At 41.0% G+C, this 272,301-nt stretch overlaps 11 protein-coding genes across 25 annotated transcripts; 4 read left to right on the top strand and 7 right to left on the bottom strand.

Moving 5' to 3' along the window:
* Window positions 1–881: 881 nt before the first annotated feature.
* LOC114428578 (regulator of G-protein signaling 6-like) lies at window positions 882–76,561 on the bottom strand. Its single transcript, XM_028397128.1, has 18 exons — window positions 76,494–76,561; window positions 68,697–69,033; window positions 16,514–16,610; window positions 13,993–14,043; window positions 13,639–13,745; window positions 11,906–11,957; window positions 9,656–9,720; window positions 9,351–9,427; window positions 8,042–8,123; window positions 7,835–7,909; window positions 7,630–7,731; window positions 6,969–7,030; window positions 5,509–5,619; window positions 4,972–5,097; window positions 3,634–3,820; window positions 2,287–2,376; window positions 1,820–1,873; window positions 882–1,118 (listed from the first exon to the last, which is right to left on the bottom strand). Exons 2-18 carry the CDS (start codon window positions 68,913–68,915, stop codon window positions 1,068–1,070), a joined length of 1,608 nt encoding a protein of 535 aa, XP_028252929.1. The 5' UTR covers window positions 68,916–69,033; window positions 76,494–76,561; the 3' UTR covers window positions 882–1,067.
* Window positions 72,447–73,924, bottom strand: LOC114428579 (diamine acetyltransferase 2-like). Its single transcript, XM_028397129.1, has 6 exons — window positions 73,833–73,924; window positions 73,262–73,313; window positions 73,015–73,098; window positions 72,828–72,929; window positions 72,703–72,743; window positions 72,447–72,614 (listed from the first exon to the last, which is right to left on the bottom strand). Exons 1-6 carry the CDS (start codon window positions 73,905–73,907, stop codon window positions 72,447–72,449), a joined length of 522 nt encoding a protein of 173 aa, XP_028252930.1. The 5' UTR covers window positions 73,908–73,924.
* Window positions 76,562–80,627: 4,066 nt separating the features above from the next.
* sipa1l1 (signal-induced proliferation-associated 1 like 1) lies at window positions 80,628–137,319 on the bottom strand. 6 transcript variants are annotated; one of them, XM_028397145.1, is made up of 25 exons: window positions 137,108–137,118; window positions 124,228–124,290; window positions 106,437–106,570; window positions 104,682–106,247; window positions 104,347–104,569; window positions 104,123–104,253; window positions 102,175–102,363; window positions 101,621–101,795; window positions 100,338–100,441; window positions 100,041–100,198; window positions 95,738–96,317; window positions 93,163–93,261; window positions 92,786–92,961; window positions 92,374–92,661; window positions 91,823–91,972; window positions 91,281–91,414; window positions 89,175–89,272; window positions 88,514–89,001; window positions 87,087–87,272; window positions 86,500–86,668; window positions 86,030–86,276; window positions 85,588–85,758; window positions 85,386–85,497; window positions 85,020–85,098; window positions 80,628–84,264 (listed from the first exon to the last, which is right to left on the bottom strand). In XM_028397145.1, exons 4-25 carry the CDS (start codon window positions 106,107–106,109, stop codon window positions 84,121–84,123), a joined length of 5,529 nt encoding a protein of 1,842 aa, XP_028252946.1. In that variant the 5' UTR covers window positions 106,110–106,247; window positions 106,437–106,570; window positions 124,228–124,290; window positions 137,108–137,118; the 3' UTR covers window positions 80,628–84,120. The 6 variants fall into 6 exon arrangements, with proteins under 6 accessions (XP_028252946.1, XP_028252945.1, XP_028252947.1 ...); XM_028397144.1 differs by lacking the exon at window positions 124,228–124,290 and having other exon boundaries at window positions 137,108–137,288; XM_028397146.1 differs by lacking the exon at window positions 124,228–124,290 and having other exon boundaries at window positions 104,682–106,244; window positions 137,108–137,288.
* A 12,032-nt stretch (window positions 137,320–149,351) lies between these two features.
* rab15 (RAB15, member RAS oncogene family) lies at window positions 149,352–159,725 on the bottom strand. 2 transcript variants are annotated; one of them, XM_028397521.1, is made up of 8 exons: window positions 159,615–159,725; window positions 159,405–159,532; window positions 153,684–153,744; window positions 152,872–152,932; window positions 152,296–152,373; window positions 151,710–151,799; window positions 150,664–150,729; window positions 149,352–150,568 (listed from the first exon to the last, which is right to left on the bottom strand). In XM_028397521.1, exons 1-8 carry the CDS (start codon window positions 159,623–159,625, stop codon window positions 150,407–150,409), a joined length of 657 nt encoding a protein of 218 aa, XP_028253322.1. In that variant the 5' UTR covers window positions 159,626–159,725; the 3' UTR covers window positions 149,352–150,406. The 2 variants fall into 2 exon arrangements, with proteins under 2 accessions (XP_028253322.1, XP_028253323.1); XM_028397522.1 differs by lacking the exons at window positions 159,405–159,532; window positions 159,615–159,725 and adding an exon at window positions 153,849–153,973.
* Window positions 159,726–160,726: 1,001 nt separating this feature from the next.
* On the top strand, window positions 160,727–171,199 carry fntb (farnesyltransferase, CAAX box, subunit beta). Its single transcript, XM_028398109.1, has 12 exons — window positions 160,727–160,947; window positions 161,852–161,916; window positions 163,533–163,605; window positions 163,775–163,866; window positions 165,548–165,694; window positions 165,928–166,011; window positions 167,287–167,373; window positions 167,458–167,587; window positions 168,198–168,330; window positions 169,056–169,167; window positions 169,310–169,424; window positions 170,763–171,199. Exons 1-12 carry the CDS (start codon window positions 160,849–160,851, stop codon window positions 170,919–170,921), a joined length of 1,296 nt encoding a protein of 431 aa, XP_028253910.1. The 5' UTR covers window positions 160,727–160,848; the 3' UTR covers window positions 170,922–171,199.
* Window positions 171,200–172,361: 1,162 nt separating this feature from the next.
* On the bottom strand, window positions 172,362–180,714 carry max (myc associated factor X). 7 transcript variants are annotated; one of them, XM_028398021.1, is made up of 5 exons: window positions 180,536–180,714; window positions 180,225–180,251; window positions 174,625–174,750; window positions 173,825–173,963; window positions 172,362–173,397 (listed from the first exon to the last, which is right to left on the bottom strand). In XM_028398021.1, exons 1-5 carry the CDS (start codon window positions 180,569–180,571, stop codon window positions 173,210–173,212), a joined length of 516 nt encoding a protein of 171 aa, XP_028253822.1. In that variant the 5' UTR covers window positions 180,572–180,714; the 3' UTR covers window positions 172,362–173,209. The 7 variants fall into 7 exon arrangements, with proteins under 7 accessions (XP_028253822.1, XP_028253823.1, XP_028253824.1 ...); XM_028398022.1 differs by having other exon boundaries at window positions 173,825–173,948; XM_028398023.1 differs by having other exon boundaries at window positions 174,643–174,750.
* A 2,897-nt stretch (window positions 180,715–183,611) lies between these two features.
* Window positions 183,612–187,652, top strand: slc10a1 (solute carrier family 10 member 1). 2 transcript variants are annotated; one of them, XM_028398018.1, is made up of 8 exons: window positions 183,612–183,685; window positions 184,516–184,765; window positions 184,839–184,925; window positions 185,103–185,215; window positions 185,553–185,757; window positions 185,998–186,176; window positions 186,268–186,476; window positions 187,433–187,652. In XM_028398018.1, exons 2-8 carry the CDS (start codon window positions 184,559–184,561, stop codon window positions 187,480–187,482), a joined length of 1,050 nt encoding a protein of 349 aa, XP_028253819.1. In that variant the 5' UTR covers window positions 183,612–183,685; window positions 184,516–184,558; the 3' UTR covers window positions 187,483–187,652. The 2 variants fall into 2 exon arrangements, with proteins under 2 accessions (XP_028253819.1, XP_028253820.1); XM_028398019.1 differs by having other exon boundaries at window positions 183,623–184,049.
* Window positions 187,653–188,440: 788 nt separating this feature from the next.
* srsf5b (serine and arginine rich splicing factor 5b) lies at window positions 188,441–192,226 on the bottom strand. The gene is made up of 8 exons (XM_028398020.1): window positions 192,115–192,226; window positions 191,713–191,860; window positions 191,217–191,287; window positions 190,793–190,906; window positions 190,609–190,681; window positions 189,251–189,324; window positions 189,040–189,147; window positions 188,441–188,904 (listed from the first exon to the last, which is right to left on the bottom strand). Exons 2-8 carry the CDS (start codon window positions 191,836–191,838, stop codon window positions 188,595–188,597), a joined length of 876 nt encoding a protein of 291 aa, XP_028253821.1. The 5' UTR covers window positions 191,839–191,860; window positions 192,115–192,226; the 3' UTR covers window positions 188,441–188,594.
* A 695-nt stretch (window positions 192,227–192,921) lies between these two features.
* Window positions 192,922–218,956, bottom strand: susd6 (sushi domain containing 6). Its single transcript, XM_028397209.1, has 7 exons — window positions 218,718–218,956; window positions 212,901–213,074; window positions 197,750–197,944; window positions 197,312–197,506; window positions 197,057–197,195; window positions 195,482–195,963; window positions 192,922–195,345 (listed from the first exon to the last, which is right to left on the bottom strand). The coding sequence occupies exons 2-7, from the start codon at window positions 213,031–213,033 to the stop codon at window positions 195,320–195,322; spliced, it is 1,170 nt and encodes a 389-aa protein (XP_028253010.1). The 5' UTR covers window positions 213,034–213,074; window positions 218,718–218,956; the 3' UTR covers window positions 192,922–195,319.
* Window positions 218,957–223,812: 4,856 nt separating this feature from the next.
* On the top strand, window positions 223,813–226,925 carry LOC114429215 (acyl-coenzyme A thioesterase 1-like). Of its 2 annotated transcripts, none has more exons than XM_028398125.1 (4): window positions 223,813–223,885; window positions 224,388–224,942; window positions 225,032–225,234; window positions 225,532–226,925. In XM_028398125.1, the coding sequence occupies exons 2-4, from the start codon at window positions 224,486–224,488 to the stop codon at window positions 226,120–226,122; spliced, it is 1,251 nt and encodes a 416-aa protein (XP_028253926.1). In that variant the 5' UTR covers window positions 223,813–223,885; window positions 224,388–224,485; the 3' UTR covers window positions 226,123–226,925. The 2 variants fall into 2 exon arrangements, with proteins under 2 accessions (XP_028253926.1, XP_028253925.1); XM_028398124.1 differs by having other exon boundaries at window positions 223,848–223,909; window positions 225,532–226,924.
* Window positions 226,926–227,550: 625 nt separating this feature from the next.
* gpr176 (G protein-coupled receptor 176) lies at window positions 227,551–238,868 on the top strand. The gene is made up of 3 exons (XM_028397708.1): window positions 227,551–228,247; window positions 234,756–235,008; window positions 237,456–238,868. Exons 1-3 carry the CDS (start codon window positions 228,025–228,027, stop codon window positions 238,684–238,686), a joined length of 1,707 nt encoding a protein of 568 aa, XP_028253509.1. The 5' UTR covers window positions 227,551–228,024; the 3' UTR covers window positions 238,687–238,868.
* The last annotated feature ends 33,433 nt before the right edge of the window (window positions 238,869–272,301 follow it).

The raw sequence follows: 272,301 nt of genomic DNA, 5'->3' as shown, positions 1-272,301 counted from the left end.
CATTGGTCTTTTATTATCATGGTCCTCTTTACATAAGGTGAAGAATGATCAGAAGTCAGCCCACTGAACCTTACCGTGGGTGCCTGAAGTGGAATGTTTAGAAGATAGAATAAAGCCTGGCACCCGTTAAAGTTGAAACACCTGCTTTTGTAAAATGATTAGCTTACCTCTATATGACACGGTTTCACCAAAATGTGACCACCGATTTATTGGTCTGTTGGTCAAAGGATGTCCAGTTAGTTATGATACATTTCTTTACATATTACAGCATGACTCCAGGCAGTGGTGTTTACATACTTGTGTTTTTTGCCCTTCAAAATAAAAGTCCCAATACTGTCTACCCTGAATGTGGAGAGGAATATTTAGACACTACCTACTGTAACTACAGTGCAGGAAACAGGGGGTGTGATGATGTTAAATTGAAGCTGTTGGACACACAGAGGTGTTTCTTGTGTCATACAGATGTAAGCTGATTTTAAAACTTGTTTTCTAAAAACCTGGTGCCTTACTCCACCTCACCCTGTCATTACACAGGCAGTTCAAGTGTTTCTCGTTACCCCCCACACCCCACTCCCACCCCCACTCCCACTCCTACTACAGTGAACAGCGTGAGATAAAACAGCTAGCTACAGCATTAATCTAAGTCTCAATTTGACATCGGTCAAGGCATTCAAGCATTCCATGTTTATATCACTGAAAGTAAAGCAATAGCCTCTTCAGCTACTATATTAACATGAGTGTAGATAATAGAGAGAAACAACTAAGCCCGGCCTGGTTCAGGCGCAGGCTTTTTTGAGTAGAAACCTCCTAAGAAGAGTCTACACTGCGACAGCACTGTCCTGGTGTCAGGTCTGGTGACTTATTGCATGCTGTCAGCCCTCTTCAATCCATCTGAGGTGAGATCCAGACATGCTAGCACTGCCGGTCCAGCAGTCTAAAGCTTTGTTTGGCACCCTCATCCGCCTCCCACAGCCACACCCACACACCCCAGTGTCCTTGTCCACCTGGTACCCACAGGTTAGCAGCTCCTCTGGATACGGTTCCTCCTACTCTTGGTCCAGACTATGTCAGGATGACTGCATGAGGCCCGTCAGCCGCTTGCCTGTCAGGGACTTGCCCTGGGAGGAAATGAAGAGCAAAGGAGGTGAGGCTGACAGCCATCAAATGGCCATCAACATAAAAGCTTTTCTGAAGACTTAGAAAGCACAGAGAGGGGAGGACCAAAAATACATTAAGAAATGAATAAGTGAGCAATGCTGTGGGAAACTATAACCTTATGTAAGGCTTACATAACATTTATCTTTTCTTTCTCTTGTTTTGTTATGATTGGTGGTTGGTGAAAAGGCTTCAGATAGCATCAAATATAGCAAAGCTAATAGTGTAATCCCTTCAGCTGTACAGTAATGCCTCCCTTTTTGCATTTGTCCTGCATCTTCCTGTCAATATTCCCACAATATGTTCTCAGTCATGCAGCTGGACAAATTAACTTGTGCCACTGACAGCTTCTTCTCCTCAGCAGACCCTGCCCTGAAACCAGCATTAAGGAGGAAAGAACATGTCCCCTCAGGGAAGGAGCCAAAGTGCAGCCAAGCGTTGGATTCACTGAGCACAGGCAATAATTACAGCCAAACTTAGCAAGTAGCAACTACAAAAAGACCTTTCAGCTCTCCAGCATGTCAGCGAAAGACTGAGAAATACACCATAAGTACAGTAACTGTACATTTTTATGTCTACTGTGTGAGAACTACAAATATTGATACTTTAATAATACTTTAATAAGCGGTTTTAGGAGTTAGAAGACAGGCAGCAGGACACTCACCACACTGCGAGTGAACTTTTCCAGAGAGGTGCGGCGCCCCTGTTCAGTTTCAGGCTGTGGGGTCACAGAGCAGCACGGATTAGTGTTCAAAACTAGCACTGTTAAAATGCATCTCTCACTATAATTTAACCAAAGGGGTTGCAAGCAGACTTTGACCAGGATCAACCTGTGCCCCAGTTTGGAGGCTGCATACCTGCATAATCTATGCACAATTTAGTCATTTAAAAAGTCTATATTATGAGGCCCAGGAAGTAAAAACACCTACACATGCACACATATAGTGTAAGTGTATTTGTTTTGTGTATCTTGTGGTTGTCCAGGTCACTTTGACACTGGCTGAACACTGTCACAGACTTCTGTGACACTGACAGTGTACCACTTTCTATTTTAAAATGTCAGCTGTGAATGCTAAAAAAACATTTTGAGATTATGCCTCTATAAAAAGCAGCCTCAGCAGAGATGCTTACTTTCTTCCTGGCCATCAGCAGGTCCTGGTACACGTTGGAGCGCAGGAAACGTGTATAGCTGTCACTTTTCATCAGCTTGTAAATATGGTCCTAGGGGAAGAAAAAACAACAAACAAAAAAATATCAGAAAATGTTCTTATCAGCAGAGGGAGGCCAATTTTCATCTGTACAAATGTATTATATAAAATATAGTGACTGTGCTAATGATATATTACAGAGCAGCTTAATGAGACAGTCTCAGAGGGAGAGGAAGCTTGTAACACACTGCCAAGTAACTGACGGCTGCAGAAATATTGTCTTTATTGAACTCTTCTCTCATAAGCCTGTAACAGAAGAGGAAATTGATAGACACTGCACAACCTCCCCCCTCAAAACACCACCTCCCCCCTCCGTCCCTCATCTGTCTCCCAGCGAGGCGTATTCTCTGGAAATCACTCCACAATATAAACCCATTAGTAGATTCTGGTGAAGCATGTAAGAAAGACAAATGGGGCAGACAATAGTGTGGGATCGAGCCGCTGAAGGGGCATCGGATCACTCTGAGAGATGGAAATTAAAAGGGAGATAATAGCACTTTGGAACAGAGCCTTTGGCCTCAGATAAGACAAATAGACCTATTATATGTAGATAAGATATCCTGATGTTCGTTTAAAGAAAAGGTTTGACATTTTAAAAGAGATGGGAACATCAAAACACTCATCACTCCTATAAAAATGATGCTACGGCAAGTTAGCTTAGCATAAAGCTTATATGAAGCATTTATATGATGTCGGAATAACTGAAAAAAATCAGATTTGCACACTGCTTTCGTACTTTTAGCCAATGCCAAGCTACAGGTGTACTATTTAGTTCTGTTTGGTTTAGTTCATCAATCACTTAACAGCATCCACTTTATGTGTAAACTTTGCAGGGCACATTAATATGATGGCTAATAGATTGAGTCAGATTATAATGAGACTGCAGAACATTTATCACTACAGTACATTTCTCATTCCCACACTTCATACCTCAGTCTATTTACCAGCATTAACAGGTTGGTGGGTTTCAGTTTATCCAGACACGTTAACCTTTCAGAGGACCACCGGGAATATTTGGAGTTGGTTGTTCTGCTCAAAGAGACTCTGTGTGGCATTTAGGAGAGCACACTCTCCCTTAGAGTGTAATAAATGCCTCTTATATATTATATTATAATGTTTCATTAAAACACTGAGTGAAGGACTATGTGCAGATATACAGTGTGTGGACCAGTGTATGTTGGACAGTATGAAAAACATCAAAAAAAAGGATTTAGATTTAGTGCTCTGACTCCATGTTTACAACACACTGCCTGGGTCTTACATTCCCCACCTGTGCGTCCTCATAGCTGTACCGTCCAGGGTCTTTCAGGTTCTGGCTGGTGCGTTCGTAGCTGTGGGAGTCCAGGTTGATGGAGCTGGGTGCCCCCTCTGCCAGGAACTCCGCCCAGATCTCCTGAGCCCTCTGTGCCACTTCCTGCTGGGGCATCCTCTTCAGGTCCTGCACCGCCAGCCAGAACCTGCAGAAACACAGGTTCAAAGACACATCAGTGTCTAATCTTTGAAAAGCTGAGCATGTGTATGCGGTGTCAGACAGCAGAGGCAGCAGAGAGCTGCTGCCTGAGAGTCCCCACTATTAATGTGTATCTATATTGATCTGTGGACTGGTTTAGCAATATAGAGAGAAACACCTCTGGGCCCTGCTGCTCTCACTCTCCATTTCTCACTCACTGTCACGCTCTCTTTCTGTGCTGCTCCTCCAAAGCTCCCTCATAAAACCAAAAGCAATTAAAGGTACAAAAAAGCAGAGGGAGGGAGACAGGGGTGAGGAGACTGGTGGTATAGCTCAAGGGTGAACAGTGATATGCTCTGTCTCTCAGCATATGTGTGTGTGTGTGTGTGTTTTATCTCCCTCTGGCTCGGAGGCATCAGCCTCCATGCTATCAGTTCATCCCCACACGCTTCTCTTACTCTCTCTCCAGCTTTCAGTGATGCTCTCTCTCTCTCACACAGTACACAAACACCCACTTACTGCTGCTCTTGTGAATAAAATCATGAACATGATGTAGTGTGTAAACCTGTAGGTCTAAATGAAGGATGAATTTAATATTTGGACTGTGAAATCAACAACCTCATTAATTTAGACACACACTCCTGAAGATGAATGGGTGATTAGGCATGCTGTGTGGATGTGTTTCTTCTGGATCGGTACAGATCTGAAACACACTCACATTTAAACAATAGATTTATTTCAGATGAATTTGCTGAAGAAAATTCCAGACCTTGACAGAGTCCATTTTTCCATACTGACTATCCTGTATTAGCAAGGGCTAAATTATAGGCTTGTGTCCTCAGGATTCTCAGGAGCTGTGAGCTGGCAAACCTTCACTTAATTGTTCCTCCATGTTTACAGTGTGTTTGTGAGCTTCAGCATCCACGGTGGCAAAGAGAAAATGGTTTTCTGGCTATTTTCAGAGCTGTAAAAGCTTTTCAAAGACTCTCCTAACAAGTGAAGATGTACAAATGTACTACTGAGGTGCTTTAATTTGAAATGCATGTTGGTGAGCTGGGGTTTTTTAAATGACCTTTAAAAATCCAACTTTCTCCCACGTTTTCAGGCTTTACTTCTAACAAACCTGTGCAGCACCATTGAAGCATCTTTTGCACTTACCGTAGATTTTCTGAGCTAAACTCTGACTCCAGGAACTTGAGAAAGAGCTCCTGTCCTGCCGGGTCCTTCAGGGCTTCCTCCAGAGAGAAACCCCACTTCTTCACTCGCTGCTGGCTGGGCTCCTTACTGAGAGACAGACCAAGAGCATGAACATCGACCTGAAGCTACTGCAGGACATTAAAAGTGATGAAATAACAAGAAGAGGGCACAGCATGGGGAGGACATGAAGAGCTGAGCTCTGACTGAAGGTGAGGATGTCTCAAAGGGCCAGTATTGGCATCTGAAAAGCTGCTCATTATGACACTGTTCATTTTCTCCTATGCTGCAATTAATCAATCCTGATGAAGTATTAAGCCACATTAGGCACAATGATTATACATCTGCTCTAATTAATTCACACATAAGTCAGAGCACAGTGCAGCAAGGAATCACCTTTCACTCCTTTAACCTCCTTTAGATCTATTGATAACAATTCAGCAGAGGATCAATCATTTGCTCTCATATTTATATGAAATTTGTTTACGCTGATGTTAGTACCTGGCCTCCAAGTCCCAGAGGGAGGGGTCATCACTGGTCCAGGGGTTGGATGGTTCCGGTGCCGTCAGAAACGGGTCATACTCCATGTACTGCTCAGTGTAGGTTATCAGACTGCCACAGAAACATCACAGCAGAGGGTGAGAACACAGCCGGTCAGAATTATGAGATCACTATGTCCTGTTTGCATGTAAACGGGAAGTTCTCTGAAGAAACATCTGTTCAGTGACTCTGCTCAGACACAAACCCCTTCTCTTTGAGATAAACAGGATCTGAGGGAGGCAGTGAGGCAGAATGAGCTTCAAATCAGCAAAAACACAAACCTGAAAATGTTTTCCTGTTCACAGCTTGAACAGTGAGACAAAAATGTCTCTCTGTCCAGGAGATGTTTGTTGAGACGTTTGTTTCATACAATTACAGCTCTGGCTGAGAGCATACATATTGTGAGCAGCATTGTAACATTCAGCAGCCATCTGGCTTCATCCCAGTGTGTATTTTATCAGTTTTTATACTGTTAAAAAGACTTTGGTGCATCTGTACTTGCCTTATGTTGTTGTTCCTTAATGTTCCCATATGCCTGAGATTTCAGCAGTATTGTCGTACTCAGGCGTGAAAGCAGAAACAAACCAAACATCACCAAGTGGCTGTGTGCACCCACATACAGTACAAGTGATTTTCTCACCACACAACACATTTTGAAATGGACAAATTCCTGCTGATATATAAAGAAGTACACACTGTACCGTACTGTCATCCTGTTTGATTGATTTTGTTTTATAGGTCGGGTTTATGCCCCACACTTTCTGCTCTGTGGAGCACCAATTAAGTTGGGCTCAGTGTGTGAAGTCAGGATGTTAAAGGGTAACTGGGAGCAGAGCAGCGGAGCAGCACATCACTTTTTTCTACTCTGTTTCCAAGTAATGGCTATCCTGACCGACTGAGCAGAACACTGCAGACTATCAGTCACAGGGAGGAACCACAACACATATACATGCTCGCATCTGTCTACAAGTTCATCTTTAAACTTACAAGGCTCACAAAATGTGACAAATTGTGCTTGTGCAACAGACCTGAAGCTGCCCTCACATTTGTCTTGAAATTCTATTTTATATTGCAAGCCCAGGAGAAACCACAGCAACACGTCCAGCAACATGTGACCTCTGACCCAACTCACTCCCAAACAACACCTCCACCACCTCTCTGAAATCAAAGCTTCTTTTTTTATCTCTCTCTCTCTCTCTGCTCCTAACAGCCAAACTGAAACCAGCACAACCTCACACTGAGTGTCAAAATCAAAACGACCTCTATCTGACACTGCTCAAGGAGAGATGGAGTTAAAAGGTAAAAGCCAGCAGAGCTGTCTGATTATGGATGGCCAGACAGACAGAGTGCAGCAGGTGCTCCTTCAGACAGACATGCCCATCAGAGTGTGCGGTAACTGTAACGTCTGTGATATGCTGTACCTTTCAGCAACTTTGGACATCTTCATACAGTGACGATCCAGCTGGGTGTTCAGGAATAAAATCTAAAAGAGGACGGCAGTAGTCAGTGTTTGTGCAGGTTTTGTAATAGAAGGAAAACATGTAGGAAGTAGGAAACACTTCAGAAATCAATACTGCAGCATCTACAATATTAGACAAAAGAATCAGTAAAATTTTGTTCCATATTGGCTAAAAATCCTTTAACCCTTTGAACCCAAAGCAGTTTATTCCCCATGGGCTCAATTAACTAGACTGTTGAATCAATGTCTTTGATTTGTAATTTTGTTATACTGTGTTTTATAATTTGCTGAATCTTTGCCAGGTAATCAGGAGTTGCTGGTAAATCCACCATGGCTTGTCTGAGGGGTGCAAATTTCTTTGTTACAGAATCTTGTTAAAGTGTTTATTTTGGTAAATATTTACTTGAGACTTGCAGAATAAAGTGGTATGAAAGCTTAGCTGACATTAGCATCCATATGTCACACATGATGCCTTCAAAGACCATGAGAAAGGCCATTGCAGCTGAGTTAGGGTTTAAGAGGGGTTAAGAGGGTTAATGGGTCTTCTTGTGTATTTTAATCTTCCAGTTCATCATTTTCATCATCAAATTGGTCAATAATGTGCACCATTTGGCTGATTTCACCTCTTTCTCCACGTCCTCCTTGGTGCCTTTCCTGCAGTGGTGTGAGGGAGTGTGTATGGGACTCTGGGACTGCGTTCCTTCCTCTGTCAAACCGTACACTGACTGAACATAAGGGAGAGACAGACAACGTGCACTTCAGATTTTCCTGCTGTGTGGACACTGTAAATTTCCAAGTCTTCCTTTGCTGCCATTTTATGTATCATACCTTCTTAACTCTTTGAGGATTCTTCAAGCGTCTGCATTTCCTGATGTCCATCTCAGTTGTGTTAACACATCCAGGCTACAAGAAAAACAACCAAACAATAGCTCTGCACTGATCTTAAATGTAACACCTATTGTTTTACCCCAAAGAAAGCTATGGGAGGACAGAAAAGACCATCCGACCAGTAATCTCACGTAGACAGCAGCTTACCACAGGTCTGTGCACATCCCAGAAGGCTCTCTCCTGACTGTCTAGAATCTTCCTCTCAGTTTTATCCTTTTTCCTGTCGATCCTGCAGATGAGATCAGTCGGTGTGAGAAACACAGCATTACACAGTGTGTCACATTCAAATCAGAACTGTAGGATGAGAGGATGAGTATGGAGTGCGGCAGTGTATCTTTCATGGACTTTTTTTGTATGCATTTTGTATGCATTATGGACAGCAAAATCAGGAAGCAGAGAAGAACATGTCAGTGGATTGCTCTTAAAACAGTGCTGTCCAAATTATTTTTAGTTATTCTTACTGTCCGTTTGTTTTTATATGTAGGCCACACACAAACTGAGCACAGCATTAGCTGAAGCAGGCCACAGGGTCCCAGTTTCCCAGCCCACATCAGCTGATAATTCCCTTTTACACTCTCACAGGCGCTCTAAGCTGCTTTAGCTTTTTGCTGCTCTTGCAAGAGGCTTTGAAACCCTCCTACCATCCTTCTCCCTTGTCATTGATGCATGCTCTGTACAGTATTTCAGAGGGGGGTGCTCTCCCAGTCTTAGGCTATGAACATATGTTGCAAAAAAACTGAACTGATATAATAATAATATCATTCAATATCATTGTTTTTGTCCAAAAACCAAATATTGGACAAACGCTGACAGGCAGAACAGCCCACAGAAATAAACAACATTTTAAGTTGTAATAATAAGCCCACATTCAGCCTGGCAATCTGAATGTGGGCTTATTATTACAACTTAAAATGTTGTTTATTTCTGTAAATGTGACTCACATCTGACTTTTTCAGGTCTGTACAGACACACAAATCTGATTGTTAATTATGTTTGTCAAATCAGACATGAGTAACTCCTGGATGCTAAATGACATGTAGGCATGTCATGTAAATGAGAATGACCATGTACGAATCAATGCAGCTTTTTGTCAAACATGTGCTGCCATTTACCTGCAGTGGCAGCGCAATAAAGTCAAACAACACTGGAGTGGACAAAAGGTGCAAAAAAAAAGGTGCAGTGACTGTCAAGATGCTTGTAAGACACTTGTAATTATGAATATGAATCAATAGCATTCCCCAAAAAAGATAAGAAGATCCACTTTTAGGTGAGAGCAGCAGACTCATGGTGCCTCTATTACAGAAGGGTTAGAGTCTGTCAGAAACATTCAGTGCTCATGCTATAGAAGGTCGCATTGTTATTTCACTGCATTGTTTGTTCTTTTACTTTAGGTGTGAATGACATCAGTGCACGCTGTGTAGTTTTAAGTGTTGCCTTGGTAACAGAGCTCACTTACTTGACCTGGGCCTCAGCCTGCATGTAGATAAACTCCCACTTTCTGGCAAAGGCTCTCTGCAGCCTGGCCAGGTTCTCCTTTTAGAGAGGAAAGAGAGACGCCATGTCAAAAACATTTCTTAAAAAAAAACAAAATAGATGAAGACCTGTCACAGATACAAAGTTTGAGTCTGCTGCGAGAGGCAATTTCGATCACATATCATCACAGACACACACTGGTCTGACCTTTAACAGGTTGTGTTTTCCTGCCTCGAGCTTGACACACAGATCAATACAAGTAGCTTAGAGGAAAGGTTCAGCACTCACCGCCTCATAATCTGCCAGCTCCAGCCTCGTCTTATTCTGCATGGTCCGCTTGCACAGGTAGATGGCTGAGGGAGAAAAGGAATTTATCAGTGTACACATTCCCCTCGTTCCAGCCACTCATCAGCGCATCTCTCACTCTTTTTGTACCTGCCTCACCTCTCCTCAGCAGTCAGGCTACAAAATGTAATCAGTCTTTATCTGCCTGGACACCTTTCTGTTGCTATGAGAGTGAAGAGGCACTAAACTCCAGATGAAGGGCAGGAAGTGGAACTGTAACTCTGTCACCTGTTCCTCTTCAGTACTTCAATACTTAGTTGTTATATGTTGGCATAGTGTTTGATACATATTATAATAACATACACCATACAATAAACATTGGCATAATTTGCTTTGACGCTATCTGTTGTAAATACCAGTAACTTTGATCTCTCTGACACTGATTTCTATGGTTACGCGCACACATTTCCATGTAGTATTGCAGTCACCTGTATATTTGAATGTAAAAGCCCCTAAAGCAAATACTAAATACTACTTTTTTATAGAAGCTGTTTAACTAAGTTACAAATCCTTATTACAAAATAAGTATATATATGACATCAGAGTTTTTGGGACCAAGATCGGGGGATGACTACTAGGAAATGTGGACAGCAAGCTGTCAGTGATTTGAATATATCGATGGCCAAACCTCCACAGAGACTGACCAGGTCTCTCCCTTGAACCCGCTGATACATTGCAAAAGAAAACCTAATCCTCCTGTTTTCTTTCTGTTACACTACAATTGTGAATTAAGTACAACTGTTTTAGCATTGAAGACACCTAAGATAAAGTCTATGTGACTGTGTCAATAGAATGTGTATCACAATTTCAGTCTCTTACAATTTTTCATAGATATTTGAAAGTTATGGTTTGAGTAAGGTGTCATGCTTGATGTTTATTTAAAATATGTTTCATGTCTAAATTGTTCTTCCACATCTTTAAACTTTGTGCCTTTTTAATCATGAGCCTGGCTGGTTTTTTCATCTTTCAATTTTTATAGATCTTTGCAACTCACATGAGCGACTTTATTTTTTTTCATAAACAAGCCTAATGTCATCTTCAGCCTTGCCTCTGAATCGGAATCATTTTTATAACTTTGTTTTAAGACAAGTTAAGTTTTTCACATAAATACACAAATTCTGCTAAACTTTACGCTGCTTTAACGGCAGTGAGAAAAGTGGAAGTGAAGCCCCGCTACTCACTACGCCCTTGGGAAAGTTCACTTTGAGCTATCATGGAAAGGGACAGCCACATCAGCAGCCCACTCACATCTTAGTGAGCATCCAGCTCCACTCATATATCAGGCTATGGCCTCTTCACATCACACAATAATAGGGGTTGATAACAAAATTTGAAATATTTAAATCAGAAAACGTATTTACATCTTCAGAATCAGTTTAGTCATCTCATAACGTCAACGTGTTTACCATAATGTTTACATAGGTTGTACACAGAAATACAGGGAGCCCATGTTTAGATCTTTGCCCAGAGCATCACACTGCTCTCAGAAATTCACTTTTTCCAAAGTACATTCTGCAGCTACCTCCTCTCAAGGCAAACAACACCCAGCTGCCCACATGATGGTAAAAGAAATTAATCAAAAAGGCCAGGTGCCACCTCCTGCTATTGGTTCGTGGTCAGGCTGATCTCACTCTGACCGTGTCACATACAGAAGCAAAAGCCATAGGTAACTTTCTCCTATTGTTCAGCTTGAATAGTTGTTTGATAGACTACCTTTTCAGGCAGTGAATCATATTGATGAAAGTAAAGGTGTTGTTACCGTGGTAACAGACTCAAAACATGATGTTTTAAGTATTTTTATGCATTCAAAGAGAATCTACCCAGGTTCTCCTGATTGAAAAGTCCAGTACAAGAGTATCACCACAATCATTCTTACCTTCAGCAAGCTGTGACGCCCTGTGTGTTCTGACACCTTTCTATCAGAGCTGGTATTAAGGTTTTTGACTCTTTACACCACTGGTGCTGGAAATGGTGCCAAAAATGGCGCCAGCAGTTTATTTCCCTACCAAAACTGCTTCCTTTTTTGTGAGTGTGTTTTTGTGTTTGATTATTACTTGGACAGATCAAAATGTGCTATTCTTTTAAAGACAAATTTTCTTAAAACTATAATATGGAATGGCAATTATATCCAAGCTCATTTAGAAAGCTACAAAAATACTGAAAAATTGGGACGTATTTCCTGGAGTGCCTCACCGTAGTCCGTATTCTCAGGCTCCCAGCAGTGGGACGGCCAGAAATATGGCGCCTGAGGAGGAAAGAAAAGCAAAAGATGAGAGACAAAAGCCAAGCTGCTGATTTGTCTGCTGGAACATCTGCAACACTGCAAATTATCAGTCAAAACTATTTGATGATGAGTGATGATGATGACCTTTGCGAGGCACAGCAGTGAGCATGATTACGTTGTTCTACAATGAGAGCAATCAAAATATTTTTGTTTATCAGGATTCAGAACAGCTGAGTAAAACTTCTTCCTGCAGCCTGTGGTGCAACAGAGTCCATGTGGTCTGGAACACTTTTTCAAACGTCTTCAGGAAAAAAAACTCTTGGACACAACACATCACAACACGACAAATGTTAAAGGCACTCTAAAACCTGATTAATCCGGCTTGAAGGTCTTCTCCCTTTAGTTTCATGGAAGACAGGTGCTACATGGTGTTAATTGCTTTCATTTGCCTCCTTTGTGTTTCCTTTTCTCTTGTATCTTGATTTTCCAGCAAAATTAAATACTAAATGCCAGTGATTATCTTTATGAAAGTTCTCTGCTACGGCAAATGGCCCTCTGCCTCCATCTCTATATTCCATTGTCTTCACTTCCACTTCACTTTGAAGGAGGAGGACTAAGGTCAAGGCACAGCCATGTGCAGCACCGTCTGCTTTAATTAAACTGCTCCTCCAGCTTCAATGGAGATCCAACCCTTCAGCTCAGCTCTCTATAGATACACAGTTACACAGCTGTACAGATACTTCACATTGTAATCTCGCCACGTGCCGCTTTGCCATTCTCCACTGAGGAATATGAAAACATTGTTTTCTTTTTTTAATTAGGCCATTCAGCATATATAAGCCCAGCATAATTAATCTGTGACTTTAATGGCACTGTTATCTGTGAACAATGAAGGAGGAGGAAAATGTCGGCATGCTCTGTGTTGTGCACTACACTGTACTGTGTGTGCATCTGTTTCCCAAAGCTGCTTCCCTTACTTGCTCAATAAATATTTTAATACAGTGCCATTTATTTTTAATAGGGTCACAGGATTCCTGCATACTACTATAGAATTGGTACAGGGCCTTTTGTCATCAACATCAAGACTGGTGCATTGTATTTGCATAACAGAACAACAGCAGTTTTAATTTCACACAGGAAGGCCTTGCTGGATGTTTACTTCTCCAAATACTAAAAAAGAAAATCTTGTGAATGATTTGGTACAGAAGATGCAGGGCAGGTTAGGGTTAGGTTATTTAAGGTCACATCATAAAGGTCCTTCCTTTGTTTTCTTCCTTTCTCTCTATAAAACAGTCTCTTCAAGCCATTCAGGTCAGCTGCCACATCATAAGAGGATAAGTACTACCTTGCAGCTGTTTTAAACATGTACAGTGGAACCACAAACAACAACAGATTAAGTCTATTTATAATAAGAAGACATGCAACCAGATGTGCATGCAGAGATTACAACTTATTGACAAAAAGACTTTCCTCTGAGAGAAAGGAATTCTGTTTCTGATTATTACAAAATGACATTTTCTGTAGGCCTTCTTACATATTTTGGCACATACTTATGGTTAATGTATGATTTATCTCATGTATCTGGTAAAAAAAAACAGTGAAATCATCAATGTCATATACCTATTTCAATCTACTAGACATGTAACTTTAGACAGCAACAGCAATGGCCTTCAATTCCTCTGTCTTATCACTTCCTGCTCACCTGAAAGCGGTAGAAAGTGCCATCGTCTTTGAGGGAGAGGACATGGTCTGAGATGGGGAAAAAGTACCCCTGAGCTGCGATAAGACCCCCAATGTGCATGGCCTCTGCTGTAAAAGGAACAGAATAGATCACAGCGGGGTGCCTCAACATGCCACACATCATCTGTCATGCATTTTCTATACTGATGGAATTATTGCAGCGGAAAGTCAGACTCTCATAAAAGACAAAACAAAAATAAGGCAATATATCAGCTGCCAAATACAATTAACTTCACAATATAATAATTTAGCGAAGCTGAGAATTTGAATAAAAACTATATTTACATGCATTTATTTGACTAGCTATATTCAATACCTTGATCCTCTATGGAGAGATTCTTCATCAGCCACTGGACAATATCTGCACCTGAATCAGGTCAGGCAGGGAGAGACAAATGACTACACTTGTTACAAAGACACACTGAGGTATGGGTTAGAAACACACATCCATGAAATTAGAATTTTTGAAACAAACGCAAGTGCCAGTGCAGGGACAGCATTATATAGCCTGCTAGGTAAACATCTAAAAATGCTGTTATTACAGTATTATCTAATCTGTGCTTCCTGAGCGAGGTGGTGTTTAATTCCCCATCATTCATTAGTTTTCTTGCCCTGCAGCACTCAGCTGCAAACATTTGAGCTTCTGTTCTGCACATCCATCTGCTGCTATAGTACTTGTGTTTATTGATATGCTCTGCTTATGGCATATTGGGGTGATGCATCTCCCATAAATGCAAGGACTGAGAGGGTGGAAAGGGGGAAGAATGTTAATAGCTTTTATTTGTTTTCATCATTGTTTAGGGTGTGTGTCAAAGCCTCCAGCTGTGGCTCCAAACTGTTAGACGTGATTTAGGTTATCAGTCAAAGCGATTACAGCCACTAGGCAAGATAGCTGACATCCATCCTTGCCTGCCAGGTCAAACTAGCCAATAACTGTTTTTATTTTCAAAAACTTTATACATATTTTGATGGGAGTACACATGAGTGCAGTGCAGCACACCTACAAATCCAGATCTACTGAAGCACTCGGGGGTTGACTGTCTTGCTTACGGGCACCTTGACAGTAGGAGGACAACATTACTCATTCCTTCTCCACACTCACTCTGTCTTTCTCAAACATTTAATCATATGTTGTCCTCCCACTTTCCCCCCCAGCTATTCAGCTATTCTCCAGTGAACCATGGCATAAGTAACAGCCTTAACAGAAACAGAATGAGATGCAGCCACAACACATCACAATCTGGGTGCAGGGTTTTAACTCAGCTGGAGATGTTCTATAAGGAACGTCAAGACTAGAAAATATACAGTTAGGGAAAAATGATTTGATTGAACCCCTACTGATATTGAAAGTTTGCCCACTGACAAAAACAGTAATGAATCAATTCATCAATGAATGAAGGTCCCTTTGATAAACGTGCTTTAGTACTTGGTGGCAACATTTGTTTTGGCGATCACAGGGGTCAGCCGTCTCTGTAGTTGGCCACAAAGTTTGCATACATCATGGGGGATTTTGTCCCACTCCTTTTTGCAGATCCTTTCCAAGTCAATAATGTTTCGTAGCTAATGTTTGGCAACTCAAACATTCAGCTCCCTCCACAGACTTCTATGGGATTAAGGTCTGGAGACTGACTAGGCCACTCCAAGACCTTAACATGCTTCTTCTTGATCAATCCTTTGTGGCCTTTGCTGTGTGTTTTGGATCATTGTCATGCTGGAATACCCACCCATGACCCATTTTCAATGCCCTGGCTAAGGGAAGGAGGTTCTCACTCAAGATTTGATGGTACATGGCCCCTTACATCCTCCCTTTGATACGGTTGATTGTCTCTACCTCCATGTTTGACAGTGGGGGCGGTGTTCCTCCTCCAAACACGGCGAGCTGAGTTGATGCCAAAGAGCTGGATTTTGGCCTCATCTGACCACAACACGTTCAGCCAGTCCTCCTCTGAATCATTCAGATGTTCGGTGGCAAACTTCAGACGGGCCTGTACATGTGCTTTCTTGAGCAGGGGGACCTTGCAGGCTCTGCAGTCCTTCATGTGTGTGGTACCAACTGTTTTCTTGGTGACTGTGGTCCCAGCTGCCTTGAGATCATTGACATGTTCCTCCCAAGTAGTTCTGGGCTAATTCCTCACCGTTGTCATTATCAGTGAAACTCCAGGAGGTGAGATCTTGCATGGAGCTCCAGGCCGAGGGAGACTGGCAGTTAATTTATTCCATTTGTGAATAATTGCACCAACTGTCATTATCTCAGCCAGCTGCTTGGAGATGGTCTTTTAGCCCATTCCAGCATTGTGTAGGTCCACAGTCTTGTCCCTGACATCCTTGGAAAGCTCTTTGGTCTTGGCCATGGTGAAGAGTTGATTGATTGTGTCTTTTATACAGGTATCGAGAGAGGGCTCCAAATGTCAGCTCCTGTATAAAATACACCTGGGGGCCAGAAGTCTTGCTACTCAGATACTCAGATACTTTCTTTTTTGAAATGCATTTTTCTGGATGTTATTGTTCTGTCTTTCACTGTTCCAATAAACCTACAATTGAAATTATAGACTGATCATTTCTTTGTCAGTGGGCAAATCAGCAGGAGTTCAAATAATTGTTTTCTCTAACTGAAAGTGAGAGAAACAACTCATTCTCAGTCAATACACATATACTCCAAACAGAAAGCACCTTTTCTAAATAAATCTTTCTGGAAACTCAACAATTCTTCTCTTGTCTATCAGATTTATTTTCCAGCAGGCACTCACTGCCCATCACTGATCCAAAGTTAATGTTTGCAGTCTGCAGTGTCTGTCACTGTCAGGCCCTGACAGTGCTTTCTCTCTTCCATTTCTTACCTGTAACAACGCTGGGGATTTTGGTCATAAAACTTTTGACAGTTCTGATGGGCACACCCTCTGTCTCATCCTGGATGCGAGTGACAATGTCCTCAATCTGTAGAGAAAAACAGAGGACAGAAAAGTTCAACACTTTCCATTTGAGACAATGAGACTGTAAATTTACTATACTTAGCCTTTACATATGGCTGAACTATAATCACTTGAATCTCAGAGTCCCTCCTCTGCATTTTAAAGTTGTAATCTGTCTCATTACAGAGCCTGCCCTCTTCAAACTCTGCCTTCAAAGTGTGGATCACTGCATCTGCTCCAGTCCTCATTATTCCTAGGACATTTCTGATGATACTGTGGTGACTCATTTTTAGTCCACTAATTTAATCCTTACAGTGGGGGGGGGGGAGATAAAGCTTCGGCTCACATCCCTTATGACAACCACTAGCTGTGAAATAAGAGATACACTTAAGTGTACAATTTGGTTTGCAAATACTTTCAGTTCTAGAAACAGTCCAGTCTCACAAAATATGCTTCGGTTGGTTGATTCATATTGTGAAAGGATGTTTCTTGACCTAACTGAGCAGTAGCTGGAATTATAAACAACAATGGCATTATTATAAAGGAACACTCCAGTGTCCGAGAGAACACACTACCCCGCAACACAACAAATATGTCTGCGGATGCTCTCATTCATCCAGGTCATGTTATGTCCAGGAGTCGAGGCAACTGGACTGATGGTGAAACGTCTTAAGAAAATGATGCTTTGAGTTATTACAGATATAGAATGAAGATATCCGGAGAACTGCTCCTGTTCTGCTCCTATCAGCCTTTGTCCTTTGCATGTGCCCTCTACAAGTGTCCATAAACACCTTAGGGTGCAGTGCCAATATTGAGACAGGGCCTAAAGATAAGGAAAAGGCAGCATAAAAATATAAGTTATTTCCAACATTACAAAATGAGTTGCAGACTACAGTAAATATTACAAAATATTGTGTAAATGTTTTGTCAAAATTATGACAATATGTTTTTTGATTTTCTGACGCTGCAGTGTGGTGTGCCATTCATTCAACTACTGCCAGAGAGGCCAAAAACACTATAAGCATCACACATGTGTAGAGCCTTAAAAGTATATATTATACTGTGGTGATAAACAAATTGTGCCACAAGCAGCACCGTGTAAAAACCTCATCACTGCCCACTCTGCACTACAGTGATCAGATTGGAGTTTGATTTACTCTGGTTTTGATTGCAAGGTTGACACCCTCCTTTCTGCACAGATGCTTTTGTTGTTTGCGTCAGAGAGTGGGAAGTGAGAAGCTGGTCGCTTTGGAGACAGCTATCACAAACTACCACACAATTCAAAAGCTATATATAAACCCTGAATCAAACACTAAGTGAGGAGAGAGAGATGGCCACATATGCTTTTTACACCATCGCATTAAAGAAAAAAACAAGAAAAACATGTGCACAGACAGTCATGCATGCACGGAACTCATGATCTGAAGAAAAAAACATTCAACTTGTACAGTGCTTCTACAGTATGTCCTCATGCTGTGTGCAATTTTCTGACCCTTTCAGCTATATGAGTTTATTTATGATGTGGAGGCCAGTTCTAGCATAGCGAGAATGGTTCTAGCAGGCACCCACGCTGGGTCAAAGCTTACGTGGCTTCTTCCATAACAGACTCATATTACTTAATATGAAAAACAGACAGAACATTTACACGACTTCAGAATGTCGCCACAATGAGACAGCTCTGTGATATGCAGATCAATCTGACAATATTGCTCTGTGTACTCTAGGGTGCTCATCTGCTCATCAGGAGCAGATGAAATAGCGGATGTTGTCATGTTGTGCACTGTGTGAATATTTGTCGAATGTGTTGGATGGGATGGATAAGATTGTTGCAATAGAAAATCCTTGTCCATCTTTAGACCAACCAAGTAGTTTTAAGGGAAAATCATAAGGAGCTGCAAGTCTGAGTGGCTTATTTACAGAGAAAAGCAATGAAGGTGTTTTCTTTTCTGTTTTTGTGGCCTTCTAAATAATGTTAAAAAATAGACTTTGTGTTGTGTAGTATGGCTATAAATCTGTAATAGAGGCAGATGCAACTGTTAATCAGCCTAATATGTTTTGGCACTAAATAATTGTGCAACAATTTTTGTTTTCCCACAAATCCCCCATTTCATCAACACTTAAAAAGATCAACTGTTTTTTGTGTGGCTCATTGTTGTGATTTTTTACGAAAATACAACATAAAAAAGATTCTCATTAAGTTCACTCAACCTTGATAGACAAACTATCCAGGCTATGGGAAATATTAACAAATGGAAGTGGCATCAACCTATTGTCAATCTGGGTCTCAGCAAAGTACATTTCCCAGGCACAACAAATGCAAATATAAGAGAAGCTCAAAAGCACATCTTGTTGATTTTCCAGCACAGATGCATCCAACCATTCTGCAGATTCAAACTGACAAGCCTTCTGCTTTTACCTCTCTGGCCATCAGACTGCTGTCACCCAGTGCCTCTCTGATTGAAAAACATAAATCCTGGCGGTCTGCCATTAGCAAAGGCACAGGCAGCTTCGGGCTTCACTTCAGAATCAATATAATAATAAAATAAAAAGAATGAAAAATGACAAATGTTTACAGTAAATTCAAAATGGCTGACTTTTGGTTCAGGTTCACACTCCCAAGATCGGATACTGGGATGCTACACATCTGTACAAAAGCTGACGGTTACAAGGGCTTCAACTTATCTCAACTCAACTTTATTTATAAAGCACTTTAACCCTATCCACCCAACGGCCCCCAAATTTGGGGGCTTTTTCATGCACACAAAAAATAAAAGCCATATAACACTGTACTAACCATGTAAAAAATAATCATATTGCATATCAAATTAAACATTAGAAGCTCTACTACAAGCACACATAAGCCATATTTACACACATCAAACATAACTTCAACACCATACAAATCAATTATCACTCATCAAAATAAAATTCTCATATCAAAGTCGACCCTCTTGCCACATTCTTATTGCTAGCTCTGTGATACTTCAAGTCACACAAACAAAGGTGTCATATGAAAGCTGAGACTTTACCAATTGACACTCTTCCAATTGTTTTGCTATATTATAAACAATTGGTAAATTAAATATAAAGAATGTAAAAGTAAAAAATCACGAGTAACAAAAAATTCTGGCTTTCTTCTGTAAATTTGCTGTAATCAGTCATATTTCAGGGCAATAAATGCTTGGTTCAGATAGACCATTATGTCTGTGTTTATTCAAGACTAAAAATATTAGGATTAGACATTTATTATGTTTGTGAAGGACTTTTTTGTGGGGAGAATGTGGCAACGGTCATTTAGCTTAAAATGCATTTTATCTACTTTATACATCTGTTATAACCTATAGATGTGCAATAATGTATGTATACAAGTTAAAAACTGATGTAAATAGAAGTGATGAACACCAATAGTGACTTAAAAGTGAAATATATAGTTTGGTTCTTTAAATTTTAAGACCTTTAAAAATTTCCAAGATGTACCTGATCTCTCCCAAGATCAGGTACTGGGATGCTACACATCTGTACAAAAGCTGATGGCTACAAGGGCTTCAACTTATCTCAACTCAACTTAATTTAAAAAGCACTTTAAAAACAACACTGTTTCACACCAAAGTGCTGCAAAGAATAGAAACAACTAAAAGACATACAAAACAAGCAATTGGACTTGTAGAGTTTAGTTTTGCTAGCAGCTAGAACTGATGAAACTGCTTGCATCATCATTCCGAACCTCAGTTTTTGTACTACAATGCCAGGAGAGGAATGTGACCACACACACCAGAGTTTCCAATCCACTACACAGCTACAGCTAACAAGGATTTACCTCACGATGATGAGCCTGATCAGCAGTGTTTTGAACAATAGCTGTCACATTGTGGTGCCTGTTAACACAGAATCCAACAAGTTTTAAAGTTAGGTTGATGGGTATCAGACTGCACCGTATCAGTAAGGATCCTTACAATTTATACGTGTGCGTGTGTGCATGCTTCTGCTTCATAATCATGTCTATGTGTCTGTTTTGGCTCTGAATGCAGCCCAGCAGGAGCAGATTTTATCAGAATTATTGTGAGCCGCTCTATTTAACACCCTGCGGGGCAGTGGGCTGCCTGATTACAGTGTTATCAACACACACTTAGTATGGACTAGCTAGTGGGCTGGCAGGCATCTTGGCGGGCAGGTTGGTTATCATGAGACAAGGGCTATGCTGTTGATTGTAGTTTAATGATCCCCTTGGGCAAACGGTATGGTCATCCATTTTTACTGACCAGAAATGCCATCATCCCTGCCCCTTTGTTTATTGTCAGAGTATGCATCATACTTGTGGAAATCTTACACACGACTCAAAGAAGCAGCAGATGGGAAGTGTGTTGTTGCAGACAGGAGGCAAAGAGAAGAAACAAATGTTTCCGTACCTAACCCCTAGAACCCCAAACCTCTATTACATCGTTTACAGTTTGAGATTTCTGAATGTCTGTGGCCTTGTTATTAAAAATAATAAAATGCTATATTTTATCCCAGCTATTGTAGATAAGATAAGATAAGATAAGATAAGATAAGATAAGATAAGATAAGATAAGATAAGATAAGATAAGATAAGATAAGATAAGATAAGACTTTATTAATCCCGAAGGAAATTCTTGTGCCAGAGGTATCAAGTTACATTAAATGCAGTTAGTACAGGGTATAAGTGTCACTATAATCCAATCAGAGTACAGTACGCAGTATGAGCACAATATATGACACGTGGATACAAATATGGAGCTATAAGGTGCTAAGTAAGCCTAAATATAGACCAGTGGAGGGAATGACAGTGATGCCTGACATGATTATCTAGCTCTTCTCCCTACAGAAAGGGGAGGAGTCATACAGTCTGATGGCCACTGGCAGGAAGGACCTCCTGTGGCCTTCTGTGCTGCTCCTCGGTAGTCTCAGTCTACCACTGAATGTGTTCCTGTAGGACAGCAGCTGCTCCGCACACTACAGCGTAGGAGATGACGTTGGAGACCACAGAGTAAAACATCTGCAGCATGGTCTGGCAGACATTAAAGGACCTGAATCTCCTTAGGAGATACAGGCAACTCTGTCCCCTCTTGTATATTGCCTCTGCGTTTGTGGACCAGTCCAGTTTGCGGTCAATGTGGACACCCAGGTATTTGTAAGTGTCCACAATGTCCACGTTGGTACCTTTGATGCTGACCGGGTCTGGGAGTGTCTGGTGCTTCCTGAAGTCCACCACCAGCTCTTTTGTCTTTGTGACATTCAGCTGCAGGTGGTTTTGTCCGCACCACTCATGTACTCCGCCTCCCGACCTCTGCTGGTACAGCCCACAATGGCAGAGTCATCTGAGAACTTCTGCAGGTGGCAGGACTGTGAGCAGTGTCTGAAGTCCGATGTATAGAGTGTGAACAGGAATGGAGAGAGTACTGTGCCCTGGGGTGCCCCCGTGCTGCTCGCTATCGTGTCCGAGACCATGTTCCTCAGCCTCACAAATTGTGGTCGACCTGTGAGATAGTTAGTGATCCAGGTGACCAGTGGTGTCTCTACCTGCATGTCCAGGAGCTTCCTCTTCAAAAGGGCAGGCTGCACGGTTAAACGCACTGGAAAAATCAAAGAACATGATTCTAACAGTGTTGCCTGCCTCCTCCAAGTAGGTGTGGGCTCTGTTCAGCAGGCAGATGATGGCGTCCTCCACTCCAATGCAGGGCTGGTAAGCAAACTGCAGGGGGTCCAGCGATGGTTCCACAACAGCACGCAGGTGTTTCAGGACCAGCCTCTCCAGAGACTTCATTACATGTGAAGTCAGAGCAACTGGTCTGTAGTCGCTGTGTGCGCTTGGATGTTTGGTCTTGGGCACAGGAACAAGGCATGTTGTCTTCCACAGGGCAGGGACGGTCATCAGGCTCAGACTCAGGGAGAAGATGTGCTGGAAGACCCCACACAGCTGTGTGGCGCAGTCCCTGAGTACTCTGGGGCTGAGTCCATCCGGTCCTGCAGCTGTTCCCTGTCGTAGGCGACTGAACTCCCTCCTCACATCTTCAAAATTAAAATTTTTTTACAACAAAGCATTTTAATTGTCAACAATCTCTTGAAAATCAGTTTTCCTCTGTGCAACTAGAAAGCTGTGAGTGACTCTGTTGTGACAAATGTGATAAAAAAATTTCTTGGCTGTCTATTGTTAGTAGACAGAACTGAGCGGAAAACAGGATTTGAAGAGGCTGTAGAAATATAAACATCTACCGTATAGTATATTTATAACATAGCATAACATAGAAATAGACATGTTACTTAGAATATTGCCACACGAACTGAAGGGGACAAACAAAGAGATAGACAACCCAAAAAAACAGATTGCACTGGAGCCAGTTTCTACTAAAGTGCTGCTGTCAGATACAACAAATTATTCATTACAAAAGATTTATCTAACACCAAACATAGGAATGAATGACAATAAAGTTGCATAAGAGTTTTTTTTTAGAATGGATTCAGCCACAATGACCCATGAAGAGGCCACACTAACTCACAGATGAACCCACAACCTGGCATACACACCCAAATACATGCAAAGGAGACCAACAAAAGTACACTTTATTGTACATGCCTCCTTTTGAATTCCTGTCCCTGAAACAGCTGCAATTAGCCTTTCCTGGCACAAAGTGAAATCTGTGGGAGAGGAGACTGACAAGGCCATTACTGTGGCAATAATAAAGCAGGTATACATCCTGCTGAGATGGAAAATGTCAGCCATGGCCCCGAGGAGTGGGAATTTTCTATGCAGTGATACCTATGTTACCACATTTTGAGAGAAAAAAAAGAAAATTACCTCCTGTGAACCATGCAGTTCCAATCCCCGGAGTGACAGTTTAAAACGCTGCCAGATCGATGGAAGCCTGGCAGAAGGCCAGTTGGAGAACAAGCGGACAGATGACGAAGGCAACAGATGACGCCAATCGTCAATGATCCTGGAGTTGGATATTACTGACCACAGGTTTCCTAGGTTTCCATCAAGCAGATCTTTTCTTTCTCTTGAGTATTTAGGATTATTTGAAAAATAAAAATACCTACCATACCATACCATACCAGAAATATCACATTTCCATCCATTTTGCTTAAAACTTGTACATAGACACAGGACAGTGAGGAGAACTACATGGCATGAATTCATTCATTTCATTGTCAGGGACGTAAAGTATGTCATCTAAGAGACCATTGGCTGATTTAGCTCCTTTCAGACTGACTACAGCGAATCTGCATGTTATCCCTCACAATCAACTGATTGCAACACATTCCTCTGTGCTTTAGGTGCCTCTTGCATACTGACAAGAAACTCTTGGACAGAAAGTCAAGTGCCAACCAGAAGAGATGGGCTGGGACTGAGGAGGAAGAAAGTGCTGGGAGCCAGAATGAAAGCTGCATTAACAAGGAGACCAAAATACGTTTCTAGACAGTTCACTACTTGGAATGCTGGAAAAATGACTGCGCCACACTGTATCAGCATTAGCAACAGCATATCTTAAAGTTATCTAATGTGCATGTTCTGTCATCTCATTTCATCTAGGTCAAAAAGTACAGTTCCAGTATCAGGAAGTCAAACTTTGGCTCAAATTCTGGCTTCAAATCAGAGAAACCTAGTCCACATTTTAGGTCAGTGTATTCTGTATTCTTCATATAGCATGTTTATTTCAGAGATGGGCATATTATGTCTGAGGTGACTCATTATTTATATGTCCCAGTTGGCCAGTGTACAGTATCTATATAAAACTCTTTTAACAAAGACTCCCAACATTTTGATATCACGCTAAAAAAAACTTTGTTATGATCCCCTGGATCATGAAATGAAAAGTAGCTCATTTCATAACTCTAGCTCCAGTAAGGTGGTGTATCTTGTGAAGATTATGTTGACACACATGCTATGTGTTTAAAACAAGACTACTTTCATTCATGGGAATGAAACTCTACATACAACAGCGGTATGAATTCAACATATTGTTTAGACCTTCTGTACCATGCCTTCAAGACTACATTGGCACTCAAGATATAAGTACAGCTAAAACAGGTAATAAGGTCACAAATGCAATTTCATTTTATATTTTCGTAACTACTCTACTAAAATCTCTCCAACATATACTCAAATTCTTTGTGCAAAAACAGTGATCTAACTAACAAGTCTAAATTATCATTTTGTTGAACTGAACTTCAGCTCAACTTTAGGAAACCTATGGGTTACTGTGCTTTGGTCTTGTGCCTCAATTTTACTGGTGTTGTGGTTGTACACAAACATAAAAAATGCTACAGTGTTTGTGTTCATGCAACATGTTTCTGTGTTTGTACACAAGACTAGACAAGACCAGTGGTGAGGTGGCTTACAGTAAACTTTTTTTCTGCAGTGTGTACAGTAAGGGTCATAGTAAGGGTCATATGAGGTATGAGGTAAGTTCCTTCTAAAACCAGCTTTCCTTTCAGCAAAGCACCGTTTCTTCTCTGCAGTTTCCTGCATCTCACAGCTGCTGCTCAGAGATCTCTGCACTGCTGCAGATATCACACGGCTCCCTGTGGAGCAGATCACAATCAGGCTGCATCTTAAGATCAGACCGCCAGGGGTTATTCCAGGGAGGACTCAGTATTTTTCCTTTTATAGTATCTGTCTGTATTATGATTTATTTTGTAAGGCTACATGGGACTGTAGAAATCTTTGTAACACAACAGCACTAAATAATACTTACAGCTCTACTGTAAATCCACTGAGAATAAACCTTTGTCATGACACTTTATGAATTGTTTTATCAAGGTATTTTATGGGAGCAGGAATTATATTAAAAACCATTAGGAGCCCACTACCATGTTTGCCCATGTTGCTACCAAAGTCTAAGTAGCAACATGGGCAAAACCAGAGAGCTGTCAAAAGACCCAAGGGACTAAATTGTAGACCTTCACAAAGCTGGAAAGGGCTACAGGGCAATTGCCAAGCAGCTCGGTGAAAAAAGAACAACTGTTGGAGCAATTGTCAGAAAATGGAAGAAGCTAAACATGACTGTCAATGTCCCTCGGACTGGGGCCCCATGGAAGATCTCACCTCATGGGGTATCAATGATGCTAAAATGGTGAAGATTCAGCCCAGAACTACATGGGAGCTGGTCAATGCCGTGAAGAGAGCTGGGACCACCAAGGCTACTATCAGTAATACACTAAGACGTCGGGGGTGGTAGCATCATGCTCTGGGGGTGTTTTTCTGCACATGGCAGAGGGCGACTGCACTGTATTAAAGAGAGAATGAACGGGGCCATGTATTGCAAGATTTTAGGGAACAACCTCCTTCCCTCAGTCAGAGCATTGAAGATGGGTTGAGGCTGGGTCTTCCAACATGACAATGACCCAAAGCACACAGCCAGGAAAACCAAGGAGTGGCTCTGTAAAAAGCATATGAAGGTTCTGGAGTGGCCTAGCCAGTCTCCAGACCTAAATCCAATAGAAAATCTTTGGAGGGAGCTAAAACTGTGTTGCTCAGCGACAGCCCAGAAACCTGACAGATCTAAAGAAGATGTGTGTGGAGGAGTGGGCCCAAATCCCTCCTGCAGTGTGTGCAAACCTAATGAAGAACTACAGGAAACCGTTTGACCTCTGTAATTGTTAACAAAGGCTTCTGTACCAAATAATAAAATTCTTTGGCTTAAGTGATCAAACACTTATTTGACACAGCAATTCACGAATAAATTGTTAAAAAACCATACAATGTGATTTCCGGATTTTTATTTTTAGATTCTGTCTCTCACAGTAAAAAAGCACCTATGCTGTAAATTCTAGACCCCTCCATGATTTCTAAGTAGGAGAACTTGCAATATCACAGGGTGACATAATAATATGTGAAATACTATGGTCACTAAAGTTTGAGATATGAAGCAAATGCAAAGAGATGAACAAATTACTGCATAATAAAAAGTAAATGTAGTTGAAAAACAGCCCCATATTTAATACATGATATTAATGGATATGACCCCTCCGGTGCTCAGTTGTTACTTCAAGGCCCTAATAAGTGTTTATTTTAAGTAGCTGGTGTGATTAATGTCTTTTAATAAAGCATCCTGGCAGCAAGTTAAAATTCACATTAAAAAGCAAGCAGAGTGCTATTTGTTTTCCTGAGCACATTGTTTAATTGGAAAGGTAGCTAGCCCAGTCTGTGTTAAAAACTTTGCAGTCTTCACCTGCTGATTTTACAAAAGACTATTATGACCTTTACAAATTGAAAGTATCCAATTTTACAATTATTGGCATAAATTTCTGTTGCTGAACATCATACCACAGCAGCTACACCCTAATTGTGAAAATGTTTCCAAGACTACAATGGCAGGCACTAGTGTGTAGCTTTTGCTGCATTATTAAGCATTTCTTCAGTGAGCTCCTTCCTATAAAAAGGAAATCTGTCATTTGCAGAGCGTCCGAGTAACATAAAAAAGGCTAACAATGATATGTCGACCTTTTGTTGAAGAGTCTGATTATAAGGTTCTGATAATGAACCTTCCTTGAGATGGAAAATTGTTTAATAAAGTCTGGGCACGTAGAGATCGTGATCATCCCGGAGATTACTTAGATGAGAGAATGTTGGTAATCCTGCATTCAATCTAATATCTCATGCAAGATATTAACATCTTCATTCATGTGAGAGAAAAATCACCATGCCAGCCTGACAGAGGTCAAATTAGTCATATAATATATTAAAAGTAGTGACTTCAATCAAAATGTATGCATGTGTGTGTGTGCTACACATTAACCACACACCATCTCAGACAAGCACAGGCATCAAATGAATTCTCCTAGAGTGGGTGTAATGACTCACAGCGGAGATGGTGAAGCCGCTTGCCTGTGGAGTGTACGGGTTTATGTCTGAAGGTCAGATATGATGGCTTTGTGACAGTGATGATGACTCTTACTGGTTTCAGCCCAGTGCATCTGGCAGCAGGATGACATGACTGTTAATGGAAGTGTAATGACAACAGGATGGCTTGCCACAGTTGACTGGTGATGCATGTCTGCCTGACAGCTGATGCTATCCCTGAGCAATTTATGAGGATGGTTGGGAATCTAGACCACAAAATGAAAACTGTCACTTGATTTGTGGATCTGAAACAAATATTTTTTTTTCTCCTGAAACAATAACCAATGAACACATCATCTACCACTGTTGTTATTCTCCTAAGGGTGCTGTTAGTAATAAACAACCTGGCTGGATTAAAAAGTAGCACTGATAAGTTAATCAAGTTTTCATAGTATCAGCCTTTAATAATGTACTGATAAATCCATTATAAATATAATGTTTAGCTGCAATTTATATGTCTACATGTGCTCTCATTAGACCTTATTCCAATGCCCATACATATGCCAGAAAGACAGTTAGTATGTCCCAATACATAGTATGTCAACTTCAGTATGCCCAAAGTTTGATTTAATGTTAAACAGGCTAGCAGGCTTATTTGGCATTTCTGACTCACAATCCTCTGCACAGAGTAAATATGAGACACTAAGCATTATTAGCAAATGTCAATTGGTTGCATTTCAGACCAAATCAATACAAGACTTTGTGAGCAAGAGGGTCAAAGTTCAAGGCACTGTGTTTTGTTATTGTATTTTCTACTTATTGTGTCCAAGTTGGATGAATTTTCAGATAACAATATGTACTTTTTGAGCATATCCATATGTCACGGCCATGATACCATACTTTGAGTAGTGATTCAGAGTGCAGCCTTAAGTAATGAATATCATTTGAGCTAATGCTAGCCAACACATTTTACAGTAATTACAGACTGCTATATTAACCCAATTACAAAACGGCTTCTATCTGACAACATAAAAATAAACAAGCATCCAGACAGGTATTTTGCACTGCATTTGTGATCGGATGTTAAATCACAACAACTTCCTTCACAGCCCTTTCTAAAAGTTTGAATATTAGTTGGTGATTCTTCCCTGTCTCAGTGTCCATGTTTCATGTCATGTCAGGTTTTTAACTGTTAAGAGGCAATATACTTTTTCATCTATTTCAGATAATAAAATAATGCAACTTTCCTTTTGTGACTTTGACCCAACACCTTTATGGCATGACATCTTCTGAAAAGAGGAGCCAGTGCCTTAGTCAAAAGCCGTAGAAAAACCTGACTGTAGCAGGAGTCTAAAGATTCTACAGATTTAGATATGAAAAGGTCATCTTATATAAAGAACATGCTTCAATCTGTTCTGCTTCTCTATTCTCAATAAAGAGGACGGAGAAGGAACAAGTTACCCACTGTCTTATAATATTTACTCAATACTGACCAAAGGGTGGACAGAAAACCCAGCAACAGTATATCTACCATCCATGTGGACTACTGGTCATTCACCACGACCATGCAACATCATATCACCATATTTTGTGCATCAGTGGTTTAGCAGCATTACACAATAACAAAATATTACATAATAAAGTATATTAATAAAGTTTGTTTGGCAACTGCATATATCTGTAATACAGTTCTGAAGATAAAGGGCAATCTTTGCCACTGGAAACAAAGCTGGAACCTTTCCCTGTACCAGACAGACAGCTGCTTGCATTTCAACTGTCATAGTACATTCTTAGCCACTCCTCAGGAGCTTTTTATTTGTTTTGTTTTTTGTGTTTTTTTTTTTTTTTGGGGGGGGGGGGGGGGGGTGCATGCTGCAAACAATTTATTGGGAAAAGGCGTGGAGGGCCACTTTAGCACAGGGGTTTGTGTTCTGCTGATTACTCTTGTCCCATGAAGGGCAATCACAAACTGGCTCACCAATCAAAAACTAGAGTGTGTGAACACACAAACATTGTGGTCATTCTGTTAGAGCCCCTTTGAACACTCCTCTAGCATGTAGGATACATCTTATGTTCAAGCTCATTAACAATCATCGTTACCTTTCCAACTGTAAAATCCATTTTTTTTATTTTTTATATTATAGGGTAGATAAATTTCTTTTGAACATGCTACATGTGTCCTCTCTTTTTTTCTGTCTAGCATTATTGAAACAAATCAATTGTCATTTAACAAAGAGGGCATTTGTTTTTGATGGAACACATGGCATGCTGTCACATTACAGTGAAAGTTCCACCTCATCAATGACTTACTTGAAACATCCAACATATGAGTTTAGAAAAAAGCAATGCTGTGCCACAGGGGCTCTCAAACTCAATTTTACAAAACATGAACTGTCAATTTGAAGGCAACAGAATGAAACTAAATATTCATATTTGTATTTTAAGCGACTAACAGTAAAAAAAAAAAGTTAAATATTGCAACAGTTGTCCTGGAGCTTAGGTGGGTAGCAATTTGACTGACAAATTGGCTGATTGGTCCAGAGTGTATAAGCACACAGCGATGTGCAGGGCAAAATAAGTTTGTGTTCAACAAGGTAATTGAGTGATACCTGTTCTTAATCATTCTAAGGCCAGGTGGGGTACATACCATGTGTGAGCGGGACCTCTTACACCTAAGTCTTATCTGAGCATGTCTTGTGTGTATTGGTGTATCTAACAACATTTTGCCATGTTTCTAGCCTAACCCAACTTTTTCAGCTGTCGAGACAAAGTGACAATTTCCTGAGGTCTGAAGTCTTAAGAGGTCAAAGTTCTAATAAAAACTTGATGATCAAGTTTCCTGTTTGACAGTGAGCCGACCAGCCACAGACAGCAGAGAGGGAACTGAGGTCAACCACTCCCTAGGCAATAATCACTCCAGACAAGTTTTCATCGCTCCGAGCGAGGGACACCAACAGAGTTGACCTCGCGTCTCAAAGCCATACACATCCATACCTGGCAGAGAGTGAGTAATCATCACAGGGGGAGGCTGATTATTTTCTATTCTCCCTTGTGTGCCCATTGGATCCCAAGCCTGCCTCCAGCAAATCATGTCATTACTGTGTATAGTATGACAAGTTTCTTCCTGGAACTTATATTAGAGATCAGAATGGCTATTTTATTACTATTACCACCAATGTCATATTCATCAGGTTTCAATGGTATGTATTATTTCTACAATAAATTGTGTAAATGTTTCTGGACTGGTATAAGATTTCTATTCCCTAATTAATGCCTAAAGCAAAATTACCTTATTGTCAGTACATACAATGAAGACTGACAGCTTCACATAGTCAATATGCCTTAAACTGCAGATGCCTAAAGGCCAGTTATGTTGGAGATGCTAACTAGCCAAAGTGCATCTATAAAGAGAAAGGTCATCTTAAATAAAAAAAAACAAAAAAAAAACAAATCTAATCAAATCAAGGCAGCAAGGGAAAAAGCATTTGGCATTTCCTTCCACAAGTGAGACTGTGCCCATTTCAACTTCCCTCTTAGTTTATCAGAGAAATCCATTAGGCTACAATTTAGTGCTCTCCTGCTGTACTGTCAGAGTGAATAGGGACAGTACGTGGGTGTCTCTTTGAACAGCGCTCATTAAAATATTTTTATCTTACCTAACACTTCAAGGATTCAACATAAAATAGCAATAACAGAAAAAAAGAAAGATTGTGCGACTCTTCACTCTACGGAGCATGTCAGTACTCTTTCCAAAGCTTTTTTGGGAATCTGATTATTGTCAAGATTATTGTCAGACATACCTACCTTATGACAGAGTGCTGTCCAATTGTGTATACTTTTTACATTCATGGTACCTCATAGAGGGATTATAACACCATTCTTGTTCTTGTCATACAAGTGCAAAACCATTTGTTGGGAAAAAAAAAACAAAAAAAATGTGTTCTCTTTGTATCTGATCCAGATATATTCTGTCACACTATTACTGCTTCCACAAGAGATACACAACAGCAGATGTTGTAGCTCTGTCTTTTTATTGTGCTGTTCACAGATGGTTCTGTATCCACAGGCAGCAGCCACTGCGCTCACAGTGGATTCCAGATGAAAAGTTTTGTAACACTGCCACACTCATCACTTGTCTCTCATCAGTTAAATAAAGGAGGGTGCTGGATGTACTGTACAAATGTACAAATACTGTCAACAAGACTCTCTCATCTGCACCCTGGTACCTAAATCCAGGCAGGGTAATATGTCTTTCCATCATTTTAGCTACCCAAAAAGCTAAATTTGAAAGTGTAATATTTGAATGAATGAATGAATAATTTTTATTTTTGTTTTTTTTCAATACAGTACAATTTCGAAATACAATTACACAATTCACCTCAAAACCAAAAAAGGGAATAGGCTGAAGCATCTAACTTATTTTTGCCTATCCTTAAATTCCCTAGATTCAACCCAAAATGTCAGCCAAACAAAGATTTTACGAAATTAAATCACATAAATAATTTACCTTTAGGTTTTCCTTTTACGTTTCCTTGTAGTTATTAATTAACTTATATTTTAAAGATTTTCTGAACATTAACAAAGAACTACTTGTTTTAAAATGATCATCAAGCTCATTCCACAGTTTTAGGCCTAAAACAGAAATACATCTAAGCTTGGCATTAGACTTTACATCTCTCAAAAATAAATAAACCTCTTAAATTGTAATGCCTATCTCATTTAAATAACTCTTGTAGGCTAAAAGGAAGATTTTTGTTCTTGGCAAGAAATGGTATTTCCAATGTTTTTAAATATACAATGTCCATCAATTTTAAGTTCTTAGGAGTTACAATAGACCACACACACATATAGAATATATCAAAAGTAAAAGCATTGGATTCCACGAAAAGCTTATTAGTATGTTCACAGTATGAGGCTTTGTTTATGATTCTTATTGCTCTTTTTTGAAGCTTCACTATTGGATCAATAATTGTTTTACCAATATTTCCCCAAATTTCTGCACAATCTGACATGTATGGTAACACAAGTGATAAGTACAAGATAAACAGACATTTCTTGTTTAATTCATTCTTATTCTATAGATTATGCCTATAGCTTTAGATAGCTTACTTTTGATATATTCTATATGTGTGTGTGGTCTATTGTAACTCCTAAGAACTTATTCTCATAAACCCTTTCTATATCGGATCCACTTAAAAACAACTTAATTTCTTGTTTTGCTTGACCTGCACCAAAACCATACATTTTGTTTTCTTTTCATTTAAAATAAAATAAAATAACAATTTAAAATAATTTGTTTAAATCAAACCACTTTTTTATATAGCTTAATTTCTGTTGAACTTTAAGTAGCAATTGTTTCAAAAACCTGAACAAAAAAAATTAGTGTCATCTGCAAACATAACAAATTTTAAGATATTGGATACCTTAAAAATATAATTTATATAAGGTATAAACAGCTTTGGCCCCCGGACTGATCCTTGAGGTACTCCACAAGATATCCTTCTCTGTTGCGATACTGTACCATTAATTTCCACATACTGAAATCTGTTATTCAAGTAACTCTTTAACCAACTTTTTGCCACTCCTCTTATTCCATAGTATTCACATTTATTTTTATTATATATTTCATTACAATCACATTATTCTACATGTCTGATTTCCAGGTTCATGAACACAAACCAGAAAACAATGATGTTTTACTACGCCTCATCATGTTGTTTTGGTTCCTAAACTTAACCAATCAATGACAGAAAAAACATCCATCCTTCATCATCTACTTATGGACGTGATCAGACTTCATTGGCAGCCTAAAACCAAATCATCAATCACAATGCAACACTCAGGTTCCCCTAAGGATGTATTATTATAAGCACCCTATGTCCATACTGGCACAACTATTAGCAGCATGCTTTTGAATTAATATAGTCTGGACTTTTCGTAGGTAGGAAGAGATGTGTAGGTGGTCAGTTATTCCTGACAAATCAGAAGAGCAGAAGTTTCTTCATGTGGAAAAAAAAACTTTGGCTGGTAAATAAAGAAACAGTATCTTACATATCCTGCATGTGCGCACAAGGCTAAATCACAGGGTTTGTTTTACTTTAAACCAAAGAGCCTCTCAGAATTACATAATATTTTTACACAAATACACATATACCCACACATTTTTTCTTTCCTTCTCTTTCTTTACAAAACAATCTTTCAGATCCTGCTTGCACACACAGTAACTTTTCTTTTAGTTTATATCTCTTAGTTACACAGAGAACTGAAAGCCTGACAGCCTGTGTCGCTCCGAGGATGCACACCAGCTGATCGGTTCACATTCTCATTGATCAGTTGTTGTCAGAGCATGCAAGGACAGATCTCTGGGCTCTCTTCTGCTAGACGTGATGCTGATTGGACCTGATCACTGCTCATTAGCAGGATTAAAGGATGAGATATGTGACCAAAACAAATGTAATTATTGTCTGCCCTGCCTGCATATGTACTCATTGTGTGTAGATTACACTGTATGTGTGTGTGGGTTCTCATAAGAAGGAGACACAGGGTCTGAGTAAGTGATACCCCCCACAGATTTAACAACTAGCAATGCTGTCTACACTACACTCTCAGAGGTCCAATTAGAGTGAACACTGAGCTCACTTTCACATTCCACCTGCCCCACTAAAAGAGACCCATAACACCTTCCACAGAGACTTTTCCTTCTTACTGCTCTCAAAAGCAACCACAATGGCAAAAATGTTATTCTTCCATTTGGTCTTAAAATCCCAAATTGCTGCTACATATCATAGCCAAGAAGCTGGACTGTTTTTCCACCAAAAAACAATTTGATTAAATAACTTATTCTTAACTCTGTTTTAACTGTAATTAGTCTAACAATATGTGTTAGTATAAAGATGATAATACTGGATAATACTCTTTTTATGCAATATTACCTTATACTGGTGGTCACACAGGCTTAACAACTACTAAACTGATCATTAATATGGATTTTGCAATGTTCATCATCAGGTTTTTTTGTGACATTGGGCCTTATGCAGGATAGTAATTTCATCCTATTTGTTTTTACTTTGTTTGTACAGGTTGTGTTTTTAGGATTCAATAATGTTTTCTTATAACTGCATCTGTTAAGCTGCTAAATGACCTGGATACTGATGTGTGACGGACTATTGTGTCTCCAGCAGCATCAGTATCAAATGAAGCATCTGACTGGCCACCTGTCAGTGTCCCTACTCAAATTATTTCTTAAATTCTTAGGTCTACTTTTTATCCTGCCATCCTCATGCACACTCTTTGAGTGCTGGGCTTCAGCAATGCATGTTCTTTTCCATTTGATTTACATGCCCATATATTTTCCGTGTTTCTGAAAATAACACATTTTCTACATATAATTTTTCACTCCAGCAGATGCATTCTTCTTCTTGCTTTGATGGTGGCACCTCACCAATTCTTGAGCTTGTACAAGAGCATTAGTACATGACATTGCATCTGCATTTATCTAGGGCACTCCGTATGAAAGCAATAGTTGAAAGTGCACTTTAAATTTATGATTTTATTCAATGATTTTAATCGTTGCAGTGATCGCATCCAAAAGCTATGGGATCTTTAGAATCAGGAATACATCCTCTATTGTGTGCTATACTACAGGAGAAGCCTGTAAGAGTCATGTTTTTGACTTTGTCAGCGCCATTAATCCCACACTATCATTACAGCTTGAAGAAAAGCTGAAATGAGTGTGAGTCAACAGCCAGCTGATCACATGGACCAGTGACTACCTCAGATCACAGTATGTGAGGCTTCATGGCTGTGTATCTGATGAAGTAGTCCAGAAAATATCCAGAAGATCTATGATGATACAGAAGTTGTTGGATCAATCATATCGGAACAATCTGGAATACAGAATGGAGGTGAACTCAATCATCTAAGAAGATGGTTTGTGGCTTTTGTAAAAACGCCTCACAGAATGAATAATGACTAAACTTCCCCTTGAGGATCAATAAAGTCCTAGCTTATTTTATCTTATCTAAATATTGCATTCATGAATCTTACCCTGCAGGTTTCCAGCTGCTACTCTGATTTAAATCTCAGAGCAAAGACAGTAAATATTCAAGTCCATACATGTCACTATAGGAAGTAATTCATTGCTTAAAAATGGCATCAATATCTGCTTGAGATCTGCTGACTTGACATTATAGCTGCCATTTATTTAACCAAGAGGGTCTAAATTTGTCCCATTTATCAGAACAGAATCATATTAATTATAACCAGGCTATGAAACACACATGGGGTGAAATATCAAGCAGCCTCATACATTATGTTCTGTTCGGCCTTTTCAGGTTTGTTCTATGAAATGCTCAGATGATTTATAACAAAGTGAAAAACTGTTGTCAGAAAGCAGACACCTTTATCTGCTAAGCAGGAATCAAATGAACCAAGACGCAATCCATTTATTGGTGAGAGTATTCAAGGTGCAACAACAGCTGACAGGTTTCCGCTAGCACTGTTGAGAGACTACCATATTTCAGCCTCACACTGAGTACTACCATCGATTGCTGCTGTGGCCCCCCCGGGAGCAGATGGCCTGATAGATAGTAGAATAGCCAGACACTGCTCTTGCAGCCCTCTGTATCCTCCCTGGCTTATTCATCCTGCTCTCACCTCAGAGCCCTCAGCCACATCTCTTTTTTTGTCTGGCCCGGGAGAGGACTATGCCCATTGGTTGTGCCATTGTGGAGATTCTAAGACTCAGTGCTGCCGGTGCTTTTAAGCTATTCTTGAGAGCCCTCTGGCTGGAACATGTGGAGGATTTGGCTAAGGACGAAAACACTCAGAAGCAATGGTAAAGAGAGCACTCTGCAAATGAAGTGAGTGGGGCCTGGGGATCTGCAGACAGGAAGTATACAAAGAGCTCATCAAGATGGCTCATTTTGACTTGAAAATCACTGAGCAGGAGAACTTTCCATTTCTCAACACAATGCAGTACTTTCTCTCTCTCTCCCTCTATCTGCAGTATCACTTTGGTTCAGCTTCACGATGGGCCAATCAAGCCCCTGGCCACTCATAAACACGTTGTATTGCAATTAACAAACTGTGGTGAAGAGACGATTATGCCACAAAAACCACACTGGAAAACTGCCTCTACACCACTCATCAATTCGTAAGTCATAAAAAAAGCATGAGGGAGTTTGTAGAGGCCACAGGAGAAGAGCTGAAAAAATATTTTGAATATTTGCATATTTAGAAGGCTTTCTAATAAAATGAGATCACACTCACTACCTCTTGAACCCTGCTGCATAAAAAAGTCATTTTTAATGAAATAATGAGATAGACTAGAAGGCCGAGCAGCACAGATGAGGCTCCAATCACTGCTGCTGAATCAGACTTGAGCAGTCAAGGAAAGCCACGATGTTGGAAAGTCATTTCTATTCAGTGCAGCGTGGAGGCTGATAGCAGCTTGCCATTACTAGGCACAGGGAACTCTCTGGGCAGTTATTACTCAGGGCACCCACGTGGAGATAACACATTTTTCAATCATTCTGACACACGTTGTCCATTCAAAGTACTTTCTGACAGTTTAGGCATGAATGAAAATATTTTTGAGTTGAAATAAAACTGGTTGGAAGAGAGAATCTTGCCAACCATAAGCAAAAAAAAATCACACTTCCAGAGATCAGGAACTGAATGCAATATTGAACACAACTCAACTGGCAGCACAGTAAGTTCACTCAGCGTTCCAAACTATCAATAATTTATTCTTGCGTGCAGAGTGACATGCATGAGGGACAAAGGATGCATATATAAACATGCCAACAGTTTCCTTTCTTGTGCTGTGTACTGCTAGCCCTAATTAATACATTCTGGACCTAATTAAAATGCACAAAAATCTTTCCCATTTATGAATGTCCTTTCATCTGGTTTAATAAACGTGCACAGACACAACAGACCCCTATCCACTGAGCATGGGGCCCATTAGTCCTGCAGTGATATTTAAAGGTGTCAAAGTGATGAAGTAGAGCAGTAGGAGACCTCTAGTCATTCCTCAGGTCTGCTAAAGGCCACTGTGATTCAGCTAATGTCAGAGAACTGAACTTGTGGACCTGTTAAATAAGCTTTAAACAGCATACATGAAAACACTGGTTGTTGATCACATTGCAAAGTTAATTTTGTACATCTGTAACAAATCTTTGCAGTATTTTCTTTTCCTACTTGCACCTATGCTGCACCACCGACACAGTCAGAGGTCAAAAATTTCCAGCTGACACTTCGTAGGCACTGACAGCATTTAACTGTGGACAAAGCTTCCATAGCACGAAGTGCCATTTTGAGTCCCTGCGGGAGACTAGCACCGTTGCCATGTTGGCAGCATTACAGTCTGCCTCAAAATATAGGCAATAAGGTGGAGCGTGAGACAGGCACGTAGCTGTGGAAGAGGACAGCTTGTGCTGTGATTCAGCATCTGCTAGTCCCTCAAAGTGGTCACATCCATACTTATGCTTAATTTCAAGTCCCAATATAACTACCATGAGTGTGTGAGTTATATAGGAAACTCACCCCAGTACAACTGTCACAAAAATTGAATCAATAAAGTATAGTATACTGGTTTACAGTGTATGCTTTCATGGGTAACACCTAAGTGGTAAACTGCAGTTCCTGACATGGCCTCTGGAGGCTGGTTCTAACGGTCAATCCCTATAGACCTCCAGGTTAAAATCTTGCAGCAGAAATAAACATGTTTACAGCCTGGCACAGAAAAAGTTACAGTCTCAACTGATACAGTGTAAATTTTGTTCACTCAGGGGTTGAATCTTGAGCTTTCTGCTTCCACAACTAGACACCCACCTCAGCTCCACTTGTGCTCTACTTTTTTGCCTGAGTTTAGACTATGATGCTGCCAAAATGGCCCTGAAGCCTCCCAAAGGGGACTGAAAATGGATCTTCAGAAACCTATGAATGATGCCACTGACACTTTTTCCTTAGTCAAATGAAACTTTCAACTCAACTCAACTCAACTTTATTTATAAAGAACTAGAAATAACACAGATTGCCAAAGTGCTCTAAACAGATGTGATGTCCTCATGACTAAGACATCAGCTGAGTCTCAGTTGAGAGACTACATTTTGAAACCAATTGCATAGCAAAGGACACAATGATTGGATCCTTCCCATGATTCACTGGACACATGTAATGGTTAGATTCTTTTCACAAGAAAACAGAGTGGACTCTACAAACAAAATGAGTTAAGTAATTTTTCAAGGTTGCTAGGCGACAGGAGCAGTGCATTGTGACAAAAAGAAAATTCTTCATTGACCAGGCATGTCATTCAACAGTTAGTGCAACCTTTAAAGGAGAGGCCGTAAAATTTGACAGCAAAACTGACATTTTTGGTACAAAAATACCAAAACCAGATTTTCACTTCAAGATTAAAAATGGTCAGAAATCAGTGGATGTGAGAAGGGAACTGCCTGCCAGGATGAAAAACAGAAAGATGTGCTGCCAAGGTTGTTGCTGGACTGAATTCCACAGAGTTATCATTTGTTTTGTGTTCATCATCTCTCACTTACACTGAATTACAACAACATGACGTGTCTGCAGTGCAATACATTTTAGATTTTGTTTGCATTTCTCTCTCTCTCATACTATAAGCCGCAAACATTTACAGGGAATAGACTGGTGGAGTTTTAAAGGTGTGTCAAGGAAGGCCTCCAAAATTGATCCCCGCTGCACAAGATCCAGCAAGAATTCTAATTAGACCCTCACTACAGGCACTAACTGTGTGGGTGCTCCAGAGCTGAAGTGCTCACAGATAATATTGACAGTGTCCACTCCTATAATAAGCTTTTTTAGTGTTATCTGACAACTCCACTAGATTTCTACCACACAGTGTAAACGCATGTCACTTTGCATCACATCCGTCTGGCCTAATTGGCTCCAGGAATTGCATGTTAAACACGCACACAATCACTCTCACGCTGGTGCCAGCTGGGAGTTAATCAGTCTATTAACAAGCAGACATTTTGAAAAACTGATGTATTTCAAAAAGTGTAAAACAAACACAGAGGGGGATTTTTAGTGACAGTAGCAATGATAGTCAATTCACACCAGCAGAGGTTGAGGCTGCAGCTGTATCCACCAGCAAATATTCAGTGTGCTCAACCGGATGTTGACTCCGGCATTGGTTACAAGTTCTGCTGTGTGAACTAAGCTGATTGGCTCAAAAAACCACTGACTGACATAGACTCAAATACAAAAATTTACTAACCCATTCATTGTAGTGACCACTTCCTAATATTTATGCAGAGGGTCCATAAAAGCCAAACCTAGGCTGAGAATTCATAAACATAAGCTACATTTAACACACAGGTAGGCAGCCAACAGCTCCAGACTCACTTGAGAAACACCATGAGCAATGAGCACCTCAAAACAAAAAGAGCAAAAAGCATCAATCTTAATAGTTTTGTGGACATTTTTCCTGAAAGACATGACAACAGAAGAAACTGTTTTAAAATGCTGAAATGCTGAGTAAGCAACATTACAGCCACTTGGAACACAAGGCCATAAAGACTAAAGTCGCCATTTGTTCCTTTGGGTTAATTAGACTGGTGTGAACCCTAGAGACGAAGCTGCTCTTTTGAAAAATGGCCCTGTCACTACTGATTAGCAGTCAAGAAATGCATCTACACAAACTGTATGAATACCATCCCCCACAGTCTTAAACAGACACACTATGAGCAACACACACATAGCAGATGCAATTAAACAAGGGTGATGGTAGCCATTAGAGGATCAATGCATCAATAGACCTAGAGGAGACACTGATAACATGCCGTGATAGCATGCAGGTTCCTTCAGCAGGAAGATAATTATGTTTCCACATATGAACCTGGTACATACTCAACCAGGATGTTGCAGTAATTTCATCTCAAGTTAGAGTAGGAAGTACTTGACAGACAGGAAACGAAGGAGACATTTCTACACAGTTTTTAGAATGGCTCTGGGAACTTTTTGAATGCAGGAAAAATATCTATGGTATAAAGTCCAGAATTATGAATACACACTTACATCATTAAGGGGAAAACAACAATGAATCGTTTGACAGGCTAATTTAACATATGCAGTTTTTTTCTGTGCAGATGGCGCTGTCTCAGACGGCAGCTTGTAGCAGCAGCTCCCAGCATTCCGCATGTTTTTCTTACTTTTTTTAGTGTTTAGTGTGCTTATGTACCTCTACTTTTGTTCATGTTTTAATTGCTCTTTTTCAACCTAAGTATTTAAACAAAATGATTCAGAGGTTTGAATACTTTTTTTTCCTTTTTGCGGTGCTTGGGTTACTCATGGCGCCCAGCAGTAATGTCCAGAAGACCGTCATTGTATCGCCATTGGATTAGTACACTGGCCTTGTGGAGTGTTTTGACAGGTGGTGTGGAGAGAATCACCTGCAGCTGAACGTAGCCAAGACAAAGGAGATGGTGGTGGACTAAAGCAGGGGTAAGCCCCCACCCTCCCCAGTCTGTATCAGTGGGAAAGATGTGGACATAGTCTCATTTTACAAGTTCCTGGGTGTCCAACTGGACAATAAACTGGAGTGGTCCACAAACACTGAGGCTGTGTACAAGAAGGGCATGAGCAGACTGTAATACCTGAGGAGACTCAGGTCCTTCAATGTATGCAGCAGGATGCTCCATCTTCCACCATCTTCTTTGCTGTGGTTTGCTCGGGATCAGGCAATAAAGCAAAAGATGCCAACAGACTGGACAAACTCGTCAAAAAGGCAGGGTCTGTTGTTGGCTTTAAGCTGGTTGACTGGTTGAATCAACCTGGAGGAGGTGGTAAGGGAAAGAGTTCTGGCTAAACTGCTGTCAATCATGGACAATGCCTCCCACCCTCTCCACAACACTGTGGACAGACTGAGAAGCAGCTTCAGCAACAGACTCCTGCTGCCCCGCTGCTCTAAGGAACGGTACAGGAAGTCATTCCTGCCATTCGCCATCAGACTGTATAACTCCTCTGTGACTGTCAGAGCTGTGCTCACTAACTCAGACTAAAGCATCATCACAGGTGCATTTCAAACTGCTTAGTTACATTAACTGTGGTTTTTTTTGTTGCTGCCACATGCGTGTATGTGTATATAAGAGTTTTTGCAACTTAATTTCCCCATGGGGATTAATAAAGTAATCTAATCTAATCTAATCTAAAAAGTGCTGTATATATATATATATATATATATATATATATATATATATATATATATATATATATATATATATAGACTATAGAGGGCCGCCACTTTGTATACATTTCTACATTTACTTGTACATAAGAAACCAAACAACCACTCCACTCCAGGTGAATGGCACAGCACAGGAGAGCCAGCTTCACAGGACAAGTCTCAGCAGGCCAATTACATCTCAATGGAAAAGGACACTCTTTTGAGGACAATAACATTTTAGACAGAAAGAATGTAGTTTGAAAGAGGAGTCAAGGACGCCATCTATGTTAAGTTGCAAAAACCTTCCCTTGACAGAGGTGCTGGACTCAGTCATCTTTCTGCCACATACAATGCTGTGCTATGTGTGCTATATGCTGTTCCTATAGGTTTTCACCTCATGGCACATGTCCAGTAATAACATTGAGCCTAACCACCACCCTGCAGTCTTCTAGCCATTAGCCAGTTGTTAGACAGACCTGAACTTCAACAGACGGTAAGAATGCAAACACAGTTCAGTATTGAGCCCTTTAGAGCTTTAGTCATGTGATTTTCACACATATCCACCCTGTGTGAAACGGAGGTCCTCAACCACATATAAACCTGTTTTCCCCAACAAGCAGTTAGAACTGATAAAGCTGCTTGAAGGAGCAGTAAAATGTCTTTCAAGAAACTCTACGTTAAGTCCAGTTGCCTTGCTTCAAGCTCTTAAAAATGACCTGGATGACTGCGAATCTTCACTGATAACTTTTTAAACCAATAAATGAGGCATACTCATGTGAAATGGAAGCAAAATTTCATGTCTTGATTAAACTTTGATTACTAACTTTACAAAGTTTAACTTTGTCATTAGCTATTTTCAAATACGGCAGCAAAGTATGCAAACCTGTTTTTTGCCAATATTTTATACACACATATATATATATATATATATATATATATATATATATATATATATATATAAAATTGGTTAAAAAAATCCCATTGCGCACCGTGCAGATTGAAGTCAAATTGTGTTTTCAGAGCCACTTTCAAAAGCCAGCAGTCTCATGACCATAGGGCTGTGATGGCAGCCACTGATTTTTTTTCAGCCTTTTTGTTTCCTTGTCAAAATCTGAATTTGGCTTTTCTCTGTGAGGAAAAGGAAAGTAAATAAGCAGAAGGCCACTCCATCACCATCACAGCAGGCAGGGGCTAAATTAAGAGAAAACAACCAAAGGAGAAAACACGGACATGTGTATGCAAAGTGTTGGCACTCTTATTCAGCATTGTTTAACTGGAGATGTAAATTTGGCCTGTCAAAACATTTGTTTGGGTTTTCCCCTAATGACATGATGAGTGTGTATTCACCATTCTGGACTTTACACCACAGATGTTTTTTTTTACACGATGCGTACATTTAGTTATAATAATCTGGTGCGCCTTATGTATTGGTTGAGTACCTGACACAGGGACAAAATATGTACACTACGTACGCTGGCAGCGTTGGCTTTCACTGTTGTTCTCGGTTGCCACGGTAATGGACAGAAACTTCCACCTATGCTCATTTTTAAGAGGAAGACACAGCCAAAAGAAAAGAAAAGGGCTGGATGGATGAGGAGAAAATGAGAGAGTGGCTCAGGAGGTGTATGTAAAGATACCAGATGGTTTTTTTCACGCATCACCATCCCTGCTGATCTGCAACTCCATGCGCCCCCGTCTCACCACCAGTGTAAAACAACAAGGCGAAGCAGATGAATTTAGAGCTTGTCGTAATCCCGGGAGGGTTAACAAAAGAACTCCAACCACTGGAAAATTGGCATAAACAAAGTAAAGTTGTGAGCGGCGTGGGAGCGATAGATGGCAGACGGCGAGCACAGCTTTACTAGGATGCAGCGCCACCATATGCGAATGGATTGTGGATGCATGGACTAATGTATCTGCATTGACTGTTGTCCGAGCTTTTGCGAAAGCCGGCATTTTTCTGAACAGCCAGCTGGCAACAACAGTGACAGTGACTGAGAGAGGGAAGCTGGCATGTTTGAACTCACACAGTTGTTTACTGTTTATTGTAATAAAGTTCGACTTAACTCACTGTTTTGCTCCCGTTACCTTTTTATTTACATATGTTTTAGCGTGTCTAATAGTGATGTGGTAACACATCAGAAACTAGCATACATTTTCAGCTTCAACAAATAAAACTCTTGCACTGCTTTGGGTCATTTTTATTGATCAACAACCCTTACAAACACCCTGCTGTTAAATTATGGTCATTATGTGGCAATGAAGACTATCTCTTTTCACTTTAATTAAGCCCACCATTGAACTGCCACCTGTTTCATCCTTGACTGATCTCTGCTGTTTCTCACTGGGCCGCAGCCTACGGTCATACTCACAGTCTGATTGATTATTGTAATGGCCCAGTGAGACACAGAAAACTTTCACAAACCTCCTAATCTTACATAATTGTTTTACTTCAAAAGGACAAACAGCAATGAAGGACATCAATTAAGCCTAGAATGACAAACCCAGCCTGCTTCATCAATAAACTTCTCTGCCTTTTTTTTAGTTGCCTTGCTGAGAAACTGCTAATTTTATGCTGCAGTAGGTCAAGTCATGCTGTCAGAGAACAGGCAATGAAATGCTACATTTGCCAGTGGCAGAATACAGTTAATAATAATAATCAAGAACAATACCACTGTTTCTTCTTTGCCTCAGTATGGTGTCACTATGAGTTTCAAAAATCACATTCATGTTCACAGTAAGTGTCCCTGCTGTTTTCAGTATGCTGGTGCACTGCAGTATCATTTCTGCATTCTGAGCCAAAATTGTCTGCACAATTGAAATGGTGAAATGAGTTTTAGGTGACAGCACTAGTGCAGGAAAGGTGTTTTGTTGCCTGACAGTCTCTTAAGTTTTTATTACATTCTGCACAAATTGTATGTGTCGAACTGTTACAAACATGCTGAAAAGCCTACAGTTATAGCTGCCTATAGAGCTCATGGATCACAACCTTGGAGAGTGTATAATAGAAATAGATGCGACAGCAGCAAATTCAGAAAGCATTTTCATCAATTTGGCAACTCATGCGCTCCAGATACTCACAAAGCAGATCCACAAATACCCTGTACAGTCCCTTAAACAATGAAAATGCTTCCAGGGACCTTAAAGGTTGACACACCATTGAAGCTGTGTTTTTTGATGTGTCTGAAATCATTTGGGAAGTCCGTTGTATGAGACGACATAGTAAGCTCATCAACACTTTGGGCACCACTTTCATCACTTCCTCTGCAGTGTTGATTGCATAATTGCTACATAATTAAATGTGCCACATTGCTGCCAGCTATATAAATATTAAGTGCAATACATGATGGGACCTATTGCTTTGTGGGATACACTGAGTGCACTAAAAAGGTAGAGATTCACAGTACACCTGAGCACACAAACCCCCTATTCACTATATAGTGACTACCGTATTGTCCGGACTATAGGTCGCACCGGAGTTAAAGTCGCACCAGGCAAAAATGCGTAATGGAGAAGAAAAAACCATAGATAAGTTGCAGCGGGCCAGCGTAAATCACTACGTTTTTAGCGCAACGTTGCCTTCTGAATTCCTCTTAACTTAAGTGGTGCGGCTGCAGGACATTGAGAGTGAGACACACGCATTTCAACAAATTCTCAGGCGGAGAAATGAGTAAAAGGCAGACTACTGTGCACTATAGCTGTCTGGAATTAGCGACATATCGACACGCGTCACCTATGCTCGGAATGCAAAGTGTGGACAAGCTGGAGGTGGAAGAGAACCGTCAGGAGAGGGACAGAACAGCTACCATTGTATTTGTAATGGGACGTCAGGACACAAGGTTAACTAATTGTATTTGTTTTCATAGATAAGTTGCATACAAAGCCAAAGGATGAAAAAAAGTGCGACTTATAGTCCGGAAAATATAGTATATAGTGAGTAGGGGGTGATTTGAAACAAACCCTGAAGTATTTATTCTATCCATGTTTGCTTGCTACTAATGTCCTACCCTCACTTTCATTGGACAGATTTAGCTTATTGCCACCCTTGTTGATATGTGAATAAATGTTTTAAATAAGGACTATTCACTGGAGCCCCCAAGACAAGACACAAGACAAATATCTGTATCCAGCATTTGGAAAAATAAAAGGTGACTTCAAATCAGAAAACAAAGTGTATGATATAGTTTGTTGGATAGCACGTCTTGATACAACGAGTGTAGATACTAGCATCAGCAGGATCCGCATGTGACAGGAGACAAGAGCTGTCTTGAAGCCCTACACTGAAGCCCCTCTACAAGAAGGGCCTCTATTTTCTGAGGAGGCTCCGGTCCTTTAACATTTGTCGGACTATGCTGAGGATTTTTTATGAGTCTGTGGTTGCCAGTGCCATTTTGTTTACTGTTGTGTGCTGGGGCAGCAGGCTGAAAGCAGCGGACAAACAGACTCAATAAACTGATCAGAAGGGCTGGTGATGTTGTGGGAGTGGAGCTGGATTCCCTGACAGCAGTGTCAGACAGAAGGATGATGTCTAAACTGCAGGGGATTCTGGAGAACAGCTTCCATCCTCTACACTACGTACTGCTGAGGTGCAGGAGTACTTTCAGTGCTAGACTGATCCCTCCTCAGGAGGTCATTCCTTCCTGTGGCCATCAAACTGTACAACTCCTCCCTCTGAGATCAGACAATCTGATCTAACACACTGTCTTGTTAATTATATCCATATTGGATTTATTGTAGACACTTATTTTAAATTCTAACCTGTTTTTTGAGTATACATGGAGCACCTGGAATGCAAGCAATTTCCCCCTGGGATCAATAAAGTATTTCTGATTCTGATTGATAATCTGCTGTCATCTCTTTACCACAGAAATATTTTAGCATATTGGTGAATTTGGCCATATTATTTGGCTTTTCATCATTATCAGGTATTTTAGCAGTAGCCACCTTTAGTGAGTAAAGCAGAAATAATGAAGTGCTTCAAATATTATCTACAAGGTTTACAGTGCTTAACTTCTGCACAGAAACAACTGTCAAAGTTTAAAGCTGCTTTTTAACAGGGAACAGCTGCTTCTGAAAACACAGTTTGATGAAATCTAAAATTATTTCCTGTGTCTTAATTGCCCTGAGACATTCAACTATTTAATAACTATTTGACAGCTGTGAAGTGAAATGCACTGGGTGATATGTCACCATCTGTAATGTTGATACCACATTAGAAATTGAATGATCAAATTAAAGCAGATTGAGCCTTGTTGGAGATTTTATTTGTTGTGAAAACATCGATTAATTGAGATTTGTCTCCATTCATTTCTTTTCAAGGCAAGACACAAATGCAATTTCTTCAAGAGGGTCAGAGTGCATCAACCCATGGAGGAGCTCCAGGTTAAGTGCTGGAGGTCAATGGCACTTCAGCAATGTTGGCTGGAAAAGAGAAGGTGCACATTCTCCAGCGAGGTCAACCAGGTAAACATCATCACTGTGCTCTTGAATTAAACATCCTTCCCTGGGTTTCTTTTTACTTTTTAAGACATTTAAGTCTTAAAAACAAAGGCTTTAATAACTCTTAAACTAGTCTTTCAGTTTTATTTTAAATAAAGCACTGGAAAAATGCTGCGAACATCAGTTGTTACAGCTCCTGATGCATTCCTCTCTTTATTCATACTGTAATTCAAAGAATTTGCCATGACTGTCTGTGCTGCCTGAGACTAAGTGTATACGTAGGTGTAAGAACACCATTTATTTAAACACCTCTCTGGAGCTACTTCTAAGCACAAGTGCATTTCCACCAGCAGGCAAATAAAGTAAATTATAGGATTATATCAAAGATCATGAATAGCTGCTTTGGTTCTTTTTCACCTACAGTGGGCGGTATTTGTATGGTTTTACTTGAAAACCAGACTACACAGCACATAACTGTTCTGTGGAAAAAATAAATAGGGACAGTTGATTCGATTTTACTGAGTAACCTATACCGACAGGATTCTTTACTACTTCATAGTACTTCTGCAAATCCATTGTTTTGTTTTTTCTGTTTTAGGTGTTGCTGGGGGCTTAAGATCACCAGTGTTTCTGAAGCTGAGACAAGAATCCAAACTGCAGGTGTATCAAGTGCGTCAATCCACATAACTGCATTTTAAAATGTCCAAGCAGCAGAAGTGTACATGTATACAGCCTGCTATTAAAAAAAAACCTTCTCTTTGCAATTTCTTTTTTCCTTGTAAAAAAATTCGATAGCTTTCTCTTTTGAGTGTGTGCTGCTGAGACTTTCAAAGTTAATTTTCTCTTGGTTTGTTTGTAAGACTGCATTTTAGTGTCATACTCTTTAGAAGAATGTAGCCTGTGAAAAATCAGCCTAAATTTGTTTGCGAAACATTTTAGACACAATATGTGTTCAAAATCACTTCTCCCTGTGGACCTAATACACTCAGAACTTGCTGCTAGTCTCCAATAATAGCGGAAACGCATGTGACACAGATACAGGAAATTATTTTTGGGGTGGACCATGCAGAAATAAGTGCAGGCAGAAACATCCATTTATATCAGGAATAATCAAGAAGAAGAAAAATGCCTATAAAACAGCTGCTTGCCCCAGACACTGGCACAGAACACAACATATTAAAATCCTCTCAAAGGAAAAAGAAAGAAGGAAAAACCTTAAAGTTCTTTTCTACAAGTGACTCACTACAGGTCTCGCTCTGCTCTTTAGCATGGTCATGATCACTCTTTATCACATCACTTCCATTTCATAAAATGTCCCTGCTCACAGCTTTTTTTACCCACCCAGCCCCCCTCTGTATTTTTCTCTCCGGTATGTCACAACACCTTTATTGCAAGGGGGGGGGGGGGGGGGCGCTTGTGGTTCCCCTATGGTATCAGTAACAATAAAACAGACCTTCTCAATAGGACATCTAAGCAATGTTTCTCTCGCAGTGACCCCTAGGGCTCAGAGAAGGATGGGAGGGCAAGGTTCTGGTGGGCATAGTGGAAATTGACAGTCTTATTACAACAGCGTATCCAGGCTGTGCTGAAAAGCAATGTGACGTCAATTTACCATCAGCGCCACAGGAATAGGCCTGAAAATTGTGCGCAGAACTATACACCAATGTAAAGCAGCACGCTTCTCTGATAAGCAGGAGATGTTGAACATATAACAATGCAATAGGATCACTTTAATTGTCAGGAGTCAATTGTTGCAAGAAGTTGGATAAATTAATGTTATGTACACCATTGCAAGCTAATTCCCTATAGGCAAAGACAGTCTAAATCAGACGGTCTTAAAGAAAAGCCATACCTGTGATTTTATCAAAGCTAATTCAGGGGGTAGAGGTACAATGAATTTTTGTCACAAGGGCAACATAATGAGAATAGATTTAATGAAGGGGACCCTTCCTGTGCAAATTAGGTGGTGGAAGCTGGAATAAAATAGAGGTTGTTTGCTGTGTTGTTTACTACCGGGCTTATGGGAAATGTTAATTAAAAACAAACTGTAGAACAGAGCTTTCTCAGACTAAAAAGTACCACTGTTCAGAACATGCATCACAAATTATAGTGCATGAGCCATCATGTAGTAGTCTCAGAAGCTACAGACCTTACCAGCAATCAAACTAGACCATTGCTAAATGCATCCTGTTCTCAGAAGAGCAGAAAAAAAAGGAAAGAATGAGAAGAAGTCGCCTGAGGGGAGAAGAATAATGAAAAGAACAAGGAAAACAGAAGGAGGAAAAAAGAGGACCCATCAGGATGAAGATGTAAGAGGAGAAGAAGAAACAAGGAGGACGAAGGAACGAACGAATAGAAGAAGAAGGAAGAGAAGAAAAGTGTTGATGAGAAGAAGATGAAGGATTTAGAGAAGAAGAAAAAACAGGAAGATCTAGCAAAAGGAGATAAAGAAGGATGAAAGGAAAGGAGAAGGAAAAAGGAAACTGAATAAGGAGATAGAAGAAGCAGGGCTAGTATTTTCCTAGAATTGACATTCATGTATATCTATTTCAAATCAATAAATACATTGCTAGATGAAACGTAATGTCAGCCAGATTACTTGTTGTTTTTTTGCCAAAAACAAGTTTGTTCAGTTGTTTAGCAAGATTCACACAGTGTCTTTCTCAACATCACCAAAGTGTTTTGTTGCCAGCATATACAAATCCTGGATTCCAGTGTCATAGCCCTGCACATTGTATGACTCGGGTGCTGTTATTAAAAGAAGCACTTTATTATTGTGATGTAAACACCCAGAGGAAGCCAATTTTGTGTGTGTATTGCTAATGTTGATTTAAAAAAAATATTCAAAGAGAAACCAGCTTATTTCCCACAGCCTGCAGTGACTGGAGAACACAAACTTTAAATAAGGTCACACGTCTTCAGTGTCAATTTAAAACATGACAATGTAAACGCAAGTGTACTGATGTGGAGACTATAATATCATATTTCCACAACAAAGGAAAATAAAGTCCCATAAGCCCCTAACAGCAGCTCTTACTAACCCACTGTCAGCCACTCTACAGTTAATCAACTTTGTGTTCCATGGAGGAGGACTGGCTCTGAGGACCACATAAATAATTCATCATTTATCAGAAAGACTTGTTTTAGTTCTTTGGTGCCAGCTTATTGCCAACTAGTGGTACAGGCTTTACACTATGTAACACTATGGCTAAAGGAGTGCTTTAATACTCCCAGAAGTTCAAAGTCTTTTGCTGAAGCAGCCTCCCACAGCCACACATTTTATTGAGATTGGCCGAAGTAATAATGGCAAAGACTGTATATAAAGATGGATGACAGGGTTCCACCTGCACAAAAGTGAGGCCAAAATATCCACTTAACTTGTTAACATGTTGGGAAAAAAATCTTGGAGCCAGAGTCTGCGCAATAGAGGCTGAAAGGTAAAACCACATCACTGCTCTTCCCCTCTCTGCCACTTCTGTGTCAAGCACACCTCTCCTTCAACTTTTTGTATATTTGGCTGCTCCATTGACTGCTGAGCATTATATTACACCTGCCCTTTTTAACCAACAACAAATATTAAAATGAGCACTTAGCCACAGATAACTGTGATAAAAACTAGCTAACAAGGTGAAAAAAAGTTTTTACTTGAGAAAAAATCACATCCAGTAACATGGAGGAGGTAGGGTTTATGATCTATAGTGCAGCCAGCCAGATGTTTTGGGTTCACTTTTGCTGAGCTGTTTATCTTTATATGCAGTCTGTAAACTAAAGCAAAACCCACGAACTCCACTCAGCTTGATGATCATCAAGGGTCCAACGGATGGGCAAAACTGTACACAAAAGAACTGTCCAGCACACACGCACATTTACAGTTCCTATGGGTATGCACCATGTTTTATGCTACTGTACCAGTACAGACATACACTCATTATTTTCCTACAGATTCTTGGACCCACATACCAAAGCATTTTTAGACAACCCAGTTCCAGATTTAGACTACACTGCCAATGTAAAAGAGGCCTTTGACATAAGGACATAATTTTAGCCTTAAATTAAAAAGCCTTAAAACTTTATCTAGATGGTTGTAGTTTTTGTTTTTGTTTGGATACAATACCAGGTTTGAGGACAGACTTTCCTGATGTCTGCTTGTGCCTTGACTGAAGGTGGTGTCAGCTCATACAACTCAGAGTACGGAGGTCGAGGTTCTCCTTCCCAGCTCTTCAATGCTACACATCTGTCAGCTCTTTTTACTTTGTTGCCAGACCACCAAACATCCTGATGGATGTCCAGTGAACATTGTCAGTTCACTGGATGTCCAGTGAACATTGTCAGTTCACTGGATGTCCAGTGAACATTGTCTGTCAGTCTAACCATCTGAATCGCTGCACCACCTTGGCCTATCAAATATTAACACCAAGGAGCAAAGGCCAATCTTTGGAATCAATGACTCTTTGTGAGAGAAGATTTTCAGCAGTGGGAGTCTGAAACTTTGAGTTTAGAAAAGGAAGCATTACACATGATGCAAGTTAAGGAAATTGTAGACTCCACTGTCTACTCAAAGACATGGAGAAAAAAACAAAGGAGAAGTGGAAAAACAGAGAGATATAAAGAGGGTGTTATGCCCTAATAGAGCAGGAAACTTCTTCATTCATTGATGGATGGCTTAATGTCTACATCTTAATGGTTGTTATTGATAGAGGGAGGCAGAGAGGCGGAGATCTATAAAAATCTATACTTAACTGGATTGCGTAAACACCTCCTCCATCTTCTCTTTTTGGAATTAGGAGGAATGGTGTCTGAGGAAAACAGCTCCTGTCTGTCAGATCCAGGTCTTTTATGTATGATGTTCCCAAGTAAGCTGCTCTTTATTCACTTCTGTGATATGACACAGTTGATAGGAACATTTCTGTTTGACTACACATGTTCTCCTCGCTTTTTTCTTTCATTAGGAAAATCCCTAGCTGGTTCATAAATCCTGCTCTCCAGCAGTTTTCCTTACAAAGAGCCTGCAGGCATCTTTGATTTACTGCTTTAGTCATAGACAATCTGTCCATTAACATGACAATAGGTTAGAAAAGAATAGTGGCTCTCAGGACAGCACTACATCTCATGATGGACTGGGGGCAGAGTAGACATTACAATGACTCAAGGGCTGCTACTAGCTGGCTAGCACACCAGCTAGCAACTTCAGAAGACATCTCTGCAACCAAACAAGTGGAACACCATAGCTGCATTTGTTTATATTTTGTAGTTAATTTGATGATTTTGTAAAATCTGTAATAATTATACATGGTAAATTAGAATGAAATTGCAGTTGTTATTGAAATTGAGATATATACATTTTATTAAATTGGGACACACCAGCATGGTAATATGATGGTGTGGCGACAGAGAGGAAGAAAAGGAGGTCATACTTTTTTAATTACACTTTCAGGAAATGTGTCAGTAGTTCCAACAGGCCATTGAAATCATGATCGCCATCAGCTGAGGGCATCTATCAGCTGCTCATATCAACTGACTCAGCAGTCCATTGCACTGCCACCTCATATTACCACAGACTTGTCCTTGTAATGGATTTCTCCTTGCTGAGCCAGCCATTACAGAAGCTATATTTTTCACATTTATACAATGAGATCCTCAAAGACACCCTATCCACTGCAACATCCATCTGTGACCAAGGTAGGCTTTGCAGACATCCAAAGTAATAAAATATAAACAAAGACACACCATAGCCCCTGATCTGATCACCTACTTCAGAGGTAGAAAGCATATGTGGAGCAATGACAAGAAAAAGAGGAAAAAGATGAGACACTCCAACTGTGTTAGAAAAGATTAAATATGAGCAATGACAGTTTAGTGTGTGTGCACAGAGGATTTTAGCAGCCCTTGCTTTCATTGACAGGATTTTATAAAGCCTTGACATTCTTTCCCTCTTGCTAAATGAGTCGCTTTCTTGTTCCTTTTTGCAGAGAATTTCTTTCAAAGGTTGCATGTGCTGAATTGGGTTTTGTTAAAAATGAATGAATTGGACAGGTTGGATAAAAACTTTTGTAATGACTTTTTCATTACTAACAGGAAAATGTTTTGAGCAATGAATACGTGTTGACAAGACAGACAGACCACTAAAACATTTTGTATAAAACAGGAAATGATACTGAATTGCTTGATCTAAAGTGCAGAAGCCAGATCATTCATGAACATCTATTGGTTTTCTTCAGTCCAGTACACTACGACGGTTGCATGCCTTCAGCTCATGACCTGACATTTTATTTACTGTCATTAAGAGTCCGGTCAAGCATCAGGACACAGAACAAACCAAGTAGAGGCTTTTCTTCAGACAGGAGAAAATGTGTTGGGTAAATCACACATAGACATAAAAGATAATCATAGATTTCAACCCAGCAGACAGCTTTTCTAACAATAAAAAATGTATATCTCACATTAAGAAAATTAAATTTTAATGTGCATTTTGGCAGGCGTGAAACATAGAGGAAGACTAAAGATTCCTATCAAATGAAGAATGCATGAGGTGAGACCCTCCTTTGTGTATCCTCCAATTTTATGTGCATTCACCTCTCTATTAGCCATAAACTCTCAGTTACAGCACACATCTCACAACAACCGGAGCCCCTGGAGAAGGTCAGGATAGCAATTCAGCTCAGGGGAACAAGGCAAAAATGAAAACCATTAAATGTATTGTAACCTACTTAGAGGGCCAGCATCAGTCTCTGCCACAGAACTTGGGCAAAGGAGTTTGCCCTCTCTGACATGAGACCAGGACTAAGAATGAAAGAAAGTATGTTTACACAGCAGTCTATATATTCTGAAATTAAATGTTTTAATAAAGTATAATAAAGTAATCACTAAAATAATTTGATCTGCAATATCTGACAATCATATGTGCAATTGCTACCATGACGCTGTAGAGTCTATTATATATTAATATTGGTATTTTTATCTTTTACTGTATCTTTACATATTATCTGTTTCTCAGTTTCTCCATTGCGGGACAAATAAAGGTTTTCTGAATGAATAATTAAGCATTTGTATAGCGGTAAAAGGTCACATCCCAAAGAAACATGTACTATGTGGATCACACCTGATCACACCCGTATGCTTCAGTTGGTGACATTAGTAAGTACCTTAGTTGCCTATGACTATTTTTTGTGCTTGTCATGTTAAGGTTTGTGCATTCAATAGAACTCTTAAGTCATGAGAGCTCACAGTCCAGCTGCCCCCTTCTTCCCTGCAGTCAATACAGGCTCTGATTACACGCTGCAGAGGTGCCTACCAGACAACAAGGAGACATCATTTTTTCCATGTGCCCCCCTCCTATCTTAACTGTAGTTAATGCAATATTAAAATGAAATGCAACTGCATCTGAAGTCACACTGTCATAGCCATCACATCTCAATTCTGGCTTACATATGGATTTTCCTTTCATGTTATCTCTAAAATGTTGGTTATTTTTTTAAGTAATGAGTAATTTGAATGCCTGACAGGTTAATTCTCTAGTTCCAATCTAGTCTAGCTGTAACCCATTGGTATCAGCTGAGTCTCCCCTACATTATTTAAGTCTAAGATGTAAAGTTTTAACCCCAATAACTTCACATGTTCCGAGTTTCCCTTGGCTCTGATCCAAGTGGAGCAGAATTTCATTCAGGCCTACTTCTCACTTTGCTGAAGCATTATTCTCTGCCAGCACTGAAATAAACTGTACAGCCAGAGACAGATAGAGAAGGGGTAAAATAAAACCTGAGAACAAAATTAAGCTGTGTCATAACATTTACATTCATATTCAACTTCAGGAAAGTGTTTTTCCAGCTTAAAACAGCTGAACTAAATATATCTACCTCAAGCTCACTGTCAGTGTGTTTCATTTGTTTTCCCTACAGTATCTATTTTAGGCATTGCCTTTAGAAAAAAAAGGGAGGACATCAAAATGCATCTAAATAAGCCCATCATGCAAAGACAGCAAAAAGACCATCATGCTATCGGGCGAGAATTCAGCCAAAATAAACAGTTGTTGTATTTGGCTGTAGTGACAAAAAGGGGACTGAGTAATAAAGTTCAGTCTACATCCTTGTCCTCTCATAAACTCTGCTGACAGAAAGATGAAGACTGCAGGTGCAAGCATCTGTCAGTTTTCCCACTCAGTGGCAGTCCTCACTCGGTCTAATAAGGATAAGGAGTTAAGGTCATGTGACCTTTCACACTCAACAACTCCAAGTAGGAGCAGTGCAAATGTTTACAGAAGCAGCACCTTAATTGGCCCTCTCAGTTTCTAATTCAGTGTAGATCCATCAGACTCACAAGAAAACCTAATAAATCCAAACCTCTTTAGACTTTGGGTCAGTGGAGCAATGTGCCAGTAAACCCTTTCTCTTTAGTCCATTTTCACATTTCCTGCCTGGATTTTCTTTGTTTTCTTCTGTTTTATTTTTTTCTCCTGCTATGGGTAGCTCAGATGTACAACTACAGTAGTGGGTCATTATTTCTCTCCCATGATAGCAGCCCTAAAAATATCCTAACAGGGAAAGTTTTGGTGGTCAAAAAACACAAAAAGGTGCATGTCTCCCTAAATGGGCTCACAGGTTTCTGCAGTCAAAAAAATAACTACGGTTTCTTGGGCACATGATTAGGATGGCCATTTGTGGCATCCTGTTGCAAGCAGAGGTTGACGCAGAATGAGCTGAAGGAATTTGCTGCAAACAGGGATGTCCTGGATGAACTAAAGAAGTTAAGAAGACAGGTGAATATTCTGGTTAATTAACACATGGTTTTACATCTAACCTTTTCTATACTTATACGCATCTCCTCTCTATAGTTTGAATATTTTTTTTGCAAAGTGTAAAATACGACATTCATTTATTAATGTGATAAAATGCTGCATGTGGCCCTGTGGGGAAACAAATTAACCACAAGAGAAAGTAGTGCTGTAGGAACCTAAACAGCTACTGATAGATTGATGTTGTGCTCCTATGATTGTTGTTCAAGTGCACCTTTAGTTTTGATTAATGTATTGCTGTGCCATGTCTGTGACTACACTGTGTTTCTAGGAAAGATTACAGTGGCAAACAATTCTTTGAGAAGCATAAAGTTGCATAATGTATCAAAGACAGGAAGTCACACAGGTGAAAATGCAGCTGCTGTGTAGATTGATAAGAGCAGGCAGAATAAGAGAAGAGGAGACACTAATGGAAAAACAATGTGTAGTCTTTCTTCCGTTTCATCCATCAGTTAAGTGTGGGGTGTCTTCTCCTTTCCTTTGAATGTGTGTGTCTGTATTTTTTGTGTGTGTTCATCCATGTTCCCTAATGGACTCTGGGCTACATAGGGAGCATGCCGAACTAAAGCTCACATTCATTAATCATAACCTTCCACTTGGCACTGCAACCTCTGCTGCCCCCGCCCCTGCCATCACCAAGCCCTTACACACACTCAAGAAAAGCACCACTATCACCTCTAACACACGATGTTGGCCTGGATCCAAATAGCATTAGTCGCATGATTTATCTGTCTGCTGAAATATAAGCTACTGTACAACCTCATGCTGCATCACGCAGTATCCTGGTACAGTAGCTGGTTTGGCAATAGGGCTGGGCTATATGGTTGAGAAATAACATCTTAATTTTTCCACATGAAACCTGAACAATTTTATTTGTTTTTGCCTCTTTCCTAACAACACACATTTTGAATATTATACTCCCAATGTGCTGATTTTTAGCAAATGTAGGGGTGGGCGATATGGCAAAAAACGATTTTTTAATGGTAATATCACGATCACGATTTTATCACGATTTGTCTTTACATTGAGACTAATTTGCATGTTTCTGTGTAAATGACTTAAGGTAGCCTACCCTGTCACTTTTCAAAAATGATCAAGAAGACAAACAACTCTGATAAAGTGCAACCAAACATGAAAATAACAATACAGAACCAAAAGTTTTATTTCAAATTAAAAAAGTTAAAAAAGAAGACTAATGTAATTCTGTAAAGTATTATTCAACAGTCATTTAAACAGACTGAAGTGTGCCTCCTAAGGTTAAACAATAAATACAGTATTGAGACTTAATTAACTCTTAAAGTTCAATGTGATTTAGAACACATGATCAAACTTCAATGGGAAAACGGAGCTGCTGCTGTCACTGTGTGGCTGCGTTATCATTGTTTTGGTAACATCATTAGCTGTTGCCTCTGTCTGCATCTGATGTACACACATGTGCACAGAACTCCTCATACGGCCTCCCACTGCACACACACACAGGTTTAGAAGAACTGCTGCCAACAGAAACAGCACCGAACCTTAGTGGGAGGAGCTACGCCCTAGCGATGATGGTGGGATTCAGGTGGTGAGGGTGGACAGCTTTAGATACCTTAGACTCACCATCACTCAGGACCTGACAGGGACATATCACATTATTTCCCTGGTGAAGAAGGTCCGCCAGCATCTTTTTCATCATAGAGAGCATCCTGTTGGGCAGCATTACATCCTGGATGGGCCACTGCACCAAGCAGGACTTCCTGGCCCTCAGGAGGGTGGTCCACTTGGCTGAGCATATCATCAGAACCACCCTCCCAAACTTGCACGTTGAAAATCATCCAGAAACCAAGTCACCCCAGCAATAGACTGTTTTCCCATGCCGCCTTGCTGTCTTCAGGTAGGTCTACGCTTTGGCTGCCTGAAGGCCAACACAGAGAGGATACAGAGGAGCTTCTTCCCTGAGGCAATCCTCATCCTGAACAAGGACAAATCAACCACAAGAACTGATACACAGCCAAAGCCATAGCCGTATCTCATTATCTTGTATATCATTTGGTCCCAGTTTTCAATGTACTGGGCAGTCCAGTAGACTTCAGGTGGGATGAGAAAAGGATGGGAAAAGATGTGGGTAACCAGCGAACAAGAGTGAAAAAAAAATATCACGAAAACAGAAAACAACCTAAAAGGAAAAAAAGAAGAAAAAACAATACTTTCCTCTTGAAAAACAAACTCAAGGTCCCTGAATTGGACTGTGCCATGTCATTGCCTGTGTAATTCACCCCTATCTGCCCTTCCTCTTTGAACAATCTCTTGATGACAATGGCATGACAATGCACTACTGCAGGTGTTGAATTCTAAGGAGGTACTTTTAGCTTTATATTGTAACGCAACAGAACCTCAGACTGTATCTACCTATGGATGAAACATTCATAATGTCACCCATCAATTGATGAAGAGCCAGAGCTCCTCTGATAGGCTCAAACCATTGCCATGTTGGCAGCATCGCAGTTCCGCAAAACTCCCAAAAGGCAAAGAGGTGGCTCATGATTGAGTCAGGTGGGCAGTCACAAAAGCAGGAAGCTTGCACTGTAAGCTGACACCAACCTGTTGACACAGCAGTGACATCTTTGCTATGACAAATTAAAACAAGTAACAATAAAGTCCAACCATAGAAACAAAAACGGTTTTTGTACCAGGCCTTGTCTGCTGTAAAGATGGACATTTTAATTTGGAAGTGCTACCGACTCCCTTTAACAGCAAGCCCCAGAGGCAGCACTGTTATTTTTATGCTTTAATGCATTATGACCCCACTAAGCTGTGTAAATGTGTTCTCTATTGTTCTTTCTTAGATGAAAGAAGCAAACACAGGGACCACCTTGTCCAGAGACAGGATCACATAGTGGTCTGAATAATCAAACTGTCCAAATCATAAGTAATTCAGTCATACTATTTTATAGAGCAATCCACAGGAAATAACAGTAAGATGGGCTTTATTTTCTCAGAATATGTTTGCTCAGGTTATTTATTATTGTGCCTACAAATGACTAAAGAAGATGCATTGATGTTCAAACCCTGTATGCAGCACCTTCATTATTTAATTAAAACATATTTAATATTTCTGTAGCTGGGATCAACCCATCCCAGCTGGAGGGCGATAAGAGAGCCTGCTCTGAATGGAAGGTGCCACCTCATTATTTTGGCTCTGCCTGCTCAGTTGGCTGCTACGAATGAACAAAACAGGTGTCACCACATTGGACTGAAGCAGCACTATGGTGCATTAGCACAATAATGACTGCAGGTGTATTTATTCACAGTTGCAGCGCAACCTCCTATCCAAACATTAACACCTTTTTGAATACATTTACTTCTACATCGTAGAACTCTGCTGCAACTCCTCATAGTCCCTTTCTTTTCATAATTGTGTCTAAATGTGGGGTGTGTGTGTATGTGTGTGTGTGTGTGTGTGTGTGTGTGTACACACACAAGCTGTTCTTTGTGTAGTTACAGCCCTTTGATGTGCTGTGCTTTGTAATTTCAGCCAAAATTTGACAAGCAAGTGGAGGTTGCACTACGTCTCATTACAGCCCCGAACACGCCTGCATTATTGTTTCCCTAACAAAACAATATGTTAATCCCTATTACACCATGAATATCTGTGAGATTAATTAGGGATTAAACAATTTGCTCCCGGGACAGGACCACTGCATGAACAACAAAGAATTACAGCGCTACAAACCCCAGATAAACAACAAAATGCTCACTTATTGAGTGCTGTTGCCCCTGCTCATTATTTGCTGTGAGTCACCATCTGCATCATAAATATCTTTCACATAGAGTGCAAACAATCGCACAAAAGCAAACTCTACTACACCTACACAGAGGAGCCTGTGTAACACAACAGTTTAAAAACATTTCTATAATATTTCTTAAAATTGTGCATTTCTTTTTTCTTCTGTGTGCTTAATCACTGCCTTTCATTCTAGTCTCTTTTGAAACAAGCTTAAACAGTAAATAAAGCGTCAACATAAGTTTAGATGACACTTTTTAGTTATGACTAAAAATGACAGATTTTTATATTTTTAGAGGGAGTGTGAGACATATTTAGATCATTTATTCAGAGCAGTTGCACTAGTAAATGTGCTACACTCATTCTACTTCTGCACTGCAGCTTGCAGTATAAGTATATCCATAGAAGCCTGTTCCAGTGTTCAAACACCTCAAAAAGGGCAAAGGGCTATTGCAGCAGGAAAGACAAACAAATTAATTATAATACTGGATGATATTTGTGGACCATTATTCCGTTATTTAGTTACTTGATGAAATGTAAGACAAAGCTCTGAAAATAACAAAGACAAAAGGCATTTTATATCACACTGATAAACTGAAAACTTAATACCACCTGCTTCATGCCACAAAGGGGAGCAACAATGTTTAGGTACATGAAATGCCTCTGAGAAACATCTACATGAACCCAAATATCCAGAATTGAACATTTACTTGCTGCTTAATTTACTATATCCCAGTAGTTGTATAGGTAGTGTTGCACAGTTTTCAAGCTAATCCAATAAAGCCAATATAAATTTGCAAAGTAAATACAGCTCTAAAATAAATGCTGGACTTTGAACTGCTTCAATATAGCACTGTAGTGATTGTACTGTGGTGATTTCCACCAGTGATATTGAGGTGAGCCTGTGTCAGTAAATGTGTTTTTTTTCTTTAATCTACCTGCTGTGTACACTGTCACACAATCTGTAGCTGTCTATCTAAAAGCAACTACGGGAATTCACAGATGTATTACCAAACACACACACAGTATATTGACACATGCTTGCAAATTCACAAACACACTTCCATATTGGATGCAGTCACTTTACATTCATATGAACCAGTGAAAATCCAAAGCGCTGACAGAGAAGCAAGGCCAAGCGGTCCTCTGACACCTGCTGTCCGATACAACCAGAGCGTGACAAATACACTAATGCCTCAATAGACCTGCAAAACCAAAGGGGGCTCGTTGCTGTCAGATAGGAGTAAACAAACGAACGGCCTTACAAGGAATTCAGATTCATTCAAGGGCATCTGGATATGAAGCTGCATGTGTTTCTTTTTAGATGTCTGCATGTGCATTGATTCAGTGTAAATATCACATAGAAATGACAAATAATCATTTTTTTTTGTTTTCAGTTTCAGTCAACGATCTATGCCCTTCCATTCTAATCCTAAAATGACCAAGGATTTAACCTTTCACTTTGTCTCTAAGATCCGATGCCTGAGATTCAAATATTCACTCTTTGTGGCAGAAATATCAGCACCAGAATCAGTGCACACAGTGGAGGATTAGTCTGGATTAGAAAGGAGTGAAACAGGAACTCAGTGGGGACTCAGGATGTCATTATTCCTGCAGGCCCAGGGAACGCTCCCTCCTAGGGAAGGACGGCTGCCACTCACACAGCGTTAGCAGCAGATGGACGCTATGAGATGTGTAATCTATATGCACCATTTAGGCAGACCCTGCATGCAGATGTGCATGTGCACTTTTACTATGAATTCTACACAGTATTTTATCAATACAAACCTTCAAGACATGTAACAGAGGACAAAAAATAATAAACTAAAAAAAGTGGATTTGATTCTTATTAAAACTTTCTGTTCCTATTCAAGGATTCAAGAATGTGCAAAAAGTTGTATAATGATGTATATGTATGTGAAGTATAATGACAAACCTACAGAGGGATTCTTAGCAGCTCATTATCCATAGGCGTAAGTTCAAACTAAAAAACACTACACACTCCCTTATACCTGCTTTATGTATGCCTATTATTATAAAATAATAATACTGAATGTCAGTGTTAAGTGCCATGAATTGAATTTATATATGTGGTGCAGCTAATGAACAGCACTGTGCTGCAGGCCCTGTTATGACTAATGCAACTTGAATTCAGCCAAATTCTGATCCTTATATTTTTCACCCTTACAAGAAAAAAACAGTTGCTGAATTTCCAAGGTGATTACATATCTATGCGCCATCCTGCAGGCATAGTGCATGTATGATCTGATGGGACACGTCCCTATGGTAGCCAAGACCATAACATGAACCCAACCAAACAAAAGTATATTTTGTGGCTAATTCTAACTAACCAGATTGAGGCAAATGTAATAATCCAAATTTTGGATTATTGCATTACCAAAAGTAAAAAAAAAACATTCCAACACATCCCACCTCCTCCATTAGTGGATTAGTGTCTTTACAGTATGCTGTGGTTTCTTTTAAAAGCCATCAGTGTCACCAATGAAAAAAGAAGTATTCTATAGTTTATGTTCTATATATCAGGGATGTTTCGCCTAATAAAATCAAGGCTTTAGAAGAAAAGACGCAAAGGTAGCATAGCAAAACAGAAAAAGTATGGCGCGATCATCGTCTCATCTCCAAATTTGCAATTTAAACTCCTCCAATTAGCCTCTCCCCATCACCTTGATTTGATTAGCCTGCTGTGTTGCTACCTGCTCTGTTGTGATGAACTCTCCTCAGATGTCTGCAGGCAGCTGCACTGTGATTAGATGTGCTTAGTCATTCACTAAGTGACAAGCAGCACACAAACCTACACACAAATGCTCCTCATGCAAAACAACAGCGAAGATCTATATATTCCTCTCTGCTGCCTCATTTATTGTTACGTCTGTAATGCAGAACGAAATGCATTTGATTTTGTGAGCTGTTCCACATTATTGCGCCCTAAAACCACACAGAGATAAAATATAAATGAGAAAGAGAGCTCCCTTTTTTGCGGCAGGATATAAAGCGAGATACTAAATTGAAAATCTGCTCAGCCATTTCCTTCTAAAAATGAATGAAGATATTCGTACGTGATCAAAGTAACAATCTCTATCTGCAGTATCTGCTCAGATCCTATCCCATGTTCTTGCTCACCAATGAATATCTTTGCCATGTGAAATTACCTCATAAATATGCACTGGATTGCAGTGACTGGGCATGACTGGAATTTTATGGTTCATAAAGCGGCTCAAAAGCTCAAAGGCATAAAATAAGTAATCACCTTGTGCAGCCTGTGTTTAAAATAAAAACAAACAATAATAACAAAAAGATGTCTGTATAGCAGCACAGAAACTTCCTCCCCTCCGTCCTCTACACTTAAACTGTGTCAGCATACAACTGAAATCATTTAACCTATGAACATTGTTCCTCCTCATTTTTCTCTGTACACATGTCTGTGAACACATTTATGCCGGAGAAAGGCCTTCTGCCTCTGAACATTTACTCCAACTGCTTTCAAAGTAGAAGAAAGCATTCCCAACTATGCATGTGGATCACTTGGTACCAGGCTGGAGCAGAGGAAAAATGATTTATTTTCTTTTTTTTTTTTTAAATATCAGTGTCAGCAGGGTCTTCTATTTTGAAAATAAAATTCTTGCTTGTATTTTGATTAATTTATGGCTGTGGTTTGCTAATTCCTACCAGCTCACTGTTTCTGTGTAGAAATAACTGTTGCTATGGATGCTATAAGAGAGAGTAAATTACATTACTCTTTTTTTCTTTGTAAATGTGTAATATAAATGTGGCTTTTTCTTTAAAACTTACTAAATATTCAGTGGTCCATGTACATGGACACGTGACCGGGAATCAGATTTATAGACATTTATATGTTGCCTATATTGACTGAGGGTGGAACGGTTCACAAATTCCACAGTTCAGTTTGTATCACTAAATGAGGTCACTGCATAATTTGCATAACCGAAAGTATTTTTTTGCCTCAATCAGTAAGCTATGGCGGGACCAGTGGCAGCTTTACACCTGACTGGACGCAGAGTGGTGTGGGTCTCCTCTCTGCTCTGACTGCAGCTGAGACTGCTGCACGAAGCTACTGTGAGACTGACGCCTGTGAGTGCTTTGGGGCGGGGTAGGTGCTCATGGATGCACCTGCTGCTCGTTGAGGACAGTAACTGCAGAAGGATACGTGCTTTCATGTCAGCCTCCAAAAGTCACCAGGGAAAGTCGCTAGATTTGTCGCTAGTCTGTTTTGACGAAACAATATTTGGAAAGTGGCCAGATTTAGCGAGCGAGTTGCCAAGTTGGCAACGCTCATCTCTGTCAGTGGGGAAAAAAATGCCTCCTGCTTTACTTGATGTGCAAGCTCTGAACCGCACAAAACACACACCCTGAACCATGACACGGGGCAAAAGACTCATTATCATTGCTATTTTTTTAATAAAGGGTTAGGAAAAATAATGGAAAATGCTAAATATTTACAAAAGAGTTGTCAACACAGCATTCAACCAAAGTCATGTCAGGTCAGTTGGGCTAATGTTTCAGCAGTTGGAGGAGGGCTGAAGGGAAAGGCAGGTGGTTCAATGTCTCAAACCAATGACCACATCAGTGAAATCATTCATTAAATATCAGAGAGGCTCCTTTAAGCACAAAAAGGTTTTGACACAATGAACCCCTGGGCGCTTGAGAGGCACCATCATGGCATGAGTGGAAAAAGGATAATTATGAAAAATAGGACACACACAGACACACACACAAAGTGTTTCTGAGCAGATGCTGGCTGACAGGTTTGAATTTGTGCTGGTGAAAAGGTGACTTAACACAAAGCACTCTAGTCAACAGCAGTGAATTTCCTTACCCTTAATATCACCTTCCCTCTGTGTGTGTGTGTGTGTGTGTGTCCAGTTTTTCATTATTATCCATTTTCCAGTCTGACATTAGCAGCTGTTGAACTGTGTGCCTTTTTACTTTACATACTTGACAGATGTCTGTGGTTTCACTATACTCGTAAGGACAAAATTTGCAATACACACTATTCTCTTGCACACACATGCACACCTACTTATGCCTTGAAAGAAAAAACACACAAAGTTGCATCAGTTTACATACTGTTGGTAAAGAAAATGATACAAATGACCACTTCATGACTTCAAATCTTGCTTTACAAACATAAACTAGGAAGTCTCACTAACAGAACCCAACAAACTTGTGACAGGGCACACTCTACTCACGCACAAACACACACATTGATATTAAGTTTATGAGGTTATGTTTTTTGTCTACTTGTTGTTACTTCATGGAAAACAATATCAAGATATGAGTTTTGGTCTTCCCTGAAACACAGAGTTACACAGAACTAGTGCAGCACTGTGGACTCCCTCAGGGCTAAGGAGGAGGGACCCTTCACAGTAATTAGTTATGTCATCAAATTGTTTTGTAACACAGACGTGACACCACTCAACATCTAAGAGGATGTTAACCAGTGTAACTTTCAGAAGACTGAGACGAACGAAGACAGAACTTATCGAAAAAAGCTGTAGTATTGTTTGGTTGCGACACTATTGATGGTAGAGGAGTGAGTGTTGGTGCGTGTGGGTTAGGGAGCACCGATTGAAGATACAGGTCAGTGCTTGTGTTCTACAATAGAATAATGCCACTTTACTAGAGCTGATGCCGACAATGCTTGTCATAAGTGCAACAAGTCGTTTGCACCTAAAAGAGGAAACCAGTAATATTTTTAAGCACATAGCAGTAAAGCCTCTTCTATGTCATATCTGCAATGTCACAAAGTGATTTAAATTTTCACAATATGATCAGATTATGACCACTTGGCTTGTAACAGTGTATGTCAACAAAAACAGTCAGTAAACAACTACTAACACCCTCTCTCAGTCAATAAAACCTTCTCAAAACTCCATTCATTGTAAGTGGCTGCATACCTTGCATCCTAAAGCTTTGAAAACACAGAATTGGGAGCACAATTTGCATTTTCCTCTCAACCCCTCCTTTTTCTTGTGCTTGTGGATGATTGATGACTCATCCAGAAAGACTAATGGGAACACAGTCCAAGACATACATATTACATAATAAAGCAAAACTAAGGATGGGAACTGATAGAAATTTAATGCTACCATCACTGATTTGAATTATTTGTATGAGTCTTTATGGATTCTCTTATTGATTACAATCAATAAGGCTCCTTTTTCCCCCCACTGAGGGGGAGAAAGCCTGTGTTTCAGGCTGCAGAACGTGGCACCTTAACAGCAGTTAGTGTTTGTGGCACTTGGTGCAAGGTTAGGCAAAGGCATCTATACAAATGTTTTATTAACAATTATCTTGTGTGTATATATATATATCTTTGAAAGCTAGCAAGCAGCAATTGGCATGACGGTAGACGGCTATGGTACCACCTGAAACATACCAATAACTGAAAGTACTTCCTCACAGGATGCCGACCGGTCAAGCACATGGCTGTGAGCCTTGATAGATTAGTGAGTTTCTAATGCAGCAATAATATAGCTGCTGCTCAAGCTGTTGCTACGCCAAGCTTCAAAACCTCTTTTCCTTTTAGTGGCCATGTTCAGTGCCATGCTCTGAATGATACTTCAGATACGGCCATGACTACAGCAGCCAACAAAATGGAAAGGTTTCTTTTTTACAAAAGCAGTTTGTGCGCAATAGCGATAAAATATTTTCACACATCCACAGCTTCTCTTCAGGGAAGATTTGTGAGTCTGACAATGATTTATCCATGCTGAAATGCTATACAAAGTAAAACAGAAGTAAATCACAGAGAACAAGACAAATCTCAGTGGCTGTAAAACAAGGAAATGCTATTACATCACATCTGTGCTGCTTTTCACCTGAAGTAACCTCTACTGTGTGCATTATCCATGTGTCACAGCTGAGATATTGAAAGCTCTGGGTGTGTAAGGCGTGGTATCATCCATCTGCTGCTCAGCTGCACTCTGCAGATTTAGATGTTCATCTTTTTTTACATCTCATCCCCACCTCCTTTAGCTTGGTACACTGCCTGTGCCTTTATTCTGGTCCCCCACCACCCCCCCGCTCTCCATTCTGAATCAAGATCTCATTTATCAATGTCAACAGTGGCTGTTAGTCTCGCCTGCCTCACCTCACGCTTCTCTCAACAGATACCAATTTCAAAGTGTAACAGACTACCAACATATTCTACTTCAATGGTTAAATTTCTTGTGATTTTTATCTTGCAAAAGTATGATAGGAAATTTAAAGTATGTGGAGGAAAATGTGTGCAGGTGGGTTCTGTCAACAATGGTTTTTCCTCTGTACAGTGGAAGCTTGTTTATTTAATTTTTGAACATCAGTTTTCATTATTTACTGTTTATCCTAGTTGAATGTTATAAATTTGAAATTGCCACTGTTAAATGTAGAGTAGGAGATTTTGAAAACTCAGTGAGAGTCAGCCAGATTTCGAAAGTAAACACACGCTTTATTTCGGAGCTCACCCCGATCTCATGCATTACCTGAAGACGAGCTGCAGTCTGTGCCATCATGCATACCTCTCTGGTGCACGCAGAGCAGGAAGAGAGTGACAACCAGCCAATACTCAGCGCAGGGTCGTCCCGGAGGATTGGCTGATGTTTTTAGCATTTTATAGCTTCCACAGATGATTAATATTCTTCGTTTTAATGCTAATAACTTATTGGTTGCTATCGGATTGTAAAGAGAAGTTACACGAATTTAACAAAAAGTGCATCAGAATGAAATCTCCTACCCTACCTTTAAGGTTAGACATCATATAACAGGGTTTGCACATTGGGTATGCAAATTCATTCATATTTTTGCTCCTTAGCTCTCATTACAGGTTGTGCAGACGAAAAAAACAGCATGTTACTTGAGATGAAAATGATCAGAAATATTTACCTAAACCCACACTACTCTCTTGCAAGTATACATTTTTCTCAGTGTAGCAGTGATTTAAAAAAATCTAAAAAATATGTTTTCACCAGTGAAATATCAACTTTCTGAAATGCAATTAAAATCATCACAATTCACACAAGACACATAAAGCACCCATTGTCAAATGCATAAGGGGACGCTCCAACCAGTGTTCATTACCATTATGTCAGAAGTAACCTGACAACAACAACAAATTTCGAGGTCCCCCACCTGGCCTGGGGACCAAAGCAGTTGCCTGCCCACAGCAGGAAAAAGGTCAAAATCAAGGTCATATATTCCAACATCTCACTAGAAGCTTTGTGTTTAATCCTATCAGAAGCAGACACGGTGGATTTGTATTATCAGAAAAAAATTCAATCAAGGTTCAGTTTGCATTCAACTTTTGACTCCAAGCTCCCTCACTGCCACACATACACACACACACACACACAAGTTAAAACTCCTTCCACAATACTGTCTTGGTGAGAGGCAGAAAATCCCGGCAGCACCGGTGAGCACGCTGTCAGTGCTGTCATTGTGCTGCATCTCCTCAGAAAGAGACTCTGACTTCATTAACATGCTACAGAATGTAAATCAATAACTTCCACTAAGTTTTGCATGAAGTGCAACTCATTGAAGCACTTACTGGCATTGGAAGAAAAGTTACTTCAGCTACCTGCCAAATGTTTCCATTGCTCTCATGCCTCCATTCCCTGCAGAATGATGTCATAATAAATATGTAATATACCGTAATAACTTCAACTCAGCTCTTATTATCATCTGAGAGATATACAATAACATGCTATATTCATTTCTATAGGACATACAGTATATTCTTTTTCCTTCCACAGTTAAAGTCAAGTGTGAGGGTCAGCCATAAAACAGACTGATGGAAACCAACCAAGCTTCAGGTCCAACATTATAGAAGCCCTCACACTTCTTGCTCAAAATGTAAAATGGTGTGTCAGCATCATTCAATAGGAGCTTCAATTTGAGTGTGATGTATCAAAGCTTTCACTTCTAATGGGCATATTGTCATACGATAAGCATTCTTGAACAACGCGGCCTCCTGATACAGCACTCTGTCTGCTTACTGGCATCTTGAGTCTACAGCTCCACCAGCGCCAACCACACGTTTACATCTACCAAACTCTGAATAGCACATCACCACAAATCTGAGATCTACAGCAGCATTCTTACCTTTCTGTAGACAATCATGTTGGGGGAGTCATCATCTGGGTCCACAATGCTCATGGACCTCATGGACAGCAGAGGCCGAGTCGGGGTCGCCTGGACATCCTCCTTCGGCTCTTCTGATCCTTCAGAAGAGTCACGTGCTTCCACAGGGCCTGGCTGCTGCTCCTCTTCCTCCTCTTCCTTCTGCTGCTGCAGCTGCTGCTGCTGAGGTGCCTCAGCCATCACTACACTCTCCCTTTCAGTGTCCCCCTGACAAGTTATCCTCTCTTCTTTATCAGTGGCAGACTTCGTCTGCCTCCTCTACGTCCTCCTGTTCTCTCCCCTCAGTGTCTAGAAGCTGCTGTAGGGAGAGGGAGAGGGAGATGAATTAGACGGCACGACTCACCGCTGGGCGCCAGCCTCCATCTCTCTGACTTTTTTTTTCTTAGTCGCCTGTCAGCAGGCACAGGATGGATGAAATGAAGGCATCATAAATTCTCCCAGTTTTCTCTGTTATCTGTCCTCTGCTATTCTTCCTGGTCCCCTGTTCACAAGAGATTGAAGGACCAGAAGAGTATAATGCAGCATGTAAAGTGTTGTTTTTCCTTTTATAAGGTAAGTAGCTAATGACACAATGTGTTCAGCTACTTACTTTATGAATCATATTCCCATCAATCTGTACACAAAAATAGCAGTTTTTTTACTGTTATTTCTTGAACAAGCTTTTTTATAACACTTTTTCATGCTTTTGGAACACCTATGTTTCGGTACCACATACATTATATGATTCCATACTATCCATGTACAGACCCACACAGCATCCCATTACTCTGCTATCGTCTGATGGCCTGACAGCTGTCAAAATATTGTTGTCTGAGGAGAGATGAGCTGAGATTAGGTGGAAGGAGGAGGAGAGGAGAGCATAGGAGGATTCTGCATGCAGCTCTCTGTAGTCTTTCCCCCTCTGTCAGACTGCAGCTGCTTCACTGTCCCTGCATATTTCATCTCAAACATAAGCTGGGAACAAGTGTCCTCTGGTTAAATAACAAGACAATAGCCCTCCCCCCATCAAAACATCAGAGCATAATCATCCAATGACAGCTGCTGTCTTTACTGATAGCATGAAATGTAAATCTTATCCAACGACTGTATTTTTTTAAAAAGTTTACATTCTTCTTCTTCTTCTCTCGCACTGTTAATCTGACTGCTCTGTTGCAATGTGAAAACATTTCCACAAGCCAGTTACAGCAAGGGAACCAGAACCAGAGAAGGTTGTAGCTGTGGGATGTTTTTTTTGTTGACCATTTAACCAGAATGATTTAATCAATAATTTCAGAAACACCTGAGGTATGACAAGAAGATCAATACCCATAGTAAAACAGAAAAGATAAAGCTAATGCTGTAAGAGTGGAAACAAGAGAAAACAGGACTGCAGCGTCTCGACTGTGAGACTGACAAAGACCGACCATCATTTTACATTATTTTACATTTTAAGCTGAAGTCTTGGGCAGGCTCTGAGATGTAGTGGAAACATGCTGTGTGTGTGTGTGTGTTTGTGTGTGTGTGTGTGTGTGTGTTTGCTTCTGGCACAGGCATTTAGCTCCAAGTCATCTGGCTCTTTAGATCAATACTCTCATCAGCCAGCTGTTCGTGTGTATTTGAATGTGTGCAACAACATACAAGCTGTGTGTTTGCATGTGTGTGTGTGTGTGTGAGCCTCAAAGGCCTGCTTCATGTGAAGAAAAGACAATGCAGCATTTATCAGAAAAGAATTGAAAGGATCAATGGCCTTTATAACCGACTGGTTCATCTATGTAACACCAAACCTGCAACTCAGGGGGGGAATGTGTTAAGTCACATGCATCCCTGAAATCAATACCGCCAACTCTTCATTTTGCATATCAATGAAATGCTCAGGCTGAACACTGATCATCTGATCGGCCTGGATCATGTGGTGATGTAGATGTTTACTGTCTTTTGTTAGACAAATTGCTCCTAAGAATTTTTACAACACACATCTGAATTTGATACCTCACGATGTATCACAAAACAAGATGAATGAGAGGATATAACATGAGGGAATGAAAGAGACCAAACAGCATCTTTCTCCTCACCTGGGTTTGTTGTTATCATGCCGTTCAAAAGGCATTATCACCACACATCTTTTCATGACCAGCTTGACTACCAACAACCTTTCCCCTTACACCAAGGAATGCTGATTTTATGTAGAAGGGCTAAGCAAGCCCTGCTCAACAATCTACCCTTTAGGAATGCTAACAGGCTTGTTTCAGAATGAATAAAGCAGACTTCCTATGTAATCTGCTGGTTTTATCACTGCAAATGAACCTGACTGCTAATCCTTTGGAGGTGAACATTCCTTTAAGTGGCCTCATTTCCATTCTCAGTGCATGCTGTGCTGACAGGAAGTAGATGCTGAGTGAGATTTCTTGCTGTTTCTGAAGTCTGTGCTATCCTTTCCCCTCTGGACCCTCCATGGTGCAACACATACTGCCGGCGTTTCCTTAACCACCCATCACCATCACACCCCCAGGCAAGGCCGGGTAAGAACGTCTGGCTGTTTTTACACTGAGGTACGGCTGCAAATCAAGGACACACATGGACTCAGGAGACATGCATCTCTACGCACAGAGAGTCATACAGTACATACTGATGGGCTCTGTTGCAGAAAATATGTCAATTACTATTGGCTGTGAGGGAAGCTTAATATGTCTGATTTGAATCAAATACATCACATTAAAAGCTTAAATTACGGTTGACACTAAAAGACCTCTCACAAGACATGCAGTTGTTAGCAACACTCAGTAAACTGTAGAAGTAGTGTGGTAGTCAAGTCCACACCGACCGAGACTAAGACATGACCTGATACCACAGTGTGCCAAGAGCCAGATTTAAGGGTTCAAGACCAAAACTGTGCTGAGCCTAAGTGTGAGAGAGAGAGAGAGAGAGAGAGAGACAGAGTCACACCTGACATATTTAAAAGTGCTTTTGTCGCTGGTCGGTGTATAACCAAGCTCCATTGTGTCACATCTAGCTCTCTCAGACAGTTTTGACATGTTCAGCTTGTTGACCCATCAAAACAAAAAGATGATCTTACAGGTTTAATCCCTGACAGCTCCAGTGCAAACAAAGTTTAGTGAGTGGTGCTAGAAAATAAATATTTTTTGTCATCGACATGACAAGGGATGCTGTCATTTGCTGCTTGATGGTATATGGGAGAAGCCACAGAGCATTCCTCCCACAAAGTCATTGAAAGCTACTAACAGAAATTTTCAGGTTGTCAAAGTTGGCAAAAACTTTGACTTGGGACTTCGATTCAGTTCAGTTATACTATCAAAGTTTTTCGGAAATGTCTCCTTGAGTTGGACTGTTCCAGGCTGTCCCCAAAAGTGAACACACATTAAAATAAACTTTTAGCTTAGCGTAGGCAAAAGGACCCTTTCAGAAGGAAAGGAGTTGCTGGAAGGACTGATGCACAGAAAATCAACATAATTGTTTAATAAATTTAAGAGAACAGCACTTTGATTATTGTTGTTTGGCAATTTATGTCAAGAAAAATGTTTCTAACATTTTTTTATGTGTGGTTATTTGTTACACATAGTATTTGTGTAGATTATACACAAAAGATGATGGCAACAAAGTGACAATTAATATTATTGTGTAAGTCCTATGGTGCAAACTAAATCTTACATTTTCAGACTTTATGTTTGTTGTATGTTTAAATCTACTCAATTATATTACGTGTCACTTTGTTGTTTAAGGCTGGGCCAGGTGCTCCAGTGCCTCCCCCTCACAGCGCATGCAGTGGTAGCCCATGGTAGTTGTGATGTCATAGCAGCCCAGGCTGTGGTAAAAGTCTAGAGAGGACTTGTTCCAGTTAAGGATGGTGAAGTTGAGCTCGTTGCAGCCGGCAGTCAGGCCCAGCTACATGAAGACAGATGTGAATTACACACAAATCAATGCACATGGATAAGACCCACTTTGTATATTAGTGCTTTGTTGTGGTACTCACTTGTGCTACTTTGCTCATAAGTGCTTTGCCAATGCCCTCCCCTGCAAAACAGGTACCACAGATTATATGGAATTTCCTGCACATTTTATTTGTAATTTAATTTTGTATTCGTGTCATGTCTGTACCTCTGAACTCAGGCATCACATACAAGTCCTCCATATAAACAGCTCTGCCCGAAAACGAGCTGTAGGTGTAGAAGTACAGTGCATAGCCTATCTTTGTTTGGCCTGAAAGCAAAAATCAGCTTTATGAATCTCTTCTTCAAGAGGAGAGTATAATTAATATTTTTTTTTCTTCAATAAAAATTCAGACCTTCTTTGGTTTTGTGCCGCTCTGGCACCTCAGCGATGAGCCCGTGAAACAGCGGGTTCTTGGAGAAACCGTCTTGCTCCAGATCTGTAAATCAAATGAAAACAGAGCAACTTTAACACAGCAGACTGAAATTTGAGGTTACATGTTACATAGTGGTTGATGATACTGATTACTTCCACATCATGATCATTTGATTTTATCTTGTTTTTTTATGAGTGTATGTAGGTTTTTTTTTTACAGTCAGTACCACTCTGAGTGATTTTCACATGCTCTGCCAATTTCTCATATTCAGCTAGCTCCTGTGGAAAAATCAGAAATAAAAGCATCATTTAGAAGCAGCCAATCAGCCTGTAATCACATCAAGTGCTGACATATACATTCACATCTGTCACAGCGCAGTCCTGCCAATAATACTTCAAAAATGTTTATGCATAGATCACTGACATCATTACACAGAGTGTGTGCCGAGAACAAGCAGCGAGACCTGTCAAACCAGCGCTCTGAGAACAAAGTGGCATTTAAATTTCTTCTTGGAGCGCTGAGCAAAAACAAGTTTCTCTGTTCTCCAATACGTGACATGCTTTAGCGCGACCGGCTGACCGTGTAGGTAGCTGTTACCCGCTGCTTCCCAGCTCTGTCCTCTAGTTCCAAATATGGTAACTTCTGGCTCCAAAATGTCATGATTGCAACCGGCAAGTATAATCGAGTATTCATAATGGGTTCAATCAACCAACTGGGTGGCTTCACGATGGCCACGTCCCTCTTTTATATACGGTCTATGGAGCAGCTGGACTGCACGCATGCATGTGTCCACTCACCATGATCATCCGCAACATGTCCTTGCAGTCCTCCACGTTGGCTGCCCGGATCGAGAACTTCATGTCGGGGAACATGCAGGTGATGCTCACAGTGCTGCGGAGCCGCTGGTAACTAACGTGTATGAGTGTGTGTGTGTGTGAGCAGGGCCAGCCCTAACCAAATTTGGCGCCCTAGGCAAGATTTTAGGTAGCGCCCCATTGCATCGCAGTAAATTCCACTGCTAGTGTACATATACATATACACATACTCTTTTACTTGAGGAATGTCTTCTTGTGACACTATCCTGACAGAGATCTGCTTCTTATGACTCAGATCAGGGGTGCAGTCTAAAATAATGGAGAAATATTGTCGCAATGTGTTTCTATTGTTTTAGAACTGATGGACTATCAGTTCATTTTGGATTGTTTTGCCAAATAATGTACATGGCTGCCAGCTCCAATTTCCACTACTGGAGCAACAGAAGGTCCGCTTGATGCTGCTGCATCAGTGCTGGGTGGTGCTGCTGAGGTGGAGGTGACAGGAGGATTTGCAATGGTGGGACTGAGGAACCTCAGCAGTGCATCTGAAGACAGAAGAGCAGTATGTGACAGCAGTCTAATAATAAACACATGATTTCAAGAATAAAATGAAATGAAATCATATAAATGAAACACCTAGACACATGCATGATGTAGACTATTCTGTATAATATGCAGTGTACGTTCTCTGATACAAATTATATTAGTAATTCATATATTAGTTTCATATAATATTTCAATGTTATTGTCATTACAGTGAAATGCTAATTAGCAGAATGCAAATAATCAGTAAACTGCAGTATAATACAGCATGTGGGGATGCTAAGTTATGATGTGCACTTTAACACTGATGTAAAGTTTAACATGATAAACGCACTTTGGACTATATGGACCGTAACACAACAAACAGCTATGAAGAGCATTTTGATTGACTATAACAAGCTGGGAAACCGTCAGATAACCATGTCGATGCAATAAGACCTGCTGAATAGATCTCATGTTAGCATGTTTGCATGAGGAAGGAATGATGGGGAGTTACATGACTATTGACATAACAAATAGGCCCTTCCCTTCTATAACATTAGCTGACGTTTAAACAAACAGACAGCGCTAGCTATTTACTGAGTTATTCAAGAAAAGAAATAATGTCATTGACATCATCTTTACCGTAACATTACCTCTGTCTTTTTTCCTTCTCTTCTTTCCTTTTATTCCTCTCATCCAACAGAGGGAGCGGCATGGACACATAGTTACCTCAACTTATGTCTGTTTCACAACGCTTCAATAGCTCGCAGAGTTAATACACAGCAGCCACAAATTATCAATACATGTCAGAATAACTACATTATGGATTAAACAGCGCAGCTAGCAAGGTGACGAACAGCTAAAGTTAGCAGGGAAATTACGACTCCAGATTTACAGTGTGCTGTATAACGTCAGATATAAGCTAACAGATAGCAGAGCTGATAAGCTAATTTTTGTTAAATATAGTATAAGCGAGAACTTTTATTAAAGGTTTTAGAGCCTTTTAATCCTTTTAGTTAAAGGCTCACAGCTAGCTTAGCTAACGCCACTTTACACGTAGCTTCAGTTTACCTGTCTTGGTGGTTCCTGTGAAGGTGTCCATTAAAGTTCACTGTTTGTTGCAAAACCTACACACTGCTGTGTGTTTTCGCCTGTTTCGTGCTTTGGGAAATTAAACTTAATGCTGCCGTTTACGTAAAAAAACGTAAAAAAAACTACCCGGTGAGATTGAGGAAAATATTTAGTTTGGGTTAAAACAGGCTCTTTCACAACAATTCACACATTTTATGGGCTAAAACTCTCCCATCTGCAACAAGCTTTACCTGAGGTAACACATTTTACATGCACATAATCAACACCACCACAGGAGGGCGCCAGATGTGTCACCACCTCCTTAAAAAATTAACCAATGACCAGATTTGGTCATGTTGTTGATGACCTTAGTCATGCAGGGATGCTGTTACACTGAAAGGATGTCTCCCAAACTGCTGCCACAACATCACAACCACTTCATGCAGGAACTGTTTATTATTTATTAAAACAGACTCTGACCAAAACTATGAAAAAGAAAGTCCTAATTTATGTTCAGTCCACACAAAGAGACCTGAATCCCATATTTATCCTGATAAAACGAAACATGCTTTAAATGTGGCCCTAATCGTATTATAAAATTGGAGATTAAAAATACTGATTCTCTCCACTCCCAAACACCTGCCCCATAATCCCCCTCTCTCAAACACACACACACACACACACACTCTGTCACTTTTACTGTACAGCAGTATGCACAGACACGCCTCACTCTCACTCATTTAGTGCACTTCTTCTGTTACCAAACTGTCTAATTGTCTCTTTCAATCACACAACATCCACCTCTGTGGCGCGCACACACACACACACACACTTTGCAGATACACCGTGCAGCTACTGTACCAGCATCCAGCCTCAGCGCATCGCTGCACTCGTTGCGTTAAAGCGCAACAACAATCCAGGTTTCTCTCACACATCTTCTGTGGGATAAACCATATTAACACACACACGCACACACACACACAACATATACATTTCACTCTTCACCCTCTCTACATCAGCACATCTTCATCCATCCCTCCTGCTTACCTCAGCGGGCTGCCGGCTTCTTATCGCTCGCTTGGAGCTCCGGAGCCAAGAAGCGGCTTCAGCGCGACCCACCACACAGGAGAGAGAGAGAGAGAGAGAGAGAGAGAGAGCAGGTCTCATACATGTGTGTGTGTGTGCGCATGTGTGTTGTTGATATTTAACTACAGGACTTCAGATCTTGTAAAGTGGAGAAATTGCAGACTTCAAGTGTTCCTTCTCACTGAATGGAACTTCTGAGGGATGTTCAAACCGGGGACCATTTTTCACTCCATTTCATCATCGCTCTGGGATTCCACCTCCCAGCAATTACCCTGTGATTTTACAGGCTTTGTTATCATCTAATGATCGCAGCAGCTTCTTTGTCCTCTCTGCCTCTGCCTCCTTTAGGTCTTCTTTTCATTTGGCTCCACGCCCTCAGCTGGTTAAGTCAACACCAGCAAAGATCTGTATGAGGCCATTCATTCATTTTTGTGAACATTGTTCTGATCATTGACCTGGATAGAGGAGATACAGACTAATACTATATACATATTACATACATTTCTCCTCACAGCACGTCTTTTCTGTCAAGCCCATCAGGTTTTTACAGTGGCCCTCCAACCCCTGCAATGGTGCAAGTAAGTGGAGTCAAGCAGGAAGTCAATGCAAATGTTGTATAATGCTGGTGCAGTTTGCAGTTTATTAACCCTTGGGGGGCCCTGACTGACCTTCTTGTTTTGCCTGCTGCTTACATGTAGGACTATATATTAGCCTGATGATGCATGCCTACCTGCTTTTTTAAGCTGATAATAATAGGTAGTAGTTGAATGCTTGAAAGTATTGATCATCTGATGACCCCTCATATCTTTCTAATGCTACATCCATCAGTGCTTTTATGTTAATAGCATTTTTCATGCAGGGTTTTATCTTGTGGTGAAGTCTTTTTACATTTGGCTCAGAAGACTTCTTCCACTTTTCCCTCGTTGCTCTCTGAAGGGGCCAACAGAGAGCCGCGGGCCACGCAGATAAACTCCTATAGCTTATGGGGACTTTTGTTGGAGGCACTGAGGCACATCAAAGCATCTGATGCAACGACGGTCCGAGGGAAGAAACTGGGTGCTAAATGCACTTAGGAGGGGTGTGTGTGTGTGCAACCCAATCTGACATTAAGCATGTCAACAGACAGCATGTTTACAGAGATTCAGCCTCTCACTGCTGGTGGTGCAGACTAAAAATGTTTCCTGGCCTAATTTGATAAGCTATTACTGGGACAGAGTGAGGGGACAGCTCGCTCCAAAGCAGCTGTTTGTCTCTCTCTCTCTCTCTCTCTCTCTCTCTCTCTCTGCTTTCTCACTTTCATCTGCTGTTTACAGCCTAAATGGAAAAAAATGGACGTCAATAAGCTCACTAATCAATACATGCACTTAGAAACTTACTGTCGTCAAAAGCAACATTGACACTAATGGACTACTGTGTTCACACACACACACATTATATCATCTCATATTGCCTCCACTCTGGACCAAGTGAATTATTGAGTAACTGTAAACAGGAAGAGATGATCCCACAGGAGTGTGTGTGTGTGTCAGCTAGTAAGTGGTTAGATGAGGGATGCCCCAGATTTGGTGCACATGTTTCTTCTCTCTCACACACACACACTCTCTCTCTCTCTCTCTCTCTCTCTCACTGCGCTAAACCTAATTCTAGACTTGTGTGTTTTGAGCATCAGTCGCAGTGGGGGTGTCAGGAGTGTACTGTGGGTGGGAGCAGTGAATAAAAGTCACAAAGCACAGACACAGTATTGATTTATAATTTAAATAAAAGTCAAAGATCTCTGTTTGTAGTTTAAAGAGCAGCTGGTTCTACCAGGACAGACGTTGTTTGGCGTTGTGGGTTTGATGACTAAGAACAAAAGGTTGACTTTTGTGTTGTTGTGCTGTCTACTAGGACATAAACCGTTTGCAAAAGCTTTGCTGGCAGACTATGAAAACCCTGCTTTGAAAGAAGGGTTTAAGAATATTAAGCTGCAAAAATGAATAAAAACAGGCTCACATGCTGACTTCAAAGATCTCTGTGAGCTCACAAAACACATTTTGGCCATGACTGTAGAAATGATATAAAAATGTGACAATATATCACACAAATGATTAATGTTGGTAAATATAAAATGTGCAAAAATATGGAAACAAATAAAAAACAGAGGTTTAGAGGGCATAGGGCAAGAGAGAGACAGAGAGAAAGAAGCAGCAGCAGCTGAAGAAAAAGAAGAAAGTGATGATGATGATGATGATGATGAAAAATAAATACATTAAATTACAGGAAAAATAGTATTATTACAATATACACTCTACCAGTGAGGACTGCCAACAAAAATATGGATGCTTATGACATACAGCTGCTGTCATTAGGTGTAAAGATGTGGCATAGAGCTTCTCCAAAGGTTCCCATGGCCTGATGGGATAACCAGTGTAATCCTTCAACATGTCCTCCAGCAGGATGTGCCCAGTAAACGTCTGATGCAGAGGGCCTCCTTATGAATGTAAAGGGTCGTGCAGAGAGGCGGGCAGAGTGTGTGTCAGCAGGATGCTCTGAACTACAGCAGACTTTGAACTGGTTCATGACAGTGGAGACGTCAGTGTGCTGAGCGTGCGCGGCCGTCACAGGCTGACAGGTACATTGTGTAAACCGTGGTAAAACCACAGAGGGACCGTCCACATCTGGGGATGACAGCGAGCAACAAAGCTCTGCCTCTGAGGAACAAAACACCTCTACTTTCTCCGCCTCTCTTCTTGAGTGTTTGATAAGAGGCGAGAGCCATGCAGAGACGAGATGAAGGAGTGTGTGGGCTGCTGGAGTGACTGTGTGGGATAAAAGAATCAGGAGAAACAGGAGAGGTGGCCACAGGCTGACGGAGACATTGGTCACACGGTGGCAGAAGTGGAAGAGACATGCTGCAAGATCATACTGAAATGGCTTTTTGTTGACTTCTCATTCTTCTTCCCCTTCTCTCCTCTGTGATGGTTTCTCCTCCTCCTTTAGCATCTCTCCTTTGTTAATTCCTCTATATTTATCCTTGTTTCTTCACCCTTTTAACTTCCTTCCTCTTCATCTTTTTTGTCTCTTTCCTTCTCCTTTCCTCTGAAGTTATTCTTACGCTTCTTTCGTGTTCCCTTTTGTGAGGCTGCAGGATGATGTATCTATGAATAAAATAAAACATAGTCCTATAGCAAGTATAGAACTATATCAGAGCAGGTTAAAACTACATCAAATCGTCATTTTTATGACTCTCCACCTCAGCGGGCTTCTCCTTCTCTGTAACAAATTCTTAAAAGGAACCTGAGGTGCTGCTCCAGCCTCCACATTTTCCACCTGTACCACCGATGACTAATCTGTGGTCTCCTCCACATTATAAATCCCCTCTCTGTACTGACACTGCAGTGACTGCTGCACCGGCCTCAAACAGCCCCGAGCATCACTGCAGGTGTACAGGCAGGGACGGGCACGTTGGTCCAAGGTGATGGAAAGACATGTTGTTATTGTGTAGAAAATCGGCACTTTATTATGAGGAGATCTGTCCAGGGAATTATTGGCAAATGTCAGTTTATGTTCAGACTTAAGTGTGACTGTTAAAAGATTAATCAAATATCAGCCAGAATAATCAGTTAACGTAACAGTATATTAATATATGCATATACAGCAGTGTGATCCCAACATACAATGAACATGCATGTCACATACACATGCTGTCCTTGTGTATGACATTGACATTTGGCAACCACACAACCACACTGTTGAAGTTTTAAGCCTGTAAAACATGGTGAAATTGTGCTAATACTGCATCATTCTTTCAGCAGCTGTATCCTCTGCATACTGAGGAGAGAAGGAGGAGAGGTGGCTTCCAGCCGAGGCTGAGAGTTACCAGTTAAAATGCAATCAGGTGAATCAGTGTGATGGGGAACAACAGCAGCCTGAGGCAGCCACAGGTCACATCCCGCTCCTCACTCTCCAGTTACTCACTGCAAGATACGATCAGACGGCAGCTTTGCAGGAGACAGGAAATACAGATCCACTTCACCCTGCCAGTGAACGTGAGCTGTTGTTATTAGTGTATGAGCTAGCAAGGACTGCAACAAACAAACGAGTGGACAGCACCACAACTCGATACAGCATTTATTTATTTCTGAAACTTTAATACTGTGATCACTGCAAATGTCTTTTTCATACATTTACAAAGACAATGGATCAGGGATGTAAACAGTTTTTTTTTTTTACATTTACGGTCATTCTATATAGTGTGCTTTATTTTCAGACAGAGCTTACTGCTTAGCTTCTTCTTCTTCTTCTTCTTCCAAAGGGAGGAGACGACAGCAGTGCAGGCTGAGCTTTGTGAACCCTGCCTGCTCTGCTCCAATCACTGACCTCACAGCTGAAAACTAGCTTGCTCCTGTCTGATCAGTGGTGCGTAAGGAAAAGTGAAGCACCTTCCTCTGTTTGTCTGGAAACTGTATGGAGCAACATCTAAAACACGACTGAACAGTAACGGATCGAGTCACCCTTCTGTATATACAGAACCTGCACGCATTTGTATAAAACATTGTGCAAAGCATCTCAAAAATAAGACTTTACAAAATGGAACATCTCAACATTCACATTACTGCTTATCCTTCTGTCAAGCAACAAAAACAAAGTAGAGGAAAGAAAAACAAATCTATACGCACATGTTTATGTCTGTATAATTAAAGATGCAATCCAAACATCTGCACTGCACATTGTGTCATTTGGCCATCTGAGATACAAAAAACTAGAGCACTCTGCATGTACAAAGAACCAAACGTGTCCTGTCAAACAATGTACAGTTTTAACTTTATGGGAATATTTAAGCCTTGATGACTCATCTTTTTGTAAATATCTTAAAGGGACTCCCCCCCCAACCCATTTTTTTCTTGTGTCCTGCAGTGCTTTTTATCCATGTTTTTGGGATGAATTCACAGGATCTCTTAAATAAAAACTAAAGCAGAAAGTCATAAAAATCCAAAGATCATGGTTGTGGTTTAAGGAAAGTGACCACCTACAAAACAGTTACCACTGAGGCTGCTTAAGCCTGCAGTTTCTCTCATGGACACTTGAAGTTGGCACCGAATGTGAGTCAGTCTGTATGTTGTCATGACTACAGGCTCACGCTTGTGCATTGTACATTTAAGATGTAACATTTCTGGTAAGAAAGAGCAACACAGACCATTTAGTTTCATTGTATTAGAGAGAACTTCTAAAACTCTGCACCTCACACCAAACTAAAAAGCACTGCAGGCTGAATTTGCTTTTAAAGGTGAACTGCCCCTTTAAACTGCACATTACTAGATGACTGGTTTTCACCTCTGGTTGGCTTGTAAATCAGGTAAAATTACCAAAATAATCGATTTACTGGTGTAACTGCCATCCGTACGGACTGATTCTTAAAACAGAACCGAGACTTTTGAGTCCACTCATATCTGTAAATGAACGTGTCTGTTACAGTAAACATCCCATTCCTATAGGCTCCTTTATATCCGCTTTATTTTATGCTGATCTTGCATCGATTAGTAACTTTGGAGACGAGGCGTTAAGGCTTACACCGCTGGCTGAGTGTATAACTTTGTGGGTCCTGTCTGTTGTGTAAGTAGCTTTGTCATTGGGGGTAATGTAAGTGAATGCAAAGGCACACACGTGGACACATTTCCGTACACATTGGCTCACATTCACACACAAGCTTCACAGCACTTTTCCCTGGACAAACATTTTCATGAGGCAGAGTCACCAACTGTGACTATGAATCTGATTAAAAATAATGTGTCGTGTGTGTGTTACTGTACCAGGTGTGTTTATCTTTCAGGATGAAGAAGAGCCTTTCCCTTTTATCTGTTCCCCAGGTGCAGTTTCAAAGGCACGTCCCTGCTCTGCCTGGGAGTAAATGACCAGAATAAGTGAGTGTGTAGGCACGGCTGGATAGACTAGATGTACATTCACACAATGACGCACACAACCACTGGCACAGCAGGTCCTTCTACTTTCCACTTATCAGATTTTTGAATATAACTCCATGTCATTTTCTCAAGATATCCTCAACAAAAACTGAACCTGACAACATTCACACACACACGCATACACCTTAGGTCAGCTCCTTTTTATGAAAAATCAGCCTGATTGTCTCTTGTAGCTGGTCTCTGATTATTCCTCCTGTCCTGTGTGTGTGTTTGTGTGGCCTCCTGGGCTGATGTTTGACCGATTGCTGAAGAGGCGTTGGGGGTGGGGGTGGGGGGGAGAGAAAATATACAGTGACTGGCAGCACGTTTACAAACCATGACATTTCCACTGGTCACCACTAGAGGGCACTGTAAGCAACACGACAGCAGGCTTGGGCACCACAAAATACAACATAATAATACAGAATAAAAAGCATATAGTCAGGCTTTAGCCAGAGTTAAGAAAGAAAGCCATTTAAATAATATAGCTAGTGACCATTTGTCTTGAGGAACTAAACACTGATGTCAGTTGTACTGTACGAATAGAACAACTTATTTATTGGAATTATAATACAAGGAAATAAATTAACCTGGGAAAAAAAGACTCTCCAACTTTACTCTCCCTGAAAATGTCCTTTTTAGCTGGCTCTCTGTATTCCAGGCTGTGGGATGATGAGCTGAGTCCTCAGTTTCCTTTTTTTTTCCCAGAGCATGACGTTCCGTGGAAAAGCATGAAAGCTCCTGTGCAGCAGAGACTGGTGTTCTGTACCCTCCAAGTCATCATCTTTTCCCACTTCAAGCTTCTTCCCAGAGAACACTCTCCCTTTTTTCGAGAGAAACACAAAAGTCCTGACTTCTTCCTATTGCTTATAAGACACATAAAAGTTGGATGGACCAAAGCACACTGGATCAGTCTTGTTTTATGGCACCATTTGTTGATGGCTTTTAAATATACTCCTCTGTCAGGGGTTGGTTTGTGCTATAGAGAGGAAAAAAAAAAGTTGTAATCCAGAAGAGAGCAAGAAACTGTACAAATCCAGGTCTCCTTCCTGTGTCCACAGCCACAGTGACTGCTGAGTGGTTTCAGCTTTTTCCATGTGAGGGAAATAAAAACATTTTGTGTCCTCTGGTGTTGTGGCTTCAGATTTACGATGTCTGCTCATGAAGGGACTGGCAGAACTGTGTTGCGTACCTGTCTGACGTTGTGTGGCACTTCACCGCCACCCACTGCTATGGCGGGTTTGATTTGGCACAAAAGACTTTTCAGAGCAGCTGGAAAAAATAAACAATAAGGAAATGCAAAAGGCCAAATGTACTAAAAAAGAAAAGAACATCCACTGAGCAAATATGGCAGAGAGGAGAGAGGGATTCTTCTCCTCTGGAATAACTGCAAGAGGCAAACCTCATCACAAAGAGGAGGGAGGGGAGGTGCTTTGTGTTGGCAATAAAAGATTCTGTCAAAGAGGTCAGTCCTCTAAATGATGAATGACGCCCATTTTTCTGGAGTCTTCGGGGGGACTGGTTGACATTACCAATGTTTGAAGCTAATGGAGGTTAGATTTGGAATCAGACTAACAACAAGTCACCACTTTTGGGTGTGCTGATATCCTGTGTGTGTGTGTGATTGTGCTGAAATGCGCAGGTAGGAGTCAGTTCATGTCAATAGTGTTGAAGACCCACTCTGTGAACTTCTTGAGCTTGGCAGCAGAGGTCTGGGACTCCTCCTGCAGTCTCTGGTTGTCCTCCCAGAGCCTCTTGATCTGAGCCTGAAGACGCACCTTCTCCTCTCGCTCCTGTTGAATAAAGTGTTTGAATTAAGCTAGTTATCAGGTGGTTAACGCAGCATAAACAGAAACAGAGAGCATTTTATCTGTTAGATGTTTACATAAATGTCTCAGGCCTGCAGTCAGTGAGTCACAATTAGATAGAAATTAAAGGCTTTGTAGGCAGATTTTATCAGTTGACATTTCAAATCCACCAACAAAAGTAAATCCCAATCTGGGTGAATGCACATAAACACTGAGGCTCTGTTTAGCCAGCTGAGAAAAGCACTGAAAAAAACAACAAATGTGGAGTGAGCTGCTGAGTGCTGTCAGTCAGCTGCAGCTTATTGCTGCTGGCTTGAATGTGGTTGAAGCAGAGTGAAGGGTATTAGGTGTCCTGGTGTTACTGTTGTTTTAAAAATTAAAAAAAGGCAAACATCAGATTCTGAACTGTTAAAAACAGTGAACAGCTGAGTGCAACCAAAACAACAGTGACAGTACTTAACTGCTCACAGTGTATCTTCTATTAAAGAGAAACAGATTTATTTACACCCCTGCTCCCTGTACCATTGCTTGCAAATCAGCCTAAACCTTTCAGTTTTCATCCACTTGAACAGAAAAGCGGAGAGAGAAAATAATTCTTTATCACACCACAGAGATGTGGCATAAATAAAGAAAAGTGCTTTTGCACACTGCCTGCAAATGAACTGGAATTGTGTGTGTAAATGTGTGAGCATGTCATGAATACATTTTATACAATTTATATTGTGGGTGTTCTGACCCACCTTCTTCAGGTCCTCCTGGAGCATCTTCACCATGGCCTCCAGTTTAGTCACCTTCCTCTCTAGCCCTATGTGACCCTCACTGAGGAAAGAGAAGAGATGTCAAAAGCAAGCTTGTAAATATGTTTTGAAATATTCAGATGCGACCTTGCCAATAAGGATGAGTGTGTGTCAGATGCTACCACAGGGCAGTGACTACCTCTGCAATAGGGGTGCAACCGTCCCTGCTCAAACATGCAAAGTGAAACGTGGGTCGTCTTGTTGCAAATATAAATGGGCCTTGAGGCCACCTGACTAAATTTTGGTTCTAGCTGGGACAATAAAAATGTCTGTCCTTCTTAGAAGAGTGTGGGGTGAGTGTAAATTTACCTGGAGGAGGGCCGTGACAGTGGAGCAGGCTGCAGCTCTATGTGGGGCTGCTGGGGACTTGAGGCACCGCTACTTCGGTGGTTTGAGTCCCCAAACATGTAACTTCTCTGCACTGGGAGGAGACGGAAACAAACAAGCATTAGGATAAAAATGTGTGTGCGTTCAAGGGGGTTTAGTAATCGCATGAATTAGTGAACTATACCATAGTGTGTATTTCTTTCATTTTCAAAAGTATTTGCCACATCCACCAGATGTGTCCACTCTAGAGGACAGTCTCTATCTGAAGATGGAAGGGGCATCAGCTCCTGAGGGAGAGGTCCACGATGGCGCTCCACCAAATCCACCAAGGATGTGTCAGATGCCGAGAGATCACCTGAACATTATGTAAAGAAGTTAATGGACTTTCCACATTGACCAGTACCAATCAAAAGGGGGCAGCAGATACCCATCAGAAATTTCAATAACATCAAATCTACCACATTGGCTTTCTTTTGTTTATATTTTACAAACCACAAACAAACAAACAAACCACATAACTTAGCATGAATGTAATACCCTTTTTGAATACTCCCCTTTAAGATCTAAGAGAATATGATTCTCTAAACAAGAGAACTGAGCATAAGTTTCTCCCTCCTCTTCCTCACCATGAAGTTTGACTCCCAGTTTATATGACGGCCGTCTGAGGGGCACACCGCGGGTGGTGGGAGAGCGTGGAAGGGTGGAGCAGCTAAAGAGAACATCAGTGCCAAGTGCTGGTTCAGCCACGGTGTCGCACAGGGAGGGAAGGCGCTGGCCACGATAAATGCTCTCGTCTGACAGAGTGCGATGGAGTGAGCGATGGAGTGAGCGATGGCGGCTGAGAGGCTGGCTTGGCGGCGACTTCTGGCCATGCTGTGCCAAGAAGGCGGGTAAAGAGTAAACATGCTAATTATTGCATACTAACAATATATGTAAGACACATTAAACAAATAAAGACATATATTAGTGTGATAGTATCAAATATAATATTTCTTGGAGAATATCCAAATGCTGCGACATGTCCCTTGTATTCCCGTGACCCTGTACTGCAGGACATGTGCGGTCTTAAAATCCACAAATACAGCTTTGAAAGTACCTTTTCTTTATGTCTGCGTGGTGGTGGGGGACTGTCTGGTGTACTGTGCCTCTTCACATCTTCCTCCATTGTAGATTTTGCATGTTGCTGCGGTGAGTGCATGTCTCTGAGAGATGGCCTGGCAGCTGGAGTGGGGACCACCTCAACTCCACTCTCTCCTGGAGATTTTCTAAATCATACACAGACAATTTGTCATAACTTGTGAACAACAGTGCCTGCAGTACTATCGTTGGTGTAATACTCAGTTTAGCCACAAGGTGGTAATCAAGTAGCAGCCATTTTATTGCTAAAAGGCAATAAAAAAGTGGGTGGACAAGTAATAGGATATCTTATATAGAAACAGCTCAGGTTTACCATCCCAATGTGAATACAGGGAATGCACAGTGAAGCAAAAGCTGCTTAAAGCCTCACAAAATGTTAAAGCTAAGAGAAAGAGCTAACAAAATGCTATATATTGTCCTGTGCTAATCATAGTGATCAGTGCGTCAGCAGGTATGCAGGATGAATTTAAGCAGGTCATTTAAAATTCAGATTCCAAAGACCCGCTGCATTGTTTCTGGCTTTCTTTTTGTTTGAGTATGTCTTACTTGCGCGTGTCTCCAAAGTCAACAGAATTAATGGTGGAGCCAGGTTTCCTCCAGCCAATCAGGTATTTGGACTGAGCTCCCTGGCGGGGGTAGAAGCTCTTCGGGCCAGGGGACACCGAAGACTGAGATGAAGGAGACGTAGCTGAAGAGGATGACTCCTCTCTGGGAGAGCTGTGGCCTGAGTGCCTAGCAGTGAGGAAGAGAGAACAACATGCGTCACAATCAAGCTTTAATCAATGGACCAGGACAAGGACCTCTGTAACAAGAAATATCTACATGTCCTTTACCCCTTAGGAAACCCACTAATCTTGGGTCAACCAAGACCAAAAAAGCTCAACCATTCCTTCATCGAAGAATTTCAAGGGATTATTCAGCTAAAGAAAAACGAAATCAAAGCAAGCTCATTCCAATACCCTTCTTATTTCCCCTCCACCACTGTGACAGAATGCAAATGCAGTCTAAATGCTGGACAGATGATGCCCAGGTCATGAACTGTAACTCTATCTAAAGACTTGCTTAAACAGGAAGCGCAGTTCCTTCTCTGCACTCTAGACACCAGTTTGGCTATGAAAAGTTGGACACGTGTTCCACATTTCCTGAAGTCTAGTGTGGAAAGATAAGAGTGAGTAAAAATGACTCTTTTATGCTTGTTTTCCAGAAATGCCTTGCTGAGAGGTAGGTGGTTTTGGTGTGTGATCCTCTTTGGGGGAAGAACTACTGGCATGAGTAATGACAATTGGAAACATGCTGCTGAGGGTCAGAGACTGAAGACGGTGGAGGTTAAATTTAAAATAAAAGCTGAAATTAGTTTAAGCTGTATGATGGAAATGTATTTATAATCCTTTGTAAATGGATGTGTGAAGGTTTGTCTGAAACTCTCATTTTTGTGTGTTTTATTAGTATATTTTAGCCAGCAATTTCTGTGTTGAGCCGATTTTACGATATCTAATATCAATTCCACAACAGTAAAGTAAAGGGTGCTACACAAATGTTTTTATTTGAAACACAGCACACTGATTTTATTTGCCTTCTCTTTCAGCTGCTGTTGCCTCCGCTTCAGGGGAAACAGTTGTTTGAGAAAAACAATTTTATGTTTTTTTTAGGTCTTAGGGAGATGAAGTCATTTTCAGATGCATTTTGGTGAGAAACACTTTTGTATAGGAGTGAATCCCTTTTCTGATTTATTTTTCTTGTGTAAAGCCTTATCCAGTCAGCATTTTCAAAAAAGAAGCTGAGCTTTGAGGAAAGTCAAAGCAATACACCTAACCAAAATGTTTGTCTTCTTCTGTCTTAGTAATCATACCACAACCCCTGAGACTTGTCTTGCAGCTCCTTAGGTGGTCTGACCTTCATGTCTGGAACCATGCAGCTTTATGTTTAACTCAGACAGACGCCTTCCACTCACTCCTCACACAAACTTGACACACCTCGAGTGTGATCCAGCATCGCTCAGACTGTAGGTACTGCTGTCTCGGACAAGGAGATGTGTAGGCGGGCTTCGACCTGTTCCTTCCAGGCTCCTCTCTCCAGGTGGTCCAGGCGACTCTGCGGCAGCAGGTGACCTCTCGAGCATCCTGCGCCCTCCCTCGGTTGGACTGTGCCATGGAGAGGATGACCGCTCCCTGCCCTCTCTGCCTCCGCTGGGAGCCAGAAGCGAGGTGGTGCTGCCGTGATGAGAGTGTGGATGGGAGTGGTGAGAGGCTCCATAAGAGCTGGTGTCGATGCCACTGTCGGCCGAGGCACCCTGAAGATAGCCTCCTCCTCCCAGACCATTTGGCTCCGTTTCGCCCTGGTCACCACTGGAGGCTCCACCTGCGCCCATTTCGTACCATTTGTCACTATCACTGTGGCCCCCACTGGAAGCTGTGCTGGATAGAGTATTGCTGCTGGAGTGACCGGAGTAAGGACCATCGGACTGCCAGAAGAAAAAGAAAACAGGAGAGCAATGACAACTGAGTAAGTAATTCAGCAAACTAAGACTGCGATCATTCAATGCCATAAAACATCATCATGTCATCTTATTTAGTATTAATAGAATAGGCTTTAAACCACAGGCTAACAGTCAGAAACTACTGTCAGGAGCCTAACCTGGTTGCCCTTCTTTGGGGACAGGTGGATGACTTGCTCTTGTCTCTGGATGCGGGGAGCTCCTGAGTACCCTTGACCAGACTTGGAGACTGGGGCCTCTGCAATAAATAGACCATTAGACATCTGGGGTTGGTGGCAAACACATGCACAGACCCTACGGCACAAACAGATGAGCGGCTGATGATTCAACTGAGAAGTAGTTTCCCTGCTCATTTATGTGTGTTTTGCTACTACAGGAGCCTCACAACACTGACACTATTTTCATTCTGCATCTGCCATGTCCATGAACAAAAACCCAGATCACTTGTCATCAAAAGCAACCAACATCAAACAGAAATGTTTCCCCTGATGGTCCCTGCTGGCTCTGTTTTTTCTGGGCAAGCTGTGCTGTGAAAGAGAACGTGTGTGTGTGTGTGTGTGTGTGTGTCCTGAAGCAAAACTCTGGGTGAAAACTGGAACTATTGTGTAATTGTCTACATGTTATGCAAGACATCCAGAGTAGGCAGCTAATGACCACAGCACCATGAAAGAGAGAGCTAAGGGAGGTATCATAACATCTGCCAGGGTGAATCTAGAAGTGTAGACTCTGTCTCACTTAGAATATTCATTACTCTGCATAGTTTTCTCTGCACAGAGGCCCACAGGGCTCTCTGCACTAATTAGAGAGGGTTGCACATGTGCATGCCTGTTTGTTTGAGTTCTCAAGTAAAGGATACTATGTGTATTGTTTACTTTCTGAAGAGTTGTCAAAGATGTCATAGGTAAAATCAGAGGCTGTGGTCTAAACAGCCTGTGGGCTTTGTTGAGCAAAAGTATGCATTTATTTACCATAATGTCTAAGTAAGATTTTTGTGTGTATGTGACAAAATCTGGGACAAAAAGTCTAAGCAAAAGTGAGTCTCCTGCCCTCTGAGTGACTCATGTTATTTCTGGACAGCGCATGGCCACATCATCATTGCTGAAGACGAGCGGGTCAAGGGGTAAATCTGGGAGGAAGAGGAAAAGGACAGAAGTCCGAAACCACAGAGACAGCAAAGAGGACAGCATAAGGCTGGACACTTGGCTGAGTCTGACAGAGCTGGCTTCCATCCACATTGTTCCGACCTGACCAATAACGACATAAGTGCCGTAAACAACCACAAAATGAAAGACCAAGGCCTTTGACTGTGATTGTGGTGGTCAGAAACAGGTTGAGGACATGGCTGAAACTAGGCTGGTCAAAAATCAACCAAAGCAACATCCTGCTGGGAATCAGTGGGAGCGGCAGAGGAAAATGCAGCCCTTGTGGTATTTGGAGGCCAAGTTGGAATATGGAATCCTAAAAAACAGCACATGGGAGAACACTCACAATTAAATGAAAGGGAATGTACGAGAGAATAAAAAAGATGAATGGGAAGCAAACATAAGCATGAGTGAAGAATGAGGAACAGACTGCAGGGAGGGAGGGAAGGAAGGGCACACAATGACTAGGCTGGCCAACTGTTTTGACAGGAAAAAAGAGGAATTTCTCCCCTTTTTCCTTAATTAAACCTTGTAGAATAGAAAGAAAAAACAGTAAAAGCTATTTTCTTTAACTGTTTGAGCACCTCCTTTCCCCCATTTCTGTAATTCCTCATTTGCTTTTTTCTGTTTGTTTCATTATGCTTCCACCTTTCTTGTTTGCACAGACATTAAGTCCTCTGCGAAAGCAATATAATTCACAGCTTGCTGAAGGAGATGGGATGTGGGGAAAAAAGAGGAGAAGAGGGGGTAAGAAGCCGAAGGGGAAGTGCTGTTAGAGGCAGTGTGGCTGCTGTCAGAGTTGGTCTCTTAGCACTGGGAAAAAGCTGCAGCAAAAAAAATGTCAGCAGCAGATGAGGAGGCACACGCATAAACATTCACACACTCTTGGAGATACCTGTCATTTCAAAGGATTTCACAACACAGAGGTGATTTCCTTCCTGTGCTGTCTCTCCCTTCCTTGCTAGTCAAAATGCCCTCACACTCTTCACATGTACAAAAATATCCAATTACACACTCACATACAGCATGAGTAAATACATCCACCAGTTATACTGTATTACACCACCATTTCTCAATAATGTATACTACAGACTACACGCATACCTGTTGACCCTCGTTCAGATCCTCCTCCTTCCTCCATCCTCGACCAATTGGGAGTAGATTTTCCACTGGACCCACCCTCTCCGACCACCTCTCGTCTCTCAGAGGACATTGGAGAATGCCGGTTGCCAGCAAACCTATTGATTGCACAGAAAATCAGTTAAATGTGTGTTTATGTTTTATAAAACATAATAAATGTTACCAGAAGCTGCAGTGGGTGGAAAAAAGGAGGTCTGTCAAGAGCATTACTACAAACAAAGACAAATGTTAGCACCTCGTTCTCCTACGCTAATGCCATATACTGTTACAACTGTGTATGCATATATTTCAAGCCTACTTTTTTCACAGCATAGAGTATTATTGCAACTTAACTCAATGAGTTCAAATGCATAAATCACCCTCTAAAATGTAAAAAAAAACAAAAAAACAAACAAACATGAAATTACGCTGTTAACGCTAGACCACAGTTTTCTAGCATAAATTAAGTAAATGCCATTATGAATAGATGAAACTTTAGAGATACTGAGGAGAAATTTCTTCCTTACTGTTCAGGCATTGATTTCTGTCTCCAGTGAGCTGAGCTTCCTGAAGCCTCACTGGAACACGACAGGTTGCTGGGAGAGCTGCGGTTATGAGGAGAGCGACCCAACGCCAGGGAGGAGGCCAGGCTATAGCTCTCACTGCCGGGGGACATCCTGGTATACAAACAAACATAGAATCAGTGAGAAGTTATCAACACAAGGAGACTAAACAATGCAAAGAATTATAGAAGAGAAATGATGTGATGGATTTTTGCATAGTTCCCACACAGTCTGGATGAAAAAAATGAATACTTAAAATCTTAAAATCAGCGTCAAAGTAAGCTCCATATGCAATGCCTCAGATTTATGCATTTATTGACACATTTCTAACTCTGAAATAAGTTTTTCATTTCATAAAAAAACACTGGCAGAAATACCACATTCTCAATGATCAGTTCAACAGCTGCTGGCCTTCAAAATACATATTTTATAGGGTGCACTCTTTAGGAAACATTCCCACCTGCCTGCAATATAAATTCCAATAATCCATATATAAAAAGCCAACAAGCTCTAACCTCTTGGTGTCAAGAGGTCGGCCATCACTGCTAACGCTGCGTGGAATGACAGCACCCCTCTCCAGCCTCTCAGCTGACAGGGTTTTTCCCACAGAGCTTCCTAGGCTGATGGCCCGGTTTGGTGTGTGTGGCTGTGGTGAGGCAGTGAGTGACTGCTGTGGGCTGCTCGATGTCCTCTGCCACTTGTTGTTATTGCTGCGGAAGGGAAACTTGTACTCGAAGGAGCCGCTATCGCTGCTGCTGCCCTTGTATTCCGACACAGGCATCCGATAGAGCTCTGAGCAGCCCCTGCGGAGAGAGTGTTACTGTGTTCACATATGACATCTGACACATCTGAGGTATATAAACAATCTAATTCACGCACAAAGAAATAAGTAGAATAACCAATTAACCGATTTCCTTTCGCTCCTACCTGCGTGGAGTGGCATCGTCATGTGGTGGTATGATAACAACACGCACAGTCACCGAGGTCCTTAGTAAGTCAATCATCTGCTCGTGGGTCAGAGTTGCCACAGCAACTTTACAGATTTCTACCAAGCGGCTTCCCTGTCGCAGTCCTGCCTGCCAGGCATAGCCATACGGCTCCACCTAGGACAGTGCAAAAGAGTTTTCTTAATATTAAAAGTTTTAGTATCTAATAAAAATCGTGAATATCGTGTAGTAAAAAACTGTTAAACAGCAACCAAATTATCTTCCTCTATGTTCCTCCATCATCAGTAAACACTGCAAGTATACTACAGTATACTCACATTCAAGTGTTTTACCCAAATTAACACTGATTAGACATACCTCAGCAACAATGCCTTCGTAGTTGACATGAAAGCCAAGCTGACCCAGACCGTTTCTGCGAAGAGTCATCTCTGATGTCTCACAGCCCTTCGTCAGAAACTGCACAAATAAAAAGCAGAGAGATGCACAACATGCAAGTGAATGATCATGACAGGAGTAATCTAAAATCCTGGGAAGAAATATCTACAATTAGACAATTGCACATTTAAATGAGCACAATTCACTTGAGATTTTCCAATCTGGATTTAAAGCGATGCACAGTACTTAATGAGCACTTTTAAGAGTTTTTAACGACATTGACTGTGTGGACTTGTTCTATTGTATTTAATCACCGTGTTTGACACTGTGGACCATAACATTTTCATCTCGCAACAGGTGTTGCTCTTGACTGGTTTAGGTCCTTTTTGTCAGGTCGAACTTTGTGTTCATCTGTAGGATTGCGGGTCTTGCTGTGCTCCACTGCCCTCAGGGATCCATTTGGGCATATTCTGTTCGCTTTGTATCTGCTCCCCCTGGGCTCAATCCTTATCTCCTTTCCTTATGCATATGACTGCCAGGATCTAGGTTCCCCTTAAAAAGAAGGATGGGCTCTCTGTGAACTCTCTGCAAATGTGCTTGAATGACATTTAACCTTGGATGGCACTGGACGTCCTACATTTTAATGACTCTAAGACTGGGGTGATAGTAAAGCACTTTTAAGCACAACAGCACTTTGAAACAATATTCCACTCCTTTGTAATCACCCAGCTGAATTACTACAATGCACTTTACTTTGGGGTGAGTCCATCTCTCGACTGCAGCATGTTTTTATTCTATTTTATTCTATCTATTCTATTGTTCTCTTATTGTTCTCACTTTTTAAAGTGTGTTACAAATAAAGTTGCAGGTGCAGAAATAGGACAGAACAAGACAGATGATGGAAAATTTCAAAAAAATTCCAATGAACAATATTTTCAGTGGATATATGTACATCCTTCCTCTTAAACTTAAAGAGAGATTTTTTTAAACATCTTAAGTGATCCCTGAGAGATTTCTGGATATAAATAAAGATGAATTAGTTCTGCATAAGTAGCACACCTCACTAGATGCGTGTCTGTGTGTGCATGCATTCAACCACACTTCACCGTTGACAGAAATTAAAGCATGGTTGTCTCTTTCTGTGACACTTGAGGCACACCTGTTTTTTCATGGAAGAATGTGACTATTAGCATTCAGGTGGGGTGAGGGTGCTGTAAAAACGTCACACTTGAAAAAGTTAAAAATGGATACACTTTTAGGAGAAACTGCTTAGATCACAACATGCAAAAGGTCAACCAAAGAGGTGACAGATAATAAAACCGAATCCTCATTCATGACTACATTTTCTGTGTGGTTGGTCACAATACATGCTCATCTGAGTCCTTCCACTGATGCACCTCACAGCTTCATGGCAGTTTGAACTTCTCCGTCTGAACATGGTGTTAGCAAAAGCTCTGTAAAGTCAAACTTCACAGGGTAGCATGAATAAATCATGCTGCAGACTAGCACCTGATAGGAATTGTTATTGTGCTCTCTGATGTTTCTGAGTGTGCGTGGGAGAGCAAGGGAGAACAAGAAAAAAGGGAACGATAAATAGCAAATAAGAGCAAGAATAAGAGGGTATGAGAGGAGAAGAAAAAGCAAGGGGGAGTAAGAGTGACAAGCTCCAAAAAGCAGGTGGCCCAAGGCCACTTTCCTTTCCTCTGGCACAGAGGTAGTCCAAATGAATAAAGATTAAGCCCAGATGCATAAAATGCAACATGTGATCAACTCTGAAGTCCAGAGCCAAATAACCATGTGTGCCTGCTCAAATACGTTTGAACGCATGTGTGCAAAATCAAAGATAGTGGCCTGAATCCAGGTTACATAAACATGATAAAAAACATCACACACACGTGCTGTTTGTGGGTACAGAGAGGCTGGGGAAATGAATGCATTCTAAAGCACTGATGATTACATAAGAAAACACCTTTTTTTGCCAAGCAGTTTCCATGGAAACTGCTAAGGACGAGCTAGCATCACTTCACTGCATGTGTAGGTGTAGGAGCCATTAGGAGTGTGTTGTCCAGAGGTGTTTCTGAAACTCCCTCAATAAGCTTAGACCAGTAATGAGACAGCAGCTTTGGCATGCAGACACAAAAATGTTGTCATTCTGGCAGACTGACAGCCAACACTGGAGAGACTGTGAGTGGGCCAGGTGAATGATCAACAGCAGCCAACCGCATTTTCCATTGATTTGGCTTACTATTTACACGAATGAATATTTGTAATCCATTATCTGTTCTTAAACTGTCATGTGGACTTTGGTTAAATTTTGCAGCATGAGCAGTGTCATCTGTTTTGTAACAGGAAACATGATTTTGCATGTGCGGTTGCTATGCCCTTAGCTATGACAGTAAATGGCAGATAACCCCCTAATGTCAAAAACTGTAGTCAAGAACCTCTTTTTAAACTCATTACTACAGAGGACAGATTGTATAAACCAGTTATCAAAGCACATTAAGCCCATAAACATCAGTCTCGTCACATATGCATTATTCTGTGTGTGTCTTCTAACCTCAAGACGTTTGACCACCTCTTTGAAATCCTCTGTATTATTACTGATACTCCTCAGGGACACACTCTCTCCCCGCTCGTAGAAAATCTTTAAAGATGCAGGACTGCTCAGTGTCCAGCCAATCACATCCTTAGTGGCGCAGTTAAACACAACAGCCTTGGCTTCCTGGTCCAACAGGATGAGAAAGTCATTGGAAATGGCTAGAAGGGCCTCCAGTTCCCCTCCGTTCCCATGATCCTCAACATGGACCGACCAGGCCACCGCCCCGAGGCTGCGCAGCTCCGCCCCTTCGTATGCCCGCGTCTTCTCTTTCTTCTTGTGGGCCAGTGAGATGAAAGGGAACTTTCCAGAGGGGTCGATGGGTGTGCTGGTGGTGTGGCGCTCAGCCAGATCTCGCAGGTACTCCTGGCGTGTTCTGGTGGCCATGGCACGGAATTTGTGTGACTTGTGGGCAGCATTTTCTGCATTGATGACCTTGGCCAGCAGAAAGTCCCGGAACACAGATGACTTGGGGAAGGTCACACCTTCTGGAATAGGGGGGCCAAAAGAGGGCACGTCTTTGGAACGAGTGACCGACACACTAGAAGTGAGAGAGAGAGAAATGAATAGAAGAAGAACCTCAGCTTAAAACATCTGTTCTGGACATCACTGATTATTTAAAAAACAGCAGGTAAATCAAATTCAAATTTCATACACAAAGCCAGAAAGAATTTGATTGTGAGTGTTACTAAAAATACTTTTAAAAGGAGAATTTGTGTACTCGGTTTCTTTTTCTTTACAGTTCTTCCTACTCTACAACTCCCTTCTCCTCATACTCTTTTCGCCTTTTTATTAAGTCCCTGGAATGGCCATCTGAGGCCGTTTGCCCTGTCTGGTGTGTCAGGAACTCAGCTAAGCAACCACAGAGAGAAAGGGGGACAAGATGAGGGAAGACTGCTTTTTCAAATCTCCTCCCCACAGCCCCAGAATACCCATAGTGAGAAAAACATGGCTGAGAAAGGAAGACAGTGTGGGAAGCTGCTTCCTGAAAAGACAGGACAATCAATTCAAGATACAGCATCTGAAACAACTGACCAAACATGGTAGCCTGCAGCTGTCAAGGGGCCTTTAAAATAGTGTAAAGATATCTGTGTTTGGTCACCTGCTCTTCTGAGTTCAGAGATTGTGTGATTAGCAGGTGCTAATTGCCATCTGACAAGAGTAGCACTGAAAGTCGGAGCCCTCATCCCACACACTTCCCTGCTGACATGCATCAGCATACAAACTGATGCTGGGATTAATCGCTTTGCCTAATAAGCAATACCTGTGTCACCCACATATTTCTAAACATACCTCGGAGACACCCTGTCCTCACCGGAGACGTGGTGTTCAATTATACTAACCGTCAAATTGTTGACACCTCATTTCCCACCTTTCCTTGTTTGTGACAGACTATGGTAAGAGAGGAAACATTTTTTATTTATTTTCTGGGTGAAATTGCCTTGGAGAATGAACACAGACTTTTACAACACAGCGCTGAGAAATGGATACTGGGAATACCCTCAGACCTGTGAGTATATCATAATGTTGAGGATTTCTCATTTGCTGTGTGCTGAACTCTCAAAGACAGACAGAGAGAGCAGGTAATGTGCTACCAAAGTGCCACCACTCCAGGGCTGGAAACAGAATTTGTATAAGTGTATAAATCAATACAAAAGATCAGCAAAATAAAAGAAGGGTCAAAATCCTTACTCATGTTTGGCTTAATGAAGATAATGTTACAGGTTTGTAAATTTGGACTGCTGTCTCATTTAGAGACATTCATATGGATTCTGTTACACAAGTAGCAAATTTGCATTGGCATAAATAGCTCACTATTCTGCAGCTTGTTTATTTATACATTTAGTTTCTTGTTTGTAGTAACAACAGAAAATGTGAGTGTCTCCAAAGACAGACACTGTTTATATAATATAATATAATATAATATAATATAATATAATATAATATAATATAATATAATATAATATAATATAATATAATATAATATAATAATAATTGTAAGAGTCCCTAATTTTGATGAAAAGTTCACAGTATAATGTATGCATGAAAACTTGTCCACAATCTGCCATTTTTTTTATATACATTCCTATTGACCAAGTTAAAACAAGTTAAGACAAAAACAGCATTCCCAGAGAGAAAAACAGTACATCACAGTCGTTTGGCTTGCAGCACTCTTAGTACAACTGTTACTAGCATATGATCAAACTCTGAATAATCTCAGTTTTGACTGACAGCTTATACACAAGTAACCGAGTAACATGGTTATATTTGCCTGCCTTTCTGCAGATGATGAATGAATCATGCCGGGTATTTCGGAGAGCCACTAAGTGGTCATAAGCAGGCAGAATAAATGATTAAAATAAAATGTGACCTTTTATTCTTATTCTTCTCCATCACTACAAACATCACTCAATGCATTACACTGGAGCTCTAAAAGCACTTGTACTGATCTCCAACATCTGTGAGTAAGTCAACCAAAGACCTGTGACTCATGCAGGACAGTGGAAAATGATGGAGAGTAAAGGAAGAGGTATGAAAAGCTGGAGAATAACACAAAAAGAGAATGAATGAAACAAAAAGGGCAAACAAATGAGACAGCCAAAGTGAGGGTGAGAAAGACAGGGAGAGAGAGGAAAGTATGTAGCAGCACCGTGATAGCTGGGCTGTGTGGCAGCTGTGTGATCCTCATAGCAGGAGGTTTGGCTGTAGAAATGAAAGAGCACATTCCTGTGGTTTCAGTGATTTGTGGTCTTATAAATATCCAGTGTGTGGGCAGTTCTGCTCTTCCAGTATCCACGACCTGCTGCCCACTGAGCAAGGCCAAGAAAAAGAACATGTCAATACCTGATAGAGTGGGAGCCTCAGAGGTGTGTGTGTGTGTATGAGTGAGCGTGGATGCGGGGTAGGTACATGTATCAAGTTTTTATCTCCTTGTGACAATTTGCCCTAGAAGGATAAGCCATTACACTACACAGTATTTAACATTAGGCTCTTGTTGTGGCTATTTAATGATTACATCAAAGACAGTTCCCCCTCAGTGAGCGACGCATTTTTGATGTATCCATGTTAAAGCCATATACTTCACTCTGTACGTGAAAGTCCTTACCTCTGTGCAAGTTGTTTTCCTGGGAATTATCCACTCATTTAAAATCATTAATTACCAATTAATTACTCTCAAGTTCTTGTTAACAGCATGATATTTTCCAGTGTTTACAACAAAGCACACTTGTATTTTTATGTATTATAAAAATCAAGACTCTGCACAAGGAGATGTATTATAAATTCAACTCTACTGTTTCTATATCCATTTTCCTGTCCACTTAATCTGTCCTGTGTTGTACTATCAAGAGTGACCTTGATCAGCCCTGGGGGCCATGCTGCAGTGTATCTGCATGTTCTCTCCGGTCTAACAAGCCAAGGCTGCAAAGCCTTTAGGTCATCTTCGCTTAATATATTATGACTCAGTCAAATTTCCTGTGACTATGAATCATAATTTACTTCAGAAACCTGGTGTTTCACCTCTGTACAGTGTGTGTAAAACTCATTTTCACCTTTAAGAACTTCATTCACATTTTTGAATCACAGATGGTACATGTAAATAGTATCTGCTCTATATCCACTCTATTACAGGGCTCTTTGTTCACGTGTGTGTGTGTGTGTTGTTGCTCAGTAACGAAGTAGCCCCATGGGGGACAATTAAGACCCAACACAATGTGCTCAGACAGCAATTAAAACAGCCATTAGTGGAAGAAGGAGGAAGAGTCATGAGAGCAAGATAAGAGGGAATGACAGAAAACTAGATAACAAGACAGAGGCAGGAATAAACTGAATTAAATGTCCTTCACAGCTGAACAGTTTTAAACAGGAAATAGAGAAAAGGCAGAATGTTAATTATTTCTTAAAAAGGACTTCAGGCTGGTACATTGTATTTCACATTACACATATCTGACAATGTGGTAACAAGTCGTGAGCTGTAGAGAGGGCTCTCAGTGCTCACAGCCTACTTGACAGAGTGGTGGAACTACAAAGGTAATGAGAGTATACAACTCAGAGTTAGGGGAATTATTGTTTCAGCATGATGATGATGATGAATCATGAGAAATGAACAAACCATGTATGACAAAAGTTCTACAGACAGTATTTATCTAGACTTTTTCAAAATGATTGTAACACACTGGCCTGAATATGACATAAGACATAATTGTATCTTATATAACTGAGCAGAGGAGTATCTTTTATTAGGCTGCATGCTGTTGGATCTCACCTGTAGGAGCTGTTGTCAGAACAAGGGTTATGTGCCTGGACAATCACGAAGACGTGCTGGAAGTGTGAGCGAATGTTTTTGGGGGTGAAGGGCAGTGCCCCAGGTTCCTGGAACACGATTGTGACAATGTCGTTCCCAATGTGACGCTTCCGCAGTAGCTGAAAAAGTTCAAGAACAGCAGCAGAAAAAAGTTAGATAACAATATGTAAGACAATAGATATGCAAAGCACTACATTTGTATAATGAACTGCAACGTGCAGTGTATGTCTATAGTTAAGTGCAGTGTAAGTGACATACCTGTTGCTTATTGTTGGGTGTGTAGGGCAACATGGTGGACACATGGAACATGATCTCATAATCCTTGTAGGTGGTGTATAAAGAGTGGGTGCCTGTTGAATCAGCTGAGGAAGATATGAGTGAATTGTTTTTAATTATAAAATAAAACTTTTTGAGCATAATCCTTCAATTGCCATTCTCCTATCTCTGCATCTCAATCAGGCTCAGTGTCCCCTGCTCTCTTGAGAGGCTGTGGCCCTAAAGAGAGGCACTGGACATCAATAACCACCTACACATTCAATTGATGTCATAGAGCAAAACAGTCACAAGCTGTTTAATAGGCCATATTTAATATATGCATAGCAAGATTACCTAAATTGATTGCACTCCATCTATAGGGAGTGCTTTGCTTTCCATGGCTGTCTTAATTTATTATAAGCCACTGATGGCTGCATTACATTACAACCCTGAGTTTTTGTCTCATAGAGCATCTTGGGTGATTGAGGAATAATATGGAAAGCAGAACACCAAACACTCATAGAAAAATCACTTAGAGATCACAAAATAAAGTAGACATTAATCTTGAAGATCAAACGAAGAGGTGATCCAGCTAAGGAGAAGAGCTCAGAGGATCAATATCACCATCAGAATAATCTGACACCAAAAGCCATCTGTCCAAGAAACTTAAGAACTACTGAAAGAAAACCAGATAAATTTAAGTGGATTAAGACTCAGGTTTAAAAGGAAAGACAACAGAGCAGTAGGCTGCAAAGATGAGGTGCTTAATCAACATATCTCCCATCTTCATGCAATCGGACATTTTGATTAGGGAACTGGAGAGGAATAAACCCAACTGTACTGATTACTGCCCTTAAACAATTTTAGTGCATTGTCTCATTTTGGTCGTCACACTGCACATTATACTGATGAAAAACATTACATCAGCTGGGATTCAAAGCATTTAATAAATACTAGTGCCAAGAAAGGCCAGCATATCTGATTCAACTATTGTCAGATCTGTGGCTGTGGCTGTACTTTGATCTTTTTAATTTCCCTTCCCGTGAGTCAGCAGCATTTACTGCTGCTCTGACATTTTGCCTTAGATGTTAGAGACAAACTGAGTAGTCTCTATGAATATCACATGGCATGTTCAGGCACTGAACATGATGTGACCTCCTGTGAGTCAAAATACATGCAGAGAAACCTGAACGCAAGGTTTTCTTAATCAATATAAACCCAAGCTTAGCTTTACACATAATTTAGTATCTGTCTGAAGATATTTACTCCACTATGTATGCACATACTCTTGGTGTCCAGCTGAGCCCGGTACTTAGTGAAGCCTTTGAGTCTGACCCTCTCGCCCAGAAGATGGAGGAACTCTTCCAGCGCAGGACCAGCTGCTTCGTTGTTGTACATCTCCTCCTCGCTGCTCTGGCCTGCCATGCAGTACATCACCCCCACCTTTCGCTGGAAGCTCAGCTGTAGACACAACAGAGCTTGATGCACTTATAATACTGTGCAGAAGTCATGTCAGTGTAACCATGTTGACATTTTAGGCAGAACTCATGTTGGCATTTTAAGAATAACCTCAGGTTATTCTGCAGTGATCATGGTGCCATTTTCTCAAGAAATCATGTTGACATTTTCAGAGGTTCAGGTTTTGATGATTGCATCAGGGAGTCAGGGTATCAAGAGAGCTGTGTTTTTTTTTGGTTGAGTTGTAGGTGTTTATGACACACTGTGTATACACACTATTTCTCTGCATATGTTCCACATAACATTCTGTGAGAGTGAATGAATAAAGTAAAAAAATTCAGTTCCAAAATGATGCATTCCCACAGGTGCTGTGTTTCCTTACCCCCTGCTCATCCAGCTTCATCAGCTGCTCAGTAACTTTTGGTGTGTTGAGTGCCAGGCGCAAGCAATGCACATTGAGCTCAGGCACGAGGTACTCCAGCACTTCTTTGAGGGGCAGCCCTCGAGTTAGGCCGTGCTTAGACGTGGAAGGTACTGCATCTTCCAGGATGGAACCACGCAGGGTATTCAGCTGGAGACAAGAAAACAGGAAATGCAATGATCAGGGAAACTGCTACAACTAAAGTTAAAGAAGAAACCTTAATCTCACATTTAGTTTAGTCTAGCTTTGTTGTTGTCTGCACATTTCTGACCAGCCGTCAAGCCCAGAACACTTGTAAGTCTATTTTGGGAGAACTTCAAGAAAGCCTGTGATGAGGCCTGGAGACCTGTGCAATTAAATTAAATTTTTAGAATAAGAGGGTTTTTCTCAAAGATGTAATCATGGCCGTTGCTGCATTTTGGGCTCAAGATCACACACAAATCAATCTTTTCCAACGAAAAAAAACATCTAAAAATGGATTCTGCAAGACAAGGTTTCTTTGCTGTATAAGAAAAAGAAAAACAAGAAAATGAGAATGTGTTTGGTTTTGCTGCAGTCACTATTAAGACTCTTGGGCTTCGGGGTAAAACAAGCTCAAAGAGGACGTCCATGAATAAAACAAGAGGACCATAGAAAATCCAGGACCTGAATATCTCTCATAAACAAATCAGTGGTAGTTGTCCCTTGGCACTAATATGTGTCTGTGTTTTCTGTTTATGTCTTCACAGTGTGTTTGGTGGGTGTTGGTGCAGCACATTCAGTGTTTAACAAACCGAAGAAGAGAAGTACTCTTAACTCAAGAGAGGACAGTTGTAAAGGACAGTAGTCCTCAAGGGACACTGGACTCTCATCTTCACCATCAGTGCATCCCACTCACTCCCACGCACACATATAACTAAGCCTGCAAAGCTCTGAAAATAGCGATTAAAGGGGAGACAGGGAGAGAGAAGTAAAGAAAATAGGGGAAAACATTGCACAGTAGGTCGTGCGTCATCCCAAGAGACTGGAAGGGCTATTACTCATTGAGCACTTTAATACAGGAGCAATGCTTTACCTTTTTCACTCCCATACCTTTAGTGCTATTTTAGTCTTGTTTAGCTGCGAAATATCACAGCTCAGTCCTTCGCAGATGAAGGCTGACAAAGATGGTGGGTGGGCGTTCAGCTCAGGGAATGAGGACATGGATCTCTGTCTCTAGTGTGTCTGTCAGAGAAGATGGCAGCAAGGTCTAGTAGGATTCACAAAAGATTTCCTGCAGGCCACAGATTGAGCATTGTGAATAAAGAATTGGGAGATTTATTAAAAATGAGATCAAATGTGCAATAACTTGAGGTGTTGTTAAGAAGTGGAGGCAGCAGGTCCTTGAGCTGAATCTAAACTGAAGCTTTTATCATTTTTCCCCCGAGCTGGATTAAGCAGGGCTTGGTGCACAGACTATACGTTAACTCCCACACATGTTGAACTGATAATAGTTTCTCAGTAACATCATTCAGTACAGAGTGTAATATTGACACATTTGTGAACATTCACAGCAGCTACAAATGGATTATGTTTTGATGAATGTCATGATTTAATAAAAGACATCAACAAAATATTAATTAAACCAGGCTGGCGCAGTAATGTAGTTCCTTTCACACAGCCTGCCCAATACGGGGCACCTTAAAGCACCCAGTCATTCTGTGCAAAAGGTACAGGAAAAAAGCAGGGAATCTGTTGCTGAGCCAGCAGTGGTGATTGTCACACCGCCTAATTGTTGTGTAAGCAAGCAAGCACACAAGACAACTCGCTCTCTGACGGTAGCATGTGCAATACATCGGCTGGGTATTTTCTTATGAATGAGCATAGGTGAGCAAAGAGGGCATCTTCATAATGTCATTTTAAAGAAAGTCATGTGTCTTGTTTCATTTACCTCACTAGTTCTGAAGATGACTCTGTAGTTGTATTGCTGCCCATGCTCTTTGTGTTCCTCCAGCTTCTCTCTTCTCAGACTTACTGCCACTGGGCCCAAGTTCTCGTCAACCCCCAGATAGTTCCAATGCTCTACAAAGTGATGGCACATGTAAAAGAAAAATAACATGTTAAAAAGTAAAGGATTACAAAACTAAAATTAAAAAAACTATCTATGTTTCATACCTCTGAGATAGAAGTACTTTCTGTAGTAATAGGCACCAAGGTCGACATGCTCCACAATGTATCGCTTGGACCTGTCTGCATGCACACTTGGGCCATCCTTGGGAGCCTCCAACACAGCCACACCGGCGTTGGTAAAATGGGTTGTGAGGGTGGCATCCAATGGTCCTTCCTCTGTACTCCCAGAGGAACTGCTTGAGCTGCCACCACTACCTATGCTGCCCGTCTGAAAGATAACAGAGAAAACTTTACTTACCACATGAGCCTTTATGCTGTACTACATGTTAGAGTGTTTAAAACTGTAAAGCCATTAAATGTTTTACAGGAACAAAACCTACCTGTTTGGCAGGAGAGATGTTCCTCTCTCCCTCTCCACCAATCTCATTCCTGAAACAAGGGCAGCTGAGAACCAAATCATTGCTCTTGTCATCACCAGGGTCCAAAGCAGGATTGGTACCGTGTCCTCCTCCTGTCCCCTCTTTACTTAGCTCCTCTTGTGAGCCACAAGGAGAACCATAGACTCCACTCTGATTGGAAGAAAGGGAAGATGTGGCTGAAGCAGAGGCAGCAGCAGCAGCTGAGGCACCAGTAGTGGTGTTCTTGCGTTTGGCCCCAGATTGACGACTCTGGATTGCCTCATTGAGGTCAAAGAGTAAAGACTGGATATCAAAATGGGCAAAGCCTTTTTGACACATCCAAGGTTTAGGAGGTGGACCGCTCTCATCCCCTTTCCCCCCATCTTCAACGTCTGAGCCAGCCCTTGATGTATCACCCTCCACCTTAACACTGCGCAGCTTACGGAATATTGACTCTCCGCCTGTTTCTGACTTTGACCTTCTCTTTAGGTGCTTCTCTCTCTCCTTAAGCCGACTGGCAGGACTACCTCTGGCTGGACCTAAAGGTCCATCCGGCAGGTCCAAGGCAGCTTGTTTTATGGGAGCCACTGTAAGGAGTTCTGTTAGCCTCTCTGGAGCTGGGCTTCGCTGATCGGGTGCCTCAGAGGACTGGTAACCTTTAAGCATGTCAAAGAAGCTCTCTCCTGACACACCATGTTTGTCTATAGATGAAGTGCTGCCATACTCGCGATGCATGGGTGTCCACCCAGAGAATGACCAGCCCTCATTCCCTTCCCCATCCAGCTCACTGATAGTGATGTCGCTGTTACTGCGCTGACGGATACGTCTCATGCCTTTGCGAGGTGATCCCAGATAGCCATCTGGTGACAGGAAGCGATTGTCCTTTCCCTTGCTTTGCATCTTGCTCTTTAGTGTGTTATGGATGTTGCGCAGCATCGATGAGTCCTGTGGGCTTATCAGGTGGCCCAGCTTAGCTGAGAGATTGCTGTGGGCTGTGACGGCCGATACTCCTCCTCCTCCTCCTCCTCCTCCACTGCCACCGCTACTACCAATTCCACCTCCTCCGCCTCCTCCCCCTCCCACAAGTCTTTCCCTGTCTCCACTTCCTGATCCTGAAGAGCTGGTGGTGTTGGTAGAGCTGGGTGAGTCCGTTTCCACAGTGATGTGCCAAACACCCCCTCCTCCCCCATCCTTTCTGGGAGGCCAGTCAGCAACACGAGCCCGCACCCCCATCTTGGGGACACCAGGGTTGGTACCAGTAGTGGAGGAAGAGGAGATGTGGGCGCTCTCACTGCGAGGCGGTGGTGCACCTCCATTGGGCAGCCGCAGGCGACGGGTGTAGAACTCATCGGAAGCTGGCACTGAGCCCCCAACTGAGCGCTCTGTCTGAGAGCGCTTCAGACTAGTCATGATGGAGATGGAATAGGGGGCGGGGAGGGGAGTTAGGAGGGAAAGGTAAGGATGGCGTGCTGATAGGGTTAGATTTGGGTCAACATAATGCCCACGGAGTGAAGTGATGAGAGGGGCTCATGGACACATTTGCTTCTGCTGTCAAAACAAAAGAAGCACAATTATTAATTATACATATAAACTTTGGCAAAGATATCTGACTTTAAAAATCAAATACTGAGCTCCTACAAGATAATACATATAATATTCACAATTGGCATCAACTGTATCATCACATTCAGTGCATTATGTTTGTATTGCGTTTATCCAAAACAATTAATGAGGTACCTTCACAGAGCGGTAGCTTGACTAAAAAGAGAGTGCTGTTGTGGAACCTTTGACAGCTGAAGTCTTTAAAAAGCAGTCTGCATTGGAAACATGCTGGAATAGAACTCAAGGTCCTCCTGTCTGGGCCAAAACAACTAAAAAACAAATACAGAAAGAAGACAGAATGAAAGGCAAGTCAGGAGGAAACAGAGAGACAAGAGGGAGTCAAATTACTCTTTGCATTACATGTTGTACAGCATCAAGTGTATACATCAAAGTAATTCATTTTTCTTGCACTCCACACATGTTTATTACTGGTAGAAATTCTTCCTTGTGGCATTTCTACTCATAGCACAGCACAGAGGCTATTATTAGATGCTACAGGTTTAGTTTAAAGAACATCAAGTTTTTCTGCAAACTAAAGACTTCACTTTAGAAAAGCAAAGTCCTACAAGCAAGAGCAGTCAAGTTTTACTCTAAAGGCACCTTAAAAGTGAAATGACAGAAGTTTATGATTTTGTGTTATCTCTACAATCACTAATACTACATATCGCTCTCTCTCTTAGATTAGGAGGTCAAAGAAGCCATAATACTCCATTTTTTCAGCTCTGAGAGGTGTTAGGCTTATCCTTGCTCAGCTTAAAACAGCCCACACAGAGTGGATTTGCCTTCAAGGAGAATAATGAAACACAGAACATATACAAAATTTCTTGGCTTACACATGTAAGCCACATTAAGAATGTGCAGTAGCTCATTCAATAAATTAAACACAAGGTAAAAACATTTCCCAACACAACCATTGATGAAAGAGCTAGGAAAGATTTCAGTTTGCTCAAGCATGTGCACGCCTGCTGGTTTGTCCATAATGATGCACCACCTCTCTCTTTCAGACCACACTTCATATCACCATGGAGATAAGGAGACTTGTACAGTGCATGCTTCTGTAAGTGTGTGAGCCAGCGAGGAAGAGAACAGAGCTATTGATTCCTTCACCTTCTCACAGACCTTTCAGTAAGCAGTTTTGATGGAACTACCTTGTCCTGGTTTGTGGATTTATTATTGTAACCAGCTTTATAAACAGTCAGTCTTGACAATAGTTTAAGGTTAATCATAAATTTCCCATGTCTTATAAAAACAGTTGTGTGCATGGTTTGATATTCTTTCAGATCTTAGTTATTGTTATTTAATCAGTGGGCCATTAATACAAAAGGTGCATTTTTTGTATTGTGCAGGCTTGAGGCAGTATGCATGGCACTACATAATCTCTTGTACTGTGCTTTTGAATTGTTCAGATGCTAGCTGAGCAGCATGGTGTCCTCGTCTGGGCTTCGGAAAACACGGTGGTTCCAGTTTCACAGCAAGGTTTAGTGGGTGTATATCAGAAAGGGAGATTTTAATTGACAGATTGCATAGGGAAGAGACTTCTATTGATGTATTGCATTGTATAGATTAGTTGATAGAGGTATTTAACCACTGTAACTGTGCCAGACATAGTCTTGTTTTGTAGTATTGAAGTTAAAAAAGGAGAGCCCTCATTTCTCTTGTAGTTGCTCAACTGATAATAGCTCTGGTTTCACAAGTTAATCCACAAGTGTCAATCTGAAGGCTCATTCAAACAGCTTTATGCACTGGTGATATTAACATCTTAGGGCTTTGTCTTTTTTTTACCAAAACCAGGCAACCAACAGAACATGTCAATTTCAAAACATTATAACACAAGACCTGCCAGAAATGCACATACCCACACTACCTGAAACAATAACTGATATTTATATGCATTTAATTGAATGAAGTTATGTTTTGTCTTAATATACAACACCCAAATTACTTTTCCCTCAGAAGTCAGCATATATCATGTCCCCCCTTTAACCACACAGCCAAATAAAAGTAGCGACCAGTAGCTAATAAGCCACACTTAAAGTCATATTAAAATTACTACCTCCAGAGTTTCCACTGAGGCCTTGCTGGACCTTTTAATGACAATTAAGGAGAATAAGAAAAACAGAGTGAAAAGGGGTAAAAGAACAGAGTGAGCGAGAAATAGTACTGTATGTTCAGTTAGGAGACAGGGAATTAAAATGGATGAATATTGCTGCATGCTTTTCCACAGTCACAGAAGACCAGTTACTTACTTTACCAGTGTCCAAATGTAGTAGCTACAAAACTGGCCACCTTAAATTTTCCCACAATCTAATATAAACAGTTCTAAATAGAAAAAATAATTAACCACTGAACAGTAATCATGAAGTCATGATTACCAGCCATCACAGATGCCGTTGTCTTATCAAATTTTGCTTTGTTTCATTCTCAGGCAATTGCTGAGCTCAAATGGAAATGTCTTTTAAAAAGTATTCCCATTTAACCCCAGGAAATAGTCATTTGATAAAACATTTTCTCAAGCTGGCTTATAGATACATTACACACATCTGAAATTCTGCTCCCTCTCTAAAGACTCATATGTCCAAGATTTTGTTTTGCCAATTTCAATGAAAGGAAATTCCATGAAACCTTTATAGTGTCATGTCAGCTCATTTTAAGTAAATTACATATTACACTGAAACTAGTTCAGTCTGTAATACTGGAAAGCGCATAATAAAAAAAAAATTGACTAATGATCTTCAAGTCATGAGGGTACTGTCAATACGATTCAAAAACAGAAAAGAAAAAGATTTTTCTATTCTAAATATTTCTGATTTGGTCTAAGACTGGTGTCAGGCAATGCAGGTGTGTCATTGTGACTATGAATCTGCTCCAGTGCACAGTGACTCATGCACACCTGTACATTACAGAGCAGATGAGCTGACTGACTAACTGACTGACACAGGTGCGTGCGGCACAATGAAAGGAGACAGTCATAGAAAGGCTCTTTAAAAAAAGAGGGCAAAGAAAGTTGAGAAAAGGGTTCTATGAGGGGGGTGTGTGCGTCTGTGTGAGGATGTGGACATGGGTAATTCAGGTGCAAAGACACAAACCGTAATTTATCTCTGTCTTCTATGCGCACTCACAAATGCTGTTATTTGGAAATGGTAATACTTTTATACATCAGCAAAACAAATCCATGCATTTATTAATCAGGCTGCATTGTACTGATGAAAACAGGTAGTTCTCCCAAGCCTAAGATCTGCACCTCACAATCACAGGGGAGATGTCTAGTAGGAGAAGTATGGGGGCAGACAAAGGAAAAATTATGGTTTTTAGGAAAAAAAACTATTTAAAGAAATTCAAAGAGGGAAAGAAGCTACAATACTTGTGCTGTTTTTTTTCACAGTTATAGTACACCTGTTTCTGCTAACAGGCATCATCACTGCACAGACTGGTGAGTCAAGACAAGTCACATCATGTTTTTGAAAATCCTGACAACACATACTACGTTATGTCTCAGTGGGTTTCAAGGGCTCACAGGGAAACGGTGTTTCTGACACACAGCCCAAGCTGGAAGCCACCTAAAACCAGCAGCTAAAGTCTTTGTAGAGGAGGGAAGTAATGGAAGAACTTTAAAACAAATCCCCCCTACTTCAATGGCAGTTGGTACAATAAAATTCTTAGGTGTGAAAATGCCAGTTACAAATAAACAGAACGAGAGAGACACTGACTCAGACTTTGACAGCATGATCTCTCATAGGTGTGACCATGAAGGCAAGACCTTTACACATGAGTATTAGAGCCACAGCAGGTTATACAATAAGCCTGAGAGAATCTGGAAAAGATCCAGAATATGACTCAGACATTTAGTGTCTCCTTCTCTGTCTCACACACATCAATAACACAAACAAAAGCCCAGATGATGAGGAGAGTTGCATCACATTATTTTTTTCCCACCCATGTCATCTTTCCCAGGCCCAGGGTCATTAGTGGTTGTCAAGATTTGCGTTGGTTAAAAAGTGTGTCACTGCAGATGGGAATTGAAAAATCTCCCCCTTGTTGTGACAACTTATTAGGTCCCCTAACAACAAAAATAAATATGTAAATGATATACAGGTACATGTGTGTAACAGCAATAGCCCAGTGCTCTTAAATGCTCCACAGCCATTGGAAACACAAACAGCTTTTCATCTCTGAGCATAGATGAGGAAATGGCAGGCCAAGACACAGAGGGAAGATAAGAAGGGGGGAAAAATAAATCAAACATTATTCTCTTTGAAAGCTGCCAGGCAGCAGGCTGTCCAAAGTGTTGGAGTTTCAGCTGAGAGCCTTTCAAAGTAAAATTGTAATTGTGTGGAAAGATAAACATGGTTTGCCTCTGCAGAGCTTGGCAGTGGGGTGGGGTCTCCTCTGGCTGAGTGAAAAGTAAAAGGGGATTTGCTGAGTGCTCCACAGACTGCTGTTGTCTTTTTCTCTGGAGTGTGAAATTGTTGCAATTGTGTTCTAGGGTACTTCCCTTTCCAATGCTACCACAGAATGGCAGTGGAGGCAGAGGGATGAGGTGAGCATAGAGATTTGAGTGATGAGAAAGGTGTCTGCTTGTGTAACAATAGTAGGTGGCTGTAACTTAACTTAATGCTGGAATTTATCAATTTGACTCTGCTTGCAGGTGGGGTCTTAAACATACATATGCAAATTCTTACAGTTCCAAAATCAAACATCACTGACAAAAACTTTGATTAAAACTCCACAGTCTAGTGCTTCAGCAGTAGCTTCTACAGTAACTGTCTCATTAATGAGCAGATGGTTTTGAAGCACTGAGTCACAACTACAGGACATCTCATTTCCATATTTGTGAGTCATTTCCCAACTCTGATGACATTGTCTTGGATTCATTGTTACATGGTCCTCTCACCAAAGCTGACATGAAGATAACAAAAAGGTATTTTTAATCATCTTACCCAGACTTGTTAAATTTAAGGTTTTCTTTCCAGATAACATGCAAAACCTGAATGAAGTGAAAAAGTTTAATGTTTTGGGGATAAACTTACAAATTTACGTCAACTTGTTGTTGACACATTTGTTATTTTTAAAAATGCACGGCAAATTCTTATTTTCCCTTTGTATTATACAATGTATTTTATAGTTTACATTGCCTTTAGGGCAACATGTGCCCACAAATATTCTTTCCTTAGAATGACAGTGAATAAAGGTGAAAACAGAGGGGAAGCAAGGGTCTTTCCACATCTCTTCCAAACTTTAAATGATAATCATTATCCAACAAAAAAAACAAAGTATCAGTACTTATTATCTTCACCATCATGATGCTGTTAAATCCCTCACACAGTACGGTATCTGGGTTGCGTGAGCTCTGATGAATCAAGTCCATATAGCCAAGTGCCCTAGTGACAAGCTTATATATTATTTATGCCTGCAGAGAGGATTTGGGGAGTGTGAGGGGTGGCTGGTTGACTGGTGGATAGATAGGTACAGCAGAGTTATTTTTGCCTCATGTGTTATTTATGTCAAAGATAATGTGCCGTGAGCTGGTCATTTTAGCAAATTTAACCTCGACAGGGAGAAATCCTGAAGCGACAGAAAGTTTTAATTTGAAAAGACTTTTTCAGCGGATTGAAAATAAGTCTCTGGTGACGAAAACAGCCTCCATAGCAAAAATGCATTCTGTGACATGCTCTTCTGAAAAAGCAGGAGCAGGATGCTGCAATTCGTGAACCCAGGTCCAGCGTCCATCACCGTCATAATGACACCACAGGGTGTTGCTCAGAAACTTAAGCACATTGCACTTCATAATTGGCGGGAAATTAATTTTATTGTGTTGTTTTTGACTTTGCAGTTACCTGAATGACTCTGTCACTCATGTCATGGTATCAGAATTGTTTCAGCAGCAAGAACATCTACTAGATTATGTGTATCAATGACAGCAACTTAACAGCAACACTAAACCTAACCCTACAGAGACACAGGGGTAAAAACTGTCTCATCTGAGAAAAAACTATTAGCCAAGAATCAAAGTCTTTGCCTGTCTGTACAGGGAGTTGTATCTTTCTGTGACACTCCTTGGCACTTGCTGACATTTATTGCAAATGCATGCCGTCACACCTTGCTCACTGTTGGGTGTCTGCATCAAACAATAAATAAGTAAACAGTGGAGAACACATGGATGCACTCAGGCTCACACAGATTGAATGAACGTCCCATGTGAGAGGTTCCAATCCATTTACCATAGTTCTGCCTAAAAAAAGGGAACTGGAACTAAACAAGCTGCAGGCATCATGTTTGAAGGATACTCGGATTCAGAGGTGTTTGGCAGTAGCTGCATGGTGCGTGTATGTGTGTTTGTGATGTGCAAAATCAGTGCTCCGTTGTGTTACTGGTGGCAACAAAAAAATATATTTACAAAAAAAAAACAAATACACAGTACTAAAGACTAGTAGAAGTTGTATTATTATTATTGCAGGTCTAAAGTTTAGGGACTTAGTTGGACCACATCATAATTAAGAAGTTATGTGCATCAGTACAGACTGTGGAGTCGAGAACTGTTTTGCATTTGTGCATTTTTTTGCACTCTTACTTGTCTGGGCTGCCGGATCTGTAGGCTGGTTTGACCTCAACAGTGAGGAGTCATTGTTAAAAATACAACCATTAGGTTGAAACTTGGTTTTATGTGAGCACTCTACCCCATTTATTCTGTCTTTGTCCTTTTCATTACATTTATAATAGAGCAAAATGTCACATCTGAGGCAAATGGCTCAGTCTGCAGTGCTCAGACAGCAGCAATGAAGCGGCTTGATCTTCAGCGAGAGCCACCTCCGCAGCACCACCAAGAGCCCTCTAATCTGTGCCAATCAGATGACGCTAAACAACCATTTGTTGTTGAATTGGGCACCAGTACACGCCCCCTCCTCATTTCAACAGCCACCGCAGACCCTAGCAAAATGCTGGCAACGTAGCAAAAGCCAGCACAGCAGTGAGGGTGACAGAAATAGCAGAGGGGCTGAATAATAGAGAAAAAGAACTGTGGTGTAATTAACATGGTGGCTGGGGGCTGATGTACTGTAGAGAGATAAAGAAAGGGAGTGAAGTGAGGGCGTTGAGGGAGAGGATGGAGAAGAGACAAGGAAAAAAGATGAGAAATGAGTTTTAGGAAGAAAAAACAGAAGCAAATGCAACTGAGAGAAAGAGTGTAAGTTCGAGTGAGCCAAACCACAGCCCTGTCATCAAAACAAAAAGCGAGGTTGGAACATTGTCATACTTTAATTATATGACACAAGTACAACCTCATAGTATATAATTAACCAATATGTGAATCTATAGTTCCAAAAAAAAAATCTTAGCTGCTGTACAAAACAAATAAGCCCACTGATGTATCGCAAAACAGTGGTGCACAGTAGTTTAGACATAGAGCGAGAGAGAAAGGCACAGAAACAGAAATGATGATAATTATATGTTTCCAGCAGCAACTACATCTCAACCTGGTCTCACTTGCCTAGTTTCAATTCTGTAATACGAGGATCCATTGTAACACGTTTATGAAGCACGTCGACAGAGTAAAATAGAGTTATAATGTCTTGTTATCCTTTGCTTTACAGCTCAGGTGACTTGTATAGGCACAGACAGAATGCCATGGATGAAAGACATCAAACAAAAAAAGCTGCAGATTTCCAAAATGGCGCAGCTCTGCGTGGGCAACAGTGAGCTGGAACAGCACTGCAGTAAGAGAGGAGTGAGCAGGACTGAGAACGAAAGCAGCTCACTCTCCGATACTTGTTATGTGTGGCATCTACGGTACGAAGAAAGGGGAGGATAGACACACAGAAACATGGACAGAAACTGAGAGATTGCAGCCATGAAAAATTACAGAAAATAATAATCATAACAAGGATTAAATCTACCAACTACTGTTGGAATTCTCATGATTAAATAAATACACATGTTCAATTTAAATCCAGTGTGTACACAAACTCAATGAATGATGTTAAAATGCAAATGGGGAGGGGACATGAACTGCACTGCAAAACAATGCTGTTTTTCTGGTGGCAAAATGTACATAAAACAGTGTTCTAATTAGTACTAAAAGTTAGATTAGGACAAAAGATGACTATGGTAACTCCTAAGAATAAACTGGGCAAACTATCGTAAAAAAGAAAAGGCATCAGAGTTAATGCCTCGTGATAAGGTATGGGTGAAGTAAAAGTTTAATGCAGGTGGCTGTAGCATGCAGGAAATAAATAGGAAGGAAGCCCTGCTCTTTCCTGTTGCTTTCAATCCATGGGCTGTGCCAACTTGTGCTTTTGCCAAGGAAGCCGTTTCACATTTCAACAGGAAACACATCTCAGCCACTTCCTGCTTCCCCCTGAGGAAGTGACAGGTCGCACGGCGAATGGGTGAGTCAGTCCAGACTATAGTCTGAGAGTGAGAGTGGTTTTTCAAGAAAAATAAATAAGACTGCTTACAAACTGGTTCAATAAATAGCTGATTATGTGTTTAAGTGTTAGGTAATGTTAACACTACTCTGCTGTTTTTGTAACACATGCTCTGTTTACATTGTGACTCGCATGTATGCTTTGATCCTGCAAAAACACAAGCTCTAACAATAGTGCAAAATGAAACCAAGAGAACTGTTAAGGTTATAGTTAGTTTGTTTTCAAGAATTTACAGTATTTCTTGTCTGCGTTAAATGCACATATTGCACCGTTTCATTCACAGCATTCTCAAAACATCTGAGACAACTCTGCTCCGAAACAAGCAACACTGTCACATCTTTATCGTTAGTCATGATGGAAAGACAGCAATAACGACCCTGAAATCATCTAGTTTAACACTGAATGTCTAAAAAGAAACATCTTACATTTAATTTTTCAAAGCTGCACCACAATCATTATGCATAAGGTAGAGCCATGGTACTCTGATTTAATAACATACACCCATTTGCTGAAAAGGATAGTAGACAGCAGTGACCCGCAGTTACTCTGAGGCCTCTGTCAAAACCTACACACTGCTAATAGACCCTGTGGCAGTAAGAATAAATTGCAGTATTTGTACTGGGGCTTCTGGTGACAGGAAGGCAGAGGTTTTGCCCAATTATAGAGAAAAAGGGATGAAGCAGGATAAGGTGGGCCACAAGAATACACCTAATGAGGACGAGGTATGATTGCTGCGGGAGTCATTTGTGCCTTCAGCAGGGGTGTTCGATTGGTACAGAATGGCCAGAATGAAGTGGCAGAGAGAGCGATAGAGATAGATGGGGAGAGATAATGGAAGTGAGAAGGATTGATTCCTCACTCTATGTGAGAGTATGTGGGAGGAGATGAGATTCTGAGACTGAAAGTGGGAAAGAGATAGATGCATAAAGTAAGTGAGTATTCAGTCCATCGAGTTAACTATCTCTCTAGTCTTTCTATCCACCCATCCATCCACCCATGTCAGTCATAGACACACAGCTGGCACAGGCACTGGGGGAACCATCTGTAAGCCTTCACATCAGTCTCACTGCATGGAAACACATCTCATCCGTATAGTACAACTGAAATACAGCACAGTGAATGCAGCTGCATGCAAAAATCATGTCTTCCATGTAATTACCAATAAAACTCTTTTTTCCCCTCTGTGTGAATTATAGCGTGAAGCCTCTTCTCTAACAGGCACAAACCAAAGACACTTTTGGACACAAATATGTATGGACAGACTCACCAGCAAGAACTACAAATCCTATGATATAGAACCAAATGTGCAACTGTCTATGTTGTTTACAAAATTGCTTCAAGGGCATGCTGGGAAATCATTTGATAATTAACTTACATTGTTTGGCATGAACATGTCATTTATTACATTGAAAGTGCCACAGGGTGGATGGGAATGGCGGGAGATTGGGGGTAAGAAAGGTTGTTAATGTAAATTCAGGGCGGCCACTGCATGACACGTGTAATATTCACTGTTCATCTTCATTTTGTGTTTCCTGCTGTGACTTACCCAATAAAAAGTTTGGAACAAGAAAGTGCCACAGGGTGGTCAAGGCTTTCAAGAGTACACAAAAAATGTTAATAATGAAACTAGTTGTGGACACGACATTAAATTCAATCCAAGACAATGCAATATTTTTATATTATATACAGTAGAGAAACAAAAACAAAGGTAAATCATGATATGGCATTAGTGCTGGACTGCTTGAGAATTGCACCTTTCTCAAAGTAGTATTGCATTTAGTATCACGTTTATTTTGTTTAAAGACTTCCAGGGTTTAAAGCTGCCAGACATCTAGTTACTGAACACTGGTGTCACTCTGGGGTACAGACAGTGTTTAATTAAAAAGAAAATCTTAACTGTTTAACTCATTATATTCCTTTCTTCTACTCTCTATTACAGTCTCAGTTGCTCTTCCCGAGTGTGTTTTTCTTTCACTCTCCAAACCATTTCTCATTCCTCTCTCCCCCTCATACTTGTGTGAATATAGTAGTGTCTGTATCTATGTGTCTGTATGTGTGTGGGAGTGGAGGAGAGCAGCATTGCTGGCTGGAGGAGGAGGTGAGAGAGAAAAAAGTAAAAAAGAACTGAGAGGGAAAGAAATACATAGAGAGATAGAAGCAAAGCATTTACTGGAACAAAACATGCTGTTTCAAGCTCATAGATAAGAGCCACCTACTCACTAGTTTTAATCTCAATGCAGATTATGCCTCATTTTTACAATCTACTGTATTTTAACAGAGTTTCAAATTTTCTTTGTGATTATTTATTTTCTGAGGCAACAAGAACATTATTCACCAGCACTTTCACCATTAGATTATAGTCGCTAGGTCTTTCATCTGCCCAGTGTCTGCTGTAAACAGTGTAACCTAAGTTTTTTAGAGCTTGGACACATCTATCATTTTGATTGTAGCTACTAGGAATTGCGTATTTGCAAGCCATTTATAAGTAAAGTAAAAATTATTGACATAAAAAATACAATGATTAGTATCGCATTTGTTTGGTCATATTGTAAAAAGGGAAGCCTGTCACTAAAAACTTTAGGTAGCCAAATATGTTTGACCAACTGTTTTTCCTCACTCATGTTGGGCACTGGATTTAAGATTAGATTTAAGATTAAGATTGGATTTAAGATTGAGTTTAAGATTAAGATTGAGTCTAAAATTGAGCGAATTCTGTTAATGTTCACAATTACTAAATAATGTTAAAGCATTGGTAATGCCTTAATCTCAGATTAATTTTACACAGACAAAGAGAATTAGCAAAGAAATGTGTGTACTCACTGATGATCCCAGTATCCACTAAAGGCCAGTAAAGGGTAGATGACATGACCCAAAAGCTCTTTGGAAAACAGAGCAAATATGCCATACAGAAAAGGAAAGTACACAAAAAATCAAAATAAAAAACATAAAAAAACACTCCAAGCAAGAATAAGGGAATTTCTTTTATCTTTTGAGGAAATTTATCAGCTTGGATAAATGATGAATCGGAAATACCAAATAAAAAATGCTAAACCTATCCACTAATACTTTTAGATATACTAGAAATAGAAACATAATTAGAGCTGATCAAATCACAGTGTCAGACTTTTAATTGTGTTTTTAGTTACACTTCTTCCTCTAGGGACCACCGGGAACAACTATCTGAAGCAGATACTGTGATAGTAATTGCCTTTTTGATTATGTAAAGGCAGAAGGGGAAAGTGTGCACTTTGATGATTAAACTAAATCAGCATTACTGACCAATTTATTAATAAAGCAACAAATAAAAAAGGTACACTTCTGTTTTTGGGGTGACAGTGAAGTCTCGTTATCCTATTATAATCAGCTCTAAAAGCATCTGTAATAGCCAGCTAATTTTAACAGAGTAAAATGGTTGTGGTAATCCCAGTTTAAGGACCATCACAGATGCACTAATTAGACTCTGAATATTATTGCGTATGTTCTAAAGCATAAGCCCTAACTAACGCAGTCTGAATGACATCCATTAGACTTGTTGCAAAGTGATCTCCATTTTCAAAGTTCACACCAACCAAAAAGGTGCAAAATCACAAAACATGCTTAAAACTAACACAAATTGTACTGTAGTTAAAAGGCAACAAGAGTACAGTGTCCACTCTGAGCGTGGCTCAAACCAGTCATCTGGCAGTTTTTTTGACACACACTCGCACACATTTCATTTCTTCTCTAAATGGAGGCTGGCTGCATTTCCTGCAGAACCAATGCAGTAGCCAACTCCACATACTGCAGAAACACTTGGTATAAGATCCATCTGTGTGGTCCTGTGAATTTATTTGATTTGACTTTGTTTGTGATGCGTGCTTACAACTACCAACTAATTTAATATTCCGTTTATGACCAGATCACAGATTACATCAAGCCTTATTTAAGGGACCATGTAGGGTTGGGCGATATTGGCAAACAATTTAATCACGATTAATTGTGGCATTTAGCATTAATTTGACAATTAATTGATGACAATTGCACATACATGCTTTTGACTCTAAATCACCACATTGTTCTAAAATGACACTGAAATCATCAGTCAAGTTAACTACTTCATTCTAACAGGTTAAGCTGGTAAGTAGTGATTAGGCACAAACCAGCCATGTTTGAAATATGTATTGATAACAGATGCACAAACTGCTTCAAAATAATACTGAAGCAAACATTTAAAGTAACTTTGTCCTTCAAATGTTCTTATCTTAAGGTCACATAGCAGTGCATATCAACATTAAAACTAGAAAAGGGCATTTCCTGAACTCCAACTTTGAGAGCCTGGTGTGCGGAAACGATTCGGAATTAGAAAATTCTGAATACAAGTTTGATAGAGCAGCATCTAATGAGCGTTTTAAGACTAAAATGGAGTCTGTAGCTTGAAATTTGTAGGAGAAGATACATTTGGCAGATGACCCTGGTTGAATTGCTCTCTCATAGACTCCCATGTTAAAAATGACAAACTACACAAAAAAATGTGTGTGAAAATTAACCTGTGAGTGGACTATGTCCCACACTAGTGCATGTTTTCACTTATACTGTAGAACAGCAGCAGAAAAAACATTACAAACAAACCGGACAATTCCACATTTAAATGTGTGTCTGTGCAAATCAACCTGTTACGTTCTTCCAGCGCTTACTTTGGTCAAAAGGAACACACGGACTAAACATATCGAGGGTTCTCGGCTGAGTGAAATTCTTTCCAATATCTGCTGGAGGAGACTTCGCTGTTGTAATGTTTTCCTATCTTGCTGTGGAGTCCATAATTAAAGATCGGGAGGAAGCTTCTCCCGTCGGAGTTCATTCTTTTGATAAAAACAAACATCCAGTTAATATGGCAACAACCAACGCTCCACGCTCACACCTGATGCATGTCGTGTATGCATGTGCAACACTATTATACTACAGCTGTAGCTAGCGCTGTGGCCTCGTTGCGCTTTTTCTTCGGCTTTCTTTGTACTCCGGCTTATGGTGACAGACGTTGAACCTCTGTTAGGAACGTGCTGCTCCGCATCATTTAACTGAATACCACTGCCTTCCGCCATTATTGTTATTGTTGGCTCACATGTGCGCGCTTGCGGGCGATGGTGAGAGTACGTCGCAAAAAATGCGTCATCATGACGAGGCACTAATCGCCTTAATCGATAAGTGGCAAATATTAATCGGTGACAGTTTTTCCAGACGATTAATTGCACACGATACGATTTTGCACAAGCCTAGGACCATGGTTTGACAGATCCTACAAATGCCAGCCCTTTGGTCCTGTAAAACTAAAGTTAAAGCTTCAAAGACACAGCACTGGCAATGACACACCTTATTACCTTAATAGTCATGATGTCAGTAAGGGTACTGCTAAAACTGTTACAAATTTTAAGCAGGGAAAACTTTTTTGTGTTTCCATTCAACAAATTATAAACCAAACTTCAAACTTTAGTCCTCAAACCCCATGTTATCCTCCGATTTCCATCTCTCCATACGCAAAGCTATTAGCACAAACCGCTGACCTGGACCTTGAACCTATCTGTAGCTCTGCATTCTGGCATTCAGCCTAATGAGGCTTACTAATGGTGCTCTCTTGTCAGTCTGGGGGAAAGCTTGTACTCTATGCAAACTGGAACACATGTACACAGATACTGAGTACACGCACACACACACACACTATTCACCACTATCCACAGTTGCTTAGTTGATAATAGAACAAGCACAGCCCAAGCATTAGTCAACCACACACCAAAGCTCAGTCTGTCATCAACCATACATTTTGTTCTCAGGGATCAGTGGATCTACAATACTCTACTTTGGCCCTGTTACATAGATCACCTAATGTCAGAACATACCTGGCCAAAGCAATGACCACAGACCACAGTTGTTTTTCACTGAAAAAAATAATATACTATTGTCTGGGTACAAATCAGAAAATGTTCGGTGATGTATACATTTCCAAATTTTTGCTGGAAGTGGAAAAAAAATTACAATGTTGAGTGAAATTTTCAACTATGTGGAAAACCTTTTGTTCCACCTCTCTAGCCATTCACACGTTCACAGGAACTTGCCTGTTAGTCATGCTCTGTTAATATTGCCAGTAAATGATTGTGAGGCCTGTTAGAAGACCAACATTTAAAAATGGTGACTAATGTCAGTGTTCACACATGAAACTGAGAAGTAAAATATTAAAAAAAAAACACACAAAATCAGTTTTTCTTAAGAATGCTATAAGATCAAAGCTACAGCAACACCTGCATAATCCATTACGTTTATCCATATGTGTGTGCCACAGATCTGAATGTCAGCGTTTGTTTGTAAAGCTCAGTTATTCAAGTATTAATGTCAAGTTTAATCTGCAAAAATAGCTTCACATATGTGAGCTGAATGAAGACCAAATTCCTAATATAGATGTGATGAAGGTCCCATCTATTAGTTAACTATAAAACAAAGCCCAATATGACAAAAATAGGCTCTGATTAAGAAGAATGTGTACTTTGGCAAGAGTTTTTCAGGAGGCAGTTTCATAACACAAATCATGCTGTGGTAAAGTGGATTCAGCAGAAAAAGCCAGAGCTCAGGTTGCAGGCTGTAAAACAGACAATGTCCAGATGTCTGGCAGGACAGAGGAGCACGTTCTCTTCCCAGTCATCTACTAATAGACATTGTACACATTATAATTATTCCATGCCTTAATGGTTTGTAACAGATGTATTGTCAACCAAGAGCAAAACAAGCATTGTATCACAAATGCACAAGCTTTTAGCTTGCACTTGGTGCACTATTTTTCTGTTTTTACAAATATGTACTATTTTTAAAGCTGCCAACTAGACAATAGTGGTGGTTACTGGACACAGGGTATATCATCATTTTTCTATGCCAGCTTCTTCAAAAGACTTTCTAGTACTAAAGTGAAACAAAAGAATGAATGACATAAGAGCCTAGAAATAACTCTTCTCACAATTACACACTTTTTCCTGTTCTGGTCTAATCAAGAAGACTGATAGAGGTCTGTGTCTGATGCACTACAGACAAGGGGGAATTTATGATCCTGTCTGCTGGCTTTTATAGTCTTTTACAAATAATTCAATTGATATAAATTATTCTTGACCAAAAAACGATTGCAAAAGTTACCCCTCACTTGCACCTATTAAGACACAAATTCAAGTGTGCCATTAGGTTCTCACTTCCTGTCTACTTGTGAAGAAGCATTTAACCTGAAAGAATAATTAGCACCTTTTAAGTACTTCTTATGTAACTCACTCTACCTTTGCCTGGGCTCTAATCCTCAGCTGGCTATGTTTTACAACTGCCAAGCCTGTGAAAAGAAAAACTACACCACACTGATATAAAATCAACACCTTTTTTTAATGACCCATAAAAATAACAACCTCACACCCCAGACTAGGAGAAAGCCCCACATTAAAAAGTGAGTCAACAGTGTGGGGTTGGCTGTGAGACATAAGTGGAGGGAATGAAGCACAATGAATAAAACCTGTGAAGGTGTATGGGGAGGCTCACTTGCAGAAACTCACAGTGCATCAAAATTCTCTGTGGATATCTTTCCAAAGCCATTTCAAAGCCACTACAAGCCAGCATAAGCAGCTTTGTTCCAGTGCCACCTATCCCCACTTTGTAAACCTATCTTCATTGTTTTGGCTGCGCCCTATATCAAGTCTCAGCTGCCTCCTCTTCGCATTCCTCGGTCATGGAGACATAAGCCTCAGTTTTCCTCTCCCACACTCTGTAGCCCCTTTGGAAAACAGGGATACAGACTGGCAGAGTCACTGTATCAAATCTATTTGTCGGTTAAACCTTCTTCAGAGTGAAGTCTGGATTAGGTCTGCTTTGAGCTGCTCCTGCTGCTATTCAGAAAGCCTGCCGTGTGTTTGCTTGCACCGACGTCCAGTGAGGTTGGATGGGCCAAGCTATTCGTGAAGCACCTCACTTGCCAAGAGGAGTTCACCCAACGGCCACAAAAGCCTCTGACTTACTATCATCACAGTAATAGTCTGCAGAAGTGTGTTGTAAAGGTTAATTTGTGAGTGTGTCATTATTCCTATGTCTACATACTAAGAACTTTTGGAGAAAAGGAATGTTAATCACAACAGTATTAAGAAAAACTGTTAAAAGTACTGGCAGTGTTGAGGCTGCAAAAAAAGAGGAAAAGAAAGGGGGAACAACAACAACTGTGTGTCTAAAAAAGCCTGGGAATCATCTGCACAGAGAATTGAGAAAATGTGGCAAGGAAGAAAAGCATGACCAAAGTAGCAGATCCTGTGCTACGACTGTAAATCACACTAGAGCTGCGGTCTACGAGTAGGACAGAAGGAGAGCAAAGTGAGAAGAACAGGCTACATCAGGGTGAAAAGATTCCTTAAAGGCCAAAGAGAGTTCTGTAGATAGAAGTATAAAAAGCTAGACAGAAAAGCTAATGTTTAAGGCAGAGATAAGTCTCCACTTGAGTTCACAAGTTCAACTGGAAAAACCTTTCCTTTCTCTCTATTCCCCTCCGACTGACAGCAAGAACAGGAAAAGCGCCAGTATCAAAGATTTAGGTAGCCAGTGAAGTGTGTGTATTCATGTGATTCTGTCGGTGTGTGCGTGTCTCAAAAACCCCCTGCACCTGATGTAGACCTTGGGACGCATTAACATTTAATCCTTGTGGTCAAAGCTGCATCTCAAAAACTTTAACTACTCACTACCTCAGTCTAACCACAATCTGGTACAAGCCTCCACAGTTTTTTTTCGTGTGTGTGTGGTGCCTGCTGGGATCCAACGGTGTGGTAAAACCTTGATAATGAAAGCTATAAATCACTGCTACCACATCCCTAGCCTCAAAGCTCATAAAACTCCGGCCCACAACAGCTTGACAACAAAAACATGCTGCTTTCTTTTTCTTCTTCCATCTTTTCTTCTTTACCTGAGTTCACACTAAAAACAACAGCAATGACGGCTGTAGCCATGGCACAGCCAAGTCACCATAAAGACTCCTGCCTCTCATGTCCTCCTGACACTCTCTCCAAAGACATTCTGAAGTCTTTAGTTTCAGCTGTGACAACACCTAACATATTTGTTTCCTCCCTGCCTCTCTTGTACATGTACCTGACTAATGTAGACTCATATGTGTGCCTTCATTTACAAGATAAGTGTCCCAGCATACAAAACAGATGAACAAATGTATGTGACAACCAGAGCATTAATCTTTGCAAATATCATCTATCATGCCATATTGACTTACATCTAAATGAAGTCTGTACATGTGCCATTTCACAGGAAACAAAGTCAGGAATCAATGCATGTCAGAGATATGCCAATTTACCAACTACGCACAAATAAATAGTGTGTGAGTGAGAGAGAGAGCCTTTGAACAAAGCAAAGAAAATAATACCACTGTAAAACCAAGGTAAATGAAAGAGAAAGAGAGAGAGAGAAAAGTGTATGCTAAAGCTTTTAAACCTGACATCTGAAAATGCAATCCTGGTACTTACAGCAATTAGCCCAGAGTCTTGTTCTTTCTCTTTCCTTTGTTGTGCTGACACTAGACACACAATCTGAAAGCACCAGACAAAGTACCAGGTAGCATCATTACAGGAAAAGCTAAAAAACAATGTCTGACATCTTCTGTGGGAGGACAGCTTAAGTTAACTGATCAATTTACCAGAGGAGAGTCAAATTTCCATGTTTGGACAAGTATGCATTTTTGATTGGTGGTTGCAACTTTCCTGAATTCAACTGAAAAATTGAACGAACATGAACAATTTATTCAAATATTTCTACACATGCTTATAAATCCGCCCAAGACTAACTAACTAAAACTATTTTCCATTAAATATATATATATATATATTTTTTTTTATTCAAACATTAGCAGTGCCTGCATAACTAATAATTACATAATGATATTTCATCAGTGTTGCAACTAAAATTATAACTCCAAAAGTCTTTTATCAAAATCAGAATTACTTACTTTATATAGCATGATGCAAATTACTCACATCCATTTGACATTTCTTTGCAATTTTTTCAATTTATACATAAACAACACATTTTGAACTATAGATCCTGCTGTGAAAACTGCATGAAATACTGCATGAATGTATTTTGACAAATCATGCATGCTTTCAGTCTAGAGTCGTGAGTTTTCTAACCAGACAAAAAAGGCGGGTTTGTATCAATTAAGCCTCCCCAAATGAGAGGCAACTGGTTACAAGGCTGTCGATAAAACAGATTGACAAGTGCATGTTTAATGGTCGTGAGAAACTACAAGTAGGGGTTTCTGGATATCTGCCATTATAAGGGATGGGAGGGGAAGAGGATAAAGCTGCAGACAGCAAGCCCTGTGACACTTTGACAGATGTAAGGTTTTGCACCTCCCAAAGCAGCACAACAGAGAAAAGGCCTTTGAATAAAGGGCCTAGTGCTAAGCTTTCTCTGCAGTGCCCTCAGCCCCACAGCTCAAAACCAAAGAAAGGGTCAAGCCATTGCTTGACTATAGGCATCTGGGACTTTTCCTGGCAAAACAAAACAATTAAGTGCAGGGGCTGGATCTTCTCTGGGCTCGATCACCTTTACTTTCCCCGTCCCTGACATTCATCAAAAACTATACTGCTTTAATATTATTTTGTCCTTTTTTTCTATGGTTTTATCTGCCAAATGCTTGTATTTTTCTTGCCCCCTTTTGTCTGTAATATTCTGCCATTTCTCTACCCTGTCATGCTGCCAGCAACTTTTACGGGGTCTACCAATCTTTTCTCCTGTCTCTCTTTGTCCTCAGACTCTATTCCATTTACTTGAGGGTTGACGCACAGCTGCAGTGTTTGGCAGTATGTGAGTGCTTTGGGTGCACTCAGACACTGCCAGAGCGCAAACTTTTTTGTGCAACAAATCCAGGGACTGCTTGTCTATCCCTGCTACACTTCCATAGAAACCCATCAGATATGGTTCCTGGTGTGTTTTAGACAACACCACAGATCTGTCTCTGAGACTCCAAAGCAATGTCACCCCAAATTCCAGTATGCAGCACTGCTGCTGGTGTGACAGAAATGTGATAATTTACTGGGAAGCTTTAATTCACAGACACACCAGAGACAAATGTATTTTACTTTGGATGGAAAACATCACAGATTGCTATAAAACATCAACAAAACTGCTGACATATCTGTCAGTAGTTAAACTCTGTCTCTGAATGCATCTGTTTTCTTAAAAACTTTTATTAAATGTAAGAAAGCTCTGGCTTGTTCAGTTAGGTTGATGTAATGATCTATCACAATGATGCTCCCTCCTTTAATTACAAAGGTTTCACATAATGAGCAATTAGTAATGGAGGCCGTGTGTGGTTTTTCCTGCATTGAGAATTTTGAGGTGGCCATATTTTGCACCACTTCTGCCCCTTGACAAAAATCAGACAACTGTCTTCACAAACACAACATATTTGTATTTGTGTAATTCTGTTATAAAGAAATATTGTATTTGTATTTTGCTCTACTGCAGAGTGGCTGTAAGAATGAGAAGACATCATAGGAGGAAGCTTTATTTGTGTTAAAAAAGAAAAATCACCTCTAATTACCATTGTTAGAACCCTGCATTATCATTACACTTCAAGGTTTCCGACAACACAACAACTGTGCTGCCATGGCAACACACTGCCGGTGCTGCGGTTTCCCGTTTGGCCCATTTCAATTTGCTTCTGCTCGATGCTGACTACATGTGATCTGCTCAGTGTCAAACTCTTCACTGACCTATACCCTAAACCTGAACCTACTCTGACGAGCGCAGGTGGACACATCAGTCAGCTTGGTTGGCACTACTTCACCCAAGGGCTAAACAACACAGCCCAGCTGGGTTCATCTGATATTATGTAACCCAGCACCACCCCCGCAGGCCTTGTTCACACCACCCCTCTCCTCCTACTCCAACTCCCTCTAGAGCATTGGCTATTTGCAGGAATAGGTGCATTGTGAGACAGGAGTGTTCCGGCATGGACACAGCTTGTGGCAGCTTGTGGAAATATGCTAGGGGGATTCAGCTTTAGAAAACTCTGAATATTTAACATGAAGTTTAAGTAAAAAAAAAACTGTTCAGTTCAGTCTCCAGGACTTTCAGGACATTGAAAAAACTGCAAAAAAATTGTTGATTAGATTCCATTTTTTCTACATTTGATACGACAAGTGATTCTGTACTTCTTGGATATAATTTGTGTTACTAAGCAATACTTGCCAAAAGTGGAATTGCACCCGTTGCCTGGCAACATTAGCTGATTGAATCTCATATCAGGAAGCAATGAGAACCACTGGTGCTTTGAGCTTCAACTCTCTAGATACTTTTCTCATCTCAGGTACAGACTGTGAACTACAATCATGCTATTCCAGTCATCCGATATCAAGCCTCTTATATCAATACCTAACTCCTGATGGGTTAGTTCCATTTTTGTATTTAGTAAGAGTCTGTTTACTGACTCACTGTGATGTGAAATCAAGAAAGAAAAACTTACTTCCTCTCTCTCTCTAGTGTGTATTTCAGCGATGGAAAATAAGGGAGGCAGGCTGAGAAAATACCTTCATGTCAACCTGACTTAGCTATATCCCAAAGTTGGTTCCCAAAGAGATTGTAATGATGACATTCAAGCAGTCATATCATTAAAAACAACCTTGAGGGCCATTTAGAGAATTAGAGACTCTAGAGACACTAGAGAATTCACCTCTCCCACTATGAACTAGTCAATGAAAAACATCAGCTTTCACAGCCACAAACCGGTGATCACGCTTTCCTTCTCACAGCTGGTGAGATCCAGCAGAAACATTAGCTAGAAGTTGTCAAATTGCTACTCAAATGGATCAACACACTGTGTGGTAAATCACATCCGATGACCACTCAAAGAACTATAACACCCTAAAGCAGTCCACTCTATTTAGATAATTGGGTAATGAGAGAGCATCAGGGAGAGATGCAAAGGAAACAGGTGTGACTGAAGCAAAGCAGAGTTTATCAGCACGGTTTTCTCACACACCACATTCAACATTTGCACCCTAAGTCAAGTGTATTTTCTAGGGAATGACAGGATGTATTGGTAGGTGTCACCTTTACAGGAAAAATCATTTTGTTTAGTGAAATCAAACAAAGGTAGAGAAGGCTGTAGATATTTACAAAAAAAAACAAAAAAACAATAAAAATAGCTGGAGGTTATTTTCTGTCAATCTGCATCACTTTCAACTGGCTAAGTAAATTTTACATTACATGTGATGATGTGAAGTTCTAGACCAAAAGCACAAAAACACACACTTTAGCTTTCTTTCTTTTTTTTTTTTTTTTGATTTGTGTTTATCAAACAACTATTCAATAGAGATAAAAGGTAAAACGACTGCAACCTAAAATAATATTGATAACTAAAAAAAAATTAAAAACAAAATCACAATTAACTAACATAACACAGGCAGTCCAATGGAAGAAAAATCTTACATGTGCTTTAATTTCCAAGGACTCACAATCTAAACAATCGTTTACACTCTAACCTGAGGGTCACCAAGGTCAGGACTGCATTCACAAACTGACACTGATGGGAACAAAGCCCATTGGAGCTGCTTTCTCTGCAGCAACATGCCCAGTGTGTGTAGCCCAGCACTTCCAATTGCGCTTTCCCAAATAATCATTAAACCAGTTCAGCCCTTAGTAAATATTTTAAGAACCTTTGTAAACTAGAAGGCAAATACACACCTCAGTGACACACGAACACAGAGTGTAAGTCAGAGGCGGTGCTGGGAAATCGGGCACGCAGATTTCATTGTTTTTCAGTGTGTTGGGCTTAGACAAGGTTGAAAACGATGAGGTCATCCCTATTGTGTACTCACAGCATTCTCACACATTCCTCTGCATGCCATTGTAGACCAGTGGCTTAGCTGAAGCCATGACAGGATGAACCTAGTAAAAAAAAAACTTTTTTTTCTGTCATTATAAAGCCACGAAGCTGAAATCTATTAAGGTCAAGGATGGAAACTCCACACTGGCTTGCGAGGCTATCGACCTACAAGCCAAAACACTCCTTTTCTTGGATGAGCACAGCGAGCAGAAAGGTTGCAGTGAGGACTACTGATCATGACAGGCCACTTTCCTGTTTTGGTTTCTGCTTCCACCACCTGCTAGCCAGATGTTGTAGGCCTGGTCATTGTGACTCATTTTTTGGATTAAAAGAATGCTGTCTACAGGTCCATTTCACAACTCCATCTTCTAGTCTAGTTTGAGTCAGTCTGTGAAGTTTAATTAATGTTAATATAGTTAATTCACCTACTTTAAAACAGATCAATTAAAGTGTTGAATTAAACTTCAATTGAAATTACCTGCTTTATCAAAAGCAAGCAAAGCAGCAGCTGTTTCTAGTTTTTCAAGATTTGGAATTTGCTACTTTTTTTTTTAATTAACTGTAACTTTTTGCTAGAGAGAACACATAAATACTCTTGTATTTGTGTATTCTATCTAGCAGAAGCCTTGAACATTGAAATAAGAATGAAGATTTCAGCATTTTAGAGGCCAAATAATGAATCTAAAATAATCAAAGGTCTTATATAATGGAAATAATCACTTCTCACAGGCTGAAATATGAAACATATCAAGTGGCAGTGAGGAATTCATCACTATCAGCATTATCTCTGGCTTTGTACAAGGATCTGCAGAGCAGGAAGAGTGTTAAAGGTTCAGCCAAAAGCTGCTGCTGTTGTTTCTTTCGGTAAATCAAGATGGATTTATGCGTTTACCACCCCTGGTACGATCTAGGACCTCATTGGAACCAACTACGCCATGCAAGATGATCTTTCATTACAAGCATTTCTCCTACATTATACCATAATCGAGCAATGGAGCTTCATTTACTTAAAAAAAAAGATTTTCATCCAAATCTAGAATTCCATGTGATTCAGCTCTAAAACATAAAACTTTATACTGCTTGTGTTCTGCGTTCTGTATCAAATTAAACATCACAACATACACATTATGAAACCATTGAGGTTTTTAGATAGGAGGTTAGTGGACTGTACAGACACATGTCATACAATGTGTTTCTTTGACTGTCCTTACGGGCAGCTGACAGTCCTGTTTAGACTGAGGTGTCATGAGCACCAAACCAAAGTGGGATAAATTATACATACTCTTATACAGGCATCTTAACATAACCCCTCCCAAGCCGCTTTACAAGAACCATCAACATGGACACAAGATTATCTGTTTGGTTTGTTGAGGCTCAGTGGAGCATTTGAGCTAAGAAAGAGAACTCAAACTGACATTAAAATCACAGAGACTGTCAATTACAGCACACTTAATGAATCCATTTCAAGGCTGGGAAGAAACTCAAAAGCTTGTTTACTTTAAAGCCAGATTCTTTCCCTCTGAACCGTGTCTTTATGCTGTAGCTGATCTGCAACGTGTGGCATGTGAGAAGAAGACTAAATCTTTTATATCTTTTTCATCACATAAAACAGTCAACTTCTTTCAAAGTAATTGGAAGCATTACACACTGCATGCAGCATAGACAGTAAATAAAAAGAAACCTGATGTAAACAGAGGACAGCTTTTCCAGCTTCAGGTAGTTGGAAGTTAGATCAAAGTCATGTTGAACAATGACCAGAAAATGTCTTCCTTTAATCCTGCCATTCTGTTTCCCCTACTTGTGAGACTGTCGTCAGTGGAGGTTTCCTCACAACAACACAAGAGGAAGGCCAAGGTCTTTTAAACAAATTGCATTTTTGACCTTTAGGTTCATCTTAAAACTCCAATATAGTAGTGAGAACCTGGCTGGAAACTAAATAGTAATACAATGTAATTTACAGCCTGACTGTAATACTCCTCCATCAATATATATCATTTTGTAATTGAGTGAGGTGGCTATATTTTAGTGCACTGTTCTCCCTTTTTATTGACAGGAAAGCACTAAAGTGGTATCTGATCAGCATGGAAGCATAAAATGAACAATGTGTGTTATGTAATTGTGCGTGCTGCTATTTTACAGTTTTTAACCAGGGAGTTCAGGCATCAATTCGAGTGGGTTCTCATCCCATCCGCATCATTGTCGTGAGGATAGGTCACATGTTCCAGGGGGATATGGATGTCGTAATGCGACAGTACTAACGACCGCAGCACCACGCCACCCTCAAATGTATACACTTATATAGTTTATGATCATCTTTGATTCACACATACACCATTGCCATTATTACAGCAGTGGCGCTGATGCTCTGTAATTTTTCCTTATATAAAAACATATACTGTACAGTCTTCCACTTCTGCCCATACTCATAGCCTCATTTTGCCCTTGATATCTTTCTCCCTCTAACCTGAGACTTCTGTACAGCTCTCATTTCTATTTACAGCTTCCTTGTTTTGGTCCTTTTTTCTCTGGAGTCCTCCTGACAGGTACCTTTCTGACTCAGGCTACTCTTATTTAATTCTTCTATAGAAGTCCCTTCTCCTCTTCCTACTGGCAGTTCTACTGGGCTTCTTTTAGATTCTTGCAAAAATAAAACATATTTAGAGTTTTCAAATAGCTGGACAGTGAACATCACACTGTGACACTGCTACAACATACTGAAGACCTCAGCTGAGTGAGCATACTTTAAACCAAACAACAAAAAGGCAGCAAGTCAAAATAAGTAGTCTGAATTAGTCTACCATGGTCACCTGATCATTGTACCCTAATACATTGTTTAAAATTGTAAAACCGAGTCCAGTAGCAAGTAAACGTGATTTAGTAGACCAGTTTCAATGATTGACCTACCTTTATAGAACATTTAAACAGTATCCAAGTAATACTACCCTGGCACTGCCAAAAACATGTCACATCAGGATTCAGGCATATTGCTCAAAAAGCAAAGACACTGTGTAAGACTGTCTAGTTGCTAGTATTGCAAGTATATATATAATATAAATATATAATAAATATATATATAAATACATTTAATTTATGAAACAATTTAATACTACATTATTTCCTGACAAATATAACTGCATAAATTTCAAGTTGTGGCTCCACACATGCATATTAATTGTCCCAAAATGGCACAAGAGAGACAGCAGCAATTAACAAATCCAACTGGGTCAGAAAAGCACTTCTATCACTAATACCAGCCCAGGCAGCCAACAGTAGCAACATCCTTTTAGTCATTCTGCAAGACAGAAATTCGAGAGCCATGTCTGCTTGAAAACAGATGGCAAGGCAGTTGGTAGGAATTTCAGAAACGCTCCCATACATGTTTGGGGATAAGATTTACAGTTCTTGTGCTCACTGTTGTTCTTGCAATGTCATTATGGAGTCAAAGAGAAAAGCGGATGATGACATCCTGTCAGAATAATCAACTTCACACACAAATTCATTTTAATGCAGGAGAATAAACACCATCTGCACTTGACTTTTCATACCAGACAGCTGACGTGTTGTGGTCATTCTACCAGTTCTGCAGCTAGTTCAAAACGGACTGCAGCACCTGCAAGGCAATTATCACTAAGGCTGTCAGTTTTTATTTGATATTCGAACATAAGTTCGAACGAGGGTTAAAAGTTTGTATTCTAACTGTAATTGCCCATTCGAATGTATGATTTAAGCACGTCAGACCATTTGAAGTAGTGTGCATTGTATTCCGGTAGAGGGCGCTACCTTCGTATTGACATATCATAGTGGCCCTCATTACCTGCAGCCTCTCAGCAGTAAAGATCAGCAACATTAAGCCAACTTTTGCTAAATGGATATTAACGGGCCCTGGGCGGACAATCACAACGCCAACACACACAAGAAGTCGCGTGTGGGGGTATTTTGGTTTCTACACATTGGACGGTAACGTTGCGTGTTCACGTCGGCAGGCAATATTGTGAACAAAAAAAGAGCCGCACTTGATCCCGATCATGTTGATAAACTTGTGTTTCTTGCAAATAATATCAGAAAGTGATTCGGTTAGTGAAGTTCAACTGTTGCTCTGTTTAAACTTGCTACAAAGCTGTCAAAGCGCCTCCCGTTATCTGTGATATATGTTTGGTTCAGGGAATTTTTCGGCTGCTCTTCCTCCGCCACCGGTAATACAGTGACACTTTGACACTTATAGCGACAAGCATTAAAGCAATACGTTCATAAATAATGTTTTTTTTTTTAAAAAAAGGAGATTTTTACAGGCTTTGCAGTCAATAAAAAAGCCAAGTGAACAAAGCAATTAGCAATGGGACTATACAAACTTAATTCCTGTCAAACTATATTGTTAACATGACCATTTAGTGTTTATTGAACAGATAGAATAATCTCAATGGATCTTTTCCTGGATAAATAAAGGTTAAGTAAATAATAAAATTATGGACTACAATGGTGTACAAAGAAGACAAATCAAGCATCCATGCACTACCTCACGGTCGCACCCGCTACTCATTAGGGACAGTAAGTGCAGAACAATACGTGCTTTCACATTAGTGTCCAAAAGTCACCAGAGAAAGTCACTAGATTTGTCACTAGTTGCTTTTGACAAAAAACAGATTTGGAAAGTCACCAAATTTAGCGAGTCGCCAAGTTGGCAGCACTCGCATTACTCAATGCGCATGTCCTGAACTAAACAAAACACACCCCCCGAACCATGATTCATGTACCGAACGGTTTGGATTTTTTTTCCCTGATTCATCCCAATGCCTAGTATTTAAGTATTGTTCTCATTATATCCAGGCTGTCCTCGCTCTCTCCATCTGTACAGTATGTTCCTTCTGTCTACTTCTGCAGGGATTAGCCTGCCTAGTCTTTGTTTCATGATGTTTTTATAGATTTTTTTCCCCTCATCTGTCACAACTGAAATCTAAAGCTTTTTTTATGCTTAATCCACGCTGCCTCGTGCTATAATCCACTTACAGCCCCAATTAGAATCTATTTCACCCAACATATGAAAAAAAATGAATTTAGCTTTCAAGTTTTCTCACCTCAGTTGAAATGGCTGAAAGTAACCACTTCCTCTGGTGACCTCTCTCTTTCTGGCTGTCATAAAAAGGCCCTGACAAAGCCTCAACAGGGCTTCAGAATTATCCTCATGGATCAAAAGAGATATGTTATTTCACATATCAGAGAACACACCGGGCTATTCCTTGAGCGCAAACAAAATGCTGGACTTCAATTTGTTTCAAAAGCACACAGATCTAGGCTTTGTAGCAAAGCTGCACACCTGCCGTGTTTTCTTCACTTTTGAAATGTTTCAAAACAATTTGTCAATCGCAATGAATTTGATGGTGATCACCTTGGTTAGTTGTTCTAAGTAACTTTCATGTGATTGCTTACTGGCATTATATTGCTGTCCAACAAAAGATACATTATAGATTAAATCATTGCATACAAATTAGATTTTTCTTGCCTGCCTGTGAGCCAGAAGTCTACAGACTTGGTAAGCTTTTTATTTTCCGGGTTTTCAACTAGGGCTGCAATGATTATTCGAGTATTCAAGTAATATTTGAGGGCAAAATGCATCTACAACTAATTTAGTGTTCGATGCCTCATTAGTGACGTCATCGAGAATGATTCTCAATGACCTATTTTCAACACTATTCTTCACAACAAGCAAGCGCCCGATTACAGACCAAACATCACCACTTCTGCAGTACCATCACTTGACCTTTTCTTCTTCATTCAGTCTAATAGGAAACCAGACAGGTATATTTTTTGGGTCCCACATCCATTTTTTTATCCAAACAGTGATTCTAATATGGGGTGCTGATTAGGTAGCATATCATCCTGGAGCCATCCTAGAGTGATTTACTGGTTGAAATTACAGTTGGCAGTGATCCATTTGCCAAATCTGGTTTTTCTGTGTTGGCAAAAACCTGTATTTAAGGAAGCCACCTCTACATTTACTACACAGGATAAACACTGATTTGCCAAGGCCACATAGTTTTAGTAAATCATTGTATTTCTCAAGTCACTGCCAATCCCAGGACTTTAAACTGAGAGACCTCATATTTTAATATACAGCATGCAAAACACAGAGAAAAAATAAAATGACAGTATCAATGCAGAAAAGATTAGCACCAGCCCATCAAAAGGATGACTTACATTTGTGGAATGGGGAGAAAAAAGAGATGGAGAGATAAGTTGAAGAATGTGGAAATAAATGATGAGAATGTCAGAGTCCTGGCATGCTTTCCAGAACAGGAAAACAGCAAGACGAGAGGAAAAGACACTGTCAGTGATGGCAGAAGGGAGGAGGGACTCGTGGGAGGTGCGGAGTAAAGAAGTAGCGACAGAACTGAGACAGAGAGTGAGAATGAGGCAGCAACTGGGTATGGGAGTGGAGCACTCCATGCATACTTGTGTGGAAGGTGAGACAGGTAAGATTCCCATCACCACCAGCTTCTGTCAATGGTACATTGCATGTGAATAGTGAAACTGCAAGCTGGCTAATTATGGGAATAAAATGTCCTCTTTTTCCTCACATTGCATTTGCCAGATTTCCCTTAGTTTGCACTGCCAAAAAACGTGCCTGTCCCAGATAAGGCTAGAGCCTTTTTGATAGAGTGATCACATCCAAATCATGGTGTATCTGATACAAACTTAAACCTGAAATCCATGCTTACAAGCAGCACCAAAGATTCCAGGAAATTCTTCATTTCTAACTCAAAAAGAACTCCCCTACTGTGCTTCTGATTGAGGAGATTGAAACCCTTTTGAAGACAAGTTTTAGCCAACTCCAGCTGTTTAATCTAGGAACATCTAGTGATGCTTCCGCTGCTCAACATCAAGTCTTTCAATAATCTTTCAGCTGCCCCTGACATTTTTATTTTCTCTTCCCCTTCCCTTTTTTTCCACCTCCCCTTTAATTTAGCAGCTACATGTGTGACAGAACATGTGCGCCTCCACCTACACACTCAATTTCAATAGCCTACTTAATATTGTAAATGCGACACAGCCTCCAGATTTGCTCAGCCTTGGCATTCACAGGCAGCACTGAGGGAGAGCTGATGGAATGAGGTGTTCAACTGCTAATACATGAGAGTTTGTTTGTTATTTTCACGCAGCAGCTGCAGCAGCCAAAGCAAAATAGGCAACTGCTGTCTTGGAAGGAAGACATTTCTAATGCTGCTGTTTTTATTTGAAAATAACGTCCTTTGTCCTTTTGCTTTTGTAAAAGCAGGAAGTAAGAGTGTTTCTATGTGTGTATGCAAACCCCCCTGGAGGGCTTAGGCTGGTAGCCTGAGGGCAGACTCCACAGGTGGAGACGGCAGCAATAACAGAAAACAGAGCTTCTATGAGATTGGGGTCCACTAACAATACAGAAACCCTCCCAGGGTGTCATTAAAGCAGAGAGAAGTACAAGAATGGACTAAGAATTTGCATCTACTTTAGTAGTGAGTTTAAACCTAGATGATGGGAGCACTTATGGCACCTTCATCACTGTTACATCACTATTCAAATCTGATTAAACGGCCATTTTGATTAATAGGACAAGTCTTGACAGAGCCTTGGTAGAAAAAAAACGATTTCTGATTGCCTCATTTCTCCTCACTGCACATCCCTCACTTAAGAAAAGCAGCCTATGCATAAATTATTACATTAAACTACGGTTTTAATAGGGAAAAACTTTCCTTGCAAAAAAAAAAAAAAACAACCCAAGGTCGCTCCTCTCTGAAAGATTTCTATGCGCATCAGCACCTTACAGAGGTTTGCAGAAGTGGAGCAGATGTCAATTCAACCCTTTAAATGCCTGGCAACAAAATGCACTGCAACGCTGATGATTTTGCACTGTAAGGACAGAGCTGCTGCTTCACCAGAAATGTGGCATTTTTCTCACAAGACTCAACTCAAGTCACTTCGATTGCTGCACGATGGACAGAGAGCTTGACATGGAGAGGAAACCCACACGAGCGGCTGCAGCTAGTCATCCCAATTATGCAGCAGTCACGCAGCGACTTAACCAAACAACAATTACCGCTATCTGATGGACATTTTGCAAGATTTCCTGTTTCTTTAAGAGCAGCGGTGAATCGCTGTCTGCATTTCAAACTGTGCTGTGTGCTGTGAGGCGGCACGGTGAACGAGGCTGCTGCATGAAGGCTAAAAAATGCTACACAAAACCAGACACTGAGCTCAGGACGTGAGTGACAGAGAACCTCGTAGGAATATAGTTGGATAAATGAAACATTAACCTGAAAACAGACGGACTGCGATACACCCACACTTCAGCGAAACCTGACTGCTAGCTAAACTTTTCATTGTAGTTTCCCCTGCTTAGCGTCACCGCCAAATTACAGTAATGACCCGTTCAATTACTGAAATAGGCAGATATTGAATGAATCATTATCGACTCGTCTAGTGTTAACAAAAACATGTTTGTTTATATCGCCTGTGTCTGAGCACAACGGAGGAAAGAGCGCACTCACCTTTATTAATGTCCACCTTGTCTGCCCCCTCGAGAGGAGGAACAACGCTCTCGCTGCTCAGTCACCGGCATTCAAAAAGCACAAACAAGGAACGTGTATGAGGAGAAACCTCTGTGCCTCTTCACCTTTATGTTTGTTGCTGTCCGTGCACTCTGCCGACCGCCGCTCGGTTTGTTCAAATCAGAAGTTCATCCAAAGTTGCAGCAGTTTGCTCCGCCTCACGACGACGATGAGGTCACCGCCTCTCTGAACTCCTCCGGACCGAACTCTCGCGAGATCACAAGCACGGTAGCAACAACTGGAGAGGCGGACTGCGTAGTCTCGCGATTGGACGGTGAGTGAAAGGAAAAGAGCGGATAGGCAGAGTACTGGTGAAAGGATGAGAGAGGGAGAGCGTTGCTCTGGCAACAGAATCAGATGGGCTTTTCAGCAACGGATTACCCCCCCCTCACGCAACTGGTGTTTGAGTGGCAGGTTTAAGTGTTGATGAATCCTGAAAGATAAAACCCGATTGCATCATCTATTGCAGTTTGTATGCAGGTATAGCAAAGTAAAAGGACAACCATTGGCTAACAAGACCGAAATGGATCCTGTTAACTGGAACTGTTAGGTAGACATGGCTGAGATGGGTGTTAAAGGAAGTTAAATTAAAGATGCACTAGCCCAAAGATGACACACTACGTGTTGCACTATTTTTATTAACATTTCCTGTCACAAGTTTTGTGAACAGTAGGTTAGTTACCTATGTATGTTTAAGGTTATATATAGTTTATATGTGCATACTGACTTAAGATATTTATACAGCTCATGGTCACATTTAGAGCTACAAAAATAAAGGCCCTCCTAAATGTTAGTTACTGGTCTGTAAAGAGACAGAGTAATTTAATCACAGTGTTAGCATTCTGTTAACCAGCAGAGTGCGATTAGGCTCTATGTTTGCAATAATTGCACTGTCTGCAGCACATGGAGCAGCAAAACAAACTCCAGTGGTGTCTTCACTGTATAAACTAGTTTTGTTAATAACAATTCCTGCTTATAACCACATTAGCTGTGTAAACATGGAACTAGAGATATTTTTTCATTTAAATGCTTTGTTGCCCGTAAAGTTGCTAAACAGTGAATTTTAGTCTTTAAATAAATATACAGTTAGTAATAAACTAAGACACATTTCTTAATGTATGCAAAAGATTATTACTTAAATGCCAAATGCTCAGCTCTACAGATTCAACCTGCTTTCTGCACATGCATTAATTATTTCTGCATGAAATTTTAATTAGATAAGAGGAAGAACATTGCCCTAATTAAAGCATCTCAGCAGGTACTAACACGAAGAGTGTGAATTGTTTGAGAGGAATTCAACTCTCTCTCTCTCTCTCTCCTGCGTAGTCACCTGTGAACAGTTACAACCTTGTTCTGTCTCTGTCCTCACAGTCTGCCTTTTCTTCTCTGTTATTATATAGTGACAGAAGTTCTCATCTTCATTCATTCATCCATTTTCTCTTCATTTACCACTGGCTTCCTTTCTATTCCTCTTTCCATCTATGTACCCATTATTCTGAAAAGTCATCAGAATTACATAACAATCTAATAAAGACAAAGAGGAAAAAGATTACTGTCATTAAAAACACTCTGTAGCTCTGTGGGTCTTAACACTACCCACCCCATTCTGTCACGGGGCGGATATTTGTGTGGGCGGTGTGTATTGTTCTCTGGTGAAAAACTGCTCCCCCTGGATTAGCTCAAGTAGTCTAATTGGGTTAGCCACAGAATGCAATTCAGTTTGGATTAAAGAATGGAGAAGACACATCATCAACAAGCAGTGACAGAGAAGCTTCACCGTTCATTTCACTGCCAGTACAACTGTCATTGAGCTACTAAAAATAATCACACAAGAGTAGGTGGAATGATGGAGTTTAGAAGTGTTCATAAGAACAATGTAATGCGAAGTTTCCAAATACATAGAGATCATTATTCACACTGCATTTACAAGAAAAGATCGTATGTGACCCGATGCAGAGGAGTTGTGTGTGTGTTTCTAGTTATGCACCAGTAATGCCACAAACACCCTGGCAGCTGGTGACAATTTGTGCCTTCAAACTCACTTTCAAGCTCAATTTATGTGCATCTGCAAAGCTGGAAAAGACAGCAGTAGTTGCTGTGTAACCTTATTCTATTGAACCTTGTATTATACAGTCTATAAGGTAGATTAATGATGCATTTGTGGTCAGAGGAGCAGACACACTCACTTCCCTACATTCACACACTTAGTGCAGCTGTTGAAAACCGAATCTCTTCTTATAGTCTGCAGCTTTTACCTGTGGAAAGCTGCAGCAACGATGTCACCCCCACTGTCAAAATGAAGCCTACTGAACTCCTCCTTCAGCTTGGAGAAGAGGTCTGATGATGACAAACTTAGGTGAAGGTCAATGTTGTCAATTTTCATTCAAGCCCTTGCAAAAAGTTGGACTACGGTACATGTGCTTTGAACAATCACTGATTTTGAGTATAAGGAAATGATAAAGGATGCGTATCAATAGACATACATTTAAAAAATAATTTTTAGATGAACAGAACAGTTTTTGCTTCCATTGTGGGATGCATCAAAAAAAAACCTATGTACAGCATAAAAATGTGGCTACAATTGCAGCTCAAAACCTTGAATGGGGACACAGTCCTTCTCAAGTGGGGAATGTTCCAATTCCTTAGTAATTACTAAGCAGTATATGATGACAAGCCTGAAAACTGTACTTCTTCTTCTTGCATGCAGCTTGCTCAAAATCCGCTGAGACTGAATTTGTGCATATCAAAAGATAATTCTGCAGTTCTTTCGCAAGGTGAAGATCCTGTTTTTACAGTAGTGCCATCTTGGATCTGGATCTGTGCTATTATGTTCTAGGCTGCTCTGAAAGGAAAGAAGAAACGAGTCTTAAAAAGGAAGGCTGCTTTTGAAGCTCCAGACTTTGACCCTTCATCTATGACTCCGTGCCCTTTACATCACAGCACGCTGCTATCGTATCTGCTTGTGACACTGCAGAAGCCACTCATTACATGTCTGAGTAATATTTAGATGTCAGCCCAGACATGGGGCAACCACGTAGCACCCCGAGAGGGAGGGGGCGGGGGTGGAATTCCTGTCTCTGTTACCCCTGGAAGCAGAGGAATGAAAAGAATGGGCCCCATTCAGAAAGTTCCACTCAAACGGCGCTCCTACACTAATAGAGATTGACATGAAGAAAGGCGACAAGTTCTTTTCTCACACACTGGTTCTTTTGTCCCCTTTACGAAGGGGTGTAATGCAGACAGTGTGCTCTGAAAACGGAATTTGATGCGCTTGTTTGTCATAAGTGGAGACCACTGTGTCTTGATTGGAGTGTGTGCGCAATTAGTGTTTTGTTGCACCATGTTATTGTGATTGTAAACTGGTAAAGGGTCATTTTCTCAGCTGAGTGGCAGATGTTTAGAACATCAAACAATGATGTTTCAAATCACTGTTTCAAATGAAAGAACAAACAGAGCTGGACGTTTACCATATTTATTTCTCCACTTAAACACATTTTGAGTAAAGTGATGTTTGATTCAAGCATGTGGCCATCAAATGCATTGAGTTCACATTTTAAATTTTACATTTCAGTCTGAGCATCAGAATCTATTAGGACGCTAATTTACAATACAGAAAGTACAGCTAGGGCTAATGGCAGTGTTCCAAAACCTGCAGTTCCTCAAGTGGCCTCTTGAGGCTAGCTCTAAAACTGAGTCAATCCCCATAGAACTCAAAATATCAGTTTTCAATTGCAAATAATTTTATGACAAATGGATATTCATTTTTGTACTTCTCATGTGTAAGGCTAAGAGTTGTGCACAGTTGAGAGAGCAACTTCTTTGAGTGACATATAGGCACCATTTTATTCTTTTTTTTATATGAAAAGCATAGGGGCATGCAGATTATAGAGGGGGGGCGTAGCAGAGTTAGACTATAGACTATGCTTTAGAAAATGCTTAGATATGACTAATTATAAACTTTATTAAACTGTAGCTCAAACTAACAGCTTGCTGTTTATGTTGCATGGTTTTCGTGTTTTTTTTTGGATTGACTGAAAGTTAGGCAGACGTGAGCACTGCCAAGATGAATGAAGACAGAGCTGCTACATTAAGATTCCAAAATGTTCTTCAGGAAACCAATAGTTTATATATTAGAGGTTTAGCTCATCTCTGTATTTTCAATCTGATGTTTCAACGTAAACCAAAGTTGTTGAAACAAGAAGGAGAATTCAGGGAGGTCCATAAAATAATTCTAAGCCGTCCTTTTAGACATTCTTCTGCACTGAATTTAGTGTGTGAATCCAGGATATGTTCATAAATTTGATAGGACATTGTCCTACCTAGGACTTGAAGATTTTGGCTGTCAAGATATGGAAGAGTTACCAGGACCTGTGCTGGAGTCGTCAGCCTTTAGGGTTTGAGCAGTTGGAGCTAGACAAATAAACCACTTCATCACAAACCCTATGCAATCAAATGTATTTGCACACCTCAAATTCCTGTCCATCAATTTAAGAGCCATTTGCTAAAGCAAACAGATGAAGGAAGAATAAATCAACCATTTCATGGGTGTATCTTCAACCCATATTATATTGATTCTATTGAATAAACAGGCGCTGCTCTTGTGCAGCAAAAAGAAAAATCTGTAGTGCATGGTGAGTAAAGCAGCTCACTAAAAGGTGTGTGTCCAAGCTGCAGAGGCGCAAACACACCCACCCCATGGGCATTTTGCTTATTATTACGCATACTCCATTACCTGTCTGACAAATGTATTGCTTATGGAGAGAGTCTCCATATCTGTTAAAGAAGCAGGTGGTTTCTCTGAGGATTAACATCCGAGCTGCCTGTCAAAAACTGCACATCCCTGTTATGCTCGCAGCCGTCCCCTTTGTGGACGGAAGGTACTTACAGAAAACTCTTTTCAAGATATGTTTGTAAAGGCCTTGACACAATTCATGTTAAAAAATACCCCCCGCTTGGCACTGTGTGCGCACACGTACATCTCTCCATGAAGATAGCTGGAGCTGGGTGACTCACGGTGGTGTGAAAACACAGTGGAGAGGTGGGAGGATGACATCACAACACCCTGCAGAAGAACAAGTGCTTCAGAGCTGGACCCTATTCAAGCATGCACATAAGGGCACATACACGCACCTATAGACATATATAAGCACGCACAGTCCGCCTCCGCTGCCTCTCAATCACACCGACCGCCCCCTGTCACACGTGCGCTCACAGATACACACATTTCTTCACCAGAAATAACGCTGGTTGTCCTGGGGAGACATTGAGTTGTTTTTGATTTCTAACTTCACACTGGGGGGCGTGGGCAGAGGCAGGCTGGTGCTTGGCCAGGATGTGGACAGGCTCTGATAGGATTTGGGTATAGCTGAGGTTGGAAAAACATTAGAAAAGGAAAAATCCAGCTCTGATGTTATGAGGATTTACCAATGTCTGTGCATAAATGTGCACCTGCATTCAGCCTTACCTCATCATACCCCATCCTTCTGTGAATAGAGCACAAGTATAGAAATCAATTAACTACTGAACATAAATCCTTTATACATTCTGTTCCTGCATAAGCACTCCCATCCTGAGTGTTTCTAATACGATTGAAATCAGTATGAAAGCTTGATCTGTGAGACAAGATGCTGATGCAGTGATTCATTAACAAAAATCACCAAGTGTCCTCCCAGGCAGTGATTAAAAATAGTTAGTCAGGCTGACAAATGCATTTTTGAGTCATGCCATCATGCTGGCTTCGAAAAGATTCTTAGTTCTTGTATGTTTTGTGACATGATCCATCATTAAAAAAATCATTTTATAAGCACCTGAAATCTGCATTAAATGAAGTGAAGCCTGCAAGCTTGCATGCTGCTCTGCTACTGGCGCAGCACACACGTCAAACACGGTGGTGTGTTTGGGCATCGGTGATCTCACTTTAGTGCTGTGTGTTTGTTGCCACAGCTACCCTGAAAAATATGCTGCTGCGTTTTTGTTTCCACTGGTGTCTGTGATGTCAGCAGCCTCCTTACATTTAATGCAAGCATGGGGATTGGTTGGACACTTAAAGTACCAGTAGACAGAATTTAGAAGGATACATTTACAGACATATAATACAGTTTATTGCAAAGTCTTAACTCAGAATGATCCCTAGTCTTTTAATCATTTGGAAAAAAAAATATATAGCTGTAGCAATAGCATTAGCATTGCAATAGCATTAGCATCCTTCAGAAACAGTTCGGATAAATGAAGTCCAAAAACATCTGTATCTAATATTATAGTACTGTTAAATTATATTTTTGTTGTTGCAGAGGAACTGTACGCAAAACACCAGAGGCTCTGGAGTCAGCAGAGTCATTGGAGTCAGGCAGGGTGCTGTTGGGTAGGTCTCCTACTGTCACACTGCTTAAAATAGAGGGAACACTAAAATAACACCTCCTAGATCTCAATGAATGAAATATTCCAGTTGAAAATCTTCATTCATTACATGTGGAATATGTTGAGAACATAATAACATAAAAATAATCAATTTAAATCAAAATTTTTATCCCATGGAGGTTCAGTAATGTGTGTGGCCTCCACGTGCCTGTATGACCTTCCTACAACACCTGGGCATGCTCCTGATGAGGGATCTCCTCCCAGACCTGGATTAAAGCATCAGTCAGCTCCGGGACAGTCTGTGGTGTAACGAGGCGGTGGATGTAACAAGACATGATGTCCCAGATGTGCTTGATTGGATTCAGGTCTGGGGAACGGACAGGCCAGTCCATAGCATCAATGCCTTTATCATGCAGGAACTGCTGACACACTTCAGCCACATGAGGTCTACCATTGTCATGCACCAGAAGGAACCCAGGGCCCACTGCACCAGCATATGGTCACACAATGGGTCTGAGGATCTCATCCTGGTACCTAATGGCCACCAAACATGCTGGAGGATGTTGCAGGCAGCAGAACATTCTCCACGGTGTCTCCAGACTCTGTTACATCTGTCACATGTGCTTTGTGTGAACCTGCTCTCATCTGTGAAGAGAACAGGGCGCCAATGGTGAATCTGCCAATCTTGGTGTTCTCTGGCAAATGCCAATCACCCTGCACGGTGTTGGGCTGTAAGCACAAGCCACACTTGTGGATGTCAGGCCCTCATACCACCGTCATGGAGTCTGTTTCTGACAGTTGGAGCAGAAACATGCATATTAGTGGCCTGCTGGAGGTCATGTTGCAGGGATCTGGCAGTGCTCCTCCTGCTCCTCCTTGCACAAAGGAGGAGGTAGCGGTCCTGCTGCTGGGTTGTTGCCCTCCTACGGCCCCCTCCATGTCTCCTGGTGTACTGGCCTGTCTCCTGGTATCTCCTCCATGCTCTGGACACTATGCTGACAGACACAGCAAACCTTCTCACCACAGCTCACATTGATGTGCCATCCTGGATGAGCTGCACTACCTGAGCAACAGACACCATCTGATGCTACCTCTAGGGCACTGACAAAATGCAAAAGTGATCAAACATCAGGCAGAAAGGATGAGAGCAGAGAAATGGTCTGTGGTCAGCACCTGCAGAACCTCTCCTTTATAGGGCTTGTCTTGATGACTGCCTCTCATTTCTACCTGTTGCCCGTTCCATTTGCACAACAGCAGCTGAAATTGATCCACAATCAGTGTTGCTTCCTAACTGGACAGGCTGGTTTCACAGTGTGACTGACATGTAGTTACATTGTGTTCTTTAAGTGTTCCCTTTATTTTTATGAGCAGTGTAGTTTAAAGTTGTCTGGCCCTTGGGCAACTGTCTGCCTTGCCTGCTGGCACCAGGATTGGGTGCTCCACAAAAAGATGTCAAGTACATGTTAAATTAATGCATTCAAATTGTGTTATTTCATTTTTTTTATCCAGCAGGGGTTGATTTACCTAATGCAAACATCGTATTGCTAAGAGTATATAAAATGATCCTATTTCTCTCCTGGCCCCCCTCCTCTTTCAGTTCCAGTATTTTGTCCAAAACACCACATTGGTGGTCTCAAAACATTTATCTGTCTGCCATATTCTTTTTTGGGTTTGTTACTATTAAGTCACACAGCACTCGATAGCTACAACAATAAATAGTGCAGCTTATACTAATCTGTATGGTGCATGTGTTAAACTGTAAAAAAATAGAGTAACATACAGTATTAGCTCATGTTTTCAAAGCTAAGAACAAAGAATAAAACAACAACAGAAAACAAAGCAGGTTGAAGAAAAAGAAGAAGAAGAAAAACAAATGTACCTGGATGTAGGTGAGGAAGTGAGGGTGGAGAGTTTGGATACATGAATGAAACCATGACTGCTCTTTTTCTTTCAACACACGGAATGCTGCTACAAATGTACACTGAAGCACAACACCCTGAAAGTCACACAGGCTGCACCCCTTCCCACTCAGTTTGATTTTTATACATTGTTAAATAGGATGAATGGAGGTGGATCTGAAGCACAGGTAGCTTTAAAAAGCCCAGTGCAACCACGGGTGATATGAGAAAATGGAGGACAACATGATTCAATGTAAGATCCTTCCACCTACACTGCAACATCTGAATGTGTGATTTAGAGTCTATTTTCTCCTCTGATTTTCTGGATTGCTGTGACCACAGAGCTCTATTTGGAATAGAGGCATTGGCGAGGATGCTGGGAAGTGTGGAGCAAAGGGAAGGAGGGAGGGGGCGCTGTCTTGGCAGGGTGCTGCAGCAGTTAATTAAAGCTGCTGGGCAGGTATTTCGGGATTAGGAGTGGGTGTGTAGAAGAGGCCTCTGGTGGCCTTAGCGTGAAGTCGTCATCTTGTGAGTAATAGAGGCTGTGAGTGTTTGATTGTGTCTCTAAATGCAGTGTTGTTGTCTCAGAAGAATTGATGTGGTTCATCTCTTTGTTATGACTGGCACAGATTTTTTTCCAGTGAGACATCTTATTAATTTGGTGTTAAGATGTCAGCAGGCTGGACAGTAAATCATAGGCTAGAATATCCAGCTATTACACACTTCGTTATGGATAAATGTGGCATTATTTGTCATGTTTTGGTATTTTCTAAAAGAACAGTCATAACATGAGAGGGAATGGGAAAATATCAAAAATGAAAAAAAGAGAAAATAAGGTTTGAAATTTGTAGCAAAACACATTGTAACGACCTTTAAATGATGGCCAACCCCACAAAGCCTCGGACAATTGTGAACTAAATGTCAGCATTTCAAAAGAAAGGGCCAGTCAAGTGTCAGTGAGCAGTCCTGATAATGCTGGCACATAAGCAGCTGCAGGACAGTCAGGGTCAAGTGACAGTGGTGGTCTTCAGTCTGTGGACATTTGGACATATGTGAACATTTCCACATAAAGGAAGGTTCTACTTTTTGGTCATTCTGGTTCAATGACATGCTATTTAGATGGAGCTGTCTTTTATATACAGTATTAAGGTAATCTCGAAACTGACTACATGTACATATACGTGGTTGTCAATCTGCTACCCAGTAAGATACTTTGCTGATTATTGGCTAACATCAGGTAAACATTGCTGGCATAGTCGGTAGCTGTTATGCAGGTCTGAATATTATATACAACCAAACCAGGTAGGGGAAGACCAGCCAAATTACAGCATGTAAGATGCACCTTATATTTATGTCCAGTTGTTTCTATCCAACAATATACCAACATAAATATGCAGAAACTTTCAACCATTTGAATTTTTTTTTTCATTTGTTCATCTCCTACATGTTTCTTCTTTACAATATGTTGAGTAATCTAATAGATGCATTACAGATTACATTTATCTTTAATGCCATGTATTGTAGTTTGAAAGTGAGACTCTCTCACACTGCTGATGGATCTGGATGCAGCTGTTTGTTAGTCAGGCTAATGCAGCTCCATGAACCCTGCTCACTGTTTTATGCACCTGAACACAGGAAGCTTCTACTTCCTCCTCACTAACTCACACACAGCTATCATTCACTCACACACACACACCATATGGCTGAATGTCAGATAGTTGCAAGACCTGAAGTAATGTGGTCTGGGATTTGTGTTGTGGAAAATGATGACGACGACGATGATGATGATGATGATGATAGCTTTTGCTCCCAACAGCAACAATGAGCTCCCTCCCTGCTGTGCACATATATGTGCTACATGCGTGTGTTTGCGTGGGCGCCATGTGTCAGTGTGCAAGTCGACTTGTCATTCGGTGTCTGTGTGTCATTCAGCCTTGTGTTAAGATACTGAGCTGTCACATCTATCAACCAGACAACAGTTCCACATGCATATTCATCGTTATGGTAATTTAGCCCAAAAAGCTTTAATGAGTTCACAACATTAACAGCTCGGATGACGTGATGAACAAAGGCTTTGCAGCCTCACTGAGAAAACCCCGTTAGAGCTGGTAATAAAAGATTCATCCATTACAATTCCACTAAACAAACACGTGGGGCATGGCAGTGCATTAAAACCAAATAATGTGCACTGTGGGCTATTAAAAGTATTCAAGTTATGTTTAATGAAAATGACCACCAGATGGTAAATACTTCTTGAATGCGGTGTAATATTCCCTGTGTACCACTGTAAATGACTAATGTAACTCTCACCATGACACATTTAAAGAGCTCTGCAGGCTCTGAGAGGACAGGAAGCAAATTCATATTCAATACTTTAATGAGCTTCATCTGTCATCTAGTGGTTAGATTAGGAGGTGGCAACAACATGTTATTTGGTTGGACTCTATGACAATGAAGACTGTATGCGATCAAATAATTCTGTACTTGTATACTTTCCTTAACATGGAAGCTAGAACTTTTCTTTTCATCTCACATTTGAGACATTTGAGGTTTGTTTGCTTGTCAGGGGGCACCAGGCTGTTAATAGAAGACCAGATATGTGTTCATAAGGTGAGTAAAGAAGATCTATCATTTATATTCATAGTTTCCATGACTACATTTTTGTGGGGTCCCTCAGGGGTCAGCTTTGGGTCCCCTTTGTGTTCATCTACATGCTGCAGCTGGAGCTAATTAGACATGACACTGATGTTAACTTCAATGCAAATGACACCAGGTGTTATTACATGACTTAATATATCCCAATAGATGTTATTTAGTGGTATCAGGGAGGAAGAGGAACTGTTGTGGAAAACCAAGCTCCTGAGGGAGGATGGTGCAGAGAACTGTGGGAGTCCCTCAGCTTCACATCCCTAGAGTCAAGCTGTACAAAGATGTCCCTGAGACGTTCAAGTATTAAGATGCATGCTTGGACACAATCAAGTGGCTGAAATACAGCACAGGAGCATCAGTGCTGAATATGGGTTAGAAGTCCCAATGGCACACACCACTGACAGTGGCTGAGAACACCAAAGAGGATCCTGTGGGATTTCTAGTTCCAGACCGACAAGCAGCTGCTGGATACAAACAGCAAGACACGGAGGTGGTCGACAAGGAGCAACACGAGGGCAGCTGTGATCGATGTGGCAATCCCAGCCGACAGTAACATGAGGGGATGGAAAGTGGGACAGATGTGAAAGGTGAAGTCAAAGTGGTCCCAGCATTGACAGGGACCTAGCAGATTTCAGGTATATTGTGGGATCTTGCTGATCAGAATACAGAAGTGACAAGAGCAGCTACACTGCTGCTACTGAACTTACAAACACCCCAGATGGAGGAGGATGAAGAGTAACCTTTCTCTCCACGTGGTAACTTAAATTTCAAGAGAACAGTACATGATGTATATTAAAACTGATCTAAAACTGATATGTTTACATCTGTAAGGTTAGTTTTATTATTTCCATTCTGATTTTTCTTTCTCACCACATATTGTTACATTGATGTTATTGATCTATGGATGCTAAAGCTGTCTATTGTTGTATCTAATGATGTCCAACCTTTATATTTACACTATTTACCGTATTACCAAAAAGACACAGACCCGTATAGCTGCAAGTATTTACTCATAAACATCTGACACCTTTTCTCCAAGAATAACATGTTGCATTTTACATGTTGCATGTAATATAGTTCCACAAGTACAGTTAAAATACACTCAAAGAAAGAAAAGAAAGTTCCTGAAAAACAACACACATACGTTGTGTATCCATCATTCAGAACCACCGTTTCGCACACTTGGTTTGGAGCATTTAGTCGTACGAAGATGCAAAAAAAAGGTCATCCTGTGATGGTCATTCAGCGAAACTATGCAGCAGCTATGGTCAAATGTCGTGCTATGGTCAGGTGATTATTAACTTCATTGAAGTTGCAATTAAAATAAAAGCATGCAAAACTCTCACTCATCAATAAATCTGTGAGGGGGAGAAAAAAGAAAATGGCATCTCTACGGGACTCTGTACAAAACAGGGAAGGATCAAAACATTATTATCTTCACAAAGGGAACATTTCAGACAGTATCTTTTTGGACTTTTTTTTATACAGCCCCCTAATGGTAATACATGGAATATATGAGAATACCAACCTGGTATGTACAATGCAATTTGTTTTGGCTGTTAATAAACACCATCAAATAAAAAAATACCTTTTGCTACATGAAAATCATATCATTTGTGCAGGAACAACCGACCACCTTCAGCAGGTGGGTGACGTTACAAGCTCCTGTCGTCAACATTTGTGTGAAAACAATGCAGGAAAATAAGAAAATGGCTGCATATTCTATTTAGAATCCTCTCATTCCATTAAAGGTAGCCACTGCGAGTGCAATTACAACCAAATCAAAGAAGAAAAAACTGGCACAACATGACATTCATGACTCCAGCCTGTTTTTTTGCAATGCATGTAGCACCCTCTTGTGGTGAGTCCTCCCACTCCATCCAAAGCATTAAGTGATAGACGGGCTGCATGATAAAACAAAAAACAGTGAAGGGGTAGGGAGATAGATGAAGGCCAGATGTAAGCAGTCCCTGTGGTTAATGTCAGACACAGCACTTGGAAAATAAAAAAGAAAAAAAAGAGTTTTGGGCAGTTTCAATCTTTCCTTCCACCTCTCCTGGAAATTTTCCATCATTTTCTAAATTTGCAATATGTTTCCATTTGCTTACATCACACAGGAACTAATGATTAGGACAAGAAACAAATTCTGGCCTTCAGTTGGTGAATTCACCATACACTTGACACTCGATGGCAAAATGTTTCTACCTTCACCCTGCTCTCAAATGATACTGCAGATGCTTTGAATTGTAGCCTCTATTTTAAAAGAAAGAAAGGAGACACATTTTCCCAAAAGTGTGCAAAGTGTGTGGCGATGACATTATTCTTGCTCCCACTTCTAACACCAGCAGCCTTTGTTTTGGTCACCATCAGGTCCGTCACAGAGTCCCTCCTCTTCCTCAAGTGCAGCAAGATTCAGCTCATCATTACAAGATATCCGCAGTAGATCCAAGTCCTTTTTATTGGCTGCCAGCACCTGCTCAGCCAGTCGTGTAAAAGTCTTGGTGGAGAACAAAGAAGGAGAAGAAGAAGTAGAAGAAGAGGTCATTTCTTCCTGTTATATAGATATTTACAGCATTTGATGCTGAAGCTCACCTCTGTTATATTATGGTTGGTGAAGGCACTTGTCTCAAAGAAGTCCATTCCATAAGCTCTGGCCAGCTGGAAGACAGAAAACAGGAGCAGTTATGTCCTCTGTGTGTGACTGACAGACACGGAGCTGTGTTCAAGCTTTTGGTGGAAAATGTGAGGCAACAGGAGGCCAAGCTCTGGTCAGACAGACACAGAAAGTTTTCCAGACCATACTTGAGGAGTGGATTAAGGGCCCAGAACACAAAGGAAAAAGGGGGGTGCAGCAAATTGACACAAATATAATGGGTGACTGTGGTTTAATGTATTTTTCAGCACGGTCTCCTCCCACATTTACACACAGCTGCTGTGGATCACACAGATTCTCCATAAATGTTTGCTGACCTCCATGTTTCTGGCTCCCTGTCCAGCACATTAAGCTTAGTGTAAAGTTTGATGAAGGGTAATGAGGTCAGGCATTGTGTAGGTTTGAGGAATCTTTGTACCATGATGAAACAGGGAGCCTGCCACTAAAACTGCTCATGGTTCCTATTTACTTCTGGCCACATAGTATATACAGTGAATTATATCTTTCTCAGTACATGCATGCGAATTTACTAAATGTTTTGATGCCATTTTGCCAGATTTTAGATCTGCGATATATGTATCTGAGACCCTATTATACAAGTTAATACTTTTTATATACATGTGACAGATCAAATCTCACTCTATCCTCTCTAGAAGCATTGACAGATCCATAAACTTTTTTGCTTAGTTCATGTCACACCTCAAATAACAGGTATTCATGCAGCAATGACATTAACATCACTGTCAAAATGGCGACCACTGTGCTCCTTCTTCATCTTGAGGAAGAGTTATCTTCCCGAATCTCCCTGCTGTTTGATTTCAGTAGTCCATAATTAATAATGCTGGAAGAAGGAGCACCTTCCACCAGCTGCTACCATCATGTCTTCACCAGATGATGAGATGACCAGACTGCTTATCAATCACCCTTTGTATTCTAAATGTTCATCATTTGTGCGTTTTCTCACAATCTATTTCTACAGACCCACCTTGGCACCTTGCTCTGTGGCCACCTGCCTCTTGTCCACCTCGTCTGATTTGTTTCCTACGAGAATCTTCTGGACCTTGTCGGGAGCGTACTGCAAAGATTCATATGGATGTTGAGGGATAAGGAGGAGGAAGACAAAGCAAAATTAAAGAGATATAATAAAGAGAGAGAGCTTTCTTATGTCAAGAGAAGGCGGAGGGGAGGAAAGGAACGACAGCCTTCAGGAAATGAGACCTAGATTAAAAGTAAGAGGGAAGCATGCCAGGATGAGTGTAGGATATATTTGACTCAGAGGAAATTAGGTCCATAATGACTAAATTAATAGAATAAAATCATCTGGTAAATGACAAGGGGAAGCAAAAGCAGACATGAGTGTTATGAAAGCAATAGAAAAAATGTTCCATCCAATATTTAACATATGATAGATATTTGAAGATGAAAAACACATCACAGCTGTCTGGTCAGAGCATCTGGTTTTTATCACGTCGTGTCAAGCGTCTGTTTTTTTGTCTGCACAGTCAGTACATTTCTACCTTCCAATTTCCCGGATTTATCTGGGCCCTGAATCCCCAGTTTTACTGACTCACCTCATCCACATCACTGGCCCACTTCATGATGTGCTGGAAAGATCGCTCACTCGTGATGTCATACACCAGGAAGATTCCCTGATGGTCAGAAATATTAGAGCATATAAAACAAATTGGATCCCTGTAAACAAACCAGACTACCATACGTAAAACTGGCAGCCTTGTAAGCCACAGGCTGCACAGGAAGTCCACTTAATTGTTTTATAGCACAAAACAGAGACAAGTCACTTTTCTACCAATTTCATTACCAGTTTCTGGTAAATAGATAATTCAGTTTCAGCCAGTTTAAATCATATTGTGGCCCAAAGCATAGGCCAAATTCTCAAAAGCCAGGCTGCAAGTGTATAAAAGTCTGAGATTCAATCTTTTATTAATCTGAAAGGTTAAATGATGATGATCTTTAATGATTACTCTAAGTCACTGAAGAAGCCAGTATTTAGGCATGAGTCATTTTTGCAGCTGTAACTAATTCAATTTGAAATGAGTAAATCAGATTAAAATCACTCTCTGGGGTGATAATATTACAGTAACATGTGGAAAATCAATAGAGAGCAGGCTTTAGGTCAAGTACTGCACCTGTGCTCGTCTGTAGTACTGCTTAGTGATGGTCTGGTACCTTTCCTGTCCTGCAGTGTCCCTGGACAAACACATTAACAAGCACACACGTTATGATACAACACAACAATACGAATCTGTGTGTCTAAACATGTGTCTAAAGTCCTACATGTCCTCATACATTGCAAGCAGAAGAAAATGAGTGGCTGCTCCTATTACAAAACAAAAAAGCCTGTTTTTAAGGTTTTGTTGCATTGACAGACAGGACACCAATCTTGGTGCCCATCCACCCCAAACACATCTGGCCTACACTCCCTACTGGGAGCTGGAAATTGATCTCTTTAAAGGGTTCCTAAAAATCTATCTTGAAGAGCTCTGAGTGCAGAGGTGTATCCTTTGCAGAAGACATGTTGTCACAACTGATATAAGAAAACAGGCTGGAAAAATTGTTCTACGTCGTCATAAACACTGTTATGCTAATGTGATTCAGCAGTGAGCTAACAGACAGACAGATGATGCAGCTGTGCCGCATGTCATACTCGACAACATGCCTCTGTCCTCATGCTCTGTCAAAAGGTTGAAAATTACAGCCAATATAACCTCAGCGTCCAGGTAATAGCTGCAGCCCTGAACATGACTATATATATATATATATATATATATATATATATATATATATATATATATATATATATATATATATACAGTATATATACATATGTGTGTGTGTGCTATTAGCTATAGCAGCTACATGGATATTGCAAAAAATAAACAATGCCCTGTCACAGATAAGTCTTCAGTCATTTATGGTTTGTCTCATGCTTCCAACATACCATATCTGTATCCGCACTTTGATACCATCTATTACTAGTGTCTTCATTTTGAAGTCGACTCCTGTAAGAGAGAGGAGATGTGGTTAGGATGTGTCACACTACATTAGGAATGCATATATGTTTCACTGCAGGTAAAACAGCTGTAGTGGAGTGTAGCATACCTACATAACAGAATAAGATTTTTTTGGCACCTTTCTTCTCAGACTAATGCGTTTCAGTCGATAAGAGGCGAACCCACAGGCTCCCACAGATTACGCTATAATCCCTGTGAAATCACTTAACAGTTTATCCCAATTAACCTGATACTAGTCGCCTCTGTCACAGCCGGCATCACGCTCAGAGAAAGAGCCACTGAGTCCAATCGATTGGCATAACTGGAAGAGCTGCTGTTTGTGGTTTTTATAGCCGCACTCCTGCAAGATTTATATCCCAAGAGACTGATGTAAGGAAACAACTGACAGATGGCTGATTTATTTTAGACTGTATTTGTGAGAAGAGTCAAAGGAGGGCTCCATGGAGGCTGGACATAACAGCATGAAGTCTCATTTAAGTTGTAATTCGGCCTTTATCTTAGCTAGAGAGTATACAGATCAAGACTAAAGTGAAAGGTCAGCACAGCAATCAGTGGTTTGCTGTGTCTGAGGCATGGGACTGTTGACAAAGAGGCCACCCTCCTGGGTTATAGTCTGGTTCAATAAGCTTTAAACTGCAGTCAGAATTCATTCAAAAGATTTAAGGATAAAATTAAGCAGAAGAGGAGGACCAAACTGTGACATCTCAAATTGGGAAATGTATCTTTAAGGTTAATGTGTTTAATAACACAGCAGAGAAGCCCAGATATGGGAGAAGCTGTGTTATTTAAACATATGAAAAATGTTCATAAAGTGAGGGGCACATGCAAGAGCACAAGGAAACTGAAAAAAATTAGAATTTGTACTTAATTTTAGAGCTTTTTCCATTAATTCTGAGTATGAAGTTTCTCATAGTATTATTTTATTTTCAAAATTATGACACAATTCTACTAAAAAGTTTAAATTCATAATTCTACCTTTGTATTTTTAGGATTTTAGATTTTTTACAATAACTAATCGGAGGAAGAAAACTGAGTTCTGACATTATTCCTTATCTTCTTCTTAAAAATGAATTAAATTGAGTAAAAATTGTTTTGGATTTAATTATTTGATGACCAAGACAAAATTCTACTCCAAACTCAAGAAACCCAATAATGATAATAGTAATAGATAGACTAACTTAATACTTTATTTATTATTATTTCTTTAAAAAAAAGTGGATTTCTGGTATTAATCATCTCTAACTCTCTGAAATCTAAAGTAAGTTCTGTTGTTAATGTACGTCGAGCCTGTCAGTGAGCATCTCCTTGCACACTCTTTAAACCACCTAAACACACCTAATCTGCTACACAAACTGAAACATAATACAATGAATAACAAACAGTGTCAACCAAGCAGTCTGAGTTAATTCTAGGAAAAGTGAACAATGCTGCAGCCCACACTGTCTGTTTCCAGCTGTTAGACAGATCAGCTGTATGTGCTGGGTTCTATTGTTTTACACTAGCAAAATGAGTCTCTCTATGGTGCAAACAATGATTAACAACAGACACAAAGGTTAGTCAGATTTTTAGATTGTGTGCTATAACAGGACAGATTTAAGACCGCTGTTCCCTTTATTTTGTATTAACATCACATTTGCTGCATACAATCTTAGAGAACAGCCTGAAAAAAGCCATTCTTCATCCTCCCCTCCTCCCTTTATTAACAGCTCTGACAATGCAGACGAGTACAATACGAGAGAGACAGCAGCTAATTTAACATGGCAGTGTCTCACAATCAGCAGTGTGAGAGTTGTGTAAAAACTAATGGCTACACACCCTAAAACTGACTTCACTAATTACCAGGATGACTATGCAAGATGGATTAGGCAGTGATACATGTCAGTGTGCTGTAGGTAATGGTGACAAGCTGGCTAATGGATGGAAGGATGAAAACAAAATCACTGGGGGATGGATCTATCATCCATTACAGGCAGAGAAACAGTCAACAGCTGTGTGTTTAGGCCACAGCCGAGCAAGGGGCACAGCTTTTACAGCTCTTTAGTCACACAATTACAATCTTGTTATCAATGTGACACATCCTCACACATTAATAAGAGATCAATGACAAGAATACAGCATTGTTTGGGTAAGAATCCAACAATAGAGAAATCTAGTCTTTAAATGAGTGCGATGGTGGGGTTAACACTCTCTCCTAGTTTGTATCCAATGACTTTTTCACTTTAATTTTAATTCAGTTAAGGCAAAAAAAATTTCAATAGGGCTCTCGCAAGTTTCATGCTCAGGCCCTAATAAAGGAAGAACCAAAAGTGCTGTTCCTCAAGTGACCACTTGAGGCTTCAAAGGCATTTCAATCCCCATAGATATGCTGCACAAAGCAATAGCTGTCCAATTGGGTAATACTTAACCACAGGAGTACATCAATTTGCATTCATCAGAAAACACATAAGCAGGGCTAATGATAGCTTATCAGAGATATTATATCACTGTGTTAAATTGTTGATTCTGATTGGTCAGTCTGCTATTCCTCATGAACACACTGCTCCAGTGCAGAACTGACTGTTTCAATGGATGATCTTATGGTTGCCAGGGGAGATCACACCCAGTCTGCTAAAGAAGTGAGCTAAACTTCCTTTTAAATCAGCATTTATTAATTATCTTGTATGAAGCTGTGCAATAAGCAGGATAATGCACAGCAAGATGGTCATTACAACATATTTAACCCATTCAGTGACTGGCTAATGGCACATTATACCAAGCACATTAGCATATGTAGAAATTGGCTGAGAAAATCTCCACTGAGGAGCTGATTTATCAGTATATGTCCAGCTTTAAACAAAACAAATCAAAGTGTGTTTGTAGATCTTGGCGAGTGTAATGTGTATGTGGATAATTCTGACGTCCTCAAGGGCGTTTTTACAAAAAAACAGAGTGGAGTGTAAAAGAAGCAATCTCATGGAGCCTGCATCTAATCTCTGCTCGAGGGACACAGCTCAGTGTGTGACATTAGCATCTGTGGGATAACACTCCACAACCAGCAGCTGAACTGTCTGCCTCTGAGTCCAACTGTGGATAATGTAAAGTAGCATGTTTTGACAAGGAGGAAAAAAGACCCTGAACTAGCTCAGTTTTGTGTCTTTATACTGCAATGAATGCAAGACATGTGTAAACAAACGGAGGCCCTCAACCCCTGGGTCAACAGGGCAGCTTCTTAAGTAGCTAAAAGACACACCAATAGGACCGCAGCCTTCTTAGCAGGTTATATGGTCACGCCCTTTATGACACCTCTGTCTGATAACCTATTCCCAACCGGATAACCATCTGCAGCAGCTGCTATCCATGCCTGACCCTTTAGACTAATGATCCCGCCATAAAGCTTCGAGCTGAGCGTACAACCAGGCCGTGACCATATCGCCACTGAGATCACTACCAGGAGGACAGCGGCTTATTGAGATATAATATAGAGCAGGTGTTTTATAGGTGTTTTGACAGCCGGGGGGGTCCAGTGGCGAGGCCGCTCAGGAAGATTAAACTCGGCAGTGTGACTGAATACCATTACTAAATCATCTCTGCAGCTACTCTCTGCCAGAAAAATGTGCACGCTCAAGACCAGAACACAGAGACCTGTGAAAATAAAATGGGATACCTCAACAAGCGAGGGTTTATTAACCTTTCAGGTACAATCCTTCACTTCCAATTACCCTGGACTTTTATTTGATATTTATTGTTTTAGGCTTTTATTTTATAATGCACTGCAAACAGGAAATAAAAACATGTGCAGTGTCAATGCTGCTGTCAGCTGTGCTACATATTGTATTATATTAGTTTGTACAGCATGAGTAAATGGTACGGAGATGAGTTATAAAACTAGTGCATTACAATGATGATTATAAATCAGCTTCGTTATGAGAAAAAAGTTGTCATTTGTGCAGTTATCCAGGGCCTTGGTCTCATCGGGTTATGTAGGAAATCCAGTTTATTTTTTAGTTGAATCTCTGGAGGAACAGTGTATGTCCAGAACCTCTAAGAGAGCCAAATCTGTGAGTTTAGGGGGTGCCAGGGTGGACTAAAGGGTCAGATTATAACAGGGACCTATTGTGCTGATGCTAAGAAGCCCAGAAAAATGATCCAAAACCACAAGTCCAGTGGGGCTGCTATCCATGAATGAGGATCAGAGCTCCAGCACACACCCTTTTTACCCGATTTGGTACCGTTGTTATGCAATTATACCACTAAGGGCTTGACACAGTGGACACTCTTATATAGCAGCAGATGTATGAAGAGTGACATCAGTCCATCCTCACTCCAAGTATGTGATGAATAATGAAACCACCCATAAGGGGCACATGAAGGAGAATTTATGTCTGTCTGTCACTGTAAAGGTTGGGAAATTATTCATTGATCCCCTGCGGGAGAGCACTGATGGTGGTCACTCACCACATCTCTCTCTCTCTCTCTCTCTCTGGACTTTTGTTGATCTGGGGAGTTTTAATTACTGCAGACCCATGAAAGACCTCCCAGCATGGCTTGCAGACACCACCTGCTGCTTGCAGCTATTCTGTCCAGTATGAATATCTGTGCCTCTTCTAGCTGTGAACACTGGGTACCGTATATTACATTTCCTGAACTTTTCTTGTAGAGACAACAGAGAGGCTTGCATTCAGCTTCACTCTACAGGGTGGAGGTTTACTGTAGAGCGCTATAGGTCCATGCCTGAAAATAGCATCTTGCAGTCTTTGCAGGAATGTATCATCATCAGACAGAGCAGGTAAAAGAAAATAGAAGAAAAGTTCAGTCTGGAAATTAGAAGAAAGCAAATAAATAATAAATAAATAATGGAGCAAGTGTTAGATCTGATACCATCTGTTTTATGATTTGGACAGCATCCATCAACACTCACAGGAGACTTTCCTGAATTTTTCTTCCCCCTCAAGTGACAGAATTGGCAAATTACTGCAAACAATGTCAAAAAACAGGCCCTAACAAAATAGAAGACAAAGAAGGAAAGATAGACTCAACCGCAGCATGTGGGGGAGAAAAAGAAACCGCTGCTTCTATCAACTCAAAGTGAAGCCTGGTAATGTGTCTGTCATGGTCTGCACTCAGAAACCAAGCTATGAAGGTAGATATACTGCACATATTGAATGTGAGGCTTCACTCAGCCAGTAGTTGGAAAGTTAGCACATCAGATTTTTAATGAAGCTTCACACAGGCTCATTAGAAAGCATGTCAGCAGGAAACAGCAGATACATGATAGCAAGTAACATGACACAAAACATCCCATTCTCTGCTGTATAAAACATGTCTCACACTCAGTGCTCAAAACAGTGCTGATAGTTGGTAAAACTCATCCGCATGGCTGCCAAATGATAGCAGGGCTTCTCCAACCAATACACTCAGACTCATTTTATGGTCTTTCTATATGAATTAAATTATCTGATTAAATCTCATCATAGCCTTTTAAATCCATGCTCCAATTTAATAAAAATGGGGCTTTATAGTGAGTATTAAATGGCAACAAAGAGAGGCTGGTGCACAAATAACAGCACAAGGAAAATGAACGATTACTGTAATGAACCGGGGAGATAATTAAGATTACATAGAGAGAGAGAAAAAAAGAAATAAGTCCTGTAGGCAGTGTAAGGTCTTACCGATGGTGGAAATGTGAGATGGGTGAAATTCGTTGTCCGTGAATCTGCATAACAAACATGTTTTCCCAACACCGGAATCTCCGAGAAGCAGGAGTCGGAAGAGCACATCGTACTGTTTAGCCATAGTGCTGCACGCAGTGTAGATTTTTTTTTATTATTTTTAAAGCTAGAGTCAGCTAACTCAGTGATGGATGAGCAATCCCTCCCCACCTGCATCCCATGTCTGCTCAGAAGGTCAGCATGCAGCCTCTCTTTTTGTTCACTGGTGCTGGATCGCTAGGTAGCAGCAGTGCAAAGATGCTCCAGTTTCCCAGGCAGCCTCCAGGCTCCAGTGGGCGCGGTGGAACATTGTCCAGTTAGATTCTGTCGGAAACAGCACACTTCCGGTAAGGATTTTCAATATAAAATCCTTATATTGCGGATATGACGATCAAGTGTGATGTATATTATCTAATTTGATACTGGCCCAGCCAAGGTAATGAAAATGTTTAGCAACATAAGTAACTGGTATTTTGACATCTATGTAATTTTTATAGGCTACTATATATCCATCCATCATCTGAAAGTGCTTTGTCCTATAGGCCTAGTACAGGGACACAGGTAGCTGGAGCCTATCCCAGCTATCTAAGGGCGAGAAGGAGGGAAAAACCCTGGAGAAGTCCAGTCCATCCAGGGCTATTAGAAATGTATTTGCCTTATGCAAAGACATGCAAATTTAAGCTTGCAACTTAAAGCTGGACTACAACTCGGGACTCTATAAGATGGCCCCTTAAATGGGGGAAGGCTGCAAAAAAAATAAAATAAAATACCTTTTCGCATAGTGGAAAAAAGAAGCACATCATGAATAAGGAACTTTAGGGCCCCCAAGGACCACAGAATTCACTTATTATCTTGCATAATCTAATTAAACTGTCTTATAGAGGGAGTCTATCCCAAATAAAAATTCAATATTAAATGCGGTTTTGCGGTTTAAATGGTTTTACCTAATATTGTGTTCACGTGATATATTCTAATAAATGGATTTTATTTTGAAGGCCGAATTGTGGTATTTCCGGTAAATGTGTCAATAATCTGACTGGACTCAGAACAAAGGTAGAAACAGTAGTGCGGTCACGTTGCCTCCTTATTGTCTGTTTGACAGCAACAACAAAACACCAAAGACGAAATGTAAAATAACGTTTGTACAAAAGAAACAAAGTTTAACTGTGAAGCTATTTAAACTCTCACAGGAATTATTTTCTGTGCGTTTCCACTCACCAGTAAAGGAAACAGAGGAGTTTTGTTCCCTTGGAGACGCCGTAGCGGGTGTGCACGCAGTTTCCGCCCACTCCAACCTCAGCAGGAAGAGAGAGGAGTACAGAGAAAGTAAGCGAACTATCAAAACAAACTAATAGGGCTGACCATTACCGCTTTACTCCCGGCATCCCCGCTGCTGATTACCATCATGGACGGCATGACGATGAATCTGCGGTGTTTCGGTGAACACCATTCTGCAGAAATGTTCGTGGATGACGGGGAGGAAACGGTGACTTCAGTGGAGCAGGTGAGCGGAGGCACAGATTAGCTTCGTTTGGTGATGTGGCTAATGCTAGTATGCTACTCTTCACTATGGATGACGGTGCGCTTGGAAAAATGTGACAAAGATGCAGTTGTCACTCAGTGCAATCTGTTTACTCATAGTCGACAAGTTACCTGAAGCAGTGGGCAGAAATGATTTGGTGATCGTGATTTTGCTGCTGCTGAAGTTCGCAAACTTTAGCCTGCACATAGCTAGCATTGTACCGTAATGAGATTAAGTTTGAATGAATTTGAGACAGCTAGCTGTTAGCAAACAAACGGAGACAGAAAGCCTATGTACGACGTAGTCCGCGTGTTTTTCATGTAATTATGATCACTTACAGTTAGCGTGTGGTTCAGTTAATTCACAGCTAATAATTTATAAGTGAATGTTAAAGTGAGTGAATGTTGCACATCTGACAGGGCTGTCCAAAAAAGAGCCTGACTAATAAAGCAATAAATATATCAATAAAAAATTATACTGTGTTGATATATTGGCCAATAGTAACTTAGCATAATATATAATGTGCTGGTTAATTTAGGGACAGTCCATATTTGTAACAACAGTTTAAACGTCTTAGCCTAAGAGCTAACTTAGTGCTTTAAGTGAAACTGTTGCATAAAGATAAGTTTAAAGTCCATCCATCCATTAGCTGTCCCTAGCAATAAACTGTGTGTGCACCCTGTCTACAGTTTGGACTATTGATACAATCTGGCATCAGTACAGTGCGGTGTGATCAGTTTTTGAGCCTGTGTTGCTGTAAACCATACAGCAGCTCTGCATGCAGCCAACAATGATGACTCACTGGCAAAATGTGCTAATTTGTTTGTCTGTGGTTCGGGCTGAACTTCATAATGCCTGTTCATTCTGCTCTTTTCTCTAACATTAGAAAAAAGTGGAACACAGCATTGAAGAAATCATCAGTGTTTATAAGCAAATGCACAGCTTACCACAGTAAGTATTAACAGTGTGCAGTACAAAGAGGAGCTTCTCTTGTTCTAGATATAATTGTCATTTTATGTGGGTGTTGAGTTGCACTGTGGGTGGAAAGAAATTACACTGTTGTTTTTTTGTGAGTCTGAAGAATTGTGATGATGATTTGGCAGAGAAAGGAGGAACTGTCTCTTTCTCTTTCTCTCTCGTCTTTTCTAGTATGATTACAGTAATTATGTATAATCAGGACACTGAATTGTCCCGACCTCAATTCTGTAAACCACACAAGTGTTTATAGCATGTTGAGTTGTCACAAATGGGTCTGATATTGTGTACCCACAGTGATCATCTACTCAGAGAACTCTTGTAACATTGACGCCACTATGAGGCATATCCAGGAACACAATGCTGATTGGCTGTTTTTGATAACAAACACCTGCTGATTGCTAATAAGAGAAGGCCACACAGTGACGGTGATGCCTGTTATCTGAACGGTGTGTTGATCAGCCCACATACATTGCTTCTAGCTGTCGGCTGCCGTTACTTCTCAATGAGGTGACTCATCCCATTTCTATGACAACTGCTGGACCAGAATGCTGCTGGCACTGCAGCCCATCGCATTCAGTGTTATAAGATAATTGGTGAAGTCATATTCTATAGTAAGTAGAGAACATCTTCTTTTCTGGACTCTGGGGAAATTTTTTTTATTTTATTTTATGCAGGTTCACTAATTTTTCACTGCTACATAAACCATATAAACTCCTGCACCTCTATAGTAGCCACACCGAGAAGCCAGATATGTCTTTAATTCAGTATAACACTATTATTAATTATTATGATTTAATTATAAATAAATAAGTTGATAATTGGTTAAAATAAACTTCTATGGGCACGTATGAAAATAAATTAGGCAAAAAAAAGATAAGGGAAGATTAATCCTACTAGGTTTCGGCTGCATGTAACAATAATCCCCATGAGCGCTGCTCATTTTGAGACTTTTGTTTGCCCTCTGCATTAAACAGTGAGGTGCATCCTCCTGCTCCTGCACTCCCCTCTTCTCATTGTAGAATTGCTGCAGTTGTTTCTGATAGTGATCCATGACTAACCCTGTGTAGGTGTAATTACAACGTCTGTTGCAAACACCGAGTGGAAAGGGCAGGCAGAGAATAGGGGTGGATGGGTGGGTGGGTGTCATGCAGGAGGGAGGAAGTGTCGGTTGTCTTTGACTCACTGATACATACAGTGTCATTCACACACAGAGCTACAGATGCCCATGAGATATGTGCTGGCTTTGCTGTGGTGCACACCGATGTGACGACGCCTCTTTTTAAAACAGTGTTTATTTTTATATAGTCTAAAATATAACACAGAGCTGTGTAGTCATTGTGTTATCATTACATAACACAATCACACACAATAGAGGCAGGTGGTGGAGGAATGAATACTCACATTGGTTGCAATCTGCTACCTCACCACTGGATGGCACTAAATCGAACACATTAGTTCTTTAACAGCCTAAAGTAATTTGCAATTCTGTCCATTAATGATCCATTTTTTACAGGAAATAATAGAAGGCTGGCCTTATCTATCTGTCACATTGAAGCTGTTTTTAAATTCCATCCTTTATTTTTCTTCAGGCCAACATTGCTGCGGGAACAGCATTATCAATACCTCAAGAAGGGCTTACGTCACTTATCAGATGCTTATGAGGTACAGTATACAAGTCAAGAACACACAACTTAGATTTAATTTAATTCAGCACAGTAGGCGTGTTATAACTGTATCAGAAAAGCCAAAAGTGATTATATACTTTAACCATTCTACCCTCGTCTCTGTCTTTGATCATGTGGTGTGTGTGTGTGTTTGTGTGCGTATGTAGTGTCTAGATGCTAGCAGACCATGGCTTTGCTTCTGGATTCTTCACAGTCTGGAGTTGCTAGAGGAGCCCATTCCCGCTGCTGTTGCCTCAGAGTGAGACACACACACACACACACACACACACTGCTACCAGCCCATGCAGTGCCAAAGATATCTCATGATTTATTAGTTCTTTCAATCACCACAGGAAAGAATGCAAACACTGCTGCTAGACAAAATGTGGTTTGTGTGATATGGACTTCTTAGACACAGCAAAAAAAAAACTTGTAGCATAATCCTTAAGTCCAAGCTGAACCAAAGCATGCTATTCTATAAACCACCATTTTATTCCATAAATAGACCTGATGTGCCTCATTTCCTGTCCCTCTTATTCTTCATATTTAATGGAAAGACAGACTGTCCTCCACAGCAAGAACAATGCTGTGCCTACACCCATCGTCACACTAACCAATCACAGGGGCTGGCCCTGAGCCCAGGTTGCAGAGAACTCAATAAAACCACATACGATTTGCTAGCTGTATGAGCCCTGGCAGAAATGTGTTAAAGTGATACCTCATGTGAACCTCAGCTAAGGACAAACTCTTTAGAGATGCCGCTCAAAGGCTTTCTAAGGAAAGGTTTTCAAGCTCCGTATATGGGCAGTGTGTGTGTGTGTGGAAGCAGTGCGTAAGCAGGCAGCACGCCATCTGTGGCAGCTGCTGTATTGATAATGCACTGGGAATTATCGTTCGATTGTTGTTTCTAATACCAACCAATGGAGTTCTCACAGTAATAAAAAGTCATGGTGTTCATGAATCTTTGTCCTTTGTGATTAAAAGTAATGAAAGTATGATTACTTATGCAGCCACGACTCCAAACAGTGTTGCTGTTATTGCTAGCAGAATATCATTTGATTAAATTACTGCCAGTCCAAAGTAACACTCTGCAAACCACGTAGCGATTGCTGATGCCAGGCTGCCAGCCCACACTCTCATTATTACAGCGCGGTGTGCCAGCGCACCGGCTGGCACTGCCCAGCGCCAATGTGACGCCTTCGTGCTCACACGCATACACACACGTGCACAGGCCCAGTTCGAGAATTTTTAACAATGCAACCTACAACAGATTGCTCTCTCTGTCCCATGAAGTGCACACTGTTCTCAGGTCAGCACTGGCACCGCACTGTTTGGCCAAAGTCAATGCAGGCTTCCCTTCCAACTCAGTTGGCTGAAAGGCACCCTTCACTGTTTTGTGATTTGGTTCCATGGCAGGGGATGAAGAGAAGCATTTGTGTGAGGAAGGCAATGAGGTGCACAGAGGCTGGAAAGAAAGGAAGCTGCGGTTGAGATGGTCCGTGCTCTGTGACACGTCAGCAAAAAGTGAAGTAACCCGATGGTGCAGGCTTTACAGGCTGCTGAGTGGCTGAAAGCTCCAAACTGAAATGAGGGGTCTTTTTCAGTATCAAGGAGCTTTTAGCAGCACACATTCACACCAGTTTCATCTCAGCTAGAACATCAGCTGATGCATCAAAGGTTAGAAAGAGAGAGAGAGGTGAGGGCTGTACCTGACCACAAATGGTCAGATCTGGATGTTCAGCACAGATTCCTCCCTCTTTCTTATAGATCTAGCATTTGGGCAATCCCACCAAGTCACAGGAACATGTTTATCAGCAGAAAAATCCATGTAAACAGCAGCGCATGATGCAGATTTTCAACATTTTCAGCATACTGTGTGATGTTGGCTTCCCTGTGAATGGGCAGCACTTACAGTTCTGAATTCATCTCACCCATTCCAGTGTGTGTCAGTTTCTGGCACGCTGTCAGAGCCCAACCGGAGGCTTCGCTGGAGGACCGGGGCAGCACGCCCACCTCGCACCCACCTACGCCGCTGTCAACGCCCTCTGCATAATTGGCACAGATGAGGCCTATAACGTTATAGACAGGTACTAGTCAAGATCAAGCGCTAACATTATGTTAAATGATCTCACCACTAGATGGTGGTAACTTCTACACCATGTTCCTTTAAGTCCTGTGCTTTTTTATTCTTTTTTTCTGAACACCATAATAACAATGAGAACGCATCTGAGCTTTATTAAAAATGATCTCTTTACCTTGCTCCCTTCCTTCTCCTCCCCCTCTCCCCTCTCTCTCTCCCCCTTCTGCCTACCCTCTCCAGGGAGAAGCTGTTAGATTTCCTGTGGTCATTGAAGCAGCCAGATGGCTCGTTTGTGATGCACATTGGCGGGGAGGTAGATGTCAGGTGAGTAGATAAAGCTACCTCATCCACCCTCTGTTCCCCATCCTCACAATTAGGAGCACAACTGCTATTTACGCTGGTATTCATCATCACATTTTACAGCTGCACAGTAAGTGCTCTCACCAACTAAGTAGGACATTTTTAAGACTAACTTTGTATTTTATCATGTTTTTTTAAATCTTGTGTTGGTAGAAAAACGGGAGAAATACCCACATTTCCCTAGCATAAGAGTAGATTTGTGTTTGAATCTTGAGGTTAGGTTTAGAATAACACCATGGTTTGGGTTACAAATAACCCATTCCCAATGTTAGGCACATGTCAAAAAGCCCTTCTTTTTGCCACAAAGCCTTTCTGTTGGGTGCAAATAGCGTTGTTGGCTACAAACACCTGGGTGTGAATAGCATCTGTCAGAAAAATATCATGCAAATATGCTTACAGCGTCATAGCCCAGCTAAATTAGAGGCCTTTAAAATGAAGGTAACCTATGTGCATCTGGGTGAGAATAGACACAGTTCAGCTGTTTAGCTCACTGTATTAGCCCACGACATAACAAAACACTGTGTTCTGCACTTTACTGTGCAAGTTGGTAGTATGTGGCAGGTGAGAATAGTTTGCCTTTTTGGAAACAAAAATATTGATTTATTTGTTTCAACATTTTTTTTAAATTTGTAGTCACACTAATGCTCAACATCAGGCAAAAAAGTGCATGTTTAGAAAAGGATCATGGGTAAAAGGGTAAAAGTACCAAATATAAGAACATGTTGGAAAGCCTTTCTGGGTGTAAATAAGGTCGTTGGCTACAACCAGCAAGGTGTGAATAGTATGTGCCAGGGGGAAAAACATTACAAATGTTTTCACATATGTGTGTATCGTTATATGTACAAAAGCCTGCTAATGCAGCTAGTGTAGCCTTTGTCATTAAGCACTGTATGAGTGTCTGGTTGACCTCACTGAGCATGCTCAGGGACAAGAGTGTTTGTTTAGCTTGCTGAAAACAAAAAAGTACAGTGGAAACATTCACTGCACTTCCAGCCATGACACTGACATATTGATGATGTGATGGCAACAGAAAACTTCTTTTAGATTTAAAGGATGGGTTATAAGTAATAATGACCATTAACGACGGCTAGCAAAATTACCAAAACAACCGCAGACACAGAGATCAAACTGTGTGTTTGTGTTTGGTCTGCTTGCAGTCTAAAAATACCAAGCGTTAGAAGTGTTGAGTAAGCAGACCTCCTGTTCACATCTTTCTTTTGTTGATCTCTATCTGTCCAGGAGTGCATACTGTGCAGCTTCTGTAGCATCCCTCACAAACATCCTCACACCTAAATTGTTTGAGGACACGACCAACTGGATCCTCAGGTACAGACAGAGCAAAGCTGTTAGTGATTCCTGTTTCTTTGTAAATACAGGAAGTGTTTTTATTGCTGTGCCGGCTGTCTGTAGGTGCCAGAACTGGGAGGGCGGACTAAGCGGGGTACCAGGTCTGGAGGCACACGGCGGGTACACTTTCTGTGGCACGGCGGCCCTCGTCATCCTGGGCAAAGAGCACATGCTGGATCTTAAAGCCTTGTTGGTGAGCAGTTTGTACCAAAAGCAGCACAAGTGTTAACATGTGTTTGACACTGCTGCCACTGTCTGCCACCCTGAAGCACCTATTCAAATAGTGTTCAGTTAAAGTCAAATTTGCATGAGGCTGGTCAGAAAACCTGCCCCCCCCCTCCCCCTTGCAAACAGGCTGGTTAAAAGTGTCCCTCCTTATTTAAACAGCCTGTAGTAAGTCTCACTCCCCACACCCAGCCACAGTCACAGGTCAACAGATCAGGTGTCCTGTGTCACTGCCCGTCCGTCCCAGTGGGGGATGTTCAGCAAAGGTTGTAAGTCGACACTGGTCAGGAATATCTACAGCGGCTTGACTCACCTGCTGCGCCTCCTCTGCAAGACTCACACTTCATGTCAGAGCTGCTGTGATACACAGTAATGTAGGCTACACCTCCACTGGTATTAAACCCAGTGTCTCATCATTTTTTCAGTTTAAGCTGAGCCAAATCGGTCTACCAATTAGCCGTTTCCATGGCAACAATATCACAGCCACTGGGCAGGTCACAAGTTTTTACTCTCAGGAGATCTCAGCATCCTCACAGGCAAACATGTACTAACATTTTTTGTTTTCTCCTCCCTCTCAGAGGTGGGTGGTCAGCAGACAAATGCGATTCGAGGGAGGCTTCCAAGGCCGCTGTAATAAACTGGTGGACGGCTGCTACTCTTTCTGGCAAGCTGGACTCTTGCCTCTTCTCCACAGAGCCTTATTCAAAGAAGGTACCTTTTTATTTGCTTTCTTAAATGGTTTATTAACAGCCAGTTTTCTTTTCCAGCTGACATTTAAAGAAAAAGTTCTCTGAGGTCACGCTGAGGTCCATCCTCCAAACACAGCACTGAGTGAAAGGCAGTGGGGTGTATTCTGGAAACCATAATTCAGCTGACAGATACTTATTATTTATTTTTACTCATTTTATTTACAACATATTTTATATCTCCTCTTTAAAGTCTTTATTTTCTGTGACAAAATGAGTCGTTGAATCATCTCAATTCAAACACTAAAAATTATCGTTTTTCTTATAGGTCCTATTTGCATTCATCATTTCCATCTTATTCACTTGACTTTTTATTTAAAACTTAACATGTGAGACTCAAAGGAGATGTACAGGTAATACGTTTTTTGAAGTTGTGAATGGTTTAAAATGTAACTGTTTATATCCAGGCATTTAAATCAGAAATCGGAATGAAAGTCAGAATGCTACAATTCAAAAGTTGGAATTCTGGAATGAAGTGGAAGTAAAAGTCAGGATTCTGGAATGTAAAGACAGAATCATATTGTACTCAGCATTAAAAGCTGCAGACTTGGTGGACACGCAGTGTGTGTTTGTAGGGAGCTTTCATAACAGATCAAACACTAATGAATTCCTCTTAGTTTGCCAGAAATGAGAGCTGTAAATGATTTATGCTCCTGACTGTGACGGTTTTGGTGGACTGTGGTTGTACAGGCGAGTCGGAGCTGAGTCGGCAGCGGTGGATGTTCGAGCAGCAGGCCTTGCAGGAGTACATCCTCCTCTGCTGTCAGAACCCTGCAGGGGGCCTTTTGGATAAGCCTGGCAAGTCAGTACCACACACCATCTGGTCTCACACACACACACACACAAAGGCAGGCAGCAGCACACACACTCTGCACAATTAAATGATAGTCTTATGGTTCATCATATAGACATCACTGTGCTGTATTGTGTCTTCATGTGTGCAGGTCCAGAGACTTTTACCACACGTGTTACTGCCTGAGCGGCCTCTCCGTAGCACAACACTTTGGAAGCATGGAGCACCATCATGAGTTGATTCTCGGCAGGGAGGAGAACAAACTGGTGAGGACAGAGGGTGGGACTATTCCCTACTGGGGACAGTTTTGTTGTAGCCATTTGTTAGCAAGCTACTGCATTCATAATGTTGTATGGCTATTTATAAAAACACTAAAACAGTCCTTCTATCTTATTTCCTCCGTTGTTGTGGGTGGGGCTTGATTGTTTTCTGCCTTTATGACGTGAAGCGCAAGAGCTTCTTCAGGTGCAGAACACACAGACAGAAGGAGGAAGTACAACTACGATGGTCAGTTTAGATGAGCAGCTGGCAAACAGCTCCTGGAAGGAGAAACACGGCGCGCAGAGCGTCTGTCCAAAAGGTGGCGATAAAAACTAATCCCAGTATTGATCACGGTGTTACAGTGGCTCGCGCACATTAAACACCAGGAGACGGGATGTATTATTGCAGACAGTCACGTTCAGAGTTAAACTCACACTGACCAGAGGTCTGCTACAGTCAGCTGCACTGATCTTCTATCTATTGTCATGCTGTACGCCCTCTTCCCTGAGCATTATCAGCTCGTTAGGCCAGGTAACCACGACTGTGCTCACAATTTACAATACAATTGCATTGTCAACCTTTTGTGTGTGACGTGCGCTGCGTAGGAGGGCCGTATGAGGAGTTCTGCACACACACGTCTCGCGGAGTATGGTACCTCCGTGCCGAAACAAACTTTTTTTTTTTACTCTTACCACCCGTGGAGCGAGTTCTCTGTTCTCGTCCTCGTCGAGTATGGAACAGCCTTTAAAAACACACCTGCAGTTACTGCTTATCACCACAGGTGTCGCCAAAGAGAAGAAAGCACCCACTTTAATAGGTCACTTCAACTTCTCTAACATTAATCAGCCATGTTTTTTTTTTTTTAAACACACCTGCGTTATCGGTAAGCATGCCTTTATGTGTTTAAAATAGGCTGGTGATCAAGATTAATTAGAGTGGAAAAGGGGGAAGCAATGACTTGTTACAATAGGTAGAGTATCTCAGCAGTCAGACATGCATATATGGCTTATTTCCTGTCCCATGTGCATGCATATGTATATCAGATAAAAACAGCTATCATGTTCAAAACGAGGTGCCAGGCGAGGAACAGTGTCCATGTGCATCAGTCTACAGTCCTGTAGAATAAATAGGCCACTTTACAGCAGGCAATTCTCAAAAAAATCAATAAAACGTCTCCAAGGATAGTGGCAGCAGTTTACTGTGATATAAATGTTGACTGTGTAAGTAATATTGAAACTGTAATTACCGTACAGCAGAGTAGGATCTGGGACACTGCAGCTACACAAAAAAAGACAAATGATCGTATACTGTGACACAACAGATGTCTTATTTATCTTTCTTAGGCTCCGACTCATCCGGTTTACAACATTTGTCCAGAGAAGGTGGCTCAAGCCCTGCAGCACTTTCACGGACTGCCCGTCCCCGAGGTCACCAGGCAGCCAGGCACACCTGCCGACAAAGGGATGCCGGAGACAAACGCCTCAGCTGACCCTCAGTCCTAGTCGGCATCACTGTTTTTGTGAATCAGCCTAACTCTGAGGATCGGACTCAAAGCAGCCAGTCAGGCCTGACATGGGCGAGCCCAGCAAGCAGCAGGATGGTCGACCCTCAGTAGACATGAGGGCTGGAGTTTAGGAGCCTGACAATAGAGGTTGTGTGTGTATGTGTGTGTGTGAGAGAAGCTTAAAGTTCAGCTGATTTTTTTCGCTTGCATTGCTTTTGTTTTCAATCTCTGAAATAAACGTGGAACTTTATAAGGTCAATAAAACTTTATATGGCACTTCTCAGGTGTTATAAAATGCCTTCAGACACACTAGTTATGAAGCAGAATCCAACTAATGTAACGAATGTCAGGGTCGTCTTTAGAGTCAGGACCAACTTTTAAGGATATATACTGAAATCTGTCTTCTGATGACAGGATTTTTATACTTTCATAGGCCAGAAATGCAGTAAAATGGTAACAAGTTCTAATATAGTATGTAGTCATAGAGGAGGGTCTCCCTTTCTGTGTCGGGTATCAGGTTCTCAGACAGTTTGGGCCTCATGCTGGTCACCCTTTTGTTTATGCTGATCACCTAGGAATGATGCTGTAAAACTGTAGTAAACATAAAGGGGACTAGCTAAAAAAATGAATTTGGTAAACTTTTTAAAACTGACTCTTCTACCTATAAATAAAAAGCTTTCTGTAAACAACACAGATTCTCACACTGTGCCGGAAGTAATGGTTGTTTCTCTTAGTGACCATACACGTAAAAAAAAAAACTACAAGGGATTATTACATAATCTGTATTTATTCTACAAACCTGCAGTTGTGTTCTTGTTGATATTTCTCAACACTTTGATGTGAGTGCTCAGTAACCACACAGGGAGAGAGCCTGTTAAAGGATAAAATAGTTTATTTTATAGTCTCATAGTAAAGGTAGGCCTCAACTTGCAAGACAATTGTTGGCAGTATGTACAACATACTTGTAATTTCCATGGAATGGAATCAGACAAAGACCTACGACACTAATTATATCCTCCTAAATGGAAATAAAATGGAAACAATATACATACACACACATTTCCTAGACACACAAAATGCTTCCTTTTTTCCTGGGGGGTGGGATTCAGCAACATTTTTACTGTGTTTAAAGCACGACACGCTGACAGGGGACTTGTTTCGCCTCCTTGTACTGCAGAAGACAGGAGCTACCTTTTTGACATTCAAATATCTATTTTCATACTCTTAAACTACACGTGACAAATTGGCATTTTCCCATAACTTGTGTGATAACTACAAAATTCATAACATACTTTTGAAAACATCCAATCAATGCTGCTTTTTTTTAATTATATATAAAACAAGATTTTTTATTATTCAGCCACCTAAAGTCATTCAACTACTTCAAGCTAAAGGACAAAATACGATACAAGTTTAGGAATATTCTGCAAAACATCAATTTCAACAAAGGAGTTTTTTTTCTTTTATTCTTGTTTTAACAAATGTGTCAGGCAGAAACCATCTGCAATCCAGTGGGCCTCAAGTGGGTTTACATCAGCTTAAAGCATCTTCACATTCTTTAGTGGAAAAAAGTAAGCTACAAATGTTTCTCTCTTTTTTTTTAAAGATTTTAAAAAGGTAAACGTTTTCAAGGACCATTTATCTAGGTGTGTGTGTGTGTAAATTCTAAACAGGTTTTTATCAAGAATAACAAAAGAAAACAAAAAATATATAATATAGCAGTGCTTGGAAGAGTACACCTGGCTCACCCTGTCCCCCCCACCGAAAAAAAGACCTGGGCAGGAGGAGGAGGGGCTTTATTGAGGGTACAAAAAAAGCATCAAGTCCTTAAGTAGCCAAGCTGCCTCTTTTTGGATTTTGGGTTGTTGATGTTGCTGGGAAGAGATACCCATGACAGACAGCCAAAAATAAGAGAAGAGATGGGGGTGGGGAAAGGCGAGAGAAAAACCTGAAGCTCTCTGAAAGAATTAAAGTAGTCGTCTTCCACCCTGCTCACTTCCTCTCCCCCTTTTGGTGGAGGCTGGCTGGAAAGACGGACGATTGTGGCTGCGGCGTGAGGAGGTCTGATGGGTCATGAGTCTCCAGTGCGAGCCCACGCAAAGATGGAGGAGAGAGAACGACGAGGACGGTCAGGGAAGCTGGGGTGGATGCTGCTCTTGGCATTGAAGGGGGGAGGGAAGGGGAGGGGTGGAGGAGCCTCGAGAGCTTTTGAAGGCTGTGCTCCCTGTTGCCCTCCCTTGCTCCCCCACTGCCCCGATCTTAGCCGTGTTTTAGCCGCTGGGCTCTCTAGCTGGCTTCCACACGCAGCTTTTTCCTGTTGGGGGGCTCCTCTGCCTCCGACTCGGAGCTGGAGTCGGAGCCGCCGTCGAACGCTGACACAGCGCTGCCTTTGGGGTTGGTGTACAGGCTGCTGTCAGACGACGAATAGTTGGACTGGAGCTGGGTAGAGCCCTTCACCTTCTCCAGAGCACGGACTGCATGACACGAGGACAACGATCAGCGAGGAAGATGGACAAAAGAAATGATGATAAGCATCAGCACTTCAAGTCGCTAACTGGCCACAGTTCTTTAATTGACTATGTTTACTCAAGAGGAAAACACATCCGTGTTCTACAGAGGTATTCACATTCCTCAACCTCAACATCCTTTACCATTGTTAAGGTGACAGCGAGGGCAGCTTTGATCTGTTATCTTTTATCACTACAGCATGCAATCGACGCAGAGCGAGGAATTTTCTCCACCCTTCAGGTCAAAGCTGATGTGTTCATGTCAGAAACATTTTTGCAGCTCTGACAGTTAACAGCAGGCAGACATGACCGAACCCTCACAACTGCTCCAAACTCCACTCCCCAGCTGAGATGTCTGCAGACTGAAACGTGAGCCCAGTCGTGCTGCTCTTACCTTGTTGCTCCAGCAGTGCGTTCTGCCTCTTCAGGTCGTCGATGTCCTGCTGGTGTGTGTGGTTTTTCCGCCTCATGTACTGGATGTACTCTGTGGCTTTATCTAGGATTTGAGCTCGAGACGCCTGTTTGGTAGACTGCTGTTAGTGACACATGCAAAAATTGAAGCATTGATGCAAGTATACAGGGTCCTTATCAGATTTCTAGCACAAGAATTCCTACTGCTGCTGTGATTCTACACTGCGGGGAAAGTAGGCCGACGCTGCGAGTTTCTGCACAGCTTGGCTCCTCTTAACCCCTTAAAATCTGTTAGCGCTTCAGCGTGACATGCACATTTAACGACTGCTCACCATTACAGCAGAGTGCTACATCAGCTGCTAACTGGCTGCACATCTGCTCAGATGACTTTCTGTCATTAAGAAATCTTATCTTATAAGTATATAAAAAAAGCAGTACATTTTGCAGTAAGGCTTAAAGTTTTACAAAAGCAGCAGGGACTTTTGTAGGGAACTAAGAGTGCTGTGTGCCCAGTTACTGAGCCCACTCCAAATGTTCTCTATGTCATAGATGTCAAAACAGGAAGAGAGCAACAAAAATTTCCTCATAATAACTTCCTGACTATGTAAGTATTTAGTCTGCATCACTGCCCTGCTGCTGCCAAACCATTTCACTGAAGGCACATCTGACAAACACCTACATATACCTACATCAACAGCAACATTTACATTAGATAAACAAACAGCATACAAACAAACATCTTGCATGAATTTTTGAATGTCAATTGTGAGGCGGGGGACTTACAGGCTGAGCTTTACCAACCTTTTCTCCCTGCAGGGACGGTACCGAGTCCCGGAGGCTGTGAAAGCTGTCTTTGATGTGGTCCCTACGCTTGCGCTCCAGTGCATTGTGGTGTGCCCGTTTGTCTGCCTGCAATGAGAAGAGTCACACGGCCTTCAGCCTGGCGGCAGAGCAGCGTGGGTAGAGAGGACAGCAGGTGTCCAGCCGTCCCTACGGTCAAACCTACACAAACTGCTCTGCTGCCAAGTCCCACTTTGCATTTAAACCAAAGCACACAGTGTATTCTGTGTGTGTAACCCACAATACAAAGAGCAACAACTCGCTTAAAATTAACATCAACAAACTGATGTGAGGGCTTCAACTGACAATTATTTATATTCTGTTCTGTGTCGCCAACAATCCAATCTGTCTGAGTAATTGGTTCAATACCAACAAAATGATTCAATTCTAATTTTGAAAAAAATGTGTCCATTACAGTCATTATATATATATAATGACTATATATATATATATATATATATATATATATATATATATATATATATATATATATATATATATATATATATATATATATATATATATATATATATATATATATATTAAACATCAGCAACTGCCTTTACTGTGAAGGTCGCTTTCAACTTAGCCTTGCCTGTGTGTAAGCCAGGCTAACACGCAGTGTATGTGCTACATTTGCCTCAACCGAGACATTAAACCTACCAACACTGCTCTCACAGTCAAAATGTGCATCATAAACAAGGCTCCGTGAACCAGTAGAACACAAAGTGTGGTTTAAGGTAACCTGACACACCAGATGGTTTTGTTACACAACCATCTGAGAAGCTGTTTAGAAAGAGGCACTCTCAGAAAACATTGGCAGGTGATTGATGAACTGTTTAACATTGCTGTGTGTTCTCATATCATCCACCTGCCTCACAAGGTGCCTGCTACAAAACCCAATGTCACAAGTTATAGCGCTCTACTGCTGCCCCACTAAATCTAACCATTTTGATCAAAATATGCAAAACTCACAAGCGTGACAGTAAATGAGGGCGTAGCTAAAATATTCTCACAATGACCCAAACAACCAAGTTAAGAAATTAGTCAGACTTCCAATGTACTGTATGTGCACAGCGATTCACAAAGGTCAGATAAAAATCTTTAGCAGACCTGATGACAAATAATCAATCATTCTTTTCCATTAAAAAGGATGAACTAACTCCTGTTGAGTGGTTGTTGTAATTTGTGGTTTATCCACAGCCCTGTCCTCTATGACCTGCCTCAGGCACCTCCATGGTGAGATCAAAGACATATGGATGGGTGGAGGACAACAACAACCGGTCCTAACAGTGTACTACACATGAAAGGCAGACTTATTAGACATTATTGAAGGTTTATGATGTGCAGGAGTGTTTTGTTGTACTGTAACACTCGTATGACTACACTGCATTGGGCCAAGATCCAAACTATTTTCATGTCTTTTGTCACGCAAGTAGAAACAATTGCTTTCTTCAGCCACACTGGCTGCAAATTGTGACCTCACATTTACATTGTAATTAGAGAATAAAGGCACAAGATGGCTGCTGTCGTCACATGACCAGAGGCAGGCAGGAGATCAGTTTGCTGCCTGTAGTCCAACCTGTTTTTTTAGGCCAAACACATCCCAGCCTCCATTCAAATCTGATTCTGGACTAATCCACGCTGTCACCAGACTGAGACATTAAGCCCGACACCCAATCAGAGCCTGTGCTCTTCTCACTCTCTCTCTCACACACACACACACACACACCTCCTACAAAGTGATCAGAAATGAAACTGAACGGATGTGCCTGGTTATGGTATTGCCTCGAGACAGATGGGAGCCGAGGTGGAAGGCACATGCTTTGAAATCATCTGACTCATTTTGTCCACAGATCACACCAAAAACCAAAATGGCCATAAGTAAGACACGAAGCAGGTTACAACTCGCTTTCCACAGCTGGGAGGGACCACGTTTAGAGTGTGACTCAAGTACTACTTCACAAACACAGGAGAAACATCCTGCTACACAATGACAAACAGGAAGTGAACCGGTCCCACATGTCGATTCAGTGAAACCGAAATTAAAACTACAAATGTATAACCCATGCGATCCACAATTCCCATCTTGTGACTGCTTGGCTGGAGAGTATTCACAAGAGCCATGGAACATCCAGGAGAGGCAATTCCACCAGGACCATGTGCCACGGAGAGGTGTGACTCCACTCCCTCCATTAACCCCAGCATAAACAAACACATGACGGCTGCTCACGGTATGTGCAATTAGAAGCATGGCAGCCATTTTAATATGGATGGTTTCAGTGGAGACATGAGGACTGTGCTCCTTTTCAGATGTCACACTTCTAATTTTGACTATTGTTTTGCTAAAGGTACATTTCACAACATATCTACATGTGAACATCAGATAATAACCAAAGCATACTTCTCTTTTCAGGGACATGTCCTATTATTATATTTTTAATCTTAGAACGACACTTAAGCACGACACTGCTCCACATACAGTTATGTGGACATAAGGACAAGAGACCTGCCCAGAGAATGAGACTAAGCTGTGGCGTGTGCCTAAACAAAGAAACAAATAAAATTTTGATGAGGAGCTGAAGTTAAGTTTTTGCTTCCAGGCATTTACTGAACTCCTGTGTTTTACAAACCTGACGGTCATGTGAGCAGCAAGGGACAGCATGAAGGACATTCATGGAGATAATGATCTTATGACTTAATAAATTTATCATAAATCTTCTCTAACACGAGGTGATCTACAGAAGAATCATCACTTCATACAGGTGAGCTGTCACAGGTTTTTAGCTGCACTTGGATTTTTATACCAGAGATTCATGTTATAAATGACATTACAAAAATCATGTATGAATGTCATAGTATCACAAGAGAACACTTGTGTCATTGTCAAATATCTTTACTGCTTGTAATGCACAAAGTCTGCATGATCACGGTTTTTAGGGTAGACGAAAAATCCCACAGACATGGGCAGCTGATGAAGTCACACAGACAGCATCAATCGACCTTGTACTGACAGATATTTGGCTTTAACAACTTATTCTCACTGGAAGCTAGCATCAATGCTTAACAGTAGCAAACAAAATGGATCAAATCTCCATGTTTTAAGTGCTTTTTGTGGAAAAGTCTATGCGGCTGTGGCTGATTAAGCGCCCAAATAGTGAAGGTACAGGAACTTCTCACTAATTTCAGGCTAATGTAGCTTATTTTTACTGCATGGAATTGATAACTATCTCATTTGTAGATGAAACTGAGCTACATAAATTACGTCAGATAAGTACAATGACCGAAGAGTCACTGATCATTAACAGCCAGTATATCTACAGCCAAATGCACAGACTTGTTGTGGTGCCTCCTTAGCTGCATGCTTTATGCTAGCTGAGCTGTTAAGCACCACAATAAATAGGTATCCGGTTACCTGAGTGCAACTATCATCAGTTCATCATAAAAACCGATACCTTTCACTGGCTGCCTATGAGGACCTGCCAGCTGAGCTGCTCCCTCCATTCTATTCATACCTGACCATGAAACATTACATAACAACTCCAGGTGCCAAGTGGAAGAGCTGGGAGCTGCTGCTTACTGGCTACTGGTGGCCGTCTAACATTGTCTGCATTAAGTTTACACTCCTGTCAGGCTGGTGGAGACTGTGGAAAACCTTCTTGCGCTAATAACAGTGGAAACGCCAATAAAGCCGAAGCTACAGCAGGCGGCTGAGAGTGCTGCTGCAATAGAGTCAAGAAAAAAAGAAATTTGACTACCTTTTAAAATATATTCCACTTCTAACAACAACAGAAAAAACAAAGCACAATTTGCTTCAAAAACAATTGATGATCATCACAATTTCTAATGAATTACCCTCCAATCTAACACGTTCACCTCATGCATGACACGACACATCATGTAGTATCCATTAAAACTTTGGCTCTGAGCACCCAAATAATTCCATGCCTAGGCCGTCAGCCTCTTATCTCACCTTCCAGGTCGTATATACAGACAACAGATGCACTATTTATCACCATGTAGTGCTGGGAACCTATTCAGTGTCTGCCCTATAACCACCATTAGTCCTTATAATATATACGCCAAGTTACACAGCAAATAATGCAATTAACAAATCGGGTGTCGTCGTTTTAACTAAACTGCACAGTGCCCCCTGATTTCACCAGCTGTAAACGACTGCTGCTGTTAGTGTTAAATTTACTCAGCTGTAGCCAATTAACATGAATTCTCCTGAGTTGCCAAAACCACAAAAGAAGAAATCTCATCTGTTACCTTCTTTACAGGCTTTTCACGGCTAACGTTGGCAACATGTCTGGTGGTTTTGGGAAAGAAGACATGACACTGTGTGTGGATTTTACTAAAAAGAGAGAAAAATGTGAGAAAGATGCATCTTTTTCTCTCTACGTAAGCAAAAACCACACCGCAGATGCCAATTAAGCTTGTATAACTTAATATTATGTGACCATGGTAACACTGTTACAAAAAATCAAATGTTCCTATTTCATTAAGTTCTATTTGTATATGTAGAGATGATGATGTTACATGTATTTCTGAATTTCTTGCACTGCTGCAGTAAGGTCTGTTGGAGGGCACCAGCACAAAGGTTTTAAACCCTAATATCACTAAGGCATGTTGTGAATGTTTTAATGCTTCCTGATGTCTCTCCTGCGTTTTAATTCTGCCGATCATGTTTGGAGTGTCGTTAAGACGCCGTTTCGTGCAGCAACCCAGTCGTACAGGGTGTTTTTCTCGCCGGTATGCGGTGCAGCTATACGTCATTCATTGAGGCTGCCAGCCCTTTAGTGGCCTGTAGAGAGAAGATGGCTCTAATCACTGGCTGCAATACAGGAAAACATCCCGCTGCACCCCTTCCTGACACGAAGCCTCGGCCGAGATGCAGGCGCGGCCGGCGGCTACATGCAACAACCTCCGTAGCTCCCCCCTCCTCCTCCTCTGCAGCTTCATCACGGATGCACAACATTAATGTAAACCGCGTCTCTTCGCTGAGCTGACCTACATGTGTAATTTTCCAACCTGATCTTGAGCGGAATCCCCGCGGTGTGAAGTGAACCGCCGAGGGTAAACCGGCTTCCACGGACCACAGAAGGCTTCGTATTAACCGGAAAAATAATAAACAGGCAACAAAAAGGCTTTGTAGCAGGATAAAGCTTTAGTCTAAATATAGATGTCGTGTCACAGCCTCCCTATTGCCGTGTATACACAGGGTTGGGGATACCCTGCAATGCACTACTAACGCCGTATACAAGACGAACAATCGCCGCACTATTCTATTAAAAAACACTTCTTTACAGTAGAAAATATACAAAACTGCCGTACAACGTTATTATTTTTTACACATCAATGTGTGATTCCACCGAATAACAGTGCCTTCAAAAAAACCATTTAGGTCATGTCAACCTCCACAGTGCAATCTTATTTATAAACCAACATTTGAGCAAAGTGTGATAAATAAATGACTTTGCAACATCAAGTGAGACAATTGTTTTTTCCGACAGTGGACAAATCCCCCCAGCATTACGCACCACAGCGTGATATCTCGGTGATTCTTCCTGCAAAGAAACAGAACAAAAAGTACAATTGTAGCCATAATTGTTTGGCAAATCTCACTGTTTAGCTGAAGTCACTAGAGAGTAAAATTATTTAGGAGACTGGCAATGCTTTGATTAAAGAACGTCTGGTGTTTTATATAAATCAACTAGAATCCTGACTAAAATACTTAGAAAACCAGAGCTAGCCAGCTTACTGGTGGCTAACGCTAGCTGCGCAGCTAGTTCAGCTAAATAGCCAGCTAGCAAAATAACATGCATAAAAAGAAATAAGTGGCCATACTCACGTCGCTATCGACTTCGATATCATCGTTATCACTCATTCTTCGATAAATAATCTACTTTAAAGGGACGGGTGGCTAAAAAAACAACATGAATCAGATTCACACCGAGGGGCGCACCAACACACGGACAGCTAACAGCTCACGTTCTGTTTGGACAGAACAGAGGTGGACTCTACGGTCTCCACGTGACTACGCTCCACACACACACACAGCTGCCGCTGCGCAGCACGCATGCACGGCGTCCCAGTGGCATATGGGTAATGTAGTGGCCTAGTCTGTTTGTTTGTCGCGTTTTATCGCGACAGCTTACATTCTTACTACTTTTCTCCGTAGGATAATTTAAAGAGAAATTCTACTCATACGGTGACTACTAGAAACGTCATCAAAATGTTTGACAATTATGTAACTTGAATGCACTTCGTTTTCCTAAACTACAACCTCCGGGAATCATTTAGCGTGCTTGCTACGTCACATCACCGTTTTTCCTGCGATGCACTGTGGGAGCTGAAGTTTGAGTTCTAATTGTATGTCAGTCTGAGCAGCTAAATAGGGCTACGGCTGAGACACGTGGATTTCAAGAAACGCAAATTTACACACAGTCTCACACACAAGTACACACGTACGCACACACACTCCAGTCCAGTGACGCACAACTACTCACCAGTCCAATATTTACTTCATGTACATTTTTTTAACCCACTAAATCTGTAGCCTATAACTTTAATTCCCCTGTAACGCCTGCACACTTCAAATAACATTAAATAAAAAAATATGTTTTTATACTACAACTACTACTACTACTACTACTACTACTACTAATAATAATAATAATAATAATAATAATAATAATCAAGAGAAGACTAACTGTTCATAGTCAATATAATGCTTAGTGTCTGTACCACATACCTTGACAGAAGGACCACATTATATAGGCTTAATGTTGGTCATATAGAGTGGAGGGACAAATTGCAAATAATCTGCACTGCTGCTTCTTTTTTTAACAAAATTGTGCTGCAGATAAGGAGCTTACAGTGTGGATTATTTTGCAGTGCTGCAGTGGATCATTAAATGTGTAAAGAAAAAAAAAACAAGCTGGAAGCAGCCTCATCCATTCTCCTTGCAGGTCAAGAGGCCACAACAGCTGTAGGCGACACCCTGCCCTCCATAGCCTTTCCTGCACATACAGATTCAGACCTGTGCCAACCTTCATGCTTTCATCTCTTCCTCCACCTTGAAACCAGTCTCCATATCCTCCCTTTCTGTCTTGCTTTTTTGCAATTTTATTGAATTACTCTGAATGTCGTGCAGCATAGAGGGCGCACTCAGAAATATAATGCGTAACAGTATAGCCTATTTAAAAGATGACAACACAGTAAGGCCAGGCTTTAATAATGCATCCGCTGCAGTGAAACCTCTCCATCTTCATGGGTGACAGTGGGAGACACCATCCCACCATATTTGTGCGCACTCCATTCGGATCCCCCTGAGGGGTGGGTTTACTGAAAAAAAAAATATGATAATGAGTCAGAGCTCACAGAAACTGAAAATTTTCTCCCATCTTGCCACACCCTGATTTCCCCCCAGGCCCGAGTTTTGAAGTGTTTGAGCTGGTAGTATTCAGGCTGCAGGGCTCTGGTCGCCGGGCGGACATTGATTAGCTGTGGCTGGGACTGAAGAAAGAAAAACTAGTAAAAAATCCAGGCATGTGAAGCAGCGCAGGGCTATAATTACAGCCAGAGAGGCTGATCTGGCCGGGCAGAGCCTCCCTCCCTTCCCCCTCTTCTGTCCTTACATGGACAGTCTGTTATACCATTAAAATGCCTTCCTATTGTCCCCTTGCAACATATTGCAGACTGTAGTAGAAGAGCCCCTGTATGCAGGCACCATTAGAGATCTGTTGTGTGTTCTTGTCATTGTTGTCAGTTATGAAAGGAGGCAGGGCGCTCAGATGTAAGAAGGATGTGAAGCCAGTGGAGTGACATGAAATTTAAAACAATCAGTCAACTGGTGGTGCAGTGGTGGCAAACAGTGTTTCATTATCAAAGTGATTAAAGTGTGTAATTATTATTCATTATTAGTTGTAGGTGCAGAACAGACTGATACAATAATACAGTCATCACATATGAACGAAGGATTTACTGCGGTGTGAAACAATTCAATATATAAAGCAATCCAAAGTAATCATACTAGCTTCATTCATAACATTCAGAAGAGATAAAATAAATAAAATAATGTCTAACTACTGTAGTTAATAAAATACAATTTAAAGGTACATTAGTACAGAATTGTACAGACCAAAGCTGAAGATAAGGGGTCAAGTCAAATAAATCAGAATAATAAATAACAAATAACATGTTAGTAGATTAATTTAAAAAAAAAACAATAAAATAAATAAATAAATGCATACAAATAGGTCAGCAGGCGATTGTCTGAGGACCTCAGCGTGAGACCTGGCACCTCAAAAGATCTGAGATATGCTGTGCACGCTTTAAAAAATTATAAACATCAAACAAAACATTTTAAAAAGTCATTGGGAGGGAGTTTTGGTTAGTGATAAAAAACAAGGACGTCATTTTTCTGTTTCATTTTGAACGATCAGCGTGTCATCTCACAGAGAGCTGAAGAGAATGCAGTCTGTGCAGTATTTCTACTGTAGATGTCTGAGAGATTTACAGTAAACAGCAGTTTACAGGGTCTGATCACTGATCCATAACTGCACTTCCTCCTGAATGGCCCTGTGCATTCATCTCATGGAGCTGATGTGGGGTTTCCTATTTCTTTTTCCTATCTGCTCTATGTCATCCCTCAAATTCACTGTATTTGAACTGACCCTTAACCCCGTCCATCCTGGATTCATGATTAAAGCTGCTTTTCAAACAGCTCTTTGGCCCATGTTTCTCAGGGGAAACGGTTCTGAAGCTCTGACGATTACATCAAACGATTAGCACTCATCAGTCAGTTCTAATGAGCAGATCATCTATTTTAATGACATTCCTATTTTCATCCATTTGTTCAATTGTGCACTAGATGGCACTTCTGCACTACAAGTAGCCTCAGTGTGTAATCTGTGACTGGCAAAAAGGAGTGACAACACAAAGATTTAGTTCCAGAGAGAGAAGACGGGGAGAGTGGAGGAAACCCGAGGTCCAACAGGTAAAACAAATCTATCAGCTTTAAACTACAAGCAGAGACATATCTTTTTCTCCTTGGTGCAAACTAACCTTTAAGAATAGGTGTGCAATTCTCACCTTCAGCACAGGGAAGCAGTGAGACTTTTACGGTGACTCATTCTAGTTGCACTTCTGTCATGTGTGTGCTTCTTTTTCATGAGTGCAAAAAACATGAAATCCTGTGACAGTCTGCACGCAGCATGTGAGCTGCATGTCAGCAGGGAGGATGTGGTTGTCAACAACGAATATAAAGCTTGACAACGCTGTGTGTTTTACCCAGATTAGCCAGAATTAAGAGTGTTTTGGGTTTAATATATCAAGCAAAGGATTCACTGTAAATGCCTAAGGTAAGTGAACTTCATGACTTTTATTACATTTCATTTGGAAGATGTTAATTAAAGTCACTTTTAGCAAACTATTTCACTGTTTCTAGCTAAAATGTATTGTAGCACCATGTGTGCAAGTTATGTTGATATTTAGTTGATATTTAACTGAAATACTTAAAACATAGCATGACATAATGTTTTCTGCTTTGACAGCACACTGTTACTGTGCACCAGGTGAAAGGCTTAAGGACCATATAATGTGTACTATGGTCAGTCTAATCAGTGATCAGATAAGAGCAACATGAGAAAGCAGGCGTCTGTGTGTGCATGGTTGGAGGATCTTCACTTCAAACTGCAGTCTTAGATCCAGTTATTGGCTGTGATTAAACCCTGTGTGGAGTATATTTGAATGACCTGCTTAGATTTAACCAGTCAGATCAATCGTTTTTAAACTCAAAGTGTGTCTCATGCAGTGTCTTCCTTTAAGCTTTCAGTCACATCTCTGCTGCTCCAGCCTGGACTGAACCATCATGGACCACACGGCGGATCTCATTTCTCATCCAGATCTGTTGAGAAATGAAAGCTCGTCGTTCAACATGACAGCTGCTAACAGCAGCTCGGTTCACACGACTATGATGCCGCCAATAATGGACAAAACCATTAACATACTTTTGATAACTGTGGTATTCATCACCATGGTTTCACTGGGGTGCACCATGGAAGTGTCCAAAATCAAGGTGACTTCAGTAGCACCACATAGTAGTTTAATGTGCTGAACATGCTGATTGATTCTTCTTTTTCTTTCCTCAGGGTCACATAATGAAACCAAAAGGGGTGGCCATCGCACTCCTGGCCCAGTATGGAGTCATGCCTCTCACAGCTTTTGGCTTATCTAAGGTGCTATAAAGTTCTTCTTTATTATGTAATCTCTCAAGACTTAGACATACTGCATTACCATTCAGGATTCATTCACTCAAAAGCAGTAGGACAATTACCTTCTTAATTTGGACATATATTCACCTCACTGTTATTAGTGATAGACTTTGGCAGCAGTCTTATCTTTGGGTGTTCCAGGCGTTCGGGCTGGCTGAAATCACAGCTGTTGTGGTTCTGATCTGCGGCTGCTGTCCTGGAGGAGCTCTATCCAACATCCTGGCTCTGGCTCTGCAGGGGGACATGAACCTCAGGTACACACGACACATGTGCTGACCCACAAAACATGCTCAAGGCTCGATATTTTCATTTTCATGCAGACTCATTATTTATTAGTTATTTAGTGAAATGACCCTTTAAAAGTTCAGCGACCAAAGCAGCTGTGTTCACGTCACAACAGTCGTGAAATCAGACTTCACTCTTATGGTTGAATGACCTGCAGGACATCACTAGTCTGCTCATAGTAAGATGTTTTATGTCCAGGCTCTGGGCCATTTTCCCCAGTCATGAAAAAACAGGTGTGTGAAGATGTTATCTATGTGAGTGGATGGCATCATTGGAGGCAATAAAAGTGACCGCCTTGTCCTTCAGCATTGTGATGACTTCCTGCTCCACACTGCTGGCTCTGGGCATGATGCCTCTGCTGCTCTACCTCTACTGCCAGGGCTTTTCCAACCTGCAGAATGCCGTGCCTTACATCGACATCATCATATCGCTGGTCATGATCCTCGTGCCATGTGGCATCGGCATCCTCATCAACTACTACAGGCCCAAATACTCCAAGATCATCACAAAGGTTGGCTAATACATGCAACACAAGTTAGTACACACTGCAGACTCCAACATGACCTCTGACCTTTGAGATTTAAATTGTTTGTCTCAATAGAAATAGAAATTTTATGGTAATTAGAATATGAAATATGGACTTCAGGCCACAGAAAATGTTGTGTTTTTGGGGACTATTTTCAGCAGCGGATTAACACATTTTTGTTTCAAAATTTTTATTTATTATTATTATTATTTTTTTTTTTTTCAGGCAGGCCTCACCATAATGATGATCGCTGTTGTGGTGATCGGCACCATCACCAGCTTTGCAATCGGGGGCTCCATCTTGACTGTACTGTCTCCTCCACTCATGGCCATCGCTGCCCTCATGCCCTTCATAGGTTACACTTTTGGATACATCATCTCTGCGCTCTTCAGACTCACTCAGCCGTAAATCAGACCTTCTGATGGCTAACATTAGTCATTGTAAACCTATATCCATGATTTATGAATAAATCTGTACCCCTTTATTCTCTCTTAGGGAGCGGAGGACCGTTGCTATGGAGACAGGCTGTCAGAACATCCAGCTGTGTTCCACCATATTGAAGTTAGCCTTTCCCACAGAAATGATCGGCCCTCTGTTCCTGTTCCCCATGGTGTATGGGGCCGTACAGCTGATGGAGGCGGTGGTGCTCATCGTGCTGTTCAGGTGTTACCAAAGGTTTACAAGAAAGAGCGAGAAAAAGAAAGGTGAGACCCACAACAAGATCACATGTCAAATAAGACATTTTAGCAATTTTAGGTTACTTCAGCTGTACAATTGAAAAATAAGGAGATTAGATCAGATTAGAATAGTAAAAATGAATCATTTGAAAGTTGCTGCTGATGGTTTCAGCTCGTCATGGGGGGTGGGGTGGGGGGTTGGGCTTCCTCATCAAGATTAAGAAACAATCAATTACAATGTTATTAGTTAGTCCTGTGCTATGACCATTGACAGTAAAAACTATGGACAGAGCCTCCGTGACGTCACCCGTTTGTTTCTGAAGAGCCGTTTTGAGGCTCGGTGGGAGGTTCCGGGACTTGATGAACGCCGCCATGTTGGCAGCGTCACGTCAACTAAAACTCCGATTATGGACAAAGAGGGGGAGCACGAGCGGGGTTTAGGGGGGCGGGCGATCGTGGAAGCAGGAAACCCACGCTGTGATACGTCAACTGTCTGTCACTCAAGCGGCAACGCCCATAATTAGGCGTAATTTTAAGTCCGAATACCATTGAAACGAGTGAGTTGTAAAAAAATTCACCCTCCCTACAATTGACACTAGCAGAGAACCTATCATCTGAGACCAGAGTGGTTTTTTGTACCAGGCTGTAAACATGTTTTTTTCTGCTGTGAAGTCGGCCATTTTAACATGGGAAATTACTCGCTTTTGGAGCCAGCCCCCAGCTGTTGCGGCGTGAATTACAAGTTTTGACACTTCCGCATGGGCTTCCACTTTGAGCCCCGAAGGTTGCCGCTTGGCTATGACACACTTGACCAGGAACAGTAGCCACCATTGATACAGTCTTGTAGAACACAAGACTGTATCAATGGTAAACATAAAGATTTAAATACGCACCCAAGAAAATGATTATTGTGGTAAAAAGGATTTTTGATCAAATAAAAAAAAATTGTCTGACCATTTAGTTTCTGTCTGTCTGACCTACAGAGATTTACGAGCCAGTAACCGGTAAAGAGTTAGAAAAGAGCTGTGTGTGAGGAAGGCATGATGGACACCTCCTCCTACATCTTCATCTATTCATTTTAACTCTGTGCTCCAGGCTGACAGCAGAAATGGCAGCCATCTTGTGCTGTGTATTAAATATTTTTAACTGTCTTTTTTTTTTATTGTATACAAAGCACCAATGAATAAAACATTTGTGATCCAATTACAATGACTTTATTGGTTTTGTCTATGTTCCTTCTACACCATACAAACATCCATCATTTTTCACTGAAAATACAATCCTTGTACAAAAAAAGTATTTTTCCAAACTCTTGTCTACATGTTCATTTGAAGCACAGTAACATCAGTCACAGTACCAACAGGTATTCTTGGAATTACATTTAAACATAAGTCTGTACACAAACCCCTCTAAAAAAAATGACAATAATAAACTGCATTCTGTAAGTAACAACACTACAAAGGAGTGAAAACAAAGTGTCTGCGTTATCTCCAAAGAGTATTACAGCTCAGCAAAACTAAGGCTTAACAGTCACTGCAAAAGGCTGTAGGATACATGAAATTCATTTACACTGTTGGAAACACTGTGGGGTGGCTGCCCATAGCAGTTTGTATTTGAGCCTTAACACAAATCAGTCCAATAATAAGACCTTGGGCAATGAGTGAGCAAACAAAAGCACATGCAAGCACCTCAAGTTACACATAACACACGCGCGCACACAGCTGTGGTACAATAGGACAGAGAATTTAGGTTTAGACAACATGATTGACAAAGGTAATTAGAAAGTGGTCACATGACTTATCAAAAGCATCCCGGTAGAGGATCCCTGTTCAAAGAGTAGTAATTCATTTACAGGCCTGATGATGGAGGAAAGAAATCTTGAAGAGGCAGAAACCAAGCTGGATAAATTCATTCAGGTGGGACTTAACATGCATATTGTTGGAAAATGAAGTTATTTAACCTAAATGCCCCCTAATAAAAACCAAGTCATGTTTTATACAGTTATGAGAAAAAAAACTGACTGTTGTCTCAGCTTTCAGGAGAGCTCACCGTAGCTCTAGTGTGCCAACTCCTTCCAGGCTGATTCTACTGATAAAACGTGTTGCCTCTAAAGTTGATTCCCAATACCTCACAACAGCTCTTTTTTTAACGCTGGCTGTCAGTAGAAGGAGAACGAGAGCGGGAGCGTGACCGGGAGCGAGAGACGGAGGCTCTTTGGGCGGGTGGAGGGGAGGGAGGTGTGCCCGATTTGCTTGTCTTGGAGGAACGTTTGGCAGGCTCCTTTGATTTTGAGCTTGGGGAAGAGTTGCCGCCTGCAGGCGAGCCGCTGCGAGAGCGGGAACGGTTGTGTGCCTTGGCGGGGCTGCGGGACCGTCTGGGGGAGCGGGATGCGGAGCGGCCTCTGGAGCGGGATCGTGACCGGGATGAGCTCTCGGACCGAGACCGGCTTCTAGACCTGGAAAAAAGAAAAATTTAGGAGGCCTGTTTGAAAACATTTGACTGTGTGAATGAAACATCAAGTGGAAATCACTATAATCCACATGCCAATTACAATTCAAGCAGAAAAGCAGTGACCAAAGCAGCAACACACCTCTTTTTGGCTGCTTCAATGAGCTTGATCTTCCTGCCATTGATTTCCTTTCCAGACAGCTTCTCAAGTGCATTTTTCAAATCGCTGTAAGAGGCAAACTCAACCACCCTGGAAAAACACAGTACAGTTAGCAAGAATCTTTGTCATAAATAATCGATTTATAGTCTTTTTTCTCAAGTTACAACTGCAGCTAAACACGGCCCAGTCTTACCCCTCATTGAGCTTGGGGCGATGTGCGTCTGCGAATGTCACTTCTCCAGCTTGTCTCATGAAATCTTTCAGGTCCTACATATGCAGATATCGGTCAATTGACGGAGAGGCTCAGAACACAAGCACATAAACAGGACTGATTTACCCAGAAAGAGAGAGAAGGTTAGATTCTCTGAGAGGACTACACAGGCTATTGCAGAGAGGGAGACCAGGAATCTCAAAGACTGTTCATCAGCTGGTCATTTAAGTAACAGTGTTTTTTTTGTTTGTTAAAAAATAAGGCACAATTCAGATTTAAAGTAATCACCATTAATGACATAACTGAAGACTTTCAACAGCTTTGAGGTCCTTGGACTCACCCCTCATTACAACTACAGAGATGAACACCATCTGCATGAACTTTTTTTGCAGTGGCGCCGCCTGGGCAGCATTTGGCACAAACAGCCCCATTTTCCTGGCAGGAATGGCACAGGGCTCCGTGCCGGGACCGCCCCTGCCTCGGCACCCCACCTCAGTAAAGAGAGTGAACAGGGTGGAAGAGAGGAAACTACTACCTGAGAGCGGAACCCTTTGGGGTGGGCCGCAGGCTCTCCGAGCCCACCATAACCGGGATAACAGCAGATTATATCCATGGGCACCTGGGAGGAATTCACACTCTCTCACTCGCGATGTGCGGGAACACCAGAGGGGGGAAGGGAGGGGGGATATCGATCGATCGAAGCCCCTCAAATTAACGAACCATCGATCAATACGCCACCACCATCACCATCGACTCTCGCTCTCTCCTCTGCTTTCTCTCTGCCAACACTGTTTCCTCTCTCTCGCTCTCAACCACACACCAGGCGTTGCGAGCGAGCGAAGGGGCCGCCAGCGCCTCTAGTGTGGAGCGAACGCTCACATGACCAGCAGGCATCAACTAGGAGTAGGACAGACTGGCTGACAGCACAGGCTCAACCCAGACAGAAGGACCCAGAAGGGGTTAACTCCACCATAAGCGAGCTCTTCCACATGACACAACAGTCAGGCTGGCAAATAAAGGGGTGAAGAATTGGTTAAAATTTGAAAAACAGGAATAAATTAAGTGTTTTGCTTTTGTACTGCTCTCTGACCTTTTACTGAACTGCATGAGATGCAGATTAATTAAGAGCAATGACTTTGGGCTTAACTTTTGATAGATTAATTATACATTCTGATGAGCCATATACCGTAATATAATTGATCTGCTTTCAGAAACAAAGTCATGTTTTTTAGCAGCAATTCTACAACTGTATGTATATTGTTGGAGCAAGATTGTTGGAGGTGATGTTGCAGCATTAGAGCCTTGCTGTGTATGATAAAGAATTAAGCAGCAATACTAACCTGCCAGCTGACACGAGAGGATAAGTTCTCCACGATGAGGCGGTTCTCGGTGCGCATCGGAGGAGGGTTTCGACTGAAAGGAAAAGGGACTTTCATTAAAAGGTCATGGTGTGGCAGAACTGTTCAACAAAATAGAAACTTAAGTCCAGGGCTAGCAAATATGAAGGACTTGTGGAAGCTGTACCTCCGACTGTTCTGGGAGCCTCGGCCGTAGCGGTCAGAGAAACGTCCTCCTCCACCACCACCACCTCTGCCACGCCCGCCGCGCAGACGTACACGAGCATGTTCAATAGTCACCCTGATGTTACAGACAGGAGGTGAATGAACTTATTCACATGATTTAGTTAAACATTAGTTAGTGTCAGCTTTAAACTGCACTTCAGTTTACGTGTTTTCTTTATTGCTCGCATATCGTCATCAGGTGTGAATGATTGTGGTGATACATGCCCTGATGTGTTGTTCTCCTAGATTATTGGCCTGAGAAAAACATGGTCTAGATATCAACACTTCAAAATTTGACAAACTTACTTTGCTTTGTACAGGAGTGCAACAACATAAACAGAGTTGATATCACGTTGTTACACATTCATTTCAAACAACTCCCCTACCTTTCATTGCACAGCTCTTTGCCATCAAGCTCATACACAGCATCTTCAGCATCTCTGGGATCATCAAACTCCTACAGCAAACACAACAGACCCACAGTTTTTCAGGTTTGTGTCTCAGCTACACAAACAAGGAGAGCAGTAATATTATTGGATTATTTGGCTTCATGATGCAAGAGTCATGCTACAACCTACTTGACCCGTTATTCCAAGGGTTGTTAACCAAATATTTATGTTTCTCAAATAAAATACGTAAATTCGTTGATATATGGTAACTTGAGCATGCAGAAACCCCTCCATGAATACCCCGAGTAAAAACTTTGTTGATTGTGCACTGACCTACACACAGATAGCACTTTGTTGGTGTGTTAGCAAACAAGACAGAGCTCGTGGATATCAACCGTTATGGACATATCAACGAAAATATATCCAATATTTGAACATTAAGTATTTGAATGCAGCGTTGTGCTACAGAATATCGAAGTGTCTGGGGACTCACCACAAAACCGAAGCCTCTCTTGAGGTCAATATCTCGGATGCGGCCGTATCCTTTGAAGAACCTCTCCACATCCTTTTCTCTGGCCGACGGGTTCAACCGGCCGATGAAAATACGACACCCACTCATGCTGATGTTGTTGGTTGAGTAACTGTAATCATGACATTAACGTTATTTTCCCATAGCTAGTCTAGCATAGCAAATGCTGCATGAATGGCCTGTATGTCGTTGTGTTAGCCGGTAAGCTAGCTAGCCACATACACGCTAGGGCTCGGAATTTGAGCAAAACCGTGTTACAAGCTAAGTTAATGAATGAATAACTCCACTTTACAATAGACATCGCTACTCTTATCAAACATACGTTTGCATGATAGTTCTGTAACAACTGTAATTGGCAGCACATACCTGTGAGGGGTACAGAAGGGTTTGCCTCTTGACTGTCGACTGAAAGTGCAAACAAAATGGAGTCTTTACTGTTTCAGGGAGCGGAAAAAAAGCTCTCGTGACGGAGGCTGACACTGCAGAACACGAAAAAACCCGAGGTGAGCCGATGGGTACCCGGATGTGACGTCATCACAATGTGTTTGCTGCAGCTCTTTACCACTAGGTGTCAGTCAAACACAATAGTGTTTATGGAGTATAGATCTTTTGATTCTGTACAGTAGTTAACAGTTTAAACCTTTAAAGATATGACACTATAAAAGCAGGATAAAGGACAGAAGACGTTAAAAACGATAAAATAATAATATATTTTATAATGTTCAATACCGGTTCTAAGAGGTAATCTGAAGTTACCACAGGCAGACCTTTATACTCTCTAATCAAACACAGCAAATCAGGAAATAAGTTAATAATAAACACGACCACCTTTGACCATCTAAGAATATGTAGTTTCACATAGGCTTAGAAAATATTCAGTATATCTGAATTTATGGTGCACGACTAGTAGTATCAACCAACATGGCCACCATAAATTGGTATACCAGAGGTAAAATGATACATTAGTCACCCGTTACACATCTCCAGGGTGAATGTTTGTTCTTATACACTATATTCATGTGCAAAAATAGATAAAAGCCTTCCAGGATCTGATCCAAAGGAAAATTAATCACATTTGGACATTATTGTTTTGACACTTAGACATAAAAACATGTACCTTACATGAATATGATCAATATTTCACAAAGAAACATGAATAAATGACACGTCATCTTTCACGTTCAAAAGAAAGCTTTAATTAGAAAGTTATATACACACTGTAAAATTAAATTAAACTTTATACAAATATTAAATTACTATCATCACACCCACTGCCATGTACAGAGGAAAAACCAAAGCTGAAAGCATTGAAACCAAGAATCCAGATGTGTACATTTTAACCTCTTATTTTCAGGGAGGGAACACCGTACAACAGTGCCTCTGATCGCAAAGTTATTTTCTTTTTTTTTCCCCATTATATTTTAATGCCTTGTAGCAAAAGAAAAGCCAAAGAGTAGTGAAATATAGGTGCTTATAGGTTCATCATCATCATCACAGTAGCTGGAAAAGCTAGGGGAGGACAGAGAAGAATGGACATTCGTTTAGTTGTGTCCACAACAAAAGTAAACTCATTGATAATACACATAGACGGTTTTATGCATAGAATAGAAAAGAACAGAGTAAGGCCATTGGGAAAACAGAACATGTTGTAATATTGTAAAACAACCAATGAGGAGGCTTAAGATTATACATTAAAAAAAGAAAATGTAAGTCTAAGGCAATATTTTGTTTGCATTATTAATGTATCCATGACAAACCACAAATGCCAAATAAAACTGAGAACAGAAAATTAGAGAGAGGTTGTTTTCTTATCTTGAGCTCAAAAAGTAATTCTCAGAATCCATCCAAGTCATGCTGTTTCCAGGGTGACCAGCTCAACCACCAAAGCTTTTCAAGAGGCAATGAAAACAGAGGATGGCTTCTAAAAACATCATTCTCTCTTGGCTTAAAGGATGTGATGATAGAGGATGAGCAATTTTTTTGTGAGGGGGAGAGGGTGCCACGGAACAAAACTTTTGATTCTTTGTCTGCAACCAGTTGCAGTTTGTGTCGATAATAAAAGTGGTGTGAAGATGAGGCAGACTTAACAGCCATTCAACAGCAAATAACTCTGAGAGCAGTTGAATAGTACACACATTGTGCAGTGAAGTGACGCTGGTTTGTTCATGTGACTTGACTGAATGCTGGGGGGGGGGGTATTTTCCTATGGTCATAGACATGGACATTGTGAAGCTAGCCTCTAAACAGAAGAGTCGCATATCAGGGAATAGCTGTATCAAGGCCTTCTGAATGAGGACATGACCTCACGTCTTCTTGTCTTCCAGGTGTGGACATGTCCTCATATGGTTGGGGGTACCAAGGCCTACCAGTGAAAACATGCCCTCCTGTTCATGGCTGATTTAAGGCCTACAAAGAAGACATGCTGTTGTATTGATGACTGTATCATGGCCCTACTAAATGAAGACATGTCTCCTCCTGTCTTGGTGACACACAAACACACACACACACATACACCCAGATTCAGGAATCCAAAGCAAACTGAGCCACACAACAATAAATACAGCGGGAAGGGATTTTTAGCAAGTGCCCAATCACCATCTCAGCAACATTGTCTCTTCATACTTAGACAAAATGTCTACACATGTAAGATGAGTAGCACAGCGATGGAACAAAACACTGCTCATGCAACAGAAGGAGCACTTTCCAGATACCGAGTGCAGCTGGCAACAGAAAAGAAAGAAGCTGGCCTTTTTTATAGTTGTGATACGATGCTTCATAAATGCTGCACCCTGCTTTTAGCTTTTTGTGAAGTGCTTGTCACTCCTGCTTAATCCATATGAAAAAGGCGCCAACCAGATACACAGATAGCTAGAGAGAGACAGAGAGAGAGGAGGTTTCATGCTTCATTCAGAGTGGGCCACCGTGCTGTGACAGCAATAACTGAAAACATCATGCAGCATTCACAAAGAGGGCCGCCAAAAAAAAAAAAAAAATAAAAAACCCCACGGCGTCACTCACAACTTTTCAAGTACAGCGGGAAGACGATTCTGGTTCTGAGTGCCACAGCATCATAAGTTATTTTATCTTTTTTGTGTCTGCGGTAAACCCAGACAGAGTCGATGTGTCTCGATTGCTAAAGCCTTCTCTGAAGAAGCCTCTGTGAGCAATGCTAATATAGAGAACTACACCTGGGTAGAGGCAAGTGTTTGGTAATACATAGCCTATAGTACACAACCATGACTTAGTATGTACGCTTTACTCATATACACAGGATCTGCAGGATTTATGTTGAGCTGGCACCTCTTTGTTTATCTGGCTTGCCTTTAGTTTGATCCAGTAGCTGCATCCTGTGGTCTTTCATCATTGCTTGTGGTGCAGTATTGGTTGTTGGCTTTGCTTTGCATGTGTAGCAATGGCAGAAGAAATTGCGATGGGGAATGGGCATAGTTCTAGTCTTTTCTCTGCTGGCTGCTGAGAAGGGGGGGGTTGACAGCCACAGTCAGTTCTGGCCAGCAGCGAGATATAGAGAGACAGGGTTCTGCTGCTGATGTTGATAGCAGGCCAGCAGGCTTCATGCTTCCTTCAACAGGGGAATATCTGAAAGAGGAACAGAAGAGTCGTATCAGAGAAGAGCAATAGCTATAGGGTGCACACACCACACAGTTGTACAATCCATTACATCGCTGTGGAAATTGTCTCTTCATATAAAGCAGTTCACACTGCTTCCTCTTACCATCAGAAAACTCGTCAGTAGAGGTGACAGAAAGCAGACTGTGCTGGTCGCTGCTCTCAGAGTCTCTACGGAGAGGTAGAGGTCCTGCACATGCACCCCCAGGGTGCTCTCTAGCCCATGATGATGAAGAAGAAGAGGAGGAGGAGGAGGAGGAAGAGGGCGCCTGATGAACAAGCACTGTCTCTGCATGACGGCGTGAGGAGTAAGATGAGGAGGTGGATGGGAGACAGAAGTCTAAGTCTCTGTTGTGGCAGGTTCTCCTGGAGCCTTGGCCACCAGTGGCCCCCTGAGGAAGCCCCTCAGAGAGCACAATGGGAACTCGGGACTCCGGAGGAGCTGGAGGAGCTGGTAGAGAAGGAGGAGGACCAGAAGCACTGCAGGGCCCGCTGCTTCCATATACAGCCTCTTCATAAGAGGGCAGAGTCACCTGGACCCCCTCCACCATAATGGAGCTGCTCTGGCCTGTGACTCCCTGCTCCCTCCTGATAAACAAAGAGACAATACAGGGTGAAATAAACAGAATGACAAGTGTGGATAGGAGGATCAAAAAACAAGGATCAGGTTTCAGTTCAACTTTGTATGTATTGCGTGCTGTAGCACTCTGAGAGGAATGGATTACTGTTAAGTGTCCAATCCGTTTATAGCAGGATGCACCATGCCCTCAGGTTCACCCCACAATTAGCAAGAGTGCCATTGAGCACTAGGCTCTCTTCACACCTGACATTAACATGCAATCTGGGTGATTTCATCACTAGTGAATAGCTGTAAAACAGGACTCAGAGCCCACAACATGCATGGAGAATGCATCAGATATGTTTACACTGAAGGAACACACAGACCATTTAAGGAAAATATGTCCATGTGTGTTCAATGTTGAGATCTCTCCTGCAGAGCCTCTGCGAGGGCTGCTCTTGTGGCAAGGAAATAGTTGCAGCACTACAGAGTAGTAGTCCCCAAAAACATTAGACATTCTTGTTCTTTTAAACATTAAAGGAAACAAAAAACACCACAGGTCAACTCTCAGAGCAAAGGGAAAAGCAAAACATGCACTTAATATGTCATGCTTTTTTGGTTGATTACTCCACATATCAAGTCAAGATATTGACTAAGTACAGCACTTTGTGAGCCCAGTAGATCCTGCTCTGCAAACATGAAGGCTGAAAATTGTGAATAGGATGATCACACCAGCAGTGGAAAAACACCTATCCAATTACACAGACCACATTCAGAGCTGGTCTGGGCAGTACATAGCCCCATATAGATGCTGAGGGATATCCACTCACAAGTGGTCACCCGAGATACGCAATCTAATGCCAGTTGTGCACACAGAGCGTTTCACTACAGATTAGATCACCTGATACTCATGTGATGTCAGGTGTGAATGAGAACTTGGTTATTTCTTTAGTGCAGGTGAAGAGAAAATAAAATCATCACCTAGAAGCTCATGACAACAATACATGATACTTTACTGACTTCATTTACAAATGTGACCAGAGGAAGTGGAAGGACTTTACAATGGAGAACTTTAATTTGTCTAGTTAGTGTGAAAATACAGAAATGGGTGTTATATCTTACCTGTTGTGATGGAAGGACTTGAGTTTGGGCTGTACAAGAACAAAAAGCACCACTAAAAGCAGGATAAATGCCACAGAACTGGCTGTGGATGCCACGATAGATAGAGCAGGTATGCCCAGTGGAGAGCTTGGCTCTTTGTCTGGGGGACACAATGAGACAGAAAAAGAAAAAAATCTGAATGTGGATCACAGATTTTATGCATGAGGTTCTGTCTGCTTACAAAGACATAGCACACAGATGTTCGAGATGACAGACCTTGTGTGAGTCGGCAGCTAATCTGCATGGGGCCATCCCATTCACCATTCTGGCAGGTGAGAAATTTGTAGTCTCCCTTCAGAGCATAACCCTCGTCACAGAAGTACTCGATGACGGTCTTCTGGGTGAGACGGTGGCAGGGAGATGGGTGACAGCGGTAGCCGCCGTTCTCTGGTTCGGTAGGGGGTGAACACACTGGAGAAAGACAAGCATATGATTTTATGTTTGTACAGAGAAAGTATTTCTACCTGTGGCCAGATTTGATTCATGTTGTTTGGATGCTCAGATTATAGCTAGAGTGCCCTGCTAGCTCTCAAGGTAAACCGCTCTGTTCATGGTATAACAATGTTGCTCTGCTCTGACACTGTATGTATTTGTGCTGTCATCTGTGTTTGTGTACAGTGTTTTGTTGTGTTTGTGTTTCTGAGCCTTGCCCACCATTGCTTTTGATGCAGCGTGGAGGTTGATGTGACCAGGTTCCAGAACTGATACAAATGATGGTGGTAGGTCCATCCGCAGTGTATCCAGGCTTACAGCCATATGTTAGCAGGGCGCCAGGGGGAAAAGAGCCCCGGTTGGATTCAGTCTGGTTCAGCAGGTCTCCGTGCTGCACGCTGGGTGGCCGCACACAACCTACAGACACAGAAACAAGTGAAGGGAATAATTATGAGTGGGCTGCTCGGAGGGCTTAATGAAGCATGTTTCTGAACAGGACAGAAATAGGATCTGAGGCCTCTTCCTCTCAGCTGCAGGCCATATTATAATAATGTTAGGTAACAATGTAATTATTAGGTATGTAAGTAAACTTAGACAGGATATGTATCTTAATTTTCCAATTACAATATGCTAGCCAGAACAGCCTTGCCTTGTGATTTGCTTCCTTGAATAGTAATGTACTAATATTGTGTCAAATGTCTAGGTATTTACAATAACAGTGCATGCTATGCTTCATCAAAGACTAATAGAGAATTCTGATAACAGTTTTTCATTGACTTCATTGACTAAAATTTTAGTGCTACATTAATGTGGTGCTGCTGGAATATGGTGCAGCTCTTTCATTACACTGACATAAACTGTCTACCGGTCTCCTCTGCAGGCAGCTGCCACTGGGTCAAACAACTTTTCACAGGGAAACTCTGTCAAGTTGACAGGTTGAGCTGATAATTAAAGCTCAGTGGTATTGTTATTTGAAACTGGGCTGCTTTTTTACACCAGCAAGAGAGAGGCACTGTATCAACATGACAAGTTAGGTGGAGACAGCCTTGCTGTGCAGCACAAAGAATACCTCAAGTGCCTACAGTGGATTCAAATGTCACAAGGAGCTTCATATAGATCTAATTTCTCTCGATTATCTCCTGCTCATTAAACTGTCTTCATTCCACGCTAGCACTGGTTCTGTCTGTCTGGCAGTGAGGCAAGATCTTTTAGCCAGGCTCATTTACTTTGTACTAATGACAGACTTGAAGCTCTAAGCCAGCCTATAAACACAGGCTGAGGCAAAGACCTGAAGTTAATTGTGCTTTGACCCACCTTCCCTTACTCCTCTATCTATGATACTGCTGTGCCACACCAGCTACTTTTATAACAAATGATCTGAATTTGTGCTGAGCTCCCACAGCTCCAAGTCCAAGCGACGCCTGCACACGCACGTGCATGTTTACACAGAACTGCAATCTGGAGAGAGCAGAGTATCTAAATACAGCAGATCTGACATAACATTGCAGCACCTGTGTAAACGGAGACACAACAGCAGGATACTGACTTTATTGTAACAGTGAGGGCTGAACACAGTTCTAGGAAAATCAGATACAGACGGACCAATTTTATTACCACTGATCTGACTCATCTGTGAGGTGGTTATGTAAGAATTTGGGTTTGGCCTTGGTGCAAGCCAAGTATTTTTCCAATATCACTTCTAAATGCTTAAAACCCTTTGGGCCACAATGTACAAATGAATCCTGTCATAACAAGTTTAAGATTTTTATCTTTACATCTTATCAGTTTGATTTATTAAACAGATCTATATGCAGTGTGTAATTTTTAGTAAATTTAGTAAAATTAAAACTCTCCCTTAAGGAAAACATCAAAAATGCCATCCGCACTAATGACCATATGGCTCATTATTTAATCCTTGGTCAGAGTATTTATAAAACCATATTAGCCATGGTCTATTGCAGTGCTTTATCACTTGCTCGACATAAACAAACACATCAACATTGCAAACAGCCACTTTGTCGCGCTTCTGTGTGTGTTTAGAGATTGAAAGAGAGACTTTTTCCACAGCAGTGCCTCTAACATCCTCTAATCTCCGGGGAGAAATGTCGCTCTAAGCTGGCAGCACAAGATTAAATGCAAACACTCAAATGTGCTAGCGCCTACTCACTCACTCACACACAGAAAACACACACACATCTTAGCCCTGGGTGTGTCTTTGTTTGTGGGTGTTGAGCTGAACTGTGCTGCGGACGTATTGGGTGTGTGCTCAAGAAGTTCCTTGTGGAACAGAACGTACAGTTATCACAGGGTTATCATAGGTGTATTACAAAGCCATATACTGTAGGTCCAATTATCATAGATACTGGGGCAGACTTACAGCCCTTTAAAATTCTATATTCTTAAATCACAAGCATATCCTGCTGCAACTATTACTCAACTATTTATAACTATTTTCCTAAATTATCAAGCCTTTTGTTTATTTAAAAAAAATCATTCATCATTCATTCAAAAAACCATCATCTGTAAGCAGACCCTAACATGTCAGCTGTGATATAGTGAATGTGATCACCAGTACATCAAACGCTAAGGTTTGTGTGTTACAGTGGTATTACATTTTGTTTCCACTGAAACACATCCATGCTTGCACATGCACATTTCAGGATGTTATTTGACACCCTGGCTTGAGCAGTTGTTCCCTGGACTGCTTCAGGGCCCCTAAGGGCCCCTCTGAGGAGGAGATGGTGGTAATGGAGGCGGCAAAGGTGATAAATTGATGACCTCAAGCTGGGAGACTGCAGGGGACAAAGAGGCCTTAGGGGTGTTTTAGGGCAGCGGCCTTTAGCCATTGTTTTGATCTTTTGTGGTGCACTGTGAGGCAGTCAATAGAACTGTAGAAGACAGATGAGTGTTAATGATTTTCATCAATTTTTTTTGCTGTTGAATGTGGATTCTTATCTGTAGCATTGTCTAAACAAATAAAATCGCATGGCATGCTAATATAGGTTGATTCATGTTGTTCTTAAACAATGGGCGATCAAATACTGTAACAAAGGCATCCTCCACAGTGTTTCTATAGCCCATAGTGATTCCATCAGAGTGCCTGGTGATAAATAATGATCAGAGAATAGGCTCCTAGGAGCATAATGGCATAACTGGGCTGATAGTGTTTCTTTGGTAAATCCTCTGTTGCTTGTGTTGTTGGGACAAGGAAACTTCCTGATAAGGCACTGAGAAGGGTCTCAGTCTGAATGAACCCTGAAGTCAGTAAAATGCAAGTCCACTAAGAAACATGTGATGCTTCTAGAAGCCCGATAAAGCTCTCTTTGTCACGCAGGGAGAAGCCTATGACCTCCCAGTGTGTTCCATTATCAGAGTCTCTCAACCGACATTTGCATCTGTTAACACTGACAATGGCACTTACACTGGTGATGAGTGTATGATGATGATGATGATGCATACAGCCAGGAATATTATTAGACAATCTTAAGAAGCGCAGTGTGGTGCACATCATTTTAAAGATGGTTGCCTGGCACAGGGTAGTTACTGATGTAGGTTACTTTGCCAATGAAGCAAGATAAAATGCCGTTTTCTGATTCCCAAATGTATAAATGCGTTACAAAATTTACAATTAATAAAACTCTTTAATTAATGCAGCCTTGTACGTTACTTAATATTAGCAATATAATATAACTACATGGATTTCAAATAAAGATTAACTATAAAGAAAACACACACTTTTTTCTTCCTCACTTCATCCCCTGGGAATAGAGATACTCAAAATCATGACAGCTTAAAAGTGAAAATGAAGAAAAATAAATAAAAAAATGTCAGAAAGTTTGAACAGTAAAGATATTTGGCTTAAACCCATTCTTCTATGGGATTGTACTACTGTCAACGGAGGTCAGACCCAACTTAGAGACAAATATATAATTATATACAACTTCAAAAAAAGTTGAGTTGGATGAAAAGCACAAGAGAGAGGTGAAGTCAGAAAAGAGAGGAAAAATACTGACAGGAAAAGTTGCTCAGATAAACAGGCAGAAAGAGGGGGAGGGGAGAAAAAGAGCAGAAAAAGTTATTATGGAGCATGGAGCTACGCAATTACAAGCCAAAAGGAGACATGTTGCGGCAGGTTAGCATCAACCGATAGTTCTGTGTTTGTGTGTGTGTGAGGCTCTGCACTGTACGGGGAGAAGAGACAGCCACAGTACATACCACACTGTGGGCTGGGCCAGCACAAGCCGAGAAAGAAAGAATGGTTCCACATCCCAAGATGGTCCAGTAGTTAAGATACGACCCCAGTGTTTCTCCCTTTTCCATCATCCTCTCTGCCTAGACTGAATACTGTCTTAGAAAATACGCGCAGAAAAAAAACAACTATTAAAGCACTGAACAGTGCTGGAGTGGATTTCGGCACACCATGTTTTGTGCTTATGAGAAAGAGAATGAGTCACAGTTGAACACAAGCTGTTCTTCCACTGGTCTGATGTTAAGAGTTTGCTCAGGAGAACAGGTTTTTGAGAAATGTTGAAAAACAATAATGACTAAAGCACACTTACATCTAGTGTCTTTTAAAGCTAGTGGAAAGAGAAAAAAAATCTTACTTAAATCAAAATACTACTGTAATGTCTATTATGTTTAAAACTGTGGCAGATTATACCACATTAGCTTTCAATATATACCGAGGAATCCAACAGGGATTACTTTTGCCTTTTGCCATATTGCAATAAATAAAGAGCACATATAAAAAGGTTAAACTATTAGAAACTTGCAAACACACAAAGCTGATCAAAGAACATAGGTTCTACAAGGTTAGAGGGACACTTCCCTGTAGTGGAAGTACTGGGCCAAGACAGAGCACCCATGAGGCCGATTGCTAATCCCAATATACAGCGCCTTAAGGCCACATCGGAGGACACTCAGGCCATGGGGGGCGTTAAAATCCCCTGCCTTGCTCTAAAGTGTCGGACTGGCTGTGACTATCTCTCCTTCCCCATCTGTCACGACGGCACTCGCCTAAGAGTTAGGGAGGGGAGGTGGAGGGGGTTGATTGAGGAAAACATGGGTGGGGGAAAAAATTGGGATTTTAGCCCTCTTTGCCCAGGCAAATTAAATTTCTAATTGTCCTCTGTTACAAGCTGTGAGAGCTCTAACGAAAATCAGATACTGATGACTTCCATACCCAGCTGTTTGGTTACTCTGTTTAACAATAGACCATAAAAGAGGGTGTGTTTCCCAGTGTGTTCAAGTGTGTCAATTGTGCGCGATTGTGTGCTTATAGGAGGGCTGTGCATTGGATTAAGCTCAAAACCGAGGGGGATGATGGTAATGATGCTCTCTTTGGCCTGGTAAATATGTTTTCGTTCCTTTGTTGGTCTCTCTCCAAGTCCCTTGTTGTTGTTTTTTTTGACAATGTTGCTGTCATTTTTGGGACAAGGGTGTTTTTGTTTTTTTTGCCACGTTCCCTGTGTCTCTCTCTCTCTCTCTAATCCATGGGATTTTTGTTAGCCAAGCTGTTGTTATTAGAGTGCAGAATAGTCCATGGTGGGGGCGTGCTGTAAAGAATAAGAGAGCTCACTACTTATTTCTGCCACTGATTGATATGGTTCATCTCTGTGGAAATTACACATCAGGGACACATAAGAAACATTACTGATCCCCACAAGGCAGATTCACTAAATGATGACTGGGTTACTGATAAGATAAAAATGCTACGAATAGTATTGTAAAAATATAATGTAGTAACATTAGACACTAGAACTTATTAGATTAGTCATTTACAAGATGTGATATTATTTGACATATACGTTTCCTGCACTCACTTTCATTCTTTTACACATGCACACATATTAGAGGAAGACACCACATAGAGTATAAAATGACACTAATACAACTGCAATATAGGACGCTGCTCATTGTGTGACCGACTGATACTAGCAGTGTCATGTTCTACTCAGAGTTAAAATTTGTCATGATGTTACACTTAAAACAGACACACAGTCCAGCTTGTATTTGCTGGGTACAGTTTCAAAGAAAAAAAAAGGTGAGAGAGCAAAGGGTGATGAAAATAAGTGTAAAACAGCACATTGAGGGGGAACCTCCATCACTGTGGGAGCTTTTGGGGCAGGCTCAAGAAAGGGGGAGAATGATGATGAAGTTGAGGTCAGTGTGAGAGAGTTGTCGTCAGATGTATACAAAAACCTGAGCACATGAGGATACAGGCGGACAGTTTACTCACTATGTGAGTGTAGGTTGCAGGTGTCCCAAGGTGCTTTAGCAAACAGCAGGTTTGTGTTGCCCACTGATCCTATCTGCGCTGCGTGTGTGAGAACGCTCAGGAGTATGAATCTGAGTGTCAGACAAATGATGCAGAGGCCAACAATGTCATTTCTACAGTAAACAGAAAATTTTCCAGAAACCATGAGTCAAACTGCTGTGGGCCTCCAAAGGAGTGCTTCCAGAAGCCTTAAGACATGTACTCGACACATCTCTTCCTGCAGCTGCAACACACAGAAATAAACCTGCATGCTACAAAGCCCATAAACAGGTAGAAGCATTCAATCCTTTTCCCACCCATTCATCCCTTGCTGTTGTAATGCATTTAGCAAGCCACGTGTGCTTCCACTACACCCCATTGTCCCTGCTCACTGAGGGATGGGGCACAGTGACAGATTTGAGCAGCGTGCCTCCAAGAGGACAACAGACAACTTTGCATTTGAAGGGTTAAATATGCATAGGAGGCCAATGAGGGCGAGGGAGAGGGGGGTTAATACCATTGTGTGACCCCAACATACAGACACACACACCCTGCATGTAACAGATGGGAGGATGCTAGAAGAGGTAAACAGTGAGCACCCCCTCTCTCTTCTATAACCCTCACTGCTGAGGACAGCTGGGAGGCAGACATTCCTTCTTCTCAGCTTTCAGAGGAAAACAAAAGAGTGTGTGGGACCCCTCCTACACACACGTGCATGTGTTCAGACACACATACACACAACCCCCTCACCAAAAACTGTCAATGCAACTGTGGGCTGATCATATTTCAACAGCCTGAGCCTGTCAGCCAGCAGAGGTATGAGTGCTGAGCTTGGGACATTTGTTGAAGGTGAAAGTGGGGGAGATAATCCAAACCCTGCTTACCAGAGCTGGCACGGTGATGTGTTATACCCTGTTCACACTGGGGAAAAAAATCTGGCTAAAGCGGGATTCGGGCCTATGCTGAGTGTGAACACCTCGAATCCGGTAGTATCCAGTTTGATTTCAATCCGGCTAGATTTTTTTTTATTTATTTTAGATACTGTATTAATCCCAGAGGGAAATTCGTTACGGCTGCTGCACAAGCAGTGTCATACAATGACTAGCAAGGCACGCCACAGGCTAGGGTGCCCAAGAACACACAACAGTGACTACCACCAATCTTCCGGTTATTGGACAACCCTGCTATCCCACTGCGCCACTGTTGCCACCCACAAGAGGTGGATCTAGCCGGATTGAAATCAAACTGGACACTGCCGGATTGGCTCAAATGTGGCTCAAGTGTGAACGAAAATGTGGCTAGCGAATCTGGCTAGCGACATGCTACTTCTGGTTAGCGACATGCTACTTCCGGTTAGCGATGTGCTACCGGACTCTGTATATTACGAGTGCCACTTTCTCCAGTGTGACTGGAGAAAGTAATTCCAGCTAGAGTAGGATTGTATCTGGATAGTCTTTAAGCTGGATACGTTTAGACCTGGCTAGATCCACCTCCATGAGGTGGATTGAAATCAAGCTGGTTATAGCCGGATTCGCAGTGTTCACACAGTGAGTACCAGAGTCACTAATGAGAGCAGTGTAGGGACTAGAACGGTATGGAATTCTTAAAAAAAAAAAATCTGCAATGAGACAAAAGCTCAATCTTCAGCAGCCCTGTTCTTTTCTGGCCAACTTATCTTTAGTGTTCCACTTGAGTTGTTTCTTGAACAGGTTCACTGCAAAAGCAAAACAAATACTGCAGACAACACACAGACTAGAGACAAAATAGCCCAAGCGCACAAAGCAGGAAGCCTTGTGAGACGGTGATAATTCTTTACTTCTTTTTACACAAGATTATGATCTTATACAGAAGTGACACAAGCCTGCTCTAATGTTACTGGCAAGGTTACCTTAACTTACTGAGGTACAATAAATGTAAGATGTGTTACTGGTAAAACCTGATTTGATTGGGATTAATAAAGTATTTCTATTGTATATTGTATTCTGTTCTATTTTCCCATTTTAGGTCTGTGTAAAGCACCAGATAATCTGTCTCCTAAACAACATCCTTGTGAGAACATGAACAGCTGAGTAAGCAAGCAAACAGCAATTTTAATTTACATAACAGTGTGGAGTACACACTTGAATTTTCAAGAATATTCTATGAAACTAATCCTAACAGTTAAGAAAGTGCAGATTTAAGTCAAGAGCACTAGATGACAGGAATTTCATTTAGGCTAATACAGTAATTCCAGTAAGACAATGGACTACTGTTTGCCACCATGAGGAAATTACAAAGTACAGCTTTTATTGCTGTGTAGACCTCTAAAACAGCAAACGGTTTATGGACACAAACACATATAAAAGTTGAAGCCTGAATGGGCCTCCTGCCAGGAACTTCTCCTACACCAACATGCAACTGTGTGAGCATTTGAGAGTGTGAAAAGGAAAGCACAGCAAGATGAACAATTAACAATGCACTTATTCACTTACACGTACGTCACAAGAATGTAACAAGTTCCTTTCAAATAAACCAACCAAAATATAAATAAAGAAAGAGATTTTATTGAACAAACTAGAACTTTTACTTAACTTCCAATTCATCCATATAAGTAGATATGTAAATAGATGTAGATGAGACATACTTCACATAAATCCCTCCAGTATTATCTAAATGGATTTCAGTGTGGACTATACAAAGACCTTCACCATTTGGCTGCTGTTTGTTACTGAGAGCTCTTTACAGATGATGTAATAAGGACAGAGGGCATTAGAGTGGAGCAAAGCCAACTGGCCACTAAATATCTCAACACTCCATCTAATGGACTGTTTACAGTTTAAGGGATGGGACTAGACAGAAGAAAACAAAAAAACAGGAAATATTGAGAACCAGACAGGAAATACTGAATGTTAATCAGGACATCCTGCTAAAAAAAGAATAAGACAGAGGTATGGACAATGTATGAAGAACCATAGCTGTGTCAGGGTGGTAGTAGTGGAAGACTATGTATCAGCAACCACAAACAGTACTAAAGGCATTTGAGGGCTGCCAGAGTGCTGTTCTGAATCAACTTTATGCTCTGGCTTCTCTCTGAAGGACGATCAGGGGGGAATAAACTGTGTTGTGTCATCCTCCTTTCCTCTCTTGTCTATGTTCTAATGAGAAAGCAATGATGGAGCTGTTTTGTCGGGGAACAGCTGTACAGCACCTCCACCCATGACAACACGCAGTACACATGTGTCAGGGTAACACATGTACATCGTTCAGCCCCTTCCTCATCAGACCAACTTTACGCTACCTGTTTAGTTGCCCCAGACTGAATGTGTTAGAGTAACCTTTATGCACTTTGAGAATGTTACCTAGAAAGTAAGTTAGTAATAGTTCTTGTTCTACAGTTGCAAGAAACAGGAAGGACTTGTGACGCAGGACAGTATTGCCCCATTTCCACTGTTTGGGAGCAGCTGCACATGTTGAGGCATGAACAAAATACTCTGCACTCCCCTGCAGGTGGTAACTGCACTGACTGTAGGTATTTTGGTCCCAACATGATAGTTGACAGTCTTATACCTTTATTTTCACAGAAATTTGCTCCATGAACACACTACCAAAAATTAAACAAATTAACATTAACGAGAATGTGACAGGTTGTCATTAAGACAACCTGTGCCATACTGTGCCAACTGACATGTATGGTTGTCAGTTGCCATACTGACAACCATACATGTCATAACCCACGTCATAAGATGGTGATGATTGCTCACAGTCTGACACAGCTTGGATGTCTCAACCGTTGGCATATGTGTGTAGGAAGCGCTCTGCCTTTTGTGTAAGAAGATGAACTTGTTTGAACAGGATGCTGCCGTTGACTAACAGTGTGACAAAAAAAAAACAGCCCACACTGTTTCTGTGGGCCTAATAAACACACATCAAAGAGGAGGTGAGACTGAAGGTGGAAAAGACAAGATGGGGAAAAACAGAAAAAGGGATTAACATGAGTTTTTACACAAGTAAAAATTCTGGAGATACGGCTAAACGTCCCCAAAAATACAAAAAAGTATTTAAAATATTAGAATTATAAGAAAAAAATTGAATAAACAACTAATAGAAATAGCAGAAGGAAAAGCAATAGAAGACAGGAGACGGGGGGATATATTTAGCAGCTCATTAGTCAGAGATGTCCTCTACTCAGCGGGCTGGTCCCTCAGATGAGGCCCTTTGGAAATCATTATGACTGCCTGCTGCTTCAGACAACCACACAAATTTCTCTGAAAAACAATTTACTAACTGCCTCTCTTCTCCTCAGCTTTAATGCTGCTTCAAAATAATCCTCCACTTCTGAAAAGGGGAGGGGCCCAAAACCAAAGCTTTGAACAATACAATGTGACATGTTTATTAATAATAACAACTGTGTATTGTTTAACCAGCCTGAAAAAGCAGACACATAAAGGCAGCTCCACATATCAGCATATATTGCATGTTACCAAATATGACTGCTGGTGTGCCTGGTGCTACCAGCGCCAACATCCCCTGCTTTGACATTTATTAACCTTTACTGTGCAGCACCTGTTATCAGTGAAGGGCTAGCCAAACAACATGTGTGGGGGGAAAACACACAAAGATCAAAAACCAAAAACAGTCCAATCATATGCTACATAGGTTTAATATTGGCAGACTGTGACATTTAACTCTGGCCCTATGGCAGCTTAACCAGATATGGAACTGCCTGTCTGGTCAACAGTTAGAAGTGAATGGTATGATCTTGCGTTGCCTGTTCACGCTGCAGCATCTGTTTCCATGGAGTATTCTTTTGTCTGGTGAGACGTTTAAAGTTTCCGTTTAAGGCTTGATTGGTTGGGAGAGCTGTTAAATGACACAGGGTGAGAGCTGAGAGTGATGGCTCAAGTGATAAACACAAAGGTAATGAAAGAGAAAGGCTGATGGATTCGACCAGACTTCTGCTAATGGGCTCCAGTCTCACCTGGCTAATGGCTGGAGCCTTGAGAGAAAGAGAGGCAGAAAGAGAGAGAGGGAGAGATAAGAACATAGACACCATAGAACCAGGTCTGTTTTGAGCTCAATATGCTCACACTATACCCAAGTTAGCAGGCCTAATTGCTGACTGGTGATCTAGTGGAGCTGCAGCTTGCTGTGGTTTGGGCTGTACCTTCCAACACTCCAGAAAAGCCCTCTTTGTTTTCACATTTCAGAAAAGAGTCAGTAGCCAATGTGTTGTGTTACTCCTAGCTGCCTGTAAACCACCTTGCTAACAGGACTTTAGGGGACAATTCTAAGCAGTTAATTGCACAGGAGCCATTGTTCCACCCCCTCCCTTGGGCTGCACTGTTTGTAAACCCAGCCTAACAAGCCCGTTCTACAAGGGCACCTATATTGTGCAGACTGACTCACACACTATGGCTTTTTTATTGTACACACACCGTCTTCCTGCAACAGAAAGCAACAAGTTTCAAAGACTACAGCTGTTTGAAGATGCCAGAAGTGGGGCATGGCTCATTCAGACATTTTCCTTTGTGGTCAGAGCAATGACGCTATGCTAGCCACTAGAGTCTACTCAGTTATTATGGAGAAAGGAGGGTTGTCAAGCCTTGGTCCTTGATGACAGAGACTCAGCTTTTAAGAAACAAATTCCCATATCCTTGGGTTGGTCCTGCGCACTGATTCATAATGTGCCAAAACAATGGGATTTGTCTGTGCAACAGCCCTTGGTCAAGCTAAGAAAAATGCATTCTCGAACCATGAATGGACAAAACTCAACTGTCAATAACAAACACAAGTAAGGAAATTTAGAAAGGCGGTCCTCTGCTCCCTGCCCTGCTCTGCTCTCCTCCCCTTTGCCTCTGCTGTTTTCTTTAGAAGGCCAGGCGAAGCCATTTCCCGTTCTCACACATGAACATACATTAACATCACCACCACACTGAGCACACAGCAGGCTTGTTTGTGGGAGACTTCATGTGCTTGCTGGCACTTTAGTGTACAGCTTTAACTCAACCTCAGAAGACAATTGGTTTTAAAAGGGGCAGCATTTATCTTTTTAATTGGACCCAGAAGGATGATTCAAGCCTTTTTTGATTCCTTATATACGGCACCATTAGAGCAGAAAACATGCCGTGGGATCATGTGAATAAACCCTTTGGTACTCGGAGTTCCCATCTTTACTCTTTTTAGTTCTGACTCACTGTCTGGCCCCCTCTTCCTCAGAAAGGAACCACAAAGACTTACTGTTAGGAATTGACACCATATTAGGAACTAAGCACAATGCAGTGGGAATGGAAAGTGGGATGTCAGATGGACATGAAACAAAAGACATTTGCACTGTGCCCGTAAAATCCTCCAGACTGATGCCATTTAAAATCCAAATTTCTGCTTTGTAGTTGTGTAGCTGTGTTTGTTCACTAGCACCCTTGCTTCAATGAACAGGATGTTTTGTTTTGCATGTTGCTACTTTTAGAAGAACCTCCTGAATCACAAACAACGTAATCGTGCAGTAATCATAAACAAATCTGAGTGAGCCATTTACATTAACTCAGCAAATACCAACCTGGTAATCTTGTTTAGAATGAACAGCTGGCTAAAAAAGACATGACTTGGTGTATTCTAAAAGTTCTAAAAATACCTCCCATCCAAAGTCTTTATGAGTACTTCCTAACAGTCAAAAGAAATCACAGTCCAACAATCCAACAACAAAGAAGCCTTCCTTTTTCTTACTTTGTTAAAAGTAATGGTGCATTGTACTTCCGCTTTTACCGTCTATCATCCTCTCTCCCCATCACACTTCCTAAAATAGTTATATCCACTTAAATACAAATACAGATGTTTGTTGCTGCCTTGTGTGCTCTAGTATGCAAATGGACTACATTATATTTTTTAGAATCCATTTCTATTCATACAGCACACTGCTAGTGGTATGAGTCTGGAATAGGCCTGTCAGCAGTGATGACATTTCATATTCATGAAATTTCCACAGCAATCTCCATCCCTGGAACATGTCAAGGGATTACCTATGTGAATTATGTATGGCGAGCGGTAGTGAGGGAAAGGCCAGTGAGTGGAACATCTACTTTCAAGATGTAAATGCTGCAATGAATGTCCCTTTTAAACACTGCAATTGCTTTTATGCTTCTGTGTATGTTTACATGCACTCATAGATGTTATCCTCATGTATAATAACTTTTATTTGCTGTCATATGATTATAAAATCACAAATAAGTGAACATATTTCTCCTCAAAAAGCTCTAGTTTGTATGATTAGACATCAAGAAACAGGAATGGAATGAAATCTATTAAAGAGCTAAAGGTTTCTTCTGTTATTAGGAATGCCAAGGATCTAAATGTTTTATTCTTCAATATAGGTTTCTTGTGATGTCTGATTAAATATTTAAGTTCATACTACAGTGCATGAATTGAAAATACCACAAAAAAATCTAATCAGAAATCTGAAATGCTGTACTCATTTTTCTCATTTATCATTAACAAGTTGGGGAACATATTTGTTTCATTCCAAACTGCCAAGAAACTTTTCTGGGTTTTGCAGCTTGTATTTATTTCAGGCAAGCGTGCAAATATCAAGAGCTATATAGCTTTAACTTTTTAAATATGTATACTGTATATAGATATTTAAACAGCCAGAACTCTTGAACTGTGAGTCAGCAACAATACTGCCTGCTCTAAGGAGGTAATTATAAAAATACATTGCCACGACAACACCTAAAAATAACCTTTACTCACACCACCACCATCTTGAATTACATTTCTGAAGCACCTGGGAGCCTTAACGGTGCAGTATTAAAAAAAATTCTTTGTGTACCTGACGCATTAACTCTGGCGGACAAGGTCCATCTTTTGATAAACCGACTCACTGAAACCTTTAGCACTATAGGAAGCATAGAATCCAAAAATAAGCGCACTAAAACAGCACTCCACACACATCCATATACAGTACCCTGAGCACGTGGGCTGAGGATTTGAGGACACATTTTTGATCGGTAGTGCTAGACAGTGTACGTATGTGTGTGAGCGCAGAACGTGAGTGTGATACCAGCCCCTGTGGGATCCACATGAATCATGTGTGTTACATAAGATGGAGAGGGGGAGAGAGAGAGAGAGAGCACGAACAGGAGAGATGATGATACACTTGGGATCAGCAGTGCCCTATGCTCTTGCCCATCAGCCCATCCCTCTTTATGTTCTGTCTGCAGCCATTTTTCACACTCATAAACACATCTATTTATTCAAGGCATTAAAGGAAGAAAAATCAATTAACGCTTATAAACACCCTAAAGCCCTAAACCACCTCTCACACACTCATTTACTTATTCACACATGCACAGTCCGCTCGCTCTCTGTGGCAAGGACATCTGGCACATTTCACAAGCTGGCTATGTGTGGAGTGTGTATGTCTGTGTATGTGGGTAACGCACGTGGAGAGGTAGTGTGTGTGTTTCCGTGTGCAGGGAGGAGGGGACTGGAACATCAGAGGACTGGAGTAAAAGGAAAGCTGGCACAACTGAAGGAGTTCAGCAAGTCCACAGCTTCAACATTTAGAAGAAAACGAAGTACACATACTCTAAAGATTCTGTTGAGCTTGATAAATATCTGTATTATGTTCACTGCAGGCTCCACCTGAACCTAACTTGCTCCATTAGACAACAATTAATACTATTTGAAAACCTGATGCTTCATGGTCAAAGATAATAATCTCAACCATAAAACCTGATCTGGGGATTGTTGTGGGGCAACAACCAAAGTTGGCTAGCGATGCTAGAAGCTCTCTGAGGATGCTAAATGTCATGGTTGATTAAAACCTTATGACAGCAATGTGACCGCAGACACCATCTCTCTGTTTCACGCAATAGTAGACGGAGAGCTGTTGTGACTCATTAGGACAGTGAATGGATTGGCAGAGTGTGTGGGACTGAGCTCTCAGCTGTAGCTCTGAGGCAGAGCAACCTGACCCGACCCAAGAGTAAAGGAAGCCAATTTAATCTAACTGACCTGCAAGACTAAGGGAAAATAACCTCAATCAATCCACAAGAGACAGGCAAAGATGATGTTTATTTGATGTGTATCATGTGGGAGCATAAACGGAGAGAAAAAACGTATGTGTGTGTGTTTGTAGCTTACCTGATGCGTGACCATGAGGGAGCAGGATGAAGAGGAGGAGAAGCGTGGAGGCAGCCAGCCTGTGGGCCAGAGAGGAGGAGGAGGAAGAGGAGGACAGGGCTCTCGTCTGAAACGCTACCATTCCATCGCACATCTTTTCCTCCGACAACCAAGGAGAGTCCTCTACAGCTTAACCTGTCCAGGCCCCATAGTGAGGATGGGATAGAGAGGGAGGGGGGGGAGAGGACGGATTACTATCAACATTCAATGAGGATTACGTAACCAGAAGCAACACAGAGAGACGGCAGGGAATAAAGAGAGATAGCTGTGTAGACTGGAAGAGAAACTGAGTGATAGGGAAAGGGCCCTCTCTCCACATCAACAAGCTGCAACTCCTTAGCTGATAACAATAAAAGCATAAAGTATGTTTTCTCTACTCGTGTCTTGTTACCAAGAGTGTCCACCAGTAGCAGCAACAGCTAGAGTTTTCCTCTGATCCCCACTCAATCCTTTCTCTTGGCTCTGCCACGAGGTCTAACTAAATACACCAGTCATTACCCTCTGTTGTAGATGACATAACAAGGAAACAGATCCCTACTGCTGCCGATGAGGTAGCAACATTTGGGGGTAGAGAGGATAAAAATTGTGTAAAAGAGTCGGCTTGGTAGTGATTACCCCTGCAACTTTTGCTAAACTCCTGATGGTCAGACACACTGTCATGGTACAAAACCTAAGATATTTCTTTTTTATTATTATTTATAGACAAAACATTCCTTATGTAATATCTTAAAGGGTTATAATAAAAAAAAGGTACAGTTCTTCACAGCTGAATAAAAAACAGATGTCACACCATGGTCCATTGGGCTGTGATGCTACTCCGCCATATGCTGCAGGTTGTCTTCTGCAATTGAGTTTGATGGATAAATTATGCAAAGGTAACCGCATTACGTAGTGCTTTCTGAAATATCTTGTATTTCACATGCACTAATACAACTAACATACTCGTTTCCAGGAGTTCTGGGCAACTGGTACCCTGAAACTTATTCCTTGAGTCCAGTATCGTAAAATCGCTTAACTTGGAGGGCCATGCTAGTGTTTAGGAATACAAATATATACAAATACATTATTTTATACACCTGTTTAAAAGACTAGAAAAAATGTATTGGATTGGAATCAGTACCGGCAGATACTAAATTTTGTGGTATAGTTATTAAAAAACTGCTATTGTGCCATCCCTAAAAGAAACTGGGTAGCTTTAAACAGCATTGGCCATATGCATACACAACAATAACCCTATTTTTTCACCATACATCTCTCTAAGATACCAACTTCCTAAAAGAATTACTTGACTGATTAGCAGGATGCAATGAGACAAACGCTGTTATTACATAAATGAGACGTAGGTGCATGCAGTGTAGGAATGGCCAATATCTTACCACACTCGATATACCGTGAGAATAATCCACATGGTGAGAATTTAACTTGCAGTAATGGCAATAAATGTCACTTGGTGACATATTTTCGTGTGCAACACAATAGTGCATGTGTGGAGCTCACATCAACAACAGCTATGGTGGAAGGCCATTTCATGATTTCATGAAACAGAGGAGCTCATTCCAAAAGTTTCAGTGTACTTATTCATTCAGTGTTTCTAATAAATGATGGATCTCTTTTCACATTTCAAACTTGGCTGATTAGTCATATTTTCCATTACTGGCTATATTCCACAAATTATTGGGATAAGATTTTCCACGCATCCCTAATGCAGTGTTGGTTATGTTGCATCAGAGAGAAAGAGATGAAGATCGAGTGGGTGTGGTTTGTCGGGAACTAGCCAGCTGGTTGTCAGGATATTCTCAGGAGAGGGTAGAAGGCCCATTACGGTTCCAAAATGCTGCTGACCTAATGCCTACAGTTATATGCATGGCTGCACTCAGAGAACCACAAATTTGATTGCAGATCCACTGCGTGTCCATTGGCACTGCCACAGACTGCAATGAGGGAAAGAAGTGTAAACACACATGCATGATAAGCTACACACTCTCTATGCTGGGAGCTTGAATCTGCTGTGTCACATCAGAGACTACACAGGCACTATTAAGTAGAGTTTCTTTCTCAACATATACCAAAGAAGTCACGAGTCTATTTTTTAATCATGCTTTGTATGTTTTTCTCATGCATTTGGATTTCCTCTTGCATTTAAATCTCTTGTGCTATGATGTGAATAATTCAAAATAGCATAGACACACAATAAGCAGCTGCCCCCCAGTGCCTGCCACCTTTCTGATGTCCCCTATGATAGGATGGAGAGGCATACCTGCATGCGGTGCAGGCCTGTGGGAGAGAGTGACGTAAGTCAGATTTGGCAGGACAGTCTGGGTACTGCATTGAGCCAAAGGGCAGCTAGTCAAAAGCACATGCAGGGGACTTGTGCCAGCTATTTGATACATAGATGCTTTCTCATTTGTCCATGCTGGGGTCAGTGCACAGAAGCTGCTAAGACTTAGGCCCTCCATTATATCAGATGGTGTTCTTAAGAGGTGAATGTCTTAGAAATATCAAGGACAAACATAAAGTCAAAGGCAGGACAAAGGAGGCACTAGTTGGGGTGTAAATAACTGCCTAGGATAGCATTTATAATGCAGGGCTGACCTGCTGAAAGAGCTGAGGGCAATGTATTGACCAGCCAGTATGTCTGCAGAGTGAAAACTTAAGCAGAATTAGCTTAATTGCTTTCACACAGGAGAGTCTGAGCAAGGAGAAAGTCATTAACTTTGCACGATGGTATCCCATGAAATACAGCTTCCAATTAACAATAACAACATATCTCAGTACCTTACAGGAATTTTGCACATCTATTAATGCACTGATCTTTCATTCATGCCTTTAATTCATAAATACCAAAGCTAGCAGTTTGACAGCAGAAACACGGGAACATTTCAAGTATGGGTGTCAACCTAACTCACAGCTGTGTCGGTTTCCTGACACCGCCAAAGATGTTGAGCTTGACACATCGAATTAAACGGATGCAGTGCTATTTAAACATCAAGACATTTAGTTTCCTGGAACACCACTTTGTAACAAACCACCTAAACAAACACTTCCTGCCAGTAGCTGCATGCAAGCCAGGTAAAGTGAGCCTTTTAGAACACACAAAGCTATACTAGTATCACTGTCACATAGAATGTAAGAGCGAACTACAAAGAAAGTCAGATTTAAAGTAAGAAATCTGAACATGACTTAGCTTAATACAAAAAATGAGCGTCCTTGTTTCATACAATATAATACTCTGTGTGGCTAAAGCCTATCTTTAATAAGGTTAAAGAGGGTGAGTCTCAGAAAACACTAGATTTTATGTCAACACCCTTGTCTCTGGCATTATATTCAATTTGATCAGCTCTAAAATGAAACTGCATTCTGTGCCACACAGGCATGAAACTGCAGACAACCTATTCAGCCATCAAACAAAACTGGTGCTGCCAGTTCTGGGCATGGAAATGAAAAAGTACATTTCCTTGTAGTAGTATAGTACAGTACACATTTCATAGTACATATTTTATCTGGAACAAGTATTTGTCTGTGCACATATCATGAATACATACCAATTCTAGTTGCTTATCTCACTGTAGTACAACTGAAGACAAACCCCCGAAATCTAAAAACCTTTTTGTTGTAGGTTTAAATATCACTGCTAAATACTATGATCTGTAGGCCACACTCGAGCCCAGTGTCTTAAGAAAGTAGAGGTAATAAAGTATAAATATTTTGCTGGTTTAATCCTCCAATTGTGGGGGGGGGGGGGGGGGGGGGGGATCTATGCAACTCTCCACTTCAGACACCAGTGAGACAACCAGACAGCCAGCAGGCTGCTGCTGCAGTTTTTCAGCTGCCCGGGGCTCGTGGAACGCAAAGGGAGCCAAGGAGAGCAGCAGCACAGACATGTGTCCGGGAACAGAGAGCACTCAGTGTGCCAAAGAAACAGCCGAGAGGAGATTTCCACTCGATAGGCCCTAGTGCTTCTGCTGCTGGTATAGCCTGCATGGGGCTGTGGAAGGAGCCCAAAGATGTGGCTCTGCATAGGAGCAGAGAAAGAACCTTTTGTCATTAAGTATTATGTAGCGTTAAGCGCCACAGTGCCTTAACATCCCTCTGCAAGGAAGAGGACAGGCACAGACAGATAGACATAAGAAGGAAGGAGAAGTAACATGAAACAAAGGGAATAAAAAGTCAACGAGAGAAACCCAGTTGTGGTTGGTGGTGAAATGTAGGAAAATCCAAAAACGGGACTGAAGCCAACGGCAATGTTCTTATCTTCACTCACAATATGTTGTCTCTAGGTATGTTGTCATCAGAAAAGGCCTTTCATTGTTGGACTGGGAGTTGTAAAAATCTCACAATGCCTCTTACACTGAGAATCATTACTGTTCCACACATTATTCAGTGAAAGACTGATTGTGTACGACATGTAAAAACAAAGTCAACCAGAAAACTGGGAGCCAGGGGTGATGCTTGGAAACAATATCAGAAACCATCTTTTGTATCTCAAGCTACACTGGGTATTGTTGAACACTTACAAAACAAGTGTATAAAATATCTGGAAATCTTGAAACTACTAGACTCCACAACCTAAGATCTGACAGACAGGCTTCTAGAGAGAAAGTCAAGCTATAGCTGAGCGGAAACAGCCACCGTTTGACAAGATTGTGAATAAGCAGAACAATGGTCTGTGAAAGTATATTTAATGCTTTTGTGGTTCAGATTTACAGATTGTGTAATGCAATGATTACAGCATAAAAGGATAGCTAGCACTCTATAAATGGTACTCAGCATAGTGTCATATTGTTCACCAAAAACAACAACAAAGATTTGATTATAAACATTAGTGTAAGTCTTAGACAGACAAGTCTAAGACATTTTCACAGAAACAACGTGGGATCTGGAGACTTTCCCGACTTTGTTCTGCAGTGTAAAAACAACATCTGGACTTTCCTGCCCTTTGCTTCGGTAGGTGTCACATCTGATCCTACCATGCTAACAGGAAACGACTCCCAACTTTGACGAGAACAAAAGCGAGAGGGTTGGGGGGGATATTACGATAAACTGTTGAGAATGTCTCAGGAAAGAGACACTTAGTACTACATCTCTACAGCTGAGTGAAACACTGTCAACTGCCTTCTTTAGCCGTCCTAAAGCGGAGTCACACGCTTCGACACGTGCAACTGTACTGTGAGCTATTTAAACAAAGAGTGTGGTGGGCTGCCAGCAACACACACACACACACACCCAGCCAGATAAAAACAAAGACATCCAAACCAACCCTGGTTAAACAAAGTGACCTAGCTAAACAAAGAACTATAAAAGCTTATTCTGTAATGTGAGCACGTAGTTTCGCATCAATAGCATGCGGAAGAAGCATTTCTATTCTTCACATAACCAAATGTGACAATACAGTATCGGCACAGCTGTTAACCTTTACAAACAAGCTACTCGTCCCATAATATCTCGAAGCACTTTGTCAGTGTATAAAAGCACTACTGATTAAAACTTACAAGAGCACTACAGACCTGACGAAAACAAAATACGACATTTATCTATATTTATCGCACGTCACAGCTAGCTTTGTTAACACATTTCGTTGGTTAAAAAAACATAATAAGTAGGCCTATTCGCCTTGACAAGTTATTAGACAGTAACCGAGCATTAGCCTAGCATTTTCCTGTTTATTACTACGTCGTCAATATATTTAGAAGCAGGTACAGAGAAAACAGAGAGCGACAGAGATCCCGTAGTGGCCTGTGTGTGTGCTTAGCTTGCGAAAAAAAAACAGACGAGACTCACCAACGCAAAGGTTACCAGCGGCGAGCCCTCCTCTCTCTGTTCACATTCGAGGCATTAACGGTTGTGTAGACGAAGACACCCTGACTAGAACGTAGGGAAATAGTGTAGAAATACAATGTTTTCGTCGCCTGGTTCCGTCAGTCCCGTCCCCGTTGCTCCTTGTCCTCTCGACTCGCCAGCTCTTTATTTTAGGTGAGCGGAAACACTCGCTGAGAACTCTACGGGGCTGCCTCTCGCGCGGTCTCCATGGCTACCTCGCTGAATGGGCGGGTCTAGATCTTGTCAAGAGCCAACCAAAAGGCTCAACTTCAAAATAAAAGCACGAAGAAACAGTGAGGAGACAAAAGAAAAATACAGTAGAACCCAGAACAATAAAAACCTCAAATGTCCAGCAGCACACATACAATTCCTTGTTATATGTTTAGTATGTCATCGCTCTATAGATATTATATACAGTGAGATTTATATCAAAAGAAGTCAGAAAAACATAAACATAACCAAACAAAAAAATCAACAATAAATCATAAATCCAAACAAAATAATAACATATTTTATTGGTGATGCCATCTTTTATCAATTATTTTTGCAAGCTGACAAGATAAAGAAAACGTTATATTAAATGATAAAAGCAAAAGTAATGGAAACTGAGATTAAGGGATTTAGATCTATATCTGTTTTCCACAAAATAGAACAGAATACTCAATGAATTACTGTGGTTATGTGAATTAATTCATGTGTGTGTGTGTGTGTGTGATATTTTCACACCTGTGGTTGTATCTGGAACACCAACACACAGCCTATATGGTTTGTAATGTAATAGATGTTTTATAATACCAAATCTTGCTTCCTGGAGCAAAGAGTGGTGAATATTTTAGGATTTTTTTAAGATAAATATTTAATGCTTGTGTCTGCCTATGTAGGAGTTATTGCACTTTACACCTCAAAAATCACGTGTCCCTGACAAAGCCTTCTATTTTTTTAAGTTTATATATCATAATCCTTACCAACAAAATTAATCCATGTATTCCTGTACCTATGGCATAGTACCGTCTAAATGATTTCCACTGCGATTGCAGCATCTCTATCATCTCTGCAGAGGCACTAACCAACAGAGCCTTGGTTGGTGCCTCTGCAGGGGTGTTTCATTAGATCCTCTGATTTGTTTTCCTCCACACCGGAGCTGCTGCGGCAGCTGGAGAAGGTACATTGTCATAGACTTTAAATCTAGTAGCTGAGTAGCCTTTTACACCCAAGAGGAGATGGATAACAAATATATTCAGTCACATTTAATTAGAAAATACAAATTACATCTCTTAGTGGCAAATAAAAGGGTATGAGTGGGTAGAAATGTTCCTTTCATTCATTTAGACAGGCGAGATATTTGAGATTGCTCATCAAATTGAGGTGCAGTTCACTTATACTGCAAAACCAATGCGGCATTGCAAACATGCACTCAACTGAAATATCTTTAGGAGAGTTCATGCATTACTGCTAAGATCTCTACCCTTAATTTTCTGGACCACTTAAATATATATGGCTTTAATGTGAGGATAATTACATCAATATCATACGTTAATCTGTCACATCCTCTCAGATCCACTCCAGTAATATGAATAATATTCTGCTTTGCCATTAACTGAAGAGACAGATCACTATTTACATTTAAAAACCCTGCATTTGGTAGTGGTGCAGATAATTGTCATTCTACTGATTACACTTTCTCCAAGTTATTCTTAAATTTGGCAGCCACTCTACTTACACCCATGTCCTGTCTTAATCCCTCCATCCTTCCCATGAAAGATTGCTCCCTCTGTTCCTTTAGAACAAATCCTAATGATAAGAGAGTTTTAAAAAGCACCAACATTGGCCAACCTATGATTAATAGGATGAAACTGAGAGGTGTCATTGAATCTAGCAAAAATATACACCTACAAGTCTACCCTGGAGATAAACAAGAGGCAGCATTACCCTCAGAATTCCGAGAATGTGTTCATTAAAATGAAAATATATGCAATGAGGTGGTTCAACATCTAATCCTTTGAGATTTAGGCCTACATGTGGTGTAGTAAAAAGCCTATTGGTCTTGTCTTTCTATCTTACAATGAAAAGACTGTGTCATGTTCCCAATCACATAGATATATACACTGACTTAGGAGTTAAAAATTAAACGTACTCTTACATGGGGAGGAATTAGGCAACCTGACGCGTACGCAGTGTTAACCCTCATGCATTGTTCGCAAACACTACCCTAATGTGTTGTTCGGGGACAAAAACGTCCCCTAACTTTAACGGTTTTAAAAATATATTAGATAAATATTTTTTTGAAATTTTTTTGCATAGACCTTTTAATTAACTTCAGTTCTAATCAACAGTAGTGAAAAAATCATTTTCCCCCAGGATTTTAACCCTTTAATCACCAATTTTATAAGGGGTGGTGCTGAAAATTGAAAAAAAAACACACAAAATGGCTCATTTTTAATAGAAAAGGTGAATGTGGACTGGATTCTTTTGAACCTTTATTACAGTCTTGGTCATGTCAAACATCAGTAAAAAAATTGACTTTATTGCATTATTAGTTTTTGCACAGCACTGGATTTTCTTTTTTTCTCCCATTTTGTCCCATAGACTTACATTATAAACACACTTTTTTTGACTGCACAGCCATGGCACTACATAATCATGCATTCTTGATTGTTGGTGGTTTACCCTGTTGGTAGGAGGTAAAATTTGTGATTTTTACACTTAACAACTTAATTACCATATTAACCCTTTACCTGCAGGCCTGTGCTCATGTAGTGTAGTTTCTGGCTTGTATATGGAGTTATAGGGAGTATTTTAGCACATAATTGTGTGTCTACACACTGTGTGTGTATGTTAGAGAGGAAGAGAGCCATTTGCACACTGATCTTGTTGTCTGTGAGTACACACAACCACAGAGTCTTCATAGTAAACAAAAACAAAGAAAGTGTTGCTATGCACGTGTGGCCCTTTGATGTCTACAGGTGCAGACTAAACAAAACAAAAAGGCAAGTGGTCTTACATGTGACCTTGTGGTCATTTGATGGTGAGAAGAGCAGAAAGCAACATGAAGAGAGGATTCACTTGTGCACAATCTCTGGAAATGATTGTGCAGCCTGGCTCTATGAAGGGCCAGGCTGTGAAGCTGTGAAGGCTGCACAAGTAGATCCGTCACTTGTTCACAAGCGAATCCTTCATTCGTTCACAAGTGAATCCTTCACTCATGCACAGGTGAATCCTCTCTTCATGCTGCTTGCTGCTCTTGTCACCATTAAATGACCAGGAGGATGCATGCAAGTCCACTAGTGTTTTTGTTTTGTTTAGTCTGAACCTCTCAGCATCAAAGGGCCCGGCACTTACTTTTAGGGCTGCAACAAATTTACTTTACTTTACTTTACTAAACTACTTTTAATACTAATTTTAGTAAGGGACTAAACTGTAGATTAGATTTGGTTAGTCAATGATTATTTATTATGTTATCAAGTTATCTATCTATGGTGTCTATTTAGTAACATGCACATGTACGTATGGTCGTGTGGAGCGCAACACACCATGGAAAAGGGGCACTTAGACCTCACTTAGACTAATTCAGTGATCTCAACTGAGACACTAACCTAAAAGTAAAGTCACTCTACTGGAGGACGTGTTTTCCGAAAGCTAAAAAAAAAAAAAAAACAGCTATTTTACCCATCCACAACTTCAGACGCCAGAACTCCTGGATGTTTTCATTTTACATGCTTATGCATTGCCGTTGTACGTCTGAATTAGGTACACTTCACTTACTTAGTAACTTTATTTTCCTGACTTTCCTTCCCTGACAGTGTGCAAATGGCTCTCTTCCTCTCTAACATACACACACAGTGTGTAGACACACAATTATGTGCTAAAATACTCCCTATAACTCCATATACTTAAGCCAGAAACTACAGTACATGAGCACAGGCCTGCAGGTAAAGGGTTAATATGGTAATTAAGTTGTTAACTGTAAAAATCACAAATGTTACCTCCTACCAACAGGGTAAACCACCAACAATCAAGAATGCATGATTATGTAGTGCCATGGCTGTGCAGTCAAAAAAAGTGTGTTTATAATGTAAGTCTATGGGACAAAATGGGAGAAAAAAAGAAATCCAGTGCTGTGCAAAAACTAATAATGCAATAAAGTCAATTTTTTTACTGATGTTTGACATGACCAAGACTGTAATAAAGGTTAAAAAGAATCCAGTCCACATTCACCTTTTCTATTAAAAATGAGCCATTTTGTGTGTTTTTTTTTCAATTTTCAGCACCACCCCTTATAAAATTGGTGATTAAAGGGTTAAAATCCTGGGGGAAAATGATTTTTTCACTACTGTTGATTAGAACTGAAGTTAATTAAAAGGGCTATGCAAAAAAATTTCAAAAAAATATTTATCTAATATATTTTTAAAACCGTTAAAGTTAGGGGACGTTTTTGTCCCCGAACAACACATTAGGGGGTAAAATTTGCCCACAGTGTACCGTTGACCTATGAAAAATTTTAAAATCATATTAACAAAATTTATGTAAAATTAAGCTTATTGAGGAAAAATGATTCAATTTGTCCACATATTGACAAAGTTATGGCCAAAATAAACAGAAAAATTTCTCTCAGAGGACAAAAATGTCCCGAACAACGCATGAGGGTTAATATGGTTATGCCGACATCTAGTGGCTGACTTGCCTTCCTACCTACACGTATATAGGCTTCTACACACTTACTGACTCGAATTAAATGCAGAATATTACATAATAATGTAGATGTTTTGAATTATATTTCAATTTATATAAAAATGTTCTAACCTTTCCATCTTTTGCTATCGTGGGCTACTGTTATTGTTGTGAGGTAGAAAAACATGGATGGTTTCATTGCATGAGGTGGCAAGGACGCCACTTTTTATGTTAAACTACCAGAAATGTTTAATTTACTACTGGTTTTAACATTCACATTTCAAAGTAATATTCCAATCACGAGCATGATAAAGATAAGTGGAGTCAAACCATACCAGTCAGTATAGACAACTGAACCAAAACCATGTTCCACCCCCTGTTTGGCGAAGTGGTTGCGCCCAGTTTATTTCACTTCCTATTTGGAGGACGCCGCTGTTTTCATTGAAGCGCCTGCATTGAATGTAAGTGCTGCGCAAGTTGTACAGGTATGCTCTGGTAGGAGTTAGCTTCCTCACCATTTATGTTTATGTGCTTCTTGCTATTTGCCACTTGTTCCTTTTTCTTGCGTCTTTGTCCTTTGATCTTTCACCCAGTTAAAACGTTACCTAGAATGCACCTCCGCAGTACCCTGACAACATTTCTCACTTTAGCTACACAAACATCTCAATCACATGTCGACTGTGTCAGAACACAGCGTGCCGAATGTAGTTTATCCAGTTTGGTACGAATATTCTGAGATATAACACCTTGTGATGTCCATGTGACATTTATCTGGGTGAAAGGTGATCACGCAGTTTAATTTGACCTCAGATGTTTCAGCCCAAAGATTATTGTAACACTACTTTTATTTAGTGATTTATCAAGTATTATTTATATTATAAATTTAAAGGTAGTTAGGCACAGGATGGTGATGTGTGTTTGTGTGTGTGAGGCCATTCCTTTTGTTTTTGATTGCCTTGACAGATGCAGTGACAACAGAGGTGTGCAGCAGCACGTAGACAATGAAGGCTGCAGTGTAAAGAAAGGACAACCAAAGTCAGTCTTCATTCTGAACAGCAGTAATGGCGTCCTCTCAGATCCGCATAAAAATTCTCCCTAGCGTTCGATGTTTGTTTGATAAACTGGTACAGGTAAAGGTAGAGGGACTCGCTCCTTATAAACCGGTGGAACTTAGGTCCAAATTGGTTGATGACAGAGGGGTCACATTCAAAGCCTCTGCCCTGTACAAAGCAGATGAAACTGGCCTGGTGGATGTCAGTCGAGCACCTTCTCTGGGAGGAAGCTACACTGGTGTGGAGCCAATGGGGTTGTTTTGGGCCATGGCACCAGACACTCCACACAGTAAAATCCTGAAGAAGAATGTGCTCAGCCCAACAATGGTGGAGTTAGAAGCTCATAGCGGGGAGACTGGTGAGCTTTTAGCCTCAGAAACAAATGAGAGAGGATACATGACAGAAGGGATGAAGAGAATACCCCTGCAGGAAGGCAACATACGAGGAGTCCTCTTCATACCACCAGGTTATATGTGTTAAAGTTGAACTAGAATAGAAAAAAAATCAGTGTTTGTGTCCATGCTCATTTTACTCTTTATGTTATATTTTCTTCAGGAAAGGGCCCATTTCCAGGAATAGTGGATTTGTACACTTTCGGGGGAGGTCTTACTGAACCTAGAGCCAGCCTCTTGGCAGGTAAAGGTTTTATTGTTCTGGCACTGGCCTATTATCGCTATCAGGGTTTACCGAAAAACCCCCAAAACTTGAATTTGGAGTACTTTGAAGAGGCTGTAACATACTTGAGAAGACGACCAGAGGTGAGTAAAAGATGATCTGATTTATGTTAATTAATCTTTTTAATGTACCATTGTTATTTTTACTATGTTTTTACTTGGTCAGTGTTGCCATCTACTGGCTGCCTACTGATGACACATCTGTAGATTTGTGACCAAAAAAAATCGAAAATTAAGAAATTTTAATTCTAGAGCTGGAATTGATGAGTCTGTTGGTGGGTATGAGAGCCAATATAAAATATAATACCGACTGTGTTAGCAACAACTGTTACATAAAAATACACCTTGTGCAGGTCATTAACCTAACTTTTCTCTGTGCAGGTTAAGGGTCCAGGAATTGGGATCATATCTATCTCTCACAGCGGCGCTCTGGCTTTGTCAATGTCATCTTTTTTCTCTGGGATTTCGGCAACCGTCTGTATCAATGCCTGCACTGCAAATACTGTGATTCCTTTACACTACAAAGACATAGTAATGCCTCCACTCTCTCCTGTCCTAGAGAATGTTAAATTCACAGACTCTGGGCTCATAGATATCCGCGATGTTGTACCAGACCCTACCTTGGAAAATAACAGGGCCTCTTTGATTCCAATTGAACGTGCCAGCTGCCACTTCCTGTTTGCCGCTTCTGAAGATGACCATAACTGGAACAGTGTTTTTTTCGCCAGGCAGGCTGCTACGATACTGAAGGATCACGGCAAAGAGTCATTTGAGGTGGTCACTTATCCTAAGGCTGGACACTTTCTGGAAGTGCCTCCCATGCCTTTTTGCCCGTCTGGGTTTCATGCAGCTGTGGGGAGTGCGGTGGTGTTTGGTGGGGAGCCAAAAACCCACTCTGAGGCTCAGCTGGATCTGTGGGAAAGAGTCCAGGAGTTCTTCAAGAGGCACTTGGACAGCAAGAGCACTTGTTAGCAGCCAATGCTGTGTCAAATCTGTCAAGCATCCTGTTTGTTCTTGAGATGACTGTAGTTTCTAGCATAGTCGAAGGGTTGTTTAACTATTTTAGAACGTAGAGACAGCACTATTACACATTAGCAGTTGTGCCTGGTGAGAAGATTCTGCACAACTTTGCTTTGTTTGTGTTGAATCCATTTTTTCAGCAAGTTGTGACCAGGGACGAGACTTGTCTTAACCACTTCCAAACAGAAGCCAAAAGAACAATGCAACAGTGAAAACAACCAGCCATGGCCCCTGTTTTCTGAGTACTGCTGGTAGACTACCTGGAAAAGGCTCATGTTATTGGAAGGTACAGCTACAGGATACATTCATCAGGATTCGGAGGGAGACCACTCCTTCGACAGGACAACACTCATTGTCACAAACCCATAGTTGTGATGGCTGCCATCATCCATCAGCTGTCTTGAGCACTTCCAGATCATCCAGACTACTACCTCTTCCCCAAGATAAAGTCAGAGCTCTGTGGTCACCATTTTGAAAGAGGTGGCATTATAAAAAAAACTGATTTAGACAAGAAATTTTGTTTAAAACACTCCTTGCCTCTATGTCTCTACACTGTAACCGAGTGTCCTTAATGTATATTTACTCATTTTATTGTGATTGGTGCAAATAAAGCAAAGCCTTGTGTGTTCCTTACAAGTTATGAGATGTGTGTTAGAAAGAGATGAGATCTGGAAAATGGGTATGATGAAAGGCTGTGAAACAAAAAGCAAATATTTCAAACAATCCCTTTGTGGCGGCTGTTCAGTTAAAGTATGGAGCCTTGGAATTTTAAGTGTTGAATTTACTTTGATGTCTTAAGTTCGTCTCTTTGGGATTTTTGGTAACAATAGAATCAAAGAGTTTTATTCTTAAGCTGGAGAAAGTAAGTGGAGGAATCTGTCCTTCCAAGTCAGCTCGGTATTTTTTTTTAAAGTATTATCTGATATTTGTTGACTTATTTCTCAATTTCATCATTCAACATGATCTATTATTTTGTATCAAAGAGGAATGCAGTGCTATTTTTGTTATTTTCAGCAAACCTAAGAGGAATGTCACATGCTCCTGTGAGAGTACACGCTGAGCACGTCCACAGCAACAGATGAAAAACATGATCTTTGAACATTTTTAAATGTGAAAATTATGTTTAGAAGCATGGCTTTTCAGGTGTTTCATTTTAAAAGTAATGCAGCCTTAAAATTAAATGAACATTTCACTCATTTGTCAATTGTAAGTGTGACATTTAGACATGCTCCCCTGGCTGCTTGGCCATTCATAAGAGGAGGAGGAGGAGAAGGGAAGGAGGGGCTCTCCTCTCCAGTCTTGCACCTCACACTGTGAGCTATTCTGTTGCGGTCTCCCCACACCATCCAGTCTACCAATAAACAGGCTCTGACAGTGCGATTGGCAGCGGCAGCGGGAGTAACAGCCTGTCAGTACACAATATTTCTTTCTTTTTTTATTCTGGACGCAGAGACGGACAGAGAAAATGAGAGGGAGTGATGGTGCAGGCTTCATTACCGGAATGGGCACTTAGGAACCCGGTGTGGTTTTAGGTCCACAGATAGTAGCATCCATCCATCCATCCACGCTGCGCACGGACTGGTTTCTGGCATGCATCCGCATTGGGAAAATAGGGGACACACATCCGAGGCTTGTCATTTCCCCGTGCTCAGATCTGTGATCCTCTCACCATGGTTCCCCCCTCTGACTTATTACCACACCGCGCGCATCCGTCTTCCGTCTCCATGACCCGTGTAACATATGATGTAGATTTCCCCCATTCGAGCAGGTCAGACATGTCTCTTCCTCCTCTTCTTCATGGCTGGCTGAGGATACCTTGCCTGCCTTATTAAAAGAAAAAAACATCTGTTCGACATGGATAGTGGGAGCCGGACAGCGACAGTTGGGGACGGTGCGGTTAATTTCACAGCAGCCCACCTCTGGCTGGATCTCCTGAACGCGTCGACCCGGTGGGACGGCAGCCCGACTGCAGAGGAGACCGGGCTGGACCAGCCGCAGCAGCGGCTCATACAGGAGCATGCCTACCGTGACTTCACCACCACCATCCAGGTTCTCATCCTCATCGGTTCACTGCTCGGTAAGTAAAACAGCTATGTTTTATGTAGTTTTTATGTTTTATGTATGATGTAGCTCTAATGTTGTCCCAAACTACAAATCTGGGTCATGGAGATCTCCCTATGTGGACATCTATTGTGCCAGAATAATAAGGATATCTGAGACAATCTTCAATACAAAAAGGATTTTAAAAGCAACTATATTAGTGAAAGTAAAGTGTGTTTTTTCTTTCCTCTAATCTTAGATTATTCTTGTTGCAAAAAGAATCAGTAGCAGATATTGGATGATCTAAGTTTCACTAATGAAAACAAACCCTTTGTGTTATCCTGTGTCTGATCTACTGAATTTGACAATTTCACACGTGTCTCATCTACAGCCACCTCACATGTCATGTATCTAAAGTCACAATCACTGGTCATTTACACAATTTTCCAGACTTTCCATTACATCTAAGGGAGAAAATATCCATGTACATGTAATGAACGTGTCAGATGAGCCCTGGAGGCCAAATTCCACAGCTTGTTATATGTTATATATGAGTTATAACAGCATGCTGTACATGATATATCAATAAGATGTTATATAAATGGCCCAACTCTTCTTCTCTCCTCTTCATATTTTCATTTTAAGTGTCTTAAAACAAGTGATTGCTAACATGTGGTTAAATGAGAACATCAAGTTTGTGCTTGTACTGTAAAAGAGCATTTAAGTTGGTTGTAATGTTGCAGTCATGTGACCACACTTTAGTTCATTTATAGCATAACAATAACTTAAAAATAATAATAAAAAGTTTTGTTACTCATTAGCTAATTTTCTCTATGATCCAATAATAAAAGACCACATTTTTTTTTATAGAGGGAGCCCATAAAATGCTTAAACCACTTCAGACTGAGGAAAAGCAGAATATGCTAACATGCTGATGCAAATTTTAGGACTCATTTCTGATACTCTGATGTCTGTTAATGTCTGATGGGAGTGTCTTACTCTAGCAATGCTTAGAAAGTTAGTTAGGTTACACTGTTTGAAACTTTTATTCTTACTTTCTTTTTTTTTCTTGGTAACCCAAAGAGAATCTGGCATGTTTGCTGTGCTTGTAAAGCTGACAGATGGTAGCTACCTATTTCACCATGCAGTTAGCAAACAGTAAAGATTACTTACGGCACACATTTTAAGCTTCTTTTTAATCTGATTCTGTGCCGGCTCTGTGACAGATATTCCTGCTTGTGCCAGTAGCAACACAGGTGGCTGCTGCTGCTGCTGCTGCTGATGATAATGGAAGTGAGGATGGAGCGCAGCAGCTTCACACAGTCCTGGCTGCTCCCTCCATCATATCGTCAGCCAGAAACATAATCTTCCTGCCTAAAATGAGTGCTGCAAATGATTGTGTTATTTGTCACAAATGTGGCTGTGACATCCTGCCTCACTGCTGGAGGAAAAACACTCAGCGATGATTGCTGGTGTTGTTTGGAAAGGTTGGACCTTGAGCACAAATCGTTCAGTGTCACAGGGCAGCTAACACCGAAAGTGGCAGAAAATGACCAAATGAGTACTGCTTTGACTCAACACCTCCTCCTGCTGTGTGCTGCAATGTGGCAGGGTCAGAGAGACATCGCAAGTGTAAAAAAAATGCCAGTAGGCAGCAATGCTTAAAATGCCCATTTTTATCCTCTGTATTTCCTCCATCATGTCAAAACAATGGAGGGTAAAGGGAAGGCCTGGCTCCTGTGGTCAACATTTAGATGTGGAAGGAAGGTCTAGGCGGAAGGACCTGAGCGACTTTATGTTAGAGCATCTGTCCATGGCAGGTCAGGCTTCCAAAGAGGCTAACCTTTGGAGTCCTTCCTTAAAGGAGTTTCAGCTACAACAACCCCACAAGTCGGAGTTTGGAATGTGGAACAACTCCAAAATCCAATATGGCTGCCCCTTATACCCAGTTTACACTGTGTGATTTTGGGCTGTCGCAAACAAAAGACGACCATCGCAGGAAACTCGTGGAGATATCTTTGGTTGTGGCTCTAAATTGGTGGTCTTAGGTCGCACTGTGAGACAGGTTCCATGACGGCCGTTGTCAGCGTCTTGCGACCAGAGATAAGCTGAGATAAAATTCTAGCGGTGTCAGAAATTTAGGATGACTGACTCACAGTGTGACAGCTGCTACGACCTGTCACCCCGCATCCACGTCCTCCTCCGCCTCGCCTGGTGACATACGTAGTAACCTGTGATGGCCTGCGATTTAGTAAATGATCACTGTACAATCTAAGTTTGTTACATTCACTTCACATAGTGTTTCATGCAGTGGTCTTTGCTAAAAATCGCACAGTGTAAACCAGGCATTAGGCATGCTAATGTGGTAATATATATTGTTTATTAAAGCGTTTGACTCATTAAATTCTTTAAAGAGTACCATCTGTCTTCAAAGTGGTAGACATGTTTAAAGGTACAGTATAATGTGTTGTTGTATTGTTAACAATGATTATCTTAGCTAGTGGTAATACCCAATGTAAACAAAACCCCTGTGGCTTTCCCTGTGGCGTCCATCTTGGTTACCCAGCCTGACTCTCCTGGGAAAACAAGAGCAGTGGTCCAAGTGATAGGCTAATTGAAACACATACATGTATAGCGCCCCCCCTGTGGGTTGTGTAAATACAATACAAGTAAAATCTGCTGGTCAGGGTGTGATGAATGAATGAAAATGTGTGTCCATACTTCCTCAAGCTTCCTTTCATGATTTCAAAAAGAGTTTTGCACTCTATTAGATAACCCACAATGGTTCCATCATGCCGACACGTCTTCTGTCTGTTCAATGGTGACGTAATTTAATTTGCGTTGACCTCCAAAGAAAATCAAATGAATGTGACTGGCTGAAAGATATCATCAGCTTTTTCTCAGAGGAAATCATTTGTACAGCTTTGATGAATGCAGCTGGAATCTGTCCTGTGCATGATGCATCAACATATTTATACAGCATTCAAACTAATGCTTAGACTTGAAGTAGAAATGGAAGGTTAAGAAGGATAATATGTGTGCAAAGGCGGAAGGACACTGTGACCGCAAGTGAATTGAAAATGGTATTTTCAATTCACATTACCTTTATTGAATGATGTTTTCTACCTTGATAAGCTTTCAAGTAAAAAAAAACATGTATCGAAGCAAAATATATTCATCCAGGTTTGTTTTTTAAATGTGTGTAATTTTTGTACACAAAGCAGACTTCTTTGCAGCCTGTGATAGCACACAACTGCCATTCAGAGTGTTTTACTATTTTTTTTTTTTTTTGACATTTTAACATGGAGGTCTACGTTTGACTCACGTTTGGAGTCAGCCTCAAGTGGCCATTTGAGGAACTGTGTTTGTGTTTGTAACTCACTGGTTTATATTCAGACCTAAACTTACGCATAATTATGGGTGTTGCTGCTTGAGCAACAGATGGTAGCCATATCACAGCACGAGTTTCCTGCGTCCACGATCGCCCGCCCCCCCAAAACTCCGCTCGTGCTTCCCCTTTGTCCATATTTGGAGTTTTGGCGGACGTGACTCTGCCAACATGGCGGTGGTCAGAGCATCCCGGAGCCTCCCACTAAGCCTAAAAACGGCTCATTGTCCATAGTTTTTACTGTCAATGATTACAATGTCAAAATACAACTAGCACTTTAAGTTTTATTACTGCACACATATAAATGACATTTGCTCACATATGATGATGCAAACCATTATTTGTCAATAAATAAATAAATATGCACATCCCCAAAAACCATACATCAAGCCTTAGGAAGGAAGTTTTATAATACGTTACAATAGGCTAACATTCCTCTTCTTGCTTAAATGTACAGACACGAGAGTCACATTAATCTCATCTAATTCTCAGAAAGAATATTACATTTCCAGAGAGACAGTTATCCAGTTTAACCGATAAAGCACAGATCAGAGTTTTACCGTAAATCTGATTAACGTCTAACAGTGCACCGTCTGACCACTGCCAAAGACTGTAAAAGGATTCTGTGAGGAATGATGTGAACTAGCTTTCTCTCTAGTTAATTATGTTTCACGCATTCAGTTCTGTGGGAGACACCTGGCTGACTGATAAACAGCAGGTCATCTACACAAAGCCAGACATGACACTTACTGTCAAGCAGCCATTTTGAATTGTGTTTTATTTTATTTTGTGCTACCTGTTGTTGTGCTACCATTTGTTAAGTAGGGAATAAAAGCAATTTACATTTAGTGTGGTTACCAAGGTGTTCCTGGAGTGTGGAGTGTGGAGGTGAGTGTTTAAAAAAGGACACAGTGATTTTTTTTCAGACAATTGAAACTCTAACCATTAAATACAAGGACACATATTTTAATAGACAGTCAGAGTTGTGTCTGTGTTTGTGATGCACTCGATCTTAACAAGCTCGCTCTTTAGTGCAGGTGGGAAATTCTAAGAAGTTCTTCTAGCATCACATATACCACATGCTGCAGCAGCATCACAGCTGTGCTGTCTGTCTCAATGGGCTTATTGGTGATTTCTAAACAAAGTGGGAACTCAGTGATTAACTCCAGTGTGAATTGTCTGTCTGAAATGATATAAATTCAGCTCTGTCATCCTCATGCAATTTATTTTCCTTTAATATTCCTCCTCTTATTCTGTTTTCATCAGGGAGTTGTTTGGCATTTGCACTCTACTCCAGGCAGGTTTTGCATGCCATGTGTTTTTATGCATCATGGTATTATAGCATGATCAAAGATCTGCAGTGATTGTTTCTGAGTAGATCACTGCTAGAAATGGTCCAGACATATCATAAATTTAACATCTTAAATTATGTCTGATGTTTTATACACCAAAAATTGCGTGTGATGCCCAGCTAGCAGCTAAACTTCTGTTAAAACAGTCTGCCTTTGCTGACCAGATTAAACATGAGCAAGTTAAATTAGTGCAACAACACAACCACACACCATAAGGTTCTGTTAGCTTCCTCTGTCCTTTATGTCTCATGCGCTGTTCCTAGGACAACACCTGCATTATCTGGTCTAATGAACGTAACGAATGTAACTGTGGTTTCCAAATGATACTAATTTCATTATCACCTGTGAATGCAGAGCCTGAGCATACTTCATTAATTACAGCTATATTAGGGCTTCCCTGAAAAACCTGTGCACTGCTCTGTATCACACTGTGTTCCTCAAATCCTGCAGTTAATGTTCCCCAGAAAAGCAACCTTCTACATCTTGAGTTTGTTCTTCTTTCTTTTGCATTTATTCTTAAATAATCTTTTCATGATTGACTGAAAACATCAGAAAGAAAGAGCAGCCTTGTTTAGTGCAGAACATTGTGCTCTGTTACCAACAGCTCTCTGTGGGTAATTACATTTGAAGGGGCTGGTGTCACACGTGGCCCTGTGTGACCTGACATCAGTCAGTGTGCACCACAGGAAGTATAAAGTTCACCTTTTAAAACCGTATTAACAATCATCAGCATCTCCATGCTCCAAATTACAGAGAGAGACCTTAACATAAAAAAATGGCACAGTTCCCTGCTTGCACTCGATGCTGCGCCCGTCTTACTCCATTTAGGTTTAATTGATTCTTTTCCGCCTGCAAAGAGGATCATTATGCAGCACGTAATCAAAAGTGCTAGAAATCAGTCTTCAAAAAGCCAATTTAAAACAGAATATTGCTTATCTGAGGGGAATTGTTAAATACCCGAATGAGTGCTGTGCTCAGTACACACTGTTCCTCATGTGCTTTCACTGGGTTGTTATCACCAAAATGGATACTAGCAGCAATAGTCTTCATAGTGGCTGTAAAATTTATTTCTTAATTGTCCTGGATCAAAAGTTTCTTTTTTTATAGATTATAGATCAGGCAGTAATGTGACAATTTAAGTAGTAGAAGTACACTTCTGACTTAATCTGACTTTTTTCAGAGAATTCTGAACATCTTCTCAGAAAAAAATGTGATTGTGATCAAAATTTTGACCTTAAATGAACTTTAATCTGAAGACTCTTAAGGTCAAAACCCAGTAGTTTGTATTTAAAACGTCTGACTAAATTCTGAGATTAAAGTCAAAAGTTGACATCAGGTGACTGTCTGAATTTTGGATTTATCCATACAGACCAAAAAAGGTCTCAACCTCCAGCAGTGCCACTTGTTCTTGGTGATATTAGAGCGAGGGAAACATTCCGATATTTAGATTCTTATCTTAAAGCAGTGCCATCAGGGAGGAGTCTGATCTGTCCCAAATTCAACAACAAACATTCAGCCAGAATCATAAAGAATAATCTTATTTCTGCAGCAGATAATCCACTCAGAGCTCTGATCTCAACATCACAGGGATTACATGAGCATGAGCTGTGGTGTGTTCTCCAAGATGCTGGAACAACCTGCCTAACAAATGTGTAGTGTACAGACCTGATTTCAGTTTTAAAGGGTAGTTACATCACACGCTTTATTTTGTTTCTGCAAATGAAATTATACAAAAATATATAAACATATTCTCATTGTTATTCACATCTTACCTCTCTTCTTCTCTCTCCTCTCTCCTCTCACAGGCAATGCCACAGTGTTGTGGTGCACCTGCTGCACAAATGTCTTTAAATCTGTGACCAATCGCTTTGTGAAGAACCTGGCATGCTCGGGGATCTGCGCCGGCTTGGTGTGCGTCCCCTTTGACGTGGCGCTCGGAGCCAGCCCCCGCTGCTGCTGGTGGCTTCACACGCTGTTGCTCTGCAAGGCCCTCAAGTTCCTCCACAAACTCTTCTGTTCCGTCACTGTGCTCAGCTTCAGCGCCATCGCGCTCGACAGGTCTGTTCGTGAATGCTTTTCAGTTCTGCAGATGGAGATAATGGGTTTTTGAGTCATCAATATTTGTGGCTTTAGAATTGAAATTAAAAATGACCTCTCACAGAACCACAAGAGCCCTCTGTTGGCTGAGGAGAATGGGTGATGCTTTGTTGTTTTGCTCGCTGGCTGTGCAGCCAGAAGCACTGACTTTGTGTTTGAAAAAGGTTGGTGAGCACCTCTTCCTCCTACTCACTGCAATGAATTTGGAGAATTTGTTTCTTTAAATCAATCCTTTAATCAGTTTATTGAAAGATTATATACACGGACACCTAGAGTCTCTTTATGAGAGCACCTGGAAGTGAACAGTGCACAGGAGAGGCAGCTTTAAATGGTGGATGGAAAAGTCTTTTTCAATCTTCATCAATGGCCTGTGATGTGGGTAAGAGGCTGATCGATGGAGTGTGTGTCCCAAGCCTCCCTGCTGAGCTAAGTATTATAGTCAACAGCAGCCTGAGCTGGCTGCAGCTACCCAATCACACACACTCACACACACACACTGACATAAAGTAATCATGCCCTTGCTCATTGAAAGCTAAACTTTATACCCAACCCTGGAATCCATATTGGAGCCATAATGGTGGCCGTGTTGTGCAATCATAAAATGTTTGAATAACATAAATACCAGCATGCGTTTATGCACACAAAGAGGTTGCCCATGTAATCTGGGATACCTTTATTTTATCACTCATCAGAATAGCTGATGATGTACCTTCTGGGCTCATAGCATGTAATGTTAATGGACTGAGGATTAGTGAATAGGGTGACTGTGCCAGAAAGCAGGAAATAAAAAAATAATCCCCTCCAAAAACGAGCACATAAGGCCCTTCTAAATTGTCATTTATAATATTTTAGGCAGGCAAACTTTTAAAAAAGCCTGCCTTGCCGCAGCCTTAGTCCCGCTGCTGTAAAGATTGTCTCGCCTCCATAGCAACAAATACAGTCAAAATGATATCAAACCAATGAATTATTTATTCTCCAGGAGGGTAATCCAGACTGTAGATGTACAGAGAGGTTGAGACTGCAGCTTGTGTTCTCATACAGTATCGTAACTGAGGCAGCCCTGGGAAATAATAATAATAAGTCTTTTGTGTGATTTGTTTGGCTTATGGTTAATAATAATAATAATAATAATGAAAGTCAATCTACATACTATTATGTTTATTGTGTATATCTGCGGATCTACTGTTGTGGGTGTGCACTAAAAAAGCCTCTGCATAAGTTAACAAACAGAGAGAAAATTCTTTCAACCCTTTCCAGCTAAAGTTAGTGATAAATATGTATGATTTAGTGGGGTGTTATTAGCACATTTAAAGTAGCTATTAAAATGGTCTGTTATGTTTGTTGAAATAAATAACTGTAGACTGAACTACACGTGACATTATATTGATGTGCCCCTGTAATGCAGTAACCCCACCTTTTTGTCTATTTGCTACTAATGGATTCAATGAATAAACTGTCTTTCCAGCAAAACCACTTGAAACTCATACTTCAGTAGGAGAGAATTGTAATTCCAGCTTTATCTGACATTGTTTTATTAGTTGCGCATCCATGGAAATAGTGTGAGAGCCTGATGCTTTAATTTACCCTCTGTTTATTTTTGTATTTTCCCCAAAATCACCTTACCATATGCTGTATAAGCTTGACTGACAAAAGATAGGTAACACTAACAGACCTATTTTTAAAGCAGATCCAACACCTGTCAATGGCCAAAGTGCAAAAACTCCTATCTGAAAAATCTACTTTCTTCAAGGTATTGGGTTCTTAGGAAAATAGGAAATAGAAAATCCTGCAGATAGGAGTTTTGTTCTTAGGACATTGCTGTGCAAATCTGTTAGGGTTACATGTGGCAAGTTTGATCCTTGCATTTAAATACAAACAGCAATACAAAAGTGTAAAAAATGTCTTTTCTTTGGTATTAATTGTGACTTTCTTTATTGGTTAATGTTAACCAATCTCAGTCTCCACGTGCACATGCTAATGTTAGCTTACTTCTGATCAAGGACAAAATGCTACCTAGTGTTGCAACATAGTGTGTAATTCTAATTCATCCACATTTTCAGGTGCTACATTGGTTAGCTAGCTGTTTTCAGGTTCCTTTATTGGCTAACATCAAGCTAGTAAGCTAAGCTAATCAAAGTTGTTGTTGACCAATTCAATCCATCAAACAGCTATGCAAAAACGGTCTGTTAGCCAGCAAGCTGTAACTTGGCTGTGCAGTAGTAATCTGGCTATTTCACCTAGATCCTCTAACTACTAATATTATATTTATAGCTATAAAACATGCAGTAGTGCAAGTGTGAGGGCAATCAACAGCCTGCCTGCAGTTCACTTGTCAGCCACAGGTGTCACTGTTAAAACTTTTCTGATCCTGATCCTTTAAGCTGAAATGTTTGTGTCTCTGTTTGTAGATACTACTCAGTGCTGTACCCATTAGAGAGAAAAATCTCGGATGCACGATCTCGAGATCTGGTCATCTACATCTGGGTCCATGCAACTGTTGCCAGCCTCCCTGTGTTCGCTGTGACCAATGTGACAGATGTGTACGTCACCTCGTCCTGCTCAGATGACCATGCTCGCTCCCTGGGTCACATGGTTTACGTGTTGATATACAACGTCACCACGGTCATCCTCCCTCTGGTGCTGGTCTTCCTCTTCATGCTGCTGATCCGCAGAGCACTCAGTGCCAGCCAGAAGAAGAAGGTCATCATCGCTGCGCTGCGGACTCCCCAAAACAGCATTTCCATCCCATACGTGTCACAGCGAGAAGCTGAGCTGCACGCCACTCTGCTGGCTGTGGTGCTAGCTTTCTCTGCCTGCAGTGCCCCCTATGGAGCCTTGGTGGTCTATCGCACCATTTTGGCAGACACTCAGGAGCTGCCCGTCTCATTGTATCTCACTGCCCTTTGGCTTCCTAAAGTGACCCTGCTCACTAACCCTCTTTTTTTTCTGACTGTTAACCGCTCAGCCCGCCATAGCTGGCTGGAGCTGCTGGCCAGGATTCACAGACGGTACAGCCGACGTAATGTGGTCAGCACTGGGGGTCTGGCCTCTTTAGGTGCAGAGGGTGTCATCGGGGAACCAGTGGGACTGGAGACAGCTGGTCGCTCTGGGAGCCAGCTACTGGAGATGTTTAACATTGGTCAGCAGCAGATCTTCAAACCCTCTGAGGAAGAAGAAGAAGAGGAGGAGGTTGAGAATGAGAATGAGATCCCATCTCAGGGAGGCGCCTCAGGGCCCAAAGAGGACCAAAAGTGTGGGTCAAGACTCGGAAGCTTCAGAGGTGAAGCGATTACCAAAAAGGAGCCTGGGGCAGGAGGAGTGCTGGTTATTACTAAGGAGGTGCCTCCTCCAATCACAGTGCCTCGAGCCTCTCCGGTCCACACATGCGTCTACACCTCTTCTTCACAGGTGGCACCTGCCACGCCTACAGAAGCAGAAGACTCCCCACAGTTTGGCTTTGGACCATTTGAGCTGCCACCTCAATGGTTACCTGAGACCAGGAACAGCAAGAAGAGGCTGCTGCCTCCTCTGGGTAACACACCTGAGGAGCTGATCCAGACCAAACTGCCCAGGCCACGGCCTGAACGCCGCATCAGTAGGAACAACAAGGTCAGCACAATACCCACTGTGGATCCATGAACACAATTCTGCTGGAGACATCTCACCACTTGGGTTGAGCAAACTTTAGCAAGATATTAATACGTGTGTCATTCCTTTTGACTAATTTAAACCTCTACATTTGTAGCCGTTGTAGAAGTTCAGATTCCCCATTTTATTACTGCACAAAAGGCACCAAAATCAATTTGATATCCAATATTTATAATGTTATCAAAACCTTCACTGCAGTTTCATAAATAACTTCTACAACAGTTGAGAAGGCTGATTTTCAATCTCTTTTTTGATTGATCAAATCTTTTTTTATTAGGGTAGACCTCCCTGCACACACTCTGACAGATGCACTGATATTGGATAATGTATTTCTGCAGCAAACAGTTGAGATATTGGAGCTCTTGACAACATTTTGTATAATGGATATGCTGTGATTGCACTCTGTACATGAACACACCTTTACTGTGGATCCTTTCACTTAACTCTTTGTGGGACTGTTTTTTTGTATCCATGTTTGACTGAAATATTTGACATTAACGTACCTTTGTGTCTAATGTGATATGTGTCGTTGACTGTAAGTGGATTTCTTAAAATGAAGGTATGCAAATATACGTTAAAATCAGATTATTGTGAAAAATAGAATGAAAACAATAGGACACTGGTTTGTTTGGATAAAAAAAGAATGAAGAAAATGTCCAGGTTGATGATCTTTGACCTACGACGGCGTATTAGGGCCAATGTAAGAAAAAAAAATACTGACCCGGAAGAGGAGGGGGGGGCAATATTCTGAGATTTAAAGTCGTAAATTTACGAGATTTAAAGTCGTAGATTTACGAGAAACAAAGTCGTAAATTTACGAGATTTAAAGTCGTAGATTTACGAGAAAAAAGTCGTAGATTTACGAGAAACAAAGTGGTAAATTTACGAGATTTAAAGTCGTAGATTTACGAGAAAAAAAGTCGTAGATTTACGAGAAAAAAACTCGCAAATTTACGGGAAGACCTCAGATATTCTCTGACATTAGGCTATAAAGTCGCAAATCTGGAGACACGCCGCTTGCTGTCACGGTCGCCGTGGAAAAGCTCATCAAGTTGTGACAATGCTGTGAAGAAGATAGCACCGTGGATAACCTTTCCTGCTTCAACCTCCCGACCATAGTCAGGGAGCACAGAGGACGAGCTACGGTGCTCGTGGTTAACCCCCACCGTCACAAACAGCTGGAGGACCAGAGCACTTTCCTGTCCTTGCAGGCAGCTTTGTTCTCATATTCTTTACGCTGTACATATACTTCTTGTTAATAAATCGCTCCTCTCTCAAGCTAACAAGTCATCTTCTCTTCCCCTCCTACACAAACACGCTGTCCTGTATCCTGCACACTCACACACAGGTAAGCACACACGTACTCACTGCCTTCCTATTATAAGGCATATAGGCCTACAACTCTCACAACACCGTGATAAAAAAACAGTTGCTTTTTATCCAGTTTACACATATGTAAACTGTACACATAAACCGTGTGCATGTATGCATGTATGGAAACGCGACATAATTCCATGACCAGGAAAAACGGATGCAAATTTCTGAGTTTTTTTCTCGTAAATCTACGACTTTTTTTCTCGTAAATCTACGACTTTAAATCTCGTAAATTTACGACTTTGTTTCTCGTAAATCTACGACTTTTTTTCTCGTAAATCTACGACTTTAAATCTCGTAAATTTACGACTTTGTTTCTCGTAAATCTACGACTTTAAATCTCGTAAATTTACGACTTTAAATCTCAGAATATTGCCCCCCCCTCCTCTTCCGGGTCAGTATTTTTTTTTCTTACATTGGCCCTAATACGCCGTCGTATTGACCAGCTCCTATCAACTTTATTGATTTTTTTTTCTAGAAAGTCACGTTGAGCTATAGCTACCAGTCCATGTTTTCTATCAGGAGAAGTACTGTGAAAAGATTTAAAGTGTTCTGACTGACACTTCTGGCTCCTCTGCAGTTCTTTGTGATGCATAATTCAATAGTAACAGCCTCAACCTGAACCTTTGGCTGAGGTAAACAGAGCTGGGCTGCACTTCAAATATTTGTCAAGCCGTAACTCCCTCCGGGGGCTTACCCACAATCCATTGCTATGTCCACAAATCTATCCTCAATCCTACCCGCGCTGCTATCAGGCACAATCGTGCAGTCACGCCTGACTTGGAACAATATCCACAGCTACTACTGTAAGAGCAGAAAGGAGATGAGTAATTTGTTTGTTCTGAAACGTCGGTTGGGGCGATGACTGTATCAGGATAGTAGCTGCTGTGGTTTGTACAGCATGCACTGGGTCTAACATCCTCATACATTGATTTTTTTCTATTTTTTTTTTGAAGAATACGTTCATATTTCCCATCTGATTTGATCCAAGGCTTATTCAAACATCACAACTTTCTCTTCCTGCGACCTTTAAAAGCTTTACACATCACTAGTAATGGCAGAAAATAAATGGAAAATGAATACAACTGAATGTGAAGGTTTAATGGTGCAGCACAGAATTGAATCTTTTATCAAACACCCCTGAGTTCAGAGTGACATGACATTGAAAATATTTTCTGAATAAGCTTCTCACTGTGAGCGATGACATGAACACAATATTTTCTGAACTTACCTTTTCAGATTATGTTTTGTAGTTTTGTTTTTCTTCTTCTCTTTAGGTATTTAAATTGTGAACCAATCAAAGAATAGTTCCCACCACTGTCAGTCAAATCTGATCAGGCCACAGCACTGATGAAAAGAAAATGGACATTTTTACACAAATACTGAATTTTCTAAACAAAATTGTTGAGATTTGAAGTTTTCATGAATTTTGAATGCATCTGTAATTTATTGAGTTATTAAAAGATACCAATGCTATACAAAGTTGTCACTGCAGTTCGTTCTTGGTCTTGGAAAGAAGTACTATTCTTTGGCACAAGGTCTATTTAGTCATCATTTGATAACACTGTTTTTACAGAGGAATATTTGCTACTGTTTCATGCTATTGCCATGGCAGTGTCTGCATGTCAGTGGTGTACGTGAGACATTTGCCTGCCACTGCTTTACCACAGTTCAATCAGAATCTTAAAAAATTATATAGGCTAAAATCCCTGTTGCTCTGTCTATTTTGTCTAAATCTAATTTAGGTTAGAGTAAAATGCCATGAACTCCCTCAGGTTAGTGTAACTTTCTTAGCAGCAGAAGGGTTCTGTTTCTGTCAGCACTGAAATCTTAAGCAAAGGCACTGCCAATCACTGATTGCTTTCAGCAGTTTAGTTTTTGGATGGTCCCCACCAGCTGTATCCTCTTGGATCGCTAATTCAGCTGCAGTTTTGGCCTCTTTTCTCTAGATTGACTAAACTCCAGCTCACTAGGAATGAAAACAAAGTATTCACACCTATAGCATCCTCTGCACTTACATGGCAAGATGGCATTTTTTGTTAGTCATGTTATATACAATACAGGAACGTGAAACAGATTGTGGAGAACCAACCAAACAGCAACTATTGGGGCTTAGAAATGAAGTCTTCTAATTGAATCCCATTCAAAAATCATCAACTTATCTCTTAAACTGGATGATATGTCATGTGGTATATGTGATATGCTGGTGCACTGATAGTAATCTCTTTCAGGGTGGCTAAGCCAACAGCATCACTTGTACAGAGCTACAGACTTTAAAGTGAACCCCCACAGAAAATGAACCACTTTAAACCAAGAAGGAATTTTTAGGGCTCGCAAAGAAACAAAAAAAAAATTGACATATGCAATTGTGAATGAAGAAATATGCTAATTTTCCACCCTTTCTGCTGTTGGTGGTCTATTTGTGTGCTTCCCTGCACATGTACGACTTTCACAGGCATTTCAGACAAAACAGCCAAAATCCAAACACGTATCCTTTCTCACTCCTGGCTGACTTTTCTGTGAAAGCAGCAGGTTTTTCTGCATTGAGGGATTTTGTTGTTGTGGTTGATGGGGTCATTACACCCTTGATGTATTAATAAGAGATCAGCAGCTTACTGCCTACGCAAGAGCTTTGTGTTTTCTGTCACTTTTCTGTAGGCACCCAACAACAAGTTTTCAAAATAGAAAAAAAATGTCATGAATGTGTCTCTCTTCATCAAACTCACTGAAATAATCGAGTAAATCATGGCTGCAACATTATAGATTAAAGCAAATTATAGCTGCTGCACTCCCTACTGTAGAAGTTTAATCTCCTTTGCAGCCAGTGTAAGAAGGAGCACATGAGGAACAGGAGCACGAGAACAAAGTCTGCATTTGTTATCAGCTTTGGTTTATTGTAATCTAAGAATCAGGAATTGTCGTAGGTGGTATTATTCATGACGTCACTGGCGTCGTCAGCATTGTTTTTCTTTGCAGTCTTCGTTTCCATGGATAGTCCTCTGGAAAATGGCAATGTATTTCTTATGGAGTTGGTGGATACAATCAATTCAAGGCTGTTACTAGGGAATGAAAACAGAGATGGAAATTCAGGGAGACATCCATCATTTAGACTCCAGTTAATGCTGTTTAATTTTTACTTTTATATTTCAGCTGTTAAATTGATTATGCACATTTTTACAAACTAGGTTGAAAATGCTAACACAATACTCCTAATTTTTTTTTTACATAAATCATTGTGCAGTATAAGTGTAAGTGTCTCTTATTTCAGCTCAAAAGGGCTAAAAGTCTGTTACATGCTGTACATATCAAAGACCAGGATCCCTGCTCTGAAAGAAAAATAATGAAAAATAAATCATCTTCACTGATGGCAGTATAGGAGAAACGAGCAGAACACAGAATGAAACAGGTGTTGTAGTTTAAAGCATTCTGCTGGGTTAATGTCATGGTTTGCATTAAAAATGCCTTAGTCATCAAAGTTGGTGGCTGTTGGTCGTCATGGTTACAGTGATAAATAAGGCTGCGGGGTGAGTGTGGTCCAGGTGCTGCTCCTGGTTTTTAAGTTTAACCTTTGTCATCTGACCTCTCCTCACAAGGACAAGATGATATGAAAGACATTCTTAATAGTATTTACTGAATGAACAGCAGTACCACTACAGCCGACCAATCAGAGCAGACAGGGTCAAATTTCGGCCCATATGCAAAAAATGTATATTTGTTCAAGGTCCAAAATGATATGAAGTCAAAACACATGTGTGCATATATTATTAAACTAAATATAGATGCTACTGGAATGGGGGATGACAACATGAAAAAACACACAGTCTGTCATAATGAGAATTGACCAATAATCATCCATTAGTGCAGTGTGAGTGTTGTAAGAGAGATCAATACAACACTGTATTAACCAAAAATTAAATCAGTGGGACCTGTCCAGAATTAGGTAAAATAATTATTTAGCTCCATTATTTCCTATTCATAGAGGCCTATCTCTGTCTGTCCTTTCATTCAAACACATAACAGTGATCACACTCTTATTATGCAACTTATCTTTTTCCTGGAGAAAATCAATAGGAGCCATTATAGATGCCATGGAAATATTCATTACCAACAATTCCACTTATTGGACTCACAGATGCAGCATGAATGAGTTTTTAACAACTTGCTTCTCTTTGTTACCGATACCCCTAATAATGGGAAGCAAAGGCTGACTTAAGTAGCATGGTTGCTAAGCAACAGGTAACCCAGATGCTTCAGACGAAGGTCCTATTGCAGGTTCCCTATTTCCCTCACTGCTGATCAATCATGTGGCAGAGGCCAGAATGAAGGACATAATACAAAGTCATTTTAATGACAAAAGATTTGTTGTTGAAGTGGTGGAAGCTGGGAGAGGAAAACAAAATTATATCTGACCCAACTAAATATGAGAATATATAAAAAAAATCTTAATGTGAAGGTGTGAGACATATGAAGCGCTGTTGTTATGGTGTAAATAAATAAGATGTATCCTGTCTGACAGGTGGAAGACATGCTGTTTGTGTGCCAGAGGGCAAAGAGATTCGACTTCTCCTCTCAGCTCAGCTGAGATAGTCTGGAAAAAGTAGTAGTTTGTGCTTTTTCTATTTCTGCATGAATCCTGGCCTGAAACCCATTAGCAAGATGTGATGAATCTGTCATTAAGGGCTGACAGCCCAACATTTAAAGAGAAGTAATAGAAATGACATTTTTTCTGAGCTGCTGTTAGATACAGCCTCACACCTTCAAGAGCAGGCAGGTCCTGTGTGCCTGTGTGATTGTTCAGAGTGTGCGAATATGACTGTGACAGGTGTGATCACTGCCGGTGTCAGATCATTGTGACTCCAGTCTTTGGAGAGCTTGACATTCATTTTCAGTGTGTTTTTCTAAAAGGCTCAGTTTTGTGCCTCCACAGGACTTTTTTAGTTGTAATTGTTATTTTCAGCTTTCAGGAAGTGATTTCATATTTGCATTGATGAGGCCTCGGAGCGCTGCTCATTGTCCTCACCTCTGTCTCTCATCTTTCATCTATAATGTATTTTGAGACATAAAAGGGTGTCACCTCTAGCAGAGGTGATGCTAGTGATGCATGTTCTCCCCCCCCCACACACTAACACTAACACACCCTGTTTGTATGAAATCAGCCATTTTGTGTCATTTTATGTATGTGAAATCTTATTTTTTTTTTTTACAGAAACTGTCAAGCACACTCATTGGCTAAGTCAGGAAATAAAGCCTCCTGATTTGTTCAGGTTATAAAAATAAGCCACACCCAAACAGGCAGACTCTTGATGCAAAGTGAATGAGCTAAAACAAAAAAAGACATGATAATTTAATTAAAAAAAAAACATTTTTAAATGTTTAATTGAACATATTAAATAAATGAAGGGGGAAGAACGCACATTAAATATGACATTACTAGTGTGCACTGTGATTAGTTTTAGCTGCCAATTTACTTACTGAAGGCTGATTCAGCTAAGAGTCTAAATCAGAAATAAGCCTTCTTAGATTTAAATGATTGATGCGACAATGATCACACATTGTTTTTTTCTTTGTTGTTTTGTTTGAATTCCTGACCTTAAGTAGCAGGGGAAATAAATCAGACAAATATCACAAAAATAAAGAAACACCATCAACATTTCAGTAAGGTGGTAAATGTGGATGAGGACATGGAGAAAAAAAACAAGATGAAGAGGAACAATTACCTGTTCTGGTGAGTGTTGACCAGCAAATATCCCCATGGCAACCTCTCCCCCAATTCTAAGAATCATAGCGATGATGGCGAAAGCAGGAATAGGCTGAGCTCTTATATAATCTGTACTGTAAGACCATTTCTTTCTGTTCTTGCTCATGCTTCACTTAATGTCTCAGTGTCTGAACGTCCTGTTTTCTGTCTTTTTTTTTCTTCTTTTTTAATATTCACAGGTGTAACATTAAAAGTTTGTTGCCAGTATTTAAGGTTAGATTCAGAGAGAGTAAGGGCTCAGCCTGTCATGGATGTTTAGGCAACAAAACATCATCCCTCTGGGAGGCCGCTGGTCGCCTGGGGCGTCTCCTGCTCACTGGAACACACGCAGGGTTCATGTCAGTACAGAGGTTTCACTGCCACACTAACAGACTGCTTCTGGTAATGAATTCATTAATCATAGGGGGAGTACAGTCAATAATCAATAGAGTCAGGAGGTTAACAGTGCATAAAACATGCCAAATTTAAACATGTGAATCTTTAGTTCGAATTCCATACAGATCGGTCAAGACTGCCATCAGTGCTGTTAACCTACAGGGTGCAGGTGGAAATTGGACCACTGTTGGTCGAAGAAGGAGAGGAGGCAGGCGGAGACAAAGAGAGAAGAGGAAAGGCAGGAGTAGAGGTCAGACAATAGGGACTCTTAACATTAGTACAATGACAGGGAAAGAGATAGAGGTGGAAAAGTACTAACAAGGGCGGAGTGTGTGCAGAGAAGATGGAAGGAGCAGAGGAGGAGCAGATGAATGAGAAAAATGAGAGGAAAAGAAGGGGGGAAGAAGTGATTGGAAAGGCTGCTGGTCGTGATGACATACCTGTGGAGGTGTGGAAGTGTCAGCAGTGGAGTTTCTAACTAGTTTGTTCAATGGGATTCCAGAGAATGAGACCATGCCTGAGGAAGGAGATGTCACTTAGTGCTTGTCTTTAAGAAGGGTGATGCGCAGAGTGAAGGCACTTTAGCGGTATAATGTTGATGAGCCGAACAATGAAGCTCTAGGAAAGAACAGTGAAAACTAGGCTAAGAAAGGAAGAAGATTTTTGTGGCTTTATGCACTGAAAGAGAATTTTTGATGCAATTGATGCCATTTTTGCACAGGGAATGTTAAAGGGGAAGGTCAGAGATGGTCAGAAGGAGCTGCAGATCATGACATTACATCATTGTGGATTTAGAGAAAGCGTACGGCGGGATGCAGAGAGAGGAGCTATGGTACTGTTTGGAAGTCAGGAGCAACATAGAAGTACGTCAGTGTAGTTCAGGAGATGTATGAGACAGTATGACAGTAGTGAGATGTGTTGTAAGTCAGACAGAGGAGTTCAAGGTGGAGGTGGGGCTACATCAAAGATCTGCTTGCTGAAGCAGATCCTTACCTCCACCATGCCTCTTTGCACAAACTGTTGTGTCTTCCTTTGTTCCATGATCAGGAGAAGTGTCAGGTGACCTGTCACTGGTGATTGCCATTTTGGTTAGGAGGGGGGGCAACCAACGATTTACAAATGTGTGAACTTAGCTGCTGCTGCTGTGGTTGCAGTGGTAAACAATATAAATATTACATTATGCATATCATTGACTATTCTGTTATCAGAGGCCATGATTATGTTTTACAATTCTTTACAGTGTTTATTAGTGCGTTGTTAACACTGCAGGTAACTGGTTAGGTTTAGAAAATTATTATAACTTAAATTTGATAAGACCCTTTTACAATGTTAAACACATGTCTAAAAATCTTGTCTCTTAGTCTTTTATTATTATTATTATTATAAATTCACATATTCCTACATATGAATAAAATGGAAATAAAGCTTCCAGGTGGCCTAATGCCCTATCAGAATGGAGATTGTTATTGACTTGTGCATACATTAAAGGTGAAAGAGCACACAAAGGCTACCAACAACAAAAAAAGCAGTGTTTAATTTTTTTTTCCAATTTTGATTCTGTTCACTCTCTCAAGAGCTACATAATTAGAAAGTTAATTATACATCATATTCAAGCTTTATCTGTTGAGATATACTGAAAAGAACCCGTTCATTTTTGCAGCTGTTTCATTTTGCAGTCAGTATTTCACATAGTTTAACTTGAATATGACTTGAGAGGCTTAACATTTTGACTCTCATCATTTGCCAGCACAGACTGCTGACATTTGGACCTGAACATGACATGTATTTCCTAATTCTGCAGAGAGCCTGTTCCTTTAGACACACAGGCACGCACACCACTGATACACTGTGACATTTCATTTTCTAAACATGTCTACCTGATGTCACCTAATTAGGTGACATAATGAGGTGTTTCATTATTTTTTATTTAATTTACCTGACCTTTATATGCACAGATTCAGTCAATTATAACACTCTTGTTTCATTTATTTATTTATGTAGGTACACTAAAACACTGATACATATAACAGAACAATAACACACTTGAGAGGCAAAAATAGACAAAAGCAACACCTGTGTCCCAATAGGGGGCAGCAGAGCCCTGTAGGAACCCCTTACTGATCATGTCTATCCCGGTATGGGCATATCATACATGCTATGTGCATAAAAAAGACAAAGGTCACCTGGAAATATTGTTAACAAGTAAAGATCTTACAGCTGATAAGAGAGCCATAAGTCATAACTAAGACCCATGAACCTGAGTCAAACATAAGATATATTTCCCAGGTCACACTGTGAGAGCAAGAGATGTCTGCCTGGTCATGATTGATTATGATAACAGGCCCGATCCCCATTCTCCAGGCGCTTTCTCCATTCCTGACAATGCACACTTACAGAACAGACGTCACACATCAGACTGGCACGTTTTCATGTTACTCATGTTCTCCTGACAGCAGATGTCAAAGCGTCAGGATGTGAGCGGGCTGACGTGCTGAGAGATGACGATCTCTTCTACAGTCCGATGATCACAGGCAAACATGTGTCTGATGGATGTATGCAGACAGCTGCTGAGTTAAGATTCTCTGGGTCATGTTGTGAAAGTTGAACAAGCTTCAAATGTACAGTGTCACACAAAGCATAGTCACGTCTGTCGAGATTTTCAATTATCTAGGTCAAAGAAGAGTTTTAGATGTCAGCGTCAGAGTAACTAAGCAACAACAACAGGCAGAGGTTCTTTGATGTTTGGGACACTCAGACATAATAGAAGAGTTTGACATTTCTGGGAAATACACACATTCTGTTTCTTTCTATCATTTCAAAAATAATCCTGCTTCAGCCAGCAGGAGGCTGCTGCCAGCTCACTAATAAGCACACTATGACTCACTTCACCTTGTAACAAAGGCTCAGACTCAGTTTAGGAGAACATACATCTGGTATCTGGATGCAAAAGCTCTGGTTTATTATACTGAACCTTTAGTTTAAGGTTGCGCTGACCAGACTTCAGCCTCGTAAAGTAAAGCTGTTATTACACATACACCTCTTAAAATGTATATGTAATGTATGGAAAAACACATTCCAGTATAACAAAAGACAAATATAACATTGACAAGTCAGTGACCAATAGTAGAAGGAGATGAGTTGCATGATGATTTTGAATACGGTACACAAAGTATTATGTCAACTAGTCAAATATCCTTACCTTATTTTGATCATATTTTTGAAATTTGGAAGCTACAGAGTGAAAGTGTCACAGCCCTGTGTTCCCTTGTACTTTGTTTTCCTAGTTTTGGTTTGCTGACTTATCCTGTGTTTGGTTATCATGTTTCCTTGTAGCTTCAGGTTTGGTGTTTTGTTTCTCTGAGTTTCTGTATTTCTTGCTGTTCCTTGTGGTGTTTGTCTTGTGCTTCCTGTATTTCTTTGATAGTCCTATCCTCCTTGTGTCTTGTCTTGCGTTTTACTTCCTGTGGTTTCCCTCCTTGTGTGATTACCTGCCTTCTCCTAATGTGTGCCACCTGTGTCTCATTGTCTGCTCTGGTCCCATGTATTCAGTCTGTGTCTTCCTTGCACCGGGTGCTCTCGACTCCTCTGAGGGTTTGTCCCTGCCATGACTCCAGGTTTATTGCCATGCCATGTTCATGATCTTGTTGGGCCTTAGGCCCTGTTTTTGGATTTGTCTTACCTTATGCCTTGTTTGATTTCTAGTTACATTTAGACTTATTGTTTTCCTTTTGTTTTACCTGCCACGTTTGCTACCATGCTAAGTGTGATTTTTAGTTTGAACTTTTGCTTTTTCCCTCCTGGCCTTGAAAAAAGACCCGTTTATTGACTTTAACCCGCTCTGTGCCTTTGCATCTGTGTCCTCCTCCCGATGAACCCTGATAGTAAGTATTTTTTTATTTCTGTTAAAATAAAATCAAATATTTATTCATATTTATGAGAAGAATACACACACACAGGAATCTGATAGTTCTGACTATAAATAAATATAAATAAATCTCTTTGACATAAAGGCATAATTTGACTGGGAAAACACACACCCTTTCAGAATTAATGCCAAAAAAACAACAAAATCTTTTTTTTAAATAATAGGGAAACATTTGAATCCCTTCAGAGATGGACTTTACTGACTTTAATTTGTTTTCCACTGTTCTTTCCTGCTCTTGCACACAGACCTACAAGCTGTCCTCATGCTAAGCTGCACTGGCTGCACTCTGGGATGAATGTTTACTCGATCCATGTCCCACCTGGTGGGACTCACTAAGAACGGATGGGATTTAGTCTGACCCTCAGAACATTTCTCAGGTTTGTGAATAGACTCTGGTTTAAAAAACAGCCCTGCTGAAAGGAATTCATCATCAGAATCTAATTAGCATCTGTGGGCTTTGTTTGGGTTTGGCAGGAATCCTTTACCATTACTGTCAGTATTTCACTGACCCAGCTCTGCTTGGATGGTTTTGTAGTATCATACTCTCACTGGCCTGATCGAAGGTTGTTTGGTTGGAATTCTACCTCCACCTGCTGGATTAAACGGGTGATTGCACACTGCGGTGAGGAGTTTTTTTTTTATGTGGACAGACAAGCCTTAAACTGAGCTGACAATCTGTGCATCTGACACCAAGGATAACATGGCTGGAACTGGTATCTAAGTGTGATGCCTTAAAGTCAGTGTGCAGGGGTTGAAAAAAAAGACACAAATCATGCATTCTGGACAGCTTTTATTCGCACACTGCCTCAGAAGCTGCAAGATGCTGATTTATGGCTTCATTGCATGAGCGTGATGAAAGATTTGCCAGTGCTCTGCTTTGGGAAGAAGTCTGTTTAAAGAGAATTTTGTTATTGTGGAGCAGAGAGCAGAATGGATAGTTTCAGCTAAGCGTGGAACAGGGTCTCATCCTGGTGCCAAAAACACCTCCTGGGTGCCAAAAAGACTTGTTTTTAAGCAAGACACCCCTGTAGACCTTCTGACAAGCTTCTGATTCACCAACCATTTTCATAAATTTCAGTGCTGTTTTGATTCTGTGTGCATTCATCTTTGCATGTGTTTATTATTAAGTGATAAAATAATCATTAGCATTTAAATACCAGTCAGTATAGTGAACTGTTTCTGCAGCCAGGGTTGCTTCCAAAGGTATTTAGTGATGCTCCTCCTAATTTCTGTAAAGAAGAGCCCTTTGTTTGGATGTTTTGCACGGTGTATTCCAGGTTTTATAGCCTCTCTTGTATTTTCTTTCTCTGACTTTCTCTTTCTGCCTTTTGGCTTCCTGTCCTCATCTCTTGTTCCTTTGGCTTCTTGTAATTTTAAGGGAGATTTTCTGGTTTAAAAGCCTTCTCCCTATTCCCCACAGCGGCTCCGGCTGTGTGCTCCTCTTGTTATTTCCATCCAGTCACCTCACCGTGCCACATACCAGCTTTACTGTGTCTCACATAAAAAAAAACATGCACAATGGCTCTCAGGGTCTCATTTTCAGGGGCTGGAGTGTTGTTGCTACTAGGGTTTAATTTTATCAGCTAGAACATTTGTGGCATGTTGGAAAAAAAAAACAGAAAAGAAAGAAACCTACAAATGGTCTTGTTGTTCTTGGCCCACAGTTGCATAGAACATGAACAATGCTGAAGAGTAGCTACATGAGATTTATCCTGTGGGCCAAAACAAAGTGTTCCTAATCATTCTTGGAGTAATTGATATGGGCAAATAGCATAAAGTTCTATAAATGGAAAGTAGCTACACTTTTGTTATTGATCCTGCCTAATTAAAAAAAAACATGTGTCTGTGGTTTGTGAATCCAATTTAGCTCCAGCCTGGTGTCAAGTGTGTTATTTCACAGTGTTATTATGTGGCTTCCTATTTAAATATGTGCAAAAGTGGGCTGTTGTTTTCACACAATTCCATGATAGGCACAAATGTCAAAGCTCAGTGAGGCATCTTAGCCTTTTAGGTTGCTGTTTTGGTTGTTGCTTCTTTTAGGTTTCTGCTTTGGTTGTAGTGCTTTTTAGCTCCTTTAAACTCTGAACATTTCAGCACCCAGCAAAATAAGAAGTAGATCTGGAAATGATGATTCACTGATGTCACAGCCAGCATGTCAGCAACTTGCAACATGTTTGCCTTTTGATCAATAGCACCTTGTTTCAGTGCCCGTGTGGTTAAGGAAAATCATTTACATTTTTCCTGTGTCAACTTGGATCATGTAAAAGGGTCTCGTTAGATGAAGGATGAGCATTTTGTTGCTGTTTCCATCGATTGTTTATGTTTAGACATTTGGCTAGGCAGAGCTCACGTGAGAAAACTGATTTTTATGCCAAATGAAGGTGACCTCAGGGAAGAGCAGAAAGATTATTCTTGTCTGTGTTTTCCTCAGTTGGAGTCTTGTCTTTTAACACCACTAACTCATGCTTGGGCACGGAGGGGGTGGAAACAAATGAAGGGTTTCCCATGTGAAAGTGGTTCCCTTGCAGACCAGTGAAAGCCCTTGTCTTAATTAGCAGGAACGACTTACGGCTGGAAAAGCTGAGCTCAGACAGGCACACAGGGTTAGATGAAGCAGCAGCTGTAGCCATACTGCCATGCAGCAACTGTTTCAACATTGGGATCGCTGACCTGCCAGCCAGTGTGGCTTCTGATCAGAAGGGCTGAAAGAACCAGGAAAAAACCCTCCATAGTTTATAATTTAGCAAACAGCGGCTTCTGTGAGAAGGGTAAAAAAAATCCATTTGGTTCAGGTGAAGGTCAAGTGTACAGTGGGGATCTCCCACCTGAACCCTCCAGCGTGTTGGTCCAGAAACTGCAGTCTGGAGATGATGTAAGACCTGCAAAGCAACAAAGACTCATTTGTGCCACTCTGCCACAGAGTGCCTCAGAGTGTCCTCCGTATGCACCAGGGTTTCTGGGAGATTATGTTTCAGGAAAAATGTCTTGCAGCGCACAAACTATTTCAGTATGTATCTTCAGGGTCAAAGAGTTCTTTAAGACAGGTCGGCTTTCAGCCACATCACTATCGCAGGTCAGGATGTGGCATTAGGGCTTGGTACCAGAACAACCTATGTTGCAGGGCAACGCCGGGCCCAAATTACAAGCGTGTAGTAGTAATACTCTCATTGTCTTTGCTGGAGGTTAACAGGCGGTGGCCCTTAATGAATACCTGTATGTTTGTGTCTTCAGTTATGACCTGGGAGCAATCATTTGTCATTGTATTGGTGCAAATGGATGAAGACCTGTGATACATGTGTGATTTATTGTTTTTAAGCCCAGGTGTTCCATTTAAAAAAACAGAATGCAATAAGGTGCTGCTCTGAATTTTACTTTTCCACAGTAGTCATCATGTGACCAACCTTCAAAATTGAAAACATCTTACGAATCATGCACCTCATGTCCCCGTTTTATTGTTTTTCCATTAATTTTCAGGTATGTCCGTCTGTTAATTTTGTGATTTTAATGCGTCACTGGCATTCTTCTGTGCGCTGGTAAAGGTTCAGTAGGAAGCGGACAGTGATGTGTTTTTCCACGGCACGTGCAGAACGTCCAGGAAACGTCTAGCTGCAGCTGCAGCAACAACACGGAGCGGCCCCCGTGGCCTCTCAGCTTTGCAGGATCCCGAGCAAAGGCCGTGACTGTTTTGGAAGCTGCGGAGGACTTCACCACAGGTACACGGTGCCACGTGTCATGTCAACGACCATCATTTCTACTCTTATTGCAAAAACACTCACATTGGATGGAAGTGGTGGAGGCCATAAATCATAGTGAGGATAGTGAAGATAATGAAGCTTTGTCAGGACAGGGTGCTGACTGCCAGTCACACACGATCGCTCATTTAGGACTGACCATCCATGTATATAAACATGGATGACGTAGCTCTGCCTCTGACACAAGTCTGCATAGTAGAGGTTGATAAGTGATGCTCCATCATTGTTGTTTTGCCCAAACACCCACAAGCTTCTGCCGCAAGCCAATGATGAAACTGAGTTTCGCCCCCTAACATGGAGAGGAGGCAGGGTTTATGACCTATACTGCCATCATTACCTCCACCATCTTACCTTTGGGGAGCTGTGATGTCTTCTAACATCTTTATATAAAGTCTATGGGTCTTACAGATCAATGTAACACCATATTAAATTATTTTCAGTATTAAAAGTGGGTCACATCAGCTGACTTGGGTGACAAAGCGCTATTTTGTCCATCTCTGAAAGGTGCTATTCAGCAGACTGATGTTATTAGGAAGCTTTCAGAGTGACCCAATTCAAGCATTCATCAGCTGATGATTACTGCAGTCCGTGTACTGTGGAGATGATGAGCAATCTTCTCTTGACAGGGCTCATCAGTGACCTTTGACATTTGAAGAAGAAGGGCTGTTTTTCACACCAGGTGCAAACTGACTGAATGATGAGTTTGTATCAATATGTTTATATGAAAATGTTCAATTTTGACCTATATTTGTTTTATTTTATATGAAAATCTTCTAACTCCAACAATAATACATTTTTCATACTTCATATTTCTGCATCTTGTTTCTTAAGGAGTCCTCAAATTCCAGGACCAAAGCCATGACACACAACATAACATCAGAATCCCCTGAAACAGTCCAGCGGAGCAGCCTTGTGCCATTTTCAATTTCTCAGACGTCTACATCAGTTAGCTCTCTTCTTTGAAGGACTTGGAACAGAGGTTAATAAGGGGGATTCATGGTCACATGTCGCCTGAGAGAGGTAGAGCTTTACAAGGCAGGGGGGGACATGTAAGTTATGATCCTGCAAAGCAGTGAAACCGTATCTGTTACACCAGAACCACCATTCATTTGTAATTAAATCATGTCGCTTGACTCAAGGTCTTTTGTGCGACTCCTGGGATGCGACTTTGACTCTGGTTCCCAAAAATGAAGACCAGGTCTGAGCTGGTTTTGCATCACTGCATCACTGCGAAAAATCTTCTAAACAAATACAGTAGGTTCATATTTGACATGATTAGTAAAACCACATTTCCCATAAACCCTCTTCCCTCATACTGTATATCAACAAATAATGTATCCTGTCCTCCGATGGTTAAACACATGCAGAGTGTCAGGAGACTTCTTGGTGCACGGTGCCGCCACCCTCTTGTTAAGGGCCACATCAAGCCAGGGGGGCAAAATCTGCAAAATATAGGAAAAAACACAGAGACGACTGGCTGGCTGCTGGTTTTGGGTGGTGCGCGGCTACATTTACGCTTCTATTTTGGAAAGCTTGGCACTACTTGGATGGGAACTTTTAGGGCAAGGAAAAAGTAAATGTAAAGGGTAGCGGTACAGACAGATCTTTACACAGGATTAGTCAGTGATGATCACATGGTCACGATAAAACCTCAGACAAACACACATGAAAACTCAGACCCAAAAACGTGAGATATATTCAGTCAATTTGAGCAAAACTAGCACTTGTTTCCTGAGCGTTGGATAAGTTGTGCTTTCTAAACTCAAGCAAAGAGATCCGTGTAGTAAGCCACGGGTGGCCCACTCCCTATAACCTAACCCAATGGTTACACATTGTTAGAGAAACCTCTCAGGATCTGCCTCAAAAATGGTCTTCACAATCAGGCACAGCATCTCATGTCAGACCGAAGAAGGTTTAGGTCGCAGCAGGCTGACACCTTGGTCAGGGTTCTGGGAAACCTAATCTTTCCACTGTTTCCTACAGCTACCCTCCATGCCTTTATAGACACTGTCTAGTTTCTCACCATGCTGACCTCCAATAGTCAGTGACCTAGAGAAGACAAAATTCTGTACATGCGTGTATGGGGCAGACTGTCAGTGTGTTATTGCTGTATCAATGTATGGGGCTCCTTCCATTCATTGCTAATGACCACTCTTTGATATAACTTGTGCTTAGCTGAGTGTCACATGGCATAAACATGCAACAGAGGTTCTTATGTGGCAGTTTATAAACTGCATGCAATAGCTTTTGGGAATTCCCAATTAAAAATTAGGCGTTTATGTGGACGCCTTGTTGATGTCTTCCTCTTGTTGCTGACGGCATTTATACATGTGGTTATGAAGTCACAGTTACCCGCTCAGTCAACGGGCTGTGTGGAGAGGCCATGGCTTGGCAGCACCCAATTAACAGTTGATTTCAGCTTACCATAATGATGGGTCAGAAACTGAAACCATCATAGAAACACAACAAACAGAGTATTTAAGGACAATGCAGTGTTATTAAACTCTGCTTGTCTCCACAAATGAAATCTTTCCCGCTTTAAATAGCTTAAAAAGCACTAAAGCTGTGTCTGCTGGTGTGATAGATCCCAACACTAATCCATCTGTTGGCAATCAGCTACACAGGTCATAATAATCCCAAAATTCATCATTTCCTTTGTCGTTGCAGAGTCGTGTCAGTCAGGAGCAGAAATGAAATATTTCAGCTCTGGTGGACCTAAGATTGCATTCCTGGTCAAGTGTAAATGGAATTGCTGTCGAAAGGGCAGTTAGATTCCAGCCAGCCGGCGAATATGAATTAATTTTGTAAGTCAGATTCTTGGAGGAGTTAGGTGAAGACAGCATCTGCTCAAAATCAGGCCTGTCACTGAAACCTGCTACTAAAAGTAAAAAAAAAATACACAGCAGCTGTGCAATAAAAGTTCCATTTAGACCAGAGCAGATCATACTAATGTCAGGGTCACGGATATGCAATGTGCCAAAGAAATGTCTTTGCACAATGTTTATGTTTGATTTACAAATGCTACATTTTAATTCTCAATAAAACACCTACATCTTTCAGACCAGTTTTCAGTGTTTATATGATTTTTTTGATGCAGGCCAGCTGGTGTGTTATGATGGTGGCCACAGTGGTGCTTTCTTCTGCTTGCATTGAGTGGCTAATGTTAGCATGTTAACTAACTGCAACATTCTACAGGGTTAATTAAAAGTCAAGTCCAATGGACCTGAACATAGCCTAAGCTACCAAATGACCCTTGCATTATCCAATAAATAAATAATTATAAAGCTAGTTAATAAAGTTTTTTATATTTTTAAGCTTTTATCCCCTACATATGAACACATTTAAAAGGGTGGGGCTATACCTGGTTGATGAAAGATTTATTTATACCATTTTGAGTCTTTCTTCCTGAAGGATTTACTGCATGCTGAGATAGAAGAACCACCGCTTCACTTCAGCAAGCTAAGTCTGCTGCTGGTCTAAATCTGTTTTTAAACTGGGCTTTGCTAGTTTCAAGCTAATACTAGCAAACAAGCTTACAGTAGCTGCTAGCTTTTTCTGGTGCTTCATTTCTGTGGATTTGTTGTGTGGCGGCAGTTTTCATGTTTTCATAGGTTAGAGTTTGCTGTGGTGAAACATGGAAGCGAATACATTCAAGTATTTTGTTGGTTAATTGTTTCTGGTGCATTTTTCTTGTATTTGATGCTGTTGTGGTTTTCATCCCTTTTTTTTAGTTTGCTTATATTTGGCAAGATGTGTGATCTAACCCTTTCCTTTAGCACGTTCTCCCTGTGCCTGCATGGGCTTCCCACATTCTAAAGATCTGTTGGGTTAATTGGTGACTTTAAATTGTATGTAGGTATGAGTGTGAGTGTGAAAGGTTGTTTGTCTGTATGTTGTCCTGTGATGGACACAAACCTGTCCAGGGTGTACCCCCCTCTCACCTGTAGCTTCCACTTTCATATTAGAAAACAAGTATTTTAACTTGGAGCATTTAACGTGGTGCTTAGCTTGCTATTCTTCCCTTTTTATGTTAAAACTCATTAGTATTTACTAGCTTGCACTGATCTGCTTTTTGTATGCTTCATGGTTAAGCTAAGGATTATCTGCTGCATGGCTGACTTGTTTGGTGTATTGCTGTGTCTGTTGTGTACAGCTGTGCTTTAACCAGACTTGGCTGTACATGATGTATCATTTTAGTACGTCCTTTTGTATCTTTGTCATCATAATCCATATTGTGTAGGTCCATGTAACGCTCAGTATGACTTCCATATGCCCTTGATGTTTAACATCAGTGACACTTTTAAGTCTATGTTGTTTTGGAATGTAGCTTCTTTTAAATAACAGCTATCATTGTGATGACGTGCTTTTTAGGCTCAAGATGCAAAAGACAATTGTAAAGCTCCTCTTGGTTTGAGTAATGCAGCTTTTTATTCTCTGCCAGCAGTGGCTGGAGGCTCAATGTGCTACTGCAATGTGTACTCTGCAGATTGCGCTCATTCTCCTATTTATGTTATTATATGTTACCAGAAACTATTATCTGTCTGAAAACCGTGGTGTGCCAGGTAAGATTAAAAAAGGATCTTGTCTTTTTGTTTTGTACACATGTTGGTCAGGGTTACAGGCCATCATTTTCTACCTGTATGGTTTGCAAGGATGAACAAAGGAAATGAGGAAAAACACCTGCTCACTATTTTATCCTTTAGCTTGTATCTTAAATCAGTGTATTGGCAGTGTTTCTTGTCCGCCTTTGACGTTGATGCTATAATAATGTGTGGCATCCACGTGTGTGAGTTCCCTGCCATCAATAGAAGCATCCCCGCCCCTATACCGTGGTCTCTAATCCACACTCTTGTAATCTGGCCAGCTGTGGCTTGGCTGACAGAAAGACAAGCAGCTCTCTGCTTGGGGCTCTACATCCCTCTCAGCCACATTTAAATCCCACTGTGAGCCATGCAGACAGCAAGCCCTGTTATTCACCACCCGTCACAGTGCCCCCACACACCCATCAAAGTGTTGGTTATGATGTTTAATCAACGGAGCTCTTGTTTGGCTCGGCTGGGTTTGAAACCAAGCTGAGTTTTTTGCTGAGATAGTCTGCATGTTTTCAACAAAGTGTGGGAACTTAAGAATCTCATGATTTAATTTGATTTCAGTGCTTGGTCAAGAATCGATTCTTGATCCAGGGCTGTTGTGTCTCAAGATTTGATCCCAGCCTTGAGAAATGCTTAGCAGGTTGCTTGAAACCATTTTAGTTATTTTCTTGGCTTCAGTAGTTGGCTATAGTTTATGTGTACCTGCATTGGGCAGCCAGTTATATTTGTGTGCTGTTTGACTCATTGCAAATGTGAATGAAAGACTAGCAATCTTTTTTGTTTGGTTAGAGAATAAATTATAAAGATATAGGCATTTCTTTAAGCAAAAAAACAATAGTCTAACTCCCTCCAAGAGCTACAGTGTCCTGTTTTTGAGACACAATTATGAAAAGGGATTTTAGCAGGAGTCTTTAGTTGTTGGCTTGATAATCCCTATGTTTTTACCAAAACAATACTGATAGAACTATGTGGGGTCATCCAATTCATTCTGATTTAAATCAGTTCACTGAACATTTAGCTGTCTTTTAAAGTCTTCTTCTGTCAACTAACTTGTGTAGTTCAGTTTAACAGCTCAGTGCATCACTCTTGTGGTGGAAAACAATTGTCAAATAAATAAAGTGAAACACAAATCAACAACAGCAGTGTTTTTCAGTGTGTGTCACTGATATTATAATTTTTCTTGCATTGGACTGCGTGCATACAACTGAAGTCTGTCTTGCTGTGGTTTAGAGATATGGTAAAAAAATGTGAGTATTTTATTCTGAATGTAAATGCACTGTTTTTGACCCCACTGTTTATGAGGTGCTGCTGTAACTGTTTTCATGATATCAGTATTCATCTGTTTTCATTAAGCATCTGGCATCCTCCGGCTTACTAAAATGAATCCCGCCAGTGTTTGTGTGGTCTTTGCATGCAGACCATTTTTCTGTGTCACTGGCAGCCATTGTCCCGGAGACCATGGGTTTGGATTTGTGATCATGGAGTCACAATGATGGCAGGTTGGTCTCTGCAGTCTACATAGAAGTTGGGAATGAAGAACAACAACATCTAATTTTATCATTTTGATATGAGATTGAAAAGAATCCTGTTCCTGTCTTGAGCTTATGTGCTGTGTGGGATCACTGTAACTCCATACTGCATTGCTGTTTTGTTTCCTTTTTCTTTGCTGCTTGAATAAAGACAACAAAATTTCTTGGTTAGGTTTAGGAAGAGATCATGCTCAGAGTTGTAAAACCAGTGCCGACAAAACAGTGGTCAAATCGGCATGTCTTCTTCAAATGGCCAGCCCCATCTCTGTGTGTACTTACTACAATAAACAACAATGGACCCTCTGGCCTACCTAAAAGAACCATCATGAACAAGCTTCAGTATACTGATAACTTTGACTGGCTCAGTCCTCCTCAACATGAAAAACAGCCGTTTGGTGACCACAAGTTTATTATTAAACTCTAAATGATCATGTTTTTTTCATTACTTTGGTGGGTGGCTGTAAATCCTGTGATAAGCATGAGCCAGATGGTGTTGTGCGTGCAGCTAGTCAGAAGTGCAAATCAAACCAAATTAGAGCTGAATCACATTCAAATTACTCTGTGATTGGATGCTTCATGTCCCTTATGTGTTAACTTTTATGCATACGTTCTGATTTTCCCCACCACGTCCTTCAACTGCAAAAATGACAGCAAATAGTTTGGAATAAAAGCAAATATTTGTGCAACTTATAATATCATAACAGATCTGACTGTTCCCCCCACCATAAACACAGATGCTTTCATAGCTTCTGTGGAAATGATGTCATCATTGCATCCCTCTGTGATTGGCCTCATTTTCTGCTTGCTAATAATTTGATTGTTGTCCTGGCCTTCTCTCTCAATAAAGAAGAAGCATGACAGCATAATTCTGCTTCGGCCAAGATCCTAAATGTTGTTTTGACAAATGTGTCCTACAAAAACATCGACTATATGGCATTAATGATGAATGTGATCTTAATACTTTGGACAAACATGAGAAGTTGGTTATGAAGAGTTTTATTGTTGAGCCAGTGTTCATCACTGCCTGGCAGGTCCATTTGGTATTCATTTAGATTTACCAGAGCACCATGTACAGATCTTCCCTGCTACACACAAGATTGTAACCTTTCAACATTTTTGTTTAATTGGTCGTTATTCTGTTCTTCATTGATTACTTAGTTTAGATTCTGTCCCTCATCTCAAAACGCAGTTTCCAAACCATCTCTGGTGATTTTGCTGTTTTTCAGTCACTTAGCTTCGACTTAGATAATCATAAGTTCACACCTTATTCCAGACATTTTTATCTTAAAAATGTGGACTCTACAATGATGATCAGTTATCTGTCCAAGATTTAGAATAAGTTCCTCTTTTCATTGATCCTAAAAATTCAGCTCTGGGGATGTAGAAGGTTTCTGAGAAGTAACATTAGTCCTAGGCTAAGAAAATAGGTTGCGTTATCCTTTCACACATTATAACTCTTGTCCCCTAAGATTCTACACCTCAGCTTTGACCACCATCATAGTTTTCCTAGTTCAGTTTACTCAGCTACAGTTCCTACATGTGGTCCTATGAATGTTGGTGCAGGTCAACGTGAGACTCATTGCCTTGGTAGCCAAGAAAATGACAGAAAGAAAGAGATAATCTTTACTTCTCTTTTTGTGAGGTGATTTAAACAAAACGTGTCAAATGATAGACCTTAGACTGGGATAGTGCTTACTCTTTCTTTCTCTAGGACTTGTAACACCCTCATTAACAACACTGGGCATGATACACTGGGATAAGCCTGACATCTTGGCAGTGATGCCAGTCAATGACTGTAGAGATGCGGTGTTGATGTGGCATCCCCCCTGCAGAGCAACCTTCTCCCTGTCTGCCCAGCTTCCTGCATACATACAGACTTTCTGTAAGACAGGATGGCTGAGCAGGCTCCCTTGCTGCGCGTGTTTCCTCGTCTTGGTTTCCAGCCCTGAGGTGAGATCTCAGCGCAGAGCTGAGGATCATACAAGGACAGGCGCATCTGGAAAATCTAAGCTGGCTGTACTTGCCAGTTAGCAAGCTGGTGCTAATGAAAAGCAGGACTCTGCCTTTTACTGGCATTGCCTGGTGGTTAGTATTAGTTAAGCCAATCTTCTGTTCTTCCTTATGTACTTATACTACTGTTCCAGTCTGAGCATGCTCCAAAATATTAAAATCATTTTTTTTCCAACTCAAACTTGTTTTTTACATGTTACTTGTTTATTACATTTACAATGTAATAATAATATTGAGCAGTTAGGTTCAACACAAATGGAACATAAATCAATCTTTGTGGTTACAATTGAACTAAATGTTGAAGTTTGGTTGTTTCATATCGTCTGCAAAATAATTACATACACTAATGAATACACTAAAGAATGAGCAGGTACACTAAGTTTCTTTCCTTTTCCCTTAAGAGTTAGTAGTGATGCTTGAGACTATAGACTGTTTATTTAAGCCCCTGCAAGTTGCATGCAGTGCAGCTCTCTGCTTGCTGCGTGCCAACATTCACTGCTCTGAAATGCACCGGTCATGAATCTTTCCTAAGCATGCGACAACGCCCACGCACATGACTAAAAACCACAACCAGCAGCTCACAAAGTACAGAGCCAGAGGCGTTACCATGATCACTTGGGGTATGCAGGGTCATTGCACCCTTTTCTAAGGTGTCCAAACCCCTCCCCTCCCTCCTCCTCCTCCTCTTCTCAGATTCAGCTCACCCAGTGTCCCAGGCCTGAAGGATGGAAAAGGGTGAGCAGGTGTGGGCTGGAACACCAAGCCCCATTCAGAGGAAGCCACAGGGCAACAATGAGTGAAAGATTTACACCATGTCCATTTTTACAGTACGGTATGTAGATTTATAGACTTCCCCAATGCAAAACAGATTTAGAGCAGGGGAGTCTTCAGCTTTTCACAGGGACATTCAGGTGTTAAAGCAGGAGAGTGTTTTTAGAGGCATCTTGGACCTGAGTGAATTAGTATCTGTGTGAATCTATAATTGGTTCTGCAGGCAAGTAGAGAAACAACTTGTAAGTCTGCCAGGAATATTATATTTTAAACATTAAAAATCATTGGAAATGGTCACACCAAACCTCATATAGCTTCACTAGTTACTTCACTTACTCACACTTGCATGTGAACAAAAAGCTGTTTTGAATTAGTCCTAATTGCTAAAATATTTTAATTTTAGTGTGTTTTATTCTTTGTTTCACTGTTCTGTTGTTTCACTCAAATTGTCATTGTCGTCATCATGTTCTCTGATCCAGCTCTTCTCCGTCAGCAAGGCTGCTGTGGAAAACAAAACACACCATTCAACACACTAAACAAAATGCATCCAATTATCATAAACCCACGGCACAAATGTCACTGAAAAATAAACCAAATCATTGCAAACATCCCTTTCTAATGTCTGCAAGGTTGCTAAACAAAAGACTTTGAGAAGGACTGTTTGTGTCATTTGTTTAGGACTTGAAGAATCCAACATGGCCTGTTCTCAAGTTTCTAAAAGCAATGTTTATGGTCCCTGCTTCTGTGTTTGCCAGAGTCCCAACAAAGATTTAATGTATTTCCCTTTGGTTTTGATGCTTTACTTTTATCTGTCTTTCTGAAACTTCTGTTTTGGCCCCTGATGTAGCTGTAGAGCCTATTGCTGTAACTACATGCATGTTCCATTCACATTCAGGTAAACCTGTTTTAAAGTGGGTGTCTGTGGAGACGCTCCTTCCCTAATGCAGAGATGGCATGGTGTAGATAGGGTAAATTCTAATACTTACTTTGATATCGACATTGTTTGTAATTCCTCTCACTGCCAGAGGGGGAGACCAAAGTTCTCCCCCTGTAGCTTTAAACTGTGCAGAAGTTCTTCCTGAATTTTGGACTTTTGAAAATGTATTAAATGTCTTTTGGGCTTATACTTTAGTGGTTATGATAAGGTGTGAGTGTCATAAACTGAAATTACTCACTCAGCAGCACAACCACAGAAGCCACATTAAGCATCAACAATTAACACGGTGCACATAGAGATGTTTATCAGATTGTTTTACAAAAACCAGATGTGCGATGCATTTCCTGTCATCCAATACCAAAGCCCTGACAGTCTCCCTTTCTCTGTCTGTAAGTAATAAGTACTTAAACATTTTGAACACAATCATTAGTCTGCCATCCTTGGATGAGTAAAATGTAAGCTTCTTTTTATTTGACAAACAACCCTGGCTCTAGAATAAATTTTTATTTTTTCTTCTTCCAAAGGACCAAAAACTGAAGAAAATACCTTCTTGCTCTCTTTGTAGTTGTGTATTAATAAGTTGTAGCAATGGCTCTGTTTCTGTTTTTATGACCAATACCCAGAACTTTTAGGTAGAGTACTTTAACAGCTGTGTTCTGACCAGACCAGACCAGAATCCTCCTTCATAACTTTTTATTCTCATTTAAGGTGAAAAATCAAGATGCTCCAAAAAATCCTCAGTGAAGCTTTAAAGCCTGAGAAACTTGTTAACTGCAGAGCCAGGAGTGTGTAGGAAAGTATGCAATAAAAGCTCCTTTTACAACAGACAAGAGCTGGATTGAACAACAACCAAACTGATGCAGAGAAGACACAGAGCCACACACAAAAAATCAGACGTCAGGCCAGACTTTATCAGGTGGAAATTAGCCAGCAAAAAGAATATTTGTTATTGTATAACCACTAGTAACTTGCTCTAGCTTAGAATGAGCCCCTTACATCTGCAAAAGCTGAAAGGTAGGAGGTGTACTCATTTGGCTGAAACCTGACCACTAGATGCCACTAAAGCATACACACTGCTCTTTAAAGATCTTCAGATTTTCTGGACGCAACCTGATCAAAAACCTGTGGAGAGTCCTTGTGACTGCATTCCTGTGTTTCATTAAATGGACTAATGACAGGTTGTTTTAATGTCAATGATTCTAAGCTTTGATTTTGTGATGTACACACTATTGATGAATGTAGATGGCAAAGTTTACAAAGGAAAGTGAATGACTGCTTTTTTAGTCTTGTAGTGCACATACATAATGTTAATGTGAGTAATTCAGATGCGTTTTTTCACCAAGAAACAAGCTTTGAGGAAGGAAGGTAGCTTAAAACAGATAACCTTTTTGCAGATGTTTTTCTCATGTAGATTTTAGAGTCGATTATAATGGATTTATTTATGTCTTGTAGGGACATCTTCCGTGACTTCTGGTAATTTGTGTAAAATCTGCATGCATGTTGATTTAAAATACTACAAACCATTCTGCAGGCCTCCTTTTTCCTCTCCTCATAAAACCTTCATCTCAGTTTACAGACACCTTCCTGGACTTATGTTCACTGCAGTGCAGCTGATCCCCAACTAGGCCACAGCAGACAGCACCGGGGCTCCATCCATGTGTTGTCTGGAGTTACACGTCTGGAGAGATGTTGGCCTTTGCGGTCAATATGTTCTCCTCTGTTTTGCGTCCATAATAAGCTGACAGAGTCAACCTGACATAATTAGTTGTATGGGGTTTGTTTGGGTTGTGAATTGCTGCTGTGGTGTAAATCAGCAAGAAGCTGGCGGCCAGTAGGACAGCTCAAAGCCACATTAAAGGACAGGGGCGGCTTCTCTGCTGCTGACCACATTCACTACTCAGCCGCTTCCCATTGTTTTTCCTCCAGGACCTGGCAACCACGGCTGCAGACTTGGACCTGGTGGCTGCAGCCTGTGTTTTGGTTGTATTTCTTCTCACAATTTGTCCACTGTTACAGCGTATAATGTTGGATTTTGGTTCTCAGAATAAGTTAAAATGTGTCAAAATGCAAGTTAGTGCTGCAGTCATTACGTGGATCTTAAAATGATAATGTTTGCATTGATTCTCATCATGCATAGTACACACACTATAAATTTACCATAACTAGAAAGGCATGGGAGCATGTCGAAGGGTGACTTTTGGTATGAAGAATAAATATAGCCACTTTGCTCTTAAAATTATGAGGCAAAGTCACAGACAGGGAGCCAGGCTGTCTGAGTAGACCTACTTTCTCAGCACGTGCAGAAGCAGTTCACCTTACAGGTCAACAAGCCAGAGAGGGGAAAGTTGTTGGAAACATGCTAAATAGAAATGAGGAACAGAAACTGTGGCTGTCAGGACACAACTCCCTCCCAGTGGAGATATTTATACGACACTCCCTAGGCTATAATCGCGGTCTTTTAACTATGTCTCTGGGATTGTGGAACTGTGTTTATCTGAACCCTGTGAAAAAGTGACAGGAACAGCCAATGGCAGTATAACATGAAACAGCCCTCTGCTGGACAGAGTGGAGCTGGAGACTTGGCTATTTTGGTTCAGGAACCTCTGCTCATTTTAGACCATTTCCACCCAGCTCCATCTATAATCAAAGGATCCAAACCACTTTATTCTGGAAATGGACAATTATAGTACCAGCTACATAAAAATGGCATCAAGGACCTCAGCTGATGGTTTTGCTGACTTGTTGATGTGCAGTGGTGATTTTCAGCACAGCCGCTAAAGCTTCTAGGAAAACATGTTGAAAAGATATTTTTCATATTTGCTCATAAACGAAAGGGCAAGGACAACATTTCACGTTACTGTTCATAAAGCTTACATTCTTATATTAATCTATCATTAGATCTAAGCTGGCAAGCAAGACAAAGTCTAAACAGCTGTTTCTCTGCTTAGGTTTAATGTACACCGTTAGTACTGGTTTCAGGTGTGTGTGAGTATGAATGGTTGTCTGTCTGCATGTTGCCCTGCGATGGAGTGGTGACCTGTCCAGGGTGTACGCTGCCTCTCACCTCTAGTTTGCTGGGATAGGCTCCAGCTCCATGACCCTGCACTGCAGGACAAAGCGGGTTAATAGAAGATGGATGGATTATTGACGCGCGACCGCCTCCCCCATGTCGTCCCTTCTCTCCCCCGCTCCCCCCGCAAGCTGCGGCGATTTTGCCAGCAGTGGGAAAAAAGCGGCAGACAAAGGCAGAGACATGTCAGTGCAAAAAATCTGTCAATATATGTAAATAATTTAGTATGCAGTAACCTCCTGTTTACAGTAGGTGGCGCTGTCCACAGGGTCTGTATTACAGGTAAAAAATTTGAGGATTTTAGGAGCATCCGTGGTGGAGTTATACCAGCTGCAGTACCCTATGTGTCCAAGCAAGTATGCGGGCAGGAGAGCCATTTGAAAGTTAATGGCAAAATCATGAATCATCGCCAGACTTTGGCGAGGCATAGAGGCCACACCCTTTACGTTAGAGAAAAGCTTTTGATAACTTTTGATCAGCAGGTGCTTTAGGTCAAATCCACCGAATAGTCATTCGGGCAAAATCCCTAGGAGGAGTTCGTCTGCATACCAATGGTAGAAATCGCTGAAATTTGACCGCCAAAATCAAAATGGCCGACTTCCTGTGTGGTCTAGATCAATGGTGCAAGAGACTTTTATGTGCATCTGGCAGGGTTCTGTATGTGTGCCGATTTTTGTCTTCCTACTCCAAAAAAAACCCTATGGAGAGGGGTATTTTAAAATTTCAAGGGGGCGCCCACTTACGAGACCCCCATCAGTTGCTAGGACATGCCCCCGGGAACGTGTGTATGAATTTTCATGATTATAGAAGGTTGTTAAGGTCATTAAAAACCCAAACGTAATCTCACGGCAAGGGATCGTCAGTCACCGCGCCGCCACACAGACACCAATGCACGCAACTTCAAGGCCTTCATAGTGTTGCTTCACCTACTAGTTGTGAAGGTTCTAGAGCTGAAACAAAGTTGATGGTGCCAACTATGTAGGAGCAGTATAGGTCAGAGTAAAAAGAAAATTTCCTGTTACCAGCAGGGGGCGCCATGAGTAAGGCAGGGTTTTGACATATGGAGGCGTTCAGGGCGGAGCCCTCATCATGCTCATAAAGTTTGAAGATGTTTGGATAACGTATGTGGGCGTGAGAGCCGTTTGAAGTTTCATGGCGAAATCATGAATCTTCGCCAGAGTTTGGCGAGCTACAGAGGCCACGCCCTTTAAGTTAGAGAAAAGCTTATGATAACTTTTGATCAGCAGGTCCTTTAGGTGACCTCCAGTAAATTTCAAGTCAATTGGGCGAAATCCCTAGGAAGAGTTTGTCCGCATACCAATGGTGTCAATGTGCAAAATCGCCATTTTCCATCCAAGATGGCAGACTTCCTGTTGGGGTGAGGTCATGGTGTCATGAGACTTTTTGGTGCGTCTGGGTATAGTAAACATGTGTACCGATTTTCGTGCAGCTACATCTAACTAAAGGTCATTTTTTAAATTGATAGGGGCCGCTGTAGAGCCATTTTACCCCGCCCATTTGCAACAACCACAAAACATCAAATTTTTCCCTGGGGCGAAAATGGGCGTATTTTTGTTCAAATAATAATAACACAAATAGAATAGGGCCTTCGCACCACTCGGTGCTCGGGCCCTAAATATTTGCAGTATACACCTTCTTCAAGCCAGTGTTTTCATTTAATCAGAAATATTTGAATCTCAATCATTTAGACTGACTGACAAGGAAAAGCTTCTAGACTTACAAAAACCTGAATCTAAGGACTGAAAGAATTGTTGTTGTGAGGAATGCATTGTGTAGCTTGTAAATATGTCTTTCAGCCGTCAACTTCAGCTCAAAGTGGACAAAAAGTCGGAGCTCATTAATCAAATTTGCTACCTTGTTTTGATGCTCTGCAGAATGACTGTGTGTGAGTCCTTGGTTAGACTACATTGTGATGTGATATTTGGCTCCCCCCTCACCAAAACACAGCCAACGGGCGGTCAGCCGCGCCCTGAGAAGCACTAAGCTCGGTGACACGGCTGTCAAACAAAATCTCTGCGCTTCCTTAAGTCCTGGTTGCCAGGGGTGAACATCAGGAATGTCGCCGGGTGACAAAAGACGATTAGTGGCCTGATTTCTCTGTATACTGACATTTGTGAGTTTTCATGTCTTGTATGGGAATTCTTGGTATTGAGGTCTCACAAAGGGTCCTGAGGGTTGTGTCTCCCATTCAACACTGAAAGGATGTTGTTGAAAGATATGAGTAAATTCATTTCTCTCTGTAGGCTTAGAACCACAGTAATTATAAACTTTGCAAGTGTTTTGACAATCCTGCATATTTTGTGTTTTAATTAATTACAGAGTTATACTGTAAATAATTAAGAAACGTATGTCAAGCTACAAATGATCGCTTTATGTAACAGTGCTTCCCCCCAGAATTCACTGGTGTTCCTTCCACTTAAGACACAAGGTGCTAGTTTACAGGGTTGTACTTTAAAATGACCCTTGTTTAGAATAATGGATCTGTTTGAATGCTCCGCTGAGCCAATCTGCTTTAGTAGCGTTACCACAGTAGCTAAGCGTGTTGATCTGGTAATCTCCAACAGGACCTCTGTGGATGGTGTTCCTGGCTGTTTTGGGAACTTCCCGGTACAGAACGCAGACTGAAGTGGAAGCTTTGAGTCTGCGTAATGAAGCGATGTAAACCACTTTTGGGCCACGCATTTAGTCCTGCTTGAGTGCAGTTGGGGGTTTGCTTTTAAAGGACCACTGTGAACGCAGCCTGAAACAAAGGCTTTAATTTGTTTAAATAAAAGGCTTGTTATTAGACAAACACAAACCTCCTCCATGCCCATTCCATAATAGAGGATGCATTCATACCCAGAGAGCATTTCATGGATGTTCCACATCCACATTACCTGAAACCTATATTCCTTAATTAATTATTTATTTATTTTGTTTCAAAGTTTCGGTATTTAAAAAAACAAAAAAACAAAACAAAAAACACATTTTTTTCTGTGTAATCCAAAACAAGTACCACAAATGTTAGATGTCCAGATAGAAATATTCAGAAGTGACAAGAAGGATGTAAAGTTAAGTAAACAAATTAACATATTAATTAATGTAGCAATTTTAAGTGTGCGTTCTAAATGTTTGTTAATGTTATACAGTATATACAGTACCTTTTCCTAAAACATGGGATATGATGAGTTAATATTTTATCAGGAGGCTACCAGTGTTATTGTTTTGTGCGCGTACACTACACAATGATTAAACTTTTCAAGGTGAATAAAGACTATTGCAAAAGAGAATAACAAAGACAGCCAACCATATACAAAGTTATCAGAGGCATGGAAAAATGGAAAAATGGAAAAAGAAAAAATCAAATAAAGCACTAGATAGAGCGGGTTCTGATTCTAATGCATAGATCAGGGTCAATAGTCAGTTAAAAAACTTAATTTACCATCTCTTGTATTTGCACAGGTTTTACTTATATCTTTAGGCCCAAGTTGCAAATGTTTTTCTATATTTACATGAATGAAACCAACTGGGTCAACCTTCACCTTGAGTGGGGAATTGGTCTCTGATTTTTATTAGCACCCTTTACCAACTGGAACACCACACAGCTGTGTCATTCTCCAGACACTAATAGCCAAGCGGACTGAGAAGGATTACATGTGGCCACAGCAGCCACAGCCTGGTTAAACAGGGCACGTCTGAGATGCCTGCCTCTCCCTCATATTAGACTTTAATTGTATCCAGGCCATCCAGTAGCTGATGGAGAGAGGGGTTTCCTCAGGCTCGTCCAGAGAACTGGGCTCACAGCAGCACTTCTATTTTACTCTAACTTAATGTGAACAGCAGAGGGGAAAACACTGTGCATGCTGAGAACTGAACAAGCACAGAAAAACGCACATACACACTGATACACCTTTACTTGTACAGGTTTTATTGTTTACACTAAAGTAAACACTACTCTCTGCATGAATCCAACATAAAGCAGAAGAAATGGTCTTCGGGGGAGATGTCTCTGTTACAGCTGTCAAATTGGATCTTATTTCTGATTTAAAACAGCATTGTGTAGTGAACTGTACTGAGCTGGGTAACATTCGCATTAACCTGGAATTTGATACCTTTTAGCAGCACCCTGTTGACTATCATAGTCTGTCATTGTTATCATCACTATTACTGTGCTTACTTACAGTAATATTACCCATTACGGTTTCCTTCATGGTACATATAAATGTAATATACAACATATCCTAAGCTATAAAGCAAGAAAGACCGGTTATTTCAACATCTTAGTCAGCAACTTACATACCTAATCATGAAGGCATCAAGTTCTTCTTGCAGCTGGTAATGTTGGTGATGTCTCTAGTTTGCTTTCACACTATGTAATAAAGCATAAAGGTTTCCTCATTGTACAGAACGTGTCGGTGTCTGCTTTGAGAAGTATCTACAGTTGTTATTACTTTTGATGCCACTAGCTTGACAGGGTTTAACACAAGCTGCTGTGTGATGATGTGATGATGTGTGATGATGTGGATGATGACCTGCAGTCCGGCCCGTGAAGTCTCTCTTGCTCTACGTTGTCGGGGGGCACAAACACGATCCTCTGAACACCCTCTGACCTCTCCTCCACTCTCCTTAGTCTGGATCATACTGGGTAATATCGTCTCATAATCTGTGTTAACTGTCTTCCTTGTAGTTCTGTGCCTCGCTCTCGCTCTCTCTCTTTGCAGGTCTCAAGACCTGCATACTGACCTGCAGTCTCTCCTGTGCTCATCGACTTCACTAGCCCCTGCTGCTCATCTTTACTATCAAATTACTATTCCTACTTATGGACCGACGATATATATAGATATCTATTACAATATAATCACTGTTTCATCTTGCTGTCATGTTTGCTCTGTACTGTATCATGTTTGTATCATGTTTGCTTCTCTCTCCCTCTCTCTCTTTCTCCTTCATCCTCTCTCTCTCTCTCTCTCTCTCTCTCCCTCATCCTCTCTGACTAGCAGCAGGACTGGTTCCCCCTTAAGTTGACGGGTCCTGCTCAAGGTTTCTTCCTCTTAAAGGGAGTTTTTCCTTGCCACAGTGCTCTTAGGGGGGTTCCTGTGAAGCGCTTTGAGACAATGTCTGATTGTAATATGCGCTATATAAATAAAACTGAATTGAATTGAATTGAATTGAATTGAATTGAATTGAATTGAATTGACAGCATCCAGGGGAAAGACACCAGCAATCAGCCAATATGATCATATATTTAGTGGCTTTAGGGACTTGTTGCCTTCTTCACTATTGTAATTGTCCTCCATTGTACCTTCATCCATCCAATAGGTCAATAAACATGCTGGTCATCTGTTCATCTGCTGTCCTTTTCGTAGCTTCAGTTTTCTTTCTTTTGCTTAATTCATTGGTTTATTTTTTTCTTTTTTTATTCCAACACCAATATCACATCTGATAAATTCATCTCTGTTAAGGTTAAAGAAATAAACTTCAGTCAGTACCATTATTGCTGCCCGGTGAAGCGC

Source organism: Parambassis ranga, chromosome 24 (genome assembly GCF_900634625.1).
Source record: "Parambassis ranga chromosome 24, fParRan2.1, whole genome shotgun sequence".
Lineage (NCBI taxonomy): Eukaryota > Metazoa > Chordata > Actinopteri > Ambassidae > Parambassis > Parambassis ranga.
Note: the sequence above shows the minus strand (reverse complement) of the source record. Positions and strands in the feature narration are given on the sequence as shown.

What these genes read in the sequence shown, in the direction of transcription:
- LOC114428578 (XM_028397128.1), bottom strand. Translation starts at nt 68,915, where the DNA reads ATGGCTGAGGCACCTCAGCAGCAGCAGCTGCAGCAGCAGAAGGAAGAG. An exon ending in ACATGATTGTCTACAGAAAG is followed by an intron (nt 16,611 to 68,696) that starts GTAAGAATGCTG and finishes TTTTCTCTACAG; the next exon opens with ATTGAGGACATTGTCACTCG. An exon ending in GCCTGAGAATACGGACTACG is followed by an intron (nt 9,721 to 11,905) that starts GTGAGGCACTCC and finishes TTTCTCCCTCAG; the next exon opens with CCATCTACCTGTGCAAGCGG.
- LOC114428579 (XM_028397129.1), bottom strand. Translation starts at nt 73,907, where the DNA reads ATGTTCCCCGACATGAAGTTCTCGATCCGGGCAGCCAACGTGGAGGAC. An exon ending in ACATGTTGCGGATGATCATG is followed by an intron (nt 73,314 to 73,832) that starts GTGAGTGGACAC and finishes ATTTTTCCACAG; the next exon opens with GAGCTAGCTGAATATGAGAA. An exon ending in TGTGAAAATCACTCAGAGTG is followed by an intron (nt 73,099 to 73,261) that starts GTACTGACTGTA and finishes TTTGATTTACAG; the next exon opens with ATCTGGAGCAAGACGGTTTC.
- sipa1l1 (XM_028397149.1), bottom strand. Translation starts at nt 106,109, where the DNA reads ATGACTAGTCTGAAGCGCTCTCAGACAGAGCGCTCAGTTGGGGGCTCA. An exon ending in ATCTGAACGAGGGTCAACAG is followed by an intron (nt 89,273 to 91,280) that starts GTATGCGTGTAG and finishes TATTTATTGCAG; the next exon opens with AGGCCCCAGTCTCCAAGTCT. An exon ending in TCCAGGAGGACCTGAAGAAG is followed by an intron (nt 84,265 to 85,019) that starts GTGGGTCAGAAC and finishes TTTATTCAACAG; the next exon opens with GAGCGAGAGGAGAAGGTGCG.
- rab15 (XM_028397521.1), bottom strand. An exon ending in GGGCCAGTGATGTGGATGAG is followed by an intron (nt 151,800 to 152,295) that starts GTGAGTCAGTAA and finishes GAATCTTTGCAG; the next exon opens with TACGCTCCCGACAAGGTCCA. An exon ending in CCACAGAGCAAGGTGCCAAG is followed by an intron (nt 150,730 to 151,709) that starts GTGGGTCTGTAG and finishes TCTGTCTTCCAG; the next exon opens with CTGGCCAGAGCTTATGGAAT.
- fntb (XM_028398109.1), top strand. Translation starts at nt 160,849, where the DNA reads ATGGACGGCATGACGATGAATCTGCGGTGTTTCGGTGAACACCATTCT. An exon ending in CAAATGCACAGCTTACCACA is followed by an intron (nt 161,917 to 163,532) that starts GTAAGTATTAAC and finishes ATTTTTCTTCAG; the next exon opens with GCCAACATTGCTGCGGGAAC. An exon ending in GGCGGGGAGGTAGATGTCAG is followed by an intron (nt 166,012 to 167,286) that starts GTGAGTAGATAA and finishes CTATCTGTCCAG; the next exon opens with GAGTGCATACTGTGCAGCTT.
- max (XM_028398021.1), bottom strand. Translation starts at nt 180,571, where the DNA reads ATGAGTGATAACGATGATATCGAAGTCGATAGCGAC. An exon ending in CACCGAGATATCACGCTGTG is followed by an intron (nt 174,751 to 180,224) that starts GTGCGTAATGCT and finishes TTCTCATTGCAG; the next exon opens with GCAGACAAACGGGCACACCA. An exon ending in CGCACTGCTGGAGCAACAAG is followed by an intron (nt 173,398 to 173,824) that starts GTAAGAGCAGCA and finishes CGTGTCATGCAG; the next exon opens with TCCGTGCTCTGGAGAAGGTG.
- slc10a1 (XM_028398018.1), top strand. Translation starts at nt 184,559, where the DNA reads ATGGACCACACGGCGGATCTCATTTCTCATCCAGATCTGTTGAGAAAT. An exon ending in TGGAAGTGTCCAAAATCAAG is followed by an intron (nt 184,766 to 184,838) that starts GTGACTTCAGTA and finishes TTCTTTCCTCAG; the next exon opens with GGTCACATAATGAAACCAAA. An exon ending in CAGCTTTTGGCTTATCTAAG is followed by an intron (nt 184,926 to 185,102) that starts GTGCTATAAAGT and finishes TGGGTGTTCCAG; the next exon opens with GCGTTCGGGCTGGCTGAAAT.
- srsf5b (XM_028398020.1), bottom strand. Translation starts at nt 191,838, where the DNA reads ATGAGTGGGTGTCGTATTTTCATCGGCCGGTTGAACCCGTCGGCCAGA. An exon ending in GGCTCCCAGAACAGTCGGAG is followed by an intron (nt 190,682 to 190,792) that starts GTACAGCTTCCA and finishes TTTTCCTTTCAG; the next exon opens with TCGAAACCCTCCTCCGATGC. An exon ending in ATTGAAGCAGCCAAAAAGAG is followed by an intron (nt 188,905 to 189,039) that starts GTGTGTTGCTGC and finishes TCTTTTTTCCAG; the next exon opens with GTCTAGAAGCCGGTCTCGGT.
- susd6 (XM_028397209.1), bottom strand. Translation starts at nt 213,033, where the DNA reads ATGTGCGATGGAATGGTAGCGTTTCAGACGAGAGCCCTGTCCTCCTCT. An exon ending in ACGCTGCATCAAAAGCAATG is followed by an intron (nt 197,507 to 197,749) that starts GTGGGCAAGGCT and finishes GTCTTTCTCCAG; the next exon opens with TGTGTTCACCCCCTACCGAA. An exon ending in AAGTCCTTCCATCACAACAG is followed by an intron (nt 195,964 to 197,056) that starts GTAAGATATAAC and finishes TTTGTTTATCAG; the next exon opens with GAGGGAGCAGGGAGTCACAG.
- LOC114429215 (XM_028398125.1), top strand. Translation starts at nt 224,486, where the DNA reads ATGGCGTCCTCTCAGATCCGCATAAAAATTCTCCCTAGCGTTCGATGT. An exon ending in AGTCCTCTTCATACCACCAG is followed by an intron (nt 224,943 to 225,031) that starts GTTATATGTGTT and finishes TATTTTCTTCAG; the next exon opens with GAAAGGGCCCATTTCCAGGA. An exon ending in ACTTGAGAAGACGACCAGAG is followed by an intron (nt 225,235 to 225,531) that starts GTGAGTAAAAGA and finishes TTCTCTGTGCAG; the next exon opens with GTTAAGGGTCCAGGAATTGG.
- gpr176 (XM_028397708.1), top strand. Translation starts at nt 228,025, where the DNA reads ATGGATAGTGGGAGCCGGACAGCGACAGTTGGGGACGGTGCGGTTAAT. An exon ending in CCTCATCGGTTCACTGCTCG is followed by an intron (nt 228,248 to 234,755) that starts GTAAGTAAAACA and finishes CTCCTCTCACAG; the next exon opens with GCAATGCCACAGTGTTGTGG. An exon ending in AGCGCCATCGCGCTCGACAG is followed by an intron (nt 235,009 to 237,455) that starts GTCTGTTCGTGA and finishes CTCTGTTTGTAG; the next exon opens with ATACTACTCAGTGCTGTACC.